Raw genomic sequence first — 288,358 nt, 5'->3', positions numbered from 1 at the left:
TATATCACAAACAACAGTGGTCCCAGCACAGATCCCTGTGGAACACCACTGATCACACGTCTCCATTTTGAGAAACTCCCTTCCACTGCTACTCTCTGTCTCCTGTTGCCCAGCCAGTTCTTTATCCATCTAGCTAGTACACCCTGGACCCCATGCGACTTCACTTTCTCCATCAGCCTGCCATGGGGAACCTTATCAAACGCCTTACTCACGTCCATGTACATGACATCTACAGCCCTTCCCTCATCAATCAACTTTGTCACTTCCTCAAAGAATTCTATTAAGTTGGTAAGATATGACCTTCCCTGCACAAAACCATGTTGCCCATCACTGATAAGCCCATTTTCTTCCAAATGGGAATCGATCCTATCCCTCAGTATCTTCTCCAGCAGCTTCCCTACCACTGACGTCAGGCTCACCGGTCTATAATTACCTGGATTATCCCTGCTACCCTTCTTAAACAAGGGGACAATATTAGCAATTCTCCAGTCCTCATGGACCTCACCCGTGTTTAAGGATGTTGCAAAGATATCTGTTAAGGCCCCAGCTATTTCCTCTCTCGCTTCCCACAGTAACCTGCGATAGATCCCATCCGGACCTGGGGACTTGTCCACCTTAATGCCTTTTAGAAGACCCGACACTTCCTCTCTCCTTATGCCGACTTGACCGAGAGTAATCAAACATCTGTCCCTAACCTCAACATCCGTCATGTCCCTCTCCTCGGTGAATACTGATGCAAAGTAGTCGTTTAGAATCTCACCCATTTTCGCTGACTCCACGCATAACTTTCCTCCTTTGTCCTTGAGTGGGCCAATCCTTTCTCTAGTTACCCTCTTGCTCCTTATATATGAATAAAAGGCTTTGGGATTTTCCTTAACCCTGTTTGCTAAAGATATTTCATGACTCCTTTTCGCCCTCTTAACTCCTCGTTTCAGATTGGTCCTACATTCCCGATATTCTTTCAAAGCTTTGTCTTTCTTCAGCCTCCTAGACTTTATGTATGCTTCCTTTTTCCTCTTAGCTAGTCTCACAATTTCACCTGTCATCCATGGTACCCTAATCTTGCCATTTCTATCCCTCATTTTCACAGGAACATGTCTCTCCTGCACGCTAATCAAACTCTCTTTAAAAGCCTCCCACATATCAAATGTGGATTTACCTTCAAACAGCTGCTCCCAATCTACATTCCCCAGCTCCTGCCGAATTTTGGTATAGTTGGTCTTCCCCCCATTTAGCACTCTTCCTTTTGGACCACTCTCGTCTTTGTCCATGAGTATTCTAAAACTTACGGAATTGTGATCACTATTCCCAAAGTAGTCCCCTACTGAAACTTCAACCACCTGGCCGGGCTCATTCCCCAACACCAGGTCCAGTATGCCCGAGTTGGACTATTTACATACTGCTCTAGAAATCCCTCCTGGATGCTCCTTACAAATTCTGCTCCATCTAGACCTCTAACACTCAGTGAATCCCAGTCAATGTTGGGAAAATTAAAATCTCCTATCACCACCACCCTGTTTTGAAAGCTCCTAGAATTGAAGGCAAATGATTGACCTGGTCAGAAGATTGGTTCTGCAGTTGAACATAGAGAGTTTGGATAATCGGAATGTATTTGCATTGGAAGGAAGTGGCTAGCAATGTGCCAAGATGACCTGTTCTGAGGCCTCAATTATTCACAATATATATTAAAAACTTAAGACAATAATGAATTTGAGATCCAAATTTGCCAAATCATCAAAAGGCTGAATCTTAATTCACAAAAACAGGTGGATTGGGGTTGTGCCAGAGAATAAATGGAAATAATCTGAAACAGGAACTCAACCTGCATGATATCCCAGGGTCATGGATCAGTCGCAGAAGCCGGGGGATTAAAACCTCAGCAAGTCCAAGGGTCACTGATCACGAGAGGGATCCTGGTAATTGCCCCACCATATCCCCTGGTAACTGATTCCTATTGTAACTGACCAGACCAAGAATTGATCTCTTTGGTTTTGCAAGGCACCAGTGTGTTTACACTCGGCGCACCAAGGGAGACCATATTTTCACACTGCACATTTATGAATGAACATAAGCATTTTGTTTTTGTGTTTATTTATTGAACTCTTCAGATATGAACTTCTCAAATCATGACTGATAGTTGGTGCAAAACCTTATTTTTATCATAAAATTCAAACACATTGCATTCCATCGTGTAATGTCGTGAGCTTTCAATTTATTATACCCATGTATCCACCATTTTGATATTCCTGCTCCCATCCTGATGTATAATGTTCCTGTTTTTCCTTTTCCTCACAGTTAACTTAGTGACGATTGTGATCCTGTCTCGGGGAAAGTGTGGTCTCTCCAAATGTGTCACTCGTTACTTGGTGGCCATGGCAGCGGCGGATCTACTGGTCATTATCTTCGATCTGATACTGAGGCAAATTCCCATTAGTTATCGTAGAATGTTTGACTTTCTGTTTGATATTCCAGTGTGTAATATCCACGCTGTCCTACTTTATGCAGCAACGGACTGTTCTGTCTGGTTCACTGTCGCTTTCACCTTTGATCGATTTGTGGCCATTTGCTGCCAGAAACTGAAAACTAAATATTGCACTGAGAAATCGGCAGCTGTGATTATTGGAACAATGTCTGTGTTGTTCTGTGTAAAGAATATTTTCTGGTACTTTATGCTTTCAAGCAGCTATATTCGTTTTCGAGGCCCCTGGTTCTGCATTATTCCCTGGAGTGTTCTGCTTTCACCAGTATGGACAGCAATTGAATTGTTACATTATATTTTCACCCCATGTGTACCATTTATTCTGATTATGATGCTCAATGTTTTAACTGTCAGACACATTCTAGTGACCATCAGAATTCGCAAGAGACTTCGGGACCGGGTCAGTGGGGAGAGTCACAGTGATCCAGAGACAATGAAAAGAAGAAAATCAATCACTTCACTTTTTATGATATCGGGGAATTTTATCTTTCTATGGGCTCTGTTCCTGGTGACTACGATGTATAATAGAATTGGTCTGCTGTACTGGAATTTTTCAAAAGACATGTCACCCATTGCAGAACACCTTGCGTTTATGCTTCAGCTCCTGAGTTGCTGCATAAACACTTCTTTTTACGATGTGACCCAGAGTAAGTTTAGAGAGGAACTGAAGAATGGGGTGAAATATCCCTTCACTGCACTTTCTAAGATTGTAAAATAATGAGGAAAATGGAAGATTTTTACACATAGAACAGATGTGAACCCAGCCTCTCTCCACTCAGTCTCTGGAATCACATTGTTTTAAAGACAAACTGAGATGATTTGATTGAGTTTGCATTTAATTTAAGGTACCTTTTGTAAATGTAGAACAACTGCCATCTGCAGAAATTCATTTATGCTGATCATACATATGGAATAAAATTAAACGAAGATGCAACATGTCCCCTGATCACTCCCCATGTCTGTTTTTTTCGATAAACATACAGCTTCCCACTTTATCTCTCTCAGCATCCTCCACAGTGGACATCGAGGCACTCGGCGATCGCTCATTACGAGCATCAATCCCAATTGCCCCATCCTAATCTTTCACCGAATCTCACCCAGTGCACCTGCTGAGGGCTAATCTTCCAATATCTTTATCATCCAACACACCCCTTCCATTACAGACTCAGCCAGTGGATCAGCTCTCACCATCCCGCTACACATCTTCCACCAGAATATCAAGGCACTTTCCATCCAAGACGTTATTGTGGATGATTTCATTGACATCACGGCCGAACACTTCCCCCAGTGTTCACTATGGAGATGAATGATGTAGGTGTAGAGAGCAGGGAGGGGGATTGTGATATACTTAAACAAATCAACATTGAAAGAGAGGAAGTAGTAGATGTTTTAGCGGGCTTAAAACTGAATAAATCCCCAGGCCCAGATGAGATGTATCCCAGGCTGTTATGTGAAGAAAGGGAGGAGATAGCAGGGATAAAAACAAGAAATGCTGGAACCACTCAGCAGGTCTGGCAGCATCTGTGAAAAGAGAAGCAGAGCTGACGTTTCGGGTCAGTGACCCTTCTTCGGAGTTCCGAAAAGGGTCACTGACCCGAAACGTTAACTTTGCTTCTCTTTTCATTGATGCTGCCAGACCTGCTGAGTGGTTCCAGCATTTCTTGTTTTTATTTCAGATTTCCAGCATCAGCAGTATTTTGCTTTTCTTTTACGAGATAGCAGGGGCTCTGACACAAGTTTCAAATCCACTCTGGCCATCGGAGAGGTACCAGAGGATTGGAGGACAGCGAATGTGGTACCATTATTCAAGAAGGGTAGCAGGGACAAACCAGGTAATTAAAGGGCAGTGAGTCTAACATCAGTGGTCAGGAAACTATTGGAAAAATTCTGAGGGGCAGGATTAATCTCCACTTGGAAAGGCAGGGATTAATCAGGGCTAGTCAGCATGGCTTTGTCAGGGGAAATTGTGTCTAACATACTTAATTGAATTTTTTAGCATGTGACTTGATGAGTAGATGAGGGTAAGGCCGCAGTCTCCATGCACTTCAGTAAGGCTTTTGATAAGTTCCGCATGGGAGATTAGTTAAGAAGATAAGAGCCCATGGGATCCAGGGTAATTTGGCAAATTGGATCCAAAATTGGCTTCGTGGCAGGAGGCAGAGGGTAATGGTCTTGGATTGTTTTTGCAGTGGAAGCCTGTGACCAGTGGTGTACCACAGGAATCGGTGCTGGGACCCTTGCTGTTTGCAGTGTACATTAATGATTTAGACGTTAATACAGGAAGTATGATCAGTAAGTTTTCAGATGACACGAAAATTGATGGTGTCGTAAATAGTAAGGAGGAAAGCCTGAGATTACAGGATGATATAGATGGGCTGGTAAGATGGCTGGAGCAGTGGCAAATGGAATTTAATCCTGAGATTGGGGGAACTAACAAGGCAAGGGAACATACAACGGATGGTAGGACCCGAGGAAGTACAGAGGGGTCAGAGGGACCTTGGTGTACTTGTCTATAGATCACTGAAGGCAGCAGCACAGGTAGATAAGATGGTTAGGAAGGTAAATGGGATACTTGCCTTTATTCGCTGAGGCATAGAATTTCAGAGCTGGGAGGTTATGATGGAGCTGTATAAAGTGTTAGTTAGGCCATAGCTGGAGTACTGTGTACACTTCTGGTCGCCACACTGTAGGAAAGATGTGATTGCACTGGAGAGGGTGCAGAGGAGATTTACCAGGATGTTGCTTGGGCTGGAGCATTTCAGCTATGAAGAGTGACTGGATAGGCTCGGGTTGTTTCCCTTGGAACAGGGAAAGCTGAGGGGCGACCTGATTGAGGTATGCAAAATTATGAGGGGCATTGATAGGATAGATGGGAAGAAACTTTTTCTCTTAGCGGAGGGATCAATGACCAGGAGGCATAGATTTAAGTGAGGAGCAGGAGGTTTAGAGGGGAGTGGAGGAAAACTTTTTTCACCCAGAGGGTGGTTGAAATCTGGAACACACTGCCTGAAGAGGTGGTAGAATCAGGAACACCCAACACTTAAGAAATATTTAGAAGATCAATTGAAATACCAAAGCATATCAGGCTACGGGCCACGTGATGGAAAATGAGATTAGAATAGATAAGTGCTTCATGGCTGGCACAGACAAAATGGGCTGAAGGGCCTCTTTCTGTGCTGCATAACTCGATGACTCTAAATGAAGCCTCCGCACTTAGCTATACCTTCCACCACAATCCCCATAGAGATTGACGTGGTGGCTGTGTGGCACTTTTCACCAGATCACATCTTGGCCAGACCCCTTCCTCCTCTTGCACTTTCTTCTCCTTTCACCATCTCCCGTTGCTCCACCCCTCTCACCTCTCAATCAAAATCCTTGTTCTCTACAGTCCTCCCATGTACGATGAAAATATTCTCACTGAGATATCTTCATTGCTTTGCTGCCTCAGCCTCTGCACTGAATGACATCTCATCCTCGGTGATTTCAATCACCATCTCAGCTCATCATTCTCTCCCTCCTCTGAGTTCTTTGCCCTCCAATCTTCCCTAAATCTCTCTCTCCGTGTAAACTTCCCAAATCATCTTTACGGCTGCAACCCTGACCATACCATCTTACATGGTCTCAATTAAATCACAGATAAGGCCATCTCTGATCACCTCCTTGTATCATTCTCCACCCACATTCCCCTCCTACACCCCAACCCTACCTCCTTCTGTATCTGCCCCGGAAAAAATACCATCCCAAATTCACTTCATTTTCCACAAAATTTCCACAGCTACCAATTTGCTCAACTGCACCCTCACATCAATCTTTGAAAACCTCGCTCCAAATAAATCTATTTCTCTCTCTCACTCTGGTCATTTCCCCTGGTATAGCCCTCATCTCGGCTCCCATAATTCTGAGGGATGCAGAATTGAAAGGATATGACAGACAACTTGTTTAGCAACACGGCCAGGTCACATAAAGCTCTATTGGGTCCTGTTCTCATTTGCTGAAACTGCTCACTATTCCTGGATCATCCTGCAATGATAAAATAACCTCTGTCTTCTTTTCCCTACTGCACACCGGCTTCTTAAACTTCACACCACTGTCTCTCCACGCTCACCTCCAACAGTAAGTGCGAGGAGTTCATGGATTTCTTTGTCACTAAGTTGAGACGATCCGATCAGATGCCTCTGCCAATTCCATTGGCCCAAACTTGGTCTGAAGCTTCCCCCCTCATAACTCTGATCTCACATCTTTCTCTCATGTCTATCCTTGCTCCCGTCATGCCCTCACTGAGCTCATCTTGAAGATGGGGCCCACCTATTTTCCTTCCAATCTATTCCCACGAAGCTGCTGATCACCCAACTTCCCTTCCTACTCCCCATGTAAGCTGACATTGTTAACAGTTCCTTCTCTTCAGGTTCTATCTCTCTCTCTCCTCTAAATCTGCCGTCAACAACCCTCTCCTCAAAAACACAAGTCTTGCGCCCTCCAGCTTCACAAATTGCCGCCCCATTTCCAAACTCCCTTTCCTCTCCAAAGTCTTTGAACGTTTTGTCACCTCCCAAATCTGTGCCCGTCTTTCTCGGAACGCCATGTTTGAATAAACCAATCAGGTTTCCTCCTCTTGCACAGTAACAAAATGGACCTGATCAACGTCACAAAAACATCCCATGTGACTGTGACAATGGTAAACTATCCCTCCTCGTCCTTCTCGATCTGTCAGCACCCTTTGACACTTTTGAACACACCGGACTCCTCCAATGTCTCTCCACTGTTGTCCAGCTGGTTGGGACTGAACTCATCTGGTTCCATTCTTATCTATCCAATCATTGCCCATCAATACAATGGTATTTTCAGTCAACTGGGGATTATAAATTTTAAAGGTCATTAAACGCTGTGCTAATTCTAAGGGGAAAGTTGTAATTGTGATTGGGGCCAATTGATCAGTTAATGCTTTGAAATCTCCAGAGCTCTGGGGCATGGAAGTGGCCTCAGTAACCTCCTCCTCAGGAGGGACGGGTGATCCTAGTTCCGCTTCTCCCCTTCTCTCGGGTCTACCCCGTCTCCTCCGTATTGTTGTTAACTTAGCAGGACAGACAGCCAAAGGCTCCCTTCCTCATCATCGTCCTCAACTGAGGACTCCTGTCCTGTCTCAGTATATCCCATGTAATACTCTGCGTTTGTGACGGCTGCTACAACCGCCTGCTGCTTCCCCATCTGGTTCCGCAGTCACTGAATGTTGGACCTGCACTGTGCATTGGTCTGTCTCTCGGTGGGATCACTCCTGTAGCTCTCTCAGGACTCCCCATGATTCCTCTCACTTCTGGGTTAACTGGGTGTTTTCCTGCATGAGAGTGACAATATGCCACTCCACCAACTCTAACCACTGCTGAGCTGCCCCAGCCTGTACGGCATTAAGCGCCTGTTCCTCAGAGTGGCAGTAGAGGATGCGAGCTGATTTTGTAACATTTCCAGCAGTTTCTGCTGCTGCTGGATCGGTTCACTTTGAGCAACCATCTGTTTCACCTGTGACTGTACCACTTCCTCATTGCACTGCACACAGTGCGAGTGTGATTAGATTTAAAACCATGTCACTCTTCCAACATTTAGCCAAGACCTGCACCTGGAGAAACTCTACTGTTTCTTTATTTAGGAACACAGGAGCAGGAGTTGTCCATTCAGACCATTGAGCCTGCTCCGCAATTCAACATGATCAATGCTGATCATCCACTTCAATGCCTTTTTCCCACACTATACCCATATTCCTTTATATCATTAGTATTTAGAAATCTGTCAATCTCTGCTTTAAACATACTCAATGACTGAGCTTCCACAGCCCTCTGGGGTAGAGAATTCCAAAGATTCACAACCCTCTAAGTAAAGAGATTTCTCCTCATCTCTGTCCTAATTGGCTTACCCCTTATTTTCAAATTTGTGTCCCCTGGTTCGAGACTCCCCAACCAGGGGAAACATCTTAGCTGCATCTCCGCTGTCTATCCTGAGAAGTATTTTGAAGGTTTCAATGAGATCACCTGTCATTTTTGCAAACTCTGTAAAATACAAGCCCAGTTTCCCCAATCTCTTTTCATAGGACAGTCCCATTATCTCAGTAACAAATCTGATGAATCTTCGTTGCACTTGCTCTTTGGCAATAATATCCTTCCTCAGGTAAGGGGATCAAAAATGCACACAGGTGCAGTCTAACTAAGGGCCTATACAATTAAAGCAAGACTTTGCTACTCCTGTACTCAAATCCTCTTACGATAAAGGTTAAAGGTCGCCACACTACCAGAAGGACGTGGAGGCTTTGGAGAAGGTACAGAAGAGGTTTACCAGGATGTTGCATGGTCTGGAGGGTATTAGCTATGAGGAGAGGTTGGATAAAGTCGGATTGTTTACACTGGAACGACGGAAGTGGAGGGGCGACCTGATAGAGGTTTATAAAGTTATGAGCGGCATGGACAGAGTGGATAGTCAGAAGCTTTTTCCAGGGTGGAAGAGTCAGTTACTTGGGGGCATAGGTTTAAGGTGTGAGGGGCAAAGTTTAGAGGGGTTGTGCGAGGCAAGTTTTTTACACAAAGTGTGGTGAGTGCCTGGAACTTACTGCCGGGGGAGGTGGTAGAAGCAGGTACGATAGTGACGTTTAAGAGGCATCTTGACAAATATATGAATAGGATGGGAATAGAGGGATTTGGACCCTGGAAGTGCAAAAGATTTTCGTTTGGACAGGCATCTAGATCGGCGCAGGCTTGGAGGGCCGAATGGCCTGTTCCTGTGCTGTACTGTTCTTTGTTCTTTGTTCGAACATCCCATTAGCCTTCTTCATTGCTCGCTGCACCTGCATGCTGGCTTTCAGTAACTTATTGACAAAGACACCCAGGTCGCTTTGTACATCTACACCTTCTAATTTCTTCCTATTTAAGAAATTCTCTGCACGTCTATTCTTCCTGCCAAAATGGATAACCTCACATTTTTCCACATTATATTCCATCTGCCACATTCTTGCCCACTCACTAAGTCTGTTCAAATCCTCTTGAAGCCACTTTGCATCTTCCTCAGAACACACATTCCCATCGAGTTTTGTGTCATCTGTGAACTTGGAAATATTACATTTGGTCCCCACATCCAAATCATTGATATATATTGTGAACAGCTGGTGCCCAAGTTTTGCTCCTTGCAGTACCCACTAGTCACAGACTGCCAATGCGAGAATGACCCGCTTATTCCTAAACTCTGCTTTCTGCCTGTTAATCAATCCTTAATCCATGCCAGTATATTACCTCCTATCCCATGTGCTTTAATTTTACGAACCAACCTCCTGTGGGGGACTTTAACAAAAGCCTTCTGAACGGAACGTGCTCATGTTTTTGTGTCTACTCTTCTCACAGGGATTGGATACTGTCTGTGTTATATTTAGTGACTAACTTTATATATGTATCCGAGAAACCCTTCTTTACATTGGCCTTTCACGACATAGCTTGTACTTTAAAGAGACACCACTGGGTCAGTTTAATCTACCACCCTTCCTGAGAGATTATCCCCGTAAGAATTATCACTGACCAAACAATGTTCCGACATTTGTGAAACATGCTTTAACTCCCTCGGTTTATGTACTTGTCAAAGTCCAGGGTTTCGGCACCACTTGTAAGATCTGGAGTTTGCTTTAATTCAATTGTCAGACTTGGGTCAATTACAACTGCAGTCTAAGTTGGGAGAGCAGATCTAAAAGGGACTTATACAGACGAGCTACAAAACCACATGGGTACGAGTAGTTTTTCACAAGCTTCACAGACTTTATTGCGTTTTCTACAATAAGCACAAAATCGTGTAACTTAGCAAAGGGCAGTGGTCAGCAGTTGTGTTCACGATGGAACACCGGTCATCCACCTCCAGTTAACTGCGATGCCTTGTCTCTTGATTGAAGTCTATCTTCTGTCTTCGTTTGGATGATGATGCGTGCTTTTGGGGTCTTACAAGTTCTTCCTTTATACACCTTTCCCAGCTTGGTTCTGTGCCATATTAGGTAAAACCCCATTCTGTTCATCTGATTGGTCAGTCATTAACTAACTGCCCTTCCATGATGGTACTTTGACCTTGTTTATGTCATTGTCATTGTCATTCATGGGGCTCCAGATTCATGTTTCCTTGCTCTATGTTCATCAACAATGATCACTTGATGAGATTAATCCTGAAAGGGTGTATTTTTGAGAGACAAGGGTGGTGCTGTTGTTGTATGGTGTTCTGACCTCTACCTTGCAGAGGCTCAACGCCAACTTTCAGACCCTTCTTCCCATCTCCCCCTGGACCATGACCCCAACACCGAACATCAAGCGACTGTCCACAGGACTGTCACTGACCTCATCTCTTCTGGAGATCTTCCCTCCACAGCTTCCAACCTCATAGTCCCGCAACCCCGGTCAGCCTGCTTCTCCCTGCTTCCCGGCAGACACATTGTGTCAGCCTGCTCCTGCCCCACTGAACTTATTTCTTCCTATCTTGACTCTATCTTTTTTCCGCTGGTCCAGTTTCCTCCCACCTACATCCATGACTCTTCTGACACCGTACGTCAATCTGACAATTTCCAGTTTCCTGGCCCAAACCGCCTCTTCTTCGCTATGGACATCCAATCTCTCTACTCCTCCAACCCTCACCAGGATGGTTTGAGGGCTCTCCAATTCTTCCCTGACCAGAGGGCAAACCAGTCCCCATCCACCACCAACCTCCTCCGTCTGCCTGAACTTGTTCTCACATTGAACAACTTCTACTTCAACTCCACTCACTTCCTTCAAGTGAATGGTGTTGCTGTAGGTACCCACATGGGTCCTAGTTATGCCTGTCTTTTTGTGGGATATGTCGAACATTCCTTGTTCCAGTCCTACTCAGGCTCCTCCCACAACTCATCTTCCAGGACATTGATGACTGTATCGGTGCCGTTTCCTGCTCCCGCCCGGAACTGGAAAACTTTATCAACTTTGCTTCTAATTTCCACCCTTCTCTCACCTTTACATGATCCATCTCTGACACCTCCCTTCCCTTCCCTTCCTCGACTTCTCTATATCCATCTCTGGGGATAGGCTGTCTACTAATATCCATTATAAGCCCACCGACTCCCACAGCTACCTCGATTACACTTCTTCACACCCTGCCTCCTGTAAACACTCCATTCCATTCTTCCTTTTTTTCCGTCTCTGACGCATCTGCTCTGATGATGCTACCTTCCACGACAGCACTTCTGATATGTCTTTCTTTTTCCTCAACCGAGGATTCCCCCCACTGTGTATGACAGTGCCATCAACTGGGTCCAGCCCATTTCCCGCACCTCTACACTTACCCCTTCCCCTCCCTCCTAGAACAGCGACAGGGTTCCCCTTGTCCTCACTTTCCACCCCATCAGCCTCCATATCCAAAGGATCATCCTCCGCCATTTCCACCACCTCCATCCACCTACCAAATGCATCTTTCCCTCCCTTCCCCTGTCAGCATTCCGAAGGGATCATTTCATCCGCGACACCCTGGTCCATTCCTCCATTACCCCTACTGCCTTCCAGTTTTTGCTACTAAAGTGGATAACCTCACATTTATCCACAATATACTGCATCTGCCATGAATTAGCCCACTCACTCAACTTGTCCAAATCACCCTGAAGCCTCTCTGCATCCTCCTCACAACTTACCCTCCCACCCAGTTTTGTGCCATCTGCAAATGTGGAGATATTACATTTAGTTCCCTCATCTAAATCATTAATGTATATTGTGAATAGCTGGATCCCTGCGGTGCCCCACTAGTCACTGCCTGCCATTCGGAATAAGACCCACTCTTTGTTTCCTGTCCGCCAACCAATTTTCTATCCATCACAATACATTACCCCCAATCCCATGCACTTTACTATTCTACGCTAATCTCTTATGTGGGACTTTGTCGAAAGTCTTCTGAAAGTCCACATCCACTGGCTCCCCCTAATCAACTCTGCTAGTTACATCCTCAAAGAATTCTAGTAGATTTGTCAAGCATGATTTCCCTTTCGTAAATCCACGTTGACTCTTCCCGATTCTACCACTGTTCTCTAAGTGCTCTGCTATAAAATCTTTGATAATGAACTCTGGAATTTTCCCCACTACAGATATCAGGCTGCCTGACCTATAAATCCGTGTTGACACTTCCCAATCCCACTACTATTTTCTAAGTGTCCTGTTACCACATCCTTCACAATAGATTCAAGCATTTTCCCTACCACTGACGTCAGGCTCACAGGTCTGTAGTTCCTGGTTTTCTCTCTCCCTCCTTTCTTAAATAGTGGCGTTGCATTTGCTACCTTCCAATCTGCAAGAACAGTTCCAAAATCTATAGAATTTTGGACGATGATCACCAACACATCCACGATCTCTTTAGCCACCTCTTTCAACACTCTGGGATGTTGATCATCAAGTCCAGAGGATTTACCAATTTTCAGTCCCATTAATTTCTCCAGTACTTTTTTTTAAGAATATGCTTTTTTTCAGTTCCCCATTCTCACTCGTACCTTGGCTCAGTAGAATTTCTGGGAGGCTTTTTATATTTTCCTCCGTGAAGACAGACACAAAGTATTTGTTTAGTTTCTTTGCCATTTCCTTATTTCCCATTATAAATTTCCCTGTCTCTCCCTGTAATGGGCCCCCATTTTTCTTTGTTAATCTTTTCCTTTTTACATACCGATAAAAACTTTTACAGTCCATTTTTATGTTCCTCATTAGTTTACTTGCATATTCTATTTTCCCTTTCTTTATCAGTTTCTTGGTCCTCCTTTGATGAATTCCAAAATGCCTCCAATCCTCAGGCTTAATACTTTTTTGGCAATGTTATAATCCTCTTCCTTTGGCCTCATGCAATATTTAATTTACTTGTTAGCCACGGTTTGGATCATTTTTCCTGTCGGGTTTTTGTGCTCAATGGAATGTATAGTTGTTGTAAAGCATGTATTAATTCTTTAAATGCTAGCCATTGCCTGTCTACCGTGTTGGCCAGGGGCTGCAAGAAACACAGAATCAGTTACAAAATGCTGGAATTGTTTGACATTTAGTAACCTGGAGCTCGGACACTGGCCTGTGCTGGTAAAAACCAGTTTGAACTAATCACTTTCTGGGACAAGACAAAGAACAGGACACAGGAAAAGGGTCTTATTTGGACACGGTGTGATACCGGGGTCTTTGGGCCTGGGCCAATTAAGAGAAGCTGTGAACGAGGTGATCAAGCTTAAGCCAACCGGAAAGACACAGCTCAGATTTGGAGGGATAAGCAACAGGATAAGAATAGAGCTTTTTGGGCATAGAGCCAGTGAAAACTTCGGAGATCAACTTTTGTGGAAGTGGAAGACCCTGCGTGAGCGATGCGGCGACGACGTAGAAGAGAGAGAGAGAGAGAGAGAGAACGGAACGGCTGGCCAGCGTTAACTCTCCCTTTTTCGGGTAATATCCTTTGTATTCTGTGACTCGGACAGGGAAAGTTCAGAGGAACCTAGTGGGTGTGCTTATGAATTCTAGCTAGTTTTGTTATTAACTGTGTAGCTCAAGGGAGTTGTATGTTTTTGTCTAACTAAGTGTACAAGCCTTATTCTTCCATTGCCCAACAACGTGAATAAAGTAAATTGATAGTTAAAGAAAGGACTGAGTTCCCCCTCTTTGTACTCAGCCAGTAACTGTAGCTGTGGACAAGGGGGAGTTGACTCCGCGCCACGGTTAGCATAATTGGTGTCCCTGGGTGGGCTCGAGGATAAATCTCTCCGTTGAATCAGCGGGAGACTCGAGCCGAACCAAATTGGCAAAGTACAGAGAGAACAGGAACTTAGGGGTTAATTTGTAGCTTTTAACATAAGATGACGAAACAAAGGGAATCTCCAAACCTTGGAGACCCGGATTGTTTTGATTGGAAAGGATTCCTCCAAAAATACGTAATAGCGAAGTGGCCGCAATAAGAGCGTATGCTGGTCACACTAGTGATAAGGGAAAACCTGTAGGGGAAGCCCTTTGGAAGACTGCACAAGCCAAGATGTCAGCTAGGAAATTTAAAAAGATACAGAAATCAATAGTTATTGGCTGCTTACTTGAGGAATGGATAGAATGCCAACAGCAGGCTAAAAATAAGCAGAACAGACTCGAGGAGGAAATGAAAAAACTTCAATGAGGAGGCAGCCCGCCTTAATGAAAAAGTAACTAATTTGCAGAGACAGAGAAGTGCAGATTTGATGCATATGAAGCAATATCAGTTAGTGTGAAAAACTAGTTAGGGAAAAAAGTAGGTGAGAGGGAGAAGCCCAAGCAGCTAAAGCTGAGGTGAAAGAATGGAAGCAACAATGTAGTGATTTAAAAACTGCCATGAATGTGATTCAGAGAGCAGCTCAGGAAAAGAGAAGTAATTCAGGTGATCACAGAAAGTGTAAAAAATACATAGCGAGACTGCAAGAGCAGCTAGCCACGCAGAGAGGTATAATCTGTGCGTTTGCACGCAAAGGAAGTGAGAATGGTGAAGGGGACATAGATTGGAATGAGTTAGCAGATGAAGCGGCTAGATACGGTTATGATGATGGAGACCCTCTACCCAAGGATCCTCCGCCAGCATATGAGCCAGAGCCAAAGGAGCCATCGGTCCCCATGGAGCCCCCTTGTGACCACTAGGGCAGCGATAGGGGCAGATGGTCAGGTGGCAGCTGGCCCGTGTATGACATATTCCACTCCAATGGGGGTACAGCAATTGAGGGATATTGCGAAAGATATTGGGACGTGCGCACCCGGGGATGATCCTAGGGAGCTGTTCCAAGCGGTTCGTCAACAGAGAGGAATACACGGCTTAGATGATGCTGAAGAAAGAAAATTAATTATAATGTGCCTACACCCACACATACACTCCGCCCTACCGGAGGAACAAAAACTCAGTAGAGGCACAAATGAGGATTTAAAAAAACAAGTATTAAATGTCATGGGTGCGAACAGAGGGGACCCATTGGAGGCGCTAACGAAATGCTATCAAAGAAAAGGTGAACGCCCTGTCGCGTTTGCGGCTCGCATCTGGGCAGTATTTCAAGGGGTATATGGCGCGAACCTAGACAGAGCCAATCCAACGCCAGAGATTAGAAATCAATGGCTGAGAACGCTGGTGTCGCACGGCACTCAGGAGTCAAGAAGGGCACTAGATCAATTTGATCCCTCTGACACGCACACTGAGGCTTGGGTACTCAGGAGGATGGTTAGAGCATGGGAGAAGGAAACAACAAAATTCTCCAAGGCCCCTGGGGGAAAGGCAATGCCTGTAAAAGATCAGACAATAACCTGGAGAAATGAAGGGAGGGGAACTACACAAGGGGCACCCCACCCAGCCTTTCAGACAGGAGGAAGGGGTAGAGGCATTGGGAGAGGATCCGTCCTCGGAACAGGGAGAATTCCGGGCGGGCTGACCCACTGCTATAATTGTGGTCAGGAGGGACATTTCAAAAGAGAATGCCCAAACCTGAGGCGAGAAAATGGAGGTCTGGGAGGAGGCCAGAACAAACACCAGAGCCTACCTGTGGAAGGACCAAATAGGTCAAATCCTCAATGTGATATACTAGAGATAGCACCGTCTTCGGGGTTGTACCCTGAACTACAATGACGGTTGCAGGCCTCTCCGTTATGGGTGTGTGACACACGGTGGGATAACACAGGGAGACCCCGAGTGAATGGTAGTGTTGGAGGCCGCCCTGTTACGGTCCTTTGGGACACTGGAGGATCCCGAACCACCGTAAACACCACCAATGTTAGTGAAGTAGATTGGGAAATTCAAAGTAAACTTGTTTTACGTGGATTTACAGGACATTCACAAGTGGGATATGTGAGCGTACCGTTGGAAGTCAGTGTGGAGGACGTAGCAATGGAGCACTCAGTGGTTCTCATTGAGTTACCCAGAGAACAAGAGCATCCATTAGGGTGTGATTACATGGTTAAAGCAGGACTCTGTTTTGACCCTGTTAATTGCACGATTTGGCAAATGCCCTTGGGCATGGGCAGTATAGATCACACATCCGTCCCGGTGGGGGAATATGCACGTTTGGGGAACTGTGGACAAGACCAGAAGAAATGAGTAGGGATAGTGAAGTCCAACAAAATATCACACGGTTTTCAGTAGTATTTGCTCGACATAAACATGATTGTGGGAAAATGACCGGGAGTGTGTGTATACAGGGCCCAGACCCCAAACCACAGAAGCAGTATGGTTTTCCAAAACAGGCAGAAGAGGAGGTAGGAAAGGTGATACAGAGTTTACTGCTACAAGGGATATTAAGACCGGTAGCCTCCACTAACAACTCGCCTATTTGGCCGGTGAGGAAACCGCACGGCAGCTGGCGACTAACGATAGACTATCGAGAATTAAATAAGGTAACCCCGTTAACGGCCCCTACCGTAGCAACTAGCCCAGAGACGGTAGTTAAACAAAATGAGGATGCACAGTGGTTCACTGTTTTAGACATAAGTAACGGTTTTTGGTCTATTCCATTGGAGAAGGAATGCCAATATAAATTTGTGTTTACCTTTCAAGGACAACAATATACATGGACCGCCCTGCCACAGGGATTTCATAATTCCCCATCTATATTTCACCAACGTTTAAGGGGAGGGTTAAAAAGGTTCTCAAACCTGAATGTCTGGTGCAGTATGTAGACGATTTACTGCTACAAACTGAAACGGAACAGGAACATTATCAGTTACTAAGTGAATTATTACAATTGTTACACGAATTGGGACTAAAAGTAAACCCTAAAAAAGCGCAAGTTATGAAACAGAAGGTTACTTACTTGGGAATGATCTTGACACCGGGAAAGAGAGAAATTGAACAACGAAGGGTAGTAGCAGTTGGCAGACTCCCTGTCCCGAGGGATGTAAAAGGGTTGAGATCTTTCCTGGGTTTGGTGGGATATTGCAGGGACCACATTGATGGATTCGCTCCAAAAGCAGCCCCATTAATGGAACTATTGAAGAAGAATGTGGCGTGGGAATGGAAAACTGAACACACACAGGCCATTTCAGATTTCAAGCAGGCACTAGCTGCTGCGCCTGCTCTGAAAACCCCAAATCCAACTGAGCCATTTTCATTGGAGGTAGCTACCACAGACACGACCCACTCGGCAGTTCTGTTACAGGAGACACACGGGAAATTGAGACCAGTAGCGTATGCCTCGCGTATGCTTTCACCGGTAGAGCAGGGGTATACGACGTGCGAGAAACATTTGTTAGCAGTTTTTTGGGTAGTACAGTATTTTACTTACATAGTGGGACTGAATTCACTTACAATACTGACAGGACATACTCCTGTACAGTTACTATTAGACGGTAGGATCAAAGATGGGTCAGTAAGTCAGAACCGAATTGCTAGGTGGACACTATTGTTGCAGGGAAGAAACATAAGCGTGAAAGGAGTAAAAACTACCACTATGTTGGCAGACAACCCAGTGTATCAAGGAGAGAAACATGAGTGTCAAGTCATGGTTGCAAATGATCCCAAGGGACCATTTGTATCAAAACAAAAAGGAGGTGGTAGGAGCGGATTGGAGAAAGCAATGGGGACAGAAAGTAAAAATGAAAAGAGAAAAGAAGAACCCCACTTAAAAATTTTTGTGGATGGTTCCTCATCAGTTCAGGATGGCGAGAGGAGGACTGGGTGCAGGATATATGTAGAAGACGAACACGGTCAGGAAGTTTAGTGCAGCCTTAAGATTGCCTAAAACCATGAGCGCGTAGGCGGCAGAATTAGCAGCCATCGCATATGTGGTTGGCCACCCGGAATACTTCCCACCCGGATCAGTTATATATTCTGATAGCATGTATGTCTGTAATAGCCTCACGGAACATTTTCCCTTATGGGAGGCGAGAGGTTTTGTTTCAGCGGATGGGAAGCCCCTTCCATCGGCTCCATGATTAAGATACATCTTTGAAGGAGCACAGGGGAAAGGATATGGGATCACGAAAGTAAAAGCTCATTCAAAACTTACTCCGGAAGGGAACAGGAAAGCGGATGAGCTAGCCAAACAAGGTGCTGTTAGTGGGCAGGAATGGCAGCCACCGATTGAGGACATTGGGGAACAGAAAGGAAAACAAGTTAAGGTAATGGATTTGATAGAGGAGCAGAAGAAAGATGGAGAATTGAAAAAACTGATAGAAGGAGTAGAGTCAGATACATACAAAGAGTACAAGGGGATATATATTCAGGAAGGAGTAGTTTTATGTGAAGGAAAATTTGTAGTGCCAGAGGGAGGACGAAACCAAATAGTCCACTGGTACCATGACTTATGGGGACATAAAGGGACAGAGAGTACCCTGGAAAGGATAAAGGAGGTGCGCTGGTGGCCTGGAATGAAAGGTGATGTGGAACACTACGTCAAGAATTGTTTGATCTGTGCACAACACAACCCCGATAGGAATGTCAAGAAAGAGGCCGTCCGACATACTGGACCAGTAGAAGGGCCTTGGACTAATTTACAGATAGACTATGCAGGACCCTTACCCCCCACTCCAGGAGAGTTTAAATACTTTCTAGTAATAGTAGATATGTTTACCAAATGGGTGGAAGCTTTCCCAACCAGAACAAATACAGCCAAAGTCACTGCGAAAATTCTGTTAGAAAGGGTATTCACTCGGTGGGGTTTACCCCGAAGAACAGAATCAGATCAGGGAACACATTTTACAGCCCAAGTAATGCAAAATGTAATGACCCTCTTTGGGGTTAAACAGAGATTCCACATCCCCTATGGACCACAGTCTCGTGGAATTGTGGAAAGGATGAATCGGACATTGAAAAACATGATAGCTAAAATGGTACAGCAGCATAAGGAGACCTGGCAGGTTGTTTTGCCCTATGTGTTGATGGTAATTAGGAATACCGTAGCTTCATCAACAGGTTACTCCCTATAAACTCATGACAGGAAGGGACATGAGAGGAATGGAGGGGTTGGTAGGTTTGGACTTGTCCGAACCTGAGGTGGACAGTATTATATCAGAAAAGTGGGTACAACAATTAGTAGAAACAGTGAGGGAATCAAATTATGTGGCAGCTCACCAACAGGGAAAGAAGAGACAGCAAAGTAAGGCTTATTTCGATGCGAAAGCCAGCCCGATAGAGTTGAAGCCCCGGACAAAGGGTAATGATCAGAATATACCAGCCCATCTCATTTTTGAGTCCAAAGTTCACCGGTCCCTATGAGATCGTAGATAAAGCTAGTCCATCTGTATACAAAGTATTGATGGCACCAGACAAGAGTGGCTGGTATCACATTAATCAGTTAAAGTTAGTAGGAGAAAAACAAGATAATCACAGTTGGCATGTGATGCTTGATGCTACCGATATTCCGATGGAAGGTCAGGGAGATCAGGAGCAGGATCAATTGCGGATCCAAGCGGAAGTGTTTGATAGACAACCTGATGTTGTACGTCCACATACAGAGGGAACTCGTGAGAAAAAACGAAAGAAAAATAAAGAAAACAGGGAAAGTAAGTGGGCTAGGAGAAATGGACGGTTAGAATCAATAACAAATTGGGAACAAGATATAGACAGTCTCAGTGTACAGAGAGACTGGACTTAAAATAGGATAAGAAAGAAACTGTAAATAAGAGCAGAAATTACATTTGTATATTACAGGTCCAGCCCACAATGAAGAGGGGGATACATTGCATTGCAATTGGATTGACCATATTTGGGACTATGGGTGAATCCGCATTGAAGCTATCACGACGAATGAACGCGCCTGAAGCAGTGGCGACGTGGGAAGACTATCCCGTGGCCAGAAACAACTTTGCTCGGCAGATCAAGATAGTTCGAAGCAACAAAGGACAGCGAGAAGATTTAAATTTGTATTATGCGGGAGTGGATGGGTTGGCGTGCGTGGGAAAGACATTGGGTATACTGGAGGGAACAGACCTTTGACCTTAACTAACAGAGTGTTAGGTACCTGTGAAGAGGATAGTGATAAAGGAGAATCTTACAGTCCAGCATACTGATACAGATCAAGAGGTACGGGAATATATTGCCACTGAATTACCACCCATCCCACACCTGACAGCAGATTGGGCACAAATAGCAGAAGAGGCAAAAGTGATAATTCATCAATGGAATAAACACACTAAAACAATTAGAACTCATGCTGACAAGGCAAATGAACTGTTGCGTGACCCAGGGTTTTGGAATTGGGGATCTAATGTTCGAATACATCCATTGGTCAGAATTGTATCACATATTGATGTCATAGTGATTCTTTGTGCACTAATAATTGTTGTATTCAATGTATATCAGCTTAGAAGGTGGAAAAATGAACTTTTGCGAAGATTGGATGATGGGACTACAATGAAACAGAAGGAACGGTTATCCATGTAAACAAAAAACTGAGAAATATAACTGTATATACTAAGTTTTATAACATATCTTTTTATACGTAACAGTATTGCACACTCATTGGTGGACAATGACGTTCTCAGGAATGGTTCACAGAGCAGAGAAACTTGATGATCCTAAGATAAGTATCTTTGGATCATGAGGGGGGAGATGTTGGTCAGGGGCTGCAAGAAACACAGAATCAGTTACAAAATGCTAGAATTGTTTGACCTTCAGTAACCTGGAGCTCGGACACTGGCCTGTGCTGGTAAAAACCAGTTTGAACTAATTACTTTATGGGACAAGACAAAGAACAGGACACAGGAAAAGGGCCTTATTTGGACACGGTGTGATACCGGGGTCTTTGGGCCTGGGCCAATTAAGAGAAGCTGTGAACGAGGTGATCAAGCTTAAGCCAACCGAAAAGACACAGCTCAGATTTGGAGAGATAAGCAACAGGATAAGAATAGAGCTTTTTGGGCAAAGAGCCAGTGAAAACTCCGGAGATCAACTATTGTGGAAGCGGAAGACCCTGCGTGAGCGATGCGGCGACGACGCAGAAGAGAGAGAGAATGGAACGCCTTTTTCGGGTAATATCCTTTGTATTCTGTGACTAGGACAGCGAAAGGTCAGAGGAACCTAGTGGGTGTGCTTATGAATTCCAGTTAGTTTTGTTATTAACTGTATAACTCAAGGGAGTTGTATGTTTTTGTCTCAGTGTATAAGCCTTATTCTTACATTGTACAACAACGTGAATAAAGTAAATTGATAGTTAAAGAAAAGACTGAGCTCCCCCTCTTTGTACTAAGCCAGTAACTGTAGCTGTGGACAAGGGGGAGTTGACTCCGCGCCACGGTTAACACCCGTCATACCTTTTAATGTAAAGGTTTGGACCAAAAGGGAAATAAAATCTACATTCACTGCCCATCAGCTTGTCCATAGCTGCTTTCAAGGTTTCGAGCTGATTTGTTGGTACTGTGTCTGCATCACTCACTACTCCTGAAACTCCTGAAAGGACAAAGACAGTTAAAAATCTAACAAGGAGACAGAATATGCTAACTCCAAAAGATTATACAACAGACAGTTTATGTAAAATTAAATTTCAATGACAACAAAAGCTTTTCATTACAGTCCCTGGAATTTTGCTGCGTAAATCATTTCTCACAGACAAGAGTCCCAATGGTAGGTAACCACAGAAAACCAGGATCTGATAGGTCAATAAATGTGTTTGAGACAGGGAAGGATGCAGAGCAGGACAGTTGGGTATCTTAAGTGCTGATGGAAAAATTTTGAAGCCCAACAGGGGATTGAGTGTGCCATAAAATCTTACAGCACAGAAGGAGGTCATTCCGCACATCATGTCTGTGCTGGCTCTTTTAAAGAACTATCCAATAAGTCCCACTCTGCTGCTCCTTCCCCATCAGCCTACACATTTCTCTTTTTCAAGCATTTATCCAATTCCCTTTTGAAACTTGTTATTTAATCTGTGTGGCACAAAGTTAAATATTAATCAACTGCAAAGGAACCTGTGTAATGGGTCAATATAATTACATTGACATAAAATTATCCTTATTTGGTTCACACACTAAAGCAATAGCTTTTTTGCTCATACCTGCCTGTCATAATTGTTTCTCAAGGAGTTGGATGATTCTCTGCAGTTTAATTTATGGGATAGCTGTCTGATATTCTCAATAGAGCCGGGCATTCCTCCCTTTTTTGTCTGGAACTGGGAGGAATACAGACCAGGCTGCCCAACTTCCCTTGCTGAAGAGAATCAATTGAGGCCAAATGACACTGGAATCAAGGCACTGAGTCTCAGTATCTTCAACTTCAGCACTAAGCTGGGGGCTGGTTTACTTCCATAAAAATGTTCATGAAACAGCATTGGATGGGTTTTCAAATTATTTTAATTTGAATTAATAGATAATTCAAACTTGCTCAACTCAGATGAAGGGTTGATTCTATTGAGAAGCTTCTATTACAACTCAGCACTGTCAACAATTCTAAGGTTTTGGGATTTTATTTAGGGAGTTGGAAAGTAAACAGACTAAAGTTAAACACGAGACAGTGCAAAACAATATTATATCAATAGCATGGTTATCAGACTCAGCACAATAGCTTATCATTGAAAATATCAAAAAAATATATAGTTTTGAACAAGATTATAGCTGAATATTTGGAAAAGCATGAAGTAGCTATTCAGTTTGTGAAGTCTCGGCTGTCGGTACGTACAGTTAGTTTAACATTCATTTTTGTTTTAGCACAGTGCTGCGATCAGAACCTTCAGAATAAAGGTCACTGAAATCATTGGTCAGACATTTCAAAAAAGTTAGAGAGTGTCAACCAGCTAAGTCATTGAAATTCAGAATAAATGTTGTGTTTGCTGCAGCCATTTATCTGGTTGTGCGAATGTACAGTGGCATAGTCTTAATGTCATGTAGCTAGTAACCTGGTGTTCCAGGCTAATATCCTGGGGAAATCGGTTCAAAACCCACTGCTGCAGCTGATTGTTTTTTTAAATTTAATCAAATTCAATGTAAATGCTGGTTTCAGGAATGATACCATGAAGTTATCATTGATTTTTGTAAAATCCATCTGATTCACTAATATCCTTCAGAGAAGTAAATCTGCCATCCATACCTGGTCTGGCCGAAATGTAACTCCAGACCCACAGCAATAGGGTTGATTCTTCATTGTGCTCTGAAATAGTTTAGTAAGACACTCAGTTGTGAAGGGAAATTAGAGATGAGCAACAAATTCTGAAAAAAAATATCTGGACAGATCCGTGGGATGGCATTAATCACTCACTGAATATTCACTGAGTATTCATCACCTGAACAGCTCTTGGCTTTCATTAAGTTGCCTTTAAAGATGTGTGTTTCTCAGTAATGCCATTCGTGATATTGCTTTGGTTTGTGCACAGCTCCCACAGCTGATGTGTAGCACCCTGATCACACAGTGGTCAGTACACTGAGTTGTGGCTGCATCAACGTCTGGTCTCTGCTGCACATGTTAACAGAACAGTGAAAAATCAATCTATTCCAACCGGAAACAAATTGTTGTTCATGGAAAACAATTTGCTCCTTTAAATCCTCGCGCTCTCACATGCCTGTGCTTGATGCTCCATAATTCAAACCCGTCTCTTCTCCCAGCTTCTCCTCCTTTCACAGTCAATATCCCTCCTTTACTTTCCTCCTTCCATTCCATTGTCATTTTCCTGCAGCATTGCCTCATCGAACATCCGTTCTCAATATTACGCCGTTAGGTTTGCTCTGCTCCCACTTCTGTTCCTGGGGACACAGGTCCCATTCACACCAATGTTCATTTGTGTCTTGAATCCAGATACATTTCTATCCATGGCACCACTTGGTGAACAAGCTGTGAAAGCAGAGCCGGCCTTCAGAGGGACAGCAGCCCAGCAGCTCATGATACTTTCTTGGGGAATATTGTGATGGGGGGATACTAACTGAAAACTGGCTTCTGTTTACCTGGTAGTTGGCACTTTTCTCCAAACAGTTGAGGTGGATGAGTGACGGGCAGTGCCACATAGCTGCCAATGAGGGCTCAAATGTGCCATTTTGTCAAGCTTGGTCAGTGCAGCAAGATGCAAAACATCCTGTCTTCATCTTAATCGATCTGTTGAAAGGTGTGATTGAAAGAAATGGAGAATAAATGAACAGAATGCTGGTGACAGAAAAGGAGCAATTACAGGAGATTGGCCATGAGTCAAAGGTCTTTAAAATGTCCATGTGCTGTGATCAGAAACAGCAGAATTTAAAACACGTATGAAGGAAAGTAAAGAGTGATCTTGGATATGAGAAGAAAACAGGAAAGTTGTGTCTGAAGCTGTATCCTTGAGGCAGGCTGCGTGTTGTCAGGAAACTGTTATAGTGAAAGCACAAACAACAACAACTTATATTTATATAGCACCTTTAACATAAAATATCCCATGTAGCTTAACAGGAGGGTTAAAAAGCAAAATTTGACACTGAGCCACATAAGGAGATTTTAGGGCAGAAGACCAAAATCTTGAACAAAGAGACAGGTTTTGAGGAATGTTTAAAAGGATGAAAGTGAGGTAGAGAGGCGGAGAGGTTTAGGGAGGGAATTCCACAGCTTAGAGCCCAGGCAGTTGAAGGCACGGCCGCCAATGGTGGAGCGATTAAAATCGACGATGCTCAAGAGGCCAGAATTAGAGGAGTGCAGATATCTCGGAGGTTTGTGGGACTGGAGGAGATTACAGAGATAGGGAGGGTCGAGGCCATGGAGGGATTTGAAAACAAGGAGGAAAATGTTAAATCAAGACGCTGCTTGACTGGGAGCCAATGTATGTCAGCAAGACCAATTTCTGCTGATCCAGTACTGGATGTCGGACAAGGGGTCTGACAATTTAACAAGGGTGGAAGAGTCGGGAGAGGTGATGGTGAGGGAGAGCTGGGTGTCATTAGTGTAAAAGTGGAAACTAACACTGTGCTTTTGGATGATGGAATGGAACATGAACACCTGAGGAACAGCGGTGCTGACTGAGCAATGTTAAAGGTCTAAAAACATGAAAGTGAATGTTACAGGAGGCTTAGCTGCAGAGAAATGAAATGGAAGTTTGTCAGTATTAATGGTGGAAGGAATAAGCTGAGAGAAGGGGTGGGTTTGAATGTTGGAGCCTGAAGCACAGGCATTTGAAAGTGCGAGGATGTAAAGGGAGTCAATAGGTTTTCTCCATCCAGAAGAAGTACATCTTCACGTTTTAAAGAGTGACTATTTGTTGCGTTCAATTATGGTCGTTAGCTGGAGGAAGTGACCTCTGTTATCTCACAGGGGCCGTGGGCGGCCGGAGACTTTCTGGCCGGGCGTTGTCCTGCCCGTCCGGTACCGGCGGGTCATCCTCATCGGTACCGGAATCCTCCTCCTCCTCTACGTCTGTAATCTTTACCTCACCAACACCCACAACATACACAACACCCCTGTACACCTGCAACTTCTCTCTCAGTCTCTATCTCACTCTGACACTCAGTGTGATCTGCTTTCATGCCTTTCTCTTTATGCTGTTGGTGTATAACACTGTGCAGCCTTCATGTCCTCAGCCTCTTGTTCTGCTCTGTCTGCCCTATGGCACTGCTCTGCTTCCCGTGCAGCCCATTCATCACACTGGTGCTGATTGTTAACATACTGGCTTTCCAAAAATTGAGTTCTGATTAACCACCGCTCCCTTTCCAGCTCAAATTGTTCACTGCCCTTTTTCCTCATCTCTCTCTCTTCCTCTCGCTATTTCATTAACCCATGAATAACCACATCCCATTCACTGAGCTTCTTTATCTCTCTCCTCCAGCTCCTGCTTGAATTTTGTTTTCGCAGCCTCATCTTTCCTGTGCTGCCACTGATCTGCCATCAGCCAAACTGGGCCTTCATCAAGATCCCCTTGCAAGGGACCCCTGTGTCCACTGTTCTGCCTCATCTACCGGATCATCGCCCTCCAGGATAACCCGAACACACCGAGTGCTTAAGAGGTAATTTCCCTGCCAAGTACTTTGTGACAAACCCATCCATAGTATTTTCTGCCATTTCTTTATCTTCAAAACTCCTGGCTGGCTCGCCACTTGTAACACCTCTGGTCTAATGGTTCTTGTCTTTACTCCTCATAGCAATGTCACGCAATGACTTGGATACTGTTTCAGTAAATGTGATACACCTTTATTAAAACTCTAAGCAATGGTACATACTCACAATGACACTGATTGCTTCAGAATTCCGCGAACTCGGGTCAGTCTCAGGTCGGTCCTTCAGCAGATCTTAAGGCGTGACTTCGGAATGGCTGACCAGGTCACTCTACCGACTGCAATAACAATGTCCTTGAAGGCTGTGACTTTATACAACTTCCTGACTCCAGCCCTTAGTATATCAGGTAATCCGTGAAATCGGATCATCCAGTTGGGTTAATAATCCCACCCTGGCCATCCAGGGCCACCCCCACGTGGTCATATCCTGACCTCAGCAAGGGCGGGGGGAAGGGGGTGTCTCCGGTTGTATGCCAATAATGAGTGTGATTACTGTATCCTGGGGCAGGAAGAAGGCCATTCACACATTCCCGAGTGGTCATTGTCTGTAGGCAAGGTGTCTGTGGCAATTCACCACCTCAGGGACATGTCCTGATATGTTTGTGTGTGTTTTTTTATTTGTTCCTGGGATGTAGGATTCACTGGCCAGGCCGCAATTATTGTCCATCTCCAATTGTCCTTGAGAAGGTGGTGGTGAGCTGAATTCTTGAACCGCTGCAGTCCATGTGGTGTAGGTGCACCAACAGTGCTATTAGGAAGATAGTTCCAGGATTTGGAGTTCCAGCGACAGTGAAGGAGCAGCAATATAATTCCTAGTCAGGATGGTGTGTAGCTTGGAGGGAAACTTTCAGATGGTGATGTTCCCATGTATCTGCTATTCTTGTCCTTCTAGGTGGTAGAGGTTGCAGGTTTGGAAGGTGTTGTCTGAGGATCCTTGGTGCATTGCTGCAGTGCATCTTGTAGATGGTGCACACACTGTTGCCACTGTGTGTCGGTGGTGGAGGGACTGAATGCTTGTGGATGGGGTGCCAATCAAGTGGGCTGCTTTGTTCTGGATAGCGTCAAGCTTCTTGAGTATTATTGAAGCTGCACCCATCCAGGCAAGTGGAGAGTATTCCATCATATTCCTGACTTGTGCCTTGTAGATGGTGGGCAGGCTTTGGGGAGTCAGGAGGTGAGTTACTCGTCACAGGATTCCTAGCTTCTGACCTGCTTTTGTAGCCATGATATTTATATTGCTACTCCAGTTAAGTTTTTGGTCAATGGTTACCCCCAGGATGTTGATAGTGGGGGATTCAGTGATCATAATGCCATTGAATGTCAAGGGGCACAGGTTAGATTCTATCTTTTTGGAGATGATCATTGTCTGGCACTTGTATGGCGTGAATGTTACTTGCCACTCATCAGCCCAAGCCTGGATATTGTCCAGGTCTTGTTGCATTTCTACACGGACTGCTTCAGTATCTGAGGAGTTGTGAATGGTGCTGAACGTTGTGCAAGATTTCTGTTTTAGTTAAAACTGTCCCACTAATAATGTCTTCAGTTAGAATTCTCCCTTCGAAGCTCCATCTTCAAAGCACCATGAGATAAACTCTGCCCACAGGACTCCACCACAGCCAGCTTTCATTAAAATGAAAGAAATAAAAGCACGGTTTACATGATAAAGAGTGATTAATACAATTTAGGTAAATAATGCATTGGCTTATACATGTCACACAAATGCCAGGCAATGACCATTTCCAACAAAAGAGAATCGATCCATCTCAGCTTGAGATTTAACATCATTACCATTGCTGAATTTCCCACCATCAACATCCTGGGGGTGGGGGAGGGGAGCAGTCACCATTGATCAGAAACTTAACTGGACCAGTCATATAAATACTGTGGCTACAAGAGCAAGTCAGAGGCTGGAATTCTGTGGTGAGTAACTCACCTCCTTACTCCCAAAAGCCTGTCCACCATTGACAAGGCACATGTCAGGTGTGGGTTGGAACACTCTGCACTTGCCTGTATGAGCACAGCGGCAACAACACTCAAGATGCTTGATACCATCCAAGACAAAACAATCAGCTTGATCAACACCCCATCCATCACATTAAACATTCATTCCCTCCACCACTATTAGACAGTAACAGTATTGTGTACCCTCTAAAAGATGCACTGCAGCAACTTGCCAAGGCTCCTTTGACAGCACTTTCCAAATACACAGCCTCTACCACCTTGAAGAACAAGGGCAGCAGGCACATGGAATACCATCACCTGTAAGTTCCCCTCCAAGTCTCACACCATCCTGACTTGGAACTATATTGCAATTCATTCATTGTCACTGGTCAAAATCCTGGAACTCCCTTCCTAACAGCACTGTGGGTGCACCAACCCTACATGGACTGCAGCGGTTCAAGAGAGCAGCTCACCACCACCTTCTCAATGGCAATTAGAGATGGGCAATAACTGCTGGCCTTTCCATTGATGATCCCATGAACAAAAAAAAAAGTTTTCTTGGAAAGCAAAATTTATACAGTATTTCTTATGAATGAATGTACATTAACTGGAATTCTCAGAGTGTGATTGTACTGACTTTTACGAGGTCTGGGGGAGTGCTTCAGTATTCAAAGTAATCTTGAGAATTGACTTAATATCACAAGCTCCAATATTGATTCAATATCTACAATGTTATTTGGAAGTCTGACCATACAGTCCATATTTCGACTGTAATCCATATATAGGCAATAATCTGACCTTCAAATAACTTCCGGATTTCACTCGCTACACCTGCCTCTGAACTCGAACAACAGTTCATGATGCTCCATGCTGACTCCATCCTGTCTCCATCATCATTATCCCACCACGGGACCTCGGTCTTTAACTCTGGACTCTTTCCTGTTATCTCCTGTTTCCAGTCTACTGTCAGATTTTATGTTCCCTATTGTTATGCAACCAGATCTATGTAACTTGAGGTTTCCCTGAGTCCATTCGCGGGTGCATTTTAGTTGCCACTCTGGACCCGAGCCCGTCACTCCCTGCTCTTTCTTTTTAACTTCTTTTCTTTTTACTCCTCCTAGCCTCCTTTCACCTATTCCCCTCGCAGATACTCTACCCTCCCAATTTCCTACTCAAACCTTTCTGCACTCCTCAATAATCCTGCTCTCCTGTCACAGTCCCAGGCTGAGCTCCCTCTGGGATGAGTCTGCAGCTTCCCTCTGTGCCTCTCTTGGCTTCCTCCGAAGACATCATCAAGAAACTCAGTGCTGGCTCATTATGAGCATTAACCCCAATTACCCTATCTTATTCCTTCACCCCTATTCCCACCAAGTGTGCCCGCTGGGGGCTTATCCTGACAAATCTTCTTCCTGACCATCTCACCCCTCCCACTGCTCACCCTGTGGATTCTGCCAGTGGATCAGCTCTCACAGCCCCTGTATGCATCTCCCTCCAGAACGTCCATTCAGTTGTGAACAAGGCCCTTTTCATCCCAGAAATTATTGTGTATGATTGCATCAACATAATGGTCTGAACAGAAACCTGGCTGAGGGGTGACAACACCTTCTCTCTAACTGAAGCCTCTCTGCCTGGCTATACCATCCACCACCTGTCCCACTGAGACTATCGTGGTGACAATGTGGCACTTATCACCAGATCACATTATGGCCTGACCCCCTATTCCTCTGGCACTTTCTCCTCCTTTGAACATCTCACCTTGTTCCACCCCTCTCACCTCTCATTCAAAATCCTCCTTCTCTCCCGCCCTCCCAAGTATAATGAACATTTTCTCACTGAGATATCTTCACGGCTTTTCTCCCTCAGCCTCTGCACTGAACGATTTCTCATCCTTGGTCATTTCAACCTCCACCTCAACTCATCATTCTCTCTCTCCTTTGAGTTAACTGCCTTCTTATCCTCCCTAAATCTCTCCCTCCTTGTAAATTCCCCAACCCATATTCACGGCCACCACCTTGATCTTGTCATCTTGCTAATCCCTTCCGATCAATCACAGATAAGGTCAGCTCTGATCAATTCCCTATCTCACCCTCCACCCGCATCCCCCTTCCACACCCCAACCCTACCTCCTTCTGTAACTGTTCCTGGGAAAAACTATCCCCCAGTTCACTTACAAGTGCACTTTCAAAATCCCAACTCTCTGCCTCTGGCTTTCCATTCGCTACAACATTTCTGCAGCTACTGATTTGCTCACCCACACCCTCACCTCCACCTTTGATGCCTCAGTCCCCAATAATTACATTACTGTCTCTTACTCTGGCCATTCCCCCAGTACGATCCTCATCTCCCCTCCCTTCTGTCTAAGGGACGCAGACTTGAGAGGATATGATGGACAATTGTCACCACCAGATCAGCTGGACCATGTAAAATACGATCGGGTCCTGCTCCCATCTGTGTAAACTGCTCCTTGTTGCAGGATCAGCCTGGAATGCAAAGATAACACCGGCTTCTTTCTCTGCCACACACTGTCTTCTTCAACCCCTCTCCCCTGTAAGATTATTAGATTACTAAAAGCTTACTCACCAGAATACCAATTGTTATAATCTCGCTATTATAAATTAACAACTGATTTATTATTATAAACTAACATTTAGCTTTATTAGAACCCTTCTTTGTGGGATGGTAAATTGGGAAAACTGAGGAAATAAGGACACATTATGGAGAAGATGTCAAGGTAGAGGGATTCTGGGAGATTATGTCATGTTTTAAAATGCTGACTTGCGGTAAAATGATGAGGCTCAGAGAGCAGAGAGTGAAACAGCTCCTCTGAGAACAAATGTAGATCTGGCTCGGAATGAGATAAGGAACCTCGTATTGTAAAAGCATGAAATACTATAGTCAACACAAAGGGGTATTACCTATGTAAATCCGAAAGGTTATCAACAGGCAAAGAATGATCCTTGATTGGTTAAGAAGGCATCCTTAAACACAAAGCTAAGGATGATTGGGTGTCGGGAGGGTTAATTGGAAAGCAGCCAGGATAAAAGATGTCTTGTCTCTGTCCCTGTACAGCAGGCAATTTTCAAACAGCAAGAGAAAAAAGCGAGAGAGAGAGAAACCAAAGTAACTTGAAGACTAGAAGCTGCAAGAGCAACCATTTGTATGCTCTACCATCCAGTCTCTAATAGGGGTGGTATCTGCATTAAACTGTTAATCACTGCCTGAGCTTGTGACTAATAGTTAATCTGAAAATTGAATAAACTTGTCTTTATTTATTTATTTAGAGATACAGCACTGAAACAGGTCCTTCGGCCCACTGAGTGTGTGGCGACCATCAACCACCCATTTATACTAATCCTGCATTCCTACATGTCCCTATATTCCCCCACCAAGACTAAGGGCAATTTAAAAGGGCTAATTTACCTATCAACCTGTAAGTCGTTGGCTGTGGGAGGAAACGGGAGCACCCAGCAAAAACCTGCACAATCACAGGGAGAACCTGCAAACTCCACACAGGCAGCACCCAGAATTGAACCCAGGTCGCCGGAGCTGTGAAGCTGCAGTGCTAACCACTGCACCACTCCTTACCGTCATCTGACAAATGACAAATCACAACAAAAACTTTGCTGCCAAGTCTGTTCCTGCCTTAGAAGGGGGCATTAAACCCCTACAATCTTATCTTATCTTCCACCCCTGTCTCCTCCACCCTCACCTCCAACAATAAGTGCTGAGAACTCATTGACTTCTTTGTCACTGAGATTGAGACCATCTGATCAGCTGCCTCTGCCATGTTCCTCCTTTCCACAAGCCCACCAGGCCAACTTCCTCTAAACTCCCCACTGCCTTAGCTCTGAACAACTCACATCTTTCTCTGGCTCTCTCCCATCTCCCCTCGTTCCATTTCTGAGTTCATCTCATCCATGAGACCCACCTCCTGATCCTATTCCAATAAACCGCTGACCACCCAACGTCCCTCCTGATCCCCATATTAGCCGATATTGTTAACGATTCTCTATCTTCTGGTGCTGTCCCTCTCTCCTTCAGATCTGCAGTTATCATCCCTCTCCTCAAAAAACAACCCTCAACTCACTGTCCTTGCAGACTACCACCCTATATCTAACCTCCTTTCCTCTCCAAAGTACTTGAAGGATTGTCATGTTCCAAATCCATGCCCATCTTTCCCGGAACTCCATGTTTGAATCCCACAAATCAGGCCTCCACCCCTGCCATAGTATCAACTCAACTCTTGTCAAAGTTACAAGTGACATCCTATGTGACTGTGACAAAGATTTTCTATCCCTAATTGTCCTTCTCTACTGTCTGCAGCCTTTGACACAGTTGACCACAGCATCCTCCTCCAACACCTCCCCACTCTCATCAGAACTGGGAAAAGTTAGAAATGTAATAAGTTTTTAGCAGGTGAAATGGGGAAGGTTGAAAAAGAACAAACTGGATGGTCTGTGATAAGGTTGAAGACGAGAGATTAAATGACAAAAGAGTTGGTGGAGCAGAGCCAAAGGGAGTGGTAATGGGACCAGTAAAGAAACAAAAGATGTGTCAAGAGGAGGTGTAAATGTTAGAATGATGAACAGCTGCTGTCAGAAAGTAAAAACAAGAGATAAACAACAGTAAGACTGAAACATGCAAAGAAAAGAAAAAAGAAATGGGGCAGAGATTATGGTCTGAAATTGTTGAACTCACTGTTGAGTCTGGAAGGCTGTAAAGTGCCTAATCAAAAGATGAGATACTGTTCCTCGAGCTTTCATTGAGTTTCATTGGAACACTGCAGTAGGCCAAGGACAGAGAGGTCAGTGTGAGAACAAGGTGGAGAATTAAAATGGCAGGTAACTGGAAGCTCGGTGTCAGTCTTGCAGACGGAATGGAGGTGTCCTGCAAGGCGATCACCCGATCTGCGTTTGGTCTCCCCAATGTAGAGCAGACCACATTGTGAGCAGTGAACACAGTTTACTGAATTGAAATAAGTACACATAAATCGCTGTCTCGCCTGGAAGGAGTGTTATGCGGCCTTGGATGGTGAGGACAGAGGAGGCTAAACGGCAGGTTTTACATCTCCTGTGTTTGCATAGAAAGGTGCTGTGGGAAGGGGAGGTGGTGTTGAGGGTGATTGAGGAGCACAGCAGAGTGTAGCAGAGAAAACAGTCCCCTCAGAATGCTGAAAGGGGAGAGTAAGATATCTTTGATGGTGGCATCACACTGGACATGACAGAAATGGTGATGGATAATCCATTGAATACAGAGGCTGGTAGGGTGGAAGGTGAGGACAGAGGGAACCCTATCATGTCTCTGGGAAGGAGGGGAAGGACTGACAGAAGAGGTGCTGGAAGTGGGACAGAGACAGTCGAGGGCCCGGTTATTCATGGTGGGGGAATCTTTGGTTAAGGAGAAAAGGAAGACATATCAGAAGCACTGGAAGGTTACATCATGAGAACACGTGCAATGGAGAAGGCGTGCTGTGAGAATAGAATGGAGTCCTGACAGGAAGCAGGGTGTGAGCAAGTGCAGTTGATGTAGGTGTGGGAGTCACTGAGCTTCAGATAAATATTTGTTGAAAGTCTATACCCAGAAATGGAGACAGAGAAGTCAAGGAAGGGAAGGGAAGAGTCGGAGATGGATTATGTGAAGGTGAAAGAAAGGTGGAACTTGGAAGCAAAGTTGATGATGTTTTACAGTTCAGGATGAGAGCAGGAAATGGCACTGATACAATCATCAATGTACCAGAAAAAGAGGTGAGCGAGAGGGCCTGCGTCGGACTGGAACAAGGAATGAAAACAGAAAGTGCTGGAAATACTCACCAGGTCGGCAGCATCTGTGGAGATAGAGACAGAGTTAACGTTTCAGGTCTGTGACCTTTCATCAGAACAAGCAATGTTGCACATATCCCATAAAAAGGCAGTATAGCTAGGACCCATGGCTATTTGTACCTCTGTGAAATCACCCAACTTCGCCCGTCTCAGCTCATCTGCCAGTGAAACCCTCATTCATGCCTTTGTTACCTCTGGAACTGATCATTCCAACACATTCCTGACAGATCTCCCTCATTCTACTCTCCTTAAACTTGAGGTCATCTAAAACCCTGCTGCCTGTGTCTAAACTTGCATCAAGTCCTGTTGCCCGATCACCCCTGTTCTCACTGATCTACATTGACTCCTTCTCAAGCAATGTCTTGATTTTAAAATCCCCATCCTTGCTTTCAAATCCCTCCATCGCCTCACCCCCTCCCTATCTCTGTAATCTTCTCCAGCCCATAAACCCTCCAAGATATCTGTGCGCTTATAATTCTCGCCTCTTGAGCATCCCAATTTTACTCACTCCACCATTGGTGGACATGCATTCAGCTGCTTAGGCCCGAGGCTCTGGAATTCCTTCTCTTCATCTCCCAGCCTCTCCACCTCACTTTCCTCCTTCAAGACATTCATTAAAACCTAGCTCTTTGTCCAAGTTTTTTGTCATCTGACCTAATATCTCCTTTTGTGGCTTGGTGTCAAATGTGGTTTTAAAATGCTCATGTGCAGCACTTTGGGACCTTTTTTTATTGTGTTCAAGGCACTATACAAATGCAAATAGTTGTTGTTTATCGACAGTCATCTTACCATTCCGCACAGAAGGTGTCTGTGCTGTCTTTTTGAAAGAGAGATTCAAATATTACCTCTCTGCTGCTATTCCCCCATAGCCATCCAAATATCTCCTTTTCAATATATATCCACTTCCTTTGGAAAGTTACTATTGGATCTGCTTCCTACTTTCTCCGATACTGTAGTCCAGCTCAAAACAAATCACTGCATCAAATTTCTCATCATATCCTCCCTGGATAGTTTGCCAATTGTTCTAAATCTGTGTCATCTGGTTATTGACCCTCCTGCCAGTGAAAACAGTTTCTCCCTCTTGATTCTGTTAAAAATCCCTCATGATATTGAGCATCTCTGTTAAATCTACACTAACTAGTCCCTGTTCGATGGAGAACCATCCCAGTTTCTCTTGTCTCTTGACATAACTGAGATCCCAGGTCAAAATTCAGGAATTAGGTGTTTTTTTGGTGGGGATCGCAAGGAATGTGACTCTGCCTCTGGAAATTAGTAATTGTGGATGGTTTCCCAGGAATTGAGCCACCATCTCCACTAAGTCCAATGTAATTGTAAATATTTATTCTGTCACGAATGATTGCATCACTATTTACAGAGATAGGGCCCTTAGAACCAATAACACGGGTCTCTGGATGGGAATCAATACTTGTGGGGAATCCTCAGGAATGTTTCAATGTTTAGAGCAGCTACATGGCCACAAATGACGATTGGTAGGGTCAATGGTTGTGTATTTCTTGGCGCAATTCCAGATCCCGTGTGCACAATCTTTAGGGTCTGGGAGTGGCTATGGAAGTAGAATGATGTTTGACCCAGAAATGTGTAAAGAATATTCTTGGGGCTATACCACATGGTTTGGTCTCACTGGCTGAGTTTAAAGTCCACCCAGTGAGTTGGATAGAAATTCACTGAAATTACAGAACACATTATATCACAGAAATATCGGGAAACCTGTAAATAAATCTGTTCTCACTGCACCCAATGCTGTCAGACTGTGGATTTCACCCAGTCTGTTCTTCCCTGGACTCTGGGGAGATTCACTTTCCATTGTGCAATATCTGGCTAAATATAATTTATGATATTGCAATGTGTTGTGTAAAAGAAATTAATTGAATCTTTTTGTTCAGTCACTGTCAGTAATGTCAGTCTCCTTGCCTCATAATTATGTCAATGGAGATTTCTCCTGCCTTACATAAGGGTCTTCGCTCAGTTACAGAGTCAGTAAGAGTTTGATCTTCACAAACCGGGATCCATCTTCCGCAGAAATTGAAAGAAAGAATCGGATTCATACACTAGAACATGTGGTCATGACGATTCTTAGGACTTTTGAGGATATTTATTATTCCACCCTCGCTGTAATTGGCGTTCCTGGTAAGTTTTATGCCCAGCTTTTAATACTGTAACTGCGTTAACTCTGTTCCTGACTGTCAGTTGCTGTTGGGTTAACTGTAAACACAGTCTTCATTATGTAAGTTTCCACATCCAACAAGTCTGTGTATTCGGTTTATTCTCCTTGCTGTGTGACTGGAAGTACATTGTTCCCTCGACAATGTTACTGGGTGATTTATTTGATGAACAGTCTGCTCTCTGCATTGAGTCCTGGGAGTAGATTTTACTCTTTACCATCTGGGTATTAAACAGCACCTGAAGAGGGCAGTGGAATAAAAAGCGATGAAGAAGGATTGCACGTCCTTTACAGAACCAGCCTGATATTCATTACATTGAGTTTAAGAGGAGGATAATCAGGTGGGTTTTATTCCTGGTGAAGGGTCTGTTTCCCCACCACATTTATCACTGTGCATGCCTCACAGGAGCTGCTGAATTGATATCTGGTGTACACATGGCTTTGAAGATCATTTAAGGTTTGCTGGATAAGATTAATGATCTCACGTTGCAGTTGATGATAAATCATTCCAACTGATTTTACTTCCAACTGATTGGAAATGGAGTAATGTGTGAAGTAGATTCCTTTCTCATTTTATTGATTTATATTCCTTCGATTAAGTGGAAATCTATTCTGTTCTCACTCACAGGTAGAAAGCACCAGATTAATATTGTCCCACTTCCATCCTGATATATTCTCAAACCCGAGGGAGCAAATCTCAGCATCAGTTACAGCATCAGCCCCTTGATAGTGACTGTTCATCAGAACAGCTTTGCAATATAAGGGAGCTTAAAAGATCAGCAGCAGAGAGACAGAGTGAGAGGGACAGAGACCACAAGGGCGTATTGGTTCAAAATAGGAGCTGGAAAATTAAGTAAGTGTTTCAATAAGAGTATAAGCACAGAGCAGGACCAGAGATATTCATTACAATTGATAATTCAAACAGGCTACTAAATAGTTTGTTCACAAAGGGAATAACGGGTTTTTGTTTCGATCATGGATGGGCAGCTGTGACCTGTTGCTTGCAATTCCTGTTCCATGTGGGAACTTCAGGACACTTCAAAAGTCTTGGGCACCCGTGTGTATAGCTTCAGCTCGAGCTGATGATTTTCGAGCTGGATGAACAGCTGGAATCACTGCGGAGCATCAGGGAGCAGGAAAGTTTCCTGAATTGTACACTCCAGGAGCTGGTCACCCCACAGGCAGTCGGAGTTCAGGATGGGTGGCCATCCAGAAGATTCAGAAGAGGCAGAAATTGCAGGAGTCCTCGGGATGTGTGCTACTCACAAACTAGCACTCAGCTTTGGAGACTGCTGGGAATGACGGCACCTTGAAGGAGTGCAGTTCAGACCATGGAAACAATGGGCATGGGACTATACAGGAGGGAGCAGCAAAGGGCTGAAATGAAGTTGCTATAGGTGATTCCATAGTCAGGGGTCAGATAGGCATTTCTTTAAATGTTACTGAGAGTTCCGCATGGTGTCTTGCTGCCCTGGTGCCAGAGTAAACAACATCATGGAGAGGGTGCAGGATATTCTGAAGGGGGAAGGGAATGAGCCAGAAGTAGCAACAACATAGCAAAGGCTGGTATTGAGGTCCTGTGGTCAGATTTTCAGGAGCTAGGGAGGAAGATAAAGAGTATAACCTTGAAAGGTAGTAATCTCTGGATTACTCCCAGTGCCACTGATTAATGAGAGCAGAAATGGGAAGACAGAGAGGATCAATGCGTGGCTTGAAGCATGGTGCAGGAGGGAGGGCTTCAGATTCTCGGGTCATTGGGACCATTTCTGGGGCAGAAGGGACCTATTTAAAAGAGGCTACTTGCGCATCACCAGGACTCGGACCAAAGTCCTCACAGGGAGGCTCGCTGGTGTAGTTGGAGAGGGTTTCAACTAAATTGGCAGGGGAATGGGCAGCAGAATATAGTAGTCAAAAAGAGGAATAAGGTGAGAGTATTATACAGTACTAGAGAAGTTCCATATTAGTTCAATATTCCATAATAGTTCCATATTCGATGTGATGAACTGAGAGGGACTACGAGGAATGCAAAGAAAGATTACAATGCTTCAGTGTAAATGCATGAAGTGTGCTGTTTAAAGTTGGTGAGTGAAAAGCACAAATAGCAGTATGGGAATATGATGTTGTGGCAATTATGGAAATGTGGCTTATAAGTGGCAAGGATTGGGTGCTCAGTATACCAGGATATTGTCATGCCAATGTGTTTTGCTAAATGATAATTTTCTTTAATCCACCGCCTGGAGATCTGAATTTATAATTTTTTTAAAACACTTTTGAAAAGACCAGCTAAAAGGATGACTTTGCTGGCAGCTAAAGATGATCGCTGAGTTTGCAACACTGTATCCGACACTGTAAAGGACTGTGAGGAGGGAGATGAAATGGCTGCATTTCCCAGCAGGAACCAAGACCCAGGAAGGTTAAGGGAACTATTTGTTCTTTTTCTTTTTAACTGCTATGTTTTGAATCACTGAGTGACTATCATGTGACAAGCCCCTCCCCATCTGTGGTTTTAAGCTTGTGCAACTGGACTCTGACACATGCAGAACCAAGTGGGAAGTCCTTCTCTTTCTCTCTCCATTCCAGCATGAAAGCTTTCAAATCGTGCCCGGTGACTGACCACCTCTGCATACTGTGGCTACAACCAGAAAACCTTTGAAGGAAATCATCTGAATCGCTGTCTCCAAGAGACCAACCAAACCAGTCACCTACCTCTTCAAACTAAAAGCCTCAGGACCACCAAATTCACCCAGAGGCCAGCGGAATTATCAAACGTCACAGACTGTATGCGCCTTTTTTCTTTGGACACTAACTCAACCAATCTATCTTTCCCCGCTCTGTAACCGATTTGTGTGTGTGTAAACCTCTGATGTGTGAGTGTATGTGGTTTTTTTTATTCATTCATGGGATATGGGCATCACTGGCCAGGCCAGTATTTATTGCCCATCCCTAATTGCCCTTGAGAAGGTGGTGGTGAGCTGCCTTCTTGAACCATTGTTGTCCATGTGAATTAATGCTGTCAGGAAGGGAGTTCCAGGATTTTGACCCAGCGACAGTGAAGGAACGGCGATATAGTTCCAAGTCAGGATGGTTTGTGACTTGGAGGGGAACTTGCAGGTGGTGGTGTTCCCATGCATTTGCTGCCCTTGTCCTTCCAGTTGGTAGGGGTCACGGGGTTAAAGGTGCTGTTGAAGGAGCCTTGGTGTATTGCTGCAGTGCATCTTGTAGATGGTACACACTGCTGCCACTGTGCGTCGGTGGTGGAGGGAGTGAATGTTTGTAGATGGGGTGCCAATTAAGCGGGCTGCTTTGTCCTAGATGGTGTCGAGCTTCTTGACTGTTGTTGGAGCTGCACCCATCCAGGCAAGTGGAGAGTATTCCATCACACTCCTGACTTGTGCCTTGTAGATGATGGACAGGCTGTGGGGAGTCAGGAGGTGAGTTATTCGCCGCAGGATTCCTAGTCTCTGACCTGCTCTTGTAGCCACAGTATTTATATGGCTACTCCAGTTCAGTTTCTGGTCAATGGTAGCCCCTCGGATGTTGATAGTGGGGGATTCAACCATGGTAATGCCATTGAATGTCAAGGGGAGATGGTTAGATTCTCTCTTGTTGGAGACGGTCATTACTTGGCACTTGTGTGCCGCGAATGTGACTTGCCACTTATCAGCCCAAGCCTGGATATTGTCCAAATCTTGCTACATTTCTACACAGACTGCTTCAGTATTTGAGGAGTCACGAATGGTGCTGAACATTGTGCAATGATCAGCGAACATCCCCACTTCTGACCTTATGATTGAAGGAAGGTCATTGATGAAGCAGCTGAAGATGGTTGGGCCTAGGACACTATCCGGAGATACTCCTGCAGTGAAGTCCTGGAGCTCAGATGATTGACCTCCAACATCCACAACCATCTTCCTTTGCGCGAGGCATGACTCCAGTCAGCGGTGGGTTTTCCCCCTGATTCCTATTGACCTCAGTTTTGCGAGGGCTCCTTGACGCCATACTCGGTCAAATGCTGCCTTGATGTCAAGGGCAGTCAATCTCCCCTCACCTCTTGAGTTCAGCTCTTTTGTCCATGTTTGAACCAAGACTGAAATGAGGTCAGGAGCTGAGTGGCCCTGGCAGAACTCAAAATGTGCGTCACTGAGCATGTTATTGCTAAGCAAGTGCTGCTTGATGGCACTGTTGATGACACCTTCCATCAACTTATTGATGATTGAGAGTAGGCTGATGGGGAGGTAATTGGCCGGGTTGGACTTGTCCTGCTTTTTGTGTACTGGACATACCTGGGCAATTTTCCACATTGCAGGGTAGATGCCAGTGTTGTAGCTGTACTGGAACAGCTTGGCTAGGGGGGTGGAAAGTTCTGGAGCACAGATGTTCAGTACTATTCCGGAATATTGTCAGGGCCCATAGCCTCTGCAGTATCCAGTGCCTTCAGTTGTTTCTTGATATCATGCGGAATGAATTGAATTGGCTGAAGACTGGCATCCGTGATGCTGGGGACTTTAGGAGGAGGCCAAGATGGATCATCAACTCGGCACTTCTGGCTGAAGATTGTTGCAAATGCTTCTGCCTAATCTTTCGCACTGATGTGCTGGGCTCCCCCATCATTAAGGATGGCAATATTTGTGGAGCCACCTCCTCCAGTTAGTTGTTTAATTGTCCACCACCATTCACGGCTGGATGTGGCAGGACTGCACAGCTTAGATCTGACCCATTGGTCATGGGATCGCTTAGTTTTGTCTATCGCATGCTGCTTACGCAGTTTGGAATGCAGATAGTCCTGTGCTGTAGCTTCACCAGGTTGACACCTCATTTTGAGATATGCCTGGTGCTCTCCTGGCATGCCCTCCTGCACTATTCATTGAACCAGTGTTGGTCTCCTAGCTTGATGATAATGGTAGAATGGGGGATATGCCGGGTCATGAGGTTACAGATTGTGGTTGAGTACAATTCTGCTGCTGCAGCAGATGGCCCACAGCGCCTCATGGATGCCCAGTTTTGCATTGCCAGATCTGTTCTAAATCTATCCCATTTAGTACAGTGGTAGTGCCAGACAACACAACTGACGGTATCCTCAATGTGAAGGCAGGACTTCGTCTCCACAACGACTGTGCGATGGTCACTCCTACCAATACTGTCATGGGCAGATGCACCTGCGGCAGGCAGCTTGGTGAGGATGAGGTCAAGTATGTTTTCCCCGCTTGTTGGTTCCCTCACCACCTGCCGCATACCCGGTCTAGCAGATATGTTCTTTTGGATTGAGGGAGGGCGGTAGGTGGTAATCAGCAGGAGGTTTCCTAGTCCATGTTTGACCTGATGCCATGAGACTTCAGGGAGGAGTTATTAGGGGTGTACAAGATTATGGCAAGCTGAGACAAGGAAAGAATTTTCTCTTTAACTAATGGTACAAGGACTCGGGACACAGATTGAAAGATTTGGACAAGAGATTCAGTTGAAATATGAGGAAGTACTTTTTTATGCAGCGGGAATTACCTGGAACTTGCTACCCACAAGGATGGTGGAAGTGGAGACGATCAATGATTTCAAAAGGAAATTGGATGGCCACTTGAAGGAAATAAATTTGCAGGGCGACGGGGATCGAGCAGGAGAATGTGACTGACTGGATAACTCCGTGGACAGCCAGCATCGACTTAATGGGTTGGAGTCTCCTTCTGTGCCATAAATGACTCTTACTCTATGTCCTGGGGCTGAGATGATAGGCCTCCAACAACCACAACTATCTTCCTTTATGCCATGTTTGATTCCAACCAGTGGAGTGTTTTCCCCTGATCTCCATTGCTACAATTTTGCTGAGACCCTTGATGCCAAACTTGGTCTAATGCTGCCTTTCCATGATTGGACCAAAGCTGTAATTTTATCCAAGCAGAGTTCCCCTGGCAGAACCAAACTGAGCATCAGTGAGCGGGTTATTGCTGAGTAAGTGCAGCTTGATGGCACTGTCAATGACACCTTCCATCACTTTGCAGATGATCAAGAATAGATGATGGGACGGTAAATGGCCAGATTGGATTTGTCCTGCTTTTTGTGGACAGGTTCTACTTGGGCAATTTTCCATATTTTTGGGTAGATGTCAGGATTGTACTGGAACAGTTCGGCCAGGGGTAGAGCTAGTTCTTGAGCACAGCTCTTCAATAATTCAGCCAGGATGTTTTCAGGGCCCATAGTCTTTTCTGTATCCAGTGCCTTCAGCCTTTTTTGATATCATGTGCAGTGAATTGATTTGGCTGAAGACTGGCATCTGTGATGCTGGGAACCTCAAGTGGAGGCCGAGATAGGTTCATAGAGAGTCATAGAGTTATACAGCACAGAAACAGGCCCTTCAGCCCATCGTGTCTGTGCCAGCTATCAAGCAACTAACTTTTCTAATCCCATTTTCCAGCGCTTGGCCCATAGCCTTGTACGGCGTTTCAAGTGCTCATCTAAATACTCCTTAAATGTTGTGAGGGTTCCTGCCTCCACCACCCCTTCAGGCACTGCGTTCCAGATTCCAACCACCCTCTGGGTGAAAATTTTTTTCCTCAAATCCGCTCTAAACCTCCTTCCCATTACCTTAAATCTATGCCCCCTGGTTATTGATCCCTCCGCTAAGGGACAAAGACTCTTCCGACCGAACCTCTCAATGTCCCTCATAATTTTGTATACCAGAGCCCCTGCTATCACCTCTCTTGCCTCACACAACAGCCTGGGATACATCTCATCTGTGCCTGGTGATTTATCCACTTTTAAGCCCGCTAAAACATCGAATACCTCCTCCCTTTCAATGTTCATATGTTCAAGTGTATCGCAATCCCCCTCCCTGATCTCTAAACCTACATCTTCATTCTCCACAGTGAAAACAGATGAAAAGGAATCATTTAAAACCTCACCTACGTCCTCCAGCTCCACACACAGATTGCCACTTTGGTCCCTAATGGGCCCTACTCTTTCCTTGGTTATCCTCTTGCCCTTAATATAAAACGTCTTAGGATTTTCCTTTATATCGACCGCCAATGTTTTTTCATGTTCCATTTGTCACTGCTCTGCCCATCTTACCAGCCCATCTATATCGTCCTGTAATCTAAGGCTTTCCTCCTCACCATTTACGACACCACCAATTTTCGTGACATCTGCGAACTTACTAATCATACCTCCTATATTCACGTCTAAATCATTAATGTACACTACAAACAGCAAGGGTCAAACAGCAAGAGATGTTTCATCCACTCAGTATTTCTGGCTGAAGATTATTGCTCATGCTTCATCCTTGTCTGTTGCAGGATCTTTTAGCTCTGTCTGTAGCACAGTTCACATTTAAGGCCTGCTTTAGGTCGGGAAAAAGAACCCGACCCGAACCCGACCGAAACATCGTGGGCCCGAGCCCAACCCAGCCCAAGTCCCTGTGATTTTGCCCCGAGTCCGACCCGACCATCTGTTTACTTACCTTCCTGACATTGAAACTGCAAGAAGCTGCAGCGCATGCGTGAGATGTCATAGTGACGTCACTCGCTCACTGCGCAGACTCAGTTTCGTCCCGGACTCCCAGCTCAGATGAGCTTTTTTTTATTTTTAATACTTACCAGCAGAGCACTTACCGTGTGTGACCGGCCCGACCCGACCTGACTCGATCTGGGCGCAGCCCAACCCGACCTGTGCCTGAAAGCCGGAACCGGAAGATGGGCCCGACCCAACCCAAACCCGACACATGTCGTCGGGTCCCGTTGGGTTCGGGTGGGGTAGCGGGCCTCTAGATCACAGTACTTCCAAGTTTTGTCATCTGCACATTTTAACATTGTGCCCTGTACAATTCATGAATATATAGCAAGAAAAGCAGTGGTCTGAGTACCTGTCCCTGGGGAACGGCACTGTTTTCTTTCCTCCAATCAAATATAACCGTTCACCACCATCTCGGTTTTCTCTCACTTATCCAATTTTATCTACATGCCACCAGAGACCCTTCTAGTCCATGGGTTCAATGGTGCTGACAAGCCTGTAATGTGGCAGTTTATCAAGTGCCTTTTGGAAATCTATATACACCACATCAACCACATCACCCTCTTCAACCCTTTCTGTCACCTGGTGAAAAAAACTCAGTCAAGTTAATTGAACACAATTTGTCTTTAACATGTCCTTTCTCACTTCCCTAAATTAGTCCACACTTGTCCAAGTGACTGTTAATTTTGTCCTGGATTATCGCTTTGAAGGTTTCCCATCACTGAGGTTAAACTGACTGGCCTGAACCTGCTGGGCTTATCCTGACACCCTTTGTTGAACAATCTCCAACCCTCTGGAACCACTCCAGTATCTAAGAAGGATTGGAAGATTATCGCCAGTACCTCCGCAATTTCCATCCTTACTTCCCTAAGCAAATATCCGGACCTGGTGATACATCGATCTTAAGTCCAGTCAAGCCCTCCAGTACCTCCTATTTATCCATTTTTAGCCCAACCAGCATCTTAACTATCTCCTCTTTCACTGTGAGTTTGACAGGATCTAATTTCTTTGAGAAGACAGATGCAAATTTCTCGTATTGTACCTCAGCCATGTCCAAACCCTTGATTCCTTTTTGGTTCCTAATTGCAACTACCCACCCACCGCAATTGCAACTACCCACCCACTGCCCCCGCCCCCCACCCCACCCCACGCCCTTCCTCACCTCTGCACACAGGCAGGCAGACAGGAAGGCACCTCTGCACACACACAGACAGGCACACAGGCAGGCAGACAGACAGAAGCGCCCCCACAGACAGACAGGCAGGCAGGCGACACTGCAGGAAGGCAGGCAGAAATACAGCCAGGTGGGTAGACAGACAGACAGGTAGGTGCCCCTGCAGACAGACAGACAGAGAGGCAGATGGTCCTGCAGACAGGCAGACAAATAAACAGATATTGGATAATTGTATATTGTATCCTATGGAGTTGGTGAATTTGGATTTTCAGAAGGCTTTTGATAAGTTTGCACGCAGGAGGTGAGTAAATAAAATTAGAGCACATCGAAATTGGGGGTAATATACTGGCATGGACTGAGAATTAGTTAATGGACTAAAAACAGAATGGGAATAAATGGGTCATTCTCAGGGTGGCAGGCTGTTACTAGTGGGGTACCGCAAGGATCAGTGCTTGGGCCCCAGCTGTTCACAATCCATATACATGATTTGGTTATGTGGACCAAATGTAATACTTCCAAATTTGCTGCTGGCACAAAATTAGGTGGGAATGTTCGTTGTGAGGAGGATGCAAGGAGGCTGCAAGGGAATTTGGACAGGCTAAGTGAATGGGCAAGAACATGGCAGATGGAATATTTCTGTCAATTAACCAATTCTCAATCCATGCCAGTATATTACCCCCAATTCCCACGTGCTCTAATTTTATTTGCCAACCTCCTGTGTGGGTCCTTATCAAAAGCCTTCTGAAAATCCAAATACACCACACCCACTGGTTCTCCTTTACTGCCTTCTTAAGCAATTCCTGGGGCATGAGGATAACTTGCTTCCACTCCAGGGTTGTGGGCCCTAAGGTGACTGAATAGCCCAATTCTGGATCCACACACTCTGCCACATGTGGGGCAGGTGGTGTTTGGTGAGTCGAATGAATGAGATGCTCAAATTTCCCAACGTTCCTTCCGCTGTTTGCACTTGGTCACTGCCTGGGCATGTCGGGTTGTTCGAAGTGGCTGGCACCTTCTCGGATGCTTCTTCTCAATTATGGGCGGTCTTGGGCAAGAGATTCCCATGAATCAGTGGAGATGTCACATTTTTTCAGAGAGACTTTAAAGACATCCTTGTCACGTTTCCTCTGCCCTCCTGGTAACCTCTTGCTGTGACGGAGCTCGGATTAGAAAACTTGTTTTGGTAGTTCTTTGTGTCAGGTATGCAGACAACATGGCCCACCCAATGTAACTGACTAGCCAGTGTCTCAATACTGGGAATGTTGACCTGAGAGAGGACACTGACATTGCAGTGCCTGTCCTGCCACTGAATTTGTAGGATTTTGCGGAGGCATTGCTGGTAATATCTCTCCAGGTCTTTGAGATGTGTGCTGTACAGTGTCCATGTTTCGAACGCATACAGAAGGGCAGGTAACACTGTGACCCTGCAGACCATGAGCTTGGTGCCAGGTTTGAATTCTTTGTCGTCAAACACTGTTTTCCTCAGATGACCGAAGGCTGCGCTGGCACACTGGAGGCGATGCTGAGTTTCATCGTCGATGTCTGCCATTGCTGAGAGGAGGCTCCCAAGGTATGAGAAGTGATCCACATTATCCAGTGATTCGCCGTGTATCTTGATAGTCGGGGGTGGTGTTGCACTGTGGGAGCAGGCTGGTGGAGGACATTTGTCTTCCGGATGTTTAGCTTAAGGCCCATTCTTTCATTTGCCTGTGTGAATTCATCGACGAGGGTTTGAAGTTCAGCCTCTGAGTGTGCAAATACGCAAGTGTCATCAGCATACTGCAATTCCTTTATCTGTTCTACATGTAACATCCTTCAAAAACTCCAACAGGTTTTTCAAACATGATTTCCCTTTTTATAAATCCATGTTGACTCTGCCCAAATACATCCCAAACATATTGGGGAGGCAGTGGCATGATGTTATTGTCACTGGACAAGTCACCCAGAGATCCAGGTTTTTGCTTTGGGGACATGGGTTCAAATTCCACCACAGCAGAAGGTAGAATTTGAATTCAATTAATAAAAATCTAAAATTAAAAGCTAGAAATGTGGTTGACTTTTAAATGCCCTTTGAAATGGTCGAACAAGTCACTCAGTGTATCAAACTGCAACTAAGTCAATAAGGAATGAAACCAGACTGGACCACCCAGCATCGACCGAGGCACCGGAAATGACAACAGCAAACCCACCCCTTTCGACCCTGCCAAGTCCTCCTAACTAACATCTGGGGGCTTGTGCCAAAATTGGTAGAGCTGTCCCACAGGCACGAGTCAAGCAGCAGCCTGTCATAGTCATACGGAATTGTATGTCCCAGACACTACCATGCCCGAGTATGTCCTGTACCAGCAGAGGTGGCACAGTGGTATGCAGTTGGGAGGGAGTTGCCCTGGGAGTCCTCAATATCGACTCCAGATCCCAGGAAGTCGAGTCAAGCACAGGCAAGGAAACCACATACTAATTATCATCTAGCGCCCCCATACCCCCTCAGCTGCTGAATCAGTACTACTCCACTTGAAGGAAGCACTGAGGGTAGCAAGGGCCACATCGTCCACATGCCTGACAGAAGATTCCCAATACAAGCTTTCTAGTCCAAGCTCCATCAGGGCAAGAGGCTACTCTCAATTGTCAGTAAATTGATGGAAGGTGTTGTTGACAGTGCTATCAAACGGCACTTGCTTAGCAATATCCTGCTCAGTTTGGATTCCGCCAGGGTCACTCAACTCCTGATCTCATTACAGCCTTTGTTCAAACATGGACAAAAGAGGTGACATGAGAGTGACTGTCCTTGACATCAAGGCAGCATTTGACTGAGTGCAGCATCAACGAACCCTAGCAAAACTGGAGAAAATGGCAATTAGGGGGGAAATCAGTGGTTGTTGGAAGTCAATCATCTCAACCCCAGGACATCACTGCAAGAGTTCCTCAGGGTAGTGTCCGAGGCCCAACCATCTTCAGCTGCTTCATCAATGACCTTACCTCCATCATTAGGTCAAAAGTGGGGATGTTTGCTGATGGTTGCAAAACGTTAAGCACATTCGTGGCTCCTCAGATACTGAAGCAGTCCAGGCTTGGGCTGATAGGTGGCAAGTAACATTTGCACAACACAAATGCCAGGCAATGACGATCTCAAATAAAACAGAATCTAACCATCTCCCCTTGACATTCAATGGCATTACAATCACTGAATTCCTCACTATCAGCATCCTGGGGATGACCGTTGACCAGAAACTGAACTGGAGTTTCAATATAAATACCATGGCTACAAGAGCAGGTCAGAAGCTCGAAATCCTGTGGCAAGTAACTCACCTCCTGACTCTCCAAAGCCAGTCTACCATCTACAAGACACATGCCAGAAGTGCATTGGAATACTCTCCACTTGCCTGGATGGGTGCAGCTCCAACAACATGCAAGAAGCTCGACACCTTCCAGGATAAAGCAGCCTGCTTGATTGGCAACCCATTCACAAACATTCACTCCCTTCACCACTGACGCACAGTGCCAGCAGTGTGCACTATTTACAAGGTGCACTGCAGTAATGCACGACAGCTCCTTCAACAGCACCTTCCAAACCTGCGACCTCTACCACCTAGAAGAACAAGGGCAGCAGGTGCATGGGAATACCAACACCTGCAAGTTCCCCTCCAGCCACAAACCATCCTAACTTGAAACTATATCGCCGTTCCTTCACTGTCGCTGGGTCAAAATTCTGGAATTCCCTTCCTAACAGCACTTTTGTTGTACTTACATCCCAATGATTGTGGCAGTTCAAGAAGGCAGCTCACCATCACATTCTCAAGGGCAATTAGGGATGGGTAATGAATGCTGGCCTAGCCAGTGACACCCGTATCACATGAAAGAATGAAAAAAAATCATTATTTTCCAAGTGTCCAATTATCTCATCCTTGACAATAGATTCTAACGTTTTCCCTACTACTGATGTCAAACTAATCGATTTGTAGACCTCTGTTTATACTCTTGCTCCCTTTGTAATTAGTGGGGTTACATTTGCTACTTTCCAGTCTGCAGGAACCCTTCCAAAATCTATAGAATTTTGAAGAATAACCACCAATGCATCCATTATCTCTATAGCCACCTCTTTCAACACTCTAGGATGTTGCCCATCAGGTCCAGGGGATTTATCAACTCTCAATCCAGTTAATTTTTCAAGGACTACCTCTTTATTGATACTAATTTCTTGCAATTCCTCATTTTTACAAGTCCCTTGGTTCCCAAATATTTCTGGGAGATTCTCTGTGTCTTTCTCTCTGAAGACAGACACAAAGCAATTGTTTAGTCTCTCCGCCATTTCCTCATTCTCCACCACAAATTCTCCTGTCTCCGTCTACAATGGACCAACAGTCGGCGTTTCTTATCTTTTCCTTTTCACATACCTAAAGAAGCTTTTACAGTCCTCATTTATGTTTTGAGCTAGCTTGCATTCAGAATCTCTTTTCCCTTTATCAGTTTCTTGGTCCTTCTTTGTTCGATTCTAAATTGCTCCCAATCCTCGGGCTTACCACTTTTTCTGGTGACCTTATAAGCCACTTCCTTTGATCTAATGCAATCTTTAACTTCTTTTGTTTGCCACGGTTGATGCACCTTTCCTGTTGGGTTTTTGTGCCTTATGTTATGAACAGGTAGTTAATCTTTTTTTTCTGAACAAATTTCTCTGTTGTTCCAACCACCTGTCCTTAAACAGAATTGTGATTGAATTTTTCCCTCCCTTAAACTCTGACTAGTAAAGGATAGTCACAACACCACAGTTGTAAATTTTAAATCAAAGTAGGGTTTATTAACACACTCTCTTAAACTCAGGAAGGGGCTTAATTTCGCAACGCACGCTCACAAACATACAAAGAAATGTTCAAGGCATAAAAAAGGCAAGAACATTTACTAAATAGATAATTGACTTAAGTATACACAAACATGAATTTCAGTTGAAACTAGAGTCCATTTTTAGTTGTCAAAAAGTCCAAAAAAACTGGAGATCACTGACTGGAAATGCCGAGTGGGGGAGGAGCTGTTGAAAATACCTCTTCTCTTACTCTTTCTTCTTTTGCACTCTCGAAGGTAAATGGAGATTGTCATGCAGGCCCCCACCTGTCAAGAATGAGGCACATTAATTTCACCACATGGACATTAAACTTCAAATTGTTGCTGGGAAGAAAAGAGGGTCTAATGCAAGGAATTGCCAGGCCCCAAGCCGGAAAGATATTTTTGCAGACTAACAGCCAGTGTTGGAACAAAGGACCCAGTCACTGCTTCCAACACACAGAACAGGCGTGGTCTGATTAGTTTAGTCACATGACTAACTGGCTGTTGCAGAGTTTTGAACTGAGAGTTTGAAATTCGAGAAACAGTGTTTGAAAAAAGAAAGCTGTTTGCTCCTGGACTGAAAAGACCTTGTGACTGGCTCACCACAGCCTCTCCTGTCTGCTCACATCTCTTTCTCACAGAACTCCAAATGTCAACAGAAGACACATGAACGCCAAGAGAGAAAATTCTCCAACAGTGAACAAGGTTTAAGAAGAATACTGGGCCACAACAAATAGTAAGATCAACCTACTAAAGGACTTCACAGTGAGCTCGAAGAACTCGAACAACTCTTCAGATATTGCCTCAAACTTTTCCACTTCATTTTTCTTCTGCTCTTCTCTGTCTCTATTTGCAGGTGCATAATGTGTATGCATCCGGAACGAGGGGTGTGGAGTGTATACACCGGCATTAACCAAATTAGAGTTCATGTTTAATAAATTTCACTTTTATTCTTTAAACCTGAGAAAGCCTGTTTCAGCTCATTTCTTTTTTTTAATTCATTCATGGGATGTGGGCGTCGCTGGCTATGCCAGCATTTATTGCCCATCCCTAATTGCCCTTGAGAAGGTGGTGGTGAGCTGCCGTCTTGAACCGCTGCAGTCCAGGTGGGGTCGATACACCCACAGTGCTGTTAGGAAGGGAGTTCCAGGATTTTGTCCCAGCGACAGTGAAGGTACGGTGATATAGTTCCAAGTCAGTATGGTGTGTGACTTGGAGGGGAACTTGCAGGTGGTGGTGTTCCCATGTATTTGCTGCCCTTGTCCTTCTAGTTGGTAGAGATCACGGGTTTGGAAGGTGCTGTCTAAGAAGCCTTGGTGCATTGCTGCAGTGCATCTTGTAGATGATACATACTGCGGCCACTGTGCGTCGGTGGTGGAGGGAGTGAATGTTTGTGGATGGGGTGCCAATCAAGCGGGCTGCTTTGTCCTGGATGGTGTTGAGCTTCTTGAGTGTTGTTGGAGCTGCACCCATCCAGGCAAGTGGAGAGTATTCCATCACACTCCTGACTTGTGCCTTGTAGATGGCGGACAGGCTTTGGGGAGTCAGGAGGTGAGTTACTCGCCTCAGGATTCCGAGCCTCTGACCTGCTCTTGTAGCCATGGTATTTATATGGCTACTCCAGTTCAGTTTCTGGTCAATGGTAGCCCCCAAGGATGTTGATAGTGGGGGATTCAGCGATGGTAATGCTGTTGAATGTCAAGGGGAGATGGTTAGATTCTCATTTGGTGGAGATGGTCATTGCCTGGCACTTGTGTGGCGCGAATGTTACTTGCCACTTATCAGCCCAAGGCTGGGTATTGTCCAGGTCTTGCTGCATTTCTACACGGACTGCTTCAGTATCTGAGGAGTCACGAATGATGCTGAGCATTGTGCAATCATCAGCGAACATCCCCACTTCTGACCTGATGATTGAAGGAAGGTCATTGATGAAGCAGCTGAAGATGGTTGGTCCTAGGACGCTACCCTGAGGAACTCCTGCAGTGATGTCCTGAAGCTCAGATGATTGACCTCCAACAACTACAACCATCTTCCTTTGCGCTCGTTATGACTCCGTCCAGCGGAGGATTTTCCTCCTGATTCCCATTGACCTCAGTTTTGCTAGCGCTCCTTGATGCCATACTCGGTCAACTGCTGCCTTGATGTCAAGGGCAGTCACTCTCACCTCACCTCGCGTTTAGCTCTTTTGACCATGTTTGAACCAAGGCTGTAATGAGGTCAGGAGCTGAGAGGCCCTGGCAGAACTTAAAATGTGCGTCACTGAGCATGTTATTGCTAAGCAAGTGCCGCTTGATGGCACTGTTGATGACACTTTCCATCACTTCACTGATGATTGAGAGTAGGCTGATGGGGCGGTAATTGGCCGGGTTGGACTTGCCTTATAATTGAAAAGCGGTGAACAAGGATTCACCAAGGGAGAGCGAAAACATGGTGTGTTTAAAATAAACTGTTACAGTAAGACCAGGTGAAGGCTGAGAAGGACCCCGAGACACCTTTCTCACTTGGCCACCACTGCCAAAGACTTGCAGGTAATAGGTAAATTGGCCATTGTAAATTGCCCCTAGTGTCGGTAGGGAATATGGGATTACTGTAGGGTTAGTATAAATGGGTGGTTCTTGGTCGGCACAGACTCGGTGGGCCGAAGGGCCTGTTTCAGTGCTGTATCTCTAAATAAAATAAAAATAAAATAAAATAACAGAAATTTGCGGGCTTGTCTGGGATTGAGCCACAGACAAACAAGAGAAATCGGAAGTGGGAAGCCAAATTGTTCCCAAGCAAAAAGACCAAGATTTTAGCACAGGTTTTCTTGTGGTTGTGTCTGATTGAATACTAACATGTCTGCAACTGAAGCTAATAGCTCTCCAAGCCAGGATGAAGTAACTTGGGGTAAGTAAAAGCACTGCCGATGGAAGAGATGAGGAAAATAGCTGAGCAGTGTGGGATCACTGTACATGGCAAAGCTCGGAAGTCCGAACTCCTAAGGCTAGTGCCAACCATTTTTCCCTTGAATCTGAGCAAGCAGAAGCAGTGTTAGAAGCAAACCTAGACAGGATACTGCTAGCAAAGTTATATTTGGAACAAAAGAAACTTGAATTGGCGGAAAAAGAGAGAGAGAGGCAGGAGAGGCGGAAAGAGACAGCCTTCCAGAAGGAACATGAAAAGAAAGAGAGATAGGATACGGAACGAGAGAAAGAGGAGAGAGACAAAGAAAGACAGGAGAAGGAACATGAGAGACGAGAGAGAGAGAAAGAATATTCCACAAAGAATGCGAAGAAAAAGATGAAGTGGCTTGAGTTAACTAGTGGCTGACAGAGTATCCCCAGTGAAAGCATGGCCAATATGGAGGAGCATAATTCTGGGCTGGGAACAAAATTGCTAAAACTCACTCAAATCAATTCAAAAATTCAATGAGGAAGATATGGAGGAATTTTTTGTGTCTTTTGAGAAACTGGCAAGGCAACTAAAATGGCCAGCTGAGACCTTATTTTACGACAAAGCAATCTAACTGGAAAAGCCCATGAGTTTAATTTCTTCCTGCCGAATGAGAGTTCATCAAATTATGAACTGACCAAAAATGCTGTCCTCTGGGCATTTGAATTAGTACCTGAAGCGATCACCAAAGGTTCAGAACCCTCAAAAAGCAAGCTAATCAACCTGGAGTTTGAAAGAAGTAAGCAGCTGGCTTTTGACCAGTGGCTGAGGGCCATGAGAATCTCAGGGAAGTAGTTCGTTAGACAAATTTAAAAACTCTCTCCCACTCTCAATAAAGACTCATGTAGAGGAGCAGTGTGGTCAGAGAGCCCGGCAAGCAGCCGTTCTGGCCAGTGAGTTTGCTTTAATTTATGAGTCAATTTCCCAGGGGAGAACCTTTCCTAATCACCCCACAAATCTGAAGAGGACAAAAGGTGGGAAGGTGATCTCCACCCAGGCAGTCCTACGAGAGAAAGGAAATCAGGATACACAGGGACCCTCCTCCAGCCAAAAAGGAAGGTGCTGTGAGCAAGAGTGAAACCCGGAGACTTCTATTGTCATAAAGCGGGGCATTTAAAAGCTGACTGCTGGAAACTAAAGGGAAATGCAGTTAATCAGGGCACACCCGCTCAGTGAAGACAGGGACCTGATGGAATTGCAGTAAGAGTGCAATCCAGGAAGCTTCCTACGGCCAGTGCAGGAAAAGCTAATAGGATTCCTGAAGGTTATCAGGGTTTTGTGTTTGAAGGGAATGTAACCCCATATCGCTCAAATGAGACCAGCAAGCCCATAGTAATTCTCAGTGACATAGGGGCAGCTAGAGCCCTTTTACTGGTAAAAGGCCTGACCTTTCCCCCAGAGAGTGCAGTGAATACCAAAATGGTGGTGAATTGTACTGGAGGGCAGTGTTTGCCTGTACCTGTACACAAGGTGCACTTGGAGTGTGACCTTGTTTTGGGACCGTTGACTGTAGGGATTGTCCCTAGTTTCAGTTGAAACTAGAGTCCATTTTTAATTGTCAAAAAGTCCAAAAAAACTGGACATCACTGACTGGAAATGCCGAGTGGGGGAGGAGCTGTTGAAAATATCTTTTCTCTTACTCTTTCTTCTTCTTGCACTCTCGAAGGTAAATGGAGGTTGTCATGCAGGCCCCCACCTGTCAAGAATGAGGCACATTGATTTTGCCACATGAACATAAAACTTCAAATTGTTGCTGGGAAGAAAAGAGGGTCTATTACAAGGAATTGCCAGGCCCCAAGCCGGAAAGATATTTTTGCATTCTATCAGCCAGTGTTGGAACAAAGGAACCAGTCCCTGCCCCTAATACACAGAACAGATGTGGTCAGACCAGGTTAGTCACATGACTAACTGGCTGTTGCAGTGTTTTGAACTGAGTGTTTTAAATTCGAGAATCATTGTTTGATAAAAGAAAGCTGTTTGCTCCTGAAAAGACCTCATGGCTGACTCGCCACAGCCTCTCCTGTCTGCTCGCATCTCTTTCTCATGGAACACAAAAAACTAGCTGAAGACACATGAACCCCAAGAGAGAAAAGTCACCTACAGTGGACAAGGTTTGAGAAGAATACTGGGCCCCAACAAAAAGGAAGATCAACCTACAAATGGACGATAACGTGAGCTTGAAGAACTTGAACAAGATCTTCAGATAATGCCTTAAACCTTTCCACTTCATTTTTTATCTGCTCTTTTCTGTCTCTATTTGCATGTGCATATCGTGTATGCATGCTAATGTGGGGCACAGTAACCTTAGGCAGTAACCGAAATTAGAGCTTTTAGTTTCAGTTTAATAAATTTCACTTTTCTTCTTTAAAACTAAGAAATCCTGTTTGTGCTCATTTCTTTGCCTTATAATTGGAAAGCGGTGAACAAGGATTCACCAAGGGGGAGTTCAAAACAGGACGTGTTTAAAAATCAAACCCTGTTGCAGTAAGACCAGGTAAAGGCTGAGAGGGACTTGTAGATACCTTTCTCACCTGCTTTTAACAAGATCTTTAATTGCTGAAGTCACCACTTTTTGATGGAATGAAAGCTGGCAGAAAACAAGTTTTCTTGCTGTTTTTGCAGACTGTGACTTTTTAATTTTCTTTGTTCTTAAAGGAAGGTCTCAGAGAGAAAATATGCAGCTTGAAGGGCAGCTGTGGTTTGCACGAGATGTTCCCTCCACTGCTACAGTTTCAAATTCAAGCAGGCTGAAAAGGGTGGCTTCTGGGCCCTGTGACTGGACCCTTTCAACTAGCTGTCCCACCTGCTCTCCCTCCTCCATTTTAACAAGTGGAATATAGAAGTAAAAACTTAGACGTGCTGTATAAAATGGCCGTTGGCATTAATAGCCAAGTGCACAAAGCACAATTTATAATCAGTTCTCTTCAGTTCATGACAATTTACAGTTGGTTCTCATCTATTCGTGACACTTGGAGGAATGTATATTTGTTGGAAACTGTGTAATACCTCTTTGAATGCTAGCCATTGCCTGTCTACCATCAAATCTTTTAATGTATTTTCCCAATCTATCATAGTCAATTGCCACTCAAACCTTAGTTTCCTTTGTTCAGTTTTATGATCCTCGTTTCAGAATAAACTGTATCTCTTTCAAACTTAATGTAAAATTCTATCAAATTATGCTCACTATTTCCTGATGGCTCCTTTACAGCAAGGTTATTAATTAGCCCTTTCTCATTACATAATACTAAATCTAAAATAGCTTGATCCCTCGTTTGTTCTTCAACATACTGCTCCAGAAACCCCTCTTGTACACATCCAGGAATTCATACTCCACTGCATTCATGCTAATTAGGTGGAACCAATCTATATAATTGAAGTCACCCATTATTACTGTAATGCCCATGTTATATGCTGCTCTAATTTCCTGATGTATACCGTGCCCATCATTACCACTAGAGTTTGGTGACCTATAAAAAATCACTCCAATTTTTGCTGCCCCTTGTTGTTTCTTAGCTCACCCAAACTGATACTACATCTTGCTCCTTCGATCAAAGATACACTCACAAATGCACTGATCTCCTCCTTTATTAACTGCGTTACCCCACCTCCTTTTCCTCCCTGCCTATCGTTCCTGAATGACAAATATCCCTGAACATTCAGTTCCCAGTCCTGGTCACCCTGTAATCATGTCTCTGTAATGGCAATTAAATCAAACACATTTACCACTGTTTGTGCCTTCAAATCATCTACCTTGTTGTGAAAGAGGATTGGTAATTCACAGGAAACCGAGAGTTGAGATAAATGTGGCATTTTCAGGTTGGCTAACATTAACTAGTGCAGTGCCACAGGAATCAGTGCTGGGGCCTTAACTGTTTTTTCTTCTTCTTCTTTGGCCTCCTTGTCTCGGGAGACAATGGGTAAGCGCCTGGAGGTAGTCAGAGGTTTGTGGAGCAGCGCCTGGAGTGACTATAAAGGCCAATACTAGTTTGACAGACTCTTCCACAGGTGCTGCAGATAAAATTGGTTGTCAGGGCTGTTTCACAGTTGGCTCTCCCCTTGCGCTTCTGTCTTTTTTCCTGCCAACTGCTAAGTCTCTTCGACTCGCCACACTTTAGCCCCGCCTTTATGGCTGCTCGCCAGCTCTGGCGATCGCTGGCAACTGACTCCCACGACTTGTGATCAATGTCACAGGACTTCATGTCACGTTTGCAGACGTCTTTAAAGCGGAGACGTGGGCGGCCGGTGGGTCTGATACCAGTGGCGAGCTCGCTGTACAATGTGTCCTTGGGGATCCTGCCATCTTCCATGCGGCTCACATGGCCAAGCCATCCCAAGCGCCGCTGGCTCAGTAGGGTGTATAAGCTGGGGATGTTGGCCGCTTCGAGGACTTCTGTGTTGGAGATACGGTCCTGCCACCTGATGCCAAGGATTCTCCGGAGGCAGCGAAGATGGAATGAATTGAGTCGTCGCTCTTGGCTGACACACGTTGTCCAGGCCTCGCTGCCGTAGAGCAAGGTACTGAGGACACAGGCTTGATACACGCGGACTTTTGTGTTCCGTGTCGGTGTCATTTTCCTCCACTCTGTTGGGCAATCTGGACATAGCAGCAGACGCCTTTCCCATGCGCTTGTTGATTTCTGCATCGAGAGACAGGTTACTGGTGATAGTTGAGCCTAGGTAGGTGAACTCTTGAACCACTTCCAGAGTGTGGTTGCCGATATTGATGGATGGAGCATTTCTGATGTCCTGTCCCATGACGTTCGTTTTCTTGACGCTAATGGTTAGGCCAAATTTGTTGCAGGCAGCCGCAAACCTGCAGACACTCTTCAGTGTGAGATGTTAATGCAGCATCGTCAGCAAAGAGAAGTTCCCTGATGAGGACTTTCCGTACTTTGGTCTTCGTTCTAAGACGGGCAAGGTTGAACAACCTGCCACCTGATCTTGCGTGGAGGAAAATTCTGAAGACTTGAACGCATGTGAGAGCAGCAGGGAGAAGAAAATCCCAAACAGTGTCGGTGCAAGAACACAGCCCTGTTTCACGCTACTCAGGATAGGAAAGGGGTCTGATGAGGTGCCGCTATGCTGAATTGTGCCTTTCATATTGTCATGGAATGAGGTGATGATACTTAGTAGCTTTGGTAGCTTTGGGCGGCACAGTGGCGCAGTTGTTAGCACTGCAGCCTCACAGCTCCAGGGACCCGGGTTCGATTCCGGGTACTGCCTGTGTGGAGTTTGCAAGTTCTCCCTGTGTGTGCGTGGGTTTTCTCCGGGTGCTCCGGTTTCCTCCCACAAGCCAAAAGACTTGCAGGTTGATAGGTAAATTGGCCATTATAAATTGTCACTAGTATAGGTAGGTGGTAGGGAAATATAGGGACAGGTGGGGATGTTTGGTAGGAATAGGGGATTAGTGTAGGATTAGTATAAATGGGTGGTTGATGTTCGGCACAGACTCGGTGGGCCGAAGGGCCTGTTTCAGTGCTGTATCTCTAATCTAATCCGATATTTTCGAGTAGTCTGAAGAGACCACGTCTGCTGACGAGGTCAAAGGCTTTGGTGAGATCAATGAAAGCAACGTAGAGGGGCAACTATTGTTCATGGCATTTCTCCTGGTGAAGGGAGAACAGCATATCAATGGCGGCTCTCTCTGCTCGAAAGCCACACTGTGCCTCAGGGCAGACACGTTCGGCCTAGATACACTCACTAATGTACTGATTAACCATTTACGATCTATATTCATGACTTGGTCAAAACGACTGAATGTATTGTCACCAAATTTTCAGACGATACAAAGATAGGTAGGATAACATGTTGTGAGCAGGACATAAGGTGTCTGCAAAGAGATATAGATAGGTTAAGTGCATGGTCAAAAATTTGGCAGCTGGAGTATAATGTGGGAAATCGTGAGGTTGTCCACTTTGGCAGGAAGAATAGAAAAGCAGAATATTATTGAAAGGAAGAGAGATTGCAGAATGCTGCAGTGCAGAGGGAAATGGGGTTCCTTGTACATGAATCACAAGAACATAACATGCAGGTACAGCAAGTAATGAGGAAGGCAAATGGAATGTTGGATTTATTGCAAGGGGGACAGAGTATAAAAGTATGAAACTCTTACTACAACTGTACAGGTCATTGATGAGACAGCAGGTAGAGTACTGCATACAATATTGGTCTCCTTATATAAGGAGTGAGAGACTTGCATTGGAGGCAGTTCAGAGAAGGTTCACCTCACTGATTTCTGGGATGAAGGACTTGTCTTATGAGGAAAGATTGAGCAGGTTGGGCATATACCCATTGGAGTTTAGACAACTAGAGGTGATCTTATTGAAACATACAAGATTCTGAGGAGGCTTGTCAGGTTAGATGCTGAAAGGAAGTTTCCCCTTGTGGGGAAATCTAGAACTAGGAGGCACAATTTAAAAATAAGGGGTTTCTCTCATAAGACAGAGATGTGGAGGAATTTAGTTTGTCAGAGGGTCACTAATCCTTAGAATTCTCTTCCCAAGAGAGCAGTGGAGGCTGGGTCATTGAATATATTCAAGGCTGAGTTAAACAGATCTTTGATCTCCAAGGGAGTCAGGAGTTATGGGGGGGTGGGGGCAGCAGGAAAGTGGAGTGAATGTGACAGTCAGAGGACCCATGATCTTGTTAAATCTCGGAGCAGGTTTTAGGGGCCGAATGGCCTAATCCTGCTCCCATCTCTTATGTTCTTATGAAGTGGGACATAGGGAGGGAGACACCACAGAAGCGCTGGCAAGTGGGGTTAAGCATCACCTCATCCTGACAGATGCATGGCTGCATGTCGGCCACTGACCACCCTCTTTCACAGCTCACCCCCATTAAATCCCCTGAGAGCTGATGGGAGGATGAGCTATACAGGATACCCCAAGAGGGGACGAGGTGATGCCAAGAGCAGAACTGTCATGTCGATCTCTCTGTGAAGTATGACTACCTCCCTCTTTCCACTTACAGGTCAAGAGGGCCCATAATAGGAGGGAGACATCACTGATTGGCGGAGGCATCCCAGATATTAGACCTCTCTCCAAGGCTGAGGAGGAGGCACTTGAACTAATGGGTCCCAGGGCAGCCGCTCAATAACGGATGGTTAGACTGGAGTCTCCTCACGAAAGAGTGAGGATTGTCTTCCATCAACAGACAGATCACTTCTAGAGACCCTATCACACATGGTTGCTATGACACAACCTGCTCATGCTGAACTGCACATGTTTTGCAGGTCGGTGTTCACAGGAGACTCTACTAGGAGGAGGACATCATTCCACTTCAGAGGAGGATCCACAGTCACAGGATGCACTGTCCAATGAATCTCCGGCACCTTCCACCAGTGCAGATAATTTCACCTCATTGGGTTTCTACTCGATTTTAGAATCGGGGTCACATGCCTGAGCAGCTGGCTGAGGCTGGGACAGTCGTGGTCTCTGACAGTCGGAGTATTGTGGGTTAGAGGCCTGCTACCCATCCAGAACATGACGGGACCCGACAACATGTGTCGGGTTCGGGTCAGGTCGGGTCGGACCCATTTTCAGGCTCCAGCTTTTGGGCTCGGATCGGGTCGGGTCGGGCCGGGTCGGGTAGGACACGCAGGGTCAGTGCTGTACCAGTCAGTATTAAAAGTAAAAAACTTATCTGAGCTGGGAATCTGGGACGAAACTGAGTCTGCGCAGTGAGTGAGTGACGTCACCAAGACATCATCACGCATGCGCGGCAGCTTCTTAGAGGTTCCGTGTTGGGAGGGAAGTAAACAGATGGACGGGTCGGACTCGGGTCGGGCAGAGTCGGTGCGGGCTCAGGTTGGGTCGGGATTGGAGCAGCCGGGACCTTCCAGGCCTCAGGTAACCAGAGGACGGCTGGTTAGATGGAAAGTATTCAGCCTGGAGCACGATGACCAGTGGTGTTCTGCAGGGATCTGTTCTGGGACCTCTGCTCTTTGTGATTTTTATAAATGACTTGGATGAGGAAGTGGAAGGCTGGGTTAGCAAGTTTGCCGATGACACGAAGATTGCTGGAGTTGTGGATAGTGTGGAAGGCTGTTGTAGGTTGCAACGGGACGTTGACAGAATGCAGAGCTGGGCTGAGAAGTGGCAGATGGAGTTCAACCTGGAAAAGTGTGAAGTGATTCATTTTGGAAGGTCGAATTTGAATGCAGAATACAGGCTTAAAGACAGGATTCGTGGTAGTTTGGAGGAACAGAGGGATCTTGGGGTCAATGTCCATAGATCGCTCAAAGTTGCCACCCAAGCTGATAGGGTTATGAAGAAAGCGTCTGGTGTGTTGGCTTTCATTAACAGGGGGATTGAGTTTAAGAGCCATGAGGTTATGCTGCAGCTCTATAAAGCCCTGGTTAGACCACACTTGGAATATAATGTTCAGTTCTGGTCGCCTCATTATAGGAAGGATGTGGAAGCTTTAGAGAGGGTGCAGAGGAGATTTACCAGGATGCTGCCTGGACTGGAGGGCATGTCCTATGAAGAAGGATTGAGGGAGCTAGGGCTTTTCTCATTGGAGCGAAGAAGGATGAGAGGTGACTTGATAGAGGGGTACAAGATGATGAGAGGCATAGATAGAGTGGATCGCCAGAGACTTTTTCCCAGGGCGGAAAGGGCTATCACCAGGGGGCATAATTTTAAGGTGATTGGAGGAAGGTTTCGGGGAGATGTCAGAGGTAGGTTCTTTACACAGAGAGTGGTGGGTGCGTGGAATGCGCTGCCAGCGGTGGTAGTAGAAGCAGATACATTAGGGACATTTAAGCGACTCTTGGATAGGTACATGGATGATAGTAGAATGAAGGGTATGTAGGTAGTTTGATCTTAGAGTAGGTTAAAGGTTCGGCACAACATCGTGGGCCGAAGGGCCTGTACTGTGCTGTACTGTTCTATGTTCTAAACTCTATGAAAAAAGAGAGTATGAGAAGAGAGTGGCAGCTAACATAAAAGGGAATCCAAAAATCTTATACATGCATATAATTAGTAAAAGAATGGTAAAAGGCGGAGTTAGGCCGATTAGCATGGAGTCAGGGAGCTTTGCTTTTCACCTGTCTTTACCAAAGTCTGTGAAAAAAGAGGTAGTTGAGGCACTGGATTGACTAAAAATTGATAAAGAGCAGTAATTAGAAAATCTGGCTGTCCCTAACATTGATAAGTCATCAGGACCGGATCAGATGCATCCAAGGATATTGAAGGAAATAAGGGTGGAAATTGCGGAGGCACTGGCCATAACTTTCCAATCCTCCTTAGATACAGGGGTGGCCCCAGAGGTCACGAGAACTGCATATGTTACACCGGTGTTCAAAAAGGGTGTAAGGATAAACACAGCAAATAAAGGCCAGTAATTTAAACTCAATAGTGGAAAATCTTTCAGAAACAATAATCCGGTATAAAATTGACAGTCACTTCGACAAGTGTGCATTAACTAAGGCAAACCAGCATGGATTTGTTAAGGGCAAACCGTGTTTAACTCACTTGACTGTGGTTTTGATGATGTAACAGAGAGAGTTGCTGAGGGCGATGTGTTTGATGTGGTGTACATGGACTTCCTGAAAGGTGCTGATAAAATTCCACATAAAAGGCTTGTTAGTGAAGTTGAAGACAATGGATATAAATGTGACTGAGAGACAGGTAAGAGAGTGGTGGTGAACGGTAATAATAACAAGAAATGCTGGAACCACTCAGCAGGTCTGGCAGCATCTGTGGAAAGAGAAGCAGAGTTAACGCTTCGGGTCAGTGACCCTTCCGCCATGGGCCTTGACACCTGGAAGGTCCAGCTCGATATTGCCGGCGGCAGTGAGGCCTCATGGCAGCCCCCGGCCGCTTGGCGATGGGAGCCAAATTTAAATATGTTATTTCATTAAAATACTTACACACTCCCGCCATCCATCCCGGAGTGATATTGGTGCAGGTGGCCGGCATTCCTACATTCCAGGGATCTGAGGTTGAACATGGGTGGGGAGTGGTGTGGGGGAAAAATTAAGATTTCAGTGTGGAGGAGAGGGGAGCGGGGTCAAACTAAAGTGACTGATGTAGGGGATGGTGAGAAGAGGAGCAGTTCAAAGTTTATGAACTGTGGGTTGGGGGTGGGTCAGGTGCGCAAGGTAAGTATTTTTGTAGGGGGAGAGGTCAAGGAATGAATTCTGTGGTTATTGTGGTTTCCACTTCCACCACCCTCATGGGCAGTGAGTTCCAGACCATTACCGCTCACTATGTACAAATATCCTTCCTCACATTCCCCCTGCATGTCTTGTCCAAAACCTTCACTCTGTGTCCCCGAGTCCTTGTACCATTAGTTAATGGGAACAGTTTTTCCTTGTCTAGCTTATCTAAGCCTGTCATGATCTTGTATCCCTCTATTAAATCTCCCCTCAATCTCCTTTGCTCCAGGGAGAACAATCCTATCTTTTCCAACCTAACTTTGCAACTAAATTCCCCCGTCCCTGGAACCATTCTGGTAAATCTCCTCTGCACCCTCTCAATGACCCTCACATCTTTTATAAAGAATGGTGACCAGCACTGGATGCAGAGCTCTAGCTGAGGCCTAAGCAGAGCTTTGCAAAGGTTCAGAATAACCTCAGAAAGTTCTGGAAATACTCAGCAGGTCTGGTAGCATCTCATCAGAACTTCTGATGCAAGGTCACAGATCTGAAATGCTAACTCTGCTTTTCTCTCCTCAAATGCTGCCAGACCTGCTGAGTATTTCTAACACTTTCTTTTTTGCTTTCAGTTCTCCAGCATCCATAGTATTTTGCTTTTATTTCAGAATAACTTCCCTTCTTTGGTACTCAATGCATTTTAGTGAGGGAGTTCCAGGATTTTGACCCAGTGACAGTGAAGGATAAATTTCCAAATCAGGACGGTGTGTGACTTGGAGAGGAACTTGCAGAAGGTGGTGTTCCCATTGGTCTGCTGCATTTCCTCTCAATGTGGTAGAGGTCACAGTTTGGAAGGTGCTGACAAAAGATGCTTGGTGAGTTGCTGCAGTTCATCTTGTAGATGGTACACACTGCCGCCACTGTGTGCTGGTGGTGGAGGGAGTGAATGTTTAAGGTGTTGGATAGGATGCCAATTAAATGGGCTGCTTTGTCCTGGATGGTGTTGAGCTTCTTGAGTGTTGTTGGAGCTGCACTCATCCAGGCAAGTGGAGAATATTCAATGCCACTCCAGACTTCTGCCTTGTAGCTGGTTAACAGGCTTTGAGACTCGGGAGGTGAGTTACTCGCCACAGAATTCCCAGACCTTGACCTGCTGTTGTAGCCACAGTATTTATATTGCTGGTTCAGTTAAGCTTCTGGTCAATGATCACCCCCAGGAAGTTTGTTGATGGTGAGGGATTCAGTGATGGCAATGCAGTTGAATGTTAAGAGGAGAGGGTTAGATTCACTTTTGTTGGAGATGGTCATTGTCTGGCAGTGGTGTGGCACGAATGTCACTTGTCACTTATTAGCCCAAGCTTGAATGTTGTCCAGGTCTTGCTGCAAGTCGGCACGGACTGCTTCAGTCTCTGAGGAGGTGTAAATTGTACTGATCATGGTGCAATTATCAATGAACACCCCCTTCTGACCATCCCCTCTGATCTTATGTTAGAGGGAAGGTCATTGATGAAACAGCTGACGATGATTGGGGGCAGGATATTACCCTGAGAAAAACCCACGGAGATGACTTAGGGCTGAGATAATTGGCCTCCAACAACCATAACCATCTTCCTTAGTGTTAGATGTTATTCTAACCTGTGGAGTCTTTTCCCACCGATTTCCATTGAATTCAATGAGATTCCTTGATGCCACACTGGGTCAAATGTTGCTCTGATGTCAAGGGCAGACACTTTCACCTCACCTCTCGAATTCAGCTCTTGTGTCCATGATTGGACCAAGGCTGTCATGAGGTCCGAGCCAAATATCCCTGGCAAAATCTCACTGAGCATCAATGAGTGGGTTATTGCTGAGTAAGTGCTGCTTGATAACATTGTCGATGACACCTTCCATCACTTTACTGACAATTGAGAGTCGACTGATGGGACGAGACACGGCCAGATTTTATTGCACTGCTTTTTGTGAACAGGACACACTTGGGCAATTTTCTACTTTGTTGGGTAGATGCCAGGATTGTAGCTGTTCTGGAGTATCTTGGCCAGGGCACAGCTCACTCTTGAGCAAAACTCTTCAGTACTACAGCCAGGAGCCAATAACCTTTTCTGTATCCAGCACCTTCAGCTCTTTCTTGATATCATGTGCAGTGAATTGAATTGGCTGAAGACCTCGGGGGAGGCTGAGATGGATCATCCACTCGACACTTCTGGCTGAAGGTGGTTGCAAATATTTCAACCTTTTTTTTGCACTGACGTGCTGGGCTCCCCATCATTGAGGATGAGGATATTTGTGGAGCCCCCTCCTCTGGTTAGTTGTTTAATTGTCCACCACCATTCATGACTGCATCTGGCAGGACTACAAAGCTTTGATCTGAGCAGTTCGTTGTGGGATCACTTTGCTCTGTCTGTCGCACAGTTCACAGTACTTCTACGTTTTGTGTCTTCTTCACATTTTGAAATTGTGCCCTGTACACTCAAGTACAATTCATGAATGGAAATCATGAAAAGCAGTGGTCTGAGTACCTGTCGCTGGGGAACAGCAATGTTTTCTTTCCTCCAAACAAAAAAAAGCAACTGTTCACCATCATCTCGGTTTTCTCTCACTTATCCAATTTTATCTACATGTCACCAGAGACCCTTCTAGTCCATGGGTTCAATGGTGTTGACAAGCCTGTAATGCGGCACTTTATCAAATGCCTTTTGGAAGTCTATCTACACCACATCAACCACATCACCCTCTTCAACCCTTTCTGTTACCTGGTTAAAAACTCAGTCAAGTTATCTGAACACGATTTGTCTTTATTAAGTCCGTTCTGACTTTCCTGAATTAATCCACATTTGTGACTGTTAATTTTGTCCTGGACTATCATCTTAAAACTTTTCCCATCATTGAGGTGAAACTGACTGGCCTGTATCTGCTGGGTTTATCCTGACACCTTTTGCTGAAAAGGGTGTAACATTTACAATTCTCCAGCCCTCTGGAACCACCCCACATTTAAGAAGGATTGGAAGATTACAGTCAGTATCTCTGCAATTTCCACCCTTATTTCCCTAAGCAACCATCCAGACCTGGTGACTCATTGATCTTAAGTCCAGTCGACCCCAGTGCCTCCCATATATCAATTTTTAGCCCACCCAACATCTCAAATATCTCCTCTTTCACTCTGATCTAATTCCTCATTTTGTACTTCAGCCATGTCCAAACCTTTGTTTCCTTTTTTATCCTGAATCGCAGCCCCCCACCTCTGCACACAGCCAGACAGACAGATAGGGAGGCAGGCACCCCTGCAGACAGGCAGATGGATAAACAATTGGATAATTGTATATTGTAACCTGCCGATTGGTGAATTTGGATTTTCAGAAGGCTTTCAATAAAGTCCCTTACAAGAGGTTAGTAACCACATTTAGAGCACATGGGAATTGGGGTTAATGTCCTGGCATGGATTGAGAATTGGTTAATGAACAGAAGACAGAGAGTAGGAATAAATGGGTATTTCTCTGGATGGCAGGTAACAGTCCAGTTATTAGCAGGGTACCACAAGGATCAGTGCTTGGGCCCCAGCTCTTCACAACTGCATCAATGATTTAGGTATGAGGGCCAAGCGTAATAATTCCAAATTTGTTGATGGCACAAAATTAAGTGGGAATGTAAGTTGTGAGGAGAATGCAAACAACATTTAAGAGGCATCTGGACAGGTACTTGAATGAGCAAGGCATAGAGGGATATGGAATTAATGCAGGCAGGTGGGATTAGTAAAGATAGGCAATATGGTCGGCATGGACGCAGTGGGCCGAAGGGCCTGTTTCTATGCTGTACGACTCTATGACGCTCTATGGCTCTACAAAACACAAAATATCCCAAGAATAGCAGAAAATCAAGGGGCAAAACTGAGGAGGAACTTAAAACTATCACTGAAGTAAAAGTACTTGGAAAACTAATGGGACTAAAGACTGACAAGTCCCCTGGACATGATGGTCTAAAACCCAGGGTCTTAAAAGAAGCGGCTGTAGACACTGCGGATGCAATGGTTGTAATCTTGATAAATTCCCAAGATTTTGGAAAGGTCCCAGCAGTTTGGAAAACTGCAAAAGTAACACCTCTGTCCAAGAAAGTGGGTGGCAGTGTGACAGAAAGCAGGAAACTATAGGACAGCTAGCCTGACATCTGTCGTTGGGAAAATGCTAGAATCCATTATGAAAGATGTAATAGCAGGACATTTAGAAAATCATAATGCAATCAGCAGAGTCAGCATGGTTTTATGAAAGGGAAATCGTCTTTGACAAATTTATCAGAATTCTTTGAAGATGTAACAAGCAGGGTGGGGTGGCTTCTGGGTCCTGTGACTGGACCCTTTCAAGTAGCTGTCCCACCTGCTCTCCCTCCTCCATTTTAACAAGTGGAATATAGAAGTAAAAACGTAAAGATGCCGTATAAAATGGCAGTTGACATTAATAGCCAAGTGCACAAAACACAATTTACAGTCAGTTCTCATTGGTTCATGACAATTTACAGTTGTTTCTCATCTATTCCTTACACTGAGAGGAATGCATATTTGTTGTCAATCATGTAATACGTATTTAAATACGAGCCATTGCCTGTCCAGTATCAAACCTTTTAATGTATTTTCCAATCCACCTTCATAGTTTCATTTTTTCAGTTTTGAGACCCTAGTTTCAGAATGAACTACTTTCAAACTTAATGTAAAATTCTATCATAATGTGGTCACTAATTCCTGAAGGCTCCTCTACAGAAAGGTTATGATCATTACATGATACTAGTTGGTTCTTCAACATACTGCTCCAGAAACCCATCTTGTACACGCTCCAGGAATTCATCCTCCACAGCATAGTGCTAATTAGCTTTACCCAATCTATATGTAAATTGAGCTCGCCCATGCTATATGCAGCTCTAATTTCCTGATATATACCTTGCCCAGCATTACCACTACAGTTTGGTTGTCGATAAAAAATGTTTGCTGCCCCTTGCTGTTCCTTAGCTTACCCAAACTGATTCTACATCTTGCTCCTTCGATCAAAGATCCTCTCTCACTAATGTACGGATCTCCTCCCTTATTAACAGTGTTACCCCACCTCCTTTTTCCCTCTGCCTATCCCTCCAAAATGACAAATATTCAGTTCTCAGTGCTGGTCACCCTGTAACCACGTTTCCGGAATGGCAATTAAATCAGACCCATTTACCTCGATTTGTGCCTTCAAATCATCTACCTTGTTGCAAAAGAGGATTGGTAATTAACAGAAAACAGAGAGTCAAGATAAATGTGGCATTTTCAGGTTGGCAAACTGTAACTAGTGCAGTGCCACAGGGATCAGTGCTGGGGCCTTAACTATATACAATCTTATATAACTATATTAATGTCTTGGACAAAGTGCCTGAATGTAATGTAACCAAATTTGCAGATGATACAAAGAGAGGTAGGAAAACAAATTGTGAGCGGGACATAAGTTGTCTGAAAAAAGATATAGATAGAGGTTAAGTGAGTGGTCAAAAATTTGACAAATGGAGTATAACGTGGGAAATCGTGAGGTTGCAGACTTTGGTAGGAAGAATAGAAAAGCAGAAGATGATTTAAATGGAGAGAGACTGCAGAATGCTGCAGTGCAGAGGGAAATGGGGGTCCTTGTACATAAATCACAAAACGTCAGCATGCAGGTACAGCAAGTAATGAGGAAGGCAAATGCAATGTTGGCCTTTATTACAAGGGGGATGGAATATAAAGGTATGAAAGTCTTGCTAAATCTGGACAGGGCATTGGTGAGACCGCACATAGAGTACTGCGTACAGTTTTGCTCTCCTGACATAAGGAAGGATATACCTGAATTGGAGGCAGTTCAGAGACGGTTCACTATGCTGATTCCTGGGATGAAGGGGTTGTCTTATGAGGAAATGTTGAGCAGGCTGGGCATATACTCAATGGAGTATAGACGAATGAGAGGCGATCTTATTGAATCATACAAGATTCTGAGGGGGCTTGTCAGGTTAGATGCTGAAAGGATGTTTCCCCTTGTGAGGGAATCTAGAACTAGGAGGCACAGTTTAAAAATAAGGGGTCTCCCTGATAAGACAGTGTTGAGGACAATTTTCATCTCTCAGAGGGTCACAAATCTATGGAATTCTCTTCCCCAGAGAGCAGTGGAGGCTGTGCCATTGAATATATTCAAGGCTGGGTAAGACAGATCCTAATTAAAAGCAAAATACTGCAGATGCTGGAAATCGGAAATAAAAGCAAGAAATGATGGAAATACTCACCGGGTCTGGCAGCATCTGAAGAAGGGTCACTGACCTGAAACATTAACTCTGCTTCTCTCTCCACAGATGCTGCAAGGCCTGCTGAGTATTTCCAGCATTTCTTGTTAGAAAGATCTTTGATCTACAAGGAAGTCAGGAGTTATGTGGGGCAGTAAGAAAGTGGAGGAACAGGCTAGAGGGGCCAAATGGCCTATTCCTGCTCACATTTCTTATGTTCTTATGAAGAGGGACATGGGGCGGGAGGCACCACAGAAGCGCTGGGAATGGGATTAAGCATCATCTCATCCTGACAGATCCATGGCCTCTGGTAACCAGGCTGCTAAAGTCATCACAGGCCAAGGGGCAGCCTGATCAGCAGCCTGTCTCCAGCCCAGCTGCTGGCGATGGGTTCACACCTCATAGAAGCACTCGCAATCGTAAAAAGCAAAGCACCTCGACTCACATGGGAGTTCACGGGTGTTTGATATCTGACATGTGATGCTTCAGATAAAGTTCTTTTGTTCAAGTCATTAACATTCATTGTGTAAAAGTGATTATTCTATCATTCCCTAATTGTGAGCTGCTGACTTCCCCCTTCCCCCTCAGTGAAATGCCAATGTAAGCACAGCCTCATTTAAATATGATCTCCCATGGGCACTAGTGTGTGTTTCAGCTGGGCACTAGGCACAGAACACCAATGGAAAGGAGGCGACAGACTACATGCATTGAGGTCAGTCTTTATTGTTTTCTCTGTGAGTGACCATCATGGTGGCTGGAACTGGGTAAGTATGAGATTGTCTCTTGCCTCCTTGACGCGTCGCTCAATGTTCCTGGCCTCCGGTGCAAGGGGTTCACCATCCAGTGCTGCCTGTCCATCACCCTCCTCCAGTGGAGGAATGGCGTTTTCATGGCCTTGTCATGCAAGGCCTCCCTCCTCCTCACTGCTAGAATGTGCAGAGCACAGCTGACCACCACAATACGCGAGACCCTCACTGGTACATACTGCAGGGCTCCACCAGGTCGATCCAGACAAAGGAATCTCATCTTCAGTAGCCCAAGGAGCTGCTCGGTGGTCACTCGGGTGGAGCGGTGGTAACTGTTGTACCTCTCCTCTGCTGCAGTGTGAGGTTTCCTCACAGGCGCTGAAAATCTATATCTTGAATGGGTCGCTCTTGTCTCCCAGAATCCATCCCTGAAGGTGAGCAGGGGCCTGAAAAGCTGTGGTACCTGTGACTGTTGAAATATGTCGGCATCGTGGATACTTCTCAGGAAACATTTTCGATGGTCGCAGACCAGTTGAATGTTGATTGAATGGAAGCTCTTCCTGTTGAAGGAGGAGGCTGACTGGTTAGTTGGAGTCTTAATGACCACATATGCCCCGAATCCGACAGCCCTCTCGGCCTGACTGTCAGGGTAGGTCCCGCAGAGCACATACTCACTGGCTCTCTTGAGCAGTGCATTGGTCACCTCCTTGATGCAGTGGTGGGCTGTTGCCTGGGAGACACCACACATGTCCCCAGTGGAACCTTGGAATGATCCAGACACCTAATTGTTAAATAGCACGATGATCTTCAGCATGGGCTGCCCACCAAATCACATAGGGCGTAACTTGTCCTGCAGCAGGGTGTTTAAGTCAGTGACTGACTCCCTGGAGAGCTGCAGTCTTCACAGTCAATGCCGCTTGATCATTGGGAGGTTGTTGACTCGAGTCCGGTACTCTCTTGCACAGGTTAGTCCTTCTTGGCATGGTCGGCTGCTGCTGCTCTCATCGTGGAGCTTCACGGGCAGGTGAAGCCGCCTCTTGACCCTCCTTCCATCGGAGGCGCTGCATCAAGCCATGGGAATCCAAAAAGACAGGGTGTATGAGACTCACGCATCCAAAGCGCTGTCCGTAGCTTTCCCTTTGCTACTTCTCCTGGCAGACTGCCTAATTGGCCTCGGTGCCCACCCTTGATGATAGCCGACTCGCTCATCCAGCAGTATGGGCACGCAATACTGCCATCCAAAACCAAGCCCCCTCTTGCAGACCACCTGACACCCTGCTGACCCTTGCTCAACACCCGAGACACTGTCCAACCATGCAGAGTGTACAGCACTGTAGGTTGACAATGGGCTCCACTCCCGCTTCATCCCCTATGCAGTGCTGATCATGGCTGCCTATCTGTCACGACACTGAGTCCCCATCTCTGTGTCACCAGCATTCAATGGCCAGTGTTTTAAACGTATGTCAGGGCTGTCCATGGTCCATTTGATCCCAAGCCCTACATTGAATCATAAAAATTACATGCAAATGCATTGAAACAACATGTTGTACATTCCTGTTGCATCGGGGCGGTGATGCTGCCTTGATGCTTTCCCACCACTGACTAGACCCAGAACCGATGTCACAATGTCGGATTTCGGGGGAGACTTGTCCAATACTATTCTACCACCTCCCCCCACCCCCCCCCCACCACCTCCATGCCCGCTCCAAACAGCTGCACTAAATTGTGCCCTGTATCCCAGTGTCACTGATCAGGAGCAGGAGCCAGGGTCACAATGGTCGACAAAAGAGGTGACAGATAACATAAAGCTAAAGGAAAGAACACACAAAAATTTAAAGATTAGAGTAGGTCGAGGAAAATGGCAGAAGGATGATGAACAACAAAGAGTAAAAAATAGATAGTAAAATCTGCAAAAAAGGTGATGTGAAAGATAATGAAAATAAGGAAATGTCAGGCTTGTTGGATAATTGCTTTGTGTCAGTCTTCACAGTAGAGCAAGAGGATAATATACCTCACATTCCACAATAAATCAAGGACTGGAACTCACTAAAATTAACAGAAACAAGAGAAGAATATTAGAATAAAGAATGACACTAAAGACTGACGATCTCCAGAACCGAACGGTTTCCACCACTGGATTTTAAAAATGAAGTTGAGGAAATTGCAAATGTTTTAGGCATTATTTTACAAAGTTCTCTTGACACAGGAATTGTCCATTAAATGAGAAAAATGACAAAATATGAAATTAAAACAAATAAGGAAGGTGAGAGAGGGAATCCAAGAAATTATAGACCTGCTGGTGCAACATCTGTTGTGGGGAAATTATTGGAATCTACAATTCAGGACAGAGTCACTGAGCACTTAGAACAATTTGAGGTAATTAGGAAGAAACAGCATGGAATTTTTAAAGGATTGGTCAAATCTAATGAATCTAATTGATTTTTTTAGGAGATAATTCAAATGGTAGACAATGGAATAGCTATGGATGTAGTTTATATGGACTTCCAGCAGGCAGTCAATAAGGTTCCACAAAAGAGATTGTCAGTTAAAAATAAAGCTCCTGGAAGGCAAATGATTGACCTGCTTAGAAGATTGGTTATGCAGTAGAACATAGAGAGTTTGGATAATCAGAATGTACTTGTATTGGAAGGAAGTGACGAGCAATGTGCCGAGATGATCTGTTCTGAGGCCTCTACTATTCACAATCTATTTTGATAACTTAGATAACACAATGAAACTGAGAGCCATATATCCCAGTTTTCCGAAGCATCAAAGGACTAAATTTTAATTCACAAAAACAGGTGGGTTGGGGTCGAGCCAGAGATTGAATGTAAAGAATCTGAAACAGGAACCCAACCTGCATCAAATCCATCGAACCATAGAACCAAAGAAAAATTACAGCACAGAAGGAGGCCATTCAGCCCATTGTGTCTTTGCCAGCCGAAAAAAACTAGCCGCCCAATCTAGTCCCACCTTCCAGTACCTGGTCCATAGCCTTGCCAGTGCCAGCACCTCATGTGCATGTCCAGGTACCGTTTAAAAGAACTGAGGGTTTCTGCCTCCACCACCATTCCTGGCTGTGAATTCCAGACTCTCACCACCCTCTGGGTGAAAAAGATTTTCCTCACGTCCCCTCTAATCCTTCTACTCATCACCTTAAATCTGTGCCCCTGATAATTGATCTCTCCTCCAGGGGATGCAGGTCCTTCCTGTCTCTCAGGCCCCTTATAAATTTGTAAACTTGTATTAAATCACCCCTCAGCCTCCTCTGTTCGAAGGAAAACAACCCCAGCCTATCCAATCTTTCCACATAGCTGCAACTTGCGAGCTTTGACAACATTCTTGTAAATCTCCTCTGTACTCTCTCCAGAGCAATTATATCCTTTCTATAATGTTTTGACCAGAACTGTATGCAATACTCCAACTGTGGCCTAACCAGCGTTTTATACAGTTCCAGCATTACATCCCTGCTTTTGAATTCTGTACCTCGGTCAATAAAGGAAAACATTCCATATGCCTTCTTCACCACTGTATCTACATGTCCTGCCACCTTCAGGGACCTGTGGACATGCATTCCAAGGTCTCTCACTTCTTCTACCCCTCCCAATATCCTCACATTTATTGTGTATTCCCTCATTTTATTTGCCCTCCCAAATGCATTACCTCACACTTGTCCAGTTTGAATTCCATTTGCCACTTTTCCGCCCACTCAATCAAACCATTGATATCATTCTGGAGTCTATGGCTATCCTCTTCACTGTGAACATCATGGCCAATTTTAATGTCATCTGCAAATTTCCCAATCATGCTGCCCCATTTAAGACCAAATCATTAATATATATCACAAACAGCAAGGAACCCAACACTGGAAACAGCTTTCCATTCACAAACTCATTCGTCAACTACTAGCCTTTGTTTCCTGCCCTGAGCCAATTCTGGATCCAACCTGCCACATTCTGCTGTATTCCATGTGTTTTCATTTTACGGACCAGTCTGCCAAGTAGGACCTTATCAAATGCCTTACTAAAATCCATGTAGACCACATTCACTGCACTACCCTCATCAATCCTTCTTGTTACTTCCTCAAAAAACTCTATTACTTCAGTAAGACATGACCTTTCCTTAACAAATCCATGCTGACTATCCCTGATTAATCCATGCCTTTCTAAGTGGTAGTTTATCCTGTCCCTCAGAATACATTCTAACAATTTACCCACCACCGAGGTCAGACTGACTGGCCTGTAATTATTTGGCCTATCCCTCGCACCCTTTTTAAACAATGGTAGAACTTTAGCAGACCTCCAATCATCTGGTACCTTTCCTGTATCTAGTGAGGATTTGAAGACGATTCTCAGTGCATCCGTTATTTCCTCCCTGGCGTCCTTTAACAACCTGGGATGCAATCCATCCAGCCCTTGCGATTTATGCACTTTCAAGGATGTCAGGCACTCAAGTACTTCCTCTCTCATTCTGCTTATCGTATCTAATATTTCACACTCTTTCGCTTTAACTACAATGTCGACATCAACCTTCTCGTTTGTGAAGACAGAGACAAAAAACTCATTAAGAACCCTGCCCACATCTTCTACATCCATGCATAAGTTCCCTTGTACATCTCTGATAGGTCCTACCCTTTCCTTAGTTATCCTGTTGCTCTGAATGTACTGATAAAACATCTTTGGGTTTTCCTTGATGTTACCTGCTAATAATTTTTGATATACTCTCTTTGCTTTTATAATTTCCTTTTTTATTTCACCCCTGCACTATCTATACTCCTCTAGACTTTTTAAAGTATTCAGATTTTTGTGATTGTCATAAGCTTTCTTTTTCTACCTTAACTTACTCTGCATGCTTCCAGACAACCAAGAGGCTCCTTTTTTGGCAGTACCAACCTTTATCTTTGTGGTGTCTGTAGTATCTCACTTTTGAATGTCTCCCACTGGTTTGCCACTGATTTTCCTTCAAGTAGTTGCATCCAGTCCACTTTCGCCAGGTCACCTCTCAGTTTCTTAAAATTTGCCTTCTTCCAATTTAGAACTTTTACTCCTGTTTTATTTTTGTCCTTTTCCATGATTACGCAAAAACGTACTGTATCTCCAAAATGGTCACCCATTGTTATTTCATCCACTTGCCCAGCGTCATTACTGAAGACTAATTCTCGAACTGTGCCCTCTCTCGTTGGGCTTGTTACGTGCTGGCTAAAAAAGTTCTCTTGAACATAGTTCAAGAATTTTATCCCCTCTGTGCCCTTCACACTGTTTGGATCTCAGTTAATATTGGGGTAGTTGAAATCCCCAACTGTTATTGCTCTATAGATTTTGCACTCAGAAATTTGCCTTAATATTTGTTCTCCTACCTGTGTCTATAGTACACATCTAGTAGTGTGGCTGGCCCTTTTTTATTTCTGAGCTCCACCCATATGGCCTCTTTGATGATTCATTTAGCATATCATCCCTCCTCGAAGCTGTTATTGATTCCTTAACGAATAATGCTACACCCCTCCTTTTTTATCTCCCTCTCTATCCTGCCTGAAAACTCTATATCCAGGGATGTTGAGTTGCCATTCTTGCCCCTCCTTAAGCCAAGTTTCCATTATAGCAACGATATTATGTTGCCATGTGTCGATTTGTGCTCTCAGTTCATCGGCTTTATTTACTTTACTCCTTGCATTTAAATAAATACTCTTTAACACTGCCAAATTCCTGTGCTGCACATTTTTTAACCTTTGCTTCTTCTGTGTTTCAGAGACACTCGCTAATTTTCTGCCTCCGGTTCCCTGCCCTGAAATTGTCCTATCTAAGACTGCGCACAGGTTCCCATCCTCCTGCCACATTAGTTTAAACCATCTTCAAAAGCACTAACAAAACTTCCTGCAAGGATATTTGTTCCAATCCTGTTCAGGTGCAGATTGTCCAGCTTGTACAGGTCCCACAATCACCAGAACTGGTCCCAATGCCCCTGAAATCTGAAGCCCTCCCTCCTGCACCATCTCTCCAGCCACACATTCATTTGGTGTATTTTTCTATTTCTATACTCACTAGCACGTGGCCTTGGGAGTAATCCAGAGATAACTACATTTGAGGTCCTATTTGCTCATATCGTTCCTAGCTGCCTAAACTTAGCCTGCAGGACCTCATCCCTCCTTCTTCCTATATTGTTGGCACTAATGTAGACTATGACCTCTGGCTGTGCACGCCCAACCTCGAGAATGTCCTGTAGCCGCTCGGTGATATACATGACCCTTGCACCAGGAAGGCCACACACCATCCTGGAATCCCATGGTCATGAATCAGCTACAGCAGAAGCCTGGGGATTAAAACCTCAGCATATCCAAGGGTCACTGATCAGGAGAGGGATCCTGGTAATTGCCCCATCATATCCCTGTGTAACTGATTCCTATTGTAACTGACCAGACCAAGAATTGATCTCTTTGGTTTTGCAAGGCACCAGTCAGTGTGTTTACTCTCTGTGCACCAGGAAGACCATATTTTAACACTGCAGATTTATGAATGAACATAAGCATTTTGTTTTTGTGTTTATTTATTAAACTCTTCAGATATGGACTACTCAAATTGTTACTGATAGTTGGTGCAAACTCTTATTGCTATCCTGAAGTTCTATCACATTGTATTCCATCATGGGATGCAGTGAGCTTTCAGTTTATTCTACCCATGTATCCATCCTATTGATATTCCTGCTCCCATCCTGATGTATAATGTCCCTGTTTTTCCTCTTCCTTACAGTTAATTTAGTGACGATTGTGATCCTGTCTCGGGGAAAGTGTGGTCTCTCCAAATGTGTCACTTGTTACTTGGTGGCCATGGCAACGGCGGATCTACTGGTCATTATCTTCGATGTGATACTGAAGAAAATTCCCATTAGTTATCGTAGAACGTTTCCCTTTGTGTTTGATATTCCAGTGTGTAATATCCACGCTGTCCTACTTTATGCAGCAACGGACTGTTCTGTCTGGTTCACCGTCGCTTTCACCTTTGATCGATTTGTGGCCATTTGCTGCCAGAAACTGAAAACTAAATATTGCACCGAGAAATCGGCAGCTGTGATAATTGGAACAATGTCTGTGTTGTTTTGTGTGAAGAATATTTTCTGGTACTTTATGCTTTCAAGCAGATATACCCGTTTTCGAGGCATCTGGTTCTGCGTTCTTCCCTGGAGTGTTCTGTTTTCACCAGTATGGGCAGCAATTGAATTTCTACATTATATTTTTACCCCGTGTGTACCATTTATTCTGATTCTGATGCTCAATATTTTAACTGTCAGGCACATTCTAGTGACCATCAGAATTCGCAAGAGACTTCAGGACCGGGTCAGTGGGGAGAGTCACAGTGATCCAGAGACAATGAACAGAAGAAAATCAATCATTTTACTTTTTATAATATCAGTGAATTTTATCCTTCTATGGGTTCTGTTCGTGGTGACTTTGATTGATGCTAGAATTGCTCTGCTGGGCCTGACTGATTCTGATGGCCTGTCATCCATTGTGGAACGACTTGCAGTTATATTTCAGCTCCTGAGTTGCTGCACAAACACTTTTATTTACGCTGTGACCCAGAGTAAGTTTAGAGAAGAACTGAAGAATGGGGTGAAATATCCTTTCACTGTACTTTCTAAGATTATAAAATAAAGAGGATAATGGAAGAGTTTCACACATAAACAACATGTGAACCCAGCCTCTCTTCACTCAGTCTCTGTAATCAGGTTGTTTTAAAGCCAAACTGAGATGATTTGATTGCGTTTGCAGTTAATGTAAGGTACTTTTTGGAAACGTAGAGCAACTGCCGTATGCAGAAAATCATTTATGCAGAATAAAATTAAACTGAAATGCAACATGTTCCGTGATCACTCCCCATGTCTATGTTTTATTGGGTAAATCTACAGCTTCCCACTTTATCTCTCTCAGCATCCTCCACAGTGGACATTGAAGCTCTCGGCGATCGCTCAATACGAGCATCAATCCCAATTGCCCCATCCTAATCTTTCACTGAATCTCAAACCCAATGCACCCGCTGAGGGCTAATCTTCCAATATCTTTATCATCCAATTCACCCCTCCCACTGCTGACCCTATGGACTCAGCCAGTGGATCAGCTCTCACCATCCCTCTGCACATCTCCCACCAGAATGTCCGTTCACGGCCCTTTCCATCCATGAAGTTATTGTGGATGATTGCAGTGACATCATGGCCTCAATGGAAACCTGGCTGAGGGGTGATAACACATTCCCCCTAAATGAAGCCTCCCCACCTGGCTATACCTTCCACCACAATCTCCATGAAGATTGACGCGGTGACAATGTGGCACTTATCACCAAATCACACCTTGGCCTGACCCCCTACTCCTCTGGCACTTTCTCCTTCTTTCAGCATCTCCCATTGCTCCACCCCTCTCACCTCTCAATCAAAATCCTCGTTCTCTACCGACCTCCCAAGTACAATGAAAATATTCTTACTGAGATATCTTCATTATTTTACTCCCTCAGCCTCTGCTCTGAATGACATTTCCTCCTCAGAGATTTCAACCTCCATTTCAACTCATTAATCTCTCTCTCCTCTGAGTTTATCGTCCTCCAATCTTCACTAAATCTCTCCATCCATGAAAACTTCCCAATTCATCTTCAGGGCGACAACCTTGACCATGCCATCTCACGTGGTCTCGTTTCAATAACAGATAAGGAAGGCAATCTCTGATCACTTCCTTGTATCACTCTCCCCACCCCCCCCCCACATCCGCCACCCAAAGCCCAACCCTACCTCCGTCTGTATCCACCCCTGGAAAAAAGACCATCCAAAATTTACTTCATTTTCCACAACATTTCCGCAACTACTGATTTGCTTGACTGCACCCTCACATCAATCTTTGAAGTCCTTGCTCCAAATAAATCCATTGCTCTCTCTTACTCTGGTCATTTCCCCTGGTACGGCCCTCATCTCAGCTCCCATAATTCCAAGGGATGCAGAATTGAAAAGATATGACAGACAACTTGTTTAGGAACATGGCCAAATCACATAAAGCTCTATTGGGTCTTGTTCTCATCTGCTGAAACTGTTCATTATTCCTGGATCAACCTGCAATGAGAAGATAACCCCCACCTTCTATTCTCTACTGCACACTGGCTTCTTAAACTTTGCTCCCCTGTCTCTCCACCCTCATGTCCAACAGTAAGTGTGAGGAGCTCATGGATTTCTTTGTCACTAATATGAGACGATCCAATCAGCTACCTCTGTCAGTTCCCTCCCTTCCCCTAGCCCACTGGGCCAAATTTTGTCTAAAGCTTCTCCCATTCCTAACTCTGATCTCACATCTTTCTCTAGTTTCTCTCCTATCTCCCCTCGTGCCCTCACTGAGCTCATCTTGTCCTTCAGAACTATTCCCACTAAACTGCTGAACACCCAACTTCCCCTCCTGGTCCCCATGTTAGCTGACATTGTTAACAGTTCCTTCTCTTCAGGTTCTATCTCTCTCTCTCCTCTAAATCTGCCATCGTCAACCCTCTCCTCAAAGAAACAAGTCTTGTCCCCTCCATCTTTGCAAACTGCCACCCCATTTCCAAACAGCCTTTCCTCTCCAAAGTCTGTGAACGTGTTGTCACCACCCAAATCGGTGCCCGTCTTTCTTGGAATGCCATGTTTAAATCCCTCCAATCAACTTTCCTCCTCTGCCACAGTCACGAAATGGTCCTTTACAAAGTCACAATAACATTTCATGTGACAGTGACAAAGGTTATCTATCCCTCCTTGTCCTTCTCGATCTGTCTGCACACTTTTGAACACACCAGTCTCCTCCAATGTCTCTCCACTGTTGTCCAGTTGGTTGGGACTGAACTCACCTGGTTCCATTCTTATCTATCTAATCATTGCCAGTCAATACCATGGTATTGTCAGTCAACTGGGGGATTATAAATTTTAAACGTCATTAAATGCTGTGCGAATTCTAAGGGGAAAGTTGTCGTTGTGATTGGGGCCAATTGATCAGTTAATGCTTTGAAATCTCCATAACTATGGGGCATGGAAGTGGCCTCAGTAACCTCCTCCTCAGGAGGGACGGGTGATCCTGGTTCCCCTTCTCCCCTTCTCTCGGGTCTACCCCGTCTCCTCTGTGTTGTCATTAACTTAGCAGGACAGACAGGCAAAGGCTCTCCTTCTCCATCATCGTCCTCCACTGAGGACTGCTGTCCTGTCTCAGTATATCCCATGTGATGCTCTGCTTTCGTGATGGCTGCAACCGCCTGCTGCTTCACCATCTGGTTCCACAGTCATTGAATGTTGGACCTGCACTGTGTATTGGTCTGTCTCTCAGTGGGGTCACGCCTGTAGCTCTCCAAAGAATCCCCATGATTCCTCTAACTTCTGGGTTAACTGGGTGTTTTCCTGCATGAAAGTGACAATATGCCTCTCCGCCAACTCTAACCACTGCTGAGCTGCCCCAGCCTGTACGGCATTAAGCGCCTGTTCCTCAGAGTGGCAGTAGAGGATGCTAGCTGATTTTGTAACATTTCCAGTAGTTTCTGCTGCTGCTGGATTGGTTCACTTTGAGCTACCATCTGTTTCACCTGTGACTGTACCACTTCCTCATTGCACTGCACACAGTGTGAGTGTGATTAGATTTAAAACCCTGTCACTCTTCCAACATTTAGCCAAGACCTGAACCTGGATAAACTCGACTATTTCTTTACATAGGAACATAGGAGCAGGAGTAGGCCATTCAGCCCATTGAGCTGCTCCACTATTCAATACGATCATGGCTGATCATCCACTTCAATGCCTTTCTCCCACACTATCCCCAATATCACTTTATCTCATTGGTATTTAGAAATCTATCAATCTGTACTTTAAACATACTCAATGACTGAGCTTCCACAGCCCTCTGGGGTAGAGAATTCCAAAGATTCATAACCCTCTGAGTAATGCATGGCTGAAGAGCTGGGAGGGCTTCAGCGACTTGGATCATTGGGATCTCTTCTGGTGCAGAGGTGACCTGTACAAGAAGGACGGGTTGCATCTAAACTAGAGGGGGACCAATATCCTTGCGGGTGGGTTTGCTAGCACTACTCGGGAGGGTTTAAACTAGTCTTGCTTGCGGGTGGGACCCAAAGTAGTAGTCTCTCAGATGAGATAGTTGAGGAAAATGTAGAGGTTAAAGCAAGCAAGTCCAGTCGGCAGGCCGGCAGGGTCAGGACAGGGAGCGTGGAAGGTCTGGTACGCTGAACTGCATTTACTTTAATGCAAGAAGCTTTCCAGGTAAGGCAGATGAACTCAGAGCATGGATTGGTACATGGGATTGTGATATTATAGCTATTACAGAAACGTGGTTGAGGGATGGGCAGGACTGACAGCTCAATGTTCCTGGGTACCGATCTTTCCAGCGTGACAAAGGTGGAGGTAAGAGAGGAGGGGGAGTTGCACTATTGATTAGAGAGGACATCACGGCAGTACTTAGAGAGGATATCCCGGGGGGAATGTCCAACAAGGCCATATGGGTCGAACTTAGAAATCAGAAAGGGGTGATCACTTTGATGGGATTATACGATAGGCCCTCCAATAGTCAGAAAGAAGTGGAGGAGCATTTATGTCGGGAAATCACAGATAGATGTACGAATTATAGGGTTGTAATAGCAGGTGATTTTAACTTCCTTAATATTGACTGGGACTGCCTTAGTGCTGAGGGATCAGCTGGGGAAGAATTTGTTAAGTGTGTCCAGGATAGTTTTCTGAAGCAGTATGTGGATGGCCCTACTAGAGAAGGGGCTACACTCGACCTCCTCTTAGGAAATGAGGATGGGCAGGTGATTGATGTGTCAGTGGGGGAGCATTTTGAACCAGTGACAATAACTCTATTAGCTTCAAGATAGTTATGGAAAAGGATAGGACTGGTCCTCAGGTTGAAGTCCTAAAATGGGGGAAGGCTAATTTCGATGGCATCAGACAGGAACTCTCAAAAGTTGAATGGGAGAGGCTGTTTACAGGTAAAGGGACGTCTGGCAAGTTGGAGGCTTTTAATCGTGAGATAGGAAGAGTTCAGGGCTGGCATGTTCATGTTAGATAGAAGGGCGAGACTGGCAAGTTTAGGGAACCTTGGTTGTTGAGGGATATTGAGGGTCTGGTCAGGACAAAGAAGGAGGCATATGTCAGGTATAGGCAGCTGGGATCGAGCGAGTCCCTCGAGGAGTATAGGGGATGTAGGACTACACTTAAGAAGGAAATTAGGAGGGCAAAAAGGGGCCATGAGATTTCCCTGGCAGATAAGATAAAAGAGAATCCTAAAAGATTCTTTCAGGATATTACGAGTAAAAGGGTAGCTAGGGAGAGAGTAGGTCCCCTTAAGGATCAGTGTGGCAATCTATGTGTGGAGCCACGGGAAATGGGCGAGGTCTTAAATGAATATTTCTCATCCATATTTACCATGCAGAAGATCATGGAAGCTCGTGAGTTCGGGAAGGAACACCGATATCCTGGAGCATATCAACATTACAAAGGAGGAGGTGTTGGAGATCTTGAAGCGCATTAAGGTGGATAAATCCCCAGGGCCTGACCAGGTGTATCCTAGGATGCTATGGGAAGCAAAGGAGGAGATTGCTGGGGCCCTGGCAGAGATTTTTGTATCATCGTTAGCCACAGGCGAGGTACCAGAAGACTGGAGAATAGCTAATGTTGTGCCTTTATTTAAGAAGGGCAGCAGGGATAAGCCAGGGAACTACAGGACATCAGTGGTGGGAAAAGTATTGGAAGGGATTCTGAGAGACAGGATTTATATGCACCTGGAAAGGCATGGTCTGATTAAGGATAGTCAGCATGGCTTTGTGCGTGGGAAATCATGTCTCACGAGTTTGATTGAGTTTTTCGAGGAGGTAACCAAGAGGTTTGATGAGGGCAGAGCGATGGACGTTATCTACATGGACTTTAGCAAGGCCTTTGACAAGGTCCCACATGGTAGGCTGGTCCAGAAGGTTCGAACACATGGGATCCAGGGTGAGCTAGCAAATTGGATAGAAAATTGACTTGGTGATAGGAGGCAGAGGGTGGTAGTGGAGGATTGTTTTTCAGATTGGAGGCCAGTGACCAGTGGTGTGCCGCAGGGATCAGTGCTGGGCCCTCTGTTATTTGTCATATATATTAATGACTTGGATGTGGATGTAAGGGGCATGATTAGTAAGTTTGCAGATGACACCAAAATTGGTGGTATAGTGGACAGTGAAGAAGGTTGTCTAAGGTTACAACAGAATATAGATCGACTGGGAAGGTGGGCAATGGATTGGCAAATGGAATTTAATGCAGGCAAGTGTGAAGTGATGCATTTTGGGAAATTAAAACAGGGCAGGCCATATACAGTGAATGGCAGAGCGCTGGGGAGTGTTGTTGAGCAGAGAGACCTTGGGGTGCAAGGACATAGTTCCCTGAAAGTGGCAACACAGGTAGACAGGGTGGTGAAGAAGGCATATGACATGCTTGCCTTCATCGGCCGAGGCATTGAGTACAAGAGTTGGGACGTCATGTTACAGTTGTACATAACATTGGTTAGGCCGCATTTGGAGTACTGTGTGCAGTTCTGGTCGCCGCAATACAGGAAAGATGTGATTAAGCTAGAGAGGGTGCAGAAAAGATTCAGAAGGATGTTGCCTGGTTTGGAGGGCTTGAGTTATAAAGAGAGATTGGATAGGCTGGGTCTGTTTTCCCTGGAGTGAAGGAGGCTGAGAGGGGACATGATCGAGGTATATAAAATTCTGAGAGACATAGATATGGTAGATAGCCAGAATCAGTTTCCCATTGTAGGGGTGACTAAAACTAGAGGGCATAGATTTAAGGTGAGAGGGGGGAGGTTTAAAGGGGATAAAAGGGGTAAATTTTTCACACAAAGAATAGTGGATATCTGGAATGAGCTGCCAGAGGAGGTGGTGGAGGCAGGAATAGTAGCAACATTTAAGAGGCATCCGGACAGGTACTTGAATGAGCAAGGCATAGTGGGATATGGAATTAATGCAGGCAGGTGGGATTAGTATAGATAGGCATTATGATCGGCATGGACAAGGTGGGCCGAAAGACCTGTTTCTATGCTGTACGACTCAATGACTCTATGATATGCGCTTGTCCTGTTTCACAGCGATTTAGCTCGACATGTTTACAGTCTTGGAAATATTCAGCAGGTCTGGCAGCATCTGTGGAGAGAGAAGCAGTGTTAACATTTCAGCTCTGTGACCAGTCATCAGAACAGTAATTATGTCTTTGAAAAAGAAAGAAAAAAGAAAGAAAAATACTGCAGTACAGAGGGAACTGGGTTTCCTCAGACATGAAACACAAAATGTCAGCATGGAGGTACAGCAATTAATTAGGAAGGCAAATAGAATGTTGGCTGTTATTACAAGGGGATGGAGTATAAAAGTAGGGAGGTCTTGCTACAACTGCACAGGGCATTGGTGAGACTGCAGCTAGAGTACTTTGCACAGTTTTAGTCGCCTTATTTGAGGAGAGACATACTTACATTGGAGGCAGTTCAGAGATGGTTCACTCGGCTGATTCCTGGGATGAAGGGGTTGTCTTAAGGGAAAGATTGAGCAGGTTGGGCCTATACTCATTGGAGTTTTGAAGAATGAGAGGTGAACACATTGAAACATACAAGATTCTGAGGATGTTTGACAGGTTGATGATGAGAGGATGTTTCCCCTCATGGGGGGATCTAGAACGAGGGGGCATAGTTTCAGAATAAGGTGTCACCCACTTCAGATGGAGATGAGGAAGAATTTCTTCCTGCAGAGTGTTTGTGATACTTTGAAATCTTTGAAGGCTGAGTCATTGAGTATATTAGTGGCTGAGGTAGAATTTTGAACTATAGGGGACCCAAGGGTTTTGGGGAACAGGCAGGAAAGTGGAGTTGAGGCCAAGACCATATCAGCCATGATCTTATTGAATGGAGGAGCAGGCTTCAGGGACCATGTGGCCTACACCTGCTCCTATTTCTTTTGTTCTTATGTTCTTCTGTTCACAGCAATGTGATCATGATCACATGACCTGCTTTAGTGAGGTTTGTTGAGAGATAAATATTGTCTTGAACACCGGGGAGAACTATTCTGCTCTCCTTCAAATATGCAACAATGAGAGGGTAAATTCACTAATCCTGCACTCACAGCTGGGAGACACACGCAGAGGGAGTACCTTTGAGAGACAATGGTTACAAAACTGGACTGCTGATTTTCCACTTTGAAGCACGAGTGTATTTAATCCTTATGTTCTCACTACAATAGGATCATGGAAGATATGTTTTAGACATTTCCCAAGCCAAAACATGAGGTAACAAACAAAAGTGAGTGTTTTATGCCAGAGAAATGAGCTTCTATGTATAGATGCCAGCAGTATCTATCTCCAGTGGCGCAGTGGTTAGCACCGCAGCCTCACAGCTCCAGCGACCCGCGTTCAATTCTGGGTCCTGCCTGTGTGGAGTTTGCAAGTTCTCCCTGTGTCTGCCTGGGTTTCCTCCGGGTGCTCCGGTTTCCCCCCACATGCCAAAGACTTGCACGTTGATAGGTAAATTGGCCTTTATAAATTGCCCCTAGTATAGGTAGGTGGTAGGGAAATATGGGATGCGGTAGGAATATGGAATTAGTGTAGGATTAGTATAAATAGGTGGTTGACGGTCGGCACAGACTCGGTGGGCCGAAGGGCCTGGTTCAGTGCTGTATCTCTAAATCAATAAAATAAATAATAAAAAATAAATAAATCAAGAGGCTGTTAAAGTTGCACAAGTACAGACCACTATGTTCTTGAAAATAAAATACTTTCTGTTGTAAAGTAGGCCCCTAAACATAGGAATGTGGGAAATAGGAGCAGGAGTAGGCCATTCGGAGCCTCAAGCCTTTAACACCATTCAACTACATAGAACATAGAACATAGAACAGTACAGCACAGTACAGGCCCTTCGGCCCATGATGTTGTGCCGAACCTTTAACCTACTCTTTTTTTTCTTTTGGGCCTCCTTATCTCGAGAGACAATGGATACGCGCCTGGAGGTGGTCAGTGGTTTGTGAAGCAGCGCCTGGAGTGGCTATAAAGGCCAATTCTGGAGTGACAGGCTCTTCCACAGGTGCTGCAGAGAAATTTGTTTCTTGGGGCTGTTGCACAGTTGGCTCTCCCCTTGCGCCTCTGTCTTTTTTCCTGCCAACTACTAAGACTCTTCGACTCGCCACAATTTAGCCCTGTCTTTATGGCTGCCCGCCAGCTCTGGTGAATGCTGGCAACTGACTCCCACGACTTGTGATCAATGTCACACGATTTCATGTCGCGTTTGCAGACGTCTTTATTAAGGAGACATGGACGGCCGGTGGGTCTGATACCAGTGGCGAGCTCGCTGTACAATGTGTCTTTGGGGATCCTGCCATCTTCCATGCGGCTCACATGGCCAAGCCATCTCAAGCGCCGCTGACTCAGTAGTGTGTATAAGCTGGGGATGTTGGCCGCTTCAAGGACTTCTGTGTTGGAGATATAGTCCTGCCACCTGATGCCAAGTATTCTCCGAAGGCAGCGAAGATGGAATGAATTGAGACGTCGCTCTTGGCTGGCATACGTTGTCCAGGCCTCGCTGCCGTAGAGCAAGGTACTGAGGACACAGGCCTGATACACTCGGACTTTTGTGTTCCGTGTCAGTGCGCCATTTTCCCACACTCTCTTGGCCAGTCTGAACATAGCAGTGGAAGCCTTACCCATGCGCTTGTTGATTTCTGCATCTAGAGACAGGTTACTGGTGATAGTTGAGCCTAGGTAGGTGAACTCTTGAACCACTTCCAGAGCGTGGTCGCCAATATTGATGGATGGAGCATTTCTGACATCCTGCCCCATGATGTTCGTTTTCTTGAGGCTGATGGTTAGGCCAAATTCATTGCAGGCAGACGCAAACCTGTCGATGAGACTCTGCAGGCATTCTTCAGTGTGAGATGTTAAAGCAGCATCGTCAGCAAAGAGGAGTTCTCTGATGAGGACTTTCCGTACTTTGGACTTCGCTCTTAGACGGGCAAGGTTGAACAACCTGCCCCCTGATCTTGTGTGGAGGAAAATTCCTTCTTCAGAGGATTTGAACGCATGTGAAAGCAGCAGGGAGAAGAAAATCCCAAAAAGTGTGGGTGTGAGAACACAGCCCTGTTTCACACCACTCAGGATAGGAAAGGGCTCTGATGAGGAGCCACCATGTTGAATTGTGCCTTTCATAACCTACTCTAAGATCAAACTAACTACCTACCCTTCATTCTACTATCATCCATGTACCTATCCAAGAGTCGCTTAAGTGTCCCTAATGTATCTGCTTCTACTACCACCACTGGCAGCGCATTCCACACACCCACCACTCTCTGTGGAAAGAACCTACCTCTGACATCTCCCCGAAACCTTCCTCCAATAACCTTAAAATTATGCCCCCTGGTGATAGCCCATTCCGCCCTGGGAAAAAGTCTCTGGCTATCCACTCTATCTATGCCTCTCATCATGGGCGGCACAGTGGCGCAGTGGTTAGCACTGCAGCCTCACAGCTCCAGGAACCCGGGTTCGATTCTGGGTACTGCCTGTGTGGAGTTTGCAGGTTCTCCCTGTGTTTGCGTGGGTTTCCTCCGGGTGCTCCGGTTTCCTCCCACAGCCAAAAGACTTGCAGGTTGGTAGGTAAATTGGCCATTATAAATTGTCACTAGTATAGGTAGGTGGTAGGGAAATATAGGGACAGGTGGGGATGTTTGGTAGGAATATGGGATTAGTGTAGGATTAGTATAAATGGGTGGTTGATGGTCGGCACAGACTCGGTGGGCCGAAGGGCCTGTTTCAGTGCTGTATCTCTAATCTAATCTAATCTTGAACCCCTCCATCAAGTCACCTCTCATCCTTCTTCGCTCCAATGAGAAAAGCCCCAGCTCCCTCAATCTTTCTTCGTAAGACATGCCCTCCAGTCCAGGCAGCATCCTGGTAAATCTCCTCTGCACCCTCTCGAAAGCTTCCACATCCTTCCTATAATGAGGCGACCAGAACTGAACACAATATTCCAAGTGTGGTCGAACCAGGGCCTTATAGAGCTGCAGCATAACCTCGCGGCTCTGAAACTCAATCCCCCTGTTAATGAAAGCCAACACACCATACGCCTTCTTAACAACCCTATTAACTTGGGTGGCAACTTTGAGCGATCTATGGACATGGACCCCAAGATCCCTCTGTTCCTCCACACTACCAAGAATCCTATCTTTAAGCCTGTATTCCGCATTCAAATTCGACCTTCCAAAATGAATCACTTCACACTTTTCCAGGTTGCACTCCATCTGCCACTTCTCAGCCCAGCTCTGCATCCTGTCAATGTCCCGTTGCAACCTACAACAGCCTTCCACACTATTCACAACTCCAGCAACCTTCGTGTCATCGGCAAACTTGCTAACCCAGCCGTCCACTTCCTCATCCAAGTCATTTATAAAAATCACAAAGAGCAGAGGTTCCAGAACAGATCCCTGCGGAACACCACTGGTCACCGAGCTCCATGCTGAATACTTTCCATCGACTACCACCCTCTGTCTTCGATGGGCCAGCCAATTCTGTATCCAGACAGCCAACTTTCCCTGCATCCCATGCCTCCTTACTTTCTGAATGAGCCTACCATGGGGAACCTTATCAAACGCCTTGCTAAAATCCATATACACCACATCCACTGCTCTTCCTTCATCAACGTGTTTTGTCACATCTTCAAAGAATTCAAAAAGGCTTGTGAGGCATGACCTGCCCCTCACAAAGCCATGCTGACTGTCTCGAATCAAACTATGCTTTTCCAAATAATCATAAATTCTGTCTCTCAGAATCCTCTCCAATAATTTGCCCACTACCGACGTAAGACTGACTGGTCTATAATTCCCAGGGTTATCTCTATTCCCTTTCTTGAACAAATAACAACATTTGCCACCCTCCAATCATCCGGCACTACTCCAGTGGACAGTGAAGATGCAAAGAGCATCACCAAAGGCGCAGCAATCTCTTCCCTCACTTCCCTTAATATCCTTGGGTATATCCCGTCTGGCCCCGGGGACTTATCTGTCCTCATATCATTCAAAATTTCCAGCACATCCTCCCTCTTAACCTCAACCTGTTCGAGCAGATCAGCCTGTTCCACGTTGTCCTCACAAACGACCAGGTCCCTCTCACTAGTGAATACTGAAGCAAAGTATTCATTTAGGATCTCCCCTACCTCCTCTGACTCCAGGCACAAGTTCCCTCCACTACCCCTGATCCGCCCTGCCCTCACTCTGGCCATCCTCTTGTTCCTCACATAAGTGTAGAACGCTTTGGGATTTTCCTTAATCCTACCCGCCAAGACTTTTTCATGTCCCCTTCTAGCTCTCCTAAGTCCATTCTTCAGTTCCTTCCTGGCTACCTTGTAACCCTCTAGAGCCCTGTCTGATCCTTGCTTCCTCAACTTTAAGTAAGCATCCTTCTTCCTCTTGACGAGCTGTTCCACATCTCTTGTGATCCAAGCTTCCTTCACCCTACCATCCCTTCCCTGCCTCATCAGGACAAACCTATCCAGCAGTCGCAGCAAGTGCTCCCCAAACAACCTCCACATTTCTGTCGTGCATTTCCCTGAGAACATCTTTTCCCAATTTATGCTCCCCAGTTCCTGCCTAATAGCATTGTAATTCCCCCTCCTCCAATTAAATATTTTCCCATCCTGTCTGGTCCTGTCCCTCTCCATGACTATACTTAAGGTCAGGGAGTTGTGATCACTATCACCGAAATGCTCTCCCACCGAGAGATCTGCCACCTGGCCTGGTTCGTTGCCAAGCACCAAGTCCAACATAGTCTCCCCTCTAGTCGGCCTATTTACATATTGAGTCAGGAAACCTTCCTGGACACACTTGACAAAAACTGCTCCATCCAAACTATTTGCACTAAGGAGGTTCCAATCAATATTAGGGAAGTTGAAGTCACCCATGACAACAACCCTGTTACTTCTGCACCTTTCCAAAATCTGCCTCCCAATCTGTTCCTCCATGTCTCTGTTGCTATTGGGGGGTCTATAGAAAACTCCCAACAAAGTGACTGCTCCTTTCCTGTTTCTGACTTCCACCCATAATGACTCAGTAGACAAACCCTCCTCGACGACCTCCCTTTCTGCAGCTGTGATACTATCCCTGATTAACAATGCCGCTCCCCTCCCTCTTTTACCTCCCTCCCTATTCCTTTTGAAACATCTAAACCCCGGAACATCCAACATCCATTCCTGCCCCTAACATGGCTGATCTTCTACCTCAACACATTTCCCACACCATCCCCATATCCCTTGATATCTTTAATATCTGGAAATCGAGCAATCTCTGTCTTGAACATACTCAATGACTGAGCCCCCACCACACTGAGGGATAGAGACTTCCAAAGATTCACCACCCTCTGAGTGAAGGAATTCTTCCTCATCTCAGTCCCAAATAGCCTTCCTCATATTCTGAAACTGTGTCCCTTTGTTCTATACCCCCAAACCAGGAGATACTTTATTCTTACATCTACCCTGTCGAGCCTTGTAATAATTTTATTTGCTTCAATGAGATCACCTGTCATTCTTTTAAACTCTAGAAAATATAGGCCCAGCCTCCTCAATATCTCTTCATAGGGCAATCCCACCATCCCAGGAATCAGTCTGGTGAACCTTCGTTGCACTTCCTCTGTGGTAAGTATATCCTTCTCTAGGTAAGGAGACCAGATTGGGACACAATACACCAGGTGCGGTCTCTCCAAGGATCTATATAATTGCAACAAGACATCTTTGCACCTGTACTCAAATCCTCTTTCAATAAAGGCCAACATATCATTCACCTTCCCAATTGCTTGCTCTACCTGTATGTTAGCTTTCAGTGACTCATGAACTAGGACACCCAGGAGCCTTTGGACATCAACACTTCCCAAACTCTCACCATTTAAGAAATACTCTGCATTTCTGCTTTTGCTACCAAAGTGGATAACTTCACATGTTTCCACATGATATTCCATCTGCCATGTTCTCTTAGCCTGTCTAAATCCCCATGAAGCCTTTTTTGCATCTTCCTCACAACACACCTGCCCACTTAGTTTTGTGTCATCAGCAAACTTGGAAATATTAAATTTGGTCCCCACATCCAAATCATTGATATAGATTGTGAGTAGCTGAGGCCAAGCACGGATCCTTGCGCTACCCGACTAGTCACAGCCTGCCAAGCTGAGAATGACCCATTTATTCCTACTCTGTGTTTTCTGTCCGTTAACCAACTCTCAATCCATGCCAGTAAATCACCCCAATCCCATGTGCTCTGATTTTGGTTTCTTCCCTCCTGTGTGGGATCTTATTGAAAACATTCTGAAAATCCAATTCACCACATCCACTGGGTCCCCCTTATCTATTCTGGTGGTTACATCCTCAAAAACCCCAACAGATTTCTCAAACATGATTTTCCTTTCATAAATCCATGTTGACCCTGCCCAATCCTGCCATTATTTTCTAAGTGTCCAATTACCACATGTTTTATAATAGATTCAAGCATTCTTCCTACTACTGATGTCAAGATCACAGGTCTGTCGTTCCTGATTGTCTCTCTCATAGAAACATAGAAAATATGAGAAGGAGTAGGCCATTCGGCCCTTTGGGTCTTCTCCACCATTGAGAAAAGATCATGGCTGATCGTCTAATTCAGTACCCTGTTCCCGCTTTCACCCCATATCACTTGATCCCTTTGACAATAAGAAATATATCTATCTCCTTCTTGAATATATTTAATGACTTGGTCTCCACTGCCTTCTGCAGTAGAGAATTCCACAGGTTCACCACTCTCTGAGTGAAAAAAATTCTACTCATCTCGGTTCTAAATGGCTTACCCCATATCCTGAGACTGCGACCCCTGGTTCTGGACTCCCCTGCCATTGGGAACATTCTCCTTGCATCTAGCCTGTCTAGACATGTTTGAATGTTATAGGTTTCTATCAGATCCCCTCTCATTCTTCTAAACTCTAGTGAATATAGGCCTCGTCGACCCAATCTCTCCTCGTATGTCAATCTTTCTATCCCAGGAATCAGCCAAGTAAGTCTTCTTTGCACTCCTTCCATGGCAAGAACATCCTTCCTCAGAAAAGGAGACCAAAACTGCACACAATACTCCAGATGTGGTCTCACCAAGATCCTGTATAACTACAGTAAGACATCCATGCTCCTGTACTCAAATCCTCTTGCCATTAAGGCCGACATACCATTTGCCTTCCTAACTGCTTGCTGCACCTGAATGCTTGCTTTCAGCGACTGGTGTACAAGGACACCCAGGTCTTGTTGCAGCTCCCCTTTCCCAATCAGTCACCATTCAGATAATAATCTGCCTTTCTGTTTTTACAACCAAATTTTACAACCTCACATTTATCCACGTTATACTGCATCTGCCATGCATTTGCCCACTCACCCAACTTGTCCAAATCACAGTGGAGCCTTTTTGCATCCTCCTTACAGCTCATATTCCTGGCCCCCCACCTCCCCCCCCCCCCCCCCCCCCCCACACCCACAGCTTTGTGTCATCTGCAAATTTTGAAATGTTACATTTAGTTCCCTCACCCAAGTCATTCATATATTGTGACTAGCTGGGACCCAAGCACTGATCCCTGCGGTACCCCACTGGTCACTGCCTGCCACCTGGAAAAAGACCCGTTTATTCCTACTCCCTGTTTCCTGTCTGTCAACCAATTCTCAAACCATGCCAGTAATTACCCCCAATCCCATGTGCTTTAATTTTGCACACTAACATCTTCTGTGGGACCTGATCAAAAGCCTTCTGAAAATCCAAATACACCACATCCACTGGTTCTCCCTTAACTATTCTACTAGCTACATCCTCAAAAAACACCAGTAGATTTGTTAAGCATGATTTCCTTTTCGTAAACCCATGCTAACTTTGTCCAATCGCATTTATGCTTTCCAGGTGTTCTGCTATCACATCCTTTCTAATAGACTCTGGCATTTTCCCCACTACTGATGTAAGACTAACTGGTCTGTAATTCCCTGTGTTTTCTCTCCCTCCTTTTTTAAATAGTCGGGTTACATTTGCACCCTCCAATCTGTAGGAAGTGCTCCAGAGTCTATAGAACTTTGGAAGATGACCACCAATGCATCCATTATTTCCAGGGGCACTTCCTTTAGTACTCTGGGGTGCAGATTATCAGGCCCTGGGGATTTGTCAGCCTTTAACTCCATTAATTTCCCAAGCACTGTTTTTTAACTAATACTGATTTCCTTCAGTTCCTCCCTCTCATTAGACCATTGGTTCCCTAACATTTCTGGGAGGTTATTTGTGTCCTCCTTTGTGAAGACAGAACCAAAGTATGTGTTTAATTGCTCTGCCATTTCTTTGTTCCCCATTATAATTTCCCCCATTTCTGACTGTACGGGACCTACATTTGTCTTCACTCATCTTTTGTTTTTCACATATTTATAGAAGATTTTACAGACAGTTTTTATGTTCCCTGCAAGTTTACTCTCATACTCTATTTTCCCCGGCTTAATCAACCTCTTTGTCCGCCTTTGCTGAATTCGAAACTGCTCCAAATCCTCATACTTGCTGCTTTTTCTGGCAATTTTATATGCCTCCTCTTTGGATCTAACAGTACTTGGATGAGCACTTGGCACGTCATAACATTCAAGGCTATGGGCCAAGTGCTGGCAAATGGGATTAGGTAGACAGGTCAGGTGTCTTTAATGCATCGGTGCAGACTCGATGAGCCGAAGGCCCTCTTCTGCACTGTATTATTCTGTGATTCTGTGAACTGGGAAGGTGGGCAAGTAATTGGCAAATGGAATTTAACGCAGACAAGTGCAAAGTGATGCATTTTGGGAAGTTAAACCGGGGCAGGACATATACAGTGAATGACAGGGCCCTGGGGAGTGTTGTTGAGCAGAGAGACCTTGGGGTGCAAGTACATAGTTCCCTGAAAGTGGCAACAGAGGTAGACAGGGTGGTGAAGAAGGCATATGGCATGCTTGCCTTCATCGGCCAAGGCATTGAATACAAGAGTTGGGACATCATGTTACAGTTATACATAACATTGGTTCGGCCACATTTCGAGTACTGTGTGCAGTTCTGGTCGCCGCACAATGGGAAAGATGTGATTAAGCTAGAGAGGGTGCAGAAAAGATTCACAAGGATGTTGCCTGGTTTGGAGGGCTTGAGTTACAAAGAGAGATTGGATAGGCTGGGTCTGTTTTCCCTGGAGCGAAGGAGGCTGAGAGGGGACATGATGGAGGTATATAACATTATGAGAGACATAGATAGGGTAGATGGCCAGAGTCTATTTCCCATGGTAGGGGTGACTAAAACTAGAGGGCATAGATTTAAGGTGAGAGGGAGGAGGTGTAAAGGGGATCGAAGGGGTCAATTTTTCACACAATGAATAGTGGGTATCTGGAATGAGCTGCCTGAGGAGGTGGTGAAGGCAGGAACAGCAGCGGCATTGAAGAGGCATCTGAACAGGTACTTGAATGAGCAAGGCATAGAGGGATATGGAATTAATGCGGGCAGATGGGATTAGTATAGATGGACATTATGGTCGGCATGGACGTGGTGGGCCGAAGAGCCTGATTCAATGCTGTACGACTCTATGACTCCAATACGATCCCTAAATTCTTTTGTAAACCACAGTTGAGCCACCTTAGGGTTTTATTTTTGCACCAGACAGAAATGAATAATTGTTGTAATTCATGCACACGTTCTTTACATATTATACATTGCCTATCCACCCTTTTAGTAAAGTTCCCAATCTATTAGATTAGAGATACAGCACTGAAACAGGCCCTTCGGCCCACCGAGTCTGTGCCGACCATCAACCACCCATTTATACTAATCCTACACTAATCCCATATTCCTACCAAACATCCCCACCTGTCTCTATATTTCCCTACCACCTACCTATACTAGTGACAATTTATAACGGCCAATTTACCTACCAACCTGCAAGTCTTTTGGCTTGTGGGAGGAAACCGGAGCACCCGGAGAAAACCCACGCAGACACAGGGAGAACTTGCAAACTCCACACAGGCAGTACCCAGAATCGAACCCGGGCCCCTGGAGCTGTGAGGCTGCAGTGCTAACCACTGCGCCACTGTGCCGCCCTAAATTATAGCCAACTCGCGCCTCATACTTTCATAGTTTCCTTTTTTATGTCCTAACTCCCGATATTCAGCTTATAGGACCTCATCCTTTTTTTCACCTATGTCCTTGGTCCCAATATGCACCCTGACAACTGGCTGCTCACCCTGACCCTTTTAATGCCCTGCAGCCACTCAGAGACATCCTTGACCCTAGCACCAGGGAGACAACATATCATCATCGAGTCCCTTTTGCGGCCACAGAAATGCCTGTCCATTACCCTTACACTGCTCTACAGAAATCGGATCAAACGATTGGTTAATAATCCTAACCTGGCCATCCAGGACCACCTCTACATGGTCATATCTTGCCCTCTGCAGGTGGGGGGGCTGTCTCGGATTGCCTGCCAATAATGGGTATGAATACTGTATCCTGGGGCAGGAAGAAGGCCATTCACACATTCCCGTGTGGCCATTGTCTGTTGGAATAGTATATGTGGCAATCCACCACCTCAGGGACATCCCTGAGATGTCTGTGGGTGTTTTCTCACTTGTTCATGGGAAGAGGGTGTTGCTGGCTAGGCCAGCATTTATTGCACATCCCTAATTACCCTTGAGAAGATGGTGGTGAGCTGCCATCTTGAACCACTGCCGTCCATGTGGGGTCGGTGCACCAACAGTGCTGTTCGGAAGGGAGTTCCAGGATTTTGATCCAGTGAAGAAACGGCAATATAGTTCCAAGTCAGGATGATGTGTGGTTTGGAGGAAAACCTTCAGGTGGTGGTGTTCCCATGTATCTGATGCCCTTGACCTTCTAGGTAGTAGAGGTGGCGGATTGGAAGATGCTGTCGACGAAGATTTGGTGCGCTGCTGCAGTGCATCTTGTTGATGTTACACACTGCTGCCACTGTGCGTCGGTAGTTTAGCTTAGTTTATAGATACAGCACTGAAACAGGCCCTTTGGCCCACCGAGCCTGTGCCGACCATCAACCACCCATTTATACTAATCCTACACGAATCCCATATTCCTACCACATCCCCACCTGTTCCTATTTTTCCCTACCACCTACCTATACTAGGGGCAATTTATAATGGCCAATTTACCTACCAATCTGCAAGTCTTCTGGCTTGTGGGAGGAAACTGGAGCACCCGGAGAAAACCCACGCAGACACAGGGAGAACTTGCAAACTCCACACAGGCAGTAACTAGAATTTAACCCGGGTCGCTGGGGCTGTGAGGCTGCGGTGCTAACCACTGCGCCACTATGCTGCTGTGGAGTGAGTGAATGTATGTGGACGGGGTGCCAATTAAGCGGGCTGCTTTGTCCTGGATGGTGTCGAGCTTCTTGAGTGCTGTTGGAGCTGCACCCATCCAGGCAAGTGAGGCTATTCCATCACACTCCTGACTTGTGCCTTGTAGATGGTGGACAGGCTTTAAGGAGTCAGGAGGTGAGTCAATCTCCACAGCATCCTTTGCCTCTGACCTGCTCTTGTAGCCATCCTATTTATATTGCTACTCCAGTTAAGCTTTGGTCAATGGTAACCCCGAGGATGTTTATAGTGGGGGAATTCAGTGATCAAAATGCCATTGAATGTCAAGGGGAGATGGGTAGATTCTATCTTTGTGGAGATGATCATTGTCTGGCACTTGTATGGCGTGAATGTTACTTGTCACTTATCAGCCCAAGCCTGGATATTGTCCAGTTCTTGTTGCATTTCTACACGGACTGCTTCAGTATCTGAGGAGTTGTGAATGATGCTGAACATTGTGCAACCTGTCTGTTTTAGTTAAAACTGTCCCAGTAATAATGTCTTCAGATAGGATTCTCCCTTCACAGCTCCATCTTCCTACCACCATGAGATAAACTCTGCCCACAGGACTCCACCACAGCCAGCTTACATTCATGAATATGAAAGAAATAAAAGCACGGTTTACATGATAAAGAGTGATTAATACAATTTTGGTAAATAATGCATTGGCTTACACAATGTCACACAAATGCCAGGCAATGACCATTTCCAACAAAAGAGAATCGAACAATCTCAGCTTGAGATTTAACACCATTACCATTGCTGAATTTCCCACCATCAACATCCTGGGGGTGGGGGAAGGGAGCGGTCACCATTGATCAGAAACTTAACGGGAACAGTCATATAAATACTGTGGCTACAAGAGCAGGTCAGAGGCTGGAATTCTGTGGTGAGTAACTCACCTCCTTACTCTCAAAAGCCTTTCCACCATTGACAAAGCACATGTCAGGTGTGTGTTGGAACACTCTGCATTTGCCTGTATGAGCACAGCTGCAACAACACTCAAGATGCTTGATACCATCCAAGACAAAACAATCAGCTTGATCAACACCCCATCCACCACATTAAACATTCACTGCCTCCACCACCATTGCACAGTAACAGTATTGTGTACCCTCTAAAAGATGCACTGCAGCAACTTGCCAAGGTTCCTTTGACAGCACTTTCTAAACACACAGCCTCTACCACCTTGAGGAACAAGGGTAGCAGGTACATGGGAATACCATCACCTGCAAGTTCCCCTCCAAGTCTCACACCATCCTGACTTGGAACTATATCGCGATTCATTCATTGGCACTGGGTCAAAATTCTGGATCTCGCTCCCTAACAGCACTGTGGGCATTGCTACACCACATGGACTGCAGCGGTTCTAGAGGGCAGCTCATCACCACCTTCTCAATGGCAATTAAGGATGGGCAATAACTGCTGGCCTTTCCATTGATGATCCCATGAACAAAAAAAAGTATTCATGGAAAGCAAAATTTATTCAGTATTTCTCATGAATGAGTGTACATTAACTGGAATTCTCAGCTTGTGATTTTACTGACTTTTACAAAGTCCGGGGAAATGCTTCAGTATTCAAAATAATCCTGAGAATTGACTTAATATCACAAGCTCCAATACTGATTCAATATCTAGAATGTTATTTGGTAGTCTGGCCATACTGTCCATATGTAGGCCGTAATCCATATGTAGGCCATAATCTGACACTGAAATAGCTTCTGGACTTCACTCACTACACCTGACTCCGAACTCAAGCAACAGTTCATGATGCTCTGTGCTGACTCCACCCTGTCTCAATTATCATTATCCCACCACAGGACCTCTGTATTTAACTCTGGACTCTTTGCGGTTATCTCCTGTTTACCGTCTACTGTCCGATTTTATGTTCCCTATTGTTATGTAACCAGATCTATGTAACTTGAAGCTTCCCTGAGTCCATTCGCAGGTGCATTTTAGCTGCCGCTCTGGACCCAAGCCCATCACTCCCTGCTCTTTCTTTTTAACTTCTTTTCTTTTTGCCCCTCCTAGATGCCTCTCTTCTATCATCATGCCTCCTTTCACTTCTCCCCTCTCAGGAACTCGACCCTCCCAATTTCCCACTCAAACTTTGCCGTACTCCTCGATAATCCTGCTGTCCTGCAATCATCCCAGGCGCAGCTCCCTCTGAGATGAGCCTACAGCTCCACAAAAGGTTATCAACAGGCAAAGAATGACCCTTGATTGATTAAGAAGGCATCCTTAAACACAAAGCTAAGGATGATTGGGTGTCAGGAGGGTTAATTGGAAAGCAGCCAGGATAAAAGATATCTTGTCTCTGTCCCTGTACAGCAGGCAATTTTCGAACAACAACAAGAGAAAAGAGAGAGCGAGAGAGACCCAAAGAAACTTGAAGACTAGAAGCTGCAAGAGCATCCAGTTGTGCGCTCTACCATCCAGTCTCTAATAGGGGTGGTATCTGTGTTAAACTGTTCATCACTGCCTGAGTTTGTGACTAATAGTTAATCTGAAAATTGAATAAACTTGTCCTTACCTTTATCTCAGTAAAGACAATTCACAACAAAAGCTTTGCTGCCAAGTCTGTTCCGGCCTGAGAAGGGGACATTAAACCCCTACAATCTTATCTTATCTTACACCCCTGTCTCCTCCACCCTCACCTCCAACAATAAGTGCAGGGAACTCAATGGCTTCTATGTCACTGAGATTGAGACAATCTGATCAGCTGCCTCTGCCATGTTCCTCCTTTCCACTAGCCCACCAGACCAAACTTCCTCTAAACTCTCCACTGCCTTAGCTCTGAACAACTCACATCTTTCTCTGGTTTTCTCCTATCTCCCCTCGTTCCCTTTCTGAGTTCATCTTGTCCATGAGACCCACCTCTTGCTCCCTTGACCCTATTCCAATCAACTGCTGACCACCCGACGTCCCCTCCTGGTCCCCATATTAGCCGACACTGTTAACGGTTCTCTCTCTTCCAGTGCTCACCCTCTGTCCTTCAAATCTGCAGTTATCACCCCTCTCCTCAAAAACCAGCCCTCACCCCACTGTCCTTGCAAACTACCACCACATATCCAACCTGCTTTCTTCTCCAAAGTCCTTGAAGGATTGTCATGTCCCAAATCCATGCCTATCTTTCTCGGAACTCCATGTTTGAATTCCACCAATCAGGCCTCCACCCCTGCCATAGTATCAGCACAACTCTTGTGAAAGTCACAAGTGACATCCTATGTGACTGTGACAAAGATTTTCTATCCCGACTTGTCCTTCTCGACTGTCTGCAGCCTTTGACACAGTTGACCACAGCATCCACATCCAACACCTCCCCACTGTCATCAGAACTGGGAGAAGTTAGAAATGTAATAGGTTTTTAGCAGGTGAAACGGGGAAGGTTGAAAAAGAACTAAATTGGTGGCCTGGGATAATGTGGAAGACGAGAGATTAAATGACAAAAGATTTGGTGGAGCAGAGCCAAAGGGAGTGGTAATGGGACCAGTAATAAAACAAAAGATGTGTCTAGCGGAGGTGTGAATGATAGAATGATAAACAGCTGCTGTCAGAAAGTAAAAACAAGAGATAAACAAGAGTAGGACCGAAACATGCAAAGAAAAGTAAAAAGAAATGGGGCAGAGATTATGCTCTGAAATTGTTGAACTCATTGTTGAATCTGGAAGGTTGTAAAGTGCCGAATCAAAAGATGAGATACTGTTCCTCGAATTTCCATTGAGTTTCAGTGGAACACTGCAGTAGGTCAAGGAAAGAGAGGTTAGTGTGAGAGCAAGGTGGAGAATTAAAATGGCAGGTGACTGGAAGCTCGGGGTCACACTTGCAGACAGAATGGAGGTGTCCTGCAAAGCGATCACCCAATCTGTGTTCAGTCTCCCCAATGTAGAGCAGACCACATTGTGAGCAGTGAACAGTTTACTGAATTGAAAGAAGTACACATGAATCGCTGTCTTGCCTGGAAGGAGTGTTATGCGGCCTTGGACGGTGAAGACAGAGGAGGTAAAATGGCAGGTTTTGCATCTCCTGTGCTTGCATAGAAAGGGAGGTGGTGTTGGGGGTGATTGAGGAGCGGAGCAGAGTGTAGCAGAGAAAACAGTCCCTTCGGAATGCTGAAAGGGGAGGGTAAGATATCTTTAGTGATGGTATCACGCTGAACATGACAGAAACGGTGAATGATAATCCATTGAATACAGAGGCTGGTAGGGTGGAAGGTGAGGACAGAGGGAACCCTATCATGTCTCTGGGAAGGAGGCGAAGGACTGACAGAAGAAGTGCTGGAACTGGGACAGAGACGGTTGGGGCTCCGGTTATTCATGGTGGGGGAATCATTGGTTAAGGAAAAAAGGAAGACATATCAGAAGCACTGGAAGGTTACATCATCAGAACAGATGCAATGGAGATGGCGTACTGTGAGAATAGAATGGAGTCCTGACAGGAAGCAGGGTGTGAGCAAGTGCAGTTGACGTAGGTGTGGGAGACACTGAGCTTCTAATAAATATTTTTTGAAAGCCTATACCCAACAGAAATGGAGACAGAGAAGACAAGGAAGGGAAGGGGAGAGTCAGAGATGGATCATGTCAAGGTGAAAGGTGGAACTTGGAAGCAAGGTTGATGACGTTTTCCAGTTCAGGATGAGAGCAGGAAACGGCACTGATACAATCATCAATGTACCAGAAAAAGAGATGAGGGAGAGGGTCTGAGTCAGACTGGAACAAGGAACGAAAACAGAAAGTGCTGGAAATACCAGGTCGGCAGCACCTGTGGAGATAAAGACAGAGTTAACGTTTCATGTCTGTGACCTTTCATCAGAACAAGGAATGTTGCACATATCCCACAAAAAGGCAGGCATAGCTAGGACCCATGGCTGTTTGCACCTCTGTGACATCGCCCAACTTTGCCCCTGTCTCAGCTCATCTGCCAGTGAAACCCTCATTCGTGCCCTTGTTACATCTAGAACTGATCATTCCAACACATCCTGACAGGTCTTCCACATTCTACTCTCCTTAAACTTGAGGTCATCCAAAACCCTGCTGCCTGTGTCTAAATTTGCACCAAGTCCTATTCCCCGATCAACCCTGTGCTCACTGATCTACATTGACTCCCTCTCAAACAATGTCTTGATTTTAAAATCCTCATCCTTGCTTTCAAATCTCTCCATTGCCTCACCCCTCCCTATCACTGTAATCTTCACCAGCCCATAAACCCTCCAAGATACCTGTGCACTTATAGTTCTCGCCTCTTGAACATCCCCAATTTTAATCACTCCAGCATTGGTGGACATGCAGTCAGCTGCTTAGGCCTTAAGCTCTGGAATTCCTCTCTTCAACTCCCAGCCTCTCCACCTCACTTTCCTCCTTCAAGACATGCATTAAAGCCGAGCTCTTTGTCCAAGTTTCTTGTCATCTGACCTAATATCTCCTTTTGCGGCTCAGTGTCAAATGTGGTTTTAAAATGCTCATGTGCAGCACCTTGGGTCATTTTTTCATGATGTTGAAGGCACTATACAAATGCAAATAGTAGTTGTTTATGGACAGTCATTTTATCATTCCGCACAGAAGGAGTCTATGCCATCTTTTTGAAAGAGAGATTCAATTGTTACCTCTCTGCTGCTATTCCCCCATAGCCATGCAAATATCCTCCCTGGATTGTTTGCCAGTGGTTCTAAATCTGTGTCATCCGGTTATTGACCTTCCTGCCAGTGGAAACAGTTTCTCCCTCTCGATTCTGTTAAAAATCCTTCATGATTTTGAGTGTCTCTGTTAAATCTACACTAACTAGTCTCTGTTCCATGGAGAACCATCCCAGTTTCTCTCGTCTCTTCACATAACTAAGATCCCATGTCAAAATTCAGGAATTCGGTCTTTCTTTGGTGGGGATCCCTAGGAATGTGACTCTGCCACTGGAAATGAGTAATTGTGGATGGTTTCCCAAGAATTATGCCAACATCTCCAGTAAGTCCGATGTAATTGTAAATATTTATTCTGTCACAAATGATTGTATCACCATTTATAGAGACAGGGCCCTTGGAATCTAATCACACGGGTCTCTGGATGGGAATCAATACTTGTGGGGAATCCTCAGGAATGTTTCAAAGTTGAGAGCAGAAACATGGCCACAAATCACTGTGTGTCGGGTCAATGGTTGTGTATTTCTTGGTGCAATTCCGGATCCCGTGTGCACAATATTTAGGGTATGGGAGTGTGACAGAATTTTAAGGGCTATGGAAATGAAATGATGTTTGACCTGGATCTCCAGAAATGAGTAAAGAATATTCTCAGGGCTATACCACATGGTTTGGTCTCAGTGGCTGAGTTTAAAGTCCACCCTGTGAATTGGATAGAAATTTTCTGAAATGACAGAACACATTATATCACAGAAATATCGGGAAACCTGTAAATAAATCTGTTCTCACTGCACCCAATTCTGTCAGATGGCGGATCTCACCCAGTCTGTTCATCCTGGACTCTGGGGAGATTCTCTTTCCATTGTGAAATATCTAGCTAAATATAATTTATGATATTACAATGTGTTGTGTAAAAGAGATTAACGGAATCTTTTTGTTCAGTCACTGTAAGTAATGTCAGTTTCTCTGCCTGATAATTATGTCAATGGAGATTTCTCCTGCCTTACATAAGGATCTTCGCTCAGTTATAGAGTCAGTAAGAGTTTGGTCTGCAGCACAAACCGGGATCAACATTCCACAGAAATTGAAAGAATGAATCGGATTCATACACTAGAGCATGTGGTCATTAGGATTCTTGGGGATTTCAAAGATATTTATTATCCCCCCCTCGCTGTTATTAGTGTCCCTGGGAAGTTTTATGCCTAGGTATTAATACTGTAACTGCGTTAACTCTGCTCCTGACTGTCAGTTGCTGTTGGTTTCCTTGTAAGAAACTATATCTCTATTTTATTATGTGGATGATATTTCACTGTAGGCACTGTCTTCATTCTGCAAGTTTCCACATCCAACAAGTCTATGTATTCAGTTTATTCTCCTTGCTGTGTGACTGAAAGTACATTGTTACCTCAACAATGTTACTGGGTAATTTATTTGATGAACAGTCTGCTCTCTGCATTGAGTCCTGGGAGTAGATTTTACTCTTTACCAACTCTTAAACAATGCCTGAAGAGGGTGGTGCAATAAAAAGTGATGGAGAAGGATTGCACGTCCTTTACAGAACCAGCCTGATATTCATTGCATTGAGTTTAAGGGAAGGATAATCAGGTGGGTTTTATTCCTGGTGAAGGGTCTGTTCCCCCAGCACAATTATCACCGTGCATGCCTCACAGCAGCTGCTTAATTGATATATGGTGTAGATATGGCTTTGAAGATCATTTAAGGTTTACTAGCTAAGATTCATGATATAACGTTGTAATTGGTGATAAATCATTCCAACTGATTTTAATTCTAATTGATTGTAAATGGAGTAATGTGGGAAGTAGATTCCTTTCTCATTTTTTGATTCATATTCCCTCCAGTAAGTGGAAATCTTTTATTTTTTATTTTTATTTAGAGATACAGCACTGAAATAGGGTAGGCAGTGGCGTAGTGGTATTATCGCTGGACTAGTAACCCAGAGACCCAAGGTATTTTTCTGGGGACATAGGTTCAAATCCCACCACAGCAGAAGGTGGAATTTGAACTTAATTAATAAATCTGGAATTAAAACGCTCGTCTAATGATGGCTATGAAACCATTGTCGATTGTTGTAAAAACCCATCTGGTTCACTAATGTCCTTTAGGGAAGGAAATCTGCTGTCCTTACCTGGTCTGGCCGACATGTGACTCCAGACGCACAGCAATGTGGTTAACTCTTACATGCCCTCTGAAATGGCCTAGCAAGCCACTCAGTTGTATCTAACTACGACAAAGTCTATAAAAAGGAATGAAACCGGACGGACCACCCAGCATCGACTAGGCACTGGAAACGACAACGGCAAACCCATCCCTGTCGACCCTGCAAAGTGCTCCTCACTAACATCTGGGGGCTTGTGCCAAAGCTGGGAGAACTGTCCCACAGACTAGTCAAGCAACAGCCTGACATAGTCATACTCACGGAATCATACCTGACAGACAATGTCCCAGACACTGCCATCACCATCCCCGGGTATGTCCTGACTCACCGGCAGGTGGTGGCACAGTGGTATACAGTAGGGAGGGAGTTGCCCTGGGAGTCCTCAACATCGACTCCGGACCCCATAAAGTCTCATGGCATCAGGTCAAACATGGGCAAGGTAGCCTCCTAGTGATTACCACCTACCGCCCTCCCTCAGCTGATGACTCGGTACTCCTCCATGTTGAATACCACTTGGAGGAAGCAAGGGCACAAAATGTACTCTGGGTGGGTGGACTTCAATGTCCATCACCAAGAGTGGCTCGGTAGCACCACTACAGACCGAGCTGGCCGAGTCCTAAAGGACATAAATGCGAGACTGGGTCTGCGGCAAGTGGTGGGAGAACCAACATGACGGAAAAACAAACTTGACCTCGTCCTCATCAATCTGCCTGCCGCAGATGCATCTGTCCATGACTGTACTGGTAGGAGTGACCACCGCACAGTCCTTGTGGAGATGACGTCCCACCTTCACATTGAGGATTCCGTTCATCGTTTTGTGTGGCACGATCACTGTGCTAAATTGGACAGATTTCTAACAGATCTAGCAATGCAAAACAGGGCATCCATGAGGCGCTGTGGGCCATCAGCAGCAGCAGAATTGTACTCAACCACAATCTGTAATCTCATGGCCTGGCATATCCTCCACTCAACCATTACCATCAAGCCAGGAGACCAACCCTGGTTCAATGAAGAGTGCAGGAGGGCATGCCAGGAGCAGCACCAGGCATACCTCAAAATGAGGTGTAAACCTGGTGAAGCTACAACCCGGGACTACTTGCATGCCAAACTGCATAAGCAGCATGCGATAGACAGAGCTAAGCGATCCCATAACCAATGGATCAGATCTAAGCTCTGCAGTCCTGCCACATCCAGCCGCGAATGGTGGTGGACAATTAAACAACTAACTGGAGGAGTTGGCTCCACAAATATCCCCATCCTCAATGATGGGGGAGCCCAGCACATCAGTGCGAAAGAGAAGGCTGAAGCATTTGCAACAATCATCAGCCAGAAATGCCAAGCTGATGATCCATCTCAGCCTCCTCCTGAAGTCCCCAGCATCACAGATGCCAGAATTCAGCCAATTCGATTCACTCGCCTGATATCAAGAAACGACTGAAGGCACTGGATACTTCAAAAGCGATGGGCCCTGACAATATTCCGGAAATAGCACTGAAGATCTGTGCTCCAGAACTTGCCGCGCCCCTAGCCAAGCTGTTCCAGTACAGCTACAACACTGGCATCTACCCTGCAATGTGGAAAATTGCCCAGGTATGTCCTGATCACAAAAAAAAACAGGACAAGTCCAACCCGGCCAATTACCGCCCCATCAGTCTACTCTCAATCATCAGTAAAGTGATGGAAGGTGTCATCAACAGTGCCATCAAGCGGCACTTGCTTAGCAATAACCTGCTCAGTGACGCTCAGTTTGGGTTCTGCCAGGGCCACTCAGCTCCTGACCTCATTACAGCCTTGGTGCAAACATGGACAAAAGAGCTGAACTCCAGAGATGAGGTGAGAGTGCTTGCCCTTGACATCAAGCATTTAACCAAGTATGGTATCAAGGAGACCTAGCAAAACTGAGGTCAATAGGAATCAGGGGGGAAATCCTCCGCTGGTTGGAATCAATCCTAGCGCAAAGGAAGATGGTTGTGGTTGTTGGAGGTCAATCATCTAAGCTACAGGACATCACTGCAGCAGTTCCTCAGGGTAGTGTCCGAGGCCCAACCATCTTCAGCTGCTTCATCAATGACCTTCCTTCAATTATAAGGTCAGAAGTCGGAATGTTCGCTGATGATTGCACAATGTTCAGCACCATTCGCCACTCCTCAGATACTGAAGCAGTCCGTGTAGAAATGCAGCAAGACTTGGACAATATCCAAGCTTGGGCTGATCAGTGGCAAGTAACATTCGCACCACACAAGTGCCAGACAATGACCATCTCCAACAAGAGAGAATCTAACCATCTCCCCTTGACATTCAACAGCATTACCATCACTGAATTCCCCACTATCAACATCCTGGGGGCTACCATTGACCAGAAACTTAACTGGATTAGCCAGATAAATACTGTGGCTACAAGAGCAGGACAGAGGCTAGGAATCCTGAGGCGAGTAACTCACCTCCTGACTCCCCAAAGCCTGTTCACCATCTACAAGGCACAAGTCAGGAGTGTGATGGAATACTCTCCACTCGCCTGGATGGGTGCAGTTCCAACAACACTCAAGAAGCTCGACATCATCCAGGACAAAGCAGCCCACTTGATTGGCTCCCCATCTACAAACATTCACTCCCTCCACCACTGACGCACAGTGGCAGCAGTGTGTACCATCTACAAGATGCACTGCAGCAATGCACCAAGGCTCCTTAGACAGCACCTTCCAAACCCGCGACCTCTACCAACTAGAAGGACAAGGGCAGAAAATACATGGGAACACCACCACCTGCAAGTTCCCATCCAGGTCACACACCATCCTGACTTGGAGCTATATCGCCGTTCCTTCACTGTTGCTGGGTCAAAATCCTGGAACTCCCTTCCTTACTGCACTGTGGGTATACATACCCCAAATGGACTGCAGCGGTTCAAGAAGGCAGCTCACCACCACCTTCTCAAGGGCAATTAGGGATGGGCAATAAATGCTGGCCTGGCCAGCGTTGCCCACATCCCATGAATGAATTTTAAAAAAACAGGCCCTTCGGTGCACCGAGTCGGTGCCAACCATCAACCATCCATTTATACTACTCCTACATTAATCCCATTACCCTCTCACATCCCCACCTTCCTTCAATTCCCCTACCACCTACCTATACTAGGGGCAATTTACTTATCAACCTGCAGGTCTTTGACTGCGGGAGGAAACCGGAGCACCCGGCGAAAACCCATGCAGTCACAGAGAGAACTTGCAAACTCCACACATGCAGTACCCAGAATCGAACCCAGGTCACTGCAGCTGTGAGGCTGAGGAGCTAACCACTGCGCCACTGTGCTGCCCCAACAATTCCGGAATCTATTCTGTTCTCACTGACAGGTGGAAAGCGCTAGATTAATATTGTCCCATTTCCATCCTGATACGTTCTCAAACTCGAGGGAGCTGATCTCAGCATCAGATACTGCATCAGAATAGCTTTGTAATATTAGGGGAGCTTAAAAGATCGGGAGCGTGAGAGAGAGACAGAGACCAGCGGGGGTGGCGGCGGGGGGAGGAAGTGGGGTTCGAATTAGGAGCTGGAAAATTGCAGAAGTGTTGTAATAAGCACAGAGCAGGACTAGAGGTTTTAATTACAATTGATATTTTAAAAAGGCTACTAAATAGTTTGTTCAAAAAGGGAATAGCGGGTTTTTATTTAGATCATGGATGGGCAGCTGTGACCTGTTGCTTGCAATTCCTTTTCCATGTGGGAACTTCAGGACACTTCATGAGTCTTGGGCAACCATGTCTATAGCTTCAGCTGGAGCTTATGATTTTCGAGCCGGATGGACAACTGGAATCACTGCAGAGCATCAGAGAGCAGGAGAGTTTCCTGGATTGTATGGTCCAGGAGCTGGTCACCCCACCGGCAGTAGGAGTTCAGGGTGGGTGGCTGTCCAGAAGATTCAGAAGAGGCAGAAATTGCAGGAGTCCTCGGGATGTGTGCTACTCACAAACTAGTATTCAGCTTTGGAGACTGCTGGGAGTGACGGCCCCTTGAAGGAGTGCAGTTCAGACCATGGAACCAATGGGCAAGAGGACTGTACAGGAGGGAGTAGCAAAGGGCAGAAATGAAGTTGTTCTAGGTGATTCCATAGTCAGGGGTCAGATAGACATTTCTTTAAATGTTATTGAGAGTTCCGCATGGCGTCTTGCTGCCCTGGTGCCAGAGTAAATGACATCATGGAGAGGGTGCAGGATATTCTGAAGGGGGAAGGGAATGAGCCAGAAGTAGCAACACCTTAGCAAAGGCTGGTATTGAGGTCCTGTGGTCAGATTTTCAGGAGCTAGGGAGGAAGATAAAGAGTATAACCTTGAAAGGTAGTAATTTCTGGACTACTCCCAGTGCCACTGATTAGCGAGAGTAGAAATGAGAAGAAAGGGAGGAGCAGAGCATGGCTTGAAGCATGGTGCAGGAGGGAGGGCTTCAGATTCTTGGGGCATCGGGACCATTTCTGGGGCAGAAGGCACCTATTTAAAAGAAGCCACTTGTGCCTCACCAGGACTCGGACCAATGTCATCACAGGGAGACTCACTGCTGTAGTTGGAGAGGGTTTAAACTAAATTGGCAGGGGGACAGGCACCAGCATATAGTAGTCATAAAGAGGAATAAGGTAATTAAGGTGAGAGTGTTAGACAGTACTAGAGAAGGGAGTAGTTCCATATTCGATGCAATGAACTGAGAAGGACTATGAGGAATGCAAAGAAAGATTACAATGCCTCAGTGTAAATGCATGAAGTGTGGTGGTTAAAGTTGGTGAGCTATAAGCACAAATAGCAGGATGGGAATATGATGTTGTGGCAATTATGGAAATGTGGCTTAAAAGTGGCAAGGATTGGGTGCTCAATATACCAGGATATTGTCATGCCAATGTGTTTTGTTAAATGATAATGTTTTTTAATCCACTGCCTGGAGATCTGAATTGATAATATTTTTAAAACACATTTGAAAAGACCAGCTAAAAGGATGACTTTTTTGGCAGCTTAAGATGATCGCCTAGTTTGCAACACTGTATCCGACACTGCAAAGGACTGTGAGGAGGGAGATGAAATGGCTGCATTTCCCATCAGGAACCAAGACCCAGGATGTTTCAGGGAATTATTTGTTCTTTTTCTTTTTAACAAGAGAGGGATACTGCTAATTGCTATGTTTTGAATCGTTGAGTGACTGTCATGTGACAAACCCCTCCCCATCTGTGGTTTCAAGCTTGTGTCTTTCTGCAGTGGAGAAGGGAGAAGCAACTAGACTCTGACACATGCAGACCTAAGTGGGAGGTCATTCTCTCTCTCCATTCCAGCATGGAAGCTTTCAAATCCTGCCCGGTGACTGACCACCTTTGCATACTGCAGCAACAACCAGAAAACCTTTGAAGGAAATCATCTGAATCGCTGTCTTCAAGAGACCAACCAAAGCAGTCACGTACCTCTTCAAACTAAAAGCCTCAGGACCATCAAATTCACCTAGAAGCCAGCTGAATTATCAAACGTCACAGTCTGTAAATGCCTTTTTTCTATAGACTCTAACTTAACCAATCTATCATTCCTCACTCTGTAACCTATTAGCATGTGTGTAAACCTCTGGTGTGTGTGTGTATGTATTTTTTTGTCATTCATGGGATGTGGGCGTCGCTGGCTAGGCCAGCATTTATTGCCCGTCCCTAATTGCCCTTGAGAAGGTGATGGTGAGCTGCCTTCTTGAACTGCTGCAGTCCTTGTGGGGTAGATACACCAACAGTGCTGTTAGGATTCTGTTCCAGGATTTTGACCCAGTGACAGCGAACGAAAGTCGATATAGTTCCAAGTTAGGATGGTGTGTGACTTGGAGGGGAACTTGGGTGGTGTTGCCATGCATTTGCTGCCCTTGTCCTTCTAGTTGGTAGAGGTCGTGGGTTTGGAAGGTGCTGTCGAAGGAGCCTTGGTGCATGGCTGCAGTGCATCTTGTAGATGGTGCACACTGCTGCCACTGTGTGTAGGTGGTGCAGGGAGTGAATGTTTGTAGATGGGGAGCCAATCAAGCGGGCTACTTTGTCCTGTATGGTTTCAAATTTCTTGAGTGTTGTTGGAGCTGTACCCATCCAGGCAAGTGGAGAGTATTCCATCACACTTAGAGCAATTTGAGGTAATTAGGAAAAAACAGCATGGAATTTTTGAAGGATTGGACAAATCTAATGAATCCTATTGATTTTTTTGAGGAGATAATTCAAATGGTAGACAACGGAATGTCGATGGACGTAGTTTATATGGACTTCCAGAAGGCAGTTGATCAGGTTCCACAAAAGAGATTATCAGTTAGAAATAAAACTCCTGGAATTTAAGGCAAATGATTGACCTGGTTCGAAGATTGGTTATGCAGTAGAACATAGAGAGTTTGGATAATTGGAATGTATTTGTATTGGAAGGAAGTGTCGAGCAATGTGCCAAGATGACCTGTTCTGAGGCTTCAACTATTCACAATCTATATTGGTAACTTTGATAACACAATGAAACTGAGAGCCACATCTCCCAGTTTTCCGTAGCATCAAAGGACTAAATCTTAATTGACAGAAACAGGTGGGTTGGGGTCGAGCCAGTGATTAAATGTAAAGAATCTGAAACAGGAACTCAACCTGCATCATATCCCATGGTCATGGATCAGCAGCAGAAGCCGGAGGATTAAAACCTCAGCATATCCAAAGGTCACTGAGCAGGAGAGGGACCCTGGTAATTTCTCCACCATATCCCAGTGTAACTGATTCCCATTGTAACTGACCAGACCAAGAATTGATCTCTTTGGTTTTGCAAGGCACCAGTCAGTGTGTTTACTCACCGTGCACCAAGGGAGACCAAGGAAATGTAGATTGGGAGCAGCTGTTTGAAGGTAAATTCACATTTGATATGTGGGAGGCTTTTAAAGAGAGGTTGATTAGCGTGCAGGAGAGACATATTCCTGAGAAAATAAGGGATAGAAAGGGCAAGATTAGGGAACCATGGATGACAGGTGAAATTGTGAGACTAGCTAAGAGGAAAAAGGAAGCATACATAAGGTCTCAGCGGCTGAAGAAAGACGAAGCTTTGAAAGAATATCGGGAATGTAGGACCAATCTGAAACGATGAATTAAGAGGGCTAAAAGGAGTCATGAAATATCTTTAGCAAACAGGGTTAAGGAAAATCCCAAAGCCTTTTATTCATATATAAGGAGCAAGAGGGTAACTAGAGAAAGGATTGGCCCACTCAAGGACAAAGGAGAAAAGTTATGCGTGGAGTCAGAGAAAATGGGTGAGATTCTAAACGAGTACTTTGCATCGGTATTCACCGAGGAGAGGGACATGACGGATGTTGAGGTTAGGGACAGATGTTTGATTACTCTAGGTCAAGTCGGCATAAGGAGGGAGGAAGTGTTGGGTATTCTAAAAGGCATTAAGGTGGACAAGTCCCCAGGTCCGGATGGGATCTATCCCAGGTTACTGAGGGAAGCGAGAGAGGAAATAGCTGGGGCCTTAACAGATATCTTTGCAGCATCCTTAAACACGGGTGAGGTCACAGAAGACTGGAGAATTGCTAATGTTGTCCCCTTGTTTAAGAAGGGTAGCAGGGAAAATGCAGGTAATTATAGACCGGTGAGCCTGACGTCAGTGGTAGGGAAGCTGCTGGAGAAGATACTGAGGGATAGGATCTATTCCCATTTGGAAGAAAATGGGCTTATCAGTGATAGGCAACATGGTTTTGTGCAGGGAAGGTCATGTCTTACCAACTTAATAGAATTCTTTGAGGAAGTGACAAAGTTGATTGATGAGGGAAGGGCTGTCGATGTCATATACATGGACTTCAGTAAGGCGTTTGATAAGGTTCCCCATGGTAGGCTGATGGAGAAAGTGAAGTCGCATGGGATCCAGGGTGTACTAGCTAGATGGATAAAGAACTGGCTGGGCAACAGGAGACAGAGAGTAGCAGTGGAAGGGAGTTTCTCAAAATGGAGACGTGTGACCAGTGGTGTTCCACAGGGATCCGTGCTGGGACCACTGTTGTTTGTGATATACATAAATGATTTGGAGGAAAGTATAGGTGGTCTGATTAGCAAGTTTGCAGACGACACTAAGATTGGTGGAGTAGCAGATAGTGAAGGGGAGTGTCAGAGAATACAGCAGAATATAAATAGATTGGAGAGTTGGGCAGAGAAATGGCAGATGGAGTTCAATCAGGGCAAATGCGAGGTGATGCATTTTGGAAGATCCAATTCAAGAGTGAATTACACAGTAAATGGAAAAGTCCTGGGGAAAATTGATGTACAGAGAGATTTGGGTGTTCAGGTCCATTGTTCCCTGAAGGTGGCAACGCAGGTCAATAGAGTCGTCAAGAAGGCATATGGCATGCTTTCCTTCATCAGACGGGGTATTGAGTACAAGGGTTGGCAGGTCATGTTACAGTTGTGTAGGACTTTGGTTCGGCCACATTTGGAATACTGCGTGCAGTTCTGGTCGCCACATTACCAAAAGGATGTAGATGCTTTGAAGAGGGTGCAGAGGAGGTTCACCAGGATGTTACCTTGTATGGAGGGCGCTAGCTATGAAGAGAGGTTGAGCAGATTAGGATTATTTTCATTAGAAAGACGAAGGTTGAGGGGGGACCTGATTGAGGTGTACAAAATCATGAGAGGTATAGTCAGGGTGGATAGCAAGAAGCTTTTTCCCAATTACTAGGGGTCACGAGTTCAAAGTGAGAGGGGAAAAGTTTAGGGGGGATATGCGTGGAAAGTTCTTCACGCAGAGGGTGGTGGGTGCCTGGAAATCGTTGCCAACGGAGGTGGTAGACGCGGGCACGATAGCGTCTTTTAAGATGTATCGAGACAGATACATGAATGGGCAGGAAGCAAAGAGATACAGACCCTTAGAAAATAGGCGACATGTTTAGATAGAGGATCTGGATCGGTGCAGGCTTGGAGGGCCGAAGGGCCTGTTCCTGTGCTGTAATTTTCTTTGTTCTTTGTTCTTTATATTATAACACTGCACATTTATGAATGAACAGAAGCATTTTGCTTTTGTGTTCATTTATCAAACTCTTCAGACATGGACTCTCAAATCTTTACTGATAGTTAGTGCGAAGCCTTTTCTCCATCATAAAGTTTAAACGCATTGTATTCCATCGTGGGATGTAGTGAGCTTTCAGTTTATTATAACCATGAATCCAGCATATTGATATTCCTGCTCCCATCCTGATGTATAATGTCCCTGTTTTTCCCTCTTACTTTCAGTTAACTTAGTGACGATTGTGATCTTGTCTCGGGGAAAGTGTGGTCTCTCCAAATGTGTCACTCGTTACTTGGTGGCCATGGCAATGGCGGATCTACTGGTCATTATCTTCGACCTGATACTGAGGCAAATTCCCATTAGTTATCAGTGAAAGTTCCAATTCCTGCTTGATATTCCAGTGTGTAATATCCACGCTGTCCTACTTTATGCAACAACGGACTGTTCTGTCTGGTTCACCGTCGCTTTCACCTTTGATCGATTTGTGGCCATTTGCTGCCAGAAACTGAAAATTAAATATTGCACTGAGAAATTGGTGGCTGTGATTATTGGAACAATGTCTGTGATGTTCTGTGTGAAAAATATTTTCTGGGACTTTATGCTTTCAAGCAGCTATTTCCCTTTTCGTGGCCCCTGGCTCTGCATTATTCCCTTGAGTGTTCTGTTTTCAACAGTATGGACAGCAATTGAATTGTTACATTATTTTTTTTTAGAACATTACAGCGCAGTACAGGCCCTTCGGCCCTCGATGTTGCGCCGACCTGTGAAACCATTTTCATCCATATGTCTATCCAATGACCACTTAAATGCCCTTAAAGTTGGCGAGTCTACTATTGTTGCAGGCAGGGCGTTCCACGCCCCTACTACTCTCTGAGTAAAGAAACTACCTCTGACATCTGTCCGATATCTATCACCCCTCAACTTAAAGCTATGTTCCCTCGTGTTTGCCATCACCATCCGAGGAAAAAGACTCTCACTATCCACCCTATCTAACCCTCTGATTATCTTATATGTCTCTATTAAGTCACCTCTCCTCCTCCTTCTCTCCAACGAAAACAACCTCAAGTCCCTCAGCCTTTCCTCGTAAGACCTTCCCTCCATACCAGGCAACATCCCAGTAAATCTCCTCTGCACCCTTTCCAAAGCTTCCACATCCATCCTATAATGCGGTGACCAGAACTGCACGCAATACCCCAGGTGCGGTCTCACCAGAGTTTTGTACAGCTGCAGCATGACCTCGTGGCTCCGAAACTCGATCCCCCTACTAATAAAAGCTAACACACCATATGCCTTCTCAACAGCCCTATTAACCTGGGTAGCAACTTTCAGGGATTTATGTACCTGGACACCAAGATCTCTCTGTTCAACAACACTACCAAGAATTTTCCCATGAGCCCAGTACTCTGCATTCCTGTTACTCCTTCCAAAGTGAATCACCTCACACTTTTCTGCATTAAACTCCATTTGCCATCTCTCAGCCCAGCTCTGCAGCCTATCTATGTCCCTCTGTACCCTGCAACATCCTTCGGCACTATCCACAACTCCACCGACCTTCATGTCATCCGCAAATTTACTAACCCACCCTTCTACACCCTCTTCCAGGTCATTTATAAAAATGACAAACAGCAGTGGCCCCAAAACAGATCCTTGCGGGACACCACTAGTAACTAAACTCCAGGATGAACATTTGCCATCAACCACCACCCTCTGTCTTCTTTCAGCTAGCCAATTTCTGATCCAAAGCTCTAAATCACCTTCAAATTCCGTATTTACTGCAATACCCTACCGTGGGGAACCTTATCAAACGCCTTACTGAAATCCATATACAACACATCCACGGCTTTACCCTCATCCACCTGTTTGGTCACCTTCTCGAAAAACTCAATAAGGTTTGTGAGGCACGATCTACCCTTCACAAAACCGTGCTGACTATCGCTAATGAACTTATTCTTTTCAAGATGATTGTAAATCCTGTCTCTTATAACCTTTTCCAACATTTTACCCACAACCGAAGTAAGGCTCACAGCTCTATAATTACCAGGGCTATCTCTACTCCCCTTCTTGAACAAGGGGACAACATTTGCTATCCTCCAGTCTTCCGGCACTATTCCTGTCGACAATGACGACATAAAGATCAAGGACAAAGGCTCTGCGATCTCCTCCCTGGCTTCCCAGAGAATCCGAGGATAAATCCCATCTGGCCCAGGGGACTTATCTATTTTCACACTTTCCAAAATTGCTAACACCTCCTCCTTGTGAACCTCAATCCCATCTAGCCTAGTTGTCTGAATCTCAGTATTCTCCTCGACAACATTTTCTTTCTCGACTGTAAATACTGACGAAAAATATTCATTTAACGCTTCCCCTATCTCCTCTGATTCCACACACAACTTCCCACTACTATCCTTGATTGGCCCTAATCCACCTCAAGTCATTCTTTTATTCCTGATATACCTATAGAAAGCCTTAGGGTTTTCCTTGATCCTATCCGCCAATGACTTCTCGTGTCCTCTCCTCGCTCTTCTTAGCTCTCCCTTTCGATCCTCCCTGGCTAGCTTGTAACTCTCAAGCGCCCTAACTGAGCCTTCACGTCTCATCCTAACATAAGCCTTCTTCTTCCTTTTGACAAGCGCTTCAACTTCTTTAGTAAACCACGGCTCCCTCGCTCGACAACTTCCTCCCTGCCTGACAGGTACATACTTATCAAGGACACGCAGGAGCTGCTCCTTGAAAATGCTCCACATTTCGATAGTGCCCATCCCCTGCAGTTTCCTTCCCCATCCTACGCATCCTAAATCTTGCCTAATCGCATCATAATTTCCTTTCCCCCAGCTATAATTCTTGCCCTGTGGTATATACCTGGCCCTGCCCATCGCTAAGGTAAACCTAACCGAATTGTGATCACTATCACCAAAGTGCTCACCTCCATCTAAATCTAACACCTGGCCGAGTTCATTACCCAGTACCAAATCCAATGTGGCATCGCCCCTGGTTGGCCTATCTACATACTGTGTCAGAAAACCCTCCTGCACACACTGGACAAAAACTGACCCATCTAAAGTACTCGAACTATAGTATTTACAGTCAATATTTGGAAAGTTAAAGTCCCCCATAACAACAACCCTGTTACTCTCGCACCCCGTGTGTATCATTTATTCTGATTCTGATGTTCAATGTTTTAACTGTCAGACACATACTAGTGAACATCAGAATTCGCAAGAGACTTCGGGACTGGGTCAGCAGGGAGCGTCACAGTGATCCAGAGACAGTGAACAGAAGATAATCAATCACTTCACTTTTTATGATATCGGGGAATTTTATCCTTCTATGGGTTCTGTTCCTGGTGACTACCATGCATGCGAGAATTGTTCTACTGGGCCGGATTGCTTCTGGTGGCAAGTCACACATTGTACAACGGCTTGCGGTTATGCTTCAGCTCCTGAGTTGCTGCACAAACACTTTTATTTACGCTGTGACCCAGAGTAAGTTTAGAGAGGAACTGAAGAATGGGGTGAAATATCCCTTTACTGTACTTTCTCAGATTATAAAATAATGAGGAAAATGGAAGATTTTCACACATGAACCACATTTGAACCCAGCCTCTCTGTAATCAGATTGTTTTAAAGACAAACCAAGATGATTTGATTGAGTTTGCATTTAATGTAAGGTGACTTTTGTAAAAGTAGAGCAACTGCAAAAAATCCTTTATGCTAATCATACATATAGAATAAAATTTAACTAATATGCAACATGTCCCGTGACCACTCTCTCTGTCTCTGTTTTATTGGATAAACCTACAGCTTCCCACTTTATCTCTCTCAGCATCCTCCACAGTGGTCATCGAGGCACTCGGTGCTTGCTCATTCCAATCATCAATCCCAATTGTCCCATCCTAATCTTTCACCGAATCTCCCACCCAGTGCACCTGCTGAGGGCTAATTTTCCATATGAACATACGAATTAGAAACAGGAGTCGGCCACTCGACCCCTCGAGCCTGCTCCGCCTTTCAATAAGTTCATGGCAGAACTGATTCCTCCAAATTTTCACCTACCCCCGATAACCCTCCAGCCCTGTGCTTATCATGAATCTATCTACCTCTGCCTGAAAAATATTCAAAGACTCTGCTTCCACCACCTTTTGAGGAAGAGAATTCCAAAGACTCACGACCCTCTGAGAGAAATAATTTCTCCTCATCTCTGTTTTAAATGGGCGACCCCTTATTTTTAAACAGTGACCCCTAGTTTGAGATTCTCCCACAAGGGGAAACATCCTTTTCACGTCCACACTATCAAGACCCCTCAGGATCTTATATGTTTCAATCAAGTCACCTCTTACTCTTCTAAATTCCAGCAGATACAAACCTAGCCTGTCCAATCTTTCCTCGTAAGACAACCCACCCATTTCAGATAATAAAAGCAAAATACTGTGGATACTGGAAATCTGAAATGTCCTGAAATCCCAGAGTTGACTCTGCTTCTCTCTCCACAGATACTGCCAGACCTGCTGAATATTTTCAGCATTTCTTGTTTTTATTCCACCCCGTTCAGGTATTAGTCTAGTGAACCTTCTCTGTACTGTCTCCAATGTGTTTACATCCTTCTTTAAATAAGGAGAACAATACTGTACACAGTACTCCAGATGCAGTTGCACCAATGCCCCGTATTGCTGAAGCATAACCTCCCTACTTTTGTATTCAATTCCGCTCGTGATAAATGCTGACATTCTATTAGCTTTCCTATTTACGTGCTGTACCTGCATACTAACCTTTTGCGACTCATGGTAGGACACCCAGGTCGCTCTGCATCTCAGAGCTCCACAGTCTCTCACCATTTAGATAATATGCTTCTTTTTTATTCTTCATGCCAAAGTGGACAATTTGATATTTTTCCACATTATACTCTGTTTGCCAGGTGTTTGCCCACTCACTTAACCTATCTATATCCCTTTATATCCTCCTTACATCCTCTTCACAAGTTACTTTCCTCCCTATCTTTGTGTCATGAGTAAATTTAGCAACCATACCTTCGGTCCCTTCATTTAGCTCATTTCTATAAATTGTAAAAAGTTGAGGCCTCAGCACAGATCCCTGTCGCACACCAATCGTTACATCTTGCCAACTAGAAAATGACCCATTTATGCCTACTCTCTGTTTTCAGTTAGCTAACCAACCTTCTATCCATGCCAGTATGTTACCCCCTACACCATGAGCTTTTACTTGCTGCAATAACCTTTGATATGGCGCCTTATCAAATGCCTTCTGGAAATAAAAGTACAATACATCCACTGGTTCCCTTTTATCCACAGTACATGTAAGTCCCTCAAAGAACTCCAATAAATTGGTTAAACATGATTTCCCTTTCAGAAAACCATGTTGACTCTGCCTGATTGCCTTGAATTTTTCCAAATGCCCTGCCAATATCTTTCTCATCCAGCTCACGCCTCCCACGACTGATGCGATGGACTCAGCCAGTGGATCAGCTCTCACCACCTCTCTACACATCTCCCACCAGAATGTCCGTTCAAGGCCCTTTCCCTCCAAGGAGTGGAATAAATGATTTGGAGGCAAGTATAGTTTCGGTGGCTGCAGCGTGGATCGCAACGGAGGTGCGTGAACGGGCTTACAGCTGGGAAGTCAATTTCAGCGTAAGTTTAAAAGTGAATTCCCTTTTGTTTTCGGAGGACCAGGGGACTGCTGGGTAAGGAAAAAGGTATATATTTGTGTGGTTTAGAATCTCTTTCTTTTAGTTTCGGTGACTGCAGCTTGGATAGCAACGGAGGTGCGTGAACGGGCTTACAGCTGGGAAGTCAATTTCAGCGTAAGTTTAAAAGTGAATTCCCTTTTGTTTTCGGAGGACCAGGGGACTGCTGGGTAAGGAAAAAGGTATATATTTGTGTGGTTTAGAATCTCTTTCTTTTAGTTTCGGTGGCTGCAGCGTGGATAGCAACGGAGGTGCGTGAACGGGCTTACAGCTGGGAAGTCAATTTCAGCGTAAGTTTAAAAGTGAATTCCCTTTTGTTTTCGGAGGACCAGGGGACTGCTGGGTAAGGAAAAAGGTATATATTTGTGTGGTGGCTGTACCCGAGACACTACACGTGTAGTGTCTCCCACCCACCCTCCTCCTCTAACCATAAAAAAAAGGACTCTGGTGTGTTGATAAGGTAAGCTTTTTATTTAGGAAGTTCTGTCCGTTGGATTGCTAACCTAACAAGTTTTGACTTTTTGTTTTTTTTGGTTTTTCAGTAGATTTGTTGGGAATTTGGAATAGTGGGAATGGAGGTTAAGGCAGCTGCATGTTCCTCCTGCAGAATGTGGGAGGTAGGGGTCGCCAAGAGTGTCCCTGCTGACTGCATCTGTGGGAAGTGCACCCAACTCCAGCTCCTCGAGAACCGCGTTAGGGAACTGGAGCTGGAGCTGGATGAACTTCGGATCATTCGGGAGGCGGAGGAGGTTATTGAGAGCAGTTATGGGGAGGTAGTCACACCTCAGGTAAAAGAAGTAGGTAGATGGGTTACCGTCAGGGGAAGGAGAGGGAACCAGCAGGCAGTGCAGGGATCCCCTGTGGCCGTTTCCCTCAACAACAGGTATACCGTTTTGGATACTGTTGCGGGGGACGACTTACCAGGGGGAAGCAATGGGGTACAGATATCTGGCACAGAGTCTGTCCCTGTTGCTCAGAAGGGAAAGGGGAAGAGGAGCAGAGCATTAGTCATTGGGGACTCCATAGTTAGGGGAACAGATAGGAGGTTCTGTGGGAACGAGAGAGACTCACGGTTGGTATGTTGCCTCCCAGGTGCCAGAGTTCGTGATGTCTCGGATCGTGTTTTTGGGATCCTTAATGGGGAGGGGGAGCAGCCCCAAGTCGTGGTCCACATAGGCACCAACGACATAGGTAGGAAGAGAGATGGGGATTTAAGACAGAAATTTAGGGAGCTAGGGTGGAAGCTTAGAGCGAGAACAAACAGAGTTGTTATCTCTGGGTTGTTGCCCGTGCCACGTGATAGCGAAGCGAGGAATAGGGAGAGAGAGGAGTTGAATACGTGGCTGCAGGGATGGTGCAGGAGGGAGGGTTTTGGTTTCCTGGATAATTGGGGCTCTTTCTGGGGTAGGTGGGACCTCTACAAACAGGATGGTCTTCACCTGAACCAGAGGGGTACCAATATCCTGGGGGGGAGGTTTGCTAGTGCTCTTCGGGGGGGTTTAAACTAATTCAGCAGGGGAATGGGAACCTAAATTGTAGTGCCAGTGTACAGGATGTTGAGAGTAGTGAGGTCAGGGATATGGTTACAAGGACGCAAGAGGGCACTGGCAAGCAAGAACCTGGTTTAAAGTGTGTCTATTTCAACGCCAGGAGCATCCGGAATAAGGTGGGTGAGCTTGCAGCATGGGTTGGTACCTGGGATCTCGATGTAGTGGCCATTTCGGAGACATGGGTAGAGCAGGGGCAGGAATGGATGTTGCAGATTCCGGGATTTAGATGTTTCAGTAAGAACAGAGAAGATGGTAAAAGAGGGGGGGGTGTGGCATTGTTAATCAAGGAGAGTATTACAGCGACAGAAAGGACGTTTGAGGACTCGGCTACTGAGGTAGTATGGGCTGAGGTTAGAAACAGGAGAGGTGAGGTTACCCTGTTGGGAGACTTTTATAGACCTCCGAATAGTTCCAGAGATGTAGAGGAAAGGATAGCGAAGATGATTCTCGACAGGGGCGAGAGTAACAGGGTAGTTGTTATGGGGGACTTTAACTTTCCAAATATCGACTGGAAATACTATAGTTCGAGTACTTTAGATGGGTCAGTTTTTGTCCAGTGTGTGCAGGAGGGTTTTCTGACACAGTATGTAGACAGGCCAACCAGGGGCGATGCCACATTGGATTTGGTACTGGGAAATGAACCCGGCCAGGTGTTAGATTTAGATGTAGGTGAGCACTTTGGTGATAGTGATCACAATTCGGTTAGGTTTACCTTAGCGATGGGCAGGGACAGGTATATACCGCAGGGCAAGAATTATAACTGGGGGAAAGGAAATTATGATGCGATTAGGCAAGATTTAGGATGTGTAGGATGGGGAAGGAAACTGCAGGGGATGGGAACAATTGAAATGTGGAGCTTATTCGAGGAGCAGCTACTGCGTGTCCTTGATAAGTATGTACCTGTGAGGCAGGAAGGAAGTTGTCGTGCGAGGGAGCCGTGGTTTACTAAAGAAGTTGAAGCGCTTGTCAAGAGGAAGAAGAAGGCTTATGTTAGGATGAGACGTGAAGGCTCAGTTAGGGCGCTTGAGAGCTACAAGCTAGCCAGGAAGGATCTAAAGGGAGAGCTAAGAAGAGCAAGGAGAGGACACGAGAAGTCATTGGTGGATCGGATCAGGGAAAACCCTAAGGCTTTCTATAGGTATATCAGGAATAAAAGAATGACTAGAGTTAGATTCGGGCCAATCAAGGATAGTAGTGGGAAGTTGTGTGTGGAATCAGAGGAGATAGGGGAAGTGTTAAATGAATATTTTGCGTCAGTATTTACAGTAGAGAAAGAAAATGTTGTTGAGAATACTGAGATTCAGGCTACGAGGCTAGATGGGATTGAGGTTCACAAGGAGGAGGTGTTAGCCATTTTGGAAAGTGTGAAAATAGATAAGTCCCCTGGGCCAGATGGGATTTATCCTAGGATTCTCTGGGAAGCTAGGGAGGAGATTGCAGAGCCTTTGTCCTTGATCTTTATGTCGTCATTGTCGACAGGAATAGTGCCGGAAGACTGGAGGATTGCAAATGTTGTCCCCTTGTTCAAGAAGGGGAGTAGAGACAGCCCTGGTAATTATAGACCTGTGAGCCTTACTTCGGTTGTGGGTAAAATGTTGGAAAAGGTTATAAGAGACAGGATTTATAATCATCTTGAAAAGAATAAGTACATTAGAGATAGTCAGCACGGTTTTGTGACGGGTAGGTCGTGCCTCACAAACCTTATTGAGTTTTTCGAGAAGGTGACCAAACAGGTGGATGAGGGTAAAGCAGTGGATGTGGTGTATATGGATTTCAGTAAGGCGTTTGATAAGGTTCCCCACGGTAGGCTATTGCAGAAAATACGCAAGTATGGGGTTGAAGGTGATTTAGAGCTTTGGATCAGAAATTGGCTAGCTGAAAGAAGACAGAGGGTGGTGGTTGATGGCAAATGTTCATCCTGGAGTTTAGTTACTAGTGGTGTACCGCAAGGATCTGTTTTGGGGCCACTGCTGTTTGTCATTTTTATAAATGACCTGGAAGAGGGTGTAGAAGGGTGGGTTAGTAAATTTGCAGATGACACTAAGGTCGGTGGAGTTGTGGATAGTGCCGAAGGATGTTGTCGGGTACAGAGAGACATAGATAGGCTGCAGAGCTGGGCTGAGAGATGGCAAATGGAGTTTAATGCTGAAAAGTGTGAGGTGATTCACTTTGGAAGGAGTAACAGGAATGCAGAGTACTGGGCTAATGGGAGGATTCTTGGTACTGTAGATGAACAGAGAGATCTTGGTGTCCAGGTGCATAAATCCCTGAAGGTTGCTAACCAGGTTAATAGGGCTGTTAAGAAGGCATATGGTGTGTTAGCTTTTATTAGTAGGGGGGTCGAGTTTCGGAGCCACGAGGTCATGCTGCAGCTGTACAAAACTCTGGTGAGACCGCACCTGGAGTATTGCGTGCAGTTCTGGTCACCGCATTATAGGAAGGATGTGGAAGCTATGGAAAGGGTGCAGAGGAGATTTACTAGGATGTTGCCTGGTATGGAGGGAAGGTCTTACGAGGAAAGGCTGAGGGACTTGAGGTTGTTTTCGTTGGAGAGAAGGAGGAGGAGAGGTGACTTAATAGAGACATATAAGATAATCAGAGGGTTAGATAGGGTGGATAGTGAGCGTCTTTTTCCTCGGATGGTGATGGCACGAGGGGACATAGCTTCAAGTTGAGGGGTGATAGATATCGGACAGATGTGAGAGGTAGTTTCTTTACTCAGAGAGTAGTAAGGGCGTGGAACGCCCTGCCTGCAGCAGTAGTAGATTCACCAACTTTAAGGGCATTTAAGTGGACATTGGATAGACACATGGATGAAAATGGAATAGTGTAGGTCAGATGGTTTCACAGGGCGGCGCAACATCGAGGGCCGAAGGGCCTGTACTGCGCTGTAATGTTCTAAATTCTAAATTCTAAATTCTAAAAATATAGGTGGTCTGATTAGCAAGTTTGCAGACGACACTAAGATTTGTGGAGTCGCAGATAGTGAAGGGGACTGTCAGAGAATACAGCAGAATATAGATAGACTGGAGAGTTGGGCAGAGAAATGGCAGATGGAGTTCAATCAGGGCAAATGCGAGGTGATGCATTTTGGAAGATCCAATTCAAGAGTGAACTATACAGTAAATGGAAAAGTCCTGGGGAAAATTGATGTACAGAGAGATTTGGGTGTTCAGGTCCATTGTTCCCTGAAGGTGGCAATGCAGGTCAATAGAGTGGTCAAGAAGGCATACGACATGCTTTCCTTCATCGGACGGGGTATTGAGTACAAGAGTTGGCAGGTCATGTTACAGTTGTATAAGACTTTGGTTCGGCCACATTTGGAATACTGCGTGCAGTTCTGGTCGCCACATTACCAAAAGGATGTGGATGCTTTGGAGAGGGTGCAGAGGAGGTTCACCAGGATGTTGCCTGGTGTGGAGGGCATTAGCTATGAAGAGAGGTTGAGTACATTAGGATTATTTTCATTAGAAAGACGAAGGTTGAGGGGGGACCTGATTGAGGTGTACAAAATCATGAGAGGTATAGACAGGGTGGATAGCAAGAAGCTTTTTCCCAGAGTCGGGGATTCAATTACAAGGGGGCACGAGTTCAAAGTGAAAGGGGAAAAGTTTAGGGGGGATATGCGTGGAAAGTTCTTTACGCAGAGGGTGGTGGGTGCCTGGAACGCATTGCCAGTGGAGGTGGCAGACGCGGGCACGATATCGTCTTTTAAGATGTATCTAGACAGATACATGAATGGGCAGGAAGTAAAGAGATACAGACCCTTAGAAAATAGGCGACAGGTTTAGATAGAGGATTTGGATCAGCGTAGGCTTGGAGGGCCGAAGGGCCTGTTCCTGTGCTGTAATTTTCTTTGTTCTTTGTTCTTTGAAGTTATTGTGGATGATTCCATCGACATCATGGCCTCAATGGAATCCTGGCTGAGAGCTGATCACACTTTCACAGAGTCATAGAGTCATAAAGTAATACAGCACAGAAACAGGCCCATCGGCCCATCGTGTCTGTGCCGGCCGAACTATTCTAATCCCATTTTCCAGCACTTGGCCCGTAGCCGTGTATGCTGTGGCGTTTTAAGTGCTCATCCAAATACTTCTTAAATTATTTGATTGTTCCTGCCTCTACCACCTCTTCAGGCAGTGTGTTCCTGATTCCAACCACCCTCTGGGTGAAAAATTTGTTTCTCAAATCCCCTCAAAACCTCCTATCCCATACCTTAAATCTATGTCCCCTGGTTATTGACTCCTCCGATAAGGGAAAAAGTTTCTCCCCATCTAATATTTCAATGTCCGTCATCATTTTGTATCCCTCAATCACGTCCCCCCTCAACCTTCTCTGCTGAAAGGAAAACAACCCTCGCCTTTTAAGTCTCTCCTCATAGCTGAAATGCTCCAGCCCAGGCAACATCCTGGTGAATGTCCTCTGCACCCTCTCCAGTGCAATGACATCCTTCCTATAGTGTGGTGACCAGAACTATAAACAGTACTCCAGCTGTGGCCTAACGAGTGTTTTATACAGCTCCATTGTAACCTCTCTGATCTTATATTCTGTGCCTCAGCTAATAATGGCAAGTCTCCCATATGCCTTCCTAACCACCTTCTCTACCTGTGCTGCTGCCTTCAGTGATCAATGGACAAGTACACCAAGGTCCCTCTGACCTTTTGTACTTCCCAGGGTCCTACCATCTATTGTATATTCCTTTGCCTTGTTAGTCCTCCCCAAATACATCACCTCACACTTTTCTGGATTAAATTCCATTTGCCACTGCTCCACCCATCTTCCCAGCCCATCTATATCATCCTGTAATCTAACGCTTTCCTCCTCACTCTTTAAGACACCACCATCGGCGAACTTACTGATCATACCTCCCATATTAATGTCTAAATCATCATGAATGTACACTACAAACAGCAAAGGTCCCAGCACCGATCCCTGTGGTTCACCACTGGTCACAGGCTTCCACTCGCACGAACAACCCTCGACCATCACACTCATCCTCCTGCAACGAAGCTAATTTTGGATCCAATTTTCCAAATTACCCTGGATCCCATGGGCTCTTGCCTTCTTAACCAATCTCCCATGTGGGACCTTATCAAAAGCCTTACTAAAGTCCATTTCGACTATATCATCTGCTTTACCCTCATCTACACCTCTAGTCACCGCCTCAAAAAATTCAATCAAGTTAGTTAGACACGATCTCCCTCTAACAAAGCCATGCTGACTATCCCTGATTAATCCCTGCCTCTCCAAGTGGAGATTAATCCTGTCCCTCAGAATTTTTCCAATAGTTTCCCAACCACTGATGTTAGTCTCACTGGCCTGTAGTTACCTGGTTTATCCCTGCTACCCTTCTTGAATAATGGCACCACATTTGCAGTCCTCCAGTCCTCTGGTACCTCTCCTGTGGCCAGAGAGGATTGGAAAATTTGTGTCAGTGCTCCTGCTATCTCCTCCCTTGCCTCACGTAACAGCCTGGGATACATCTCATCTGGGCCTGGGGATTTATTCACTTTTGAGCCTGCTAAACCAGCTAATACTTCCTCGCTTTCAATGTTAATATGATCAAGAATATCACAATCCCCCTCCCTGATCTCTGCACCTACATTGTCCTTCTCCATAGTGAACACAGATGAAAAGTAATCATTTAAAACCTCACCTATGTCCTCTGGCTCCCCACACAGATTGCCACTTTGGTCCCTAATGGGCCCCACTCTTTCCCTGGTTATCCTCTTGCCCTTAATATACTTATGAAACGCCTTAGGATTTTCCTTTATCTTGCCCGCCGTGTTTTTTCATGTCCCCTCTTCGCTCTCCTCATTACTTTTTTTAAGTACCCCCTATACTTTCTATACTCCTCTAGTGCCTCCGCTATTTTCAGCACTCCGAATCTGCCATAAGCCTCCTTTTTTTTCCTGATCCAATCCTCTATATCCCTTGACATCCACAGTTCCCTGGACTGGTTGGTCCTACCCTTTACCTTAATGGATAAATGTTGGCTCTGAACCCTCACTATTTCCTCTTTGAATGACTCCCACTGGTCTGATATCGATTTTCCTACAAGTAGCTGCTCCCAGTCCACTTTTGCCAGATCTTGTTTGGGCAGATCTTGTTTTAACATATTGAAATCGGCCTTCCCCCAATTCAGTACTGTTATTTCTGGCCCGTCTTTTTCCTTTTCCATAACTACCTTAAGTCTTACAGAGTTATGGTCACTATCCCCAAAATGCTCCCCCACTGAAACTTCTACCACTTGTCCAGCTTCATTCCCTAGGATTAGGTCCAGTACTGCCCCTTCTCTTGTAGACCTTTCTACGTACTGGCTCAAAAAGCTCTGCTGCACGCATTTTAAATATTCTGCCCCCTTTAAGCGATTTCCACCAAGACAATCCCAGTTGATATCAGGCAAGTTGAAATCCCTTACTAATATTACCTTATTATTTTTACACCTGTCTGTGATTTGCCTACATATCTGCTCCTCCATCTCTTCCTTACTGTTTAGAGGCCTATAGTGCACTTCCAGCCAAGTGATTGTCCCCTTTTTGTTTTTAAGTTCTACCCATATGGCATCATTTGAAGAACCTTCTCAGGTATCATCCTTTCTTCCTGCAGTAATTGACTCCTTGATCAACAGTGCAATGCCACCTCCTCTTTTATCCCCTCCCCTGTCACGCCTGAAGATTCTATACCCTGGAATATTGAGCTGCCAGTCCTGCCCCTCCCTCAAACATGTCTCTGTTACAACAATAATATCATAATCCCATGTGTTAATCAATGCCCTCAATACATCTGTCTTACGAGTAAGACTCCTTGCATTAAAATAGATGCAATCCATTTTTCACTTGTGCCTTAACAGGTCTAACTTCCAGACTGACTCAGTTTCTCTTTTATATTTGACTGTGCATCATCCCCTACTGTACCTCCACTCTGTATCCCATTCCCCTGCCAAATTAGTTTAACCCCCCACCCCCCCCTCCCCCCCAACAGCAGGAGCAAACCTCCCAGCTAGGATATTGGGCCCGTTCTGGTTTAGGTGCAACCCGTCCAACTTGTACAGGTTCCACCTTTGTCAGAAACAGACCCAGTGATCCAGGAAACTAAAGCCCTCTCTCCTACACCATCTCTTCAGCCATGCATTCATCTGCTCTATCCTCCTATTCCTACACTCACTCGCACATGGCATAGGGAGTAATCCAGAGATTACAACCTTTGAGGTCCTGCTTTTTAATTTGCTACTTAGCTCCCTAAATTCTTGTTTCAGGACCATATCCCTCTTTTGACCTATGTCGTTGGTACCAATGTGTACCACAAACTCTGAATGTTTCAGAATGTCCTGCAGCCGCTCCGTGACATCCTTGACCTGAGTACCAGGAAGGCAACATACCATCCTGGAGTCACATTTGTGACTCTTTTGATAAGACAACGTCAGTGGCCAAAAATAATCAACCAATTGGAAATGATGAAATATCTCTGAACCATTAGATATTCATTTTTGAAACACTGGATATATAAAAAAAGGTCTAAGACTGAATTTTATGAACACTCGTTGGCCTCCCATGACATCCCTCACAACAAAACAGAATGTCTACCTTTGTGTTATTATTTTATGGTCTTTCTGAGGCTCGTTTTTGAAAGAAGTTACATTTGGTCAGTCTGAATATCCAATAGATTTGTCCAGCTTTTGATTAAGCTTTGTCAGGATTATACAATTGTAAGCAGCAATAATAAATGGCATTTTAAAAAGAGTTTGTAGTTCTTATTATGCATCATTTAACTCAAATCTTTGTTCCAAGCCAAGTAGACTTCTTTGAACTCAAAAGTCAATATCATCCACAGAAATGTCATTGGAGACTGCTGATAGGTAATGGAGTGAACAAAATTTAATCAAGACTCATTAAGGATGGTGACAATCTTTACAACCTTGAGGAAGATACAATTATCAAACATGGTCCTTATTGAATGGAATTAATGGTTGAAGGGGCATTGCCCCAAACCCTGCATTAATACAAATGCAGGAATGTTCTATCCCGCTTGGTATGATAGTAACAGACCCTCCCTACCTGAAAACTGGCCCTAGGAAGGGGCGGGGGGAAAGCAGGGTGAAACTTCTGAACTGTAGTATGGATTTTACAGCCTTTAACGAACTCAAACTATAAACTGAGTAACAGTCGGGTTCATTCGAATAATCTGAACACAAACAAATGAATTTAAGAAAAACATTCCAGCTCTCAGACTTACGATAAGAAATTTGTGAATGGCCAAATTGTTCAGTGATGCATGAAGTTATCTGACACAAATATAAAGGAAGTACGGGCATCGAAACAGTGCTTAGTGATGCAAGAACCCGGGAAAGCAAACTTTAATCCTGACGGACAGAATATAGTTTCAATTACTTTCTATTTAGTTACAAGCAACAATTATATACAGAACACAACAAACATCTGTAACCTCATTAACTAAATTTATACAAGTGGTGTCGAGATATTTTAAAGTCAGAACTCACTTTCTGTCTAATATGACCAATTATCGGTTCAGCAATTTCTGTATTGAGCACAAAAACAGCAACAGCTTGTGATTGCTGCAGCTCAAGTTGCAGTTCAGGCTGGGAGAAAAAAATCAAATATCACCTCCCCCAACCCACACTGACTTAAAATATACAAAACTGCTCAAAAAATGCCCCTTGTTCACACAAACTCAACCATGGAGCAGCAATCTCACAGCACAGCTGATTTTTCAATCTGGCTCCCTGAGAGCTCAGTGAGTTTATACATTGAGTCTGAGCCACACAGATCAGGAAGTTCTCAGGTTCAATCTCAGTCTTTGCTGAGTTGCCTGTTATGAGGGGAGAAGTAGCCAGGTTTCCTGTCACCATTAACTACTCAGTGCCACCAGCTCCTGGAGGTGCTCTACATGGAGGGCAGATGAGGGCCGGATCAGACTGGGGTCTGTGAACAAACTCAAAGCTCACACATGAATACTGGCAGGTGATCGGTGCAAGTAGAACCTGCCTTCAGGACGAGTGGTAAAATTTGACGCCGGTTGGGGAGTAGTTTAAGGGGAAAAAAATTAAACCAGTTGTAGAAAGAGAACATTTGACAGGAACATACAGGCTTATACTCCTGGAGAAGGCCACATAACTCAAGCCTGTAAGCAACTGAATTATAAAACCACTGTTACCAAGTGCAACAAACACTGCAGCATCTCTGAAATGAGAATAGAAAGTGCCGGAAATGCTCAGCAGGTCTGGCAGCATCTGTGTCGAGAGAAACAGAGTTAACGTTTCAGGTCTGTGACCTTTCATCAGAACTGGCAAAAGTTAGAAATCTAATCTGTCGAAAAACTAAAGCATTTTCCATCTGAATAATCACATTCTACACAGAAACAGAACATGAGACATTTATTTGGATTTAGAGAACCTCCAAAATCAGACAAAGAAGCTGAGAAAATATTAAGAGGCCTCAGAATTTAGATTACTGTATTAAATGCACTACCAAAAAGGGATAAAAAGTGATTAATGGTATTCTATAGTTTATATAAAATATACACATATATGAAACAAAAAATCATTTCCTCCATTAAAATCATGTCCTCGACAGATGAATCCTCTCTCAGCACTCGACCTCCAGTTCGTTTGGGCTGACAGTACAAGCTGCATTTTCACCATTCAGATAAATAGTCGAGGAAGGAAATAAAAACTTTACATTTCACTCTGTCTGACAAGTTAAACTCATAATGCAATTGCCACTACAACAACAATTTGCATTTCTATATCATCTATAACATCAGAAAGGTAAAGCACTGCAGATGCTGGAAATCTGAATTAAAAACAGAAAGTGCTGTAAATACTCATCCGGTCTGACAGCATCTTAAGCGCGGTGGCTCATTTGAATAACTGGGGCATCCCGCCTCCACCTCACAACCCCGCCAATCACATGGAGGGGGCGGGATGTTCGTCACCGGCAATGGCATCAGTTGCCTGGTCACAGGCGCTGGCGCCATTTTTAAAGAGCAGCCAATCTGCTGGCGTATTTACATTTTTAAAGCAAGATCCCCCCAAAAGCAAATAAATAAATTTCTTCTGCCCTTTTCCCAGCTCCTCCATCAACAATTACAAGAAGTATTTGTCCTTCATTCCCCCCAAATACGTACCTTTTACATCTGATCTTCCCCCCCACAACTTCACAACGTTTCAGGTTCAACCCTTCCCACCATCCTCTACACTCATTATGTGTATTTGACCTCGTTCCCACCTCCCCTCCCCCGCACCGATAAACCTACCTCCTTTTCCCTCCCCACCCAGTGTCACACCTCGTTTCCCCGGACGGGGATCTGAAGACACGGGAGTGCCAGCCACCAGGCTGAAGATCGTGGCGGGCCCTCAAGATCTCAGGTAAGTATATTTAAATGTATTACTTTTATTCTTTTGAATATGTTAATTGTGGTCCTATCGCCAAGCGGCGAGCGGGGTGGAGGGGGCACCCCGGAGCCTCACTGCCACCGCCAGGAGGATTGGACGGGCCCTGCCTGGATGATCGGGCCTCATCCGAAGCCACTTTCATGTCCTCCACATATCCATCACAATGTCAAGGGCTTCTTAAAATCCAGCCCAATGTTTCTGTTCTGTGACCTTTCACTCCAGTTACAGCCATGACTTAATGCTAAACGGGGGGGGGTGCAGCAGGCACCAATGAACCAGACCCCAGCAAGGAGTCAGTGTCATTTGATAAGTGGAGGCGAGGGAAAGAAAGATTCTTCTGAACCACGGGCTGAATTATACCAGCCCCTCGACAGTGTGGGTCGTGGCGGGGAGGCCCTTAAAATGCTAGCGGGAGCAGCCCAGTACAACCTATGATGCCAAGAAGGTCCCGCTGAATATTAGCAGTGGCGGCGAGGCCTCGATGCGGCCCCCTACCCCCTGCTGCTTGGCAGTGGGGCCTTCATTACAAAATGTAAATCAGCATTAATAAGATTCAAATTAACTTACCTGCTGACGGCGTCCGTCCCACGCCAATATTACAGCCAACCGGCCACAACCCACGTGCCTTCAGAACACCGTTGGAGTTCCGAGGCGAGACACTGGTTGGGGGGGGGCACGGAATAAAATTACCAGAGAGGGATGGGGGAGCGGGGAAAACACTTTTTATTTGATGTGGGGATGGTGGGAACGTGTTGAAGGACAAATGTGAGAAGGTTGGGGGGAAGTTCAAGTCAGGAATAAAATAAGTTTTCTGAATATAGGGCAATGTAAAGATCATTGGGGGGGATCAGGAAAGGGCTTCTATTTTCTAATTATTTATTTAAAGAAAATGAAATCTAATATCCCTTTAAAAATGTAAATTTTTGCGAAGGGTTTCAAGCCCTTTAAAAATGGCACCGGCACATGCACGGTGACGCCAGACGCCTTTGCCGGGGACGTGGCGGCCATCCCTGATGATGTCATCAGAGGCGGCCGATCCACCCCCTCTATTTAAATCAGCCCCTGCTTGTGATATCACGCGGGCTGTGCGGTGGGACTTCCGTATCAGAAGGCTGTCACTTACTGATAAAATTCAGCCCCACATGTACATCAAAGACAATTTTAACTCTTCAACCAGAAATCAGCAGTCACTGGGCTGAATTAGTAAATTGGTTCTGATACAGTATGGGGTAGAAGTCATGATGCCTGAATATTGCATAATACACTTCTTTGTGACACTCAATTCATCATCTTAAATTGCTCCCACCACCAGTGATTAAAATGTAACTGTTAGCATTTGGCTTCTGTGCCTTTTCGATCCAAATCCCCTCAGCAGCCAACCCACATTTGAAATGGACAAAAGCATCGTCTCACTGCTGGGTCCATTCCTCTTTTCTGAAATTCTAGTGAAAAGAGAATGGTCGTTGTGAGGTTGTGAGAAAATTTTGCACTAGAATTACCGAGTGACAACCATAGTATAGAGATTGGTGAGTGAAACCCCAAGTGTGCTCCTACCTGCTTTCTTCAGATTAGTTTTTATCTGCTGCTGGTACATTGACAGAGGTAAAAACTAAAATGTTAGATTGTACAAAGCAAAGCTCTCTCACACTCACTGATTTTCTTAGAATAATTTTGCCAATAGATGATTTTCCCAACTAGACTGCTGGATCAGGACAGGTGACCTGAGTGAAGGGGCTTCCTATGAGGAAAGAGTGTAGTAAAGAATTTCATTCCATTTCCATTCATTCACAGATTGATCCAAATCTGCATCAGTGAATAGAATGAGAGCTGTCCAGGTTTCAATTCTCTTCTGCACCTCCTGACAAAACCTGGTCTTTTCATTAAGTGATCTGGAAATGTCCACTCAGCCGCACCAGGGCTACAATATATGGTTTAAACAAGACTCTGAGACTGTGTCACTGAAGTACGATCTCCAAAGCCACAAAGAATCTGCCCAGACCCATGACACAATAGCATTTAGGCAAGTTGAGAATATTCCATCACACTCCTGACTTGTGCCTTCTCGATGATGGATAGGTTTTGGAGAGTTAGGAGCTGAGTTACGCCCCACAGCATTCCCAGCTTTTGATCTACCCTGGTAGCCACAGTATTTATGCAGCTGCTCCAGTTCAGTTTCTGGTCCATGATCACCCCCAGGATGTTCAAGGTGGTGGTTCAACAATTGTCATGCCATTGAATGTCAAGGGGAGATGGTTAGATTCTCTCTTATTGGAGATGGTCATTGCCTGGCACTTGTGTGGGGCAAATGCCACTTGCCATGTATCAGCCCAAGCCTGAATGTTGTCCAGGTCTTGCTGTATATGGACATGGACTGCTTCAGTATCTGAGGAGTTGCGCATGCTACATAACATGATGCAACCATCAGCAAACAACCCCATTTCTGACCTTATGATGGAGGGAAGGTCATTGATGAAGCAATGAGATGGGCTCAGACACTACCCTGAGGAACTCCTGCAGCAATGTCCCGGGGTTGAGATGATTGACCTCCAACCACCACAACTATCTTCCTTTGTGCTAGGTATGACTCCAACCAGCGAAGCATTTTCCCCCTGATTCCCATTGACTCTAGTTTTGCTGGAGTTCCTTGAGGCCACGCTCTGTCAAATGCTGCCTTGATGTCAAGGGCAGTCCCTGTCACCTCACCTTTTCAGTTCAGTTATTTTTGTCCATGTTTGGACCAAGGCTGTAATGAGGTTGGGATCTGATTGCCCTGGCGGAACTCAAACTGAGCATTTGTGAGCCAGTTGTTACTGTTTATGTGCCAAATGAAAGCACAGTCAATGACACCTTCCATCACTTTGCTAATGATCAAGAGTAGGCTAATAGGACTCGAATTGGCCGGGTTGGATTTGTCTTTCTTTTTGTATACAGGATATGCCTGGTAAATTTTCCACATTGTCGACTAGATGCCAGTGTTATAGCTATAATGGAACAGCTTGGATAAGGGCACGGATAGATCTGCAGCACAAATCTTCAGTACTACAGCCATAATATTGTCAGGACCCATAGCCTTCGTAGTATCCAGTGTCTTCAGCCATTTCTTGATATCACTTGGAGTGAATTGAATTAGCTGAAGACAGGCATCTGTGATGCTGTGGATCTCAGGAGGAGGCAGAAATGGATCATCCACTCAGCACTTCTAGCTGAAGATGGATACAAATGCTTCAGCCTTGTCTTTTGCACTGATTTGCTGGGCTCCTCCATTACTGATGATGGGGATATTTGTGGAGCCTCCTCCAGCTGTTAGTTGTTTAATTGTCCACCACCATTGACGACTGGATGTAGCAATACTGCAGAGCTTAGATCTGATCTGTTGGTTGTGGGATTGCTGAGCTCTGTCTGTTGCATGCTGATTCCACTGTTTGGCTTGCAAGTAGCCCAGTGTTGTAACTTCACCAGGCTGACACCTCATTTTTATGTATACCTGGTGTTGCTCCTGGCATGCTCTCCTACACTCTTTCTTGAACCAGGCTTGGTCCCTTTGCCGGATGGTAATGGTAGAGTGAGGGATATGCCGGGTCATGAGGTTACGGCTTGCGGTTGAATACAATTCTGCTGCTGCCATTTTTTAATTGGTTTATTTTGCAAGTTGCCCAGAGCAGGTGATGAGTCATTTCTTGCCATTCGGCAATCAGCTCAGAGGGAATTAAGAATCAAGTCAGACAGGTGGGACTGAAACCATTTGTAGGACAGAAAGCATCGGAGCGGAAGTTTCTGTTCCCTGAAGGGCAAAATGTTCTGCTGAAAGATCTCACTGTCCAGCACGAGAACCAACAAACACTGACCTGAAACACAACTGTGCTGGGATGTAGGAGTCGCTGGCTAGGCTGCATTTATTGTCCATCTCTAATTGCCCTTGAGAAGGCGGTGGTGAGCTACATTTTTGAACCGCTGCAGTCCATGTGGGATGGGTGCACAAACAGTTATGAAGGGAGTTCCAGGATTTTGACCCAGTGACAGTGAAGGAATGGCAGCATAGTTCCAAGTCAGGATGGTATATGGCTTGGAGGGAAACTTGCAGGTGGTGATTAGATTAGATTAGAGATACAGCACTGAAACAGGCCCTTCGGCCCACCGAGTCTGTGCCGAACATCAACCACCCATTTATACTAATCCTACACGAATCCCATATTCCTACCAAACATCCCCACCTGTCCCTATATTTCCCTACCACCCACCTATACTAGTGACAATTTATAATGGCCAATTTACCTATCAACCTGCAAGTCTTTTGGCTTGTGGGAGGAAACCGGAGCACCCGGAGAAAACCCACGCAGACGCAGGGAGAACTTGCAAACTCCACACAGGCAGTACCCAGAATCGAACCCGGATCCCTGGAGCTGTGAGGCTGCGGTGCTAACCACTGCGCCACTGTGCCGCCCAATGTTCCCATGTATCTGCTGTCCTTGTCCTTCTTGGTGGTGGAGGTTGCAGATTTGGAAGGTGCTGTCTAAGATGCCTTGGTGCAGCTTGTAGATGGCACACACTGCTGTCATGGTGCATCGGTGGTGGAGGGAGCGAATGTTTGTAGATGGGGTGCCAATCAAGTGGGCTGCTTTGTTCTCGATAGTGTCGAGTTTCTTGAGCGTTGTTGGATCTGCACCCATCCAGGCAAGTGGAGAGTATTCCATCATATTCCTGACTTGTGCCTTGTAGATGGTGGACAGACTTTGGGGAGTCAGGAGGTGAGTTGCTCACCACAGGATTCCTCGCTTCTGACCTGCTTTTGTCACCATGGTATTCATATTGCTCCTCCAGTTAAGTTTTTGGTCAATGGTAACCCCCAGGATGTTGATAGTTGGGGGTTCAGTGATCATAATGCCATTGAATGTCAAGGGGAACAGGTTAGATTTTATCTTTTTGGAAATCATCATTACCTGTGCGGTACAGTGGCGCAGTGGTTAGCATCACAGCTCCAGCGACCTGGGTTCAGTTCTGGATACTACCCATGCAGAGTTTGCAAGTTCTCCCTGTGACTGCATGCTTTTCTGCCGGGTGCTCCATTTTCCTCCCATAACCAAAGACTTGCAGGTTGATAGGTAAATTGGCCATTGTAAATTTCCCCGAGAGTAAGTTGGAGAATTTTGGGGATGTGGTATGGAATATGGGATTAATGTAGGATTATTATAAGTGGGTGGTTGATGGTCAGCACAGACCCGGTGGGCCGAAGGGCCTGTTTCAGGGCTGTATGACTCTATGACACCTGTCCCACTGAGACTATCGTGGTGACAATGTGGCGCTTATCACCAGATCACACTATGGCCTGACCCCCTACTCCTCTGGAACTTTCTCCTCCTTTGAGTATCTCACCTTGTTCTACCCCTCTCACCTCTTGTTCAAAATCCTCGTTCTCTCCCGCTCTCTCAAGTATAATGAACATTTTCTCACTGAGATATCTTCATTGCTTTTCTCCCTCAGCCTCTGCACTGAACGATTTCTCATCCTCAGCGATTTTAACCTCCACCTCAACTCATTATTCTCTCTCTCCTCTGAGTTCACTGCCTTCTTATCCTCCCTAAATCTTTCCCTCCATGTAAACTCCCCAACCCATATTCACGGCCACCACCTTGATCTTGTCATCTTGCTAATCCCATCCCATCAATGACAGATAAGGCCAGCTCTGATCAATTCCTTATATCACCCTCCACCCACATCCCCCTTCCTTCTGTAACTGTCCCTGGGAAAAACTATCCCTCAGTTCACTTACACCTGCACTTTCAAAATACCAACTCTCTGCCTCTGGCCTTCCATTCGCCACAACATTTCTGCAGCTACTGATTTGCTCACCCACACCCTCACCTCCACCTTTGATGCCCCAGTCCCCAATAATTACATTACTGTCTCTTACGCTGGCCATTCCCCCAGTACGATCCTCATCTCCACTCCCTTTTGTCTCAGGGACGCAGACTTGAGAGGATATGGTGGACAATTGTCACCACCAGATCAGCTGGACCATGTAAAATACTATCGGGTCCTGCTCCCATCTGCGTAAACTGCTCCTTGTTGCAGGATCAGCCTGGAATGCAAAGATAACACTGGCTTCTTTTCTCTGACACACACTGTCCTCTTCAACCCCTCTCCCCTGTAAGATTATTAGATTACTAAAAGTTTACTAACCAGAATACCAAATGCTAAAATCTAGTTATTATAAACTAACAACTGATTTATTATGATGAACTAACGTTCAGCTTTGTTAGAACCCTTCTTTGCAGGATGGTAAATTGGGAAAACTGATGAATTAAGGGCACATTATGGAGAAGATGTCAAGGTAGTGGGATTCTGGGAAATTATGTCATGTTTTAAAATGCTGACTTGCAGTAAAATGATGAGCCTCAGAGAGCAGACAGTCAAACAGCTCTTCTGAGAACAAATGTAGATCTGTCTTGGAATGAGATAAGGAACCTCGGATTGTAAAAGCATGAAATACGATAGTCAACACAAAGGGGTATTACCTATGTAAATCTGAAAGGTTATCAACAGGCAAAGAATGATCCTTGATTGGTTAAGAAGGCATCCTTAAACACAAAGCTGAGGATGATTGGGTGTCGGGAGGGTTAATTGGAAAGCAGCCAGGATTAAAGATGTCTTGTCTCTGTCCCTGTACAGCAGGCAATTTTTGAACAACAAAAAAGAGAGTGAGAGAGACCGAAGGAAACTTGAAGACTAGAAGCTGCAAGAGCATCCAGTTGTGCGCTCTACCATCCAGTCTCTAATAGGGGTGGTATCTGCATTAAACTGTTAATCACTGCCTGAGTTTGTGACGAATAGTTAATCTGAAAATTGAATAAACCTGTCCTTACCTTTATCTCAATAAAGTCGATTCACAACAAAAACTTTGCTGCCAAGTCTATTCCGGCCTTAGAAGGGGACATTAAACCCCAACAATCTTATCGTATCTTACACCCCTGTCTCCTCTGCCCTCACCTCCAACAAAAAGTGCAGGAAATAATTGACCTCTTTGTCACTGAGATTGAGACCATCTGATCAGCTGCCTCTGCCATGTTCCTCCTTTCCACTAACCCACCAGACCAAACTTCCTCTAAACTCCCCACTGCCTTAGCTCTGAACAACTCATATCTTTCTCTGGTTCTCTCCTATCTCCCCTCATTCCCTTTCTGAGTTCATCTTTTCCATGAGACCCACCTCCTGCTCCCTTGACCCTATTCCAATAAACTGCTGACACCCAACGTCCCCTCCTGGCCCCCATATTAGCCAATATCGTTAACGATTCCCTCTCTCCTTTAAATCTGCAGTTATCATCCCTCTCCTCAAAAAAACACCCTCACCTCACTGTCCTTGCAAACTACCACCCCATATCCAACCTCCTTTCCTCTCCAAAGTCTTTGAAGTATTGTCACCTCCCAGATCTGTGCCATCTTTTCCGGAACTCCATGTTTGAATACCACCAATCAGGCCTCCACCCTTGCCATAGTATCAACTCAACTCTTGTCAAAGTTACAAGTGACATCCTATGTGACTGTGACAAAGATTTTCTGTCCCTAATTGTCCTTCTCTGCTGTCTGCAGCCTTTGACATGGCTGACCACAGCATCCTCCTCCAACACCTCCCCACTGTCATCAGAACTGGGAAAATTTAGAAGTGTAAAAGGTTTTAAACAGATGAAACGGGGACGTTTAAAAAAGAGCAAATTGCATGCCCTGTGATAAGGTCGAAGATGAGAGATTAAATGATAAAGAGTTGGTGTTGCAGGGCCAAAGGGAGTGGTAATGGGACCAGTAAAGAAACAAAAGATGTGTCTGGAGGAGGTGTGAGTGGAAGAATGATGAACAGCTGCTGTCAGAAAGTGAAAACAAAAGATAAACAACAGTGAGACCGAAACATGCAAAGAAAAGTCAAAAGAAATGGGGCAGCGATTATGGTCTGAAATTGTTGAACTCACTGTTGTTTCTGGAAGGCTCGAAAGTGCCTAATCAAAAGATGAGATACTGTTCCTCGAGCTTCCATTGAGCTTCACTGGAACACTGCAGTAGGCCAAGGACAGAGAGGTCAGTGTGAGAACAAGGTGGAGAATTAAAATAGCAGGCGACCGGAAGCTCGGGGTCACACTTGCAGACAGAATGGAGGTGTCCTGCAAGGCGATCACCCAATCTGCGTTTGGTCTCCCCAATGTAGAGCAGACAGCATTGTGAGCAGTGAACACAGTATACTAAATTGAAATAAGTACATATAAATCACTGTCTCACCTGGAAGGAGTGTTATGTCGCCTTGGTATATGAGGAGAGAGGAGGTAAAACGGCAGGTTTTACATCTCCTGTGCTTGCATAGAAAGGTGCTGTGTGAAAGGGAGGTGGTGTTGGGGGTGATTGAGGAGCAGAGCAGAGTGTAGTGGGAAAAACAGTCCCCTCGGAATGCTGAAAGGGGAGGGGAAGATATCTTTGGTGGTGGCATCACACTGGACATGACAGAAACGGTGAAGGATAACCCATTGAATACAGAGGCTGGTAGGGTGGAAGGTGAGGACAGAGGGAACCCTATCATGTCTCTGGGAAGGAGGGGAAGGACTGACAGAAGAAGTGCTGGAAGTGGGACAGACACGGTCGAGGCTCCGGTTATTCATGGTGACGGAACACTTGGTTAAGTAAAAAAGACATATCAGAAGCACTGTAAGGTGACATCATTAGAACAGATGCAATGGAGATGGCGTACTGTGAGACGAGAATGGAGTCTTGACAGGAAGCAGGGTGTGAGCAAGTGCAGTTGATGTAAGTGTGGGAGTCACTGAGCTACTGATAAATATTTGTTGAAAGCCTATACCCAGCAGAAATGGAGACAGAGAAGTCAAGGAAGGGAAGGGAAGAGTCAAAGATGGATCACGTGAAGGTGAAAGGAAGGTGGAACTTGGAAGCAAAGTTGATGCTGTTTTGCAGTTCAGGATGAGAGCAGGAATCGTCACTGATAAAATCATCAATGTACCAGATAAAGAGGTGAGCGAGAGGGCCTGAGTCAGACTGGAACAAGGAATAAAAACAGCAAGTGCTGGAAATACTCACCAGGTCGGCAGCATCTGTGGAGATAGAGACAGAGTTAACGTTTCAGGTCTGTGACCTTTCATCAGAACAAGGAATGTTGCACATATCCCACAAAAAGGCAGGCATCGCCAGGACCCATGGCTGTTTGCACCTCTGTGACATCACCCAACTTCACCCCTGTCTCAGTTCATCTGCCAGTGAAACCCTCATTCATGCCTTTGTTACCTCCAGAACTGATCATTCCTACATATTCCTGACAGATCTCCCTCATTCTACTTTCCTTAAACTTGAGGTCATCCAAAAGCATGTTGCCTGTGCCTGAACTTGCACCAAGTCCTGTTCCCCGATCACCACTGTTCTCACTGATCTACATTGACTCCCTCTCAAGCAATGTCTTGATTTTAAAATCCTCATCCTTGCTTTCAAATCCCTCCATTGCCTCATCCCTCCCTGTCACTGTAATCTTCACCAGCCACCAAACCCTCGAAGATATCTGTGCACTTATAATTCTAGCCTCTTGAACACCCCCAATTTTAATCACTCCACCATTGGTGGACATGCATTCAGCTGCTTCAGCCCTAAGCTCTGGAATTCCTTCTCTAAATTTCTCAGCCTCTCCACCTCACTTTCCTCCTTTAAAACAATCTTTAAAGCCTAGCTCTTTGTCCAAGTATTTTGTCATATAGAAACATAGAAACATAGAAAATAGGAGCAGGAGTAGGCCATTCGGTCCTGCTAGCCTGCTCTGCCTTTCATTATGATCATGGCTGATCATCCAACTCAGTAACCTGTTCCCGCTTTCGCCCCATACCCTTTGATCCCTTTCGCCCCAAGAGCTATATCTAATTCCTTCTTGAAAACATACAATGTTTTGGCCTCAGCTGCTTCACGTGGTAGCAAATTCCACAGGCTCACCACTGTCTGGGTGAAGTAATTTCTGCTCATCTCAGTCCTGAAAGGTTTACCACGTATCATTAGACTATGACCCCTGGTTCTGGACTCCCCCACCATCGGGAACATCCTTCCTGCATCTATCCTGTCAAGTCCTGTTTGAATTTTATAGGTTTCTATGAGATCCCCCAACTCTTCAGAACTCGTGCAAATACAATCCTAACCAACTCAATCTCTCCTCATAAGTCAGTCCTGCCATCCCAGGAATCTGTCTGGTAAACCTTCACTGCATTCCCTCTATAGCAAGAACATTCTTCCTCAGATAAGGAAACCAAAACTACACATAGTATTCCAGGTGTGGCCTCACCAAGGCCCTGTATAATTGCAGCAAGACATCCCTGCTCCTGTAATCAAATCCTCTCACAATGAAGGCCAACGTACCATTTGCCTTTTTTAACTGCCTGTTGCACCTGCATGCCTACTTTCAGCAACTTGTGTACGCGAACATCCAGGTCTCGTTGCATATGCCTCCCTCTAAGTTTATAGTCATTCAGATAATAATCTGCCATCCTGTTTCTACTACCAAAGTGGATAAACACACATTTATCCACATTATACTGCATCTACCATGTATTTGCCCATTTGCTCAACTTGTCCAAATCACCCTGAAGCCTCTCTGCATCCTCCTCACAACTCACCCTGCCATCCAGTTTTGTGTCATCTGCAAATTTGGAGATATTACATTTAGTTCCCTCATCTAAATCCTTAATATATATTGTGAATAGCTGGGGTCCTAGCACCGATACATGCGGTACCCCACTAGTCACTGCCTGCCATTCGGAAAAAGACCCGTTTATTCCGAATCTTTGTTTCCTGTCTGCCAACCAATTTTCTATCCATCGCAATACACTACCCCCAATCCCATGCTCTTTAATTTTACACGCTAATCTCTTATGTGGGACATTGTCGAAAGCCATCTGAAAGTCCAAATAAACCACATCCACTGTCTCCCCCTCATCAACTCTACTAGTTCCATCCTCAAAGAATTCTAGTAGATCTGTCAAGCATGATTTCCCTTTCGTAAATCCATGCTGACTCTGTCCGATTCTACCACTGTTCTCTGAGTGCTCTGCTATAAAATCTTTGACAATGGACTCTAGAATATGCCCCACGACCGACGACAGGCTGACTGGTCTATAATTTCCTATTTTCTCTCTACCTCCCTTTTTAAATAGTGGGGTTACATTAGCTACTCTCCAATCTGTAGGAACTGTTTCAGAGTCTATAGAGTCTTGGAAGATGACCACTAATGCATCCATTACTGCTCGGGCCACTTCCTTAATTACACTGGGATGCAGATTATCAGGCCCTGGGGATTTATCGGCCTTTAATCCTTCAATTTTCCCAACACCATTTCTCCACTAATACTGATTTCCTTCAGATCCTCCCTCTCACTAAACCCTGTGTTCTCCAACATTTATGGTATGATATTTGTGTCCTCCTTTGTGAAGATAGAACCAAAGTATGTATTTAGTTGGTCAACCATTTATTTATTCCCCGCAATAAATTCCCCTGTTTCTGACTGGAAGAGACCTACATTTGTCTTCACCAATCTTTTTCTCTTAACATCCCTATAGAATTTTACAGTCAATTTTTATGTTTCCCACAAGCTTGCTCTCGTACTCTATTTTCCCCTTCTTAATCAATCCCTTGGTCCTCCTTTGCTGAATTCTAAAATGCTCCCAATCCTCAGGTCTGTTGTTTTTTCTGGCAAATGTGTATGCCTCTTCCTTGGATCTAATGCCATTTCTAATTTCCCTTGTAAGCCATGGTTTGGCGACCTTTCCTGTTTTACTTTTGGGCCAGACATAAACAATTGTTGCAGTTCATCCATGCGCTCTTTGAATGTTTCCCATTGCCTGTGCACCGTCACCCTTTAAGTAACGTTTCCCAAGCCATCATAGCCAACTCATGCCTCATACATTCGTAGTTTCCTTTATTAAGATTCAGGATCCTAGTCTCAGAATCAACTAAGTCACTCTCCATATGGATGAAGAATTCTGTCATATTATGGTCGCTCATCCCCAAGGGGTCTCGCACAACTAGATTGTCAATTATTCCTCTCTCATTACACAATATCCATTCAAGAATGGCCTGTTCTCTCGTTGGATCCTCAATGTATTGGTCCAGAAAACCATCCCGTATACACTCCATGAATTCCTTCTCTACTGTATTGTGACTAATTTGATTTGCCCAATCTATATGCAGATTAAACTCACCCATAATTACAGATGTTCCTTTATTGCATGCATCTCTAATTTCCTGTTTGAAGCCATTCCCAGCATCACCACTCCAGTTTGGGATTCTATGTACAACCCCCACTAATGTTTTTGGCCCCTTAGTGTTTCTCAGCTCGACCCATACAAATTCCACATCAAATTTCCTCATTAACCAGCAATGCAACTCCACCGCCTTTTACTTTTTCTGTCCTTCCTAAATACTGAACACCCTGGATGTTCATTTCCCATCCCTGGTCACCCTGCAGCCATGTCTCCGTAATCCCAACTATATCATACTCGTTTACATCTATTTGTACGATTAATTCATCCACTTTATTGCAAATGCTCTACGCGTTAAGGCACAAATCCTTAAAGCTTGTATTTTTAACATTACTTGTCCCCTTCCCACCATTTCTCAGTGTGGCCCCGTTTGACTCTGTCTATCACTTTTCTTTTTCCCCATAGTGTCTTTTGTTCTTGTCTTTGATCCCCCCTCCTCTGACTCCTTGCAAAGGTTCCCATCCCCCTGCCATTTTATTTTAAACCCTCCCCAACCACTCCAGCAAATACTCCACCTGGGACATCTGTCCCTGTCCTGTCCAGGTGTAACCCGTACAGTTTGTACAGGTCCCACCTCCCCCAGACCAGTCCCAATCTCTCAGGAATCTAAAACCCTCCTCCTCACACAATCTCTTCAGCCATATAGTCATCCAATTTTTCCTGCTATTTCTACTCTAACTGGCACGTGGCACTGGTAGTAATCCTGAGATCACTACCTTTGAGGTCCTACTTTTCAACTTGCTTCCTAACTCGTTATATTCTGCTTTTAGGACCTCACCTTTTTTTTTTACCTACGTCATTTGTACCAATATGTACCACGACCACTGACTGTTCGCCCTCCCCCTTCAGAATGTCCTGTAACCTCTCTGAGACATCCTTGACCCTAGCACCAGGGAGGCAACATGCCATCCTGGAGTCTCTCTTGCGGCCACAGAAATGCCTATCTATTCCCCTTACAATTGAATCCCCGATAACTATTGCATTCCCACATTATTACTCCTCCCAACCGTGGTGCAATATATTGGGCTGTTGCTGCTTTCCCCTGAGAGGCCCATACCCTCCAACAGTATCCAAAGCAGTTTATCTGTTTTGCAGAGGAATAGCCACAGGAGATTCCTGCACTGCCTGCCTAGTCTTCCTGCTGTGCCTGGTGGTCACCCATTCCCTTCCTGCCTGTGGAGTCTGAGCCTGCGGTGTGACCACCTCTCTATGTGTGATCTCCACAATACTCTCCGCCTCGTGGATGCTCCACAGTGACCTAATATCTCCTTTTGCGGCTCGGTGTCAAATGTGGTTTTAAAATGCTCATGTGCAGCACCCTGGGAAGTTTTTTTATTATGTTGAAGGCACTCTACAAATGCAAATAGTAGTTGTTTAAAGACAGTCATTTTATCATTCTGTACAGAAGGAGTCTGTGCCATCTTTTTGAAAGAGAGATTCAGTTATTACCTCTCTGCTGCTATTCCCCCACAGCCAAACAAGTATCTCCTTTTCAATATATATCCACTTCCTTTGGAAAGTTACGATTGGATCTGCTTCCTACTTTCTCAGATACTGCAGTCCAGCTCACAACAAATCACTGCATCAAATTTCACCTCATATCCTTTCTGGATTGTTTGCCAATTGTTCGAAATCTGTGTCATCTGTTATTGACCTTCTGCCAGTGGACACAGTTTCTCCCTCTTGATTCTGTCAAAAATCCCTCATGATTTTGAGTGTATTTGTTAAATCTACACTAACTATTCTCTGTTCTGTGGAGAACCATCCCAGTTTCTCTCGTCTCTTCACATAGCTCAGTTCCCAGGTCAAAATTCAAGAATTAGGTCTTTGTTTGGTGAGGATCCCGAGGAATGTGACTCTGCCTCTGGAAGTGAGTAATTATGGATGGTTTCCCAGGAATTATGCTACCATCTCCAGTAAGTCCGATGTAATTGTAAATATTTATTCTGTCACGAATGATTGCATCACCATATATAAAGATGGGGCTCTTGGATTCTAATCACACTGGTCTCTGGATGGGAATCAATAATTGTGGGGAATCCTCAGGAATGTTTCAATGTTTAGAGGAGCTACATGACCACGAATGACTATGTGTAGGGTCAATGGTTGTGTATTTCTTGGCGCAATTCCAGATCCTGTGTGCACAATCTTTAGGGTCTGGGAGCGTGACAGAATTTTAAGGGCTCTGGAAATGAAATGATGTTTGACCCGGATCTCCAGAAATGAGTAAAGAATATTCTCGGGGCTACACCACATGGTTTGGTCTCACTGGCTGAGTTTCAAGTCCACCCTGTGAATTGGATAGAAATTCTCTGTAATTACAGAACACATTATATCACAGAAATATCAGGAAGCTTATAAATAAATCTCTTCTCACTGCACCGAATGCTGTCAGACTGTAGATTTCACTCAATCTGTTCTTCCCTGACTCTGGGGAGATTCACTTTCCATTGTGCAATATCTGGCTAAATATAATTTATGATTTTGCAATGTGTTGTGTAAATGAGATTAATTGAATCTTTTTGTTCAGTCACTGTAAGTAATGTCAGCCTCCTTGAGACATAATTCTGTCAATGGAGATTTCTCCTGCCTAACATAAGGATCTTCACTCAGTTACAGAGTCAGTAAGAGTTTGCTCTTCAGCACAAACTGAGATCAATATTCCACAGAAATTGAAAGAATGAATCGGATTCATACACTAGAACATTTGGTCATTTGGATTCTTGTGGATTTTGAGGATATTTATTATCCCACCCTTGCTGTTATTGGTGCCCCTGGTAAGTTTTATGCCCATGTATTAATACTGCAACTGCGTTTACTGTGTTCCTGACTGTCAGTTGCTGTTGGGTTCCTTGTAAGTGACTACATTTTTTTTTCATTATGTGGACGATATTTAACTGAAGCACTGTCTTCATTATGTAAGTTTCCACATCCAACAAGTCTATGTATTTGGTTTATTCTCCTTGCTGTGTGACTGAAAGTACATTGTTCCCTCGACAATGTTATTGGGTGATTTATTTGATGAACAGTCTGCTCTCTGCATTGAATCCTGGGAGTAGATTTTACTCTTTACCATCTGGGTGTTAAACAGCACCTGAAGAGGGCAGTGCAATATAAAGTGATGAAGAAGGATTGCACGTCCTTTACAGAACCAGCCTGATATTCATTGCATTGAGTTTAAGAGGAGGATAATCAAGTGGTTTTTATTCCTGTTGAAGGGTCTGTTTCCCCACCACATTTATCACTGTGCACACCAGACAGGAGCTAATTGATAGATATATGGTGCAGATATGGCTTTTAAGATCATTTAAGGTTTGCTGGAAAAGATTAATGATATAACATTGCAATTGGTGATAAATCATTCAAACTGATTTTACTTTCAATTGATTGTAAATGGAGTAATGTGTGAAGTAGATTCCATTCTCATTCTTCGATTCATATTCCCTCGAGTTTGTGGAAATCTATTCAATAAAACCTGACTATCCGCCTTTTAAACTCAATGCAATCTATTCTGTTCTCACTCACTGGTGGAAAGTGCCAGATTATGATTGTCCACTTCCATCCTGATATATTCTCAAACCCGAGGGAGCAGATCTCAGCATCAGTTACAGCATCAACCCCTTGATAGTGACTGTTCATCAGAATAGCTTTGTAAAATAAGGGGAGCTTAAAAGATCGGCAGGAGAGAGACAGAGTGAGAGAGGCAGAGACCAGTGGAGGGTGGGGTGCGGGGCGAGTATTGGTTTGAATTAGGAGCTGGAAAATTAAGTAAGTGCTTCAATAAGAGTATAAGCACAGAGCAGGACTAGAGGTGTTCATTACAATTAATAATTTAAACAGGCTCCTGAATAGTTTGTTCAAAAAGGGAATAGCGGGTTTTTGTTTCGATAATGGATGGGCAGCTGTGACCTGTTGCTTGAAATTCCTGTTCCATGTGGGAACTTCAAGACACTTCATGAGTCTTGGGCAACCATGTGTAAAGCTTCAGCTTGAGCTCAGGAGTTGCAGAGCTTGAGGGACAGCTGGAATCAGTGCAGAACATCAGTGAGCAGGACAGTTTCCTGGATTGTATGCTTCAGGAGCTGGTCACCCCACAGGCAGTAGGAGTTCAGGATGGGTGGTCATCCAGAAGATTACAAAGAGGCAGGAAGTGCAGAAGTCTTCGGGGTGTGTGCTACTCACAAACTAGTACTCAGCTTTGGAGACTGCTGGGAATGATGACACCTTGAAGGAGTGCAGTTCAGACTATGGCAACCATGGACAAGGGACTGTACAGGAGGGAGCAGCAAAGGGCAGAAATGAAGTTGTTATTGGTGATTCCATAGTCAGGGGGTCAGATAGACATTTCTTTAAATGTTATCGAGAGTTCCACATGGTGTATTCCCGCCCTGGTGCCAGAGTAAACTAGATCATGGAGATGGTGCAGGATATTCTGAAGGGGGAAGGGAATGAGCCAGAAGTAGCAATACACATTGATAGCAACAACACAGCAAAGGCTGGTATTGAGGTCCTGTGGTCAGATTTTCAGGAGCCTGAGAGGAAGATAAAAAGGATTAGCTTGAAAGATAGTAATCTCTGGATTACTCCCAGTGCCACTGATTAGCAAGAGTAGAAATGGGAAGATAGGGAGGATCAATACATGGCTTCAAGAATGGTGCAGGAGGCAGGGCTTCAATTTCTTGGGGCATTGGGAGCAGTTCACAGGCAGAAGGCACCTATTTAAAAGAAGTCGATTGCACCTCACCAGGACTGGGACCAAAGTCTGAGCAGGAAAACTCACTGTTGTAGTTGGAGAGGGTTTAAACTAAATTGGCAGGGGGCCGGGCGCCAGCATATAGTAGTCATAAAGAGGAATAAGGTACATAAGGTTAGAGTGTTAGACAGTACTAGAGAAGGAAGTAGTTTCATATTAGATTGGATGGATTGAGAAAGACTACGAGGAATGCAAAGAAAGATTACAATGCCTCAGTGTAAATGCACGAAGTGTGGTGATTAAGGTTAGTGAGTTAAAATCACAAATAGCAATATGGGAATATGATGTAGTCGCAATAATGAAAAATTGGCTTGTAACTGGCAAGGATTGGGTGCTCAATACACCAGGATATTGTCACGCCAATGTGATTTGTTCAATGATCATTTTCTTTCATCCACCGCCTGGAAATCTGAATTTATAATGTTTTTGAAAGACATTTGAAAAGACCAGCTAAAAGGATGACTTTGCTGGCAGCTTAAGATGATCAGCCAGTTTGCAACACTGTATCCTATACTGCTTAGGACTGTGAGGAGGGAGAGGAAATGGCTGCATTTTCCAGCAAGAACCTAGACCCAGGAAGTTTAAGGGAACTGCTTGTTTGTTTCCTTTTTAACAAGAGAGGAATACTGCTAGTTGCTATGTTTTGAATCGCTGAGTGACTGTCAGGTGACAAACCCCTCCCCATCTGTAGTTTTAAGCTTGTGTCTTTCTGCAGTCGAGAAGCAAAAAGCAACTGGACTCTGACACATGCAGACCCAAGTGGGAAGTCCTTCTCTTTCTCTCTCCATTCCAGCTTGAAAGCTTTCAATTCCTGCCTGGTTACTAACCACCTTGGCAGACTGCAGCTATAGCTGGAAAACCTATGAAGGAAATCATCTGCATCACTGTCTGCAAAAGGCCACCAAACCAGTCACATACCTCTTCAAACTAAAAGCTTCAGGACCACCAAATTCAGCAGAATTATCAACCATCACAGACTGCATATGCCTTTTTCCGATGGACTCCAGCTTAACCAATCAATCTTTCCCCACTCTGTAACCTATTTGTGTGTGTGTAAGCCTCTAGTGGGTGGGTGTGTATGTGTATGTGTGAGTGAAAGTTGGTGCATTGTTTATTATTTTATTAGTTCAGTTTAGGTAAAATAATGTTCACCTCTTTCTTTGTTAACTCAAGAAAAACTCTCCGGTTGGTTCTTGTTATGATCATAGCAAGTAAGGAATCAAACACCAATGAATTGGCCAGTCCATCCACTTTAAAAAAGAATTAAACCTGTTGTAATCAAACAAGGAGAAGGAAAAGAGGGAAGCTTTTCGACCCCTCCTCACTTGACCGTAACAGAAATTTGGGGACTCACATCTGGGATTAAGCACAAAGACAAACGGGAAATTGGAAGCAGGAAACAAAATTGATCCCTATCAATAATTTAAAAACTTCATTAATTGCTGGCTAATAAAAGTGAGGCTCATGGAATAGTCAATGTCCAATTGGATAAAAAGTTGGCTTAAAGACAGAACACAGCGGGTCATTGTAAATTGCTGATGTTCAAACTGGAGGATGGTAGACATTGGTGTTCCCGAAGTGTCAGTGCTGGACCACTGGTTTTCTTGCTATATATAAATGACTTGGATCTTGGAATACAGAGTAGAATCTCAAAATCTGCAGATGAAACGAAACTTGGATGTGTGGCAAACAGTGAGGATGACATGAACCACCTGCAGCAGGACATAGATAGGCTAGCAGAATGGCCAGAGAGACGGCAGATCGATATTAATATTGACAAGTGTGAGGTGATGCATTTTATCAGAATTAACAGAGAGAGGCAATATTGTCTTAATGTCACAGATTTAAGGAGTGTGGAGGAACAGTGGGACCTGGGGGTACATGTGAATTGATGTTTGAAGGTGGGAGGGCATATTGAGAGTGATCAGTCACACTGATGGGATCTTGATTTTGCCATAAGAGTTTTGATTTTTCTAAAAAAAACTAAGAGATCTGTGTGCCTTTATGACCTGTTGCTATTTTCTGTGAACAGTGACTGGAGGGATTGTGGTATTTGAAAGTCCAGGCTGCAGGGCAATGTGTTTCCAAGCAACAGGAATATGTTATGATGGTCTTGTGACTCCTATTGAAATGGCTTTCAGTTTCATTTTGGCAGTGTGAAAAATAAAACAGGGGAGCTGTGAGCAGCTAATAGTTACTGCTGGAAACATGCCAGGAATACAGCCCTGAGAAAACGTTCTCTTTAAGAATTATTCCTGTATTAAGTAACAGGATAATCTCTTCATGAAGTCAAAAGAACTTTGAAGGAGTTGCAAAAATCTAATGTATGGGAGCAAAAACCCTTGTTGCTATTTATGCCTGAATAGAGAGGTAGAGAATCAGAAATAACAAGGATTTGCTACACTCTGTGGAGAAACCCTGCTTTGGTGAAAGGAAGCCTGTATTTTGAATGGGGCAAGTTTCTGTTGCCTCCAGTCAAGAATCCCTGCCTCCAGACTAAGTTACATAGTTGTTGTATTCTGTGGGGAAGGCCTGTTGACTTTTGTATTTTTGGAAATTCCTGAAATCTCAAGAAAGTTTCTACTGTTAGAGTCACAGAGAGATACAGAACCAAAACAGGCCCTTCAGCCCAACGAGTCCGTGCCAACCAACAACCACCCATTTATACTAATCCTACATTAATCCCATTTCCCTCTCACATCCCCACTTTCCCTCAATTCTCATAACACCTACCTACACTCGGGGCAATTTACAATGGCCAATTTACCTATCATCCCGCAACTCTTTGGCATGTGGGAGGAAACCGGAGCACCTGGAGGAAACCATGGGGTCACAGGGAGAACTTGCAAACTCCGCACAAGCAGTACCCAGAACTAAGCCTGGGTCTCTGGAGCTGTGAGGCTGTGGTGCTAACCACTGCGCCACTGTGCTGCTTTAAAATTTAAATAGACCTGTTGCTACAGACTATTGCTGAAAGATCTATGTGATGCCTGCTGCAGATGAACTACTTTGAATGCCTACCCTCGATAGTTTATTCATTAATTTCACCTGGAGAGACATCAAATGGCATCTGACTATTCGACTCTGGGACACCTCACTGATCCAGGAAAATACGACCAGAAGATTACCTCAATTATTTTATTATCCTTAAGAAACTGTTATAAAATGTTACTAATATGCTGTGACCTCTGGTGTAGTGGGACTGAATCAACAGTGCATTACTCCCACCTTGATCATAACAGGCTTCATAGGTAGAGGCACTGAGTATAAAAGCAGGGAAGTTATTCTAAACCTTTGTAAAGCTCTGGTTAGGCTCCAACTGGAGCATTGCTTCCAGTTCTGGTCACACACTTTAGAAAGGTGTGAGGGGCCTTCAGCGGACACTTTAGAAAGGTGTGAGGGGCCTTCAGCGGATGCAAAGATTTCCCAGAATGGTTCCAGGGATAGGGGATTTTAGTTACAGCTTTTGGTTAGAAATGCTGGGATTGTTTTCCTGAGAACAATGGAAATTGAGGGAGGGTTTATTAGAAGTGTACAAGATTATGGCAAGCTGAAATAAGTTAGACAAATAAAAATTGTTTTCTTCAACTAATGGTACAAGGACTAGGGACACAGATTGAAGGATTTGGACAAGAGATGCAAGGGAAATATGAGGAAGAATTTTCTTACGCAATCGGTGGTAATTACTTGGAACTTGCTGCCCACAATGATGGCGAAAGTGAAGACCATCAATGACTTCAAAAGGAAATTTGATGGCCGCGTGAAGGAAATAAATTTGCAGGGTGACGGGGATCGAGCAGGAGAATGTGACTGACTGGATAGCTCCATGGAGAGCCAGCATGGACTTAATGGGTTGTCGCCTCATTCTGAGCCATAAATGACTCTTACTCTGTGTTCTGGGGCTGAGATGATTGACCTCCAACAATCACAACCATCTTCCTTTATGCCATGTTTGATTCCTTCAAGTGGAGTGTGTTCCCCTGATCCCCATTACTTCAATTTGGCTGTGCTGAAAACCTCAGGAAGAGGCCAAGATGGATCATCCACTCAGCACTTCTGGTTGAAGATTGTTCATGCTTCATCCTTGTCTTTTGCACTGATGTGTTGGGCTTCTTATCATTGAGGAGCCACCTCCTTTGGTTAGTTGTTTAATTGTTCACCATCATTCACAAATGCATGTGGCAGGACTGAAAAGCTTTGATCTGAACAGTTGGTTGCAGGATTGTTTAGTTCTGTCTCCAGAAGAGAAAGATCCTCTACCAGCCTGCTCCCACAGCGTACACCAACTCTCCCTGTTCATTACTAATCCTATTTCACAACAAGGGAAATGATTTGAAGGCACAAACAGTGGGGAATGTGTATGATTTTATTGCCATGCCAGAGACATGGTTACAGGGTGACCAGGACTGGGAACTGAACATTCCGGGATATTTGTCATTTAGGAAGGATAGGAGGAGGGGAAAAGGAGGTGAGGTAACATTGCTAAAAAAGGAGGAGATCAGTACATGAGTGAGAGGATCTTTGATCAGAGGAACAAGATGTAGGATCAGTTTGGGTGAATTAAGAAACAGCAAGGGGCAGCAAATATTTGTGCAAATTTTTTATAGGTCACCAAACTCTAGTGGTCATGTTGGGTACAATATACATCAGGAAATTAGAGCTGCATGTAACATGGGCAGTACAGTAATAATGGGTGACTTCAATTACATATAGATTGGTTAAACCTAATTAGCACTAATGCAGTGGAGTATGAATTCCTGGAGTGGGTACCAGATGGGTTTCTGGAGCAATATGTTGAAGAACAAACAAGGGATCGGGCTATTTTAGATTTATTATTATGTAATGAGAAAGGGCTAATTAATAACCTTGCTGTAATGGAGGCATCAGGAAATAGTGACCACAATATGATAGAATTTTACATTAAGTTTGAAAGAGATACAGTTCATTCTGAAACTAGGATCATAAAACTGAACAAAGGAAACTCAGGTTTGAGTGGCAAGTTGGCTGTGATGGATTGGGAAAATACATTAAAAGATTTGATGGTAAACAGGCAATGGCTAGTATTTAAAGAAGTATTACACCGTTTCCAACAAATATGCATTCCTCAAAGTGTCATGAATAGATGAGAACAAATTGTAAATTGTCATGAACCGATGAGAACTGACTGTAAATTATGTTTTGTGCACTTGGCTATTAATGTCAACTGCCATTTTATACAGTATGTCTAAGTTTTTACTTCTATATTCCACTTGTTAAAATGGAGGAGCGAGAGCAGGTGGGACAGCAACTTGAAGGGGTCCAATCCCATTTAGAAACAAACAAACTTATTAGCGAGAGACAGCATGGTTTTGTGAAGGGGAGGCCGTGTCTCACTAATGTTATTGAGTTTTTTGAAGAAGTGACGAAGATGATTGATGAAGGAAAGGCAGTGGATGTTATCTATATGGACTTTAGTAAAGCCTTTGACAAGGTCCCGCATGGCAGACTGGTACAAAAGGTGAAGGCACACAGGATCAGATGTGAGCTGGCAAGATGGATATAGAACTGGCTCGGTCATGGAAGACAGAGAGTATCAGTGGATGGGTGTTTTTCTGAATGGAGGAATGTGACTAGTGGTGTTCCGCAGGGATCAGTGCTGGGACCTTTGCTGTTTGTAGTGTATACAAATGATTTGGAGGAAAATGTAGCTGGTCTGATTAGTAAGTTTGCGGACGACACAAATGATGGTGGAGTTGAGGATAATGATGAGGATTGTCAGAGGATACAGCAGGATATAGATCGGTTGGCGACTTGGGCAGACAAATGGCAGATGGAGTTTAATCCGGACAAATGTGAAGTAATGCATTTTGGAAGGTCTAATGCAGGTGGGAGGTATACAGTAAATGGCAGAACCCTGAGGAGTATTGACAGGCAGAGCGATCTGTGCGGACAGGCCCACAGTTCACTGAAAGTGGCAATGCAGGTGGATAAGGTAGTCAAGAAGGCATACGGCATGCTTGCCTTCATTGGTCGGGGCATAGAGTATAAAAATTGGCAAGTCATGTTGCAGCTGTACAGAACCTTAGTTAGGCCACACTTAGAATATTTTGTGCAATTGTGGTCGCCACACTACCAGAAGGACGTGGAGGCTTTGGAGAGAGTACAGAGGAGGTTTACCAGAATGTTGCCTGGTCTGGAGGGCATTAGCTATGAGGAGAGGTTGGAAATACTCGGATTGTTTTCACTGGAACGACGGAGGTGGAGGGGCGACATGATAGAGGTTTACAAAGTTATGAGCAGCATGGACAGAGTGGATAGTCAGAAGCTTTTTCCCAGGGTGGAAGAGTCAGTTACTAGGGGACATAGGTTTAAGGTGCGAGGGGTAAAGTTTAGAGGGGATGTGCGAGACAAGTTTTTTGCACAGAGGGTGGTGAGTGCCTGGAATATGCTGCCAGGGGAGGTGGTGGAAGCAGATACGATAGCGACATTTAAGAGACATCTTGACAAATACAAGAAAAGGAAGGGAATAGAGGGATATGGGCCCCGGAAGTGCAGAAGGTGTTAGTTTAGGCAGGCATGAAGATCGGCGCAGGCTTGGAGGGCCAAATGGCCTGTTCCTGTGCTGTGCTGTACTGTTCTTTGTTCTTTGTTCTTGACCCAGAAGCCACCCTTTTCAGCCTGCTTGAATTTGAAACTGTAGCAGTGGAAGGAACATCTCGTGCAAACCACAGCTGCTCTTCAAGCTGCATATTTTCTCGGAGACCTTTCTTCAAGAAGCAAGATAATGAAAAAGACACAGTCTGCAAGAAAACTTGTTTTCTGCCAGCTTTCATCCCATCAAAAAATGGTGACGTCAGCAATTAAAGACCTTGTTAAAAGCAGGTGCGAAAGGTGTCTACAGGTCCCTCTCAACATTTACCTGGCCTTACAGTAACAGGGTTTGATTTTTAAACACACCGTGTTCTAAGCTCCTGCTTGGTGAATCCTTGTTCACCACTTTCCAATTATAAGGCAAAGAAATGAGCACAAACAGGCTTTCTTAGTTTTAAAGAAGAAAAGTGAAATTTATTAAACTTAACCTAAAAACTCTAATTTCAGTTAACACCTATGGATACACACTGCGCCCCATGTCAGCAAGCATATGCGATATGCACATGCAAATAGAGACAGGAAGGAGCTGATGAAAAATAAAGTACGAAGGTTTGAGGCATTATCTGAAGAGGTTGTTACAGTTCTTTGAGTTCACTGTATAGTCCTTTTGTAGGTTGATCTTCCTTTTCATTGGGGCTCAGTATTCTTCTCAAACCTTGTTCACTGTCGGAGACTTTTCTCTCTTGGGGTTCATGTGTCTTCAGCTGGTTTTTAGTGTTCCATGAGAAAGAGATGCGAGCAGACAGGAGAGGCTGTGGTGAGCCAGCCATGAGGTCCTTTCAGTCCAGGAGCAAACAGCTTTATTTGTTCAAACAATGTTTCTCCAATTTAAAATTCTCAGTTCAAAACACTGCAACAGCCAGTTAGTCATGTGACTAAACTGGTCTAACCACATCTGTTCTGTGTATTGGGAACAAGGAATGGTTCCTTTGTTCCAACACTGGCTGCTAGTATGCAAAAATATCTTTCCGGCTTGGGGCCTGGCAATTCCTTGTAATAGACCCTCTTTTCTTCCCAGCAACAATTTGAATTTTAATGTCCATGTGGCGAAATTAATGTGCCTCATTCTTGACAGATGGGGGCCAACATGACAATCTCCATTTACCTTCGAGAGTGCAAAAGAAGAAAGAGTAAGAGAAGAGGTATTTTCAACAGCTCCTCCCCCACTCGGCATTTCCAGTCAGTGATCCCCAGTTCTTTTGGATTTTTTGACAATTAAAAATGGACTCTAGTTTCAACTGAAATACATTTTCGTGTACAGTTAAGTCAATTATCCCTTCCCAAGTTTAAGAGAGTGTGTTAATAAACCCGACTTCTTTGATTTAACTTTCACAACCGTGTTGTTGTGACTGTCCTTAACTAGTCAGGGTTTAAGGGAGGGAAAAATTCAATCACTAATCTGTTTACAGACAGGTGGTTGGAAAAGCAGAGAAATTTGTTCAGAAAAAAAAGATTCCCTATCTGTTCATAACTTCAGGCACAAAAACCGAACAGGAAATTTATTCAACATAGAGCGGCACAGTGGCGCAGTGGTTAGAACTGCAGCCTCACAGCTCCAGGGACCCGGGTTCGATTCTGGGTACTGCCTGTGCGGAGTTTGCAAGTTCTCCCTGTGTCTGCGTGGGTTTCCTCCGGGTGCTCCGGTTTCCTCCCACATGCCAAAGACTTGCAGGTTGATAGGTTAATTGGCCATTATAAATTGCCCCTAGTATAGGTCGGTGGTAGGGAAATATGTAGGGACAGGTGGGGATGTGATAGGAATATGGGATTAGTGTAGGATTAGTATAAATGGGTGGTTGATGGTCGGCACAGACTCGGTGGGCCGAAGGGCCTGTTTCAGTGCTGTATCTCTAAACTAAATAGACAAATCTTTGATCTCCAAGGGAGTCGGGTGTAATGGCGGGGCAGCAGGAAAGTGGAGTGAATGTGACAGTCAGAGGACCCATGATCATGTTAAATGGCGGAGCAGGTTTTAGGGGCCGAATGGCCTACTCCTGCTCCCATCTCTTATGTTCTTATAAAGTGGGACATGGTGGGGGAGGCACCACAGAAGCGCTGGCAAGTGGGATTAAGCATCACCTCATCCTGACAGATGCATGGCTGCATGACCGCCGCTGACCACCTTCTTTCACAGCTAACCCCCATTAACAGCCCCGAGAGCTGATGGGAGGGTGAGCTATGTAGGATACCCCAGTAGGGGGCGAGGTGATGCCATGAGCAGAACTGTCATGTCGATCTCTCTGTGAAGTATGACTACCTCCCTCTTTCCACTTACAGGACAAGAGGGCCCATAATAGGAGGGAGACATCACTGACTGGCGGAGGCATCCCAGACATCAGACCTCTCTCTCAGGCTGAGGAGGAGGCACTTGAACTAATGGGTCCCAGGGCAGCCACTCAATGACAGATGGTTAGACTGGAGTCTCCTCACTAAAGAGTGAGGATTGTCTTCCATCAACATACAGATCACTTCGAGAGACCCCATCACACATGGTTGCTATGACACGATCTGCTCATGCTGAACCGCACATGTTTTGCAGGTCGGTGTTCACAGGAGACTCTACTGGGAGGAGGACATCATTCCACTTCAGAGGAGGATCCACAGTCACAGGATGCACTGTCCAATGAATCTCCGGCACCTTCCACCAGTGCAGATAATTTCACCTCATTGGGTTTCTGCTCGATTTTAGAATCAGGGTCACAATCAGGGTCAGCCTGAGCAGCTGGCTGAGGCTGGGACAGTCGTGGTCTCTGACAGTCGGAGGATTGTGGGTGACCAAGCCTATGCTGAGCCCGAGGCTCGTGACGGGACTGTGGTGTTGACAGCACAGGGCATACTGAAGTTTCAGAGAGAGTTAAGGTAAGGCAACATCTGGCAGAGATGCCAAAGGCAATCTGCAGCCATGAGTGGATGATGATGAAGTCCATTCATGCCTTGAGTGCTGCCATGTCTCAGGCATGGAAGTGTATGGATTCCTCCATTGAGAAGTTGGCAACTCTTATGAAGAGTCAGATCCCACAGATGTGCCCAGAGCTGCACACAATCACCTTGGCCATGAGTTGGAAACAGCAGTGGCAAAGTGAGTGAAGGACAAGGCACCTGGAGTCTTCTCCTATCCTTTGTACTTCGCTGCGCAGGGAGGTTCATGCGAGCCTTGAAAGGGAGGAGGAGTGACAGGCCAAGGGGCAGCCTGATCAGCAGCCTGTCTCCAGCCCAGCTGCTGGCGATGGTTCCCGCCTCGTAGAAGCACTCGCAATCGTAAAAAGCAAAGCACCTCGACTCACATGGGAGTTCACGGGTGTTTGATATCTGACATGTGATGCTTCAGATAAAGTTCTTTTGTTTAAGTCTTGAACGTTCATTGTGTAAAAGTGATTATTCTATCATTCCCTAATTGTGAGCTGCTGACTTCCCCCTTCCCCCTTAGTGAAATGCCAATGTAAGCACTGCCTCATTTAAATATGATCTCCCATGGACACTAGTGTGTGTTTCAGCTGGGCACGAGGCATGGAACACCAATGGAAAGGAGGCGACAGACTACATGCATTGAGGTCAGTCTTTATTGTCCTTACTGTGAGTTACCATCATGGTGGCTGGAACTGGGTAAGTATGAGATTGTCTCTTGCCTCCTTTATGCATCGCTCAATGTTCCTGGCCTCCAGTGCAAGGGGTTCACCATCCAGTGCTGCCTGTCCATCACCCTCCTCCACGTCCTCCTCGTCTGTGGAGGAAATACATTCATGTGCCCTCGTCATGCAAGGCCTCCCTTCTCCGCACTGCTGGAATGTGCAGAGCACAGCAGACCACCATGATACGCGAGACCATTACTGGGACATACTGCAGGGCTCCACCAGATCGATCCAGGCAAAGGAAACTCATCTTCAGCGGCCCAAGGAGCTGCTAGGTGGTCACACAGTTGGAGCGGTGATAACTGTTGTACCTCTACTCTGCTGCAGTGTGAGGTTTCCTCACAGGCGCTGAAAATCCATATCTTAAATGGGTCGCTCTTGTCCCCTAGAATCAATCCCTGAAGGTGAGCAGGGGCCTGAAAAGCTGTGGTACCTGTGACTGTTGAAGTATGTAGGCATCGTGGGTGCTTTTCGGGAAGTGGGCACACACCTGAAAGATCTGTTTTCGGTGGTCACAGACCAGTTGAATGTTGATCAAATGGAAGCTTTTCCTGTTGAAGGAGGAGGCTGGCTGGTCAGTTGGAGCCTTAATGACCACATGTGTGCAGTCGATCACACTTTTTACCTGAGGGAATCCAGCAATGTCTTTGAATCCAATAGATCTCTCTGCCTGACTGTCAGGGTGGTTCAGTAGCCCGCACAGTCACCGGCTCTCTTGAACAGGGCATTGGTCACCTCCTTGATGCAGTGGTGGGATAGTGCCTGGGAGATGTCCCCGGTGGAACCTTGGAGAATGATCCAGACGAGTAAAAGTTTAAGTGCGGTGGTGATTTTCAATGCGAGATGCAAAGGCTGCCCACCAAATCCCACAGGTCGTAACTCGTCCGACAACAGGGTGCATAAGATGGTGCCTGCCTCCCTGGAGAGCCGTAGTCTTCACTGACAATGCCACTTGGTCATTGGGAGGTTGCTGACTCGAGTCCGGTTCATTCTCGAGCACAGGTTAGTCCGTCTTGGCATCGTCGGCTACTCCTGCTCTCTTCGTGGAGCTTCACAGGCAGGTGAAGCTGCTTCTTGGCCCTCCTTCCATCGGAGGCACTGCATCATAAAACAGGGGTCCAAAAAGACAGGGTGTATGAGACCCAGGCCAGGTGATAAGTAGACCTCCAGAGCGCTGTCCTTGCAGAGACGCCGCTGCTTTGGCAGTTTTCCCTTTGCTACTTCTCCTGGCAGACTGCCGAATGGGCCTCAGTGCCCACCCTTGATGATAGTCGACCCTCTCACCCAGCAGTTTGAGCACCCTATGCTGCCACCCAAAACCAAGCCCCTCTTGCAGGTCACCCAACACCCAGCATCCCCTTGCTGATCATCCAATACCCAGCACCCTCTTGCAGATCACCTGACACCCTGCCAACCCATGCTCAACACCCGAGACTCTGCCCCACCATGCAGAGTGCACAGCACTGTAGGTTAGCAATGGGCTCCACTCCCCCTTCATCCCCTGTGCAGTGATGATCATGGCTGCCTATCCATTGCGGCACTGAGTCCCTGTCTCGGTGCCACCAGCATTCAATGGCCAGTGTCCTGAAGGCCAGTCAGGGCCATCCATGGTCCATTTAATCCCAAGCCACACAATGAATCATAAAAATTACAGGCAAATGCATTGAAACAACATGTTGTACATTCCTGTTGCATCGGGGCGGTGATGCTGCCTTGATGCTTTCCCACCACTGACTAGATCCAGAACCGATGTCACAATGTCGGATTTCGGGGGAGACTTGTCCAATACTATTCTACCCCCCCACTCCCCCACCACCACCTCCATGCCCGCTCCAAAAGGCTGCACTAAATTGTGCCCTGTATCCCAGTGTCACTGATCAGGAGCAGGAGCCAGGGTCACAATGGTCGACAAAAGAGGTGACAGATAACATAAAGCTAAAGGAAAGAACACACAAAAATTTAAAGAATAGAGTAGGTCGAGGAAACAGTCAAAAAGATGAAGAACAAGAAGAACAGGTAAAAAAAAAATAAGTAAAAGCTGAAAAAAGCTGATGTAAAAGATAATGAAAGTAAGGAAATTCCAGGCTTGTTGCATAATTGCCTTGTGTCAGTCTTCACAGCAGAGCAAGAGGATAATATAGCTCACATTCCACAATGAATCAAGGACTGGAACTCACTAAAATTAACAGAAACAAGAGAAGTATATCAGAAAACAATAATAGACTCATAGAGTCGTACAGCATAGAAACAGGCCCTGAGGCCCACCGCGTCCATGCCGACCATAATACCTATCTATACTAATCCCACCCGCCTGCATTAATTCCATATCCCTCTATGCCTTTCTCATTCAAGTACCTGTCCAGATGCCTCTTAAATGTCGCTATTGTTCCTGCCTTCACCACCTCCTCAGCAGCTCATTCCAGATACCCATAATTCTTTGTGTCAAAAATTTACCCCTTTGATCCCCTTTAAACCACCCCCCTCTCACCTTAAATCTATGCCCTCTAGTTTTAGTCACCTCTAACATGAGAAACAGTGTCTGGCTATCTACCCTATCTATGCCTCTCATAATTTTATATACCTCTATCATGTCCCCTCTCAGCCTCCTTCACTCCTGGGAAAACAGACCCAGCCGATCCAATCTATCTTTATAACTCAAGCCCTCCAAACCAGGCAACATCCTTGTGAATCTTTTCTGCACCCTCTCCAGCTTAATCACATCTTTCCTGTAGTGTGGAGGCCAGAACTGCACAAAGTACTCCAAATGCGGCCTAACCAACGTTATGTGACACTGAAACATGACATCCCAACTCTTGTACTCAGGGTCTCGGCCAATGAAGGCAAGCATGCCATACGCCTTCTTCACCACCCTGTCTACCTGTGTTGCCACTTTCAGGGAACTATGTACTTGCACCCCAAGGTCTCTCTGCTCAACAACACTCCCCAGTGCTCTGCCATTCACTGTATATGTCCTGCCCTGGTTTAACTTCCCAAAATGCATCACTTCACAATTGCCTGCGTTAAATTCCATTTGCCACTCACTTGCCCACTTCCCCAGTCGATTGATATCCTGTTGTAACCTTAGTCAACCTTCTTCACTGTCCACTACACCACCAATTTTGGTGTCATCTGCAAACTTAATAATCATGCCCCTTACATTCACATCCAAGTCATTAATATATATGACAAATAACAGAGGTCCCAGCACCGGTCCCTGCGGCACACCACTGGTCACTGGCCTCCAATCTGAAAAACAACCCTCCACTACCACCCTCTGACTCCTATCACCAAGCCAATTTTCTATCCAATTTGCTAGCTCACCCTGGATCCCATGTGTTCGAACCTTCTGGACCAGCTGACCATGCGGGACCTTGTCAAAGATCTTGCGAAAGTCCATGTAGACATCGTCCATCGCCCTGCCCTCATCAATCCTCTTGGTCACCTCCTCGAAAAACTCAGTCAAATTTGTGAGACATGATTTCCCACGCACCAAAGCCATGCTGACTATCCCTAATCAGACCATGCCTTTCCAGATGCATATGAATCGTGTCTCTCAGAATCCTTTCCAATAATTTTCCGACCACTGATGGAAGGCTCACCGGCCTGTAGTTCCCTGGCTTATCCCTGTTGCCCTTCTTAAATAAAGGCACAACATGAGCTTTCCTCCAGTCTTCCGGTACCTCACTCGTGGCTAACGATGATACAAAAATCTCTGCCAGGGCCCCAGCAATCTCCTCACTTGCTTCCCATAGCATCCTCGGATACACCTGGTCAGGCCCTGGGGAATTATCCACCATAATGCGCTTCAAAACCTGCCACACCTCCTCCTTTGTAATGTTGATATGCTCCAGGGTGTCGGTGTTCCCTCCCTTGAACTCATCAGCTTCCATGACCTTCTCCACGGTAAAAACGCAAGAGAAATATTCTATTAAGAACACGCCCATTTCCCATGGCTCCACACATAAATTGCCACACTGATCCTTCAGGGGACCTACTCTCTCCCTAGATACCCTTTTACTCTTAATACACTTACAGAATCTTTTAGGATTCTCCTTTATCTCTGCTGCCAGGGAATCCTCATGGCCCCTTTTAGCCCTTCCAATTTCCTTCTGAAGTGTAGTCCAACATCCCCTATACTCCTCGAGGGGCTCCCTCGATCCCAGCTGCCTATACCTGACATATGCCTCCTTCTTTGTCCTGACCAGACCCTCAATATCTCTCGTCAACCAAGGTTCCCTAAACTTGCAAGCCTTGCCCTTCCACCTAACAGGAACATGTCGGCCCTGAACTCTTCCTATCTCACTTTTAAAAGCCTCCCAGTGCCAGACGTCCCTTTACCTGGAAACAGCCTCTCCCATTCAACATTTGAGAGTTCCTGTCTGATGCCATCGAAATTAGCCTTCCCCCAATTTAGGACTTCAACCTGAGGATGAGTCCTATCCTTTTCCATAACTATCTTGAAGCTAATAGAGTTATGGTCACTGGTCCCAAAGTGCTCCCCCACTGACACATCAACCACCTGCCCATCCTCATTTTCTGAGAGGAGATCGAGTGCAGCCCCTTCTTTAGTAGGGCCATCCACATACTGCTTCAGGAAACTATCCTGGACACACTTAACAAATTCTTCCCCATCTGATCCCTTAGCACTAAGGCAGTCCCAATCAATATTAGGGAAGTTAAAATCAACTACTATTACAACCCTATAATTCCTACACCTATCTGTGATTTCCCTCCATATATGCTCCTCCACTTCCCTCTGACTATGGGGAGGTGCTATAGTCTCATCCCATCAAAGTGATCACCCCTTTCTTATTTCTAAGTTCTCCCCAAATGGCCTCGCTGGACATTCCCCCCGGGATATCTTCTCCAAATACTGCCGTGATGTTCTCCCTAATCAATAGTGCAACTCCCCCTCCGAAGAAGGGTCACTGACCCGAAACGTTAACTCTGCTTCTCTTTCCACAGATGCTGCCAGACCTGCTGAGTGATTCCAGCATTTCTTGTTTTTGTGCAACTCCCCCTCCTCTCTTACTTCCACCTCTGTCACACCGGAAAGATCGATACCCCGGAACATTGAGTTGCCCTTCCCTCAACTACGTTTCCGTAATAGCTATAATGTCACTATGCCATCTACCAATCCATGCTCTGAGTTCATCTGCCTTACATGGAGGCTTTCTTGCATAGGGCGGCACAGTGGCGCAGTGGTTAGCATCGCAGCCTCACAGCTCCAGCGACCCAGGTTCAATTCTGGGTACTGCCTATGTGGAATTTGCAAGTTCTCCCTGTGTCTGCGTGGGTTTTCTCCGGGTGCTCCGGTTTCTTCCCACAAGCCAAAAGACTTGCAGGTTCGTAGGTAAATTGGCCATTATAAATTGCCCCTAGTATAGGTAGGTGGTAGGGAAATATAGGGACAGGTGGGGATGTGGTAGTAATATGGGATTAGTGTAGGATTAGTCGGTATGGGTGGTTGATGGTCGGCACAGAGTCGGTGGGCCGAAGGGCCTGTTTCAGTGCTGTATCTCTCAACTAAACTCAATCTAAACTAAAGTACATGCAGTTCAGCCTACCAGACCTTCCACGCTCCCTGTCCAGCCCCTGCCCGGCCTGCCTACTGGATTTGCTTGCTTCAACCTCTGCATTTGCCTCAACTAGCTCATCTGAGAGACTACAACTTTGGGTCCCACACCCCTGCAAGACTAGTTTAAACCCTCCCGAGTAGTGCTAGCAGACCTCCCAGCAAGGATATTGGTCTCCCTCCAGTTTAGATGCAACCCGTCCTTCTTGTACAGGTTACCTCTGCACCAGAAGTGATCCCAATGATACAAGTAGCTGAAGCCCTCCTGCCTACACCAGTTCTTCAGCATGCATTCATTTGCCTAATCCTCCTATTCCTACCCTCATTAGCACGTGACACAGGGAGTAATCCTGAGATTACAACCCCAGATGTCCTGCTTTATAACCTTCTGCCTAACTCCCTATATTCACATTGCAGGACCTCATCTCTTTTCATGCCAATATCATTAGTACCAATGTGGACCACGAGCTCTGGCTGCTCACCCTCCCCTTTCAGAATGTCCTGCAGCCGCTCTGAAACATTCTTGTCCCTAGCACCATGGAGGCAATATACCATCCAGGAGTCTCGTTTGTGGCCACAGAAACGCCTATCTGCACCCCTGATGATAGAATCCCCTATCACGATAGCTCTTCCAAGCCTTTTCCTCCCCTGCTTTGCCGCGGAGCCCTCCGTGGTGCCACGATCTTGGCTGTTGCTGCTTTCCCCTGGGAGGTCATCCCCCCCAACAGTATCCAAAGTGGTATATCTGTTTGAGAGAGGGATGGCCACAGGGGACTCCTGCACTACCTGCCTGCACCTACTACTCCGCCTGGTGATCACCCATCTCTTTTCTGCTGTGCAGCCATTACCTGCGGTGTGACCACCTCACTAAACGTGCAAACCACAACGTCCTCAGCATTGCGGATGCTCCACGGTGAATCCACCCGCAGCTGCAGCTCCGTAATGCATGTCGCCAGGAGCTGCAGATGGATACACTTCCTGCACACATGGTCGTCAGGGACACTGGAAGCGTCCCTGAATATCCACATAGCGCAGGAGGAGCATATCACAGGGCTGAGCTCTCCTGTCATGACTTACTTTAGATTAATCAGTTACTCCCTTTAAAAAATACTAATTACACTCGGGGCCTTGTTCTGCTCCAAACACGACCCACTACAATCTAAAGCCCTTAATAAATTACACTAATTTTACAAAAAGCACACTTTAGTAGTGCGAAACCTATCACTTGAGTTTTTTTTTGGAATGGCTGTGAATGAAGGCAGTCGATATGATTCCACAGCCGAGATTGTCAGTTAAAAATAAAGCTCCTGGAATTGAAGGCAAATGATTGACCTGGTTAGAAGATTGGTTATGCAGTAGAACATAGAGAGTTTGGAGAATCAGAATGTATTTGTATTGGAAGGAAGTGACCAGCAATGTGCCAAGATGACCTGTTCTGAGGCCTCAACTATTCACAATATATATTAAAAACTTAAGACAATAATGAATTTGAGATCCAAATTTGCCAAGTCATCAAAAGGCTGAATCTTAATTCACAAAAACAGGTGGATTGGTGTCGTGCCAGAGATTAAATATAAAGAATCTGAAACAGGAACTCAAACTGTATCATATCCCACGGTCATGGATCAGCAGCAAAGTCCGGGGAATTAAAACCTCAGCATGTCCAAGGCTCACTGATCAGGAGAGTGACCCTGGTAATTGCCCCACCATATCCCCTGGCAACTAATTCCTATTGTAACCGACCAGACCAAGAATTAATCTATTTGGTTTTGCAAGGCACCAGTCAGTGTTTACTCTCTGCACACCAAGGGAGACCATATTTTAACACTGCACATTTATGAATGAACATAAGCATTTTGTTTTTGCGTTTATTTATTGAACTCTTCAGATATGAACTTTTCAAATCATGACTGATAGTTGTTGCAAAGCCTTATTTTTATCATAAAATTCAAACACATTGTATTCCATCGTGTTATGCAATGCGTTTTCAATTTATTATACCCATGTATGCACCATATTGATATTCCTGCTCCCATCCTGATGTATAATGTTCCTATTTTTCCTCTTCCTTACAGTTAACTTAGTGACGATTGTGATCCTGTCTCGGGGAAAGTGTGGTCTCTCCAAATGTGTCACTCGTTACTTGGTGGCCATGGCAGCGGCAGATCTACTGGTCATTATCTTTGATCTGATACTGAGGCAAATTCCCATTAGTTATCGGAGAATGTTTCGATTTCTGTTTGATATTCCAGTGTGTAATATCCACGCTGTCCTACTTTATGCAGCAACGGACTGTTCTGTCTGGTTCACCGTCGCTTTCACCTTTGATCAATTTGTGGCCATTTGCTGCCAGAAACCGAAAACTAAATATTGCACTGAGAAATCAGCGGCTGTGATTATTGGAACAATGTCTGTGTTGTTCTGTATGTTAGAATTGGTCTGCTGTACCGGAATTTTTCAAAAGAAATGCCACCCATTGTCGACCACCTTGCGGTTATGCTTCAGCTCCTGAGTTGCTACACAAACACTTTTATTTATGCTGTGACCCAGAGTAAGTTTCGTGAGGAACTGAAGAATGGGGTGAAATATCCCTTCACTGTACTTTCTAAGCTTATAAAATAATGAGGAAAATGGAAGATTTTTACATAAAGAACACATGTGAACCCAGCCTCTCTCCACTCAGTCCCTGTAATCACATTGTTTTAAAGACAAACTGAGATGATTTGATTCAGTTTGCATTTAATTTAAGGTACCTTTTGCAAATGTAGAGCAACTGCCATATGCAGAAATTCCTTTACGCTAATCATCCATATGGAATAAAATTAAACTAATATGCAACATGTCCTCTGATCACTCCCCATGTCTCTATTTTATTGGATAAACCTACAGCTTCCCACTTTATCTCTCTCAGCATCCTCCACAGTGGACATTGAGGTACTCGGCGATCGCTCATTTTCAGCATCAATCCCAATTGCCCCATCCTAACCATTCATTGAATCTCCCACCCAGTGCTGAGGGCTAATTTTCCAATATCTTTATCATCCAACTCATCCCTCCCACTATAGACTCAGCCAGTGGATCAGCTCTCACCATCCCGCTACACATCTCCCACCAAAATATCAAGGCCCTTTCCATCCATGACGTTATTGTGGATGATTTCATTGACATCACGGCCTAACTCGTCCCCTAGTGTTGACTATGGAGAAGAATGATGTCGGTGTAGAGAGCAGGGAGGGGGATTATGATATACTTAAACAAATCAGCATTGAAAGAGAGGAAGTATGAGATGTTTTAGCGGGCTTAAGACTGGATAAATCCCCAGGCCCAGATGAGATGTATCCCAGGCTGTTATGTGAAGCAAGGGAGGAGATAGCAGGGGCTCTGACACAAGTTTCAAATCCTCTCTGGCCAGAGGAGAGGGACCAGAGGATTGGAGGACAGTGATTGTGGTACCATTATTCAAGAAGGGTAGCAGGCACAAACCAGGTAATTAAATGGCAGTGAGTATAACATCAGTTGGAGGGAAACTATTGGAAAAAAATTCTGAGGGACAGGATTAATCTCCACTTGGAAAGGCAGGGATTAATCAGGGCTAGTCAGCATGGCTTTGTCAGGAGGAGATTGTGTCCAACAAACTTAATTGAATTTTTTGAGGATGTGCCTTGAACTGTAGATGAGGGTAAGGCCGTAGTCTACATGCACTTCAGTAAGGCTTTTGATAAGTTCCGCATGGGAGATTAGTTAAGAAGATAAGAGCCCATGGGATCCAGGGTAATTTGGCAAATTGGATCCAAAATTGGCTTAGTGGCAGGAGGCAGAGGGTAATGGTCCAGGATTGTTTTTGCAAGTGGAAGCCTGTGACCAGTGGTGTACCACAGGAATAGGTGCTGGGACCCTTGCTGTTTGCAGTGTACATTAATGATTCAGACATGAATATAGGAAGTATGATCAGTAAGTTTGCAGATGAGACGAAAATTCAATCGCAGATAAGGCCATCTCTGATCACCTCCTTGTATCATTCTCCACCCACATCCCCTTCCTACACCCCAACCCTACCTCCTTCTATATCTGCCCCGGACAAAGGACCATCCCAAATTCACTTCATTTTCCACAACATTTCCACAGCTACCGATTTGCTCAACTGCACCCTCACATCAATCTTTGAAAACCTGGCTCCAAATAAATCCATTTCTCTCTCTCACTCTAGTCATTTCCCCTGGTACGGCCCTCATCTCGGCTCCCATAATCTGCTCCGCAGTCACTGAATGTTGGACCTGCACTGTGCATTGGTCTGTCTCTCAGTGGGGTCGCTCCTGTAGCTCTCTAAAGACTTTCCATGATTCCTCTAACTTCTGGGTTAACTGGGTGTTTTCCTGCATGAGAGTGACAATATGCCTCTCTGCCAGCTCGAACCACTGCTGAGCTGCCCCAGCCTGTACGGCATTAAGCGCCTGTTCCTCAGAGTGGCAGTAGAGGATGCTAGCTGATTTTGTAACATTTCCAGCAGTTTCTGCTGCTGCTGGATTGGTTCACTTTGAGCTACCATCTGTTTCACCTGTGACTGTACCACTTCCTCATTGCACTGCACACAGTGCGAGTGTGATTAGATTTAAAACCCTGTCACTCTTCCAACATTTAGCCAAGACCTGAACCTGGATAAACGCAATTGTTTCTTTATATAGGAACGTAGGAGCAGGAGTAGGCCATTCAGCCCATTGAGCTTGCTCCGCTATTCAACATGATCAAGGCTGATCATCCACTTCAATGCCTTTTTCCCACACTATACCCATATTCCTTTATATCATTAGTATTTAGAAATCTGCCAATCTCTGCTTTAAACATACTCAATGACTGAGCTTCCACAGCCCTCTGGGGTAGAGAATTCCAGATTCACAACCCTCTAAGTGAAGAGATTTCTCCTCATTTCTGTCCTAAGTGGCTTCCCCCTTATTTTGAAATTTGTGTCCCCTGGTTCTAGACTCCCCAACCGGGGGAAATATCTTAGCTGCATCTACCCTGTCTATCCTGAGAAGTATTTTGAAGGTTTCAGTGAGATCACCTCTCATTTTTGCAAACTCTGTAGAATACAAGCCCAGTTTCCCCAATCTCTTTTCATCGGACAGTCCCATTATCTCAGTAACAAATCTGATGAATCTTCGTTGCACTTGCTCCATGGCAATAATATCCTTCCTCAGGTAAGGGGATCAAAAATGCACACAGGTGCAGTCTATTCAAGGTTCTATACAATTGAAGCAAGACTTTGCTACTCCTGTAATCGAATCCTCTTACGATAAAGGCTAAAGGTCGCCACACTACCAGAAGGATCTGGAGGCTTTGGAGAGGGTACAGAAGTGGGTTACCAGGATGTTGCCTGGTCTGGAGGGTATTAGCTATGAGGAGAGGTTGGATAAACTCGGATTATTTTCACTGGAACGATGGAGGTGGAGGGGCGACCTGATAGAGGTTTATAACGTTATAAGCGGCATGGACAGAGTGGATAGTCAGAAGCTTTTTCCAGGGTGGAAGAGTCAGCTACTAGGGGAGATAGGTTTAAGGTGTGAGGGGCAAAGTTTAGAGGGGATGTGCGAGGCAAGTCTTTTACACAGAGGGTGGTGAGTGCCTGGAACTTACTGCCGGGGGAGGTGGTGGAAGCAGATACGATAGCGAAGTTTATGAGGCATCTTGACAAATACATGAATAGGATGAGAATAGAGGGATATGGACCCTGGAAGTGCAGAAGGTTTTAGTTTAGACAGGCATCAAGATCGGCACAGGCTTGGAGGGCCGAATGACCTGTCCCTGTGCTGTACTGTTCTTTGTTCTTTGTTCTAATATCCCATTAGCCTTGTTCATTGCTAGCTGCACCTGCATGCTGGCTTTCAGTAACTTATTGACAAAGACACCCAAGTCGCTTTGTACATCTACACTTTCTAATTTCTTCCAATTTAAGAAATACTCTGCACCTCTATTCTTCCTGCCAAAATGGATAACCTCACATTTTTCCACATTATATTGCCACATTCTTGCCCACTCACTAAGTCTGTTCAAATCCCCTTGAAGCCACTTTGCATCTTCCTCAGAACACACATTCCCATCGAGTTTTGTGTCATCTGCAAACTTGGAAATATTACATTTGGTCCCCACATCCAAATCATTGATATATATAGTGAACAGTTGGTGCCCAAGTATTGATCCTTGCAGTACCCACTAGTCACAGACTGCCAATGCGAGAATGACCCGTTTATTGCTAAACTCTGCTTTCCGCCTGTTAATCAATCCTTAATCCATGCCAGTATATTGCCTGCTATCCCTTGTGCTTAAATTTTACGAACCAACCTCCTCTGGGGGACTTTAACAAAAGCCTTCTGAACGGAAAGTGCTCATGTTTTTGTGTGCACTCTTCATACAGGGATTGGATATTGTCTAGATTACATTTAGTGACCAACTTTTCCTTCTATGTTTCCCAGAAACCCTTCTTTACATTGGCCTTTCACCACATAACTTGTACTTTAAATAGACACCGCTGGGTCAGTTTAATCTGCCACCCTTCCTAAGGGATGATCCCCGTAAGAATTATCACTGACCAAACAACGTTCCGACATTTGTGAAACTTGCTTTCACTCCCTCGGTTTATGTACTTGTCAAAGTCCAGGGTTTCGGCATCACTTGTAAGATCTAAAAGGGACTTACAGCTCAGACTAGCGAGAAAACCACACGGGTATGAATAGTTTTTCACAAGCTTCACAGACTTTATTACATTTTCTACAATAAGCACAAAATCATGACACTTAGCAAAGGGCAGTGGTGAGCAGTTGTGTTCACGATGGAACACCGGTCCTCAACCTCCAGTTAACTGCGATGCCTTGTCTCTTGATTGAAGTCTATCTTCTGTCTTCGTTTGGATGATGATGCGTGCTTTTGGGGTCTTAAAAGTTCTTACTTTATAAACCTTTCCCAGCTTGGTTCTGTGCCATATTGGGTAAAACCCCATTTCTGTTCATCTAATTGGTCAGTCATTAACTAACTGTCCTTCCATGATGGTACTTTGACCTTGTTTTGGTCATTGTCATTGTCATTCAGGGGGCTCCAGATTCAGGTTTCCTTGCTGTATATTCATCAACAATGATCACTTGATGAGATTGATCCTGAAAGGGAGTATTTTTGAGATACAAGGGTGGTGTTGTTGTTGTATGGTGTTCCGACCTCTACCTTGTCGAGGCTCAACAACAACTTTCAGACCCTTCTTCCCAACTCCCCCTGGACCATGACTCCAACACCAAACATCAAGCGACTGTCCACAGGACTGTCACTGACCTCATCTCTTCTGGAGATCTTCCCTCCACAGCTTCCAACCTCATAGTCCCGCAACCCCGGTCAGCCTGCTTCTACCTCCTTCCCAAAATCCACAAACAGGACTGTCCCAGCAGACACATTGTGTCAGCCTGCTCCTGCCCCACTGGGCTTATTTCTTCCTATCTTGACACTATCTTTTTTCCGCTGGTCCAGTTTCCTCCCACCTGCACCCATGACTCTTCTGACACCCTACGTCATTCTGACAATTTCCAGTTTCCTGGCCCCAACCGCCTCTTCATCGCCAAAGACATCCAATCTCTCTACACCTCCATCCCCGACCAGGATGGTTTGAGGGCTCTCCAATTCTTCCCTGAACAGAGGCCCAACCAGTCCCCATCCACCACCAACCTCCTCCGCCTGGCTGAACTTGTTCTCACATTGAACAACTTCTCCTTCAACTCCACTCATTTCCTTCAAGTGAAAGGTGTTGCTGTAGGTACCCACATGGGTCCTAGTTATGTCTGTCTTTCAGTGGGATATGTCGAACATTCCTTGTTCTAGTCCTACTCAGGCCCCTCCCCCAACTCATCTTACGGGACATTGATGACTGTATCGGTGCCGTTTCCTGCTCCCGCTCGGAACTGGAAAACTTTATCTACTTTGCTCTAATTTCCACCCTTCTCTCACCTTGACATGGTTCATTTCTGACACTTCCCTTCCCTTCCTCGACTTCTCTGTCTCCAACTCTGGGGATAGGCTGTCTACTAATATCCATTATTAATATCCATTCAATGCGGAAAAGTGTGAGGTGATTCACTTTGGAAGGAGTAACAGGAATGCAGAGTACTGGGCTAATGGGAAGATTCTTGGTAGTGTAGATGAACAGAGAGATCTTGGTGTCCAGGTACAGAAATCCCTGAAGGTTGCTACCCAGGTTAATAGGGCTGTTAAGAAGGCATATGGTGTGTTAGCTTTCATTAGTAGGGGGATTGAGTTTCGGAGCCACGAGGTCATGCTGGAGCTGTACAAAACTCTGGTGAAACCGCACCTGGAGTATTGCGTGCAGTTCTGGTCACCGCATTATAGGAAGGATGTGGAAGCTTTGGAAAGGGTGCAGAGGAGATTTACTCGGATGTTGCCTGGTATGGAGGGAAGGTCTTACGAGGAAAGGCTGAGGGACTTGAGGTTGTTTTCGTTGGAGAGAAGGAGGAGGAGAGGTGACTTAATAGAGACATATAAGATAATCAGAGGGTTAGATAGGGTGGATAGTGAGAGTCTTTTTCCTCAGATGGTGATGGCAAACACGAGGGGACATAGCTTTAAGTTGAGGGCTGATAGATATAGGACAGATGTTAGAGGTAGTTTCTTTACTCAGAGAGTAGTAGGGGCGTGGAACGCCCTGCTTGCAACAGTAGTAGACTCGCCATCTTTAAGGGCATTTAAATGGTCATTGGATAGACATATGGATGAAAATGGAATAATGCAGGTCAGTTGGTTTCACGGGTCGGCGCAACATCGAGGACCGAAGGGCCTGTACTGCGCTGTAATGTTCTAATTCTAAAAAAAAATAAGCCCACCGACTCCCACAGCTACCTCGATTACACTTCTTCACACCCTGCCTCCTGTAAACACTCCATTCCATTCTTCCATTTTCTCCGTCCCCAACGCATCTGCTCTGATGATGCTACCTTCCATGACAGCACTTCTGATACGTCTTTCTTCTTCCTCAACCAAGGAGTCCCCCCATTGTGTACGACAGTGCCATCAACTGTGTCCAGCCCATTTCCCGCACCTCTACACTCACCCCTTCCCCTCCCTCCCAGAGCAGCGACAGGGTTCCCCTTGTCCTCACTTTCCACCCCATCAGCCTCCGTATCCAAAGGATCATCCTCCGCCATTTCCACCACCTGCAGCCACCTACCAAATGCATCTTCCCCTCCCTTCCCCTGTCAGCATTCCGAAGGGATCATTCCCTCCGCGACACCCTGGTCCACTCCTCCATTACCCCTTCTGCCTTCCAGTTTTTGCTACTAAAGTGGATAACCTCACATTTATCCACATGATACTGCATCTGCATTAGCCCACTCACTCAACTTGTCCAAATCATCCTTAAGCCTCTCTGCATCCTCCTCACAACTCACCCTCCTACCCAGTTTTGTGCCATCTGCAAATGTGGTGATATTACATTTAGTTCCCTCATCTAAATCATTCATGTATATTGTGAATAGCTGGGGTCCCTGCGGTACCCCACTGGTCACTGCCTGCCATTCGGAAAAAGACCCATTTATCTCTCCTCTTTGTTTCCTGTCTGCCAACCAATTTTCTATCCATCGCAATACACTACCGCCAATCCCATGCGCTTTACTATTACACGCTAATCTCTTTTGTGGGACTTTGTCGAAAGCCTTCTGAAAGTCCAAATAAACCACATCCACTGGCTCCCCCTCATCAACTCTACCAGTTACATCCTCGAAGAATTCTAGTAGATTTGTCAAGCATGATTTCCCTTTCGTAAATCCGTGTTGACACTGCCCAATCCTACCATTATTTTCTAAGTGTCCTGTTACCACATCCTTTACAATAGATTCAAGCATTTTCCCTACTACTGACGTCAGGCTCACAGGTCTGTAGTTCCTGGTTTTCTCTCTCCCTCCTTTCTTAAATAGTGGCGTTGCATTTGCTACCTTCCAATCTGCAAGAGCTGTTCCAAAATCTATAGAATTTTGGAAGATGATCACCAACACATCCACTATCTCTTCAGCCACCTCTTTCAACACTCTGGGATGTCGATCATCAAGTCCAGAGGATTTACCAACTTTCAGTCCCAATAATTTCTCCAGTACTTTTTTTTACGGATTTGCTTTTTTTCAGTTCCCCATTCTCACTCGTACCTTGGCTCTGCAGAATTTCTGGGAGGCTTTTTATATTTTCCTCTGTGAAGACAGACACAAAGTATTTGTTTGGTTTCTTTGCCATTTCCTTATTGCCCATTATAAATTTCCCTGTCTCTCCCTGTAATGGGCCCCCATTTTTCTTTGTTAATCTTTTCCTTTTTACATACCTATAAAAACTTTTACACTCCATTTTTAAGTTCCTCACTAGTTTACTTGCATATTCTATTTTCCCTTTCTTTATCAGTTTCTTGGTCCTCCTTTGATGAATTCTAAAAAGCCTCCAATTCTCACGCTTACTACTTTTTTGGCAATGTTATAATCCTCTTCCTTTGGCCTCATGCAATATTTAATTTACTTGTTAGCCACGGTTTGGATCATTTTTCCTGTCGGGTTTTTGTGTTCAATGGAATGTATAGTTGTTGTAAAGCATGTATTAATTCTTTAAATGCTAGCCATTGCCTGTCTACCGTCAGACCTTTAAATGTCAAGGTTTGGACCAAAAGGGAAATAAAATCTATGTTCACTGACCATCAGCTTGTCCATAGCAGCTTTCAAGGCTTCGAGCTGATTTGTTGGTACTGTGTCTGCATCACTCACTACTCCTGTAACTCCTGAAAGGACAAAGACTTTTAAGAAAAATCTTACAAGGAGACAGAATATGTGAACGCCAAAAGATTATACAACAGACAGTTTATGTGAAATTAAATTTCAATTGCAACAAAAGCTTTTCATTACAATCCCTGGAATTTTGCTGCGTTAATCATTTCTCACAGACAAGGGTCCCAATGGTAGGTAACCACAGAAAACCAGGATCTGATAGGTCAATAAATGTGTTTGAGACAGGGAAGGATGCAGAGCAGGACAGTTGGGTATTTTAATTGCTGATGGATAAATTTTGAAGCCTAACAGGGGATTGAGTGTGCCAGAGAATCTTACAGCACAGATGGAGGTCATTCCGCCAATCATGTCCGTGCTGGCTCTTGGAAAGAACTATCCAATAATTCCCACTCCACTGCTCCTTCCCCATCACCCTAAACATTTCACTTTTTCTGTCTTTATCCAATTCCCTTTTGAAACTTGTAATTTAATCTGTGTGGCACAAAGTTAAATATTAATCAACCTCAAAAGGAACCTGTGTAATGGGGCAATAAAATTACATTGACGTAAAATTATCCTTATTTGGTTGCCCAGCATAGTCGGAGTAGAAGTTGCTTCACACACTGTCCCACAAAATCTGGACAGATCCGTGGGATGGCATTCATCAGTCACTGAATATTCACTGAGTATTCATCACCTGAACAGCTCTTGGCTTTCATTATGTTGCATTTAAAGATGTGTGTTTCTCAGTAATGCCATTTGCGATATTGCTTTGGTTTGTGCACAACTCCCACAGCTGATGTGTAGCACCGTGATCACACAGTGGTCAGTACACTGAGTTGTGGCTGCATCAACGTCTGGTCTCTGCTGCACATGTTAACAGAACACAGTGAAAAATCAATCTATCCCAACTGGAAACAAATTGTTGTTCATGGAAAACAAATTGCTCCTTCAAATCCTCACACTCTCACATGCCTGTGCTTGATGCTCCAATAATTCAAACCCGTCTCTTCTCCCAGCTTCTCCTCCTTTCACAGTCAATATCCCTCCTTTACTTTCCTCCTTCCATTCCATTGTCATTTTCCTGCAGTATTGCCTCATCGAACATCCATTCTCAATATTACGCTGTTAGGTTTGCTCTGCTCCCACTGCTGTTCCTGGGGGCACAGGTCCCATTCACACCAATGTTCATTTGTGTCTTGAATCCAGATACATTTCTATCCATGGGACCACTTGGTGAACAAGCTGTGAAAGCAGAGCCGGCCTTTCGAGGGACAGCAGCCCAGCAGCTCATGGTACTTTCTTGGGGAATATTGTGATGGGAGGATACTAACTGAAAACTGGCTTCTGTTTACCTGGTAGTTGGTGCTTTTCTCTGAACAGTTGAGGTAGATGATTGACGGGCAGTGCCACATAGCTGCCAATGAGAGCTCAAATGTGCCATTTTGTCAAGCTCGGTCAGTGCAGCAAGATCCAAAACATCCTGTCTTCATCTTAATCGATCTGTTGAAAGATGTTATTGAAAGAAATGGAGAATAAATGAACAGAATGCTAGTGGCATAAAAGGAGCAATTACAGGAGATTGACCATGAGTTAAAGGTCTTTAAAATGTCCATGTGCTGTCATCGGAAACAGCAGAATTTAAAACACGTGTGAAGGAAAGCAAAGATTGATTTTGGATGTGAGAAGATCACAAGAAAGTTGTGCCTGAAGCTGTGTCCTTGATGCAGTCACTCTTGACTACAAAATTCTAATAGGGCTGGACAGACTAGATGCAGGAAGGATTTTCCAGATGGTGGGGGAGTTCAGGACTAGGGGTCACAGTCTAAGGATAAGGGTTGAGGAAAGCAGTTGAGGCCAAATCATTAAATATATTTAAGAAAGAGTGAGATATGGTTCTTCGGGTTAATGTGATCGGGGAGAAAGCGGGAACAGGGTACTGAGTTTGGATGATCAGCCATGATCATATTGAATGGCGGAGCAGGCTTGAATGGCCGAATGGCCAACCCCTGCTCCTATTTTTCTATGTTTCTATTTAAAAAAGACAGCTTATGCATCAACAGGACTGGGACCAAAATCCATGCAGGGAGATTCAATGGTGTGGTTGGGGAGGGTTTAAACTAAATTGGCGGGGGGATGGCACCAGCATATAGGAGTCAGAAGGAGGAATAAGGTACATAATGTGAGAGTGAACTAGAATAGGGAGTAGTTCTGTATTAGATGAGAGTGGACTGAGAAGGACTATGAGAATACAAAGGCAGGATTACAATGTTGAGTGTAAATGTATTAAATGTGGTGATTAAGGTTCGTAAGTTACAAGCACAAATAGCAGTATGGGAATATGATGTAGCAGCAATAACGGAAATGTGGATTAAAAATGGCAAGGATTGGGTGCTCAATGTACCAGGATATTGTTATGCCAATGTGATTTGTTGAATGATACTGTTTTTTAATCCACTGACTGGCGATCTGAATTTATAATTTGTTTAAAAGACATTTGAAAAGACCAGCTAAAAGGATGACTTTGCTGGCAGCTTCAGATGATCGCCTAGTTTGTTACACTGTATCCTACACTGCAAAGGACTGTGAGGAGGGAGATGAAATGGCTGCATTTCCCAGAAAGAACCAAGACCCAGGAAGTTTAAGGGAACTGTTTGTACTTTTTCTTTTTAACAAGAGAGAAATACTGCTAACTGCTATGTTTTGAATCACAGAGTGACTGTCATGTGCAAGTCCTCCCCATCTGTGGTTTTAAGCTTGTGTCTTTCTGCAGTAGAGAAGGGAGAAACAGGACTCTGACAAATGCAGACCTAAGTGGGAAGTCCTTCTGCTTTTCTCTGCATTCCAGCTTAAAGGTTTCAAATCCTACCTGGTGACTGACCACATTTGCATACTGCGGCTACAACCAGAAACCCCTTTGGAGGAAATCATCTGCATCGCTGTCTCCAAGAGACCCACCAAACCAGTCATCTGTCTCTTCAAACAAAAAGCCTCAGGACCACTGAATTCAGCTAAAAGCCAGCCATATCATCAAACTTCACAGACTCTTTACCCCTTTTTTCTGTGGACACTAACTCAACCAATCTACCTTTCCCCACTCTGTAACTATTTGTGTGTGTGTAAACCTCCAGTGTGTGTGTGTGTGTGTGTGTGCATTGTTTATTATTTTATTAGTTCAGTTTAGGTACAATAAAGTTAATCTCTTTCTTTGTTAACTCAAGAAAACCTTTCCAGTTGGTTCTTGTTATGATCATAGCAAGTAAGGAATCAAACACTCACTGAATTGACCAGTACATTCACCTGTTGTGGTGAAACAAGGAGAGGGAAAAGAGGGAAGCTTTTTGACCCCTCCTCACTTGACCGTAACAGAAATTTGGGGGTTCACATCTGGGATCAAACACAAAGACGAATGGGAAATTGGAAGCGGGAAACTAAATTGATCCCTCCCAATAATTTAAACACTTCATTTCAGGTTTTCTTGTGGTTTTCAGTGCTCGAGTACTAAAATTCCCACCTTGGAGGACAGTACCTTCCTCGAACAAAAGAGGGTGTATGATGCATGTTAGGTGAATTCTTCAAGTGAGAACCAGGCCAAATACAATAAGTAGAGAGGGGTGGTGCAGAGTAAAATAAGACAGGCAAAGAGAGAATATGAGAATAGAATGGCAAACAACATAAAAGAGGAACCAAAAATGGAAGCAGATAGTAAGAGGTGGAGTGGGGCCTATTAGGGACAAAGAGTGTAATATATGCTGAGAGGTGCAGGGCAAGACATATATACTTAATGAGTACTTTGTATCAGGGTTCACTAAGGAAGTGGAATCTGACAAAATACAGGGGAAGCGGAGAGAGTAGAGGATAAAAATTGAGACGGGAAGGCAGTAAAAAGGCTGACTATGCTTGGTTAGATAAGTCAGGATGACTTGCATCCCAGGTTGCTAAAGAAAGTGGAGATGGAGATAACGAAAGGATTGGAAAGTGACAAATGTGAAATCCTTAATCAAGAAAGGGTGTAAGGTGAGTCCTAGCAAGTACAGGCCAGTTAGTTTAGCATCAGTAGTGGATAAGGTGTTAGAAACAATTATCAGGAAAAATTCAACAGACATTTGGAGCGATTCAAGTTAATTAGGGAAAGCCAGCACGGATTTGTAAAAGCGTAATCATGCTTGCCTAAATGAATTTTTTGATGATGTAACAGAGAAGGTTGATGAAGGGAATGTGGTGGATGTTGTTTATATGGATTTTAAGAAAGTATTTGATGAGGTAGCACATAAAAGCCTGGCTAATAAAATTGAGGCTTAAAGAATAGGAGGGTCAGTGTCCAACTGGATGAAAAAAAATTGGTTTAAAGACAGAAAACAGCAAGTTGTAGCAAATGGCTATTTTTCAGACTGGAAAATGGTAGACAGTGGTGTTCCCTAAGGGTCAGTGCTGGGACAACTGCTCTTTTTGTTATATATAAATGATTTGGATTTTGGAATACAGAATAGAATCTCAAAATTTGCACATGACACCAAAATTGGAGTTGTGGCAAACACTGAGAATGATAAGAACCACCTGCAACAGGACATAGTGATAGGCTAGCAGAATGGGCAGAGAGGTGGCAAATGGAATTTAATATTGACAAGTGTGAGGTGATGCATTTTGTCGGAAGGAAGAGTGAGAGGTAATATATACTTAATGGTACAGTTCTAAAGAGTGTGGATGAACAGAGGGACCTGCGGGTACATGTGTATTGATTTTTGAAGGTGACAGGACCTGTTGAGAGTGGTTAGTAGGAAGATAGGAACAGGAGTAGGCCATTCAGCCCATCGAGCCTGCCACGCCATTCAATGTGATCATGGCTGATCATTCACTTCAACACCTTTATCCCACACTATCTTCATATCCCCTCATGTCATTTGTATTTAGAAATCCGTCAATATCTGCTTTAAACATACCCAACGACTGAGCTTGCACAGCCCTCTGGGGTAGAGAATTCCAAAGATTCACAACCCTCTGAATAAAGAAATTTCTCCTTATCTCTATTCCCCTTATTTTGAAATTGTGTCGCCTGGTTCTAGACTGCCCAACCAGGGGAAACATCTCAGCTGCATCTACCCTGTCTATCCCTTTAAGTATTTTGTAGGTTTCATTGAGATCACCTCTCATTCTTCAAATCTCTAGAGAATACGGCCCAGTTTCCCCAAACTCTCTTCAGAGGACAATCCCGCCATTCCAGGAATAGGTCTGGTGAACCTTCGCTGCACTCCCTCTATGGCAATAATCCTTGCTCAGGTCAGGGGACCAAAACTGCACACAGTACTCCAAGTGCAGACTAATCAAGGTTCTATACAATTGAAGCAAGACTTCACTACTTCTTGTATTCAAATCCTTTTGCGATGAAGGCTAACATATGGGTGGCACAGTGGCGCAGTGGTTAGCACTGCAGCCTCACAGCTCCAGCGACCTGGGTTCAACCCTGTGTCTGCCTGGGTTTTCGCCGGGTACTCCGGTTTCCTCTCACCACCAAATGACTTGCAGGTTGACAGGTAAATTGGCCATTATAAATTGCCCCTAGTATAGGTAGGTGGTAGGGGAATATAGGGGCAGGTGGGGATGTGGTAGGAATATGGGATTAGTGTCTTCTTTGTCCTCATTGTCTCGAGAGACAATGGGTAAGCGCCTGGAGGTGGTCAGTGGTTTATGAAGCAGCGCCTGGAGTGGCTATAAAGGTCAATTCTAGAGTGACAGGCTGTTCCACAGGTGCTACAGAAAAATGTGTTTGTCGGGGCTGTTACACAGTTGGCTCTCCCCTTGCGCCTCTGTCTTTTTTTCCTGCCAACTACTAAGTCCCTTCAACTGGCCACACTTTAGCCCCGCCAATATGGCTGCCCGCCAGCTCTGGCAAACGTTGGCAAATGACTCCCACGACTTGTGATCAATGTCACACGATTTCATGTCGCGTTTGCAGACGTCTTTAAAGCGGAGACATGGACGGCTGGTGGGTCTGATACCAGTGGCGAGCTCGCTGTACAATGTGTCTTTGGGGATCCTGCCATCTTCCATGCGGCTCACATGGCCAAGCCCTCTCAAGCGCCGTTGACTCAGTAGTGTGTATAAGCTGGGGATGTTGGCCGCTTCGAGGACTTATGTGTTGGAGATACGGTCCTGTCACCTGATGCCAAGTATTCTCCGGAGGCAGCGAAGATGGAATGAATTGAGACGTCGCTCTTGGCTGACATATGTTGTCCAGGCCTCGCTGCCATAGAGCAAGGTACTGAGGACACAGGCTTGATACACTCGGACTTTTGTGTTCCGTGTCAGTGCGCCATTTCCCCACACTCTCTTGGCCAGTCTGGACATAGCAGTGGAAGCCTTTCCCATGCGCTTGTTGATTTCTGCATCTAGAGACAGGTTACTGGTGATAGTTGAGCCTAGGTCGGTGAACTCTTGAACCACTTCCAGAGCGTGGTCACCAATATTGATGGATGGAGCATTTCTGACGTCCTGCCCCATGATGTTCGTTTTCTTGAGGCTGATGGTTAGACCAAATTCATTGCAGGCAGCCGCAAACCTGTCGATGAGACTCTGCAGGCACTCTTCAGTGTGAGATGTTAAAGCAGAATCGTCAGCAAAGAGGAGTTCCCTGATGAGGGCTTTCCATACTTTGGACTTCGCTCTTAGCCGGGCAAGGTTGAACAACCTGCCCCCTGATCTTGTGTGGAGGAAAATTTCTTCTTCAGAGGACTTGAACGCATGTGAAAGCAACAGGGAGAAGAAAATGCCAAAAAGATTGGGTGCGAGAACACAACCCTGTTTCTCGCCACTCAGGATAGGAAAGGGGTCTGATGAGGAGCCACCATGTTGAATTGTGCCTTTCATATTGAAATGGAATGAGGTGATGATACTTAGTAGCTTTGGTGGGCATCTAATCTTTTCTAGTAGTCTGAAGAGACCACGTCTGCTGACGAGGTCAAAGGCTTTGGTGAGATCATTAAAAGCAATGCAGAGGGGCATCTGTTGTTCACGGCATTTCCCCTGTATCTGATGAAGGGAGAACAGCATGTCAATAGTCGATCTCTCTGCACGAAAGCCACACTGTGCCTCAGGGTAGACGCGCTCGGCCAGCTTCTGGAGCCTGTTTAGAGTGACTCGAGCAAAGACTTTCCCCACTATGCTGAGCAGGGAGAATCCACGGTAGTTGTTGCAGTCACCGCGGTCACCTTTGTTTTTATAGAGGGTGATGATATTGGCATCGCGCATGTCCTGGGGTACTGCTCCCTCGTCCCAGCACAGGCATAGCAGTTCATGTAGTGCTGAGAGTATAGCAGGCTTGGCACTCTTGATTATTTCAGGGGTAATGCTGTCCTTCCCAGGGGCTTTTCCGCTGGCTAGAGAATCAATGGCATCACTGAGTTCCGATTTGGTTGGCTGTATGTCCAGCTCATCCTTGACTGGTAGAGGCTGGGCTGCATTGAAGGCAGTCTCAGTGGCAACAATCTCCCTGGAGTACAGTTCAAGGTAGTGCTCAACCCAGCGGTCCATTTGTTAGCGTTGGTCAGTGATTATGTCCTCTGATTTAGATTTGAGGGGGGCGATCTTCTTGATGGTTGGCCCAAGAGCTGTCTTAATGCCATCATACATTCCTCTGATGTTTCCGGTGTCTGAGGCCAGCTGAATATGACTGCATAGGTGTTGCCAGTAGTCGCTTGCGCAGCGCCTGGCTGTTCTTTGTGCAGTGCTTCTGGCTGCTTTAAGTGCTGCGGATGATAACTCGCTGGGGGCTTTCTTGTAGTTCAACAGTGCAATGCGCTTAACGGCTATGACAGGTTCCAGCTCTTCATTATGAGATTGAAACCAGTCTGCATTTCTCTTCGCACTTTTGTGGAGGTGGTCAAGGCTGACTCATCGATGGCGTCTCTGATGTGGGCCCACTTGGTCTCAGCATCCCCTGTGGGAGTGTTTTGAAGGGCTGTTACAAGTGAATTTAGAAATTTGTGTGACAGCAGTGGGTGAGAAATTCTGCTCGTGTTGATGTGCGGGTGGCCCTTCTGCTTGGAACGATGTAACTTCTTTGTTCTGAGTCTCACCTTGCTGCACACCAGGGAGTGGTCGGTGTCGCAGTCCGCACTGTGGAAGCTGCGTGTGATTTGAACACTGTTTCAGGTGGCTTGCCTTGTGACAATGAGGTCTAGCTGGTGCCAACGACGCGATCTTGGGTGCCTCCATGAAACCTGGTGACAGGTTTTAGTGTAAAAGAATGAGTTGGTGATGCAGAGGTTATGATAGGTACACAACTCAAGCAGTCTCTGCCCGTTCTCATTCATCCTTCCAATGCCATAGCGCCCAAGGCAGGAGGGCCAGGAGTCATGGTCGGCCCCAACCCTGGCATTAAAGTCCCCCAGTAGGAATAGGTGTTCAGTGTTGGGGATGCTGCTAATGATGTTATGGAGTTCCTCGTAAAACTGATCTTTAGCTTCAGGTGAGGAGCAGTGTGTTGGAGCGTAGATGCTGAGTAGGTGTACTGGACCAGAGGTGGTGAACAGTTCGATGGACAGTATGCGTTCCGAGCCATTTGAGGGAGGCTCTAACATGCTGAGCAAGGAGTTTCTGATGGCAAAGCCCACTCCATGCTGTCTTGGTTCTTCAGGATCCCTGCCCTGCCAGAAGAAGGTGTAGTCTTGCTCTGCTAGAGATCCACTCGTGGGGAAGTGTGTCTCCTGAAGTGCTGCATTGTCTACATTGAGTCTACTGAGCTCGTTATTAATGATGGCGGTCTTCCGAGAATCGTTGATTTGTGTAAGGTCTTCCGACAGGCCAGGACACATAGTTCTGACATTCCAGCTTGCAAAGCGAAGGGCTGGTACCTTCTTTCCTTTTTTCGTGTTGTTTGGTGCGGTGTATCAGTCCACCTTTCGGGCAATGACCCTGAGCTCCAAGCACCCATTGAAGCAGGTAGACTGTGGCGGGACAGAACATTATTGACCGGGGGCTGCCTGGTTGGAGGCGGGCGGTCGCTGTCCAGTGAGGTGCAATGACCTCTCCCACCGACAAAGGCAACCCGTGGCGCCCAGTTTCTACACCAATTTATCTGGACGTATAACCTGTAACTGCTGCCTTCCGTGTTGTTTCAGTCGCTGTGAGACAACTATGGAGTGACCTCTCCATGGCGCAAGCCTGGGTGAATTTATGGAGGTTGAGAGTTGCCCAGTCGTCAAAACCCCCCTCTCGGCCTTTCTGGTGGGGTCCAAAGGAGTGCAGAGCACGACGTTTGGCACCGGTATGGCTGCAGGAACTGCCGGAAACATGCCAAAGGTGACACATGACCGCCTTCCGGGGTTCCGCTCCGGATTATCCAGGGGAGTTGAAACAGTTTAAGAGGGTAGATTGGGGGAGAAAACACTAAGAATGGGAGCAGATGGCCATGGATAGAGTTGAATAGCAAGGGAGCTTCCTCGGGAGCTTACAGCCCAGGAGCCATCTTGCTAGGATTTATACTAGGATTAGTATAAATGAGTGGTTGATGGTTGGCACAGGGCCGAAGGGCCTGTTTCAGTGTTGGATCTCTTAATAAATACCATTAGCCTTCCTAATTGCTTGCTGCACCTGCATGTTAGCTTTCAGTGACTTATTGACAAGGACACCCAGGTTCCTTTGTAAATCAATACTTTCTAATCTCTTGCCATTTAAAAAATACTCTGCACATCTATTCCTCCTGCCAAAGTGAATAACTTCACATTTCTCCACATTATATTCCATCTGCCACGTTCTTGCCCACTTACTAATCTTTCCAAATCCCCTTGAAGCCAATTTGCATCTTCCTCACAACACACATTCCCACCTAGTTTTGTGTCATCCGCGAACTTGGAAATGCTACATTTGGTCCCCACATCCAAATCATTGATATTTATATTGTGAACAGCAGGGGCCCAAGCACTGATCTCTGCAGTACTCCACTAGTCACAGCCTGCCAATGTAAGAATGACCCATTTATTCCTACTCTCTGCTATCTGCCTGTTAGCCAATCCTTAATCAATGCCAGTATATTACCTCCTTTCCCATGTGCTTTAATTTTGCGAACCAATCTCCTGTGGGGGAGTTTATCAAAAACCTTCTGAAAATCCATGTACTCCGATTCCCCTTTATCAATTCTGTTCGTAACATCCTCAAAACACTCCAACATGATCATCAAACATAATTTCCCATTCATAAATCCATGTTGACGATTCCCAGTCAGATCATTATTATCCAAGTGTCCATTTATCACATCCTCTGGACCAGATTCTACCATTTTCCCAACTGATGAAAGGCTAACAGGTAAACAGTAAAGCAGTTGGGATTTTGGGCTTCATAAGTGGAGGCATTGAGTAGAAAAGTAGTGAAGTTATGTTGAACCTTTGTCAAGCTCTTGTTAGGCTCCAGCTGGAGTATTGCATCCAGTTCTGGTCACATACTTTAGGAAGGTGTGAGGGGACTTGAGCGGATGCAGAGGAGATTTACCAGAATGGCTCCAGGGATAGGGGATCTTCGTTACAGATTTCGGCTGCAAATGCTGGGATTGTTTTGCTTAGAACAATGGAGATTGAGGGAGGATTTATTAGGAGTGTACAAGATTATGGCAAGCTGCGATAAGTTAGACAAGGAAAAATTGTTCTCTTTAACTAATAGTACAAAGTCTTGGGACACAGACTGAAGGATTTGGACAAGAAATGCAGGGGGGATCTGAGGAAGAACTTTTTTTCCACAGTGGGTGGCAATTACCTGGAACTCACTGTCCACAAGGATGGTGGAAGTGGAGACAATCAATGACTTCAAAAGGAAATTAGATGAGCACTGGAAGGAAATAAGCTTGCTGGGCTACGGGGATCGAGCAGGGGTGTGGGACTGATTGGATCGCTCCATGGAGAGCCATCATGGACTTAATGGCTGAATGGCCTCCTTCTTTGCCATAAATGATTCTGTGTCCTGGGGTTGATATGATTGACCTCCAACAACCACAACCATCCTCCTTCATGCCACATTTGATTCCAACCAGTGGAGTGTTTTCCGCTGATTTCCGTTACTTCAATTTTGCTGAGACTCATGATACCAAACTTGGTCAAATGCTGCCTTGATGTCAAGGGCAGCTGCTCTCACCTCACTTCTCGAATTCAGCTCTTTTTTCCATGATTGGACCAAAACTGTAATTTTGTCTGAGCAGAGTTCCCCAGGCAGAACCAAACTGAGCATCAGTGAGTGGGTTATTGCTGAGTAAGTGCCGCTTGATAGCACTGTCAATGACACCTTCCATCACTTTGTAGATGATTGATAGTAGACTGATGGGCAGTAAATGGCCGGATTGGATTTCTCTTGCTTTTTGTGGACAGGATATACTTGGACAATTTTCCATATTTTTGGGTAGATGTCAGGATTGTGCTGGAACAGCTTGGCCAGGGGCACAGCTAGTTCCTGAGCACAACTCTTCAGTAATACAGCCAGGATGTTATCAGGGCCCATAGTCTTTTCTGTACCCAGTGCCTTCAGCCTTTTTGAGATCTTGTGCAGTGAATTGAATTGGCTGAAGACTGGCATCTGTGATGCTGGGAACCTCAGGAAGAGGCTGAGATGGATCATCTACTCAGCACTTCTGGCTGACGATGGTTGCAAAAGCTTCATCCTTGTCTTTTGCACTGATGTCTTGGTCTATAATCGCAGAACCCCCCATCCCCCACACCTCAACTTAGATACAGAGGTTAACAAAGAGACAGACAGATAGGCAGAAAGTCAGACAGAAGGACAGACAGACAGGCAGACAGTTAGATGGATGATGTATTTAGCAGACTGACAGATACATCCGCAGACAGGCTGATGGATAGACAGATATGTGCATAATTGTCTCTTTGTGATAGTGTTAAACAAGCAATATAACCTCAGCCTCCCATAATACCGCTCTCACAGATTTATTTTAAATTGATTGCAATGGATATTGAAATTTAACATTGAGGGGGTGGCCCTGCCCACTGGCTGAAATGTTGGGGGAGAGCCCACCTCCGCTGGGCCTGGGGGTCTCGCTGCTATTTTCGTGGCTCAGGCCCTTAATTGGCTTCAGTCAGGACTTCCACCCTCTGAGGCAGCAAGTTCCACCTCCAGGAGCTTCTGACCAATCAGAGACGCAGCAGCTCTTCAGTCCTAGCAGTGCCAGAGAGACTGGTGGCCACTGCTGGGGAAGCACCCAGCGAGAGGAGCTGCGATGGATGCTGGCCTGGGAGCAGGTAAGTGGGGCTGGGGCTTGTCGGGGTTAATTGTTAGGCCCCGGTGAGGGGGGGGGCATGTGTCGGAGAGCAGGGCGAGGCATTAGTATTATCAGGGATGGCCCGTACTGGCGAGGAGCCCTCCATGGGGCACAGGGTGCTCAGTCAGGAGGGCCATCCCCAGCCTGCAAGGATGTCACCAGGTATTACTGGGTGGGCTTCTCAGGTGCTGTAGTGTTTGACTCCTGCTGGGATTGCTGGAACAGGCCCTTAAGAGGCAATAAACTAGACAGTTAAGGGCCTCAATTGGCCTGGGGTGGCCATTTGCCACCTTCCTCCCCGCTGGTAAAATAGCAGTGGGGGGCGGACAGGTTACCGGCACGGCCCCCCCACTACAACCCCACCCCCCCATCTCCCCCCACCTCCCACATGATTTCATGGCACTCCTGCCTTCCAGCACACGACCAGTGTTGGGGTGAGGGGTGGGTGTTAAATTCCAGCCAACGGCTCATCCAATACCATCTAATTTATTTCATCAGCGGAAGTTGAAGGTTTCCCCAATATTCAATGTCGGAAATTGGACAGGGTGTAAAACGCTCAGCCAATCCATTGCTGCCATTTTCATGTCCGGGAGTAAAAGAGAATATTCTGCTATTATTTCCAGCACTGATTTTTTATAAAGGTTCTCCCTCTTCCTCTCCAGAAGGTTCTGTATCCTTGATGTGTGTTCACAAGACAGGTATCTTCATGTCCTACAGGTAATGACAGAATGTTCCCTTTTGGTCAATTTTGCCACTGCCCTTTCACAACGCAGATGTTTGCTGCACAGAAAGAGATGTTTCACCCTCTCCTCTCCATCTCAGCTGTTTGCTGGAATAATCCAGAAATGAATCCCCAGACCCACTCTCTCCTCATGGCTTGGTGTCTTCCTCTGATTCTTGTTTAGATTTCCTCCTTAGTTAGAAGTATATCCTTTGAGAGTGATTGTTGCTCTCTCCTGTTCCAACCCATCTCATTGCTGATGTTTATTTTGATGTATCTAATTTGTGGTTTTAATTCTCTGTTATTCTTTGCATCTAATTTCAGCCTCGATCTTAACCCAATGTCCCCTCGTACACCCCGGGCAGGAACTTGGTGAGTTCAGGACGGCCACCCAGATTACAGTCCACCCGATTTTGCTGTCCATTGGCTTCAATGTTGCCCATAATTGGATGGGATGTAAAACAGACGGCCGCCTCGAGCCCGCCCCATTCATGCTTGTCGGGTTAGTTTTAAATCTGGGTTTATACAGGTTGCTTGCTAGATTTCAGCACTGGAGCCCACTCTCAACTTACCATTCATAAAGTTTGAGGTTGGGCAGAGGGTGGAGAAGGTGATTTTGCCGTGGCACCTAACATGGCTGATTAAATCTTTTACTGGTCCAACATTCAAGTAGACACTTGTCAGCAGCAGACACCGCACAGTGATCAGGAACAACACCCAGGGAATTACCCACACTGTGAGCTGAATTTAATGACCCCCGGAAATGGGTGCCGTTCCCATTTGTCATGTGGGCAGCTGTCCCATTGGGATCATGTGGCCGATGGCCATTTGCTTACTGGAGGCACGGGGCACCCCCGGGCCATGGTGGGGTGGGAGACAAGATGCCAAATACGCTGTCAGATGACTCGGGAGTAGTGGTGCCACCATTTTTAAAGGCCTACCAACCCTACATTCACTCCTGTCTGTTTTGAAAGCGTGCCTTCCTGAATGCCCTTTGCTGCATCACGACCCATTCTACTGCCTTTGCTGCCTGATAGGCAGGGAGCTAAACCCGAGCCTGCAGCGACCTTGACTGAAGGAAGACATCGGCTGACCCCATGGTTTAGTGCTGCCTCCCTGGAGATTCTCCTCCAGGCTGCAAGGGAAAGGTGGGAGTGGGAGTCTTCTCCAGTGATGCAAAAAAGAGGTCCTCCCACATGACCGAGCTAGCCTGGATGGAGATTGTAGAGGAGGTCAGCAGCCATGGAGTCACCCCCTGAACATGGGTACAGAGTCGCAAATGGGTCAACGGCCTCATTCATTGTCCTTACCTCACTTGCATATGGCTATGTGACAGAGTGCCTAACATGGGAATTTAGTAAGTGTGGGAATTTCAAGGGTTGATCTCTTTCTAAAATCGAGTCAAGTTACACTTAGCATTTAACTTAACTTTCACATTAAATTGGCATTCCTTTCAGTTTTAGTCAGCGGTAAACAAACTGCACAGTTGGTCCTAAAATCCACAAACAGGACTGTCCTGGCAGTCCCATCGTTTCAGCCTGTTCCTGCCCCATTGAACTTATTTCTTCCTATCTTGACTCTATATTTTTTCCGCTGGTCCTTTTTCCTCAACCGAGGATTCCCCCCCACTGTGGATGACAGGGCCCTCAACCGAGTCTGGCCCATTTCCCCCATATCTGCCCTCACACCTTCCCCTCCCTCCCAGAACTGTGACAGGGTTCCCCTTGTCCTCACTTTCCACCCCACCAGCCTCCACATCCAGAGGATCATCCTCTGCCATTTCTACCACCTCCAGCGTGATGTCGCCACCAAATACATCTTCCCCTCCACTGCCAGCATTCCAAAGGGATCATTCCCTCTGCGACACCCTGATCCACTCCTCCATTACCACCGACACCTCATCCCTTTCCCACGACACCTTCCCATGCAATTGCAGAAGGTGTAATATCTGCACTTTAACTTCCTCTCTCCTCACTATCCAAGGCCCCAAACACTCCTTTCAGGTGAAGCAGCAATTTACTTGTCCATCTTTCAATTTAGTGTACTGTATTTGCTGCTCACAATGCGGTCTCCTCTACATTGGGGAGACCAGTCACAGATTGGATGATCATTTTGCTGAGCACCTCTGCTCAGTCTGAAAGCATGCCCCCGAGCTCCCGGTTGCTTGCTATTTGAACACTCCCCCCACTCTCATGCCAACATTTGTGTCTTTGGCCTGCTCCAGTGTTCCAGTGAACATCAACACAAACTCGAGGAGCAGCACCTGATCTTTCGATTCAGCATTCTATTGCCTTGCAGATTGAACATTGAGTTCAATAACTTCAGAGCATGACTGACCTTTGTAATATATTATTTTTTCACCATGTGCCTTCTTTTCATGTAATCGGAGCTGCTCATTATTCCGCTATGAACACTCTCTCTTTACTAATGTTTTGTCTTGAACCACAAGCATTAACACACACTTTGCCTTTGTCCCAGGATGGCTTTGTTATTTAATCTCTCCTGTCCTATCAAAAACTTTCCCCTTCGTTCTCTCCCCCACCCCACTCCCCCCTCCCCTTCACTTGCTTAAAACCTCATTCTTTTCTAACCTTTGCAAGTTCTGCACCCTTTGACAGATTTGAACATACCGTACTCCTCCAATGTCTCTCCACTGTCATCCAGCTGGTTGGGACTGCATTTGCCCAGCTCCATTCTTTTCTTTCTAATTGTTGCCAAAGTATCACTTGCAATGGCTTCTCTTCCCACTCCTGCACCATTATCTATGTTTTCCCCCGAGGATCGATCTTTGTCCTCATCTTATTTCTGATCTGTATGCTGCCCCTCAGTGACATCATCCGAAAGCACTCATTAGTTTTCACAAGTACACTGATGACACCCAGCTCTACCTGACCACCACCTCTCTCAACTTCGCCACTGTCTCTATATTGTCAGACCTCTTGACCGACATCCAGTCCTGGATGAGCAGAAATAACCTTGAATTAAATACTGAGAAGATTGAAGTCACTGTCTTCAGTCCCCCGCTACAAACTCCGTTCCCTAGTTACTCTTCCCGGTAACCTTCTGAGTCTAATCCAGACTGTTCACCATGTTTGACCCCAAGGTGAGCTTCTGACCTCCTATCTTCATCATCACTAACACTGCCTATTTCCACCTCCATAACATCACCCAACTTATCCCAGCCTCAGCTCATCTGCTGCTGAAATCCTCACTCATGTCTTTAGCACCTCCAGGCTTGACTACCAACAAACTCCCATTGGTCTCGCACATTCATCCCTCTATAAAATTGAGGTCATCCTAAACTCTGATGCCTATTTCATTACTCACATAACAATAGCATGAAGTTACATTACTGGTGGCACTGGCTCTGTTCATGTTTATGGGCATTTTTGAGCCAGAGACAGACTGTCAGCTATGTTTCACTCGTAGGCAATATTTAGAGTTAACAGTTGTAGTAACCAAGGTATGAATTATATCCCCCAGTCTGGAAAGGGTAAAGTTCCAGTCCTTGGCATCAGGAACAAAAAAAAACTTCATAAAGACTGTCTTCAATATGGCAGTTATGTAACACAACAACATAGTCACTCAGCAACTGGTTATGGAAGGAGACAACCTTCAGTACATCTAGTCCACACATCCACAGTATTCTGTTGCTGCATTTCCAATAGCTTCAAATCCCATTTGCTCACAAGCAACTGTTTAACTCCTTATTGAAACATATTGATTTTTCTTGTTAGACCAGTCGTGTCGGCAATATGTTTCACTCACTTAATACCATTTTACTATCACAAATCTACCTGTATTTTCTAATTGATTTTCCTTAAGTTGTAAGAATGGTCCCTTATGCTTAAATTGTGTACATGACAGTAAAAACTGAAAATCCTGTTAGGCCATTGCTCACAAAACTATTTATTGCTGATTCATTATGGCATGACAAGTCTTATTGTGAAAAAGACACCCAGAAATGAGGTATTTCCGAAAAAACAACAGATGGAAACTTGTTTCTCATCCTCTCCTGTTGTTTCACATCCTGTCTCAAGACTGCCCTGGTGATCTCGTTTCACAATGTGGCTACATAAAGAAGTAAAGAAACGCGAATCAGACACCCTGCAGTTGAGGCAAAAACTATTTAACAGCATCAGCTATGTTGTGCCCTGACACATTAAACCGTAAAACATCCTGACAATGAACAACAAGAACTATTTCATTATTTCTAGTTGCAGTCTTAATCGACAAGCTGTCTATAAGTGAAAAGCAGCCAACAAATGTCATCATATCAAATTAAATCAAATCCCAACCCCATGTATGTATGTTATCATGACCAAGGCGGGTGTAATGCACTGTTAATCCAGTCCCACTACTCCATCGGTCACAGCATATCAAGAAAGTTTTCTACCTACCTAAGAATAGCAAAATTAGACACTCTATTTGTCCACCACAATAAAGGACATCAAACCAGGTGCAATGTCAGGTTTAGGCATGAATACTATTGGTGAACTCCAGCTGCTTTGATTTGTCTGGATTTAAGTGGTAATGATGCTGTTTTATGGGAACGGATTCCCCTACATCCACATCATGTGTAGCAAAGGTTGCACACCCTGGCTTATCCCTACAGACCCTTTTAAATGCTGTGTGTAGACTTGTTAGGTCTTCTCGTTTTTCTGCATCTAAGTCCGAAAGCATTTGTCCAATTTTCCGAGCCATTCTGTATTGACAACCCGGATGGTAGGAGGTTCAATTTCAGTATTGCCTCGGCTTCTTGATTCCTCATCCTCACTATTCCTTTCATTCTTATCTGTCCCTATTACCTGACATACTTGGACTGGCTTATCCTCCTCCCTGCGATAATATTGCTTTAACATATTGATATGACACAGCCGATTCTTTTTCTGGTGATCTGGGGTGTCAATCAAGTATTTTACTATACCAACCTTTTGACCACTTGATACGAATCACTGAAACATGCTTTTAATGGCTCACCCTGTAAAGGTAATAATACGAATACTTCATCCCCTGGTTGGAAAGTTTGACTCTTTGTCTTTTCGTCTGCCCATTTTTTCAACATGGATTGGGATGCATTCGTGTGTTCCTGAGCCACATTGCAAGCTTTCGTGGGCCTTTCCCAGAACATGGATACAGAGTCTAGTACTGGAGATTCATTCCTTTGTTCTAAGAACCTGTCTTTGATGAGTTTAGACGACGTCTTATCTCATGTCCATAAACCAATTCAAAAGAACTAAAACCTGTCGACTCATTCGATGAATCACTCGTGGCAAATAAAAGAAATTCTCGCCCTTTATCCCAATCATGGGGATATTCATGACAGTATGGCAACACCTATGCAGTCATATTCAGCTGGCCTCAGACACCGGAAACATCAGAGGAATGTATGATGGCATGAAGAGAGCTCTTGGGCCAACCATCAAGAAGATCACCCCCCTCAAATCTAAATCGGGGGACATAATCACTGACCAACGCAAACAGATGGACCGCTGGGTTGAGCACTACCTAGAACTGTACTCCAGGGAGAATGCTGTCACTGAGACTGCCCTCAATGCAGCCCAGCCTCTACCAGTCATGGATGAGCTGGACATACAGCCAACCAAATCGGAACTCAGTGATGCCATTGATTCCCTAGCCAGCGGAAAAGCCCCTGGGAAGGACAGCATTACCCCTGAAATAATCAAGAGTGCCAAGCCTGCTATACTCTCAGCACTACATGAACTGCTATGCCTGTGCTGGGACGAGGGAGCAGTACCCCAGGACATGCGCGATGCCAACATCATCACCCTCTATAAAAACAAAGGTGACCGCGGTGACTGCAACAACTACCGTGGAATCTCCCTGCTCAGCATAGTGGGGAAAGTCTTTGCTCGAGTCGCTCTGAACAGGCTCCAGAAGCTGGCCGAGCGCGTCTACCCTGAGGCACAGTGTGGCTTTCGTGCAGAGAGATCGACTATTGACATGCTGTTCTCCCTTCGTCAGATACAGGAGAAATGCCGTGAACAACAGATGCCCCTCTACATTGCTTTCATTGATCTCACCAAAGCCTTTGACCTCGTCAGCAGACGTGGTCTCTTCAGACTACTAGAAAAGATCGGATGTCCACCAAAGCTACTAAGTATCATCACCTCATTCCATGACAATATGAAAGGCACAATTCAACATGGTGGCTCTTCATCAGAGCCCTTTCCTATCCTGAGTGGTGTGAAACAGGGCTGTGTTCTCGCACCCACACTTTTTTGGGATTTTCTTCTCCCTGCTGCTTTCACATGCGTTCAAATCCTCTGAAGAAGGAATTTTCCTCCACACAAGATCAGGGGGCAGGTTGTTCAACCTTGCCCGTCTAAGAGCGAAGTCCAAAGTACGGAAAGTCCTCATCAGAGAACTCCTCTTTGCTGACGATGCTGCTTTAACATCTCACACTGAAGAATGCCTGCAGAGTCTCATCGACAGGTTTGCGTCTGCCTGCAATGAATTTGGCCTAACCATCAGCCTCAAGAAAACGAACATCATGGGGCAGGATGTCAGAAATGCTCCATCCATCAATATTGGCGACCACGCTCTGGAAGTGGTTCAAGAGTTCACCTACCTAGGCTCAACTATCACCAGTAACCTGTCTCTAGATGCAGAAATCAACAAGCGCATGGGTAAGGCTTCCACTGCTATGTCCAGACTGGCCAAGAGAGTGTGGGAAAATGGCGCACTGACACGGAACACAAAAGTCCGAGTGTATCAGGCCTGTGTCCTCAGTACCTTGCTCTACGGCAGCGAGGCCTGGACAACGTATGCCAGCCAGGAGCGACGTCTCAATTCATTCCATCTTCGCTGCCTTCGGAGAATACTTGGCATCAGGTGGCAGGACTATATCTCCAACACAGAAGTCCTTGAAGCGGCCAACATCCCCAGCTTATACACACTACTGAGTCAGCGGCGCTTGAGATGGCTTGGCCATGTGAGCCGCATGGAAGATGGCAGGATCCCCAAAGACACATTGTACAGTGAGCTCGCCACTGGTATCAGACCCACCGGCCGTCCATGTCTCCGTTATAAAGACGTCTGCAAACGCGACATGAAATCGTGTGACATTGATCACAAGTCGTGGGAGTCAGTTGCCAGCATTCGCCAGAGCTGGCGGGCAGCCATAAAGACAGGGCTAAATTGTGGCGAGTCGAAGAGACTTAGTAGTTGGCAGGAAAAAAGACAGAGGCGCAAGGGGAGAGCCAACTGTGCAACAGCCCCAACAAACAAATTTCTCTGCAGCACCTGTGGAAGAGCCTGTCACTCCAGAATTGGCCTTTATAGCCACTCCAGGCGCTGCTTCACAAACCACTGACCACCTCCAGGCGCGTATCCATTGTCTCTCGAGATAAGGAGGCCCAAAAGAATGTCCTCATCATTGTTTTGAGAGTTTGATGGTACCTTTCTAACGCTTATTGTGTCTGGGTCATATGCTAAAGATTTTAACTGTTTGATATCCAAATTGCCCATGGCTTCTTGAAATATCTTGGACATAAAATTGGCACCTTGATCCGATTGAACTTCAAATGGTAATCCATATCTTGTAAAAAATTGGGTGAACTTCTCTCTTCTACTTTAGCAGTAATTGTCCTCAAAAGAATGGCCTCTGGAAATCGAGTAGCCATATCCATGATAGTCAGTATATATTGATATTCCGCTTTTGTTTTTGGCTAGGGTCCTACGCAGTCTACCAACACCCTACTAAATGGTTCCTCAATAATTGGTATGGCAATTAGGTGTGCCGGTTTTGTGGTAGGTTGTGGTTTTCCCACCATTTGGCACATATGGTATATCTTACAAAACTGCCTCATGTCCTTTGTCAGGCCTGATTAATAATAATATTGATTTATAAGTGATTTGGTCTTCCGGATCCCCTCTGTCCTGCTCGATGAATGTCATGTGCTAACCTTAATAATTCTCAGTGATATTTAGGTGGTACCACTACCAGTCGAATAACCATCCAGTCTTCATCTGCAGATCTATGAGGCAGTCTGCATTTCCTCTTCAGAACCCCGTCTTCAACATAATAGCCTTCTGGAATTCCTTTCACCTCAGCTTCCATCAGAGCTGACTGTATGATTTTATGTAACTCTGGATCAGCTTGCTGTGCTGCAATTATAGAAGATTTGTTAAAGATCTTATTTGGATTATCTAAATCCCCAAGGAATGTTTCAGATTCTTGGTTATCTGTTTGCGTTGCCAATTTTACATCCGACAATGGAACTTGTTTAGCCATTGCTCGGGTTACTACACACGCAGGAAATATTCCTGGAACTTGTTCCTGTAACTGTTCTGTTCCTTTAACTTGACTTGGTTTCTCTTTGTCCACAGGAGAAACTGATACTTTTGCTCCAGCCAAATAATTCCCTATGAGTAAGTCAATTCCCTTTACTGGCAAGCTAAGGCCAACTCCTACAGTTACTGTCCCAGACATGAGGTCACACTCTCAGTGCAGTAGTACAAAGGTACGGGTATATACTCCCCACCAATACCATTAACTAAGATTTTAGCATTCAGTGCACTCTTTAGTGGAAATGTTATACCTTTCCCCAGCAAAAGAGTTTGGGTTGCTCCTGCATCCCTAAGTATAATGATAGGATTGCCTGCCTCACTTGAGGGATATGGAGTTACTTTTCAGTTTAATAAGAATTCCCATTAACCTACAGGTATCTTATTCTCAATCTCTACACTCACTTTGGTTTTTGGTATCTGGTTTAACAGCTGCCGTCAATCCCACAGCCCGGTCTGCTGTACTCTCAGTCAGAGTCCTTTCCCTGCCTTAGTTTTGTGTATACCAACAAGTCCTATGGGTTTACCTCGCAACTTCCTGAATTCTGAACAAAAATGTCCCACCTTGTGACAATGATAACACTTTGATTTGTGGATCTCACTTCGACCCTCAGCACCTTCCTTTCTGGCCTGAGGAGAGGATCCTGGGGTATTCCCTGCTGTTCCTTCTTCTCTCTAACTACTTGTCTTCCTTTCACCTTCTCACTTTCTATCCTTCTCCGGTTTGTGGTTTGATGGACAAAGTGTTTTGGCTGATTCACAAGCTCAAAATCATCAGCAATTTCTGCTGCTTGCCTGACTTTTAAAACTTTCTGGTTCTCTACGAGTTCTCACGTCTGGAGGGATTGAATTTTTAAACTCTTCCAAGAAAGGCAATTCTCTAAGGTTCTCAGATGTGACTTCCACCTTTACTGCCTGTATCTAATTGTCATGCAGATCCAGACCTACCAAGAATGAGGCATATTAATTTTGTCATATAAAGCTTGTTTTGAACTGTTGCTGGAGCGAGGAAATGACTTGTTAAACAGATCAGCCATGGCTGGAAATAAACATTCAAATACTAACAGACAGTGATCGTGGAGACAAAGCACCATTCCCTGACACATTCGACCCACAATGGGCTTTGATCTCCAGACACAGAAAGTGAAGAAGCTCATATTCCAGGATGACTGCTAAGATGGCTGAATCCACAAACAGACATAGTCAAACCAGCTGGTCACATAACTAACCTGGTGGGCAACATGAGTTTTTTTTTGAATCGTCCAGGTAGTTTGAGAGCAAGGAGACTGTTTGCTACTGGATTGTAAAGACCTCTCCCGGCTGGCTCACCACAGCCTGTCCTGTCAGCTTCCATCTCTTTCTCACAGAACTCCAAATCCACTGAAGACATGAACCATAAGAGAGAAGAGTCTCCTACATCAAACAAGCTTTAAGAAGAATACTGGACCCCAATGAAAAGCAAGACCTATTACAATCAAGGACTGTACAGTGAACTCGAAGAACAGAAACCAAAACCATCTTCAGATATTGCCTCAAACGTTTCCACTTTATTTCTTCTGCTCTTTTCTGTCTCTATCTGCAAGTGTGTATCGTAGGCATTAACCGAATTAGAGTTTAAGTTTAATAAAGTTCAACCTTTCTTCTTTAAACCTAGAAAACCTGTTTGGCTGATTTCTTTGCCTTACAATTGGAAAACAGTGAACAGGGATTCAAAAAGAGAGAACTAAAAACACAGTGTGTTTAAAATCACACCCTGTTACAGGAAGACCAGGTGAAGGCTGAGAGGGAACTTTTGACCCATTCTCACTAGGTCGTAACAACAATGATCAGAATTAATTTGCTTTATCCTCTCAAATTCTACATAAGTCTGCCCAGCCAATCTTCCAAAACTTCTGTCAGGAAGCTTCAGGGACTAACTCATATGCAGTGAGAATAGCCTTTTTTGTCATCTCATAATCTGCAGAAGCCTATTCAGGAGCATGGCACAAACTTCATGATCTCTGCCCATCAACCTGCTTTGCATAAGCAGTGTCCAGCTTTCCTTTGGCCATTTCATTTCTTTGGCTATTTTTTCAAATGAAATGACAAATGCCTCAATGTCCCTTTCCTCAAACTTAGGGAGAGCTTGCATAAATTTAAAGAACTTTTCACTGGGTCCTGGGCTGGATTCAGATGCTTCATGACCAGAATTTTCCCTGGAGTCAAGACACCTCTTTGTCTGAATTCCATCTCTTTTAATCTCAATTCCCTCTCTACTTTTGCATTTTCTCTCTTAAGTTCAAGTTTTCTCAATTCTTTTTCAGCTTCAAGTTGTTTCAATTCTATTGCTTTTGTTCCTTCCTGTTGAAGCTCCAGTTGCTTCAACTGGAAATGAATTTTAGCCTATTCAACTGCTTCACCCTCTGACTAACTATCTTCTTGTTCTTCTTCTTCAAATTTCTAATGTTGGGATATTATGTCAATTATCTCTGCTTTTTTAGCACCTGATTTCAATTCTAACCCCAGTTGTGCTGCTAATTCTTTTAGTTTAATCTTGGTTAAAGCTTTCAAGTCACTGAGGGACACCTTCTCCTTTCCCAGAAAAAGCTGCTGCAACTGCTAATGCCATTCTGATGGTGTAGACTTTACCTTATTACACAAGAAATCTGGCTGCTTTATTTGTTTCTCTTTCAACTCCCTGTTGGGGTGGAATGACTAAATGAATCACTCGACACCCGGATGCAATTCAACCGTCAAAGAGTTTATAGTTTTACACCAGTGGGGTGCAGGCCTCTGGGCAGTCCAGGAACCTCTCCACCAAACAGAAGAAATTACACAGTTTAAATACAGTTACTCAGCCCATATCGGCTGGATATTGTCTAATTGATTAGGGGTCTCATAACCACATGGACGCATGATCAGGGCATGTTCTACCCCATATTCTGAGGGTCTCATCATCTTGTAACTATGTGATCAAGTCCTGTCGTACCCCTTATCTCTTTCGGTGAAGAATAACAGATGTAGAACTTTAAGCTTGTTTAGAACAATGAGACCCTGTATCAGTGCGTGTCCAGGGCCTCTTCTTATCTAACTGCTGGCTGGATTTATCTATGAGTATGCTTAACTGCCTTGTTTTGTCAAGGCCTATGGTATACATTATTTCTAATCTAGTTTCTACCGAGGCAGTTAATTAATCTAGACTCTACTACAATTTACTATGTTTTGCATGTTACTAAGGCAGGCTACAATCTGCTGTTTCAGCCAAATTCCTTCTTCAGCCATTTTGTAGCCATCCCTGTTATTTTGTTCATTTAACTGCTGCTTCTGCCACAGCTGGCCCTTACAATCCCCGCTTTCGGTAATGGTCTACCCCTAGGCCCATTAACCGACTTATTCTGATGTTTTATACAGCCCGGTATTCCCTGCCTCATCCGTGCTGGCCAGTCATGGGATTTCGGGAATTCCGGTCATTCAGATCAAATTATAGTGTTCCATGGGAGCCTGTAGTCTACGCCATTCCCTTGCTCGGGCGTGTGCTCTCTTCCTCAGTGTATAGCCCCTGCAAGGTCTGTAAGCTATTGTTCCCCGTACCAATGCCAGTATTAGCTGTACTCCCACTAAAATGTGTGATATTATTCTCATCCAGGGGTGGATATTAACATTCATTCCCCAGTCCCATAACCTCTTTCCACCAACTTCGATCTTCGAGTTCTCACTCGGTGTTTTCCTGGAGAGTATCATTTTTCTTTTGTAGCTGGTGGTGGAGTTTTACTGACTGTCCTGTCCTCTGCCTTATCTCCCCTAGTTCCTCGACTAAGTGTGGGATGGGGGCTTGTTCTGGTCTTTTCAGCTTGAATTATGAGCTCCTTTATAACCCTCTGAAGTCATTCCACATTCTTGTTTACCCCTTGTATATCTCAAGAATTGATTAAAGAAGTCCCAGTATTGATCCCTGTTACTGCGTCATTTTATATTTCTCTCTTGTATTTATGAAATGGGTAATGCCCCATTAACTGAGTGGCCCCTGTGACATCAGCAACTTGACATATCACAACATCAGTTAACATATTATACATAGTCTTTGCCTGCGCTGAACACTGCTCCGGCATCCGGATGCCTGAGACCTTGATCAGCAAGGGCACAATTTCATGCTGAACATTATCGTACAAAATCCCTCCCTCATTCAACAGGAATATTCCACTGTTGGGTCCTTTTGCTATTAGAACAAAGAACAAAGAACCATGCAGCACAGGAACAGACCATTCAGCGGTCCAAGACTGCGCCGATCATGATGCCTGTCGAAACTAAAACCTTCTGCACTTCCGGGCCCATGTACTTCTATTCCCATCCTAGTCCTGTATTTGTCAAGATGCCTCTTAAACGTCGCTATCGTACCTACTTCCACCACCTCCCCTGACAGCAAGTTCCAGGCACTCACCACCCTCTGTGTAAAAAAACTTGCCTCGCACATCCCCTCTAAACTTTGCCCCTCACACATTAAACCTATGTCCCCTCGTAACTGACTCTTCCACCCTGGGAAAAAGCTTCTGACTATCCGCTCTATCTATGCCGCTGATAACTTAGTAAACCTCAAACAGGTCGCCTCTCCACCTCTGTCGATCCAGTGAAAACAATCCGAATATAACCAACCTTTCCTCTTAGCTAATACCCTCCAGACCAGGCAACATCCTGGCAAACCTCTTCTTTACCCTCTCCAAATCCTCCACGTCCTTCTGATAGTGTGGCGACCATAATTGTATGCAATATTCCAAGTGTGGCCTAACTAAGGTTCTGTACAGCTGCAGCATGACTTGCCAATTTTTATACGCTGTGCCCCAACTGATGAAGGCAAGCATGCCGTATGCCTTCTTGACTACCTTATCCACCTGCGTTGCCACTTTCAGTGATCTGTGGACATGTACGCCCAGATCTCCCTGCCTGTCAATACTCCTAAGGGTTCTGCCATTTACTGTATACTTCTCACCTGTATTAGACCTTCCAAAATGCATTACCTCACACTTGTCCAGATTAAACTCCATCTGCCATTTTCCCGCACAAGTCTCCAACCGACCTATATCCTGCTGTATCCTTTAACAATCCTCATCACTATCCACAAATCCACCAACCTTTGTGTCATCCGCAAACTTACTAATCAGACCAGCTACATTTTCCTCCAAATCATTTATTTCTACTACAAGCAGCAAAGGTCCCAGCACTGATCCCTACCAAACACCACTAGTTACAGCCCTCCATTCAGAAAAGCACCCTTCCACTGCTACGCTCTGTCTTCTATGACCGAGCCAGTTCTGTATCCATCTTGCCAGCTCACCTCTGATCCTGTGTGACTTCACCTTTTGTACCAGTCTGCCATGAGGGACATTGTCAAAGGCTTTACTGAAGTCCATGTCGACAACATCCACTGCCTTTCCTTCATCAATCATCTTCATCACTTCCTCAAAAAACTCAATCAAGTTTGTGAGACACGACCTCCCCTTTACAAAACCATGCTGCCTCTCGCTAATAAGTCCATTTGTTTCCAAATGGGAGTAAAACCTGTCCCGAAGAATCCTCTCCAATAATTTCCCTACCACTGGCATAAGGCACACCGGCCTATAATTTCCTGGATTATCCTTGCTACCCTTCTTAAACGAAGGAACAACATTGGCTATACTCCAGTCCTCTGGGACCTCACCTGTAACCAATGAGGTTACAAAGATTTCTGTCAAGGCCCCAGCAATTTCCTCCCTTGCCGAGACATTTAAGTTCTTTAGGGGTTGTGGACAGTGTTAAAGGGCGAGGTGTTGTCGGATCAGGGGGAAAACTTATGTACAATGATAAGGCTGGTGTTACCCTGCGCTCGATGTATCCACACACATCCATATTCCCTTCAACTTTCCTTATCGTCCGTTGCCCAGTGGGAGGGGCACAATCAATTCCAAAGACACAGCTCTCAGTCACCCCTCCCCCTTTCTGTCTGGTCACGCAGTTACCACGGTCATCCATGGAGCACGGTACACATACTACATATTTGCCCGGATTCACTATAAGCCATGCATTCAAGTAGGTTCGGTCCCTATTTTGATCTTTACTTGCCAGTATACACTTCCCATCCAACATGTTGTACAATGCCCCATAGTTCAGATAGTCCATATTAATATTAATCCGTTGTACATTCGTCACCGGGTCTTTGTTCTTCTTCTCCTTTCATTTTCCCAAGCCTCCGGATATTAGCGTCAGGCCTCACAGACACTGTAGTCCATTTCTTCCCATTCTCCACTCATGGTTCTGGCTGTCATTTAAACACAACGTCCTGGTAGTCACCAGGTGTTAGTACTTGTCCATGTTGTGAGTGTCCCCTAACGATTTATACATGTCTACCTGTGGGGACCGAACACATCGTGGGGAATCCAGGAGTTAATTTATATTCTTATCATCTCTACTCTTTCGAAATTATCTATTTGGTCCCATCGTGCTTGGGCTTCATTTCCCACAATCCTTGCCCAGTTAGTAGCCCATCTAATAATAATCCAAACACCTATCAACACTACCATCATTCCCAGCCCCCCGAATAGTCCATTCTCAAGTGTATTCTTCCATTCCCAGTATATCTTTGCAGAACAGGTGGTGGTCAGTGTATATGTTATTTCGGGGTCTGTCACTTGCTGTTGTCTTTATATACCTTCAGTTGGGACCAATGTTTCTATCGGCCCTTCCCTTTCATATCTAGACATGTGCATGTGTCACTGGTCATGATTATGTCATCGGGCCCTATCCACTGTGGGGCAAATCCTATTTTTTCCGGGGTAACCTGTACAAAGACTTGGTCATCTGCGATGTGGGTTTGTGAGAGTTTGGGTCCCCCTTTGACACCAGATCTCTTGTTGCTTGTTGGTCCCTTGCCTCCTGATGTAGATTCCACAATTGCTGGTCTAGTTGGGCCACATACTGCCTCATCTTATCCCTGTGGGGTCCCATCTCAGCTCCCCCTACTATAATACTTTCGGGGAGCCTCACAGCTCTTTCTGTCATCAATTCAAAAGGAGTCAGGCCTGTTGTTTGGTTTGGGGTGGCCCTTAGTCTCATCAAAATGCCTGGGAGTAAGTCTATTCAGCCTTTTCCTGTCTCAGCTATCACCTTGGATGTGGCGGTTTTGATGATCTTATTCATTCGTTCCACCATTCCCAAACACTGGGGGTGATATGGGATGTGGAATCGTTGTTGTATTCCCAGGAGGCCACAGGCCTTCTTCATAATACTTCCCGTGAAATGGGTCCCTTGATCTGAATCGGTTTGTAGAGGCAACCCCCCCATCTAGGGAGAATGTCAAAGGCGAGAATGTGGGTCACGGTGTGTGCACTGCAGTCCCTGGTCGGGAATGCTTTGACCCACTGGGTAAACTGATGTATGATCACCAGGCAGTATTTCTTTCCCCAGCTGTTGGGCAGGGGTCTGGTGAAGTCTATCTGAATGTTCTCCCAGGGTCCCTTGGGACGTGGCTGATGTGCCATTCGGACCTTTATTGGTTTACCTGGGTTGTGCTGTGCACAAATAATACATCATTGGCAGTGCTTGGCCACATCTCTGCCAATTCTGGACAACCACCAATCTCAGAGGAGGCGGCCAAGCATACTGTCTCACCCATTGTGATCTGGTTCATGGTACAGTTTCAGGAGGGAATTTCATCTACACTCTGGTGCTACAACTAATGATCCCTTTCTCCACACCCCATCATCGTTCTGGCTTGCCCCTTCCTGTTCCCATTTCTTTCTTTCATCTACACTTGCTTCTGCCTGCACTTTCTGTATATTCATCTCCTCTGGCCCCATCGCTGCTATTTGGCCAATTGTTGGGACCACGTTTTCTGCTGCTTCTTTTGCGTCTGCGTATGCGTCCGCTAACATGTACCCGTGCTGTACCTCCGTTTCTATCTTTCTGTGTGCTTTTATTTTTATAACTGTTGCTTCCGCAGGGTCTTGGCCGCCTCGACTAGTTTCTGAATTATGTTTTCGTGGCGCAATGGTTAGCACTGCAGCCTCACAGCTCTAGCGACCCAGGTTCAATTCTGGGTGCTGCCTGTGTGGAGTTTGTAAGTTCTCCCTGTGTCTGCGTGGGTTTCCTCCGGGTGCTCCGGTTTCCTCCCACATGCCAAAAGACTTGCAGGTTGATAGGTAAATTGGCCTTTATAAAATTGCCCCTAGTATAGGTAGGTGGTAGGGAAATATAGGGACAGGTGGGGATGTGGTAGGAATATGGAATTAGTGTAGGATTAGTATAAATGGGTGGTTGATGGTCGGCACAGACTCGGTGGGCCGAAGGGCCTGTTTCAGTGCTGTATCTCGAAATAAAAAAAATAAAATAAAATGGTGTGGTTCTCCCTCTATAATCAGATTCTCTGAGAGGTTGTGTTTGATATCCCATATGATTCGAATTGACTTATCTTTTGGTAATAGCACTGCTTCCCACGTGGCTCTCCTAGAGTCTGATACTGTTTTTAACCTTCCTGTGTTTAGTAATTCCACAAAGGAATGCCGTGTATGTAACACTATCTGTCCGGACATGGTGACGGGCTCACTAACTTTCACTGCCCAGGCTGCACACTCTAGCACGGCAATGCACCGATGGAGTCCCCGGACCACCGGGAATTCCTGTGTGGAGTAATTGGCTATAGGTCGCTTGCCTCCCCCCGACTCTTGGGCTACTCCTGCGTTATAAAAATCCCCATCGATGTTGTAATATATATGGAATGGTTTTGACATGTCCGGTAGTTTAAGGGCCGGTGCGGTCATGAGACTTGCTTTTAATTCTGAGTGCGCTTTCTCTTGCTCTGACCCTCATTCTACCTTTCCTATTCCTGGCTTTCTCCCTTTGACTAACCTTTGAATGGGTTCCGCGGTGGTCACAAATTGGGGAATCAAATTACAGCAATAGTTAAATAATTCCATGACCTTCCTGAGCCCCTTACGGTGGTTGGGCGGGGCATGTCTGCTGCAGCAGCTTTCCTGTCTTGGGGCAAGGTCTTACTATTCTGGCTTATGTCATGCCCTAGATATCGAACCGTTCTCTGTCCCACCAGAGCTTTCCTGGGGTTAGCCTTAAATCCTGCCTCTTCCAAAGTCCGGGGGACCACTGATAGTGCCCCCAGGTGTCTCCTTTCGGATTCGCACGCTATTAAAATGTGGTCCCCATATTGGAGGATTGCACTCCCATACGGGGTCACGTTGCATGCCTCCAGCTGTCCACTCATTATTCGGTGGAAAATGTTGCGGCTGTTGTGGAAACCCTGGGGCAAACTTGTCCATGTGTATTGCTTCCCTTTGGCAGTAAACGCGAATCTATGTTGTGACCCGGGATCAAGTGGTATTGGCCAAAACCCATTCGCTATATCCAACACTGGAAAGATTTTATGCTCTGGTTTTAATCCTTTAAAATTCGCAGCAGGACTAGCCACTATAGGGCGTTCCTTGGGGGTGACCTTATTTAGTTCAGTATGGTCGATGGCCGTACACCAGTCGCTGAAGGTAAGCATGCAGGTGCAACAGGCGGTAAAAAAGGCAAATGGTATGTTGGCCTTCGTGGCGAGAGGATTCGAGGACAGGAGCAGGGATGTCGTGCTGCAATTATACAGGGCCTTGGTGAGGCCACACCTGGAATATTGTGTGCCGTTTTGGTCTCCTTATCTGAGGAAGGATGTTCTTGCTATCGATGGAGTGCAGCGAATGTTTACCAGACTGATTCCTGGGATGGCGAGACTGACGTATGAGGGAGAGATTGAGTCGCTTAGGATTATATTTGCTGGAGTTCAGAAAGGTGAGGGGGAATCTCATAGAAACCTATAAAATTCTAACAGGACTTGACAGGGTAGATGCAGGAAGGATGTCCCCAATGGTGGGAGAGTACAGAACAAGGGGTCATCGTCTAAGGATACGGGGTAAACCTTTCAGGACTGAGATGAGGAGAAATTTCTTCACCCAGAGAGTGGTGAACCTGTGGAATTCATTACCACAGAAAGCAGTTGAGGCCAAAACATTGTATGTTTTCAAGAAGGAGTTAAATTTCGCTTTTGGGTCTGAAGGGATCAAAGGGTATTTGGTGAAAACGAGAACAGGCTACTGAGTTGGATGATCAACCATGATCATAATGAATGGCGGAGCAGTCTCGAAGGGCCGAATGGCCTACTCCTGCTCCTATTTTCAATTTTTCTATGTTTCTAGGTAATTACTTTATGTATTGGCTGTCATGTTAAATTTAAAAAAAACTTGTGTCATACTTACCTTGGCAATGTTACAAATCACCATCTTTATTTGCCTCTGCTTTGGTTATCAGGCCCAATTAGCCAATTACATGTCAATAAATTCCCCTGAGTATTGTTTTCAAGTCGTATCTAACAATTTACTGCAACAATATAACCTGTGTCATAATTATCTAGGTCAATATAACAATTCAGTGTTGATTCATACCTCATTGCATTCATTAACAGGTCCAATTGAACAATTAACTGTAACTTCACTAACCTGTGTCATAGCTGTCAAGCCCAATTGAAGAATTGACCAACTTTATTCCCCTATATAATAATTATCATGTCCAATTTAATAATTAACTACAACTTTATTCCCTATGCATTGGTTATCATGACCAATTTAACAATTAAATGTAGTTTTATAGTCTGTGTACCAGTTTTCAAGACCAATTTAACAATTAACTGTAACAATATTCCCCTGTGCCTGCATCGTCATCCCCAATTTAACAACTAGCTGTAGTTTTCTACCTCATGCACTCCTTATCAAGAACAATTTAGCAATTAACTAATTATATGAGTCAGTGTATTCATTATATTCATTTGAACAATTATGTGCAAATTTATTATCCTTTGCATTTTTCTCAAGCTCAGTTTAATCAGTAACTGTAACTGTATATCCTACGTGTTGTGTTTCGAGTCCAATACGACAAGTAACTGTAAATTTACACCTTGTGTATAAAAAATTAGCTTTAAAACCATTTCCTTGTGAATTAAGTATTGTGCACAATTTAGCAATTAACTGTACCTTTATACCCTGTGCACAAACAATCAGAAAATTAATATTATAATCACTGTATTAATCATCAACAACAACATAAGAATTAATTTAATTTTATTATTCTGTGGATTAATTATCATGTCAAATTTAACAATTAACTGTAACCTTATATCCTCAGTAATGGCGATAAAACCCAAACTAATACTCAGCTGTAATATTATACATGTGTACTAGTTATCATGTCCAATATAACAATTAATTGTAAATGTATATTGAGTATTCATTATCAAGCCCAATTTATCAATTAGGGCTGGATTTTATTCCACCAACTGGTCCCTGGCAGAGGGTCAGGAGGCAGGGAGCCAATTAACTGCCTGCCATTGGGGATGCCATCCCTTTAAGGGACGAGCGCCCACCTCCAGAGCTGCTGGCCAATTGGAAGGCCGGCAGCTCTGCAGTACTGGCAGCGTCACTGGGAGCAGAGGCCACTGCCAGTAATGCAGGAGCCCATGCAGCAACGAAGAAAGGAGGAGACTCCAGGACAGGTAAGTGGGGTGAGGGTTGCCGGGCCCATTCAGACAGGCCCCGGCGACTGTGTGTGGTTAGTGAGGCTGGGGTGGGGTCTTCCTGATGGGGTGGCCATTACCACTGGCAGGCTTTCCAGGGACTCTGGTTTACCCCCAAAAGAGGGACTCCTCCCCCAACCCCACTAGGATGCTTTAACTGGCGGCATCCCCATGCAGTGGAAGTCCCCTCTGCCTTCAATAAAATTGAAGAGGAGGCGAGAAGAGGCCCTTAAGTGGCCATTAATTGGCCATTAAAGGGCCTCAATTGGCCTGGGCAGGAAGATCGCCCGGCAACATCAGGAACAGCGTCCTCTGCTGCTTTATTTGCTCCACCACCTCTGTACCCATCTCCAAGGTCAGAATAAACTCTGCCCTTAGATGTAACATTTTACTCTGCATACCTGTTATCTTTTCCAACGTAACAATTAGCTGTAACTTTATTCTCCTGTGTATTGACTTCATGTCCAATTAAACAATTAACTGTAACTTCATCCTCGGTGTATTGATTATCAAACCCAGTTAAAGAATTATTTGTAAATATATACACGGTGTATTAGTGATCAAGGCTAATTTAACAATTTTAACAAATTAATTAATGAAATATTGTACACTTGTTGTCATGTCAATTTTAATAATTAACTGGAAATGGACTGCCCTCCATATTGGGTATTAAGCCCACTTTAACAATTAACTGTAATAATGCTTGTCATGGCAATGTAATTATTAACTGTAACTTTATTTCCCAGTGCATTGGTAATCAGGCCCAATTAACCAATTAAATATCAATATTTTATCCTCCATATAGTTTTCAAATTCAATATAACAATTTAATGTAACAATATAAACCGTGTTTTAGTTATCAAGACTAATATAGCAACTAAATTCAACACTGTATTAATTATCAAGGGAAATTTAACAATTCAGTGCAGATTCTTACCCTGATGTATTGGTTATTAGGTCAATGGTATAACTAACTGTGACATTACTACCCTTTGTAATGGCTATCAAGCCCAATTTAACAATTAACTGTAACTTTATTGCATAAGAATAAAAGAAATAGGAGCAGGAGTAGCCACTCAAGCCTGCTGGGCCATTCAATAAGATCATGGCTGATAAGATCAAGGCCTTAACTCCACTTTTATGACAGTTCCCCATCATCCTTGACTCCACGAGAGTTCAAATATTTGTCGATCTCAGCCTTGAATATATTCAATGACTCAGCCTCCACTGTTCTCTGGAGTACAGAATTCCAAAGATTCATCACCCTCTGAGAGGAGAAGTTCCTCTTCATTTTTGTCTTAAAAAGGGCGACCTGTTATTCTGAAACTGTGCCCCTTAGTTCTATATCCCCCCACGAGGGGAAACAACCTGTCAGCATCTATCGTGTCAAGCCCCCTCAGAATCATATGTTTCAAAAAAATCACCTCTCATTCATTTAAACTCCAATGAGTATAGGCCCAACCTGATCAACCTTTCCTCATAAGAAAGCCCATTTATCCCAGGAATCAACCTCGTAAACCTTCCCTAAACTGCCTCCAGTGCAAGTATATCCCTCCTTAAATAAGGAGACCAACACTGTATGCCATACGTTAAGTGAGGTCTCAGCCACGCCCTGTACAGATGTTGCAAGACTTCCCAGCATTTATACTCCATCCCCCTTGTCATCAAGGCCAACATTCCATTCCTTCCTAATTACTTGCTTTACCTGCAAGCTAACTCTTTGGGCTGGATTTTAAAGGCTCTCTGACACGGAGAACGGTGGTAGAGGGGGGAATGAAGATTGCAACAGATGAGGACTGCCAACGACCCTGGCAGGGTCTGTACCAATCTCAACGGTGGCGGTGAGGCCTCGTAGCGACTCCCCTGCTGCTCGGTATTGGGACCCGCATTAAATATGCAAATGGTACTTACCTTTCATTGACATTCCAGTTGCAGTGATTCTGAGGGCAGGTTCCAATCTTCATTCCGGTGGCCTGCAATGCCGTGCCTTCGAATCCCTGTTCTAGTTGGTTCCTCAACATATTGCTCCAGAAAACCATCCCGTATACACTCCAAGAATTCCTCCTCTATGCTATTGTGACTAATCTGATTTGCCCAATCTGTATGCAGATGAAAGTCACCCATAATTACAGATGTTCCTTTATCGCATGCATCTCTAATTTCCTGTTTAATGCCATTCCCAACATCACCACTATGGTTTGGGGGTCTATATGCAACCCCCACTAACATTTTTTGCCCCTTAGTGTTTCTCAGCTCTGTCCATACAGATTCCACATCATCAGAACTAATATCTTTCTTCACTGTTAATTTCCTCTTTAACCAGCAATGCAATTCCACCGCCCTTTGCTTTTCGTCTGTCCTTCATAAATACTGAACACCTTTGGATGTTCATTTCCCATCCCTGGTCACCCTTCAGACTTGTCTCTGTAATCCTGACTGTATCATACCCATTTACATCTTCTGTACTCTTTCCAATGCCCTCCCATCGTTCCTCAAGTTCGACGCCCAAAATTGGACGCAATACTCCAGCTGAGGCCAAACTAGTGTCTTATACTAGTTCAACATAACTTCCTTGCTCTTGTACTCTATGCCTCAATTTATAAAGCCCAGGATACTGTATCCTTTATTAACTGGTCTCGCAACCTGTCCTGGCACCTTTAATGACTTATGCACATATACACCCGGGAAACTCCACTATAAATCTTCCTCCAGCCCAAAAAACATCCATTAACCACTACTCTTTGTTTCCTGTCACTCAGCCATTTTTGTATCCAGATTGCTGCTGTCCCTTTTATTTCATGAGCTATAAGTTTGCTCACAGGTCTGTTGTGTGGTACTGTATCAAATGCCTTTTGAAAGTCTATGTACACCACATCAACAGCATTGCCCTCATCAACCCTCTCTGTTACCGCCTCCGAAAACTCCAGCAAGTTAGTTAAACATGATTGTCCCTAAAGAATTCCATGCTGGCGTTCCTTAATTAACTCACATTTGTCCATGTGACTATTGATTTTGACCCGATTTATTGTTTCTAGAAGTTTTCCCAGCACCAAAGTTAAACTGACTGGCCTGTAGTTACTGGGTTTATCCTGACACCCTTTTTTGAACAAGGGTGTAACGTTTGCAGTTCTCCAGTCTCTGGCACCACACCTGAGTCTAAGGAAGACTGAAAAATTATGGCCAGTGCCTTTGCGATTTCCAACCTCACTTCCCTCAGTATCCTTGGATGCATCTCAACCGGCCCTGGTGCTTTATCCACTTTAAGTTCACAAAGCCTATCTGGTACTTCCTTTTTATTAATTTTAAACCCCTCCAGTGTCTGACTTACCTCCTCTTTCAACATTGCCTGGGTTGCATCTTTATCTTTGGTAAAGACAGGTGCAAATTATTGATTTAATACTTCAGCTATGCCATCTGCCTCCATATGTAAATCCCCTTTCTGGTCTCTAATCAGGCCCACTCCTCCTTTTACCAACCTGTTACTATTTATATGCCCATAGAAAACTTAGGAATTACCTTTAATTCTGGCTGCCAGTCTCTTCTCATGCTCTCTGCTTCTCTTATTTGCTTTCTCACATCCCCTTTGGACCTTCTATATTCAGCCTGGTTCTCAATAGTATTTTCTACCTCTTTGGCCTCCTTGTCTCGAGAGACAATGGGTAAGCGCCTCGAGGTGGTCAGTGGTTTGTGGAACAGTGCCTGGAGTGGCTATAAAGGCCAATTCTAGAGTGACAGACTCTTCCACAGGCGCTGCAGATAAAATTGGTTGTCGGGGCTGTTACACAGTTGGCTCTCCCCTTGCACTTCTGTCTTTTTTCCTGCCAACTACTAAGTCTCTTTGACTTGCTGCTCACTAGCCCCGCCTTTATGGTTGTCTGTCAGCTCTGGAGATCACTGGCAACTGACTCCCACGACTTGTGGTTGATGTCACAGGACTTCATGTCACGTTTGCAGATGTCTTTAAAGTGGAGACATGGACGGCTGGTGGGTCTGATACCAGTGACGAGCTCGCTATACGATGCGTCCTTGGGGATCCTGCCAGGATTTTCTACCTGGCATCTGTCAGAAGCATACTTTTTCTTCTTTATCTTAATCTCTATCTCTTTTGTCATCCAAGGAATTCTGGATTTGTTTTCCCTACTTTTCAACTTCCTGGGAACATACCTTGACTGTCCCTGAACTATCTCTTCTTTGAAGGTAGCCAATTGTTCATCTATCAGTTTTCCTGCCAGCTTTCACTCCAGCTCCATTCTTACCCAATGGAAGTTGGTGTTGTAGGGTATTCCCAAGCACAGAGGCACCTGTAGTAATATATATATAGTTCAAATGTTATTTGAGTAAGTAGATACATTTAATCTTAAAGAACATGGAGGAGGTTGCAAGGCATCATGGGGCTTAGTTAACTTGACCACATTCCACACAAGAGCTGACTAATCAAAATTTAAACAAAGACAAAGCAGATGTCCTTGTGGAATGCTGACAAAGGTACCAGCCTGTAACGAGGTCAAGATAAGATGCGATGCGTACATGAGAACCAAGGATAATGGATAAGGGGGAATGGAAAACATCATGAGTAATCCCCTATCTGTCGATGGGCAGGTTGTACAGTCCCTCCATGCCGAGTAACCATTTCTATTGGCTCTAATAATCAATGTATATGATCTATAATCTTTGTGATTGGACCATGTCCAGCCGGGATGGGCTGAGTAACTGTTTGAAAATGTTATAAGTATTGATGATTTTCCTTTGTTCGGTGGAGAGGCATCTGGACAGCCCAGTGACCTGCTCCCCGCTGTCGTAACTCAATAAACTGTTTGACATTGGAGCAGACCTGAGTGTCGAGTGATTCTTCTGGATTCATTCCCGCTAACAGTTGGCCTTCCCCCAGTTAATTAATCTTACCCTGGATTGGTCTTTGTCCTTTTCCATAGTCAGCCGAAACCTTACGATACAATGATCACTATCCCCTAAATACTCTCCTACCGTGAGTGGCACAGTGGTGCAGTGGTTAGCACCACAGCTCCAGTGATCCGGGTTTGGTTCTGGGTACTGCCTGGGCGGAGTTTGCACATTTTCCCTGTGACTGTGTGGGTTTTTTCTGGGTGCTCCGGTTTCCTCCCACATGCCAAAGACTTGTGGGTTGATAGGCAAATTAGTCATAAGAAAAAAAAATGCCCCTCGAGTAGATAGGTGGTAGGAGAATTGAGGGAAGGTGGGGATGTGAGAGGGAAAATGGGATTAATGTAGGATTAGAACAAATGGGTGGTTGATGGTTGAGCAGACTTGTTGGGACAAAGGGTCTGTTTCAATGCTGTATGACTCTATGATACTTGGCCCACCTCATTCCCAAGAACCAGGTCTAGCAGTGCCTCCTTTCTTGTTGGACTAGCAACATACTGTTGCAGAAAATCTTTCCTGAACACACGCTAGGAACTCTTGCCCTTCACTGCTCTTTACACCACTATTATCCCAGTCTATGTCTGGATAATTAAAGTCCCCCATTAAAGCTACCCTATCATTGTTGCACCTCTCTGTAATTTCCTTGCAAATTTGTTCCTCCATGTCCTCCCCACTAGTTGGTGGCCTATAGACAACACTGAGCAATGTAACTGCACCTTTTTTTTTCCTTAGCTCTAGCCAAATTGATTCTGTCCTCGACCTCTCTACACATCCTTTTTCCCCAGCACTGCAATGCTCTCCTAAAACAATACTGCCACCCCCTCCCCCCTGTTTCCCTTTCCTATCTTTTCTGAACACCTTGTATCCAGGAATATTTAACACCCAGTCCTGCCCTCCTTTGAGCTAGGTCTCTGTTATAGCCACAACATCAAATTTCCACAAGGCAATCAACACCTGTACCTCACCAGTCTTATTAACCACACTCTGTGCATTCACATACATGCACATTAACCCTGATTCAGACTTTATTACTTTCTCCCTTACTCTGACCCCACCTAAGAATGTACTATTCCCTACTCTCGTGCTATCTATCTCCCCCAGTATTCTGTGCACCTTGGTATTTCTCTCTAATACTTGCTCCTGGTTCCCACACCCCTGACATGTTAGTTTAAACCCTCCACATCAGCACGAGCAAATCTCCCTGCAAGGATATTCGTCCCAGTCCTGCTGAGATGCAACCCGTCCATCTTGTACAGGTCCCACCTGCCCCAGAACTGCTTCCATTGTCTTAGAAATCTGATGCCCTCCCTCTTACACCAGTTCTCCAGCCACGTGTTCAATTGCTGAATTCTCCTATTCCTCTGCTCACTTGCACGTGCTTCAGTATCTGAGGAGTCGTGAGCGGTGCTGAACATTGTGCAATTGTCAGCGAACATCCCCACTTTTGACCTGATGATGTTCGGAAGGTCATTGATGAAGCAGCTGAAGATGGTTGAGCCTAGGACACTACCCTGAAGAACTCCTGCAGTGATGTCCTGGAGCTGAGATGATTGACCTCCAACAATCACAACCATCTTCCTTTGCACTAGGTAAGACTCCACCCAGTGGAGATTTTTTCCCCTGATTCCCATTGACTGTTGCTTTGCTAGGGCTCCTTGATACCAGACTCGGTCAAATGCTGCCTTGATGTCAAGGGCAGTCACTCTCACCTCAGCTCTTGAGTTCATCTAGTTGATCCATGTTTGAACCAAGGCTGTTATGAGATCAGAAACTGAGTGGCCCTGGCAGAACCCAAACTGAGCGTCACTGAGCAGGATATTGCTAAGCAAATGCCACTTGATAGCATTGTCGACGACACCTTCCATCACTTTATTGATGATCAAGAGTAGACGAATTGGGTGGCGATTGGCCGGATTGAATTTGTCCTGCTTTTTGCGTACAGGACATATCTGGGCAATTTTCCACTTTGTTGGGTAGGTGCCAGTGCTGTAGCTGTACTGGAACAGCTTGGATACGGGCGCGGCAAGTTCTGGAGCACAAGTCTTCAGTACTTTGCCAAAATGTTGTCAGGGCCCATAGCCTTTGCAGTATCCAGTGACCTTCAGTCAGACCCACATTCGTCCTTGCTCATTTTCCTTTTCACATCCCTAAAGAAGCTTTTACAGTCTACCTTTATGTTTCAAGCCAGTTTGCATTCATAATCTCTTTTTCCTTTATCAGTTTCTTGGTCCTCCTGTGTTTCATTCTAAATTTCTCCCAATCCTCGGACTTACCACTTTTTCTGGTGACCTTATAAGCCACTTCCTTTGACCTAATGCAATCTTTAACTTCTTTTGTTCATAACGAATAATGCACCTGATGGGTTTTTGTGTCTTATGTTACGAACAGGTAGTTAATCTTTTCTTTTTGAAACAAATTTCTCTGTTTTTCCAACCACCTGTCCGTAAACAGATTAGTGATTGAATGAAAGTGATTGGTAGAAGGTTTAGAGGGGAGATGAGGAAAAGTGTTTTCACCCAGAGGATGGTGGGAGTCTGGAACTAACTGCCTGAAAGAATAGTTGAGGCAGGAACCCTCAACTCATTTAAAAGAAGTCTGGATTTGCACCTCAAGTGCCGTAATCTGTTGGGCTGCGGACCAATTCCTGGAAGGTGGGATTAGAATGGGTGGAACATTTTCGGCTGGCACAGACAAGATGGGCCAAGTGGCCTCTTTCTGTGCCATAATATTTCTATGATTCTATGTAGTGACCAGAACTGTACACAATTCTCCAGCTGTGGCCAAACCAGCATTTTACACAGATCCAGCATTACATCCCTGCTTTTGTATTCCATACCTCAGCCAATAAAGGAAAGCAATGCATATGTCTTCTTCACCACTTTATCTACCTGTCATGCCACCTTCAGGGACCTGTGGACATGCACTCCAAAGTCTCTCAATATCCTCCCGTTTATTGTGTATTCCCTTGATTTGTTTTCCCTCCCCAAATGCATTACCTCACATTGTCCAGATTGAATTCCATTTGCCACTTTTCCGCCCACTCCACCAAATCATTGATATTATTCTGGAGTCTACAGCTACCGTCTTCACTATCAATGACATGGCCAATTTATGTGTCATCAGCAAATTTCCCAATCATGCCTCCCACATTTAAGTCCAAATCATTAATATGTACCACCAACAGCAAGGGATCCAACACTGAGCCCTTTGGAACACCACTGGAAACCACCTTCCATTCGTAAAAACATCTGCCGACCATTACCCTTTGTTTCCTGTCACTGAGCCAATTTTGGATCCAACTTGCCACATTCCCCTGCATCTTATAGGCTTTTATTTTTCTGACCAGTCTGCCATGTTGGACCTTGTCAAATGTCTTACTAAAATTCATGTAGACCACATCCACTGCACTAACATCATCAATCCTCCCTGTTACTGCCACAAAAAATTTGATTAAGTTGGTAAGACACGATCATTCCTTAACAAATCCATGCAGACTATCCTGATTAATCCATGCCTTTCTAAGCGACAGTTTATTCTATCTCTCAGAATTGATTCAAATAATTTGCCCACTACTGAGGTCAGAATGACCGGCCTATAATCATTTGGTCTATCCCTCACACCCTTTTTAAACAACGATACAACTTCCGCAGACCTCCAATCCTCTGGTACCTCGCCTGTATCTAGTGAGGATTTACAGATGATCCTCAGAGCATCCACCAATTCCTCTCTGGCTTCCTTTAACAACCTGGGATACAATTCATCCGGCCTTGGTGATTTATCCACTTTCAAGAATGTCAGACCCTCCAGTACTTCCTCTCTCTTTTTGCTTATCATATCTAATATTTCACACTCCTCCCCTTTTACTACAATGTCTGCATCATCCCTCTCCTTTGTGAAGACAGAAACAACAAACTCATTCAGAACCCTGCCCACATCTTCTGCATCCATGCATAAGTTCCCTTTTACATCTTTGATAGGTCCTACCCTTTCCTTCGTTATTCTTTTGCTCTTAATGTTCTGATAAAACATCTTTGGGTTTTCCTTGATTTTACCTGCCAATAATTTTACATGTCCTCTCTTTGCTTTCCTAATTTCCTTTCTTACTTCACCCCTGTACTTTCTATACTCCTCTATGCTTTCTAAAGTATTCAGTTTTTTGTGACTGTCATAAGCTTTCCTTTTCTGCTTTATCTTACCCTGTAAGTTTCTAGACAACTAGGGGATAAAATTTGGCAGTACCACCCTTTTCCTTTGTGGGCATCTGTCTGCACTGTGCCTGTCGTATCTCGCTTTTGAATGCTTCCCACTGGTTTGCCACTGATTTTCCTTCAAGTATCTGTATCCAGTCCACTTTCACCAGATCACCTCAGTTCCATGAAATTTGCCTTCCCCAATTTAAAACTTTTACTCCTGTTCTATCTTTGTCCTTTTCCATGATTATGCTAAAACTAACTGTTAAATGGTCACTATCTCCAAAATCATCCCCCACTGTTATTTCATCCACTTGCCCAGCTTCATTTCTAAAGACTAAATCTGGTATTCCACTCCCTCTCGTTGGGCTTTTTACGTGCTGGCTGAAAAAGCTCTCTTGAATGCAGTTCAAGAATTTCGTCCCCTCTGTGCCCTTCACACTCTTTGTATCTCGGTTGATATTAGGGTAGTTGAAATCCCCAACTGTTATTGCCCTACTTGTTTTTGCACTTAGAAATTTGCTTACATATTTGTTCTTCTATCTCCCTCTCACTATTTGGGGGCTTACAGTATACTCATAGTAGTGTGGCTGCTGCTTTTTTTATTTCTGAGCTCAACCCATCTGACCTCATTTGATGATTCATTTAGTATATCATCCCTCCTCACATCCTAAACATGGAAAAGGACCAATCACCTTACGACTTTCCAGTGATGTCACTATTCACCTTCTTTTCAAACTCAGGTACACCTGAGCTCCTGTCTGCTGCTCTCCCAGAAGGTAGGTGCTGTAGGCCGCGATCCTCGGGCTTTATTTAACTGCTCTCTGCTCCGTGTTCCTCCCGCAGGTCTGCTCCTGTCTGCTGCTCTCCCGGAAGGTAAGTGCTGTATGCCACGATCCTCGGGCTTTATTTAACTGCTCCCTGGTCCGTGTTCCTCCCGCAGGTCCGCTCCTGTCTGCTCCTCTCCCGGGGGTAAGTGCTGTAGGCCGCGATCTTCGGGCTTTATTTAACTGTTCCCTGCTCCATGTTCCTTCTGCAGGTGTGGCATCAAGGCACCCCAGTAAAATTGAAGTCAATGGGAATCAGAGGAAAAGCTTTCCATGGGCTGGAGTGATACTTAGCACAAAGGAAGATGGTTGTGGTTGTGGGAGGCAAATCTTCTCAGCCCCAGGATGTTGCTGCAGGAGTTCCTCAGGGCAGTGTCCTAAGCCCAACCATCTTCAGCTGCTTTGACAATGACCTTCCCTCCATCAGAAGGTGAAAAGTGGGAATGTTTGCTGATGATTGCACTGTGTTCAGTCTCCTTGGCAACTTCTCAGATACTGAAGCAGTCCATGCCTGCAGGTAGCAAGTCTTGGACAACATCCAGGTTGATAAGTGACGAATAACATTCGAGGCACAGAAATACCAGGAAATGACAATTTCCAACAAGAGAGGATCTCGCTGTCTCCCTTAACATTCAACCACATTACAATCTCTGAATCCTCAACTATCAGCATCCTGGGGGTTACCATTGATCAGAAATTTAACTGGACCAGCCCTTTAAATACAGTGGCGTCAAGAGCAGTTCAGAGGCTGGGAATCCTGCGGCGAGTAGCTCACCTCCTGACTCCCCAAAGCCTGTCCACTGTCTACTGGGCACAAGTCAGGAATGTGATGGAATACTCTCCAGTTGCCTGGATGAGTGCGGCTCCAACAACACTCAAGAAGCTTGACACCACCCAGGATAAACCACCACCAGCAAGTTCCCCTCTGGGTCACACACCTTCCTTACATGGAACTGTATCACAGTCCCTTCACTGGCAATGGGTCAAAATCTTGGAACTCCATAGCTAACAGCACTGTGAGTGTACTGACGCCACACAGACTGCAGTGGTTCAAGAAGGCTGCTCACCACCAGCTTTTCAATGGTAATTAGGGATGGACAATAAATGTTGGCCTTGCCAGTGATGCCCATGGCCCACGGATGAATATTTTACTGTCGATTTATTTAAAGCTTTTTGAATTTAGAGTCCTCTGGTTCTCCCTCCTTCTCTTTTACTGTTGTCCCTTTGTTTAAATTACACAGCAGCTCCGTCTCCTTCTGCACCTAATTCCCACTCTCAACAAATCCACATTTAAAGACTTCACTCTTTTTACAATTCACTCTGTTTAGCAGTTCACTGTCTCTCTGACCTTGAGCCCTCTCGGTTCAATCTAGTTCTTGTTCAGAATTTAATTGTTTCACTTTATTGTTCCAAATGTAGAAGTTTATCTTTAATAATCATTTCTTTTTCACTGGAATTCTATTTGCATTAAATTCAATCACTGAACAAACTGAACTTTAATAAAAATTACCAAGCTGACTTACTTGTTCTGTTCAACTCAGTTCAATAAAATGTGTTCGAACAATTTACTTTATCCTGACAATATCTCGAACTTGTCCTTTCCTCATAGGATTTCTATTTCAATGATTTTTGAATATTTTGTTGAAGGATTTAGTTCTGTAAATTTTTCCCGAGTTCTCCTCACAGTCAGATAGAAAGTTTAACTGTTGTCTTTTCAAGCAACAACATCTTTATTTGAAAAGCCATTGTGACAGGATTTTGGGTTTTAATCCAGTCACAAATCTGTTTGTGATGCCTTGTGGCTGCAGCTGTCATGTGACCTGCCAGGGGATGACCTCACTGCTGATGATGACCTCATAATTGGTCCAGTCCTGTCGCTGTGGGTTGATGTTCAAATTCATTCAAAAATTTTTTTTTTTAAAAAGTCAAAATTAGTCGATACATATAAGTTAGATTGTACAAATCTGTGCTCTGGAAATTTAATAAACTGGTACAAAATTTTCTTACCAGCAAAGTTGAAGCCCATGGAATAAAAGGGATTGTGGGAGCATGGATATAAAGTTGGCTGTGTGACAGGAAACAGAGAGTAATGATGAACGGTTGTTTTTATTGGACTGGAGGAAGGGATACAGTGGAGTTTCCCTGTGGAAATGTGAGTTCACACTGCCTCTGAATTTCAAATGTCTTGGTTTGTTTGTGGGATCAGCAGACTATGGGCTGAGTTTTACCAGCTCGCCGTCAATCTCAGCAACGAGCTTTAAAAATGGGCAGACCGCCCGTCATGGAGCCGCTGTGATATTGAGTGTGGCGGCTCATTATCATATACACGATGTGCATGCCCCCCTCCCACCTGCAAATGATGTGGAGGGGGTGGGATTCCCAGCACTGGGATCGGCGTCAGGTCGGATGAGGAGCAGGTGCTGGGGCCCGATTTAAAGGGCAGGCAGCCCTGCTTACTTTCATCTGCTGATAAAATAACCTTGTAGCTGCAACTTAAATTATTTAGACTGTGCATTGACCAGTGGAGTTGAAGGACATGGCAGAGGGGCAATCCAGGGTGGCCCCATGATTCAGCGATACCTCCCTGCTCACCCTCCTCCAGGTGTGTGGACAAGGCAGGAGGTCCTTTTCCCCAGTGATGATAAGAAGAGGCCCTCCCGCCTGACCAAGGCAGCCTGGCTGGAGGTGGCAGAGTAGGTTAGTAGCCATGGGGCCATCCGGCGTGACTGGGTGCAGTGTCACAAGAGGATGAGCGATCTGATTCGCTCAGCAAAAGTAAGTGGCACTTTGTTTCATGAACCTTCACTGTCCCTGGGTGTCCCCACACAGAGTGGAACATGTGTGCCACTGCCATGCCAAAGACAGGGAGGTTGGGGCTCCGAGGAAACAGTGTCCCAGGACACTCCAGCACCTTCCACCAGCACAGATACACTCACCTCAATGGGAATCCGATCAGCCTTAGAGTCTGGGTCACAAGCTGGTGAGAGCACTGCACAGGTGCCTGAGCAACTGACGGAGGCTGAGACAGCCGAGACCCCTGACAGTCGGAGGGCTGTGGGTGGCCAGGGCCCATGCTGAGCCCCAGGCTACTGATGACCCTCTGGTGTCAACAGCACAGGGCATCCTGGAGCTGCAGCAGCAGTCCTGGCAACATCTGGTCAAGCTGCCACTGGCCATGCGCAGCCTTGACTGGACAAGGAGGGGGGAGTCTATCCAGGCCATGACAGCTGCCATGTCCCAGGCTTTCGAGCTCATGGCTTCATCCACGGAGATAACAGCAGCCCTCCAGGTGAGGCAGATTCCATTAATATGCACTAACCTGCAATCCTTCGCCGAGGGCATCAGATCCTCAAATCAGTGGTTAGGCGAGAGAGGGAGCAAGGGCATGGAGACTGTTACTGCCCTTCGTCCACCCCAGGAGAGCAGACGGGTTCAAACGAGCCCTGAGATGGAGGAGGGGAGCCTGCGTGCCATATCTGGGGTCTTCCCTCAAGGTGATTCCAATGTGGACACCGGTCCCTCCTCCCCTCTGCTGATGAGTCAAACTCCAACAGCCATGACATTTGAGGAGATTTTTGCATTGATGTAGGATTCCCCCAGCAGAGAAGCATAGAAAAATTACAGCACAGAAGGAGGCCATTCAGCCATCCAGGATTCTCCAGGTCTCGTGTGAGCAGACGACGACCGCCAAAGTCATCCACAGCCAAAGGGCAATCAGATCAGGAGCCTTCCTCCAGTCAGGTGGCTGGCGTAGAGGTGAAACCACAAAGGAGCACCCACAAGCATTTCAAATAAACACTGTGACACAAATGGGTTTGTATGGGTGACAGTATACTGTAAAAAGTTACATTTTCACTGACATGTGTGTGTCATTTTAACTGTGTGAATGAAGTGTGCCAGCATGTACCGATCGTGTCTCCTCCCTTTACATCATTGGCCTTTCAGAACTGCCAATGTATTGAATAACATCATTGCCATGCCTGTATTACTCATGTACATCTCCACGGATGCAGTAACATGGACAATGGCTCAGTCTGCAGCTGCTAGTAATAGATTCATAGAGTCATAGAGTTATACAGCACAGGATCAGGCCCTTCGGTCCATCATGTCTGTGCCGGCCATCCAGCACCCAACTATTCTAATCCCATATTCCTGCACTTGGCCCGTAGATTTGTACGTTATGGCATTTCAAGTGCTCATCTAAATACTTCTTAAATGTTGTGAGTAATGGTGGATTCAAAGATGTTGCTGATACAGACTGCTGCACAACAGGTGAATGAGGGTGCTGTGTGGATTGCAGAGCACATATTGATTTCTATAGCATGGAGAACCTTTGATAAAAAAGGCGTTGCTGTGCATCCCTTGCTCACTGCTCGTCCTGCATGTGGTGTCTGGATGCTCTCTGTCCTCCCACGGACCTTTCTTGCTGTAAATCCTCTACATCCTCATTATCCAAGGAGGAGTCCTGCTCACGTCACACCTCATCCTGCAAGGCCTCCCCCCTATTGAATGCTTGGTTGTGCAAAGCACAGCAAACAGCTACTATACGAGCTACCCTTTCCGGTTCATACTGCAGGGCACCACCCGATCTATCCAGGCAGCAGAAGCACATTTTCAGCATGCTGATCACCTGCTCAATGGTGGCTCTTGTAGCGCCGTGGATGGAGTTGAATCTCTCCTCTGCATCACTGGTGGGGTTTCTCACTGGGGTCAGGAGCCATGTCTGCAAGGGGTATCCTTTGTCTCCAAGAAGCCACCCCTCGATGTGAGCCAGTTCAGTGAATAGCAATGGCAGCTGGGACTGGTGCAGGATGAAGGCTTCATGACAGCTGCCTGGAAAGTGGGCACAGATTTGCATGAAACATTTCCAGTGATCACATACCAGCTGCACATTGAGGGAGTGGAAGCCTTTTCAGTTTACGTATGCAGCTAGTCAGCTGGCGGGAGCCTTGATGGCCACGTGGGTGCAGTCTATGACCCCTTGCACCTGTGGGAATCCCACTGGGCCTGGCTCTCAGGGTCCATCCTGATGCAGACATAGTTCCTGGCCCTCTGGTACAGGGCATCGGTGACTTCCCTGAGGCAGCAGTTCACTGCTGACTGTGTGACCCCATAAAGGTCTCCGGTGGGTCCCTGAAATAATGCAGAGGTGTAGAAGTTAAGAGCCGCTGTCACTTTGAGGGCCACAGGCTTAGGATGTCCCCCGAAGCCCATCAGTTGCAGGTCATCGTTGAGCAGGGCACAGAGATGTGTCACTGCCTCTCTTGACATCCGCAGTCAACTCTGACAATGGCGCTCAAACGTCTGCGGATATGTCATGCGAGATCTGTAGATGCATGGCGTTCTGTCGTGGCAAGCTCTCCTTGGGGGCTGCTCACGACCAGGGGCTTCCATGTGGGCTGCACCGGCCTGTTGGTTTTGCCTGTGGCGCATATGGCTCCTCACGATAAGCAGATCAATGAATATAGGGTGAACCATCCCCATTTCCAAGTTTCAATTAAACTCCGTTCCTTCACTTCTTCAAAGGTACCTAACAGGGTAAAGAACGATGTTGGCTGGTACATCAAGTGCTTTCATGCATCAACTATGTGGTGTAGCATGGCATTGCCCGTCTTAGCTCTCACTAAGAATGGAACAGCATGACCACATTCAGATTGTAGCAGCTGCATTGATTGGCCCTCCAGCCAGTTAACCTTTAAACTCCTACCGTTTTTGCCACCATCTCCACACACAGCATTCCTGGAGTGACAGTGATCCTTCACTCACACCAACATTCAACGGCATAGAGTGACGCCTTTTACGGAGGGAGGGTATGCAGGAGCTCCCTTGATGCCTGCAGAGTTGTGCCCCTGTAATACCATCCCTCCTCCCACCTTCCTACACATCTGCAGAGTTATACCCCCGGTAATACCATCCTCCCTCCCACCTTCCTACACATCTGCAGAGTTATACCCCCAGTAATGCCATCCTCCCTCCCACCTCCCTACACATCGGCAGAGTACTGCCCCCCAGCAATGCCATCCCCCTCCCACCTCCGTACACACGCACGCGGAGATGAGACCTGTCTCGCAACACTAACCTTCACAGGCTTCCAGCACGACAATTTCTGCCCCGCCGGCTTTTATCAGTGGGGAACAGGAAGGCACATGAGAGATGCACGTTCAGCTGAGTATGTGAAATGTTTACAAAGAGGTAGCATGATGCATAATGTGGCAAGGTAAGTAACACTTTGCATATTGAAATTGGGCTCCGGTTGCCAAGTGGCGGGTGGGGAGGGCTACCACGAGGCCTTGCTGCCACTGACAATATGAGCCCAGGCCTTCCCTGCGTCCGGGAGCATGGTGCGCCTCTCCTGGAGCTTTCATTTCTCCTGAACAGGGATGCTTTGTGAAGCAGACCTCAGGCAAGATTGAGGAGCTGAAGGATTGGGAATGTCACTCATCCATGTCTTGAGGGTCTGGGAGATGATGTTTTGGGCACTGTAGTAATAATGTGATGGAAGATCTTAAGTGGATCATATAACCAAGGTAACTGAGTCATTGGGAGAGACTGAGATGAATATAATTCTATCTTCTTGGCTTCATGTTATCTGAAGTCTGCATTATAGTCTTTTTGTAATCTAGTTTTATTGTGCATGGAATGCAGTGAGCAAAGGATAGAATGGTCTAAGAGTTTTGTATAAACCATTGTTTGATGTAGTTAGACTGGAACCTGAGTTCCTATAGTGAATTGTGAACATAATAATAATGAATCATATGCTCAGGTGAAATCATATTATATGATTTGACTGAGTATATATATTGGATTGTGTTACATAGGCTTGTTAAAATCAAAGATCTAATTTGACGGTTATTACAACTGATGCTTGTGTTTCAAGTGAAAAAAATGAAAATTGAACAGGAAAGCAGTCCACCATTCAGTAGGGGTCAGTAATAGGTCCCTTGCTTTTCTCGATCTATATTAATGACCGAGACTTGAGTGTGGGGGCAAAATTTCAAAATTTGCAGATGAAACAAAACATTGAAGTATTGTGAATTGTGAGGAGGATAGTGATAGACTTCACCAGAACATAGACAGGCTGGTGAAATGAGCAGATAAGTGGCAGAGAAGTGTGAAACAATACATATTGTTTGTAGGAATGAGAAAAGACAAAATAAAATAAAGGATAAAAGTCAAAAAGGGGTGCAACAACAAAGGGACCTGGGCGTATATGTGCACAAATCATTGAAGATGGCAAAGCATGTTGAGAAATTGGTTCATAAAGCACAGGGCATCCTGGGCCTTATAAATAGGGCTTAGTGTACTAAACCAAGGAGGTTATGGTGAAACTTTATAAAACACTAGTTTGGCCCCAATTGAAGTATTGTGTCCAGTTCCAGGCACCACACTTTAGGAAGGATGTGAAAGCAATAGGGAGGTTACAGAAACGATTTACAAGAATCATTCCAGGGATGAGGTGCTTCACTTACATGTATAGATTTGAGGAGCTGGGGCTGTTCTCCTTCGAGAAGAGAAGGTTGAGAGGAAATTTGAGAGAGGTATTCAAAATCATGATGGGTGTGGACAGAGTAGGTGGGAATAAATTGTTCCTGTTGATGGAAATGTTGAGAACCAGAGGACACCAATTTAAGGTGAATGGTAAAAAAAACAACGGTGTTATGAGGAAAAATGTTTTTACGCAGTGCGCGGTTAGGATCTGGAGTGAACTGCCTGAGAGTGTTGTGGAGGCTGATTCAATCATGGATTTCAAAAAGGCATTGAATAATCATCTGAAAAGAAAATATTAGCAGTACTACAGAGAAAAGAGCAAGGGGGTGGGACAAACTGAGCTGCTTGTGCAGACAGCTGGCATGGACATGATGGGCTGAATGGTCTCCTTCTGAGCAGTAATCATTGTATGATCTTGGAGGCAGTGCCTGACTTCAGAAAGACCAGTGAAGTGAGTTGAGAATGAATATCCTCGCCATCAAGGCAACATTTGACCGAGTGTGGCACCAAGGAGCTCCAGTAAAATTTAATTCTAATCAAGAGGAAAACCCTTGACTGGTTGGAGATATATCCAGCACAAAGTTGTGGTTGTTGGATGCCAATCATCTCGACCCCCAGGACATTGCTGCAGGTGCTCCTCAGGATAGTGGCTGAGACTCAACCATTTTCAGCTGCTTCATCAATGACCTTCCCATTCACAGCCACCACCTTGATCTTGTCATCTCACGTTACCTTGTTGGTCCGATCCTCTTAATCAGAGATAAGATCAGCTCTGATCGTTTCCTTATATCAGCCTCCACCCAAATCCCCCTTCCACGCCCAACTCTACCTCATTCTATAATCATGCCTGGGAAAAAAACTATCCCCAATTCACTCACAATTGCACTTTCAAAGCCCCAACTCTCTAGCGTTTCGCCATCCATTTGCCACAACATTTCAGCAGCTACTGATTTGCTGGACTACATCCTCACCTCCACCTTTGCTGCTTTGGTCCCCAGTGAAAACATTTTGAGGGAGAGAGAAAACAGGGAATTAGAGACCTGTTAACCTTCCATCAGTTGTTGGAAAAATGCTTGTATCTATTCTGAAGGATGTGATAAATGGACACTTGGAAAATAATGATCTGATTGGGCAGAGTCAACATGGATTTATGAATGGGAAATCAGGTTTGACGAACCTGTTGGAGTTTTTTGAGGATGTTACAAATAGAATTGATAAAAGGGAGTCAGTGGACGTGGTGTACTTGGATTTTCAGAAGGCTTTTGATGAAGACCCCTACATGAGGTTGGTTAGCAAAATTAAAGTGCATGGGATAGGAGGTAATATACTGACATGGATTAAGGATTGATGAACAGGCAGAAAGCAGAGAATAGGAATAAATGGGTCATTCTCACATTGACAGGCTGTGTCTAGTGGGGTAATGAAGGGATCAGTGCTTGGGCCCCAGCTATTCACAATATATATCAATGATTTGGATGTGGGGACCAAATGCAGTATTTCCAAGTTCGCAGATGACACAAAACTAGGTGGGAATGTGTGTTGTGAGGATGATGCAAAGCAGCTTCAAGGGGATTTGGACAGACTTAGTGAGTGGGCAAGAACATGGCAGATAGAATATCATGTGGAAAAACGTGAGGTTTTCCACTTTGGTAGGAGATATAGATGTGAAGAGTATTTCTTAAATTGTAAGAGATTATAAAGTGTAGATGTACAAAGGGACCTGGGTGCCCTTGTCAATAAGTCACTGAAAGCTAACATGCAGGTGCAGCAAGTAATTAGGAAGGCTAATGGTATGTTAGCCTTTATCGCAAGAGGATTTGAGTACAGGAGGAGTGAAGTCTTGCTTCAATTGTATAGAAGCTAGGTTAGACCACACTTGGAGTACTGTGTGCAGTTTAGGTTCCCTTACCTTAGGAAGGATATCATTGCCATAGAGGGAGTGCAACGAAGATTCAGCAGACTTGTTCCCAGGATGGCGGGTCTGCCCGATGAAGAGAGATTGGAGAAACTGGACCTGTATTGTCGAGAGTTTCGAAGAATGAGAGGTGATCTAATTGAAACCTCCAAAATACTTAAATGGATAGGCAGGGAAATGCAGCTAAGATGTTTCCCCTGGTTGGGGAGTCTAGAACCAGGGGACACAATTTCAAAATAAGGGGAAGCCACTTAGGACAGAGATGAGGAGAAATTTCTTGACTCAGAGGGTTGTGAATCTTTGTAATTCTCTACCGCAGAGGGCTGTGGAAGCTCAGTCATTGAGTATGTTTAAAGCAGAGACTGACAGATTTCTAAATACAAATGACATGGGGGATATGGGGTTAGTGTGGGAAAAAGGCATTGAAGTGGATGATCAGCCATGATCATATTGAATAATGGGGCAGACTCGATGGGCTGAATGGCCTACTCCTGCTCCTATGTTCCTATGTTCTCTCTCACCCTAGCCATTCCCCCAGCACGATCCTCATCCTCACTCCTTTAAGTCCAAGAGATGCAGACTTGAAAGGATATGGTGGACAACTGGTTTAACCATCCACCACTAGATCTGGCTGGACCACACAAAACACTATTGGGTCTTAGTCTCGTCTGCTAAAACTGCTCACTATTCCAGAATGATCCTGGGATGCAAATACAACATCCAGCTTCTATTCTTTACTGCACACAGTCTTCTTAAACCCTTCTCCATTGTCCCCTTCACCCTCACCTCCAACAATAAGTGTGAGGAACTCATGGACTTCTTTGTCAGTAAGAATGAAACCATCTGATCAGCTCCCTCCTGGTCCCCATGTCAGCCAATATTGTTAATAGTTCTCTCTCGTCAGGTGCTTTCCCTCTCTCCTTTAAATCTGCCGTCATCACCCTCTCCTCAAAGAACAACCCTTGACCCCACTAGCTTTGCACACCTCCCTTTCCTCTCCAAAATCTTTACTGTGTTGACACCTCCCCAATCTGTGCCCAGCTTTCCCAGAGCTCCATGTTTGAATCCTTCCAATCAGATTCTGCCTCTGCCACAATACCAAAACAATACTTGTCAAAGTCACAAATGACCTCTGACAAATGTAAACTATCCCTCTTCGCCCTCCTGTCTGTGGCTTTGGTACAGTTGATGCACCATCCTGCTCTAACGCCTTTCCACTATCGTCCAGCTGGGTGGGACTGCACTCACCTGGTTCCATTCTTATTGATATAATTGCAGCCAGAGATTCACTTGCAACGTCTTCTCTCTGCTCCAGCACTGTTACATCTGGTGTCCCCCAAGGATCTCTCCGTGGGCCCCTCCTATATCCCGTCTACATGCTGCCATTCAGTGACATCACATGAAAGCACAGCTTACATTTTCACATTTACTCTGACAACACCCTGCTTTACCTCACTACCCCCATCTCGACTCCTCCACTGTTGTTAAATTATCAGACTATTTATCTGACATCCAGCACTGGGTGAGCAGAAATTGCCTTCAACTAAATATTGAGAAGATTGAAGCCATTGGTTTTGGTTCCTGCTCTCAACTCCGTTCCCTAGCTATCGACTCTGTACATCTCCCTGACAGCAATCTGAAACTAACCAGTCTGATCACAAACTTGGTGTTATATTTGACCCTGAGATAAACTTCCTTCCACATATTTGCACCATCACTGAGACCGCCCATTTCCACCTCTGTAACATCATTCGACTTTGCTCCTGTCTCAGGTCATCTGTTGCTGAAAACCTCATTCATGCTTTTGTTACCTCTAGACTTGACTATTCCAACACACTCCTGGCTGGTCTTCACATTCCACGTAGAGCAAACTAGAGGTCATTGAAAACTCTGCTGCTCATATCCTAACTCGCAATTAATCTGGTTCACCTATCACCCATGTGCTCACTGACTTACATTGACACTCTCCAGTGATCGTTTCCCTTCGTATCTCCTCTTAGATAAATATCCACTTCCTTTGGAAAATTACTATTAGATCTGTGTCCTTCTTTCTCAGATACTGCAGTCCAGCTCACCTCAAATCACTGCATCAAATTTCTTCTCATATCCTTCCTGGATTGTTTTGCCAATTGTTCTAAATCTGTGTCATCTGGTTATTGACCCTCCTGCCGGTGGAAACAGTTTCTCCCTCTCGATTCTGTCAAAAATCCCTCATAATTTTGCGTGTTTCTGTTAAATCTACACTAACCATTCTCTATTCTATGGAGAACCATCCCAGTTTCTCTCGTCTATCCACATAACTGAGGACCCTGGTTAAAAATTCAGGAATTCTAGTGGGGATCCCTGGAAATGTGAATTATTTGCTCTCTGCCACTGGAATCGAGAGAATAAGTATAAGAAATGCTTGAGAGTGAATTCTTACCAGGGGTTTTCTGGAACAGTTTGTAATTGTGGATAGTTTCCCAGGAATTGTGCCATCATCTCCAGTAAGTTATTTTTAATTATAAATATTTATTCCATTACCAATGATTGCATCACCATTTATAGAGATTGGGCTCTTGGAATCGAATCACACGCGTCTCTGGATGGGAATCAATACCTGTGGAAAATCCTCAGGAATGCCTCTCTGTTTACAGCAGGTACATGTCCACATATGGGGCGGCACAGTGGCGCAGTGGTTAGCACCGCAGCCTCACAGCTCCAGGGACCCGGGTTCGATTCCGGGTACTGCCTGTGTGGAGTTTGCAAGTTCTCCCTGTGTCTGCGTGGGTTCTGGTACTGGCCACCACTCCCGGTGGTGATGCTGATACTGCTGAGCTGCCAGCCCTCTGATTAGCCGGCAGTTCTTGGAGGCAGGATTCCCGTCTCTTTAAAGACTTTAAAGGGAAGGGTATCTCACCTCCTGAAACTTTGACTTAAAAGGATCGGAGTCTCGCTCCGGAGGGCATGAAAAGGCAAAGGCGGGGAACTCCCGCATTTTCATTCTGACACTGGGAGCCCCGCCACCAGCACAAATTCCAGCCTCATGTATGTAGGAAGCATCTCCAGCTGCTTCAGCTCGAGCTCAGGACTCCGAGCTTGAGGGGCAGCTGAAATTACTGCAGCGGATCAGGGAACAGGAGAGTTTCCTGGATTGTACATTCCAGAAACTGGTCAACCCATGGGCAGTCGGAGTTCAGGATCGTAGGTGGGTGGTCATCCGGAATATTAGGAAGAGGCAGGAGTCTTAGAGATGTGTGATACTCACAAACCAGTAATCAGCTTTGGAGACTGCTGGGAGTGACAAGGCCTTGAAGGAGTGCAGTCCAGACCATGGCACCAATGGACAAGGGACTGTACAGGAGGGAGCAGTAAAGGGCAGAAATACACTTGTTATGGGTGATTCCATAGTCAGAGCAATATATGTTTAGAGGTGCTCAGGAAGGCTAATTTAGTTATGAGTTCTTTGTATCAATGTTCACTCAGGACGTTGAATCTGACAAAATATCGGTAGAAGTAAACAAAGGAGAGGCAATGGATAGGGTAAAAATTGAGACAGGGGCGGTAATAAAAAGGCTGGCTATGCTTAGGGTAGATAAGTCACCTGGTCTGGATGGTCTGCATCCCAGGTTGCTAAAGGAAGTGGGGATGGAAATAGTGGAAGGGCTTGTTATAATCTTCCAATCTTCCCTCGATATGGGGGATGTGCCAGGGGATTGGAGAGTGGCAAATATAACACCCTTATTCAAAAAAGACAGTGAGCACAGTCCTAGGAACTACAGGCCATTTAGTTGAACATCAGTGGTGGATAAAGTTTTGAAACAATAATTAAGAAATATTTAACAGATACTTTTGCTCCAATTAGTTAAGGAAAGCCAGCATGGATTTGGAAAAAGGAGATCCTGCTTGACAAATGGAATTGAATTTTTTGGTGAAGTAACAGAGAATGTTGATGAAGGGAAAGCGGTGGATGTTGTTTATATGTAAAGAAAGTGTTTGATTCGTTACCACATAAAAGGCTGGTTAACAAAATTGAGGCTCATGGAAAGGGAGAGTCAGTGCCCGAATGGATAAAAAGTTGTCTTTTCGACAGAAAACAGCGAGTTGTAGTAAATGGTTGATTTTCAGACTGGAGGATGGGATACAGTGATGTTCCCCAAGGGTCAGTGCTGGGGCCACTGCTTTTTTTACAATATATGAATGACTTGAATCTTGGAATACAAAGTTGAATCTCAAAACTGGCTGATGACACTGGACTTGGAGGTGTGGCAAACAGTGAGGATGACATAGACCACCTACAACAGGACATAGATAGGATAGCAGAATGAGCAGAGAGGTGGCAGATGGAATTTAATACTGACAAGTGTGAGGTGATACATTTTGGCAGAAGGAATAGGAAGAGGCAATATGTACTTAATGGCGCAGTTCTAAAGAGTGTGTAAGAACAGAGCGACCTGGGGGGTGGGTACATGTGTATCAATCTTTGATGGTGCCAGGACATGTTGAGAGAGTGCTTAGGAAGGCAGATAGGATCTTGGGCTTCATAAGTAGAAGCATTGAGTACTAAAGCAGAGAAGTTATGCTGAACCTTTATAAAGCTCTGGTTAGGCCCCAAGTAGAATTTGACATCCAGTTCTGGTCACCACACTTCAGGACGGTGTGAGGGTCCTTGAGAGGATGCAGAGGAGATTTTCCAGAATGGTTCCAGGGATTGAGGATTTAAGTTACAAGGTTAAGTTGGAAAAGCTTGGGTTATTCTCCTTAGAGCAAAGGAGATTGAGCAGAGATTTAACAGAGGTGTACAAGTTCATATCAGGCTTAACTAAGTTAGGCAAAGAAAAACTGTTCCCATTAACTAATGGTAAAAGGACTAGGAGACACAGATTGAAGGTTTTGGGCAAGAGATGCAGGAGGAATATGAGGAAGAACTTTTTTATACAGCCGGTGTTAATGATCTGTAAATCACTGCCCACAAGGGTGGTGGAAGCAGAGACATTCACTGACTTCAAAAGGAAATTGAATGGCCATTTGAAGGAAATAAATTTGCAGGGCTACGGGGATTGAGCGGGAGAGTGGGACTGACTGGACAGCTCCCTGGAGAGCCGACATGGATATGTTGGGCAAAATGGTCTCCTTCTGTGCCGTAAATAACTATTATTCTACATTCTGGGACTGAGATGGTTGGCCTCCAAATACCAGAACCATCCTTTGTGCTAGTTATGTTCCAACCAGTGGAGTATTTTCCCCTGATTTCCATTGACTTCAATTTTGCTAAGGTGTTTGCTTCTTGTCTCGGTACCTCGATTAATGGGGCGACTGGGGTGATAAAGTTTGGGGCCAGCTTTTGATAATCAATACAGTGTCATTTGGATTCCCCAAGCTGCAGAACATTAGAGTCCAATACAGTGGGATCATTTCTGGAGGCAAATTTTCAGCAGACCTTACTGGTTTCAGCATTTCTTCCCAAATAGTGTCAGGTACAGGTACAGTAACAGAACTAGCAGGAAAAGAGCAAATCCTAATTTTCCCTTGGTTCAATGTCTTCAATTTCTGTTCTGATTGCTTTATACTATTCTGATAAAATTCAGGTAGGTCTGTACTCTTTTTGTGGCTGTATGTACAAGCAGGTTCACCAAGACGGATGAGCTCATTGATGGATTCAGATCCACCTCCATCCCAGTTAGGAACAGAAGATGAGCAGGCTTTTGATGAATATGCTCCTGCTCCAGGTACTCCCTATTTGTATGAGTTCCCTAAGTTCTCCTGCAGCACACCTCTAATTATAGATATGGCTTCACTGGAAGAGCAAGTCAGGGTAAGGGTCTGCAAAGGAAACCCGACCCAAGCCCATTTGCCAGACCCGGAAATGTGACCTAACCCGATCCGAACCCGACACATGTCGTTGGGTCCCGTCAGGGTCGGGTCGGGTAGCAGGTCGTGAAGTCAGGGTCACCTGGGGAAAGCCTTGATTGCGTCACATTTGTAGGAATGTTTTCACACGTCTCTGGAAAATTATGGACAATGGTTGCTGGTTCCACTTTCAGACTGACCATTAATGTTGTATTTGCTGTATGAGCGCTGGTCTGATAACTGGTCAGATGTGTACCTTGGATACTGGACCCATGCTCTGCAGGGTGGTAAGGAGCGTACAGGGAATAGCAGGCTGGTATGGGTCCTTTCGGTTTGGGACCAGGACAACGAGGGAGCTCCAACTACCCTGGGTAGGCTCACCCACATCACCATCCAGCATGTACTGGATTTCCTGTCTAACCTGAGCTAGCTTGTCAGGGCTCAGCTGGCAGGGGTACTGCCTGACTGGTGGTGTGTCTCCCACATCCATGCTGTGAACTGCTCGGGTGGTACACCCTGCCTGATCTTTACAGATTTTTTTAGCATGATGGACACGTCCTCCTCCTGCGTTTGTTTTTGGGGTTTCAGCTGGGTGATTAAGTCTTTTAAGATTTCTGTGTTTGCCAGTTTGATAGCTGGGGGTTCAACCGGGGTCTCCTCCTCCTCAACGGACTCCTCCTGGCTGCCCTCAGGTATTTTAACCTTCTGGCAAACACTCACTGGTTGACTGGGTTTGGTTTTGGGTAGTGGTCCCACACAGTCTATCAACATTTGGTCAAAGGGTTCCCAAATGCTGGAATGGGTTAGAGGGGGGGGGCAGTCTAATTGTGGCCTGGGGTTTGCCTGCAGCCTGGTAAATATGGCAGGTTTAATCGGCCACTTCAGACCAGATGTGAGGCCAGAAAAAGTGTTGACTTACCCAGGCTAAAGTTTTCCGAGTACCCACATGTCCAGCCACAGGGATAGCATGAGATATCCATAAAATCCCTTACCGGTATTCTGGGGGCACTACAATCTGGTGGAGCACTGCCCATTCCTCTGCAGATCTCCTGGGAGGTCTCCACTTCCGCATTACTACCCCATCTCATACGTAGCAACACTCAGGGACTGGGGTGGCCTCTGCCTCACAACAAGCAGTCTGTACTATGCACTTTAATTTAGAATCTGCCTGCTGGTTGTCAATTAGGGAGGCTAGGCTGAGCACCTCCTACCCTTCAGATAGGTCCTGAAAGAAAGTTTCAGCTAAGCAGACCTCCGGCTCATCCAGCTGGGGCAGTGATTTCCTCTCAAATAATCTGGCCTGTCTGGCTTGGGACCAAGTCACTACACAATCGGGGAAGATACCAGGAACTTCCTCCTGTAGTTATTCGGTTTCCCTGGTTTCGCTGGGCTGGTCTATGATTATAGGGGTTGCTATTATCTTGCTGCCAGCTAAATCATTTCCCAGCAGGATGCGTATCCCTGGGACAATCCCCACGCTTTAGCGGCCTGAGACTAGGTCACACTGTGGGTGGACTCAATGGTGGGAACAGATAGGTAACCTCCTCCCACTCCACTGATCAGGGTCTTGGCTTTCATGTAGGCTTCATAGGGGAGGCTTAGACTGTTCCCTAACATTAAGAACTCAGTCGCCCCTGCATCCAAGTCGTTAATCAGTCGGACATCAAAATCAATAAGAAGAAATGTTATAGTTACATAAAGGGAAAGCAGGTGGTCAAGAGCAATGTAGGCTCAGTAAAAGCTGAAAATGGAGATATTGTCATTGATAATGGGGAAATGGCAGACATGTTGATCAATTATTTTGCCTCAGTATTTACAGTTGAAAAGGAGGATAACTTGCCGGATGTCCCGAAAAAAATTAATAGCCGATAGGGGACAGGGACTCAGTATAATTAACGTAAGTAAAACATCAGTAACAAGGAAATTAATGGAATTAAAGAATGAGAAATCTCCAGGACCTGACGGTTTCCATCCTAGGGTGTTGAAGGAAGTAGGGGAGCTCATTGTAGATGCCCTAACTTTTGTCTTTCAGAGTTCCCTAGATTCAAGAATGGTCCCTCTGGATTGGAAAGTTGCACATGTCACTCCAATTTTTAAGAAGGGTGAAAGGGGGAACCAAAGAAATTACAGACCAGTTAGCCTGACATCTGTGGTGCACAAGTTGCTGGAGTCTATAATCAGGATAGGGTGCCTGAACACCTCGAAAAATTTCAGTCAATCAGGGACAGCCAACATGGATTCATGACGGGAAGGTCATGTTTGACAAATCTCATTGAATCTTTTGAAGAGGCAACTAAGGTAATGGACAGGGGAATGTCTATGGATGTTATTTATATGGACTTCCAGAAAGCATTTGATAAAGTCCCACATAAGAGACTGTTAACTAAGGTAGAAGCCCATGGAGTTGAGGGCAAATTATTGACATGGTTCGGAAGTTGGTTGAGTGGTAGGCGACAGAGAGTGGGGATAATGGATAAGTATGGCGGCACGGTGGCGCAGTGGTTAGCACTGCAGCCTCACAGCTCCAGCGACCCGGGTTCAATTCTGGGTACTGCCTGTGTGGAGTTTGCAAGTTCTCCCTGTGTCTGCGTGGGTTTTCTCCGGGTGCTCCGGTTTCCTCCCACAAGCCAAAAGACTTGCAGGTTGATAGGTAAATTGGCCATTGTAAATTGCCACTAGTATAGGTAGGTGGTAGGGAAATATAGGGACAGGTGGGAATGTGGTAGGAATATGGGATTAGTGTCGCATTAGTATAAATGGGTGGTTGATGGTCGGCACAGACTCGGTGGGCCGAAGGGCCTGTTTCAGTGCTGTATCTCTAAACTAAACTAAACTAAACTACTCTGATTGGCAGGATGTGACTAGTGGTTCCCCACAGGGATCTGTGTTGGGGCCTCAATTATTCACATATTCATTAACAACTTGGATGATGGCGTAGTAAGTCATATATCCAAATTTGCTAATGATACAAAATTAGGCGGCATTGTATTCAGTCCAGATGATAGCATAAAATTGCAAAGAGATATTGACAGACTAGATGAGTGGGCAAAACTGTGGCAGATAGATTTCAATGTGGGCAAGTGTGAGATTATCCATTTTGGACCAAAAAAGGATAGAGCAGGGTACTTTCTAAATGGGAAGAGGTTAAGTACAGTGGATGTCCAAAGAGACTTGGGGGTTCAGGTGCATAGATCTTTAAAATGCCAGGACCAAGTGCAGAAAATAATCAAAAAGACTAATGGAATGCTAACCTTTATATCTAGAGGATTGGAGTATAAAGACACAGAGGTTATGCTGCAGCTGTACAAAACCCTGGTTAGACCCCACTTGGAGTACTGTGAGCAGTTCTGGGCACCACACCCTCGGAAGGATATATTGACCTTGGAGGGAATGCAACGTAGGTTTACAAGAATGATACCTGGACTACAGGGGTTCAGTTACATAGAACATAGAACAGTACAGCACAGTACAGGCCCTTCGGCCCACAATGTTGTGCCGAACCTTTAACCTACTCGAAGATCAAACGAACTACCTGCCCTTCATTTTACTATCATCCATGTACCTATCCAAGAGTCGCTTAAATGTCCCGAATGTATCTGCTTCTACTCCCACCGCTGGCAGCGCATTCCACGCACCCACCACTCTCTGTGTAAAGAACCTACCTCTGACATCTCCCCGAAATCTTCCTCCAATCACCTTAAAATTATGCCCCCTGGTGATAGCCCTTTCCACTCTGGCAAAAAGTCTCTGACTACCCACTCTATCTATGCCTCTCATCATCTTGTACCCCTCTATCAAGTCACCTCTCATCCTTCTTCGCTCCAATGAGAAAAGCCCTAGCTCCCTCAATCTTTCTTCGTAGGACATGCCCTCCAGTCCAGGCAGCATCCTGGTAAATCTCCTCTGCACCCTCTCTAAAGCTTCCACATCCTTCCTATAATGAGGCGACCAGAACTGAACACAATATTCCAAGTGTGGTCGAATCAGGGCCTTATAGAGCTGCAGCATAACCTCGCGGCTCTTAAACTCAATCCCCCTGTTAATGAAAGCCAACACACCATACGCCTTCTTAAAAACCCTATCAACTTGGGTGGCAACTTTGAGTGATCTATGGACATGGACCCCAAGATCCCTCTGTTCCTCCACACTACTAAGAATCCTGTCTTTCAGCCTGTATTCCGCATTCAAATTCGAGCTTCCAAAATGAATCACTTCACACTTTTCCAGGTTGAACTCCATCTGCCACTTCTCAGCCCAGCTCTGCATCCTGTCAATGTCCCGTTGCGACCTACAACAGCCTTCCACACTATCCACAACTCCAGCAACCTTTGTGTCATCGGCAAACTTGCTAACCCAGCCTTCCACTTCCTCATCCAAGTCATTTATAAAAATCACAAAGAGCAGAGGTCCCAGAACAGATCCCTGCGGAACACCACTGGTCACCGAGCTCCATGCTGAATACTTTCCATCTACTACCACCCTCTGTCTTCTATCGGCCAGCCAATTTTGTATCCAGACAGCCAACTTTCCCTGAATCCCATGCCTCTTTACTTTCTGAATGAGCCTACCATGGGGAACCTTATCAAACGCCTTGCTAAAATCCATATACACCACATCCACTGCTCTTCCTTCATCAATGTGTTTTGTCACATCTTCAAAGAATTAAATAAGGCTTGTGAGGCATGACCTGCCCCTCACAAAGCAATGCTGACTGTCTCTAATCAAACCATGCTTTTCCAAATAATCATAAATCCTGTCTCTCAGAATCCTCTCCAATAATTTGCCCACTACCGACGTAAGACTGACTGGTCTATAATTCCCAGGGATATCCCTATTCCCTTTCTTGAACAAGGGAACACCATTTGCCACCCTCCAATCATCCAGTACGACTCCAGTGGACAGTGAAGACGCAAAGATCATCGCCAAAGGCGCAGCAATCTCTTCCCTCGCTTCCCGTAATAGCCTTGGGTATATCCCGTCTGGCCCCGGGGACTTATCTGTCCTCATATCATTCAAAATTTCCAGCACATCCTCCCTCTTAACCTCAACCTGTTCGAGCATATCAGCCTGTTCCATGCTGTCCTCACAAACGACCAGGTCCCTCTTACTAGTGAATACTGAAGCAAAGTATTCATTTAGGACCTCCCCTACCTCCTCCGACTCCAGGCACAAGTTCCCTCCACTATCCCTGATCGGCCCTATCCCCTCCCTGCCCATCCTCTTGTTCCTCACATATGTGTAGAACGCCTTGGGATTTTCCTTAATCCTACCCGCCAAGACTTTTTCATGTCCCCTTCTAGCTCTCCTAAGTCCATTCTTCAGTTCCTTCCTGGCTACCTTGTAACCCTCTAGAGCCCTGTCTGATCCTTGCTTCCTCAACCTTAAGTAAGCTTCCTTCTTCCTCTTGACTAGCTGTTCCACATCTCTTGTCATCCAAGGTTCCTTCACCCTACCATCCCTTCCCTGTCTCATCGGGACAAACCTATCCAGCAGTCGCAGCAAGTGCTCCCTAAACAACCTCCACATTTCTGTTGTGCATTTCCCTGAGAACATCTGTTCCCAATTTATGCTCCCCAGTTCCTGCCGAATAGCATTGTAATTCCCCCTCCCCCAATTAAATATTTCCCCATCCCGTCTGCTCCTGTCCCTCTCCATGACTAGAGTAAAGGTCAGGGAGTTGTGATCACTATCACCGAAATGCTCTCCCACCGAGAGATCTGCCACCTGGCCTGGTTCGTTGCCAAGTACCAAGTCCAACATAGTCTTCCCTCTAGTCGGCCTATCTACATATTGAGTCAGGAAACCTTCCTGGACACACCTGACAAAAACTGCTCCATCCAAACTATTTGCACTAAGGAGGTTCCAATCAATATTAGGGAAGTTGAAGTCACCCATGACTACAACCCTGTTACTTCTGCACCTTTCCAAAATCTGCCTCCCAATCTGTTCCTCCGTGTCTCTGTTGCTATTGGGGGGTCTATAGAAAACTCCCAACAAAGTGACTGCTCCTTTCCTGTTTCTGACTTCCACCCATAATGACTCAGTAGACAAACCCATTGGATTTATTCACTAGAAGAGTTGGTTATTCAGGCACTTGTGGATATACAGGAGATTTATTATCCCACCCTCGCTGCTATTTCTGTCAAAATCCCTCATTATTTTGAGCTTTTCTGTTAAACCAATGATTGCATCACCATTTATACAGACAGGGCTCTTGGAATCTAAGCACATGGGTCTCTGGATGGGAATCAATACTTGTAGGGAATCCTCAGGAATGTTTCAATGTTTAGAGCATCTGGGTGTTAAATAATGCCTGAAGAGGGCAGTTCAGTTTTAAAAAAAATGATGGAGAAGGATTGCACGTCCTTGACAGAGGCAGACTGAAATTCATTGCTTTGATTTTAAGAGGAGGATAATCAGGCGGGTTTTACTCCTGGTGAAGGGTCTGTCCCCCACCCCGATTATCATTGCACGCCGGACAGGAGCTGCTTAATTGATTTAAAGTGTAGACATGGCTTTAAGGATAACTTAAGGTCTATTGGATAAGATTAATGATATAAAGTTGCAATTGGTGATAAATCATTCCAACTGATTTTACTTTCAATTGATTGTAAATGGAGTAATGTGTGAAGTAGATTCCTTTCTCATTTTATTGATTTATATTCCCTCAATTAAGTGGAAATCTATTCAGTTCTCACTCACAGGTGGAAAGCACCAGATTAATATTGTTCCACTTCCATCCTGATACATTCTCAAACCCGAGGGAGCAGATCTCAGCATCAGTTACAGCATCAACCCCTTGATAGTGACTGTTCATCAGAATAGCTTTGTAATATAAGTATAAATTCTCCCATTGTGTGAATTATTAGACAGATAGATAGATAGATAGATAGATAGATAGATAGATAGATAGATAGATAGATAGAATGTTTACAGCACAGGAAGAGGCCATGTGGCCCACCGAGTATATGCTGGCTCTGCAAGAGCAATCCACCTCGTCCCTCCCCCACCTTCCCCAGATCCCTGCAATTTCTTTTCCTTCATATACTAACCCAATTCCCTTTTCAAACCTCCTATTGAATCAGCCTCAACCACCCTTTCAGACAGTTCATTCCAGATCCTTACCCCTCGCCAGGTAACAAGTTCTTCCTCATGTCGTCTCTGGATATTTTGTCAATCACCTTAAACCTGTGTCCTCTAGCTCTCAATCCTTTCACCAATGGGAACAGTTTATTTCTATCTGCTCTGTCTCCGCCCTCATAATTTTGAAAACGTCTATCAAATCTTTCACGCTTCCACCAAAGCAAAATACTGCAGATGCTGAAAATCCAAAACTAAAACAGAAAATGCTGTAAATACTCAGCAGGTCAGGCAGCACCTGTGGAGAGAAAAGCTGAGTTTCAGGTCTCTGATCTTTCATCAGAATCTTTCTCACACTTCAATGTACTAAGGAGAACAAGCCCAGTTTCTCCAATGTCTCTCTGTAACTGAAGTCCCTTATCCCTGGAACCATTCTCATAAATCTCTTCTACACTCACCACCCACCCCTCCCCCAAGGCCTTCACATCCTTCCTAAAGTGTGGTTCCCAAAATGGGGCACAATACACCAGTTGTGGTTGAGCCAGTGTTTTATAGAAGTTCACTATAATTTCCTTGTTTTTATATACTCTGCCTCTATTTCAAGTTCAGGACCCGAATAGCTTTTGAATTCCTTTCTCAATGTGCTCTACCAACTTCAATGAGTTGTGCACATTTACCCCGAGCCCCCTCTGTTCACCACACGCTTTAAAACTGTACCCTTTAGTTAATATTAGGGTGAATTTTACAGGCCCCCGATGTCGGGCCGTGGTGGGGGGTGATGGGGGGGAGTGGGTGGGGGTGGAAAATGCTTCCAGCAGAGGCCCACCATGGGCCTTGACACCTGGAAGGTCCAGCTCGATATTGCCGGCAGCAGCGAGGCCTCGTGGTGGCCCCCTGGCCGCTCAGCGACGGGAGCCAAATTTAAATATGTTATTTCATTAAAATACTTAACCACCCCCGCCATCCATCCCAGAGTGATCTTGGTGCAGGTGGCCGGCACTCCCGTGTCTTTGGATCCACATTCAGGGATCCGAGGTGGAACATGGGTGGGGAGTGAGGGGTGGGAGAGAAGTTAAGATTTCAGTGTGGTGGTGAGGGGGAGCGGGGTCAAACTAATGTGAATGGTGTAGGGGATGGTGAGAAGGAGAGCAGTTAAAAGTTTATGAACTGTGGGGTGGGGAAGGTCAGGTGCACAAGGTAAGTATTTTTGTTGGGGGGAGAAGGCAAGGAATGAATTCTCTGGTTATTGGGGGAGGGGGTGTGGGGCAAGGAACATATATTTAATTTTTTCAACACAATTTCAATTCACTATATCTTTGAGTATTAAAATTAAATGGAAGGGCTCAAAGCCCTTTAAAAATGGCATCAGCACCTGTATACAGGCTGTTGACACAATTACTGGGGACAGACCACCTAATCCCATCCACATCATCACGGGCGGAATATGCCCCGGCCATTTAAATGAGCCGCCGCATTTAATATCACGACGGCTCCGTGACGTGCGGTCCACGTGGGCGGATCACCATAGTTTACGTCCGCTGTCGATTTCAACAGCAGACATGTAAAATGCAGCCCATTGTTCACACTGTTCTTCCTCCAACATGTATCATTTGGCACGATTGTGTGTTAAATTTTATCTGCCACATCTCCGTCCATTCCACTAACCTGTCTATGACCTGTTGAATTCATAGAGATGCAGAATCATTTATGGCACTGAAGGAGGTTATTCATCCCATTCAGTCTGTGTCGGCTCTCTCCGGACAAATCCAGTCAGTCCCATTCCCCTGTTCGATCCCCGTATCCCAGCAAGTTTATTTCCTCAATTGCCCATCCAATTTCCTTTTGAAATCATTGATTGTTTCCACTTCCACCACCCTCATGGGCAGTGAGTTCCAGACCATTACCGTTCACTGTGTACAAAAGTCCTTCCTCACATTCCTCCTGCATGTCTTGTCCAAAACCTTCACTCTCTGTCCCCTAGTCCTTGTACCATTAGTTAATGAAAACAGTTTTTCCTTGTCTAGCTTATCTAAGCCTGTCATGATCTTGTACATCTCTATTAAATCTCCCCTCAAGCTCCTTTGCTCCAGGGAGAACAATCCTATCTTTTCCAACCTAACTTTGTAACTAAATTCCTCCATCCCCAGAACCATTCTGGTAAATCTCCTCTGCACCCTCTCAATGACCCTCACATCTTTTATAAAGAATGTTGACCAGCACTGGATGCAGAGCTCTAGCTGAGGCCGAAGCAGAGCTTTGCAAAGGTTCAGAATAACTTCAGAAAGTTCTGGAAATACTCAGCAGGTCTGGCAGCATCTCATCAGAACTTCTGATGAAAGGTCACAGATCTGAAATGCTAACTCTGCTTTTCTCTCCACAGATGCTGCCAGACCTGATGATTATTTCTTGAGCTTGCTTTTTTGATTTCAGATTTCCAGCATCCACAGTATTTTGCTTCTTTTTCAGAATAAGTTCCCTGCTTTTGTACTCAATACTTATGAAGCCCCAAATCCCATCTGCTTTGCTAACCGTTCTCTCAATATGTCCTGCCAACTTCAAAGGTTGATGTACATACACCCTCAGGTTCCTCTGACCCTCCACACTCTGTAGAACAGGGCCATTAATATATATTTCCTCACCCTATTCCTTCTGCTAAAATGCATCACCTCACAATTCTTCGTATTATAGCTTTTTATAATCCCACCATTGTGTTGTTCAAAAAGGAATTTCATTTTTTCTGTTACATTAAGTTCCATCATGAAGGAAATAACCATTTACTAATATACACTGGGGAACTGACCCAAACTGCAGTTATCCAGGTAATGCAGACATTTTTTTTAAAAACACAACAAAGGTAAGGGGGAATATATTTCACAAAGTTTGCAAAGGAAAATAATGACTCATCATTTCATCTTAATCTTCAAAATTGTTGTGCTGTAAGTGTGTCTATCACTATCCATTTTTTATTCATTTTTAGGATGTGGGCATTGCTGGCAAGGCCAGTATTTATTACCCATCCCAAATTGCCCGTGAGAAGGTGGTGGTGAGCTGCTTTCTTGAACCGCTGCAATGCATGTGGTGTCTGTACCCCAACACACCCCTTTTAGTGAGGGAGTTCCAGGATTTTAACCCAGTGACAATGAAGGATATATTTCCAAGTCAGAACGGTGTGTGACTTGGAGAAGAGCTTGCAGGACGTGGTGTTCCCATTGGCCTGCTGCCCTTCCTCTCATTTGGTGCAGGTCACAGTTTGGAAGGTGCTGACAAAAGATGTTTGGTGAGTTGCTGCAGTGCATCTTGTAGATGGTACATGCTGTTGCCACTGTGCACTTGTGGTGTAGGGAGTGAATGTTTAAGGTGTTGGATAGGATGCCGATTAAATGGGCTGCTTTGTCCTGGATGGTGTTGAGTGTTGTTGGAGCCGCACTCATCCAGGCAAGTGGAGAATATTCAATGCCACTCCAGACTTCTGCCTTGTAGCTGGTTAACAGGCTTTGAGACTCGGGAGGTGAGTTACTCACCACAGAATCCCCAGCCTTTGACTCGCTCTTGTAGTCACAGTATTTATATTGCTGGTCCAGTTAAGCTTCTGGTCAATGGTAACCCCCAGGAAGTTTGTTGATGGTGAGGGATTCAGTGATGGCAATGCAGTTGAATGTCAAGAGGAGAGGGTTAGATTCACTTTTGTTGGAGATGGTCATTGTCTGGCAGTGGTGTGGCACGAATGTCACTTGTCACTTATCCGTCTAAGCTTGAATGTTGTCCAGGTTTTGCTGCAAGTCGGCACGGACTGCTTCAGTCTCTGAGGAGTTGTGAATTTTACTGATCATGGTGTAATTATCAGTGAGCACCCACCTTCTGACAATCCCCTCTGATCTTATGTTAGAGGGAAGGTCATTGATGAAACAGCTGAGGATGATTGGGGCCAGGATACTACCCTGAGAAAAACCCATTGAGATGTCCTGGGGCTGAGATAATTGGCCTCCAACAACCATAATGTTCTTTCTTTTCTTTGTGTTAGATATTATTCTAACCAGTGGAGTATTTTCCCCTGATTTCCGTTGACTTCAATGAGACTCCTTGATGCCACACTGGGTCAAATGCTGCTCTGATGTCAAGGGCAGCAGCTCTCACCTCACCTCTCAAATTCAGCTTTTGTGTCCATGATTGGACCAAGGCTGTCATGAGGTCCGAGCCAAGTATCCCTGGCAAAATCTCACTGAGCATTAGTGAGCGGATTATTGCTGTGTAAGTGCTGCTTGACAGCATTGTCAATGATATCTTCCATCACTTTACTGACAATTGAGAATAGACTGATGGGGCGAAACACGGTCAGATTTTATTGCACTGCTTTTTGTGAACAGTACACACCTGGGCAATTTTCTACTTTGTTGGGTAGATGCCAGGATTGTAGCTGTACTAGAGTACCTTGGCTGGGGCACAGCTCACTGTTGCTCAAAACTCTTCAGTAATACAGCCAGGAGCCAATAACCATTTCTGTATCCAGCACCTTCAGCTATTTCTTGATATCATGTGCAGTGAATTGAATTGGCTGAAGACTGGTATCTGTGATGCTGGGGATCTTGGGAGAGGCTGAGATGGATCATCCACTCAACACTTCTGTCTGAAGGTGGTTGCAAATATTTCAGCCTTTTTTTTGCACTGACATGCTGGGCCCCCCATCATTGAGGATGGGGATGTTATTGGAGCCCCCTCCTCTGGTTAGTTGTTTAATTGTCCACCACCATTCATGACTGCATCTGGCAGGACTGCAAAGCTTTGATCTGAGCAGTTCGTTGTGGGATCACTTTGCTCTGTCTGTCGCACAGTTCACAGTACTTCTACGTTTTGTGTCTTCTTCACATTTTGAAATTGTGCCCTGTACACTCAAGTACAATTCATGAATGGAAATCATGAAAAGCAGTGGTCTGAGTACCTGTCCCTGGGGAACAGCAATGTTTTCTTTCCTCCAATCAAAAAAAAAGCAACTGTTCACCATCATCTCGGTTTTCTCTCACTTATCCTATTTTATCTACATGTCACCAGAGACCCTTCTAGTCCGTGGGTTCAATGGTGCTGACAAGCCTGTAATGCGGCACTTTATCAAATGCCTTTTGGAAATCTATCTACACCACATCAACCACATCACCCTCTTCAACCCTTTCTGTTACCTGGTTAAAAAATACAGTCAACTTATCTGAACACGATTTGTCTTTATTAAGTCCATTCTGACTTTCATGAATTAATCCTTACTTGTGACTAATAATTTTGTCCTGGATTATTATCTTAAAACCTTTCACACCACTGAGGTTAAACTGACTGGCCTGTATCTGCTGGGTTTATCCTGACACCCTTTGTTGAACAGGGTGTAACATTTACAATTCTCCAACCCTCAGAAACCACTCCAGTATCTAAGAAGGATTGGAAGATTACAGTCAGTACCTCTGCAATTTCCATCCTTATTTCCCGAAGCAACCATTCAGACGTGGTGACTCATTGATCTTCAGTCCAGTCAACACCAGTGCCTCCCATTTATCAATTTTTAGATCACCCAGCATCTCAACTATCTCCTCTTTAAATGAGTTTGAATGGATCTAATTCCTCATTTTGTACCTCAGCCATGTCCAAACGTTTGTTTCCGTTTTGGTCCCTAATCACAGCCCCCAACCTCTGCACACAGCCAGACAGACAGGCAGACAGGTGCCCCCTCAGGCAGACAGACAGACAGACAGATAAGGAGGCAGGCGCCCCTGCAGACAGGCAGATGGATGAACAATTGGATAATTGTATATTGTAACCTGTCAATTGGTGTATTTGGATTTTCAGAAGGCTTTCGATAAGGTCCCACACAAGAGCTTCGTAAGCAAAATTAGAACACATGGGAATTAGGGGTAATGTACTGGCATGGATTGAGAATTGGTTAATGGACAGAAGACAGAGAGTAGGAATAAATGGGTCTTTCTCTGGATGGCAGGCAACAGCCGAGTTATTTTTCGATCAGTGCTTAGTCCCCAGCTGTTCACAATCTGGAATTTGGATATGAGGAACAAGTGTAATAATTCCAAATTTGTTGATGGCACAAAACTAGGTGGGAATGTAAGTTGTGAGGAGAATGCAAAGAGACTTCAAGGGGATTTAGACAGGCTAAGTGAGTGGGCAAGAACATGGCAGATGGAATATAAAGTGGAAAAATGTGAAGTTATCCACTTTGGTAGAAAAAACAGAAATGCAGGGTATTTCTTAAATGGTGTGAGATTGGGAAATGTTGATGTCCAAAGGAACTTGGTTGTCCTTGCTCGCGAGTCACTGAAAGCTAACATGCAGGTGCAGCAATCAATTGGGAAGACAAATGATATGTTGGCCGATATTGCAAAAGGATTTGAGTACAGGAGTAAAGATGTCTTGCTGCAATTCTATAAAGCCCGGTAAGACCGCACCTGGAATATTGCGTATGGTTTTGGTCTCCATACCGAAGGACGGATATACTTGCCATTGAAAGAGCACAATGAAGGTTCACCAAACTAATTCCAGGGATGGTGGGATTATCCTAGGAGGATAGATTGAGGAGGCTCGGAACAGAGGTAAAAAATGAAATTAACGTTCCATTATCTGAATGCATGAAGCATCTGTAAGAAGACAGATGGACTAGTGGCAAGAACAGAGGTAAATGATCTGGATCTAATTGCCATTACTGAGACATGGTTACAAGGAGATCAAGGTTTGGAATGAATATTCTGGGGTACACAATATTTCGGAGAGACAGACAGAATGGCAAAGGAGGTGGGGTAGCCCTGATAATAAAGGATGACATAATGACATTCATAAGAAGGGGTCTGGCCTCAGAAGATCATGAAGTAGAATCAGTCTGGGTGGAAGTTAGGAATAGCAGGAGTCAGAAAACACTTGTGGGAGTAGTTTACAGGCCGGCGAACATTAGTTATATTATTGGACAGAACATTAAACTGGTTATTACTGAAGCAGGTAAAAAAGGTGATGTATTAATTGTTGATGAATTTAATCTGCATATAGATTGGGACAATCAAATTGGCAACAGTGGTCCAGAAGATGAATTTGTGGAATATGTTTTGGAACTAACTGGGCATAAAGCTATCGTAGATCTCGCATTGTGTAACAAAAGCAGGGTTAAAAAGCAATGTCATAGTAAAAGATCCACTGGGAAATAGTGATCTTAATACCATTGAATTTCATGTTAAGTTTGAAAGTGACACATTTCAATCACAAACATGAATCTTAAACTTAGAAAAACCTGCTAAGGTTAATTGGGTAAACAGACTGGAAGGTATGGTGGTAAATGAAGAGTGGGAAACATTTAAAGAAACAATTCAAAGGTTTCAACAAAAGCACATTCCATTCAAAAACAAAGATTCATCAAGGAAGACACATCTGTGGCTCACTCAGGAAGTTAAGGAGAGTATTAGACGAAAAGAAGAGGCTTATGATGTTACAAAATTAGTTGCAGGTATGAGGATTGGGAGTGTTTTAGAAACCAGCAAAGGGCCACCAAAAAGTTGATAAAAAGGGAAAAAATAGAATATGAGAGTAAGCGAGCCAGCAATATAAAACAAATTATAAGAACTTTAAAAAGTACATAAAAAGGAAGAGTAACTCCTGTCCGAGACACTGCAATCACTATCCCTGGGGATGTCCTGTCCCACCGGCAGGACAGACCCAGCAGAGGTGGGGGCACAGTGGTATACAGTAGGGAAGGATTTGCCCTGGTAGTTCTCAACATTGACTCCGGACCCCACAAAGTCACATGGCATCAGGTCAAACATGGGCAAGGTAACCTCCTACTGATTACCACCTACCGCCCTCCCTCAGCTGATGACTCAGTACTCGACCATGTTGGACACCACTTGGAGGAAACACTGAGGGTGGCAAGGGCACAAAATGTACTCTGGGTGTGGGACTTCAATGTCCATCACCAAGAGTGGCTCGATAGCACCACTACTGACCGAGCTGGCCGAGTCCTGAAGGACATAGCTGCTTGACTCGCTCTGCAGCAGGAGTTGGGGGAACCAACACGAGGGAAAAACATACTTGACCTCGTCCTCACCAAACTGCCTGCTGCAGATGCTTCTGTCCATGACTGTATTGGTAGGAGTGACCACCACACAGTCCTTGTGGAGACGAAGTCCCGCCTTCACATTGAGGATTCCATCCATCGTGTTGTGTGGCACTATCACCGTGCTGAATGGGATAGATTTTGAACAGATCTAGCAATGCAAAATTGGGCATCCATGAGGCGCTGTGGGATATCAGCAGCAGCAGAATTGTACTCAACCACAATCTGTAACCTCATGGCCCGGCATATCCCCCACTCTACCATTACCATCAAGCCAGGAGACCAACCCTGGTTCAATGAAGAGTGCAGGAGGGCATGCCAGGAGCAGCACCAGGCATACCTCAACATGAGGTGTAAACCTGGTGAAGCTACAATACAGGACTCTCTGCGTGCCAAACTGTGTAAGCAGCATGCGATAGACAGAGCTAAGCGATCCCATAACCAATGGATCAGATCTAAGCTCTGCAGTCCTGCCACATCCATCCATGAATGGCGGTGGACAATTAAACAACTAACTGGAGGAGGTGGCTCCACAAATATCCCCATCCTCAATGATGGGGGAGCCCAGCACATCAGTGCGAAAGATAAGGCAGAAGCATTTGCAACAATCATCAGCCAGATGTGCTGAGTTGATGATCCATCTCGGCCTCCTCCTGAAGTCCCAAGCATCACAGATGCCAGAATTCAGCCAATTCGATTCACTCCGCGTGATATCAAGAAACGAATGAAGTCACTGGATACTTCAAAAGCGATGGGCCCTGACAATATTCCAGCAATAGTACTGAAGACCTGTGCTCCAGAACTTGCCGAGCCCTTAGCCAAACAGTTCCAGTACAGCTACAACACTGGCATCTACCCTGCAATGTGGAAAATTGCCCAGGTATGTCCTGTATACAAAAAGCAGGAGAAATCCAACCCAGCCAATTACCGGCACATCAGCCTACTCCCTATCATCAGTAAAGTGATGGAAGGTGTCATCAACAGTGCCATCAAGCGGCAGTTGCTTAGCAATAACCTGCTTAGTGACGCTCTGTTTGGGTTCCGCCAGGGCCACTCAGCTCCTGACCTCATTACAGCCTTGGTTCAAACACGGACAAAAGGGCTGAACTCAAGAGGTGAGGTGAGAGTGACTGCCCTTGACATCAAGGCAGCATTTGACCGAGTATGGCATCAAGGAGCCCTAGCAAAACTGAAGTCAATGGGAATCAAGGGGAAAACCCTCCGCAGGCTGGAGTCATACCTAGCGCAAGGGAAGATGGTTGTGGTTGTTGGAGGTCAATCATCTGAGCTACAGGACATCACTGCAGGAGTGCCTCAGGATAGTGTCCTAGGCCCAACCATCTTCAGCTGCTTCATCAATGACCTTCCTTCGATCATCAGGTCATAAGTGGGGATGTTCGCGGATGATTGCACAATGTTCAGCACCATTCGTCAATCCTCAGATACTGAAGCAGTCCGTGTAGAAATTCAGCAAGACCTGGACAATATCCAGGCTTGGGCTGATAAGTGGCAAGTACATTCGCGCCACACAAGTGCCAGGCAATGACCATCTCCAACAAGAGAGAATCTAATCGTCTCCCCTTGACATTCAATGGCATTACCATCGCTGAATCCCCCACTATCAACATCTTAGGGGCTACCATTGACCAGAAACTGAACTGGAGTAGTCATATAAATACCGTGGCTACAAGAGCAGGTCAGAGGCTAGGAATCCTGAGGCGAGTAACTCACCTTCTGACTCCCCAAAGCCATCTACAAGGCACAAGTCAGGAGTGTGATGGAATACTCTCCACTTGCCTGGATGGGTGCAGCTCCAACAACACTCAAGATGCTCGACACTATCCAGGACAAAGCAGCCCGCTTGATTGGCACCCCATCTACAAACATTCACTCCCTCCACCACCGACGCACAGTGGCAGCAGTGTATACCATCTACAAGATGCACTGCAGCAATTCTCCTTAGACAGCACCTTCCAAACCCGCGACCACTGCCAACTAGAAGGACAAGGGCAGCAAATACATGGGAACACCACGACCTGCAAGTTCCCCTCCAAGTCACTCACCATCCTGACTTGGAACTATATCACTGTTCCTTCACTGTTGCTGGGTCAAATTCCTGGAACTCCCTTCCTAACAGCACTGTGGGTATACCTACCCCAAATGGACTGCATTAGTTCAAGAAGGCAGCTCACCACACCTTCTCAAGGGCAATTAGGGATGGGCAATAAATGCTGGCCTGGCCAGCGACGCCCGCATCCCATGAATGAAGAAAAGAAAAAGTGGAATTGAAGACCAAGATCAGCCTTAATCATACTGAATGGCGGAGCAGGCTCGATGGGCTATGTGGTCTACTTCTGCTCCGATTTCTTGTCAGAGTCATAGAGTCGTACAGCATAGAAACAGGCCGTTCGGCCCACCGCGTCCATGCCGACCATAATGCCTGTCTATACTGATCCCACCTGCCTGCATTAATTCCATATCCCTCTATGCCTTGCTAATTCAAGTACCTGTTCAGATGCCTCTTAAATGTCGCGACTGTTCCTGCCTCCACCACCTCCTCAGGCAGCTCATTCCAGATACCCACTGTTCTTTGTGTGAAACATTTACCCCTTTGATCCCCTTTAAATCTTCTCCCTCTCACCTTAAATCTGTGCCCTCTAGTTTTAGTCACCCCTACCATGGGAAACAGACTCTGGCTATCTACCATATCTATGCCTCTCATAATTTTATATACCTCGATCGTGTCCCCTCTCAGCCTACTTCGCTCCAGGGAAAACAGACCCAGCCTATCCAATCTCTCTTCATAACTCATGCCCTCCAAACCAGGCAACATCCTTGTGAATCTTTTCTGCACCCTCTCTAGCTTATTCACATCTTTCCTGTGGTGCGGAGACCAGAACTGCACACAGTACTCCAAATGCGGCCCAACCAACGTTATGTACAACTGTAACATGACGTCCCAACTCTTGTACTCAATGCTTCAGCCGATGAAGGCAAATATGCCATACGCCTTCTTCACCACCCTGTCCACCTGTGTTGCCACTTGCAGGGAACTATGTACTTGCACCCCAAGGTCTCTCTGTTCAACAACATTCCCCAGGGCTCTGCCATTCACTGTATATGTCCTGCCCTGGTTTAACTTCCCAAAATGCATCACTTCACACTTGTCTGTGTTAAATTCCATTTGCCAGTCCTTTGCCCACTTCCCCAGTCGATCGATATCCTGTTGTAACCTTAGTCAACCTTCTTCACTGTCCACTCTTCCACCAATTTGGGTGTCATCTGCAAACTTACTAATCATGCCCCTTACATTCACATCCACTTCATTAATATATATGACAAATGACAGAGGGCCCAGCACCGATCCCTGCGGCACACCACTGGTCACTGGCCTCCAATCTGAAAAACAACCCTCCACTACCACCCTCTGCCTCCTATCACCAAGCCAATTTTCTATCCAATTTCCTAGCTCACCCTGGATCCCATGTATTTGAACCTTCTGGACCAGCCTACCACGCGGGACCTTGTCAAAGGCCTTGCTAAAGTCCATGTAGACAACATCCATCGCCCTGCCCTCATCAATCCTTTTGGTCACCTCCTTGGAAAACTCAATCAAATTCGTGAGACATGATTTCCCACGCACAAAGCCATGCTGACTATCCCTAATCAGACTATGCCTTTCCAGATGCTTATAAATCCTGTCTCTCAGAATCCCTTCCAATAACTTTCCCACCACTGATATTAAGCTCACCGGGCTGTAGTTCCCTCGCTTATCCCTGCTGCCCTTCTTAAATAAAGGCACAACATTAGCTATCCTCCAGTCTTCCGGTACCTCACTCGTGGCTAACGATGATACAACAATCTCTGCCAGGGCCCCAGCAATCTCCACCCTTGCTTCCCAGAGCATGCTGGGATACACCTGGTCAGGCCCTGGGGATTTATCCACCTTAATGCACTTCAAAACCTCCAACACCTCCTCCTTTGTAATGTTGATATGCTCCAGGATATCGGTGTTCCCTCCCTTGAACTCACTAGCTTTCATGACCTTCTCCATGGTATGTCCTCTCTTTGCTTTTATAATTTCCTTTTTTACTTCACGTCTGCACTATCTCTTCTCCTCTAGGCTTTCTAAAGTATTCAGATTTTTGTGATTGTCATAAGCTTTCTTTTTCTGCCTTAACTTACTCTGTATGCTTCAAGATAACCAAGAGGCTCCTTTTTTGGCAGAACCACCCTTTATCTTTGTGGTGCCTGTAGTATCTCGCTTTTGAATGTTTTGTACACTGGTTTGCCACTGATTTTCCTTCAAGTCGCTGTATCCAGTCCACTTTCACCAGGTCACCTCTCAGTTTCTTAAAATTTGCCTTCCTCTAATTTACTCCTGTTTTATTTTTGTCCTTTTCCATGATTATGCAAAAACTAACTGTATCTCCAAAATGGTCACCCATTGTTATTTCATCCACTTGCCCAGCTTCATTAGTGAAGACTAAATCTCGAACTGTGCCCTCTCTCATTGGGCGTGTTATGTGCTGGCTAAAAAAGTTCTCTTGTAGTTCAAGAATTTTGTCCCCTCTGTGCCCTTCACACTGTTTGGATCTCAGTTGATATTGGGGTAGTTGAAATCCCCAACTATTATTGCTCTATAGATTTTGCACTCAGAAATTTGTCTTAATATTTGTTCTCCTACCTGTGTCTATAGTACACATCTCGTAGTTTGGCTGGCCCTTTTTAATTTCTGAGCTCCACCCATATGGCCTCATTGATGATTCATTTAGCATATTATCCCTCCTCAAAGCTGTTATTGATTCCTTAACGAATAATGCTGCACCCCTCCTTTTTTTTATCTCCCTCTCTATCCTGCCTGAAAACTCTATATCTAGGGATGTTGAGTTGCCATTCTTGCCCCTCCTTAAGCCAAGTTTAGCAACGATATCATGTTGCCATGTGTCAATTTATGCTCGCAGTTCATCGGCTTTATTTACTTTACTTCTTGCATTTGAATAAATACTCTTTAACACTGCCAAATTCCTGTGCTGCACACTTTTTAACCTTTGCTTCTTCTGTGTTTCAGAGTCACTCACAAATTTTCTGCCTCCGGTTCCGTGTCCTGAAATTGTCCTATCTAAGACTGAGTTCAGGTTCCTTTCCCCCTGCCACACTAGTTTAAACCATCCTCAACAGCACTAGCAAAACTTCCTGCAAGGATATTTTTCCCAGTCCTTTTCAGGTGCACGTCGTCCAGCTTGTACAGGTCCCACAGTCACCAGAACTGGTCCCAATGCCCCAGAAATCTGAAGCCCTCCCTCCTGCACCATCTCTCCAGCCACACATCCATTTGGTGTATTTTTCTATTTCAATACTTGCTTGCATGTGGCCTTCGGAGTATTCCAGAGACTGCTACCATTGAGCTCCTGCTTGCTAATCTCGTTTCTAGCTGCCTAAACTCAGCCTGCAGGACCTCATCCCTCCTTCTTCCTATATTGTTGGTACCAATATAGACCTTGACTTCTGGCTGTGCTCCCTCGCCCTCTAGAATGTCCTGTAGCCGCTCGGTGATATCCATGACCCTTGCACCAGGGATGCAACACACCTTCCTGGAATCCCATGGTCATGAATCAGCTGCAGCAGAAGACAGGGGATTAAAACCTCAGCATATCCAAGGGTCACTGATCAGGAGAGGGATCCTGGTAATTGCCCCACCATATCTCCTGGTAACTGATTCCTATTGTATCTGACCAGACCAAGAATTGATCTCTTTGGTTTTGCAAGGCACCAGTCGGTGTGTTTACTCTCTGTGCACCAGGGGAGACCATATTATAACTACACATTTATGAATGAACATGAGCATTTTGCTTTTGTGTTTATTTATCGAACTCTTCAGATATGGACTGCTGAAATTATTACGGATAGTCGGTGCAAAGATTTATTGCGATCCTGAAGTTCTATCACATTGTATTCCATCGCAGAATGTAGTTTATTCTACCCATTGATCCACCATATTGATATTCCTGTTCCCATCCTGATGTAAAATGTCCCTGTTTTTCCTCTTCCTTACAGTTAACTTAGTGACGATTGTGATCCTGTCTCGGGGAAAGTGTGGTCTCTCCAAATGTGTCACTCGTTACTTGGTGGCCATGGCAGTGGCGGATCTACTGGTCATTATCTTCGATCTGATACTGAGGCAAATTCCCATTAGTTATCGGAGAATGTTTCACTTTCTGTTTGATATTCCAGTGTGTAATATCCACGATGTCCTACTTTATGCAGCAACGGACTGTTCTGTTTAGTTTAGAGATACAGCACTGAAACAGGCCCTTCGGCCCACCGAGTCTGTGCCGACCATCAACCACCCATTTATACTAATGCTACACTAATCCCATATTCCTACCACATCCCCACCTGTCCCTATATATTTCCCTACCACCTACCTATACTAGGGGCAATTTATAATGGCCAATTAACCTATCAACCTGCAAGTCTTTGGCATGTGGGAGGAAACCGGAGCACCCGGAGGAAACCCACGCAGACACAGGGAGAACTTGCAAACTCCGCACAGGCAGTACCCAGAATCGAACCCGGGTCCCTGGAGCTGTGAGGCTGCGGTGCTAACCACTGCGCCACTGTGCCGCCCCTGTTCTGTCTGGTTCACTGTCGCTTTCACCTTTGATCGATTTGTGGCCATTTGCTGCCAGAAACTTAAAACTAAATATTGCACTGAGAAATCGGCAGCTGTGATTATTGGAACAATGTCTGTGTTGTTCTGTGTGAAGAATATTTTCTGGTACTTTATGCTTTCAAGCAGCTATGCCCGTTTTCGAGGTCCCTGGCTCTGCATTATTCCCTGGAGTGCTCTGTTTTCACCAGTATGGACAGCAATTGAATTGTTACATTATATTTTTACCCCGTGTGTACCATTTATTCTGATTCTGATGCTCAATGTTTTAACTGTCAGGCACATTCTAGTGACCATCAGAATTCGCAAGAGACTTCGGGACCGGGTCAGTGGGGAGAGTCACAGTGATCCAGAGACAATGAACAGAAGAAAATCAATCACTTCACTTTTTATAATATCGGGAAATTTTATCCTTCTATGGGTTCTGTTCCTGATGACTACAGTTTATGCACGAATTGCTCTGCTGGGCCTGACTGATTCTGATGGCGTGTCATCCATTGTCGACCACCTTGCGGTTATGCTTCAACTCCTGAGTTGCTGTTCAAACACTTTTATTTGCGCTGTGACCCAGAGTAAGTTTAGAGAGGAACTGAAGAATGGGGTGAAATATCCCTTCACTGTACTTTCTAAGATTATAAAATAACGAGGAAAATGGAAGATTTTCACACATAAGCCACACATGAACCCAGCCTCTCTCCACTCAGTCTCTGTAATCAGGTTGTTTTTAAGACAAACTGAGATGATTAGATTGAGTTTGCATTTAATGTAAGGTACCTTTTGTAAACGTAGAACAACTGCCTTATGCAGAAAATCCTTTAAGATAATAATACATTGAGAATAAAATTAAACTAATCTGGAACATCTCCTGTGCCCACTTCCACTGTCTCTGTTTTACTGGATAAACCCACACCTTCCCACTTTATCTCTCTCAGCATCCTCCACAGTGGTCATCGAGGTACTCGGTGATCGCTCATTACGAGCATCAATCCCAATTGCCCCATCCTAATCTTTCACTGAATCTCCCACCCAGTGCACCCGCTGAGGGCTAATCTTCCAATATCTTTCTCGTCCAACTCACCCCTCCCACTGCTGACCCTATGGACTCAGCCAGTGGATCAGCTCTCACCACCCCTCTACACATCTCCCATCAGAATGTCCGTTCAAGGCCCTTTCCATCCATGAAGTTATTGTGGATGATTGCATCGACATCATGGCCTCAATGGAAACTTGGCTGAGGGGTGATAACACTTTCCCCCTAAATGAAGCCTCCCCTCCTGGCTATACCTTCCACCACAATCCCCGTGAAGATTAATGTGGTGGCAGTGTGTCACTTATCACCAGTTCACACCTTGGCCTGAGCCCCTACTCAAAAAGAACAAATAACAAAGAACAGCACAGCACAGGAACAGGCCATTCAGCCCTCCAAGTCTGCACCGATCTTGATGCCTGTCTAAAACCTTCTGCACCTCCGGGGACTGTATCCCTTTATTCCCATCCGATTCATGTATTTGTCAAGATGCCTCTTAAACGTCGCTATCATACCTGTTTCCACCACCTCCCCCGGCAGCAAGTTCCAGGCACTCACCACCCTCTGTGCCTCACACATCCCCTCCAAACCTTGCCCCTCGCTCCTTAAACCCATGTCCCCTATAACCGACCCCTCCACCCTGGGAAAAAGCCTCTGACCATCCACTCCGTCCATGCCACTCACAATCCTGTAAACCTCTATCTTGTCGCCCTTCCACCTCCTCTGACACTTTCTCCTTCTGCTCCACCCTTCTCACCTCTCAATCAAAATCCGCGTTCTCTACCGACCTCCCAAGTGCGATGAAAATATTCTCACCGACATATCTTCATTGCTTTGCTCCCTCAGCCTCTGCACTGAATGACATTTCTCCTCGGTGATTTCAATCTCCATCTCAACTCATCAATCTCTCCCTTCTCTGAGTATATTGCCGTCCAATCTTCCCTTAATCTCTCCATCCATGGAAACTTCCCAATTTATCTTCACGGTGACAACCTTGACCATGCCATCTCACGTGGTCTCGCTTCAATAACAGATAAGGAAGGCAATCTCTGATCACTTCCTTGTATCACTCTCCCCCCACATCCGCCTCCCAAAGCCCAACCCTACCTCCGTCTGTATCCGTCCCTGGAAAAAAGACCATCCAAAATTCACTTCATTTTCCACAACATTTCCGCAATATGGTTTTGCTTGACTGCACCCGCACATCCATCTTTGAAGACCGAGCTCCAAATAAATCCATTGCTCTCTCTCATTCTGGTCATTTCCTCTGGTACGGCTCTCATCTCAGCCCCTATCATTCCAAGGGATGCAGAATTGAAAAGATATGACAGACAACTTGTTTAGCAACACCGCCAGGTCACATAAAGCTCTATTGGGTCCTGTTCTCATCTGCTGAAACTGTTCAATATTCCTGGATCATCCTGCAATGAGAAGATAACCCCCGCATTCTATTCTCTACTTCACACCGACTTCTTGAACGTCACTCCACTGTCTCTCCACCCTCACCTCCAACAGTAAGTGTGAGGAGCTCATGGATTTCTTTGTCACTAAGATGAGACGATCCAATCAGCTACCTCTGCCAGTTCCCTTCCTTCCCCTAGCCCACTGGGCCAAATTTCGTCTAAAGCTTCCCCCATTCCTAACTCTGATCTCACATCTTTCTCTAGTTTCTCTCCTATCTCCCCTCGTGCCCTCACTGAGCTCATCTTGTCCTTCAGAACTATTCCCACTAAACTGCTGTTCACCCAACTTCCCCTCCTGGTCCCCATGTGAGCTGACATTGTTCACAGTTCCTTCTCTTCAGGTTCTATCTCTCTCTCTCCTCTAAATCTGCCATCATCAACCCTCTCCTCAAAGAAACAAGTCTTGTCCCCTCCATCTTTGCAAACTTCCACCCCATTTCCAAAATCTCTTCCCTCTCCATAGTCTTTGAACGTGTTGTCACCTCCCAAATCCGTGCACGTCTTTCTTGGAACTCCATGTTTAAATCCCTCCAATTAACTTTCCTCCTCTGCCACAGTCACAAAATGGTCCTTTACAAAGTCACAATAACATTCCATGTGACAGTGACAAAGGTTATCTATCCCTCCTTGTCCTTCTCGATCTGTCTGCACACTTTTGAGCACACCGGACTCCTCCAATGTCTCTCCACTGTTGTCTGACTGGTTAGGACTGAACTCACCTGTTTCCATTCTTATTTATCTAATCATTGCTGGAAATACCATGGTATTGTCAGTCAACTGGGAATTATAATTTTGAAAGGTTATGAAACGCTCTGCTAATTCTAAGGGACAAGTTGCAGTTGTGATTGGGGCCAATTGATCAGTTAATGCTTTGAAATCTCCAGAGCTAAGGGACATGGAAGTGGCCTCAGTAACCTCCTCCTCAGCAGGAATGGACGGCCCTGGATTCCTTTCTCCCCTTCTCTCGGGTCTACCCTGTCTCCTCTGTGTTGTCATTAACTTAGCAGGACAGACATAAAAAGCTCTCCTTCCCTTTCGTCATCCTCCTCTGAGGACTCCTGTCCTGTCTCAGTATATCCCATGTGATACTCTGCTTTTGTGACGGCTGCTACAACCGCCTGCTGCTTCCGCATCTGTTTCCACAGTCACTGAATGTTGTACCTGCACTGTGCATTGGTCTGTCTCTCGGTCGGGTCACTCCTGTAGCTCTCTAAGGACTCTCCATGATTCCTCTAACTTCTGGGTAAACTGGGTGTTTTCCTGAATGAGAGTGACAATATGCCTCTCCGCCAGCTCTAACCACTGCTGAGCTGCCCCAGCCTGTACGGCATTAAGCGCCTGTTCCTCAGAGTGGCAGTGGAGGATGCGAGCTGATTTTGTAACATTTCCAGCAGCTTCTGCTGCTGCTGGATCGGTTCACTTTGAGCTACCATCTGTTTCACCTGTGACTGTACCACTTCCTCACTGCACTGCACACAGTGTGATTCTGCGAGTGTGATTAGATTTAAAGCCCTGTCACTCTTCCAACATTTAGCCAAGACCTGCACCTGGGTAAACTCTACTATTTCTTTACATCAGAACATCGGAGCAGGAGTAGGCTATTTAGCCCATTGAGCCTGCTCCGCAATTCAACATGATCAAGGCTGATCATCCACTTCAATGCCTTTTTCCCACACTATACCCATATCCCTTTATATCATTCGTATTTAGAAATCTGTCAATCTGTACTTTAAACATACTCAATGACTGAGTTTCCACAGCCCTCTGGGGTAGAGAATTCCAAAGATTCACAACCCTCTAGGTAAAGAAATTTCTCCTCATCTCTGTCCGAAGTGGCAACCCCCTTATTTTGAAATTGTGTCCCCTGGTTCAGGACTCCCCAACCAGGGGAAACATCTTAACTGCATCTACCCTGTCTATCCCTTGAAATATTTTGTAGGTTTCAATGAGATCACCTCTCATTCTTCAAAACTCTATCGAATACAATCCCAGTTTCCCCAATCTCTTTTCATAGGACAGTCCCACCATCCTGAGAACAAATCTGATGAATCTTTGTTGCACTCCTCTATGGCAATAATATCCTTCCTCAGGTAAGGGGATCTAAATTGTACACAATGCTCCAGGTGTGGTCGAACCAAGGTTCTATACAAGTGAAGTAAGATTTCACTACTCCTGTACTCAAATCCTCTTGCGATAAAGGCTAACACACCATTAGCCTTCCTCATTGCTTGCTGCACTGCACGTTAGCTTTCAGTGACTTATTGACAAGGCCACCCAGGTCTCTTTGTACATCTACACTTTCTAATCTCTTACCAATTAAGAAATACACCACATCTGTTCCTTCTACCAAAATGGATAACCTCACATTTTTCCACATTATATTCCATCTGCCACATTCTTGCCCACTCACTAAGTCTGTTCATCTTCCTCACAACACACTTTCCCACTTAGTTTTGTGTCATCTGCGAATTTGGAAATATTACATTTGCTCCCCACATCCAAATCATTGAGATATATCGTGAACAGGTGGGGCCCAAGTACTGATCTTACGGTACCCACTAGTCACAGCCTGTCAATGTGAGAATGACCCTTTATTTCTACTCTCTGATTTCTGCCTGTTAACCAATCCTTAATCCATGCCAGTGTATTACCTCCTATCACATGTGCTTTAATTTTGCTAACCTGTGGGGGACTTCATCAAAAGCCTTCCGAACGGAATGTGCTCATGTTTTTGTCTGCACTCTTCTAACAGGGATTGGATATTGTCTCGATTACAATTAGTGACTAACTTTACCTAATATGTTTCCCAGAAACCCTTCTTTACACTGGCCTTTCACCACATAGCTTGTATTTTAAAGAGACACCACTGGGTCAGTTTAATCCACCACCCTTCCTAAGAGATTATCCCCGTAAGAATTATCACGATGTTCCTACATTTGTGAAACTTGCTTCAACTGTCTCGGTTTATGTACTCGTCAAAGTCCCGGGTGTCAGCACCACTTGTAAGATCTGGGGTTTGCTTTAATTTAATTATAAGACTTGGGTCAATTACAACTACAGTCGAAGTTGGGAGAGCAGATCTAAAAGGGACTTACAGCTCAGACTAGCGAGAAAACCACACGGGTACGAGTGTACTTTCACAAGCTTTACAGACTTTATTACATTTTCTGCAATAATCACAAAACCGTGATACTTAGCAAAGGCAGTGGTGAGCAGTTGTGTTCACGATGGAACACCGGTCCTCAACCTCCAGTTAACTGCGATGCCTTGTCTCTTGGTTGAAGTCTATCTTCTGTCTTCGTTTGGATGATGATGCGTGCTTTTGGGGTCTTACAAGTTCTTACTTTATACACCTTTCCCAGCTTGGTTCTGTGCCATATTAGGTAAAACCCCATTTCTGTTCATCTAATTGGTTAGTCATTAACTAACTGCCCTTCCATGAAGGTACTTTGACCTTGTTTAGGTCATTGTCATTGTCATTCAGGAGGCTCCAGATTCATGTTTCTTTGCTGTATATTCATCAACAATGATCACTGAATGAGATTGATATGCGCTTGTCCTGTTTCACAGCGATTTATTTGACTTGTTCACAGTCTTGGAAATATTCAGCAGGTCTGGCAGCATCTGTGGAGAGAGAAGCAGTGTTAACGTTTCAGGCCTGTGACCAGACATCAGAATAGTGAGTCTGTCCCTTAAAAAGAAAGAAAAAAGAAAGCAGAATTCTGTAGTACAGAGGGAACTGGGTGTCCTCAGACATGAAACACAAAATGTCAGCATGGAGGTACAGCAATTAATTAGGAAGGCAAATAGAATGTTGGCCGCTGTTACAAGGGGCTGGAGTATAAAAGTAGGGAGGTCTTACTACAACTGTACAGGGCATTGGTGAGACTGCAGCTAGAGTACTGTGTACAGTTTTGGTCACCTTATTTGAGGAGGGACATGCTTACATTGGAGACAGTTCAGAGAAGGTTCACGAGACTGATTCCTGGGATGAAGGTGTTGTCTTAAGGGAAAGATTGAGCAGGTTGGGCCTATACTCATTGGAGTTTTGAAGAATGAGAGGTGAACTCATTGAAACATATAAGATTCTGAGGGTGTTTGACGGGTTAATGGTGAGAGGATGTTTCCCCTCATGGGGGGATCTAGAACATAGTTTCAGAAGAAAGTGTCACCCATTTAAGATGGAGATGAGAAGGAATTTCTTCTCACAGAGTGTTTGTGATACTTTGGAATCTTTGAAGGCTGACTCATTGAATATATTCAAGGCTGAGGTAGATTTTTGAACTATAGGGGACCCAAGGGTTTTGGGGAAGAGACAGGAAAGTGAAGTTGAGGCCAAGACTCAGATCAGCCATGATCTTATTGAATGGAGGAGCAGGCTTCAGGGACCATGTGGCCTACACCTGCTCCTATTTCTTATGTGCTTCTGTTCACAGCAATGTGATCATGATCACATGACCTGTTTTAATGATGTATGTTGAGAGATAAATATTGTCTTGAACACCGGGGAGAACTGTTCTGCTCTTCTTCAAATATGCAACAATGAGAGGGTAAATTCACTAATCCTGCACTCACAGCTGGGAGACACACTCAGAGGGAGTACTTTTGAGAGACGATGGTTACAAAACTGGACTGCTGATTTTCCACTTTGAAGCACGAGTGTATTTAATCCTTATGTTCTCACTATAATAGGATCATGGAAGATATGTTTTAGACAATTCCCAAACCAAAACATGAGCAAACAAACAAAGGTGAGTGTTTTATGCAGGAGAAATGAGCTTCTATGTATAGATGCCATCAGTAAGTATCTAACTTCATTACCAAGAGGCTGTTAAAGTTGCACAAGTACAGACTACTAAGTGCCTGAAAGTAAAACACTTTCTGTTGCAGTGTAGGCCGGTAAACATAGGAATGTGGGAAATAGGAGCAGGAGTAGGGAATTCGGAGCCTCGAGCCTTTTCCACCATTCAACGAGATCATGGCTGATCTTCTACCTCAACACATTTCCCACACCATCCCCATATCCCTTGATATCTTTAATATCTAGAAATCGAGTGATCTCTGTCTTGAACATACTCAATGACTGAGCCTCCACCACAATTTGGGGTAGAAACTTCCAAAGATTCACCCTCTGAGTGAAGAAATTCCTCCAGATCTAAGTCCCATTTGGGCTACCTCATATTCTGAGAATGTGTCCCTTTGTTCTGGACTCCCCCACAACCAGGGAAAACATCGTTCCTGCATCTGCCCTGTCGAGCCTTGTAATAATTTTGTATGCTTCAATGAGATCACCTCTCATTCTTCTAAACTCGAGAGAATATAGATTAGATTAGATTAGATTAGAGATACAGCACTGAAACAGGCCCTTCGGCCCACCGAGTCTGTGCCGAACATCAACCACCCATTTATACTAATCCTACACTAATCCCATATTCCTGCCAAACATCCCCACCTGTCCCTATATTTCCCTACCACCTACCTACACTAGTGACAATTTATAATGGCCAATTTACCTATCAACCTGCAAGTCTTTTGGCTTGTGGGAGGAAACCGGAGCACCCGGAGAAAACCCACGCAGACACAGGGAGAACTTGCAAACTCCACACAGGCAGTACCCGGAATCGAACCCGGGTCCCTGGAGCTGTGAGGCTGCGGTGCTAACCACTGCACCACTGTGCCGCCGCCTCCTCAATATTTCCTTATAGCACAATCCCACCATCCCAGGAATCAGTCTGGTGAACCTTTGTTGCACTCCCTCTATGGTAAGTATCTCCTTCCATAGGTAAGGCGACCAGATCTGGACACAATACACCAGCTACAGTCTCACCAAGGCTCTATATAATCTTTGTACCTGTATTCAAATCCTCTTTCAATAAAGGCCAACATACCATGTGCCTTCGCAATTGCTTGTAGCATCTGTATGTTAGCTTTCAGTGACTCATGAACTAGGCCACCCAGGAGCCTTTAGACATCAACACTTGCCAATCTCTCACCATTTAAGAAATACTCTTCATTTTGGTTTTTCCTACTAAAGTGGATAACTTCACATGTTTCCACATTATATTCCATCTGCCATGTTCACTTAGCCTGTCTAAATCCCCTTGAAACCTTTTTGCATCCTCCTCACAACTCACATGCCCACTTAGTTTTGTGTCATTAGCAAACTTGGAAATATTACATTTGGTCTCCTCATCCAAATCATTGATATAGATTGTGAGTAGCTGGGGCCAAGCACTGACCCTTCCTAGTCACAGCCGGCCAAGCTGAGAATGACCCATTTATTCCTACTCTCTGTTTTCTATCTGTTAACCAATTCTCAATCCTTGAAATTAAATCACCCCCAATCTCATGTGCTCCAATTTTCCTTACTACCCTCCTGTGTGGGACCTGATTGAAAACCTTCTGAAAATCCAAATACACCACCTCCACTGGTTTCCCCTTATCTATTCTGGTGGTTACATCCTCAACAACTCCAACAGATTTCTCAGACATGATTTTCCTTTCATAAATCCATGTTGATCCTGCCCAATTATTTTCTAAGTGTCCTTTAAAATAGATTCAAGCAATTTCCCTGGTACTGACGTCAGGCTCACAGGTCTGTAGTTCCTGGTTTTCTCTTTCCCTCCTTTAAATAGTGGCGTTGCATTTGCTACCTTCCAATCTGCAAGAACTGTTCCAAAATCTATAGAATTTTGGAAGATGATCACCAACACATCCACTATCTCTACAGCCACCTCTTTCAACATTCTGGGATGTAAATCATCAAGTCCAGAGGAGTTACCAACTTTCAGTCCCATTAATTTCTCCAGTACTTTTTTTTACGAATATGATTTTTTTCAGTTCCCCATTCTCACTCGTACCTTGGCTCTGTAGAACTTCTGGGAGGCTTTTTATATCTTCCTCCATGAAGACAGACACAAAGTATTTGTTTAGTTTTTTTGTCAATTCGTTATTGCCCATTATAAATTTCCCTGTCTCTCCCTGTAATGGGCCGACATGTGTCTTTGTTAATCTTTTCCTTTTTACATGACTATAAGAGCTTTTACAGCCCATTTTTATGTTCCTCACTAGTTTACTTGCATATTCTATTTTCCCTTTCTTTATCAGTTTCTTTCATGAATTCTAAAATGCTTCCAATCCTCAGGCTTACTGTTTTTTGGCAACATTGCAGGCCTCTTCCTTTGGCCTCATGCAAAATTGTGAGGCTGTGGTGCTAACCACTGTCCCACCCGGTTGTAAAACAAGCATTAATTCTTTAAGTGCTACCCATTGCCTGTCCACTGTCATACCTTTTTAATGTAAAGGTTTGGACCAAAAGGGAAATAAAATCTACATTCACTACCCATCAGCTTGTCCATAGTAGCTCTCAAGGCGTTGAGCTGATTTCTTGGTACTGTGTCTGCATCACTCATTACTCCTGTAACTCCTGAAAGGACAAAGACAGTTAAAAATCTTACAAGGAGACAGAATATGCTAACTTCAAAAGATTATACAACAGACAGTTTATATGAAATTAAATTTCAATTACAACAAAAGCTTTTCATTACAGCCCCTGGAATTATGCTGCGTAAATCATTTCTCACAGACAAAGAACAGTACAGCACAGGAACAGGCCATTTACCCCTCCAAGCCTGCGCCGATCTTGATGCCTGTCTAAACTAAAACCTTCTGTACTTCCAGGGTCCGTATCCCTCTATTCCCATCCTATTCATGTATCTGTCGAGATGCCTCTTAAACGTTGCTATCGTCCCTGCTTCCACCACCTCCACCGATAGCAAGTTCCAGGCACTCACCACCCTCTGCGTAAAAAACGTGCCTCGCACCTCCCCTCTAAACTTTGCCCCTCGCACCTTAAATCTATTTCCCCTCGGAACTGACTCTTCCACCCTGGGAAAAAGCTTCTGACTATCCACTCTATCCATGCTACTCAAAACTTTGTAAACCTCTATCATGTCGCCCCTCCACCTCCGTTGTTCCAGTGAAAACAATTCGAGTTTATCCAACTTCTCCTCATAGCTAATACCCTCCAGACCAGGCAACATCTTGGTAAACCTCTTCTGTACTCTCTCCAAAGCCTCCACATCCTTCTGGTAGTGTCCAGGGTCCCAATGGTAGATAACCACAGAATACCAGGATCCTTTAGGTTAATAAATGTGTTGGAGTCGGGGAAGGATGCAGAGCAGGACAGTTGGGTATGTTAAGTGCTGATGGAGAAATTTGGAAGCCCAACATGGGATTGAGTCTGCCATAGAGTCTTACAGCACAGAAGGAGCTCATTCCGCCCATCATGTCTGTGCTGGCTCTTTTAAAGAACTATCCAATAAGTCCCACTCTGTTGCTTCTTCCCCTCAGTCTGCACATTTCATTTTTTCAAGTATTTATCCAGTTCCCTTTTGAAACTTGTTGTCTAATCTGTGTGGCACAAATTTAAATATCAAATCAACCTCAAAAGGAACCTGTGAAATGGGTCAATAAAATTACATTTGTATAAAATTATCCTTATTTGGTTGCCCAGCACAGTGGGAGTCGAAGTTGCTTCACACACTGAAGCAAAAGCTTTTTGCTCATGTCTGCCTGTCATAATTTTTTCTCAAGGAATTGGATGATTCTCTGTAGTTTAATTTATGGGATAGCTGTCTGTTTTTCTCCACCAGAGTTTGGCATTCCTACCTTTTTTGTCTGGAACTGGGATGAATACAGACCAGGCTGCCCAACTTCCCTTGCTGAAGAGAACCAATTGAGGCCAAATTGCACTGGAATCAAGGCACTGAGTCTCGGTATCTTCAACTTCAGCACTAAGCTGGGGGCTGGTTTACTTCCATAAAAATGTTCATGAAACAACATTAGATGGGTTTTCAAATTATTTTAATTTGAATTAATAGATAATTCAAACTTGCTCAACTCAAATGAAGTGTTGATTCTATTGAGAAGCTTCTATTAAAACTCAGCACTGTCTGCAATTGGAAGGTTTTTGGATTTTATTTAGGGAGTTAGAAAGTAAACAGACTAAAGTTAAACACGAGACAGTGCAAGACAATATTATATCAATAGCATTATCATTGATAATATCAAAAATATATAGTTTTAAAGAAGATTATAGCTGAATAATTTGGAAAAGCATGAAGTGGCTATTCAGTTTGTGAAGTCTCGGCTGTCGGCACGTACAGTTAGTTTCACATTCATTTTTGTTTTAGCACAGTGCTGCTATCAGAGCCTTCAGAATAAAGGTCACTGAAATCATTGGACAGACATTTCAAAAAAGTTAGTGAGTGTCAACCAGCTCTTCATTGAAATTCAGAATAAATGTTGTGCTTGCTGCAGCCATTTATCTGGTTGTGGGAATGTATAGTGGCATCGTGTTCATATCATTAAGCTAGTAACCTGGTGCTCCAGGGTGATATCCTGGGGAAATGGATTCAAAACCCACTCTTGCAACTAATTGAATTTAATTAATTTTAAAAAATCGAATTAAATGTTAGTTTAAGTCATGAAGCCAATATTGATTTTTGTAAAATCCCATCTGATTGACTAATATCCTTTGGAGAAGGAAATCTGCCGTCATTACCTGGTCTGGCCTATATGTGATTCCAGACCCACAGCAACAGGATTGATTCTTCACTGCACTCGGCAATAGCTTAGTAAGCTACTCAGTTGTCAATGACACCTTCCATCACTTTGCTAATGATCAAGAGTGGACTAGTAGGGCCATAATTGGCCGGGTTGGATTTGTCTTTCTTTTTGTGTACAGGATATGCCTGGTAAATTTTCCACACTGTCGGGTAGATGTCAGTGTTGTAGCTATAATGGAACAGCTTGGCTAAGAGCATGGCTAGTTCTGGAGCACAAGTCTTCTTAACTACAGAAGGAATTTTGTCAGTGCCCATAGCCTTTGCAGTACCCAGTGCCTTCAGCCATTTTCTGATATCACGTGGATTGAATCGAATTAGCTGAAGACTGGCATCTGTGATGCTGGGGACCTCAGGAGGAGGCTGAGATGGATCATCCACTCGGAACTTCTGGCTGAAGATGGATGCAAATGCTTCAGCCTTGCCTTTTGCACTGATTTGCTGGGCTCCTCCATCATTGATGATGAGGATATTTCTGGAGCCTCCTCCAGCTGTTAGTTGTTTAATTGTCCACCACCATTGACGACTGGATGTAACAAGACTGCAGAGCTTAGATCTGATCTGTTGGTTGTGGGATTGCTTAGCTCTGATAATAGTATGCTGCTTCCATTGTTTGGCATACAAGTAGTCCTGTGTTGTAACTTCACCAGGCTGACGCCTCATTTTTAAGTATGCCTGGTGTTGCTCCTGGCATGCTCTCCTACACACTTTATTGAACCAGGCTTGGTCCCTTTGCCGGATGGTAATGGTAGAGTGAGAGATCTGCCGGGCCATGAGGTTACGGCTTGTGGTTGAATACAATTCTGCTGCTGCCATTTTTAATTGGTTGATTTTGCAAGTTGACCAGAGCTGGTGGTGAGTAATTTCTTGCCATTCGTCAATCAGCTGAGAGGAATTAAGAATCAAGTCAGACAGGCAGGACTAAAACCATTTGTAGGACAGAAAGCATCGGAGTGGCAGTTTCTGTTCCCTGAAAGCCAAAATGTTCTGCTGAAAGATCTCACTGTCCAGCACAAGAACCAACAAACACTGACCTGAAACACAACTGTGCTGGGATTCAAACCCACAACCTCTGAATGGGTTTGTTCAGCCATAAATGAGAAACACCAATGCTCACTCCATTAGGACACAGAACCAATGAGCAACAGGACACCAAAGGATTTCAGAGAAAAGCAAAATACTGTGGATTATGGAAATCTGAAATAAAAACAGAAAGTGCTGAAAATACTCAGCAGGTCTGGCAGCCTCTGTGGAGAGAGAAACAGAGTTAAAGTTTCAGGTCAGTGACCTTTCATCACAACTGGCAATGGGTAGAAATGTAATAGATTTTAAGTGGAGGTGGGGAATAACAAAAAGGGAAGGTGTGTGACAGGACAGAGGGCCAGAGAGATTAACTGACAAGGAGGTCATGGGGCAAAGGCAAAGAGAGTGTGCTAATGCTGTGGTGAAAGACAAAGCATTAGTGCAGAGAGAGTGGTAATGACCGAATAATGAACCCCCTCTAGCCAAAAGCACAAACATGAAAAAAAAACTGGAGGAACATCGGAACAGGGAAGCAGGAGTAGGCCATTCAGCCCATCAAGCCTCCCCGCCATTCAATATGATCATGGCTGATCATCCACTTCAGTACCTTTTTCCCACACTATCCCCATATCCACTTTTGTCATTGGTATTTAGAAAGCTGTCAATCTCTGATTTAAACATACTCAATGACTGAGCTTCCACAGCCCTCTGGGGTAGAGAATTCCAAATATTCACAACCTTCCGAGTAAAGAAATTTCTCCTTGTCTCTGTCCTAAGTGACTTCTCCCTTATTTTGAAATTATGTCCCCTGGTTCTAGACTCCCAAAGCAGGGGAAACATCTTAGCTGTATCTGCCCTGTCTATCCCTTGAAGTACTTTGTAGGTCTCAATGGGATCACCTATAATTCTTCCAAACTCTATAGAATGCAGGCCCAGTTTCATCAATCTCTCTTCATAGGACAGTCCCACCATCCCAGGAACAAGTCTGGTGAACCTTTGTTGCACTCCCTCTTTGGCAATAATATCCTTGCTCAGGTCAGGGGACGAAAACTGCAAACAGTACTCCAAGTGCAGTCTAACCAAGCTTCCAAACAATTATAGCAAGACTTCATTACTCCTGTACTCAAATCCTCTTGAGATAAATCCTAACATACCATTAGCCTTCCTAATTGCCTGCTGCACCTGCATGTTAGTTTTCAGTGACTATTGACAAGGACACCCAGGTCCCTTTGTACATCTACTCTTTCAAATCTCTTACCATTTAAGAAATACTCTGCACATCAATTCCTCCTGCCAAAATGGATAACCTCACATTTTTCCACATTATATTCCATCTGCCACGTTCTTGCCCTCTCACTAAGTCTGTCCAAATCCCATTGAAGCCTCTATGCATCTTCCTCACAGCACACATTCCCACCTAGTTTTGTGTCATCTGCGAGCTTGGAAATCTACATTTAGTCCCCACATCCAAATCATTAATATATATTGTGAATAGCTGGGGCCCAAGCACTGATCCCTGCGGTACCCCACTAGACACAGCCTGCCAATACGAGAATGACCCGTTTATTCCTACTTTCTGCTTTCTGCCCATTAACCAATAATTAATCCATGCCAGTTTATTACCTCCTATCCCATGTGCTTTAATTTTGCTAACCAATCTCCTGTGTGGAACTTTATCAAAAGCTTTCTGAAAATTCAAGTATATCATGTCCACCAAATCCCCTTTATCAATTCTGTTGGTAACATCATCAAAAAACTCCAACAGGTTCATCAAACATGATTTCCCATTCATAAATCCATGTTGACTAGGCCCAATCAGATCATTATTATCCAAGTGTCCATTTATCACATCCTTTAGAATAGATTCTAGCATTTTCCTAATGACTGATGTAAGGCTAACAGGTCTGTAATTCCCTGTTTTCTCTCTCCCTCCCTTCTTAAATAGTGGGGTGACATTTGCGACCTTCCAATCTGCAGGAACAGTTCCAGAATCTATAGAATTTTGGAAGATGATCACCAGTGCATTCTTTATCTCCATGGCTACCTCTTTTAACACTCTTGGATGTAGAATGTCAGGTCCTGGGTGTAAACCGTGGCGCGGAGTCAACTCCCCCTTGTCCCCTTTATTCCCTATACCCACTTGATCCTGGCCGTCACGTGGGACTGAAGTCCTCTTAATTCAGGCTGGGTCTTTGGGGATATCGGGTTACAAGAGAGCCACCCTCCAGCTTAATCCACAGCTACAGTTAATGGCTGAGTACAAAGAGGAGGAAACTCAGTCCTTTCTTTAACTATCGACTTACTTTATTCTCTTTGTTGTACAATGTAAGAATAAGGCTTATACACTTAGTTAGACAAAAGCATGCAACTCCAACTGAGTTTTACAGTTAATAACAAAATAAGCACACCCACTAGGTTCCTCTGACCTTTCCCTGACTCAGTCACAGAAAACTTAAGGATAACACCCGAAAAAGGGAGAGTTAACACTGGCCAGGCATTCCGTTTTCTCTTCTATGCCGTCGCCGCGTTGCTCACGCAGGGTCTTCCACTTCCACGATGGTTGATCTCCGGAGTTTTCGCTGGCTCTATGTCCAAAAAGCTCTCTTCTTATCATATTGCTTATCTCTCCAAATCTGAGCTGTGTCTTTCCGGTTGGCTTAAGACTGCTCACCTTGTTCACATCTTCTCGTAATTGGCCCAGGCCCAAAGATCCCGGTCTCACACTGTGTCCAAATAAGGCCCTTTTCCTTTGATTGATCCTTTGCCTTGTCTCATAAAGTAATTAGTTCAAACTGCTTTTTACCAGCACAGGCCAGTGTCTGAGCTCCAGGTTACGACAGGTCAAACAATCCCAGCAGTTTGTAACTGATTCTGTATTTCTTGCAGCCCCTCACCAACATAGGGACTTATCAACCTTCAGCCCCATTAATTTCTCCAATACTAATATTAATTTTCTTCAATTCCTCATTCCCACTAACCCCTTGGATCTCTAATTCTGGGAAATTTTTTCATAATTTCCACAGTGAAGACAGACACAAAGTAATCATTTAGTTTCTCTGCCATTTCTCTGTTCCCATTATAAATTCTCCTGACCCTGCCTGTAATGGACCCATATTTGTCTTCACCAAATATTTCATTTTTATGTACCTGTAGAAGCTTTTACAGGTCGTTTTTACATTCTTTGCAAGCTTGCATTCATATTCTATTCTCTCTTTCTTTATCAGTTTCTTGGTTCTCCTTTGCTGTATTCTAAGATCCTCCCAATCCTCAGGTTTACTACTATTTCTGGCAAATTTATAGGCCTTTTCTTTTAATCTTGTACAATCCTTAACTTCCTTTGTTAATCACGGTTGACTGCCGTTACTTTTGTGGTTTTTTGCACCTTGAAGGAATGTATAGTTGATGTAAAATATGCAATATTTCTTTAAAGACTATCCATTGTCTATGCACTGTCATACCTTTTAATGTATTTTCCCAATCCACCTCAGGCAATTTGCCCCTCATACCTTCAGAATTTCGCTTGTTCAAATCTAACACCTTGGCTTCAGATTGAACTACCTCACTTTCAAACATAATGTAAAATTCTATCGTACAATGGTCACTCATCCCTAAAGGTTCTTTTACAACAAGATTATTAATTCATTACTTAGCCATTTCTCATTACATCATACGAGATTTAAAATTGCCTGCTCTCTAATCAGTTCCTCAACATACTGCTGGAGAAAACCATCCCTAACACACTCCAGAAACTTGCCCTCCACAGCATTACTGCTCATTAGGTTTACCCAGTCTATATGCAGATTCAATTCACCCATGATTACTGTATTACCCATGCCACATGCTTCTCTAATTTCCTGATTAATACCATGCCCCATATTACCACTACTGTTTGATGGCCTATAAACAAGTCCTGCCAATGTTTGCTGTTTGCTGTTTGCTGTTACTTAGCTCCACCCAAACAGTTTCCACATTTTGTTGATCCGATCTGAGATCCTCCCTTATTAATGTACTGACCCCATCCATTATTATCAGCGCAATACCACCTTCTTTTCCTTGTTGCCTGTCCTTCCGAAATGTCGAATACCCTTGAATATTCATTTCCCAGTCTTGGTCACCCTGTAACCAAGTTTCCTCTATGGCAATTAGATCATTCCCATTTACCTCTATGTGGGCCTGTAAATCATCTACCTTGTTGTGAATGCTGCGTACATTCAGGTGGAGTGCCTTTAACCTTGTCTTCTTGACATTCTGCATTCTAAGCCTGGTTGATTCTCGCCTTTGTTTCACCTGCCTTCTAATGTCACTTGCTACTTTTCTAACTCCTGTTACCAGCTTTAATTCCTTCCAATTTGAGCTACCCCTCAGGTTTCCATCCCTCTAACATGCTGGTTTAAACTGTCCCCAACAGCACCAGCAAATCTCCCTGCGAGGATATTAGTTCCCGTCCTGTTAAGGTGTAACCCGTCCATCTTGTAAAGGTCCCACCCTCCTCAGAACCAGTCCCAATGCCTCAAAAATCTGATACCCTCCCTCCTACACTAATTCTCTAGCCACGTGTTCAATCGGTCAATTCTCCTAATCCTATGTTCACGTGCACGTGGCACTGGGAGTAATCCTGAGATTACTGCTTTGGAGGTCCTGATTTTTAATTTCCTTCCTAACTCCCTAAAGTCTGCTTTCAGGACCTCATCTCACTTCCCACCCATGTCATTGGTGCCAATGTGAACCACAGTGTGACCTCTAGCTGTTCACCTTTGTCCAGAAGGATGTCCTGCAGCCACTCCATGACATCCTTCACCCTGGCATCAGGGAGGTAACACACCATCCTGGAGTCACGTTTACTGCTGCAGAAATGTCTGTCTGATCCCCTGACTATCCAATTCCCTATCACTATTGCTCTTCCAATCTTCTTCCTCCCCTCCTGTGCAGCTGAGCCACCCGTGGTGCCATGGACTTTGCTCTGGCTGCACTCCTCTGTGGAACCATCGCTCTCATTAGTATCCAAAATGGAAAACTGATTAGTAAGCCAGACTCCTGCACTGCCTGCCTGGTTCTCTTAGACTGCCTGGCAGTCACCCATTCCCTCTCTGCCTGCATGCTCCTAACCTGCATTGTGACCATCTCCCTAAATGTGCTATCCACGTAGTCCTCTGCCTCGCAGATGCACAACAGTGACTCCAGCCACTATTCAAGTTCCGAAACCCAGAGTTCAAGCTGTTGCAGCCGGTGACACTTTCTACAGATGTGTTTGTCCAGGACACGTGCTGTGTCCATGACATCCACATACTGCAGGCTGTACATTCCACTTGTCCAAGCTGACCTGCCATAACATAACCTTTAAAAAGTTTTATTACAATGAGAAGTAAAATACCAGTTACTTACCAATCAACTTTTATTCCTGCACTGAAGACAGAGGCAGTTACTGGAGGCTAAAGAAAGCTGGAGGAAAGAAAGGAACCCCTCGCTCATGCACCAAACACCCACTTTGCACTTTGTGTACTCAAATTTATTTTCTTCTTGATTAATGTTTCCTTCCTTACCGAACTCCCTCAATTACCAAACTTCCTTAATTCTCTGTGCCCTCCAGCAACAGTCAATGCAGACAAGCAGCAGTGAGAGTCCCCTGAATTTATACTCTGAAAACAATGTTGTGTCAGCTCTGCTAGAGCTCTGCTACAGCTCAGAAACCAGTTTAAGCCAGCTACCTAATGAACTAGCGACAGCGATTCTCAGAGTATCAGTATACCCCTGTTTAAAACTGAAAGAAACCTAACTTACCTCTTAGCTGAAACAGGAATTTCAATTAATTGCTAGATGTAAACAGAAAAACAACTTGTCTTGAGAGATTAACCCTTAAAGTAGACAAGCACATGATAAAAAAAAATTGAAACAAAATAAACTAAGAATAAAAAAAATGGTCAGTCATACTCTAGAAATTATTGAACTTAATGTTCATTCCGGTAAGCTGTAGCATGTCAAACGGGAAAATGTGGTGCTGTTACTCGAGCTTGCTGGAACACTACAGCAGGCCCAGACAGAAATGTGGGCAAGAGAGTAGTGGGGAATGTTGAAATGGCAAGCGATCAGAAGCTGGAGGCCATGTTTAATGACTGAGCGGAGGTGTTCCGCAAAGCTGTCACCCAATCTGCATTTGGTCGCCGCAAGGTAGAGGAGACTGCATTGCGAGCAGCGAATACAGTACACTAAATTGAAAGAAGTAGAAGTCAATCGCTGCTTCACCTGAAAGAAGTGTTTTGAGCCTTGGATAGTGAGGAGGTAAAAAGGCAGGTATTACACCTCCTGCGATTGCATGGGCAGGTGCTGTGGGAAGGGGACAAGGTGTTGGTAGTAATGGAGGAGTGGACCAGGGTATTGTGGAAGGAACAATTCCTTCGGAATACTGACGGGAGGGGCGGGGAAAATGTGTTTGGCAGTGGCATCATACTGGAGGTGGCGGAAATGACGGAGGATGATCCTTTGCATGTGGAGGCTGGTGGAGTGGAAAGTGAGGACAAGGGGAACCCTGTCATGGTTCTGGGAGGGAGGGGAAGGTGTGAGGGCAGAAGTGTGGGAAATGGCTTGGACACGGTTGAAGGCCCTGTCAACCACAGTGAGGGGGAGTCCTCGGTTGAGGAAAAAGAAGCCGCTTTGTGGAAGGTTGCATCATCAGAACAGATGCCTCGGAGACGGAGAAATTGGGAGAATGGAATGGAGTCCTTAAAGGAAGCAGGATGTGAGGAAGTATATTCGAGGTAGCTGTGGGAGTCGATGGGCTTATAATGAATATTAGTGGACAGTCTATCCTCAAAGATGGAGCCAGAGAAGTCGAGGAAGGGAAAGGAAGTGTCAGAGATGGACCATGTTGTCATCCAGGCCCCCACCTGCCAACAATGGGGCACAAATATTTTACCACATGGACATTAAATTTTAAAATTGTTGCTGGGAAGAAAAGAAGGCCTATTACAAGAGGTTGCCAAGTCCCTGACTGGAAAGACATTTTCATAGTAACAGGGAGTGCTTGGAAAGGAAAAAAGGGGCCACTCCCTGCTTCACTCTAATCCACAATGAACTTTTGTTCACCAGACATTGAAGGTGGAGAGGCTTGCATTCAAGGTTAACTGCTAAGATGGCCGAATACACAAACAGACGTGAACAGACCTGTTTAGTCACATGGCCAACTGGCTGCTGGAGGTTTTTGAATTTGAACTTGCTCCAAAAAATTTGAACTCAGAAAGCTGTTTGCTCCTGGACTGTCTGCTCCCATTTCAGGTTCTAATGAGAGGGAGGAACCAAAGGAAACAAGCATTAGTAAAAAAAGTGCTAGGGAAATTAATGTGGTTAAAGGCTGAAAAATCCCCAGGGCCTGATAATCTACATCCCAGAGTACGAAAGGAAGTGGCCCTGGAAATAGTGGCTACATTGGAGGTCATCTTCCAAAATTCTATAGACTCTCAAGCAGTTCCTACAGATTGGAGGCTGGCAAATGTAACCCCACAATTTAAAAAAAGAGGGAGAGAAAAACAGGGAATTACAGACCAGTTAGCCTTATATCAGTAGTGTGGAAAATGCTCGAGTCAATTGTCAAGGATGTGATAGCAGAACACCTCGAGAGCATAAATGGGATTGGGCAAATTCAGCATTGATTTACGAAAGGAAAATTATGCTTCACAAATCTACTGGAATTTTTTGAGGATGTAACTAGTAGCAAAGATTAGGGAGAACCAGTGAATGTGGTGCATTTGGATCTTCCGAAGGCTTTTGATAAGGTCCCACATAGAGTCACATCGCACTGAAACAGGCCCTATGGCCCACCGAGTCTATACTGACCAACAATCATCCATTTATACTAATCCAACATTAACCCCATATTCCCTACTGCTTCCCCACCTTCCCTCAATTTTTCCTACCACCTACCTACACAAGGGACAATTTACAATGGCCAATTTATCTATCAACCTGCAAGTCTTTGGCTGTGGGAGAAAACCAGAGCACCTGACAGAAACCCATGCAGTCACAGGGAAAACTTGCAATGTCTGCAGAGGCAATACCCAGAACTGAACAGCTCGCTGGAGCTGTGAGGCTGCAGTGTCAACCGCTGCGCCACAATATAAGAGGCCAGTATGTAAAATTAAAGCATATGGGATTGAGGGTAATTACTGGCATGGATTGAGAAATGGTTGACAAACAGGAAACAGAGAGTAGGAATAAATGGGTCTTTTTCCAGACGGCAGGCAGTGACTAGTGGGGTACCGCAGGTATCAGTGCTTGGGACGCAGCTTATCACAATATATATTAATGACTTGGGTGAGGGAACTAAATGTAACACTTCCAAGTTTGCAGGCAACACAAAGCTGGAGGAGGTGGGAGAGGTGGGGAATATGAGCTGTGCGAAGGATGCAAAGAGGCTCCAGTGTGATTTGGACAAGTTGGGTGAGTGGGCAAATGCATGGCAGATGCAGTATATAGTGGATAAATGTGACATTATCCACTTAGTTTGTAAAAATAGGAAGGCAGATTATTATCTGAATGGTGATAGATTTGGAACGGGGTAGGTGCAATGAGACCTGGGTGTCCTTGTACACCAGTCACTGAAAGCAAACATTCAGGTGCAGCAAGCAGTTAGGAAGGTGAATGGTATGTTGACCTTCATTGCAAGAGGATTTGAGTACAGGATCAAGGATGTCTTACTGTAGTTATACGGGACCTTGGTGAGACCACATCTGGAGTATTGTGTGCAGTTTTGGTCTCCTGATCTGAGGGAGGATGTTCTTGCCATGGAGGGAGTGCAAAGAAGATTTACTCGGCTGATTCCTGGGATGGCAGGATTGACATGTGAGGAGAGATTGGATCAACTGGGCCTATATTCACTCGAGTTCAGGAGAATGAGAGGGGATCTCATAGAAACCGATAAAATTCGAACAGGACTAGACAGGCTAGATGCAGGGGGGATGTTCCCAATGGCTGGGGAGTCCAGAACCAGGGGTCACAGTCACAGGATATGGGGTATGCCATTTAGAACCGAGATGAGGTGAAATTTCTTCAGTCAGAGGGTGGTGAACATGTGGAACTCTCTATCGCAGAAGGCAGTGGAAGCCAAGTCATGAAATATATTCAACAAGGAGATAGATATATTTTTTAATGCCCAAGGGATCAAGAGATATGGGGAGAAAGCGGAAACATGGTACTGAAATAGACCATCAGCCAAGATCTTTTTTGAATGGCGGAGCAGCTCTGAAGGGCCGAATGGCCTACTCCTGCTCCTATTTTCTATGTTTCTATCGTTCTCACGGAACTGAAGACCCATTGAAGACACATGAACCCCAAGAGAGAAAAGTCTCCGATAGTGAACAAGGTTTAAGAAGAATACTGGGCCCCAATGAAAAGCAAGATCTACCGACAAAAGGACTACAGTGAGCTCGAAGCACAGTAACAAGAAACTCTTCTGATATTGCCTCAAACTTCTCTACTTTTTTTTTCTTCTGCTCTTTTCAGTCTCCATTTGCCTATGCATTCTAGCGTGCGGCATGGCGTGTGTCCATAGTTATTAACCCGATTAGAGTTTAAGTTAAAGTTTTGGTAAATTCCACTTCTACATCTTTAAACCGAAGAAGGCCTGTTTGTGCTCATTTCTTTGCCTTATAATTGGAGAGTGGTGAACAAGGATTCACCAAGTGGAATTTCAAAACACAGTGTGTTTAACATTAAATCCTGCTACGATAAGACCAGGTAAAGACTGAAAAGACCCCGATACCTTTCTCACCTGGTCATAACAACATAAATGTGAGGGAAGGGTGGAAATTGGAAGCAAAGTTGATAAAGTTTTCCAGTTTGGGGTGGGAGCAGGAAATGGCACCGATACAGTTATTAATGTACTGGAAAAGGAGTTGGGGGAGGGACCTGAGTAGGACGGGAACAAGGAATGTTCAACATACCCCACAAAAAGATAGGCATAAATTGGACCCATGCAGTTACCCACAGCAACACCTTTTATTTGAAGGAGGTGCACAAAGTTAACATGCAGGTGCAGCAGGCTATTAGGAAGGTAAATGGCATGTTGGCTTTTATTGCAAAGGGATTGGAGTACAGGATAAAGAAATCTTACTAAAATTCTACAGGGCTTTGGTGAGACCGCACCTGGAATACTACTTGCAGTTTTGGTCTCCGCCTTCAGGAAAGGGTATACTTGCACTGGAGGCAGTGCAGTGAAGATTTACTAAATTGGTCCCTGGGATGAGGGGGTTGTCCAATGATGAGAGGCTGAGTAAATTGGGCCTAAATTCTCTGGAGTTTAGAAACATGAGAGGCGATCAAATTGATACATGCAAGATTCTGAAAGGGCTTGATAGGGTAGAAGCTGAGAGATTGTTCCCACTGGTCGGAGAATCCAGAACACGGGAACACAGTCTCAGAATAAGGGGCCAATCATTCAGGATTGAGATGAGGAGAAAATACTACATTCAAAGGGTTGTGAATCCTTGGAATTCTCTACCCCAGAGGATTGTGGATCCTCCATCATTGAATACATTTATGGCTGGGATAGATAGATTTTTGGTCTCACAGGCAATCAAGAAATATGGGGAGCGGGCAGGAAAGTGGAATTGAAGCCCAAGATCAGCCGTGATCATATTGAATGGCGGAGCAGGCTCGATGGGCCATATGGTCTACTTCTGCGGCTATTTCATGTGTTTTTGTGTTCTTGTGTGGAGTTAAAGGAGAAGTTAATATTAATATTATGAAGTTATTCTTAAGGATTCCTGAGCATGTGGACAATCGTCTTGAAAGTAGTGTGAGAACTGGCATGGCCCAGTGATTGAAGGAGCAGGTTAAGGCTCTCAGCTCTGCTGAGGTGTGGTTTTGAGGGCCAGAAAGGCCAGAATTGGTTTGTCTTTGATCCACTTCACCAAAAATCCTTCTTTTCTCAGTAGTGTCATTTGTGATATTGCTTTGGTTTGTGCACAACTCCCACAGCTGATGTGTAGCACCGTGATCACACAATGGTCAGTACACTGAGTTGTGGCTGCAACAACGTCTGGTCTCTGCTGCACATGTTAACAGAACACAGTGAAAAATCAATCTATTCCAACTGGAAACAAATTGTTGCTCATGGAAAACAATTTGCTCCTTCAAATCCTCACACTCTCACATGCCTGTGCTTGATGCTCCATAATTCAAACCCTTCTCTTCTCCCAGCTTCTCCTCCTTTCACAGTCAATATCCCTCCTTTACTTTCCTCCTTCCATTCCATTGTTATTTTCCTGCAGCATTGCCTCATCGAACATCCATTCTCAATATTACGCCGTTAGGTTTGCTCTGCTCCCACTGCTGTTCCTGCGGACACAGGTCCCATTCACACCAATGTTCATTTGTGTCCGGAATCCAGATGCATTTCTATCCATGGGACCACTTGGTGAACAAGCTGTGAAAGCAGAGCCGGCCTTTAGAGGGACAGCGGCCCGGCAGCTCATGATACTTTCTTGGGGAATATTGTGATACGGGGGATACTAAGTGAAAACTGGCTTCTGTTTACCTGGTAGTTGGCACGTTTCTCTAAACAGTTGAGGTGGATGAGTGATGGGCAGTGCTACATAGCTGCCAATGAGGGCTCAAATGTGCCATTTTGTCAAGCTAGGTCAGTGCAGCAAGATCCAAAACATCCTGTCTTCATCTTAATCGATCTGTTGAAAGGTGTGATTGAAAGAAATGGAGAATAAATGAACAGAATGCTGGTGACAGAAAAGGAGCAATTCCAGGAGATTGGCCATGAGTCAAAGGTCTTTAAAATGTCCATGTGCTGTGATCAGAAACGGCAGAATTTAAAACACATGTGAAGGAAAGTAAAGAGTGATCTTGGATGTGAGAAGATCACAAGAAAGTTGTGCCTGAAGCTTTGTCCTTGAGGCAGGCTGTGTGTTGTCAGGAAACTGTTATAGTGAAAGCACAAACAACAACAACTTATATTTATATAGCATCTTTAACATAATAAAATATCCCATGTAGCTGAACAGGAGAATTATAAAGCAAAATTTGACACCGAACCACAGAAGGAGATTTTCGGGCAGAAGAACAAAATCTCAAAAAAGAGATAGGTTTTGAGGAGTGTCTTAAAGGATGAAAGTGAGGTCGAGAGGCAGAGAGGTTTCGGGAGGGAATTCCACAGCTTAGAGCCCAGGCAGTTGAAGGCATGGCCGCCGATGGTGGAGCGATTAAAATCGAGGATGCTCAAGAGGCCAGAATTAGAGGAGTGTGGATATCTCGGAGGTTTTTGGGATTGGATGAGATTACAGAGATAGGGAGGGTCGAGGCCATGGAGGGATTTGAAAACAAGGAGGAAAATGTTAAATTCCAGACGCTGCTTGATCGAGAGCCAATGTATGTCAGCAAGACCAATTTCTGCTGATCCAGTACTGGATGTCGGACAAGGAGTCTGACAATTTAACAAGGGTGGAAGAGTCAAGAGAGGTGATGGTGAGGGAGAGCTGGGTGTTATTAGCGTACACGTGGAAACTAACACTGTGCTTTTGGATGATGGAATGGAACATGAACACCTGAGGAACAGCGGTGCTGACTGAGCAATGTTAAAGGTCTGAGAACATGAAAGTGAATGTTACAGGAGGCTTAGCTGGAGAGAAATGAAATGGAAGTTTGTCAGTATTAATGGTGGAAGGAATAAGCTGAGAGAAGGGGTGGGTTTGAATGTTGGAGCCTGAAGCACAGGCTTGTGAAAGTGCGAGGATGTAAAAGGAGTCAATAGGTTTTCTCCATCCAGAAGAAATACATCTTCACGTTGTAAAGATTGACTATTTGTTGCGTTCTATTATGGTCGTTAGCTGGAGGAAGAAACCTCTGTTATCTCACAGGGGCCAAGAGGCGGCCGGAGACTTTCTGGCCGAGCGTTGTCCTGCATGTCCGGTACCGGCGGGTCATCCTCATCAGTACCAGAATCCTCCTCCTCCTCTACTTCTGTAATCTTTACCTCACCAACACCCATCACACACACAACACCCCTGTACACCTGGAACTTCTCTCTCAGTCTCTCTATCTCACTCTGACACTCAGTGTGATCTGCTTTCATGCCTTTCTCTTTATGCTGTTGATGTATAACACGGTGCAGCCTTCATGTCCTCAGCCTCTTGTTCTGCTCTGTCTGCCCTATGGCACTGCTCTGCTTCCCATGGAGCCCATTCTGATTAACCACCGCTCCCTTTCCAGCTCCAATTGTTCACTGTCTTTTTTCCTCATCTTTCTCTCTTCCTCTCGCTGTTTCATTAACCCATTAATAACCACATCCCATTCACTGAGCTTCTTTATCTCTCTCCTCCAGCTTCTGCTTGAATTTTGTTTTGTCAGCCTCATCTTTCCTGTGCTGCCACTGATCTGCCATCAGCCAAACTGGGCCTTCATCAAGATCCGCTTACAAGTGGACCCCTGTGTCCACTGTTCTGCCTCATCTACCGGATCATCACCCTCCAGGATAACCCGAACCCACCGACTGCTGAAGAGGTAATTTCCCTGCCACGCACTTCGTGACAAACCCATCCATAGTATTTTCTGACATTTCTTTATCTTCAAGACTCCTGGCTGGCTCGCCACTTGTAAGACCCCCTCTCTGGTCTAAAGGTTCTTGTCTTTACTCCTCATATCAATGGCACACAATGACTTGGATACTGTTTCAGTAAATGTGATACACCTTTATTAAATCTCTAAGCAACGGTACATGCTCACAATGACACTGGTTGCTTCAGAATCCCGCAAGCTCGGGTCAGTCTCAGGTGGACAGTCCTTCAAGAGATCTCCAGTCATGACTTCAGAATGGCTGACCAGGTCACTCTACCGACTGCAGTAACAATGTCCTTGAGGGCTGTGACTTTATACAACTTCCTGACCCTGGCCCATGGCATATCAGGTAATACTTCAAATTGGATCATCCGATTGGATTAATAATCACACCTTAGCCTTTCAGAACCAACCCCCACTTGGTCATATCCCAGCAGTGGGGTAGGGGGGGTAGTGTGTCTCCAGTTGCATGCTAATAATGGGTGTGATTACTGTATCCTGGAGCAGGAAGAAGGCCATTCACACATTCTCGAGTGGCCATTGTCTGTAGGCAAAGTGTCTGTGGCAATTCACCACCTCAGGGACATGTCCTGACATGCCTGTGTGTGTTTTTTTATTTGTTCCTGGGATTTAGGAGTCGCTGGCGAGGCCAGCATTTATTGCCCTTCTCTAATTTCCCTTGAAAAGGTGGTGGTGAGCTGCCTTCTCGAGCCTCTGCAGTCCATTTGGTGTAGGTATACCCACAGCGATGTGAGGAAGGCAGTTTCAGGATTTTGACCCAGCGACAGTGAAGGAAAGGCGATATAGTTCCAAGTCAGGATGGTGTGTGGCTTGGAGGGAAACTTTCAGGTGGTGGTGTTCCCACATATCTGCTGTCCTTGTCCTTCTCGGAGGTCAAGGTCCTGGGTTTGGAAGGTGCTCTCTAAGAAGCCTTGGTGCGTTGCTGCAGTGCATCTTGTAGATGGTACCCAATGCTGCCACTGTGCATCGGTAGTGGAGGGAGTGAATGTCTTTAGATGGGGTACCAATCAAGTGGGCTGCTTTGTCCTGTATAGTGACGAGCTTCTTGAGTGTTGTTGGAGCATCACCCATCCAGGCAAGTGGCGAGTATGTCATCACATTCTTGACTTGTGCCTTGTAGATGGTGGACAGGCTTTGGGGAGTCAGGAGGTGAGTTACAGACTGCAGAATTCCAAGCCTCTGACCTGCTCTTGTAGCCGTGGTATTTATATTGCTACTCCAGTTATGTTTTTGGTCAATGGTAACCCCCCAGGATGTTGATAGTGTGGCATTCAGTGATCATAATGCCATTGAATGTAAACGGGAGATGGGTAGATTCTATCTTTTTGGAGATGATCATTGTCTGGCACTTGTATGGCGTGAATGTTACTTGTCACTTATCAGCCCAAGCCTCGATATTGTCCAAGAATTGTTGCATTTCTACATGGACTGCTTCAGTATCTGAGGAGTTGTGAATGGTGCTGAACATTGTGCAACCTGTCTGTTTTAGTTAAAACTGTCCCAGTAATAATGTCATCAGTCAGAATTCCCCCTTCATAGCTCCATCTTCCTACCATCATGAGATAAACTCTGCCCACAGGACTCCACCACAGCCAGCTTACATTCATTAATATGAAAGAAATAAAAGCACGGTTTACATGATAAAGAGTGATTAATACAGTTCAGGTAAATAATGCATTGGCTTATACATGTCACACAAATGCCAGGCAATGACCATTTCCAACAAAAGAGAATCGAACCATCTCAGCTTGAGATTTAACATCATTACCATTGCTGAATTTCCCACCATCAACATCCTGGGGGTGGGGGAGGGGAGCAGTCACCATTGATCAGAAACTTAACTGGACCAGTCATATAAATACTGTGGCTACAAGAGCAAGTCAGAGGCTGGAATTCTGTGGTGAGTAACTCACCTCCTTACTCCCCAAATCCTGTCCACCATTGACAAAGCACATGTCAGGTGTGGGTTGGAACATTCTGCACTTGCCTGTATGAGCACAGCTGCAACAACACTCAAGATGCTTGATACCATCCAAGACAAAACAGTCAGCTTGATCAACACCCCATCCAACACATTAAACATTCACTGCCTCCACCACCATTGCACAGTAACAGTATTGTGTACCCTCTAAAAGATGCACTGCAGCACCTTGCCAAGGCTCCTTCGACAGCACTTTCCAAATACACAACCTCTACCACCTTGAAGAACAAGGGCAGCAGGCACATGGAATACCATCACCTGCAAGTTCCCCTCCAAGTCTCACACCATCCTGACTTGGAACCATATCACGATTCATTCATTGTCACTGGGTCAAAATTCTGGATCTCGCTCCCTTACAACACTGAAGGAGCAGCTACACCACATGGACTGCAACGATTCAAGAGGGCAGCTCACCACCTCCTTCTCAATGGCAATTAAGGATGGGCAATAAGGGCTGGCCTTGCCATTGATGATCCCATGAAGAAAAACGAAGTATTCATAGAAAGCAAAATTTATTCAGTATTTCTCATGAACGAGCCAACATTAACTGGAATTCTCAAAGTGTGATTGTACTGACTTTTACGAAGTCTGGGTGAGTGCTTCAGTATTCAACATAATCCTGAGAAATGACTTCATATCACAAGCTCCAATACTGATTCAATATCTAGAATTTTATTTGGAAGTCTGGCCATACAGTCTATATGTCGGCTGTAATCCATATATAGGCAATAATCTGACCCTCAAATAGCTTCTGGGTTTCACTTGCTTTTCCTGTCTCCGAACTCGACAACAGTTCATGATGTTCTGTGCTGACTCCACCCTGTCTCAATCATCGTTATCCCCTCACAGGACCTCTGTCTTTAACTCTGGACTCTTTCCTGTTATCTTCCATTTCTCGTCTATTGGCAGGTACTTATGTTCCCTAATTTTTATATAAACAGATCCATGTAACTTGAGGCTTCCCTGAGTCCATTCGAATGTGTATTTTAGCTGCCACCCTGGACCCGAGCCCATCACTCTTTGTTCTTTCTTTTTAACTTAGTTTCTTTTTACCCCTCCTAGATGCCTCTCTTCTATCGTCCTGCCTACTTTCACTTCTCCCCTCTCAGGTACTCTCAATTCCCTACCCAAACCTTTCAGTACTCCTCGATCACCCTACTCTCATGTCGCTGTCCCAGCTTGGGCTCCATCTGAGATGAGCATTAAACCCCGACAATTTATAATATCTTACACCCCTGTCTCCTCCACCCTCACCTCCAACAATAAGTGCGAGGAAGTGTGAGTGAGACCATCTGATCAGCTGCCTCCGCCATGTTCCTCCTTTCCACTAACCCACCAGGACAAACCTCCTCTAAACTCCCCACTGCCTTAGCTCTGAACAACTCACATCTTTCTCTGGTTCTCTCCTATCTCTCCTCGTTCCTTTGCTGAGTTCATCTTGTCCATGAGACCCACCTTCTGCTTCCTTGACCCTATTCCAATAAACTGCTGACCAGCCAATAACCGCTCCTGGTCCCCATGTTCGACAATATCGTTAACGATTCCTTCTCTCCTTCAAATCTGCAGTTTTATCCCTTTCCTCAAAAAATAACCCTCACCCCACTGTACTTGCAAACTACCACTCCATATCCAACCTCCTTTCCTCTCCAAAGTACTTGAAGGATTGTCATCTCCCAAATCCGTGCCCATCTTTCCCGGAACTCCATGTTTGAATCTCACCAATCAGGCCTCCACCCCTGCCATAGTATCAACTCAACTCTTGTCAAAGTTACAAGTGACATCCTATGTGACTGTGACAAAGATTTTCTATCCCTAATTGTCCTTCTCTACTGTCTGCAGCCTTTGACACAGTTGACCACAGCATCCTCCTCCAACACCTCCCCACTCTCATCAGAACTGGGAAAGTTAGAAATGTTATAGGTTTTTAGCAGGTGAAACGGGGAAGGTTGAAAAGAAACAAAATAGATCGTCTGTGATAATGTGGAAGACAGGAGAGATTAAATGAGAAAAGAGTTGGTGCAGCAGGGCCAAAGGGAGTTGTCATGGGACCAGTAAAGAAACAAAAGATCTGTCGAAACAAGGTATGTATGATAGAATGATGAACAGCTGCTGTCAGAAAGCAAAAACAAGACATTTACATCAGTAAGACCAAAACATGCAAAGAAAAGAAAAAAGAAAAGGGGCAGAGATTATGGTCTGAAATTGTTGAACTCATTGTTGATTCTGGAAGGCTGTAAAGTGCCTAATCAAAAGATGAGATGCTGTTCCTCGAGCTTTCATTGAGTTTCATTGGAACACTGCAGTAGGCCAAGGACAGAGAGGTCAGTGTGAGATCAAGATGGAGAATTAAAATGGCAGGCGACCGGAAGCTCGGGGTCACACTTGCAGACAGAATGGAGGTGTCCTGGAAAGCGATCACCCAACCTGTGTTCAGTCTCTCCAATGTAGAGCAGACCACATTGTGAGCAGTGAACACAGTTTACTGAATTGAAAGAAGTACACAAAAATCACTGTCTCGCCTGGAAGGAGTGTTATGCGATCTTGGACGGTGAGGAGAGAGGAGGTAAAACAGCAGGTTTTACATCTCCTGTGCTTGCATAGAAAGATGCTGTGTGAAAGGGAGGTGGTGTTGGGGGTTATTGAGGAGCGGAGCAGAGTGTAGTGGGAAAAACAGTCCCCTCGGAATGCTGAAAGGGGAAAGTAAGATATGATTGGTAGTGGCTTCACACTGAACCTAGCAAAAACGGTGAAGGATAATCCATTGAATACAGAGGCTGGTAGGGTGGAAGGTGAGGACAGAGGGAACCCTATCATGTCTCTGGGAAGGAGGGGAAGGACTGACAGAAGATGTGCTGGAAGTGGGACAGACACGGTTGAGGCTCCGGTTATTCATGGTGGCGAAATCCTTGGTTCAGGAGAAAAGGAAGACATATCAGAAGCACTGGAAGGTTATGTCATCAGAACAGATGCAATGGAGATGGTGTGCTGTGAGAATAGAATGGATTCCTGACAGGAAGCAGGGTGTGAGCAAGTGCAGTTGATGTAGGTGTGGGAGTCACTGAGCTTCAGATAAATATTTGTTGAAAGCCTATACCCAGAAATGGAGACAGAGAAGTCAAGGAAGGGAAGGGAAGAGTCAGACATGGATCATGTGAAGGTGAAAGAAAGGTGGAACTTCGAAGCAAAGTTGATGATGTTTTGCAGTTCAGGATGAGAGCAGGAACCGTCACTGATACAATCATCAATGTACCAGAAAAAGAGGTGAGCGAGAGGGTCCGAGTCACACTGGAAAAAGGAATAAAAACAGAAAGTGCTGGAAATACTCACCAGGTCAGCAGAATCTGTGGAGATAGAGACAGACTTAATGTTTCAGGTCTGTGACCTTTCATCAGAACAAGGAATGTTGCACATATCCCACAAAAAAGCAGCAGAGCTAGGACCCATGGCTGTTTGCACCTCTGTGACACCACCCAACTTAGCCCCTGCCTCAGCTCATCTGAAACCTTCATTCATGCCTTTGTTACCTCTCGAACTGATCATTCCAACACATTCCTGACAGGTCTTCCACATTCTATTCTCCTTAAATTTGAGGTCATCCAAAACCCTGCTGCCTGAGTCCGAACCTGCACCAAGTCCTGTTCCCCGATCACCCCTGTTCTCGCTGATCTACATTGACTCCCTCTCAAGCAATGTCTTGATTTTAAAATCCTCATCCTTGCTTTCAAATCCCTCCATTGCCTCACCACTCCCTATCGCTGTAATCTTCACCAGCCCATAAACCCTCCAAGATACCTCTGCACTTCTAATTCTGGCCTTTTGAACATTCCCAATTTTAATAGCTCCACCATTGATGGACATGCATTCAGCTGCTTAGGCCCTAAAATGTGGAATTCCCTCCCTTAATCTCTCTGCCTCTCCACCTCTCTTTCCTCCTTTAAAACAATCCTTAAAGCCTCGCACTTTGTCCAAGTTTTTTGTCATCTGACCTAATATCTCCTTATGTGGTTCAGTGTCAAATGTGGTTTTAAAATGCTGAGATGCAAAGCCTTAGGATGTTTTTATTATGTGGAAGGTACTATACAAATGCAAATCGTAGCTGTTTCGACAGTCATTTTAGCATTCCACGCTGAAGAAGTCTGTGCCATCTTTTTGAAAGAGAGATTCAATTATTATGGGGCGGCACAGTGGCGCAGTGGTTAGCACCATAGCTTCAGTGACCCAGGTTTGGTTCTGGGTACTGCCTGTGCGGAATTTGCAAGTTCTCCCTGTGACCGCATGTGTTTCTGCCGGGTGCTCCAGTTTCCTCCCACAGCCAAAGACTTGCAGGTTGACAGGTAAATTGGCCGTTGTAAATTGCCCCTCGTGTAGGGAGGAGAATTGAGGGAAGGCAGGGTAATTGGGATGAATGTAGAATTAGTATAAATGGGTGGTTGATGGTCGGCACAGACTTGGTGGGCCAAAGGGCCTGTTTCAGTGCTGTGTCACTCTATTACCTCTCTGCTGCTATTTCCCCATCGTCATGCAAATACCTCCTTTTCAATATATATCCACTTCCTTTGGAAAGTTACGATGGGATCTGCTTCCTACTTTCTCAGATACTGCCGTCCAGCTCACAACAAATCAGTGCATCAAATTACTCCTCTTTTCCTCCCTGGATTGTTTTTGCCAATTGTTCTAAATCAGTGTCCTGCCAGTGGAAACAGTTTCTCCCCCTCGATTCTTTCACAATCCCTCATGATTGTGAGCGTCTCTGTTAAATCGACACGAACTAGTCTCTGTTCTATGGGGAACCATCCCAATTTCTCTCCTCTCTTCACATTACTAAGATCCTCGGTCAAAATTCAGGAATTAGGTCATTGTTTGGTGGGGATTCCTTGGAATGTGACTCTGCCTCTTGAAGTGAGAGAATATGTATAAGAAATACGTGAGAGTGAATTTGTTCATTCGTGGGACGTGGGCATCAGTGGCTGTGCCAGCATTTATTGCCTAACACTAAATGCCCTTGAGAAGGTGGTGGTGAGCTGCCTTCTTGAACCATTGCTCTCATTGGGCTATATGTAAACCAACAGTGCTTGCAGTTTGATGTAACTGAGTGTCTTTCTAGGCCATTTTCAGAGGGCTTATAAGAGACAACCACATTGCTGTGGGGATGGAGTCGCATGTCGGCCAGACCAGGTAAGGCCAGCAGATTTTCTTCCCAAAATGACATTAGTGAACCAAGCGGGTTTCTAAGACAATCAACAGGGTTTCATGCTCACCATTAGACTAGCTTTTTAATTCCAGATTTATTAATTGAATTCAAGTTTCATTACATGCTGTTATGGGATTTAAACCCGTGTTCCCACAGCATTAGCCTGGGCTCTGAATTACTAGTCTAGTGACATTACCATTACACCATCACCTCCTGGAGTCTTAAGGGCGATGGAAATAGAATGATATGTGAGCTGGATCTCCAG

This window comes from Heterodontus francisci, chromosome 40, assembly GCF_036365525.1.
Source record: "Heterodontus francisci isolate sHetFra1 chromosome 40, sHetFra1.hap1, whole genome shotgun sequence".
Lineage (NCBI taxonomy): Eukaryota > Metazoa > Chordata > Chondrichthyes > Heterodontiformes > Heterodontidae > Heterodontus > Heterodontus francisci.
This window is presented reverse-complemented; position numbering follows the sequence as displayed.